Genomic DNA, 234,312 nt, shown 5'->3' on the forward strand with positions numbered 1-234,312 from the left:
CTCAGTTAAGAACATAATGTTTAACAAACTAAGATACACACACCTTCAGGAAAGTGGGAAAGAAGTCCAGCACCTAGACACAAGTTCTTCTATGATTTAGGGAATTATAAATATTTCACATTCTGGAGAAGAATAAAGTACTACAAAGTGTGGTGCTACTTTGGTGATAAAATTCATGATGTATTTCACCATAAGTACATTCTAAGAAATTCTAGCTCTTGAAAGAAGCAAAGACATGGCAGTACCCATCCTGTCACACACTGTAGACTTTGATGCTTTACTTATTTTGTACAGGCAGTCATAAGCTGTTATAAGACTTTTGTGGCTTGCAGAAAATTAAATACAAAGGGTACGTTTTGGGGAATCATCCATGACAGTTTCTCTTACAGAAGAATCTGTGGTTTCAAAGGATTGCACATAATTCAGATAGTTCCATGTCAACCTGCATACAGCCTTGTATCCTGAGAAGCAAACTGAGAGCTCGATGCAAAGGCCTTTACAAAACTGATGTTATACTTAATCCATCGTGTACAAATAATTTGTTAAATGTGAACCCAGATTTTTATTATTTACAGTCTGATTTACTACAGCCTTTGCTATGCAAATACATGCAATACAACCATTCTGTTCATTTATAATTGTGGAATGAAGCCATGCCTCATCATCTGTAGAAATTAAAAGAACAGATAAGAATAACATCTCTTGGAGATGGTAAGATTGAAGCTACCTTAATTGTCTACTTCTTCACTTGTGGTCATACTGCTGCTACATCATATCCAGCTACAAGACACTACTTTTTCCTGTGAAACAAGAAAAGTAAGATATCACACAAAGAGAAACTTTCTTCTAAAGTGTAACACATACTTTTGCGTTTCTTATTATCTTTAATATTAACAAACCCCTTATAATGAAATTTTGTAGAGAAAAATATTAAATGTTTTAGGCAATTCAGAACACCACCACTGTGTTGGAATAAAAACTTCTTCTATGATATTATTCCATTTTCACCTTTTGTCCTAGTGTTACTTCAGGAAAAGAAACCCACTAACTAGAAGCAACAGATTTAAACTGATTTTGCACGAAAAGGTGCTGAACAGCTAGCATTTATCGGTCTCCCTAATGACTTTGTAACCTCTGGCACAACCTAAGTTGTCTCTTCCTGGACCAAATAATTTTAGCCTGATCATCTACTTCTCACACTAGTCAATCCTGGGAATTGCACAGAATTACTGCAAGGGTTGCACCTCCTCTCACAGACTTTCTAATCAATTCTTCTACATGACTCACTGATATTATCTAAAAATTTACTATCTAAAAACTTAGTCTCTGCATTTTGTCTTGTAAAATTACAAGTGACTTCCACTTGAAATGTCTTGCACCTTCTTTTGGTTACAATGGAGTAATCTAAGTTGTATAAGAGGGTATTTGATTTGTAAATTAATTTTAACACATATCAATTGCAATGAGTTAAATGTCTCACCTTGTTAATGTAATGACTGCTAACCACACGTCTCTACAGAAAAAGCAAATGTAATTTCAAAAGAAAGACAACTTGGGTTCAACATCAGGAAGGAAGGAAGGAATATCTAAAATGTTGCAATGTTTGCAAAGTGAAAAATTTCCTGTGGTTAACTGAATGCGTCAAGTTAGATTTACCAGTTTTTATGTGAAAATGTAAAAGTAGTCATCAAATTGTAAACAAACAGCAAGCACTTGCTTCCAGATGTGAGAAAGCAAGATAAAAAATAAAATTACTACTATGTTCTAGTATTAATATACAATATAGACCAAAAAAACATCATATAATGATTTGACAAGCCTCAAAGAGGGTGACATTTCCTACTGTATTACAGTCGTAATACTACAGTGTCATCCTGGGGAAGAAATGCAGTACATGTCATTGTTCCAGCTAAAATTTATTACTTTAAAGAGCAAGATGAGTGAAGCTTCTTTTCTACTAGGTTTACACCTGGCAGTTGACTGAATTATTTTCAGTATTTTTATCACAATTTTGTATCATGGTTTTATTCCTTACTGATGACAGAAAAGGGACAGAAGAGAAACAGAGAATTAAATCTGGTGTTTTATAATGGATGAACTCCTACTGAGGTCTCCATGGAACAAACAGACTGGGGAGGAAGGGATATGGGGGGGGGGGGGGGATGTCTTCTGTGAACTCTGAAAGGTTGAGATCACATTGCTTTCTTTAATACAGCATCAGTCTTTCTAATTTTCCCTTTTCAGAACATGATTGCTATGTCCTACCTTTGAGATCTCTTCTTCTCTCCTGGCTTTTATAACACAAGACAGATAACAAGACACATGCAGCAACAACATGATCCTTAACAGAAGACTAGAAAAGAAAAAGATGTATAAATATATATCCTTCTAAACATTTGAACAAATGATATTATTCTATATTTTGTATTAAAGTATAGCGTTAAACTTTACAAGCACAGATAAAAAATTGCTATCTTTTTTTTTTGGCCTACAAGGAGTCCATAGCTTTCAAGGGAAAATTGTCAGGCTTCTACGTACCATATTTTAGGCATACAAATCCAGTCTTAAAAACCATTAGCAAACCTTTTCACTAGTGATCAGAAAAGATTCCTTTTATCTCTGTTTCCTGAAGATGAATTCTTATGTGCCTATTACTCCATTTGCTTTCAAATCAACCTTCTCCAGCTTTCCACTACCATCCCATTCCCCCTTTCTTTCACTTGTTTCTTCCCTTTCCTCCACATCTTCCTTTATCTTGTCCTTTCAGTTCCTACACACCAAAACTTGGTCTCAGTACAACCCTAAGAGATGGTGGTCATCATAACAAAAGCTTGCTTCACTTCCACATTTTATGGAGGTTATTATCAACTTGCTGACTTCAGCAGTAACAGGAACGTGCCATTTTCAACATACACACAAAAATCTGAAGATAGTTATGATTACAAATATTAGGAATACATTATTGGTCCATCCAGCTCAATACTTGACCTTCAAGAGCAACAATAGGAGAAGTTGTCCAGAGGAAAGCACACGTGTGGCTGCTTTCTGTTTACTTCCTATTATTCCCTAAACATTTACTATTGTCATGCTGTTGTTGTTAATGTGGGGATCTGTCATGAATTGTCTAATCCCTTTTTGAACCAGCTGATACAATCTGCCCTAACACTCTCCTCCTGGGGCAAGGAAAGTTATCGGTTGTGTAAAGTGCTTTCTTTTAAGTCGTTTACCTCCTAGTTTCAATTTATATCCACCTTGTTCTACTGTTTTGTGATTTCTTTACCATCCTTCAGATACTTCATACAGGAAGCATTAAAAACAAGCAATATTTTTTTAAAAATATGGAACTAGTCTAAGGCCACTATTAACAATTACTCAGTTTTACACAGCTACTTAGGACAGAAAAGTTTTAGCACTGTCTCATAGCCTAACTATATGCAAGGCAGGTCTACACTAGTGCTACCACAGCCACACAATAACATTTTGGACCTAATTCAGCTTTGACATGAACGCAGCTCTAGCAGAGCTAGTAGGAGCTGTGTCTGCACTTGTTAGGACTGAGTTTGCCCCTTCACATTGAGAGCTCTCCATCTTCTACCTTTATTCCTCCAAACTTCTCCTGATATTTGACATGGATCAGGAAAAATGTGTTAACTGGGAGAGAATTTGCACAGCATTTTTCTGCCTTATCATTGGGTCTGTCAGTCACTACCTGTAAACTCTTGAAGACTGTAGAAACAAACAGGAGTGCAGAGTCATGTTTTCCCAAAGAATATTAACTTCTGACATTTATTTTTTTCTTTTTATAATAAAGCTGTATTTACATTACATTTCCAACCCATCAGTCACTACTTCTTATTTTTCATCGTGTAATGTTATTGCTCCCATATTCAGGAAATACAAAACCAGACAAAAGTAACAGCTTTATTATGAAGTAGTGTTACATGAAAGGAAAACAGAGTTAGATTTCTCTGTGTGACTACTTTCAGTAAACCTGCTCAGCCAATACTATGCTCCTCTCAGAAGTGTCTCTAACCCAAAATCCTGTCATAAAACAGATTCTTTAGTTATAACAACATCTATTAGATTAACAAGCTTGTATTCATATCAGTTTACAATGGCCAACCTACTAGACGGTGATACTAGCCACAATTACAGAAGAAATCTCCACAAATCAATTTTGCAAATACAGATAGATCATCTCTAACCCTATCAATCTTTAAACTACCGCTCTCTCCACTTTGCTTTTGTAAAGTGGCCAAAACCAAGATAAGTAAAAGGTTTTACACATTAACATATGAGCTCTCCAAATCATACCGTAAATGCGTAACAGTTTCCGTTATCTGTGGAAGAACAGAATTTGGAACAAAAACTGCTGTAAACACTTCTCAAATGGTAGGTCCGTGCGCTACCCACTGCTGCGGGCAGACAAATAAGCTTTAGGCAGCTAATGGCAATACTTGCATGGCACAGATTTTGTTCACCTGTAAACACCTCACAAAGCAAATACTTGTCCCAGAGTTGCCTGCGTGTATCGTAGCTCAAGTTCAGGTCAGAAACAATCCTCTCTTAGGGAAGCTACACCTTGCAACACGAACACAAGGCTTCTACAGCCTCTCCTTTTAGAAAACTGCTTAGAAGCTGATTCTAGGAGGTGACCTGATTTTCATGGATTGTAGGAGTGTTTCCTAGCCTGTTGGGTGTTATTTTGAGGAGCCTGGGGTTCTAACTCGCGCTGCCTGAGAGGAGGGAAGGCGGCGGCAGCGCGGCACTAGGACCCGGCCGCCGGCTCCCCGCGGGCCGCCAGCTCTGGCCACAGGCCCGCTGACACCCTCAGGCCTTCAGCGCAGGCAGAAAGAGGGGAAAAGGGGAACAACAAGTATCACCTCTGGTAAAAGGCAACTTCAACCTTACATAGTTAAAATGACAGCAAGAAACAATGCAGTTCGCATAGGGAAGACAGGAGGAAAAAAAGAAAAAGAAAAAGAAAAAAAAAAAAAAAGCTGGCTTCTAATCAGAGCGGGGGGGGGGGGGGCTTGGCTTTCAGCTATTTTTGAATTCAAACTTAATAAAAGCCATAGCGTAAGCTTCCTATCCTAGCCTGGCTGCCTCGGAGATCCCACCCCCAGGCCAGCTCCCAGCACCCTCTCTCTAACAGCTTTTTTTAACCCTTTCTTTTACCTTTTTTTTTTTTTTTTTTTTCAACCCTTTCTTTTTATGGCCAGGGTGGAAACAACGAGCTGCAATGAGCCAGTGCCACTCCAGCTACCTCAGGCAGAGTTAGATTAAGTCATTCCAGCTTTGATTACTAATTTGGCTTGTGTACATCGTAAATTAATTGTCTGTGCTGTAAAAAGGTGGATAAGGGAGACAGATTCTGCCCAGCAGCCCTGATCTTACTAAAAGCACGCTCCCAAATGTCACTCAGCGAGCTACGCAGAGCTGGCACTCCCTGAGTCCCTTCAGCACAACGGGTGCTTGAGAAGCAGGGAGTCAGCATTCAGCCACTGCAGGCATGAACACACCGAACAAAGCTCAGTTACAGGAGTAGGGCACTGAGCCTAACACGGGGAGGAACTGCACCAGGGTCTAGAAACTGTTGCTCTTGCTGGTACACGTGTTACAGTGAGGATTCGTACCAATATCTACTGTTTTACTTACAAAATGTAAGAAGAGCTAAGTGCTATCCACCAGTTAACACCTCTGCCTTCACATGAATGACTGGATTTGTTAATGTTTGGTAGGTTTTTGAAAACACCCCCTCTCACTGCTGACCGGACCGACTGCCCTTTGGAAGGCCTTCCTTCATGGAGCTTGGCTGCTGCTGAAGCACATGACTCGCTGCTTCTCTTCCTGAAGCAACCTGCACATTTTCCACTTGCTCATCTTCACTTTTCCGCTTTGGACTTTTCAGCCATCAGCCTGTCCAAGGAGTGTTGGGTTTCTGTAGTTTTGTGTGTGTGTGACTCTGTGACAAAATGATAGCTCATGCAGTAGAGTTTTACCGTACAACAGACTCAACAGATGCGATCTCATTTTTCTTCTGTGATGTAATGGTGAAAAAGGGAAGGCAGGACACAGACCCAGGAGGAGTAGAGGAAGGAGGTTCAGCTGCTCAGACACAACAGAGAGTTTTACCTATTCAGTTATGCTTCACCTGAGCTGTTTAACTTCCCCAAAGCATTAGGAAGTCAATGTTCTCAGTTGCTCTTCTGCTTTAACTTTCTATCAACTGTTTATTTCTGAATCAGACTCCTAACATATCCTGGATTATTTCCACTTCCCCATTATTCAAAATCCACAGTTCCTGTCCTTGTAGTAGCCTGGATTACTTGCTTTGAAAAGCACTTCTGGATATCAGAAAAACTTGCCTAGAGAATGTATTAAAACTTAGGCCAGGCTAATGTTTGAAGAACAAGAAGTATTTTATTTCTGGTGAGAGAGTAAACAAACTAAAACCCATTTTCTGCTTGCTGCTCTGGATAGGCTTAAGGTTAATTTCCTGTTTTCTCCAGCTCTCTAAGCTTCCAACAGCCCTGAAGAGCTCTGCAGTACAATCCATAAACACTAGAAATACCCAGTGTTTCCATACAAATGAGAAGCGAAGTCTGTGCTCAGCATATGCTGGCTGTGAAGAGATCTTTCATGCCAGTAAAACTTGCCAATCCTGAAAGTACTGGCCTTAGTCAGGCTTGCGCTGCACAATGCATTCACGTGTTTTGATCATGAACATCACAGGGAGAAGCAACACTTGTCTAACTGCATGGTGTTTGCACAGGAACTGGTATTTTTGACATGCAGCAGAGCTTTTGTGCATCTGTCACAGTTGCTGTGTCTCTCATGTAAGCATTCAATGCTCCCAGACATATTGAATGCAAATGCTGCACGTGTTAAAACTATTGCTCGGGGATGTTCATGACAGCCAACTCCGTGCGGAAGCACCAGTCTCGCTGCTCATTCACTGCACAACTCTTTTGTACACCCTCCCTCCTACAAATTCTGTACAAGACTACAAAAGGACTGTGCTTAGAAAGCATCAACATAAAGATTTTGCCATTAACACTACAATCAGTTAGCTAATAAATTGCAACAAATTTGACATGCATGACCATGTACCACAGGTCAGAATCCCATGTTTTCAGGTATGCTGGTCTGGACAGTAAAGTCTGGGGTATCACCTCTAATGCAGACCATGTTTAAAGACCCATAATTGGACAACTCTCTCTTATCTATACCTTGCTTTCATACCTACTATCTATAGGAAAAATTGCAAAAATCTCATTTGGATGTCAATCTCTTTTCAGCACAGAAGCTATGTGTATGCCTGAATATGGCCCCAGGAACCCAGAACTGAATGGTGCATATTTTATAGACACATTTTTAAAAATGCATATAAATAAGAGGCTGACCTGACTGGTATTTATCCACAGCTGCTACTGTAATAGGAAACAAAGTTAATTAAAAACATCAGTAACTACAGCTAATAGGGGAAGTAGAGTAGATAACTATAAAATGCACATAACACTCATTGAAAACTTTCACTAATAAAGAGAGGCATTTGGCTTCCAGAATTGTGGATTAATTTAGCACTCACTGAAAATAAAGTGTATTCACTACATCATGCACTACTTAGCTGTGAGTTCAGTTTGATCATCAAATCAAACAAAATCCTGTTAACAGTTCCAGAAGGCACTGTACCTCACCAGTAGAGGAACAAAGGCTATTATTTCAATACTGTCAGAAACTGGAATTGTGTGAGACAATTTCTGTTACTAGCACTGCTACAGGTGATATTTGTGATCCTTAAACAGCTTCCTCAACCTCTCCAGGCCTCAGAAACTTCCTTTGAAAAGAGATAGGACTCATCTCTTTCCCAGGCTGGAAGCTCTGAATCATCATCTGCAAAATGCTTTGTTTCTACTGTTAGTTTTTCATGGAAGATATCCCACTGTACATATTAGCCATATACACTATTTTAATGCACCTGTGAAACAAGCTTGAGAAACGCACTCTGTATTGTACAGTATCGTAGAGAGAAATATAACACTGTTATTTGTAAAAGGGCTAAAAAAGATGTCAAATCAGAGGAAAATAATAATAATAGAAAAGAAATCATCTTATCTGTTACAGTGACCAGGCTGTGCATGACTCTCTATAGACTGAAGACTTGATTTACCCACCCTCAGCTTACTGCTGAGAACTATGTCTAAAGTACTTGCCCTCACTGACCAAATGACAGATGTGCAACCAGAGAGGCTTGTGTTGAACAGCCACTATAAAAGCAACATGATCTTAATTCTATTGTAGAAGAATGTCCCAGTCCTACACCCCAAAATATGTTGGTCAAGAAAGTGGATACTGGTAAGGCTGTGAACAGTGATAGGATTAGGTATCAAAGTATCACATATATTCTTTTCTAAGTTGTTTGTCTCTCACAGATTCTACTCCCTTCCCCCTCAAAAAAAAAAAAAAAAAAAAAAAAAATCTGAGTGCTTTCTTAGGTACGTGTATTGATGTCTTTTCACAATGCAGCTAAAAAAAGTTACCTAGCTATTCTACAGTTTTCATACAAAAGCAGGTTTATATCCCACTACAAAATTTTGTAATTGGAACAAGATATCAGAATGATTTTTCTTTTATTCCTCTGACAAACATTCCAATAGAAGGTCTAGGCAATATGCTCAGTAACCTCTCTGTTCTTCGAACCAGTAAGCTGCTGACTTCAAGCAAAAATGTTTGAAATAAGCTTTGTCTCATTTTTTATTTGGTTATCTGCTTGGTATAAAGGACAACCTGTTTCTCATACATAAAGCCACACATCTGTAACAAGTGCCAAACTGAAATGTTCTTTCATACCTACTTCACCCTAAGTGGCTCATTCAATCAAGAATGGCTTTTAAGCAGATAGTGGAGTTGCAGCCATGACTAGGTGACAGTGACGAGACTAGGCAGCTTAAAACCTTGATATTGTTTCTGCTTCTGACGCCCCACTGAGATCCTTCCACATTTACCTCCTTTATGGTACTGCAAAAGGCACAGCTCATCGCAAATAACATTAATGAAATTTCTATTGGGATTGCAATACGCTTTTTCTATTGGGACCATTTGGGCACTACTATTTTCCTAATTATTCCTCTCCTAATTAATTCTACTGGCAGTTGCAGATCTTCAGTTACATAAACTCTCCTGTGTTTGCTCAATTAAGTGGAAAGATTCCTGTAACCTAATATGTTAGCAGTGGGATAAAAACAGCTGCATAACCTCTACCCAGTACAGAAAATATCGGAGCTCTCTAAAGAAAAGGCATACAAAAGCCCCTCAGACTTCTTTTTCCCTAATCTAAGTAGTTGCTTGTAATTTTCAAAGGTATATTGCAAATTTCTTTCCCATCTTTCAGAGCTGGTACAAGGTATCAGATAATGTGTCTATAGAAAAGTCTACAGAAAAATGGATTTCTCCCAGCACTTACAGAAATTCCACCCTAAAAAGGTGAAACTCACTACAACTTACTTGAAGCATGCTGCATGGACAACTACTCTGACTAGTCAAGCTTCAGTACTGACAAGACCATTTATCGTCCCAAGCATTCCACCCCAGAATGCTCATGCCACGTAATGTATTAGGCTCAGCGCATGCTTCACGTTCACTTTTGGGAAACATACGAACAATATAAATGAATGTCTTAACTAGCTGCGTGTCAATAGTTCCCATGTTTTCCAAAAAGCATGCACAATAATCCTGTTAGGTTTGACCCATTCTACAGCTGGCAATGCCAGTTTGCAGAATGCTTAAAATATACCATAAGAGAAGACTATTTTTTGTTCCAAAGACTGCAGTAATTTACATTAAAATTTGCCTTTCAATTCTGTAGATATATGCCAGCAGGTACATACTTCAGTACTATACACAGAATTGCTTTTATGAAAGGACTATCTAAAATTTGTGGACGTATTTAGAACTGGTCACTCCATTAAACTACATCCTTAGTTACAGTCAGTCTTGAGATGTCTAGCTGTGACTATCTTTCAGTTACATCATGGATTTGAGAATTCAAAATATTCTTATTAAGAAGGAGCCGTCACTGTGAAGTAAAACCAGAGCAAATGTTTTCACAAGTCCTTTGCATCTCATGTAGTTCTCAAGAATGCTGTACTTTTAAAACAAACACCTTATGACATGCGTAGACTGCTCACAATCTCTCTATTGACTTTCCCTTATCACAAAGGTATTTAAATTTCCATTTGGAAGCCATCAGCTTTGAAAGAGCTGTTTGAATATTTTAATAAGGTGCTGGCTTAGAGCTCCAATTTTAATACTCAAAAGAAAAACAGTTCATAACTACCAGCCTCAACGGCTATATGACACGTATTACTTATGAAGAACACAAACATGGTTATTTAATGTTACAAAACTGAATTAGACTTTTCGTTCTGTGGGACCATAAAATTATTTCAATATGTATGAGCTCAATGTTTTCTGAACATTATCAGCATTAGTTTCATTCAATGCAAAAACTTCTAGCTGTGCCAGTTAAGACTGCAACAAATACCAAATTGCACCAATCAAACAAAAAGCCTCACAAGACAAAGGTTGTACTAAGTTATTTCTAAAGGACACAACCCAGTTAACACAAGACTCGCGTTTAATTGTCCAGCAATGAAACACGTTCTCTTACTTAGCATTCCTGCTTGTTTGGAATTGTACAAGCAGAGCTACTCCTCAGTAGATTAGGCATGGATTTTACTTTTTTCATCACAACCTAAATAGCACATCTTATATCCCAATTAAAGATGTGGAAGATTATATGCACATAATGTACGGAGACGTTTCTTTTCTGCAAATCTAATTTAATACTTGGTATTGAGGACACCAATAAAACTTATTTGCAGAGTTCTTTTCCACCCCATTAACTTGTACAACCACATTTTTTCTTTCAGTTCCCCATATGCTGTATTCTACACGCATATATTTGATTTAAGTCTACTTGATTTGATATTGAGTTCCAAAGAATGCAGAGAACAGGCCTATTGCACTGCTTACACACCATCTTTGGCCCCTCTCCCGGAATACCTATGCCCTCCTCAATCTCTGTACTTCACACAGACCAGCACATACTTCTCCATTTTGGCAGGAATAACAAAACCCAAACTCAGCAATAACCTTTAAAATAGATTAAACAGATTATTGAAACCTGTAAAGACTTTATTAATTCCTTAAAATTCCTGTACGCTATATTAAAAGATTTTTTTTTCCTTTTCCCTCTCTCTGAAACAGCTATTCCACAGCCTATATTTTTCTCTGACCACCTTAGAGGCAATCATCTTATCATGTGTTGTTGTTGTTTGTTTTTTTTTGTCCATCCTGAATCTTGAGATGGTCTGCCTGGTATACATCTAATTAAACTCTGCACTCACCTTGGGTTTGATTTCAATTCTTATTTGAATTTCAAGTCAACTGCTTTTATTTAAGATGAAGGGTTCAAGGGAATAGAGGTTCGTGGGTGGGAAAACACTAGTATAGTTTTCTAATTTTATCAGCTGATCAAGCAGAAAAAAGATACAACCTCTACCTAAAAAATGTTATGTAAATCATACAAGCAATCAGTGACTACATATGTACCTGAACGTGCTTAATTCCTTTCTGAGGCAGAAGGATCAAGGATTTCTCTTGTACTGTAGAACCTCAAATTACAAACTGCAGTTCAGGTACAGTTATCTCCCAGTTCTCCTTCCTTAAAGGGAAAATAGAAAACAGAAAAAAAAACGATGATGACCAGGACAGACACTAAAAACTTGTGGTAAGCTAACGTCAGATTAAACATCCAGACTTCAAAGATTCTCCTGAGTTGTACATCTTACTGTCCCAGTCATCAAGACAAAAACCTTTATCTTCCCAGAAATTTGATTATTCACAAAATCTGAAAGTAAGTCCTGCTGTATCCCATTACCTCCAATGAACAGAGACTGATCTGTTCAAACAGGAGACGGACTCTGTCAGGGACTGTAGTGATAAGACAAGGAGTAATGGCTTTAAACTAAAAAAGCATGGATTTAGATTATGTATTAGGAATAAATTATTTACTCAGAGGGTGGTGAGCCACTGGAACAGGCTACCCAGAAAAGCTGTGGATGCCCCATCCCTGTAAATGTTTAAGGCCAGGCTGGACGGGGTTTTGGTCAACCTGGTCTGGTGGAAGGTGTCCCTAGCTATGGCTGGGGTTGGAATTAGATGGGCTTTAAGGTCCCTTTTAACCCAAACTATTCTAAGTGATGGTTAGAACAAGCACTGGTAAGAACATACTCTGGGTTAGACATCTACAATACACAGAATCATAGAATGGCTTGGGTGGGAAGGAACCTCAAAGATCACCTAGTTTCAACCCCCGGCCACAGGCAGGGACACCACCCACTAGATCAGGTTGCTCAGGGCCTCAACTAACCTAGTCTTGAACACCTCCAGGGACAGGGTATCCACAACCTCTCTGGGCAGCCTGTTACAGTGCCTCACCACCCTCTGAGTGAAGAATTTTCTCCTAACCTCTAATCTCAATCTCCCCTCTCTTAGCTTTAAAACCACTCCCCCTTGTCCTGTCAATGTCTGATTGAGAAAAGAGTTGCTCTCCATCTTCTTTATACATCCCCTTCAAGTACTGAAAGGCTGCAATGAGGTCTCCCCGGAGCCTTCTCTTCTCCAGGCTGAACAGCCCCAGCTCTCTCAGCCTTTCTACCTAGGAGAGGTGCTCCAGCCTCTTGATCATCTTTGTGGCCCTCCTCTGGACCTGCTCTAACAGCCCCACATCCTTCTTGTGCTGGGGGCCTCAGACTTGGATGCAGGACTCCAAGTGGGGCCTCCTGAGGGCTGAGCAGAGGGGGGAAATCACCTCCCTCCACCTGCTGGCCACTCCTCTTTTGATGCAGCCCAGGATGCAGTTGCCCCTCTGGGCTGCAAGCACCAACTGCTGCCTCATGTTGAGTTTTTCATCCACCAGAACCCCCAAGTCCTTCCCTGCAGGGCTGCTCCCAATGAGTTCTTCTCCCAGCCTGTACTCATGTCCAGGACTGTCCCAGCCCAGGTGCAGCACCTTGCACTTAGACTTGTTGAACCTCATTAGGTTCACGTGGGCCACTTCTCCAGCCTGTGCAGGTCCCTTTGGATGGCATCCCTTCCTTCTGGTGTATTGACTGCACCACTCAGCTTGGTGTCATCTGCAAACATGCTGAGAGTGCACTTCCTCCCACTGTCTACATCACTGATAAAGATATTAAACAGTACCAGTTCAAGGACCCACCCCTGAGGTACACCACTCATCACTGGCCTCCACTTGGACACAGAGCCATTGACCACTACTCTCTGGGTGCCACCTTCAATCCAACTCCTCATCCACTGTATGGTCTACCCATCAAATCCATCTCTCTCCAATTCAGAAACCAGGATGTCATGTGGGATCATGTCAAAGGCCTTGCAGAAGTCCAGGTGGATGACAATAAATGCTTTAGATGCATAAAAAAAAGACTGGTATTAAAAATACTGTAAAACAAGATGCAATAGCCCTCATAATAAAAACTCTAAAGCAAGTGGATTTCTTTTTTTTTTTTTTTCTAAACAACCTTACAATGAGCTTGAAGATGACTAACCACCTGAACTTGCCATCTGCTCTTCTGCCAGGAAATTACCACCTCCACTGCAGAGTCAGCAGACTACTTCATGTGAGTATTACCTTATCACTCAGGCGAAAATTCAGACAAGGTAGCTTGGATCACCAACTTAAACTACTAAGCTTATCCAGCTCATTTTGCCTGGAGCACCTTCTGGGTACCTTGCAGAAGACAACAGCTACCAACAGTAAGAGGATGAGGAGAATCTGCAAGTCAGGAGGAAGCAAACATCTCCTGACAACTGCAAGTATCTAAGGAACATTTAATTTGAATAAAACCACTGTTGCTCGACCATTCAACCATCCCAATTTTGAGGATTAAAAATAACTGAATTAAAAAAGAAGCATAAAATATTAATTTAAGCCTGTAACAAAAAATACTTCAGCAGCCTGTTTAAAAAAATAATCTGATGGGCCATAAGTGACAATGAACTATGGTAGATTAAAATGCTGTAAGTTTTGTGCATTTCATTGTAAATACTTATTCTGTTTTGTAGGTAGGAGATAAAGATGGAATTCTTTAACTAAAGGTAACAACAGGAACATGAAAGCAACAGTGAATTGCCTCAGAGAAATCAATGAACTTTGCAAGCATCTACTCCTCCTCATTTTTCAGGGTTTATTGTTAAGCAGGAATTAATCCACTCCCATCAAAAAGTGCTCCCAACAGAAGCCTTTGGGTACACCTCAACTCCCTTGGGGAGCCTTTACGCAACCCCACACACAACAGGACTCTGCGCCTTCCCTCTTTCCAAACAACCCTAACCATAACACTAAGCCAAACCCTAATTAGGACCCTAAAAAACATGTATGGTGCCACTTTCTCCCATCACAAAATGCTCCCAATGGAAGCCTTTGAGTACACCTGAACACTTGTGGGTGGCTTGTGCTCAGGAACACTATATGCCACAGCTGAGAGATCCAAGCTGCTCCAGACAGGATCCAGCTCAAACGTCACTTCAGTGTCCTCTTGCACCTGAAGGCAGTCAGTACATACGCAACAAACTGCCACAGAACAGAATCAGCTCGAGAGCTGATTTAGCTTGACCTTAGGGCTGGTGCTGCTGCAGGTTATCCAGCACCTACAAACCCACCTGGGTGTGCCCATGCCGTGCAGCTCGGTGTTCCTCACTCCAGTAAGGTTTACTGGCTCGGAATTCATCTGGTGCAAACACACAGCAGCTGGTATGTTAGGCCCATTGCTAAGGATTGCATCACACAGTACACGTAGTGCCCAGATCCTTCCTCAGGCTGGAATTTCAGCCTCACAATTACCCCTAGTCATGGTCAACTAACACGATATAAATCATGAAGCAGCCTACGCTCTCTCCTAAGAGCAACACGCAGTTAGTAACATTGGAGGTAAAACTTCCAAAAACACAGTACTTCAATTGATTTCTATTTATATAAGCTCCCTTCTGAATAAAGAGCACTGACTTTGCACACCAGAGTACTTCCTAAATTTCGTGGGGTGGAGGTGGGTGTGTTTGTTTCTTGCCATTTGCTCCCCAGCTAATAAAAAAATACACTTTTTTTTTTTTTTAAGTTATTTGACAACTAAAAGCATTTTCTCTTACAAGCTTTAACATGTAAAACAAATTGCCATCATAACAGACTTCAGTAATCACCACAGAGACATACTATTTTATACACACACGCAACTTTTAGGCACTGCAATATCATAGAATTTACTGGCAACCCAAATATTACCAAAATTGTATTTCTTTGAATTACAAAGATGAGATGAGAGCAAAATAAACTGCAAAGATCTAAACCCATACAAGAACAATTAAATGAAGGCGGGTAATCAAAATTAACTTACTATCATACCTTGGAAAGCTTAACATTACTTGTAAGCTTCCTAATACAAATTATTCAACGTAGATTTCCAAATACTTGAAAGAAAAATTGAGATGTACCACAAAGATAGCATGACAAAGTGAATAAAAAATTCATGGAATATATCCCAGTGTAGACAGATGTGTGACGTATAAGACGAAATCAAAGCTGATATCCTGGTTCTTTTAGCAATAACACACTGTGCATCTCCACAAGAAGTTGCCTCTGACTAAGTACAACCGCTGCCTTCTTACCCTGCTTGGAACAACACAAAGCAAACTGCTCTCGTACACTGGCAGGGGGCCTTAAGGAAGGAAGCAGGGAAGATGCCAGAAGAACACTCAGATTTGCACAGCTATTTCTATTTGCACAGTATACACAGAGTAGAACACATAACAAAAAACAAAAAAAAAAAAAACAAACACTTGCAAATATCTGGAAGCTATCTATTAACTAAAACCACTTTTGCTGCTGGATTAGGAGATTGAGACTAGCTTGCTGATCATGGAGACGGATGAGCTCCATGCCTAGCACAAGCAGCATAAAAAGAGCACAGAACATACTCCTTTTTATCAACAGCAAGTCCCCAGCTTAGTTCATTTCTGTTGTTTATTTGCAACCAAAAGAAAAAGTACAAAGGCGCACAGTGCAGAGGAGGATACAACTGAAGATTTACCTCGTAACCCAGTTCAGCTGAAATGAGACATTTCTAGCATGTCATATATTTAATTTTCATTTTATATTTTATGAGCAAAAAAGCCAACATAACAACAAATACTGTATTTTACTGTCTGTATTTTACTGTCTAGGGCTTTAGATACCATTTCAGAGGGACAATGGTTGTTTGGTCTGTTCAGAGAGCCAGATCTAGAACAACTGTTATTCCAAAGAATCCTTAAAATCATCTGAAATAGGTGTCTAATGAACATTTCAGCTGAAGGCTTTACTGGACATTTTAAAGCTTTTGCATACTGCAGAAGAGAGCTGGGACTCTGAAAGGTATTATGACAGTATTTGTATAAATCTGTGTAGGAGTAATTATCCTCTTTAAATATTTTTGACCCTTTCTAAATGCCAATGCCTCTTAAATGCCATTTAAACTCTGATCAGGTCCAGCTGGGCAGAAATTAGTCCATTTATTTATGAAACAATAAAAAACCTTTCTTGTTTTAGATTACTACTTCAATGAGAAAGTATAACAGAAAAGCTTGCTCATAACAACAACAACAAAAAAATCTTATAATTTTCATTTCTCTCCCAATTTGTTTTCAGTCACTGAGGCTATTAGCAGTGGCTTGCCATCCTGACTTCGGATAGAGGACAGCCAGTAAGTTGCCTTTGAGTCTTGTCTCATATCAAGCCAAACTTAAGTGACAAGAAGAATGAAACAGTTTACTTGTACCTGCAATAACTGAATGAAATGGTGAACTTCACATTGTCTTTTAAGAGGTGAAGGCTGGTGCCTTCCCTGCTTCTAGAAGAAATGTTTCACTTTCTGCTCTGGTATTAAGAAAAGCTGCAGCATTAGACATATATCATGGACCTAAGACGGCAGAGTATGGACGAGATAACCCTAATAATTCTTGTCTAGAACTAAACCATATGAAATGATACTAATACAAAACATGCCATTTTTTGCTTAACAGCAAAGACTACAAACAAGAGGAAAAATGGAAGAGTAAAAAAAAAAAAATCAGGAAGTGCAGCTAAGTACAAAGTCCCCTAACAGCCTGCAGGACACCTACTTTCCATTTGTATCCTGAAAAATTACCCCTGCTGCCAAAGCTGCAACACTGATTTGTAGCCACTATTTACAGGCACTAGAAGCTAGAGAGCAATGCAGGGACATCACTGCAAGATGTAGCATGCAGGGTAAAGGCACTGCCTTATTATTGGCACTTCTATGCTTTAATCCTCAAAACAAAAAAAACAATAAAAAAAAAAAATTAATACCAAAAAACTGAATAAACACAAAGCACAACAGGCACGACCAGCTGAAGTCCCCAGAGGAGACAGGTGTGAACTAGCCTCACCCTCATATTTAGTGTAGACCTGAAGCACCTTTTAGTCCAACATGCACATCTGACAGTTCTTCCCTTGAAATTTTTAAAGCAGAAATAATAAAAAAATCAGAAGCATCAAACAAGTGCCTGGTGCAGTTACTGAACCTAAAAATAGCCCTATAACAGTTGTTTAATTTACTTCCCCCTGTCATGCACTAAGACTTTCATTTCAGCTCAGAACAAAAGAATTTCAGGCTCATGCCTGTTAGGTACAGAGTGCTTTTGAAATGACATAAGAACTGTAACTATTAATAACTAAGAATTGCATGTTGGAAAGCTATTTATGAAGAGTAAGAAGTTCAAGGGTGTTGGGAGGGGTAGGGAGGGAATCAAATTGCTTTATAAGTATACTTTATTTTTATTTTTATTTTTTGCCATTTTATTTCTCTCTCAAGACCAAAGGTGAAGATCTTGTTTTGCTAATATTATCACTACAGAATTATCTTTTATATCTGTAAGATAAATTAAAATGCTGTCGTTCTCCAAAGTGAACCACAAAATCTAGAAGAAAAGGAAAAAGAAAACCCACAAAGTATCTGTCACTTTAACTGCAAGATGTATCGAATGCTACCTGACAGTACCAATTCAGTTGTTCCTCAGATTGCAAAGGTTTATAAATAAGAATGGCATGCTTGAAAGTTTCCTTTAATGGATTCACCACGGTTGCAAAGATAGCAGGACAGGAGAAAATACAGAGATCATAATTTCAGGAATCAAAAAAAGTAACTGACTCCTTAAAAGCAGTTGCAGTTTCAGTTAACTATTTACTAGAACAAGAACATAAAATAGATCCTTAAAGCAGCCTATCAAAACAACACTGGAGTTTCCAGGAATCAATTATCCTGCCTACTATACGGACTGGAATTTAACGGAAGATCCCACCCACCCTTAGAGCCTATTAGCATTGCACTACAAACACCAAAATGACAATGTTGGTGCCACCCGGTCAGGAAGGTGAGCTGCTGTTTCCACCACTGCTGCACAGCAGATCATACATTGCATCTCTTCCAGACTGAGGTTGGGGAAGTTGGAAATAATCATATTTATAAAGCTTTTGTTGTTAAGTTACACTTGTGATTAATTTAGGAGCTTTAGATATTGTTTCATCACAATCTATCTTTATTACATCTCCTCTTCTACAAAATAAAAACTTTCATCTTTAAAATTAAGTTTAAAGCACTACTCCAATGTAGAAGAAACATTTTTAAGTAGTTTATCCCCCAGAGCTCAACAAATACGGTTATATAAGCAGGCATGTTTTTTAGCCTTACAGAAACTAGTAATCCTTCTCTCTTTTTTTTTTTTTTTTTTTTTTTTTAATATCCTGACACATTTAGTAGGTACTCACATGTTGAGTAACCTCACAGTTCAACTCTCTTTTCAATACATACCATTAATTCTGTGGTATCAACACGACCTTGGTCAAACATGAATAAGGCTATTCCATTAAACACTTCCACACTGCAACCAGCAGCTATAATCTGATAAAAACAATAAAAAAAAATAGATTAAGGTTAATTGCCAAACCCATAAATTTCATTTAAAATGAAAAAGTGTCTGCACCATATGATCTTGTTTCTTATGCACTATTTTCCCTTGTTTTGACAGTACAGAACACACCATGTGTACTTTGATCCTGGCGCACTCCCAGTTATATTAGGGAATATGGCAGCATCCAAGCATCCACCATCTTCTACATCGAGAATTAAATGGATCATAATTTATCAGTCGGTTTGCTTACGTAGGTATTACAAATCAAACATGAGAGGAGTGTGTGCAGAAGATGCGTAAACAAGAAAAGCTGCATGAATCTACAACAGAAAACAGATACACTGTTAACCTAGAGAAATCCAAACCCACAGCTGCCTTCAAGAAACTACGGCATGTCAAATTCAGCTTTGCTTATACTTAGAGGAAAATCTTTCTTGAAAGGGCTACAGCTTTTTTTTTTTTTCCTTCCAATTTAATTTTTTTCTACTTGTTCTAAAAGTGGGCTAGATGAGAACTAGGACTGCACACATACATCATTGACTAGTATTTCAGAGAGAAAACAACTTCATCTGAGAGCCTCATGAGGAAGATATTCAAATCAGTGGCTTCTCTGCCACCTCTGGTCTTTCTCCCACTATGACTGCAGCTTGTTACGTGCATTAATAGCAGGGATGAAAGCTAACGTAAAATAAGGAATTTCAAAAAGCTGTAGCATTTTATATCCCATTGCTGTCAGAGTTGCATGAAAAATCAAGCTATTATAAATAGCCCTCAGCTGCATGCAGGGGAAGATCTTGCATAATGGATGTCTAGTACGAGTGATCATATTTTTTAAGAACTACTGTAAAGCAGGCACTGCATCACCAGTGGCAAATACTCCTTCAAAGGGAGAATCCTGCAAGAAGAAAACACTGTAAACTCATATTGGATTTGGAGGTTTGTCCGCTATGTGGACACCTGAACCAAGAGAACAGCCCACACAGGAAAGCACAAGAAGTGCCGCCCACCTCCCTCAACCCCCAAAAAAAATCTTATAGGTGACAGAAACAAGGACAGAGATCATTTCGCTCCGGACACATGGGAACTTAAATTTTCTTGCTTTGATAAAATGCTTTTATCAGTCAGGTAACACCTAAAGCTGTATAGCTATTTCTGTTGTCTGTTTATGTTTCTAGAATGGAACAAAAACAGCAGGTCTCTAAATCTTTAAGTGCCACTAGGTACTGGTTGCTCAGGACTCCCTCAGCTATTTTGCGAAGCTTGTCATTGCAATTGTGAAGGGACTAAGTGGTGAACAGAACCTGACTCTGAATTAGTTTCTCTGCAGCTGTCTCCACTGTGCTGCCAGGAAAGAGCAAAACACAGTGACACCCTACACTTGACTGACTGTTAGCTAAACAGCTCTAACCGTGAAACCAGAAACCACAAGTTTAAGCATATGCAAAAGGCTTGCATAATAAAGAAAAGATGATTTTAAGCAATATTCCATTTCTCTTCTTAACAGGTAGGCTAGAGTGCCCAGAAACAAGTGCTTAGATGCACATACTTGAGGAAAATCTAAGTGTGCAAATATGTGGTTTGATTTGCTGAAGAACTGAGCACTCAGCAGTTTGCACTGGGGGTGAATGTCCTCAGTGTGTGCTCAGACGTCAAAGTAAAATTTGGCCTTTTAGATTTATTTATTTGAAGTGTACAGGCAAAGTCTTGTGGCAAGCACTTTACCAAAGTAACTGATTGTCTTATCACTATTAGGAACAACAACAAAAAATGTTATTGTCCATTCAAGACGTGGCATTCTCTCTAGAGACACAGGTTTTGAAATCTGGATTTCAGAGGAATCTCCAGCTTTCAGCTAAAATAAGAAAAGCAACATTTTCTATCTTCTGGTTTCAGAAAAACTGAACACCACCCTCAAAGTGAAAAAAAAAAAAAATGGTTTGAGCTTTATAGGTCTGCAAACCCACTGCATTAAAGTTTGATTAGTGGTTTCCTACTACTTAGGTTTGTCAGTATAGATGTGAAATAGAAGTTATCTTCATGAAAGGCAAGATATCTTTTGAAGAAAATAATTATAATGTGAATTAATGAACCTCCTATAATATAAAATCATGGAAATGTAGGACAACAAAATTATAATGCAAAACAGACTAGATTGAATGGTATCCTAATTTTTGTCTGACAAAAAAATGGCATTAAGCAATAATATGCACCCTTTCTAAGGCTTACACTGAAACACAGATAAGACGTTTTCAGATGGCTAACAAACCTCCACTTACCTAACTGCTGCAGCTTGTTGAAACTTGGCTCTGTGGTGGTAAATTCACATCATTTAATTGAGGTGAACTGAGCACTGAAAATTCATTACAGCGATTCAAACACAGATTAGAGGCAGGAATGAAATAAATAAAAAGCATCTGCTAAACTGTAAAGTATGGAAAAGAAAGAGAGGTTAATGGAAACAAATGCATCAAAAACATCATCTTCCAAAGCTTATGGGAAGCTTACTGTGTACACTGGTTTGATTTACCAGCTTCCACTTTCTTGCTATTATCCTATACAGTAAGAGCAATCAAGCTTAACACATTTCATGTCCTGTGGGCCATCTACAAAACAACACCTTCATCTTCAGAATTTTCTTTTGGTTATTTGCAAAATAGTTACTTGCTTTTAATCTCATTTTCCACTCCTGGCTGTTGTCCTCCCCATATTCTTAAGAAGAACAAGTGAATAAATAAATCAAGAGATTTAACACTGACCATTAAAACAGAAAATAAACATTCTACTTCTATTCTGATAGCACTAGAAACACCTTCACTGGAACTACTCTTTGGAAAGGGAACTTCTGGTTTCCAAGATGTTGTGTTGTGTGATCACAGATCAATGCCCTCAACTATCTCTGAGCTTGAAAGCTGAGCAGCAGGCTACTGCTTCTTTGTCTGTGGGTAAGACAACATTTTAAAAACAAATGCTAACAAGACTGTGAGATATGAAATATCATAAGGCTGAATTCAGGGACTTGTCAAAAACAGCAGGTCATGTTACTCAGCAGCACACAGGGTCTCTGTGTGTAACAACAGGAGGTGCCGTGTGTATCTTCCTTGAAGCCCAGCTGCTGTTATTACAGGTTGGACTTTGTTACCAAAGTAAAGACACTGCTTGCTACCAAGATTATCTGACTTCATCAAGCTATTCTGATGATTGGGCCAGAGACGGAAGGAGAGGCAAACAATTACGAGCTTGCCCAGCAGATGAAAACTCCATTTATTTAAGTAAAAGACCATTTTTCCTCTGTTCCAAAACAGAGCGGTAGACTGAGGAGGTTCAAAAATCCTCTTCTTCTCTATTATCCAGTGCATTCAGCTGTCTTAAACACCTGGAAGGCAGGAAGAGAGTTCAATTCCTCAGCATTAGATTTTTTAACTTGCATTAATTCTTAACCTCTCTCATTTCCTTACAGCACAAGGCTACTTGCCAGTATCATCAGCATTAGCTATCCAACCCCCTCCAGGTCATTAAAGGAAACTCACTAATACCAAAGTTAACCGTTTCTGAGTCAGCAGCCTGTGACACAGTACGAGTTACGTTCTGCTGTACGAAGCAGCTTCCAGTGCTCTCTTTACTGTAGTCTTGTTAATCGAAACAGATATTGGGACACTGCAACAGATGCTAATAAGATTTGTTCGCTGTCTCTTAAGTCCTCTTGAAAAACGTGTACACAAACTCAGACATTTTACTCAGCTAAACCGCACAGCTGGCACTGTGAAGTACTTTACAGAGAGGCAAACAAAACACAGAACCTTTTCACGGCAGGCATGGGTCAAAACAAAATGATTACAGAAAAAAGGCTTGGTATAACTTGCAATTGTTTCTAATAACCAAGTTATATCGTACAAAACAGAGTGAGAACTTCAGGTCGCCACCTTACGCCTGCAGTGGAGGAGGGGGATCAGGAAAGAACGTCTTAAAAATAAAAGCAGAGGAAGTGCTACGAATGCTTCCACTTTATCTACCATCTCTGGCGATTGGCTGCCAGAGCTGTTGCTACACAAACTCTGCCTGCTCCTACCATACATAATGAGCCCTACTCTGTTACAGCAAACCGCTGCAGACGTTACCTCTGCTAACACAGCAGTATGGCAAGCTTTACTGAATTAGAATACCCAATGACTGTCTCTCCTTGAGCTAACAGGAAAAGCAAGAAGTTTGCCCAAGAATGTACAACTCCCTGAAATGAAGCTCACTATATGGGCAGAAAACCACTGTCTATAGGTGTTTCATGTGACACTGTGAAAACTTCTGTTAATTGTTTCCAAAGCAACAGAGCAATGTGGTTCCAATCCCTGCTGCTGTATTTTCCAATAAAAGTCTTTAAGAACTGTGTGACTGCTGTAGGAAGCAAAGTAGGGAGACCAAAGTGAGGTTTTCTATTTCAAAAGGTACTGAACTGAGATCTGGAAGCAAATTAAGACTCCCTCCTAAATTAAAAACAAAACAAACAAAATAAAGCCACAATACCACATGGGTTTACAATTAAAATACCCTTATAGGTTTTTGTTGGTTTTTGTTTTAAAAAATGTTTTCACCTTTTATGTGACCTGTATATTAAAATAAGTGCTGACAAAAATGAGGGTCTAAAAATCTCACCTCTTCCAGCACCCCCCCTTTTTAATGGAAATCAAGGGTGTGCCTTAGCTCAGGGAAAAGTGATACAAAATACCTGCTGCTGAAGATAAGAAATGGAAAAGCTAACATACTACCTCCTTTGCTCCTATTCTAACGCAAATCAGTGTTGAATTTGGAACAAAACAAAACCAAACCAGAAACATTTATTAAAATTAACAACTTCAATGTTCTGAGAACTGATATGCTTGAGCCAGCCCTGAGCAGGCCATGGGATTCAGTATGCTTTGATTAAGAGTTACATTACAGTGAATAATCCTAAGTAATGGGACAAACTACTGAGAAAATCCTCCAGGCATAATTACAGTAAATTAATAAGGATGTTTGAGTAATTCACATTCATCAATAATATAATTGTTGAAACTTCAGGTGTCATCTTGAAGAAGAGCAGTAACGAGCAAGGCCTTGCACGCAGGTTTCAGCAGTAAGTGGGACTTAAGTCCCCAACACTAAAACCAGTTTCTTTTGTGGCAAATGGGAAAACAAACCCTCCTCCAACAACCAAAAGCAATTGACCGGAAACATTATAAGCCCTTTGTCACTAGAGTGAATTTCATATGAAATAAACATAAGATATATACTTTTTGGCTTTTGCAACAAACCACATTAGAGTCACAAGATAAATTATGGCATGTGCAAACACAATACTACTTGTAGGCTAAGTTTTGCTGTTCTGTGTAGTGCAAATCATCCACCAGAATTTCATCTCCTTGGGAGTTATGTTTGTACATGAAGCGTGATTCAAACTCCACCAAAGCTTAAAAAAAAAAAATAAATAAAAGAAATCAGGGGGTGGTGACATGCACAAACAGCAAATCAGCGAGGTGGTTGGATGTAACCGGTCTGTTTCCATACTGCAACCACAGGACAGGCAAGAGAAAGGAATGCTAGCACATGCCTCAGCTGCTTCGGTGCAGTCAGGTGGCCATTACTGCAGCAAGCTCCCGTCGGAAACCATGCACTTCTGAAGACAGAATGCAGTTACAAACATGGAACTGAAGAACGGAGGCCAACAATACGTTATTTCAACAATAATATAAAAAGTAATTTGTCTACTACCTAAAATTCATGCTCTGATGATTGCATTAGTGTTTTACTTAAACATGTTACTATTTCCTCCAATTATTTCTGTTTTGGACAAGAATTTTGTACAGAAGTTGTTGTTTCTGACAGATGTATGAACCAGTATTTTTCCCACTGTTTTGTACAAGTAGCACTACCTTCATTTCTTTGCACTATGGCTTGTAATAACTTAGCCCAGGATCTGCTTGTGGAAGCACTATGAATGAAGCTGCAATTCTTCTCATGTCAGTGTGATAAGTTAAACAGTGCAGCCACACCCTCTCATTTAGGTTGTGATAAAAGCCCTGTGGTTGGGGGCAGGACAAAATGTGAAAAGGAAGGGCCATTTCCTCCAAGGAATAGGAGTTCATTATAAAAATTAACCCCCAGTTGCCTTCAAACAGACAAACAAACAAAGCCAACAAGAAGCAGCAAACAAAAACCAATACCACCACACAAGAAAATCATCTCCAAGTCAACAAGAGCTTGTTTCCTTCTGAAAAAGTACTCACAGCCTATTGCCTGCTTCTTCCCAAAGAGGTGTATGTTGGTGCAGGATACATCCAGCCCTTTATATACCCTACCTGGAAGTTAGCACAACATTTAGCCTCATCAGAACTTTCTGCAGAATTATCTCCATGCAGCTCTTTCTGATTTCTAATGCAAAGATTGCCTTAGTCTGTAGTTCCTTATAAATAACACCGTGAAAGGCCTGGTTTACAATCTGCATTTATGTTGCTTGCAGTTTGTACTAACAATTAAACACTAGCTTTAAGGAAGTCTCGTGTGTTCTGAACTGCCCTATCAGCTGTGAAGTACTTCAGCTTAAAGTAATACCCTACCACCTGCAATACCATCTGCACTGAAAATGCAGATTTTTAACATAATTCGAAGTACTTACTGCAACTTCCACTCCAGCTTCACCTCTGAAAAGCTTATATATATTATAATAAATATAAATTATATATTTATATTTATTATATATAAATATAATATATTATATTATATATATTATATTATATTATATATTATTATAATATATTATATTTATTAAATATATTATTATTTATTATACATTATATATATATTTATATTTATATATATATAAGCTTATATATATATATAAAGCTTATATATATATATATAAGCTTTTCAGAGGTGAAATATATATATATATAAGCTTTATATATATATATATATATATACACACATACACACACACTTCTAAGGGGAAAAATATTTTTAATTTATATATAAGCAGAACTAAAAAAAAAAAAAGAGCATGAGAAACTTTTTTTTTTTTTTCCAAGTTACATGGTATTACTGTCAAGGTTAAAAAGCTAGATTTGATCAGACAAACTGAAGCTCCAGACATGTATTCAGAGTCCCCTTTCCATATTCTCAACCAATTCATGCATGTCATCTTAACATGTTTGGTTTTTTGAAACATAAGAACCCTTTCAAGCCTGTAACATCTTTCTTTGTTCTCTCTTCTTTAAAGAGAACCACCCAAAACATTGTTTTTTTAATTGATGATATGTTTCAAGAACTTTTTTTTTTTTTTTTTTTTTTTTTTTTTAAGAGACTGGTCCCTCTTTTTCCTTTTATAAACTAGATAAAAGACTAGATAAACTAGATAAAGATGAACTCTGTAGGATATCATTGCAGAAAGCAGCTGTTTCATTCAGTTAACAACATGGCATTTATACATAACATAGCAAAGCTTAAAATGAAAACAGAAAACAAGAGTCAGACTGGATTTTCTTCAATATTCTGGAATTTAAATACAATATGTTTGAGGCAGAAAGATAAAGATAGTAGGGGTATGTGCCTGTTTTATTAAAGAATATAATTTGACAAAACTCAAGTAACATCCAAATATGCACAACTGAAACGACCACTCAGGAGTGGGAAAGCATAAATACCCTAACCACACATGCTCTAATTAAGCTGATGGTGAAAAAAGTTACAATTCTCAGTACAGATGTTTCAAACACTGTAAATATTGCTTTTAAAAACTTGGGAAAATTAAGCTACAATGGGAAAGACAAAGGAATATTGAAAAACTTAAAATATGAATTCCTTATTTTACAGGGATGGAAGTTGTATGCGAAAGGTTTATTATCTCCTGCTGTAGCTGCATTGGATCATAACCGCTAACAGAAAATGCGAGCTGCAAATATATATAGAAGAGGAGAATGCACGTGGTATGTTTGGGAAGTTACAGAACTTTCCATGCCAGGGAACACAGACTCCTCTGAAGGTATGGTGGGTTGGTAGAAAATCCTTTGGCTTCTTTCCTCAGATGTAAATCATTTGGTGCCATCTACCCGCCAGCAAGTCGTGCTTTCAGTTGTGCCAGCCCGCTTAACCTTGGCACGACTGCACTCAAACCCGACATCCCCAGCTAAATCCCCCGGCCAATCTTGCTGTTCCTCCTTCCAGGCAGCAGGGTGAGGAGGGACGAGCTGCTTAAACCCTGGGGTGTCCCACAGAGGGGGCACGGCCCCACTGCTAGCCCCGGGGGCACAGCTGGGAGACGCCTGCACTGGCCCCGTGCCCAGCTCCCAGCAGGGCCCCTGGTCAAGGCAGCCAGGGCAAGAGGAAGGAAACTCCGGGAAACAAACACGAGCTCTAAGCAGCAGTCCACGCAGTCCCACTTTTGGCTGCTTGTTTCTTTCTTTTTTGGACACCACAAAATGATAAATCATTGTTTCTCTCGGAGCCCATTTTGTGCTTAGTGCCTTGGTGCTATTACAGGCAAATTGGATGAAGAACAAAGAAAAATCAGGGAGCTGGATCTTTCTCTCTCCACGACTAGTAGATAGCAAACAGGTTTTAAAACCTCTGAAAAACCAATCAAGGGCATACCTGCATCCTGTGAAGCATACCTGCACCTTGTGAAACTGCCACCCAGGACCTCAGAGAGCTGATCTCTCGCTCCAAAACTGCGCTAAGCTTGTAGCACACTACAAAGTGCACTGAGTTCCTGAAGTCTTGTCCAGTTTAGATTTTAGGTTGTGCTTTCATACTTTCTCCTCGATAATATTTTTAAGACAAACAAATACTGTAAAACAAATTAACTAACACATCAAAAGTTTCTGGACATAATCACCGAATTGTAGGGGTTGGAAGGGACCTTAAGAGATCATCGGGTCCAACCCCCCTGCCAAAGCAGGTTCCCCAGAGCAGGTAGGCATCCAGACGGGCCTTCTCCAGAAGGAGGCTCCACAACCTCCCTGGGCAGCCCGCCCCAGTGCTCCGTCACCCTCACCGTGAAGAAGTTCTTTCACATATTGGTGCGGAACGTCCTGTGCTCCATCTTGTGGCCATTACCCCTTGTCCTGTCCCCACAAACCACTGAAAAAGAGGTTGGCCAAATCCCTCTGTCTCCCACACTTAAGATATTTATAAACATTGATAAGATCCCCTCAGTCTTCTTTTCTCTAGGCTGAACAGACCCAGGTCTCTCAGCCTTTCCTCACAGGGAAGATGCTCCAGGCCCCGTCTCATCTTTGTGGCCCTCCGCCGGACTCCTTCCAGCAGATCCCTGTCTTTTTTTGTACCAGGGAGCCCAGAACTGGACACAGTACTCCAGGTGAGGCCTGACCAGGGCAGAGTAGAGAGGGAGGATCACCTCCCTTGACCTGCTGGCCATACTCCTTTTAATGCACACCAGGATCCCATTAGACCTCTTGGCCACCAGGGCATACTGCTGGTTCATGGTCAACCTGTCGTCCACCAGGACCCCCAGGTCCTTTTCCTCAGAGCTCCTCTCCAGCAGGTCACCCCCCAGCCTGTACTGATATGAACAGTTGTTCCTTCCCAGGTGCAGGACTCTACACTTTTTCTTATTAAACCGCATTTGAATGAGTAAACAGTTTTAATATATTAACCTTGCTGTAGCAATCCCCTAGTAGGGTACACCATTTCCACAATCAGGTGTTTTAATCAAGAACTTTCTACCTACAATTATCTACACTGAGACGTCAGACATCTTTGTATGCAGAACGCACTTGGTTTCTAGTAAAAGTAAAGTCAAAACCTCCTTGCAGGAATATTTTGGAATTTGTATCAGACTGCTACATTTGAGTCTAAGATTGTCTTCCTCCAGGGCAAATATATTAATGTACAAGCAAATCAAACAATAATTCTTCGTTTTGTTAAGCAATATCTCACAAGTAAGACATGAAGGCAATGCTTCTAAAACAATCGCTGCAACACCAACACCTATTCAGAGAGCAGGCTAAACTGCCCTCAAAAAAATGCCCGTTTTCTTTGTGTGCATGTATGCTTTTATTTATTTATTTATTTATTAAAGGCATTGGTCCGTTAAAGAATTTCAACGCTTACCTGACTTGGATAGAAACAAAAGAAAACAAGTTACACAGAATTACTGCTTCTCAGATGTCCCATGGAAATTGATGGTGCATCTTAAACTGAATTGCCTTAACCCGCTTTCATGGTTAAGGTTTACCCCATTATTTGCACTGGACACAGGATAACAACATGCAAATACTCATTACCTTATCTCTTTTGACAAATATCTGTTCCTTTAAATATGTCATCAGAACAGAAGCAGTTGGATAAGAGTTCTGTCTTTTCAAGGTTGGACACAGAACACCACCACTACAATTGAAGCCCAGCTACCTAACAGCTACTCTGTACTAACCAGCAGCATGCAAACCATTAGTCAGCAGCAAGCTCTAAGAACAATTTTTCATTTGAATCTTACACCAATGCATTTTACCTTTCTGTTACCAAGGAAATAAAGCTACTTGTTTCATTCAGCTATTGTGCTGACTACATGAACATACAAGAATTTAAATAGCTCAGTAGCATGACCAAGCCCTCAAGAATTTATGTCCTCATGGTTTGAATGGTAGTCTCACCATGTAGTCACACCGTAAAATTATACTGTGCTACATTGCAGTGAAGTGACTATGACAGCCAGGCTACTGCCAGATTTCAGTGCTTCAAGTTTTAGAAGCCTGTTGAGAACCCAGGACACTTGTTCAGCCAGCTAACCCACAGTGAACTCTGTGATACTATTTGAGTACTACTGTACCCAGTCCAGCTGGATTACAGCTAACTAGCCTTACAAACATAGCACCACCATGTTCTTAGACTCCTCAGACCTTTAGGAAAAATGTCACTCTTGAACTAACCAAGCTATTTTTGTATTATGCAAAACGGAAGATAATAAACCTGCACAAGTGAAACGACGGCTTAAAACATCGCCTGCCTCCAGCAAAGAGACGCTTAGTGATAGCTTCCACAGCTGTTCCTAAAATGCTGTACTGCTCAAATCATTTTTCAAACATGCTTCATACATAAGGCTGTCTAGGGATGAGGAGAGAGCATGCACATGGAAGAGTGACATTAGGTGGGGGAGGAGAAGAAAAACAGCCAATGATTACATAACAGCTGTTTTTTTGTCTTCAGGAAGCAATTGGTCTCTCATTTTTCCTCCTAGTTTTAATCGCAGTATTCTGTCCCCTCCCCCTACATCACAAGGACTGCAAGCAGACAGAACATGCTATCAGTTTAACAGCTGGAACAAGCAAAGAGCAGGGAAGGAGGCAGGGGCATCTTCTAGGCTATGATATATTTAGTATTGGACAGCCGATACATATTAACTCAAGTCCAGAAAAATAAAATTGTCAATCTAAACACGTTAGTTCCTCAGCTTGTACGTGTGCAGAGCTTGTTACGTACAGTTTGCTAAAGGACAGACATGCTGCTTTACCTACAAAATGGTGTGAGCAGACTGCAACTGTGTAGAATTGACTACCCCGAAATACATGCAGCAGAACCCACAGACGATGACATTTCCATGTTTCAGAGTAGCCAATGCAGGGCTAAGCAGATGCTAAAAGATCAATAAAGGTAGCTCTGGCAAAAAAGAAAAATGCACGACAAAGGAAGACCGAACGGGCTGATGCCTAACGTTGTGTCGTTTCCTTCATTTTCCCCACCCACCTCGTTCCCGGGACTGTGCACCAGTCTGCTCGCTACTGCTTTGCCATCTGGTTTCTGTCTGTAACACTACAGTTGCAATGCAAAAACTTGTACAACTGATGCCACCGTCTGGAAAAACACAGTATTCTATCTAGCACACAGCGTAAATGCGTTGGAAATTTACAGTATGCAGTATTGAGGTGTTGCTACTGTTGACAGGTTTTTCCATTGAAATGTTTCATATTTTCAGGATATCAAGCCAGTAGCATAACTAAGTGACAATATTCCAAACAGGTGACTTTTAAACACCACGGGTGAAACCCCAGAACTGCCAGGAAAGGGAAGACGTCAGAAGACAAAAGGGATGAAATGGAAGACTGAACAAAGCTACTGAACATCCACATCTGAAATACCCTCAAGTAAGACAGACAACTGAGACAAATTACTAAGAAAAAAATACTATATTTTAAGATGTTAAAATGTGTTACCTTTATCTTGTAAATATGTAAAAATTCTTTACAAAAAGCTTCATTAAATTGGCCAAAGAAATGCCTTAAAGATTGGTCCTGCAATCTTCGTTCTTAAACCACTCCAACAACCTGAGCAATGCGAGTAAGCAGATTCCAGGAAAGCAATGATTGCTAGAAAGGCAAGTCAGCCATTTTGTGTAAACATCAGCACTGATCCACACAGAAGCAGAAGTTAACTAGGAAAAGGATTTTCTACTAAGCTACCGCATAACGTATTCTCTCCTGGCAAACTAGTACAAACAGAAAGGAGTGCTCCTTGCTATGGCAAAGGTCAAAGGGAACTTGGTGCTCCTTCACCTTCTCCAGCGGTCCTACGTGACAACACAAGCAGGTTTAAACTTGTAGCTGTACAAATCGTACCAAGCCAGAAGGGCTGATGGCAGGTGCCCAGCACTTTTATTCCTTTGTTCACCTTGGGCTTCGATATACTTATTTCTTTATGCCTGTGAAAGCGGCCCCAAAAGATTAGTCTTAATTGAAACCGTACAAGGCTGTAAATAGGATGCCATTAGGTCTTCTCATACTAAGGTGCTCTCTGCCTAGCAGTTAACACCTGTGAAGCCCTGGATCACACTTAGGAAAGCAGTGCACTAGAATTGGAACGCTGAATCTCACTCAGGAGAAAACAGCGTTGTACAGACGTAGTAAGGCAGCGTTCTGCAAAATGTGGCATTTATTACAACTCAGAAGACCTCCAAGCCTCAGGAAAAAAAAGGATCATGTGCCACACAAAATAGTTCAACTGAATAACTTTGTTCACAAAGCAGCATAACAGACCGTGGTACTTTAAAAAAAAAAGTTTACAGAAAACAGGCTTCATCTTTGACAGCCATGAGATGAAACTCCATTTATGTTTGCAAAAGAATGTGAAAGTAAAGAAATTTCTTTAGAAGACTAAAAATAAACAGATGTATGCAATGTAAAAGTGAATTTTAAGGACAGACAGAAAGAAACCAAATCAGACAAGCTTCAGAAGGCATAGGGAGGTATATTACAAAACAAAACAAGAAAACAAACAAAAACACATGCTGAACACAAGACTTTGAAAAAATACATTTTTCCTCCATCTACTCAGTACTCTGGGATTTGCTTTTTGATCTTCTGTTCTCTAACTTGTCTTTCAAGATGAGACTGCTTTCAGCTTTCTTATCTTAGTAGTGTGTTTCCTAGTCACTGACTTGCTATTTAAACCCAGAGGTAGCCAGCTATTCTCATTTTCTAATGTGAGGCCTTGCAAACAGCAATCTTATTATTCCTCAGACCAGGAAGAGCCCAAGGATAAAAAGCCACCTTGTTTTAAGTGCTGAATTCTGACAGGTTGAAGGTTAAGTATTGTAACAGTCAGTTTTACAAGAAGTTGCACCAATCTTTCATTACAAGGAGGTCAAGTCCTTCAAACCCCACGCTGGAAATGACTTAGTCAAGTACAATATCCTATCGAACCACAATCATGAAAGCATTTCTATTATTACCTAAAACTTATTGCTAGTAGACTGTTTTCAACCAGGGATACAAGACAAGGTGATGTATGCAACAACTTGTACCCTATATGAACAAGTATTCTGGCATCATGCTCTGCAGCAGTGCACAACTATTTTATAAAAATCAAGCAAGAAAATGAGCTAGAGACAGTGGGAACCACTACAAAAGGTATGTACTGCAGTTATAGACTCCCTTTCACAGATCATTTGATCACAAATTGCTCAGTCTCTACTTGAGAAATGCGCTTAAAGCAACTTCCTTGTGATGATCAGGTCTCTGGCACTACCATTTATTGATACTGCTTCCCACCTTCTGAGGGATGGCTTCTAAGAGCACTAGCAAAGGAGCATGTTTATATCCATTAGATTTTACAGTAAATTGAACAGAAACAAAATGTTCACTGGAACTGTTTGCTACCAAAACAGTGTAAATGTCAACAAAATCAACTTTTTTTTTTTTTTTTTGCTAGTAAGTAGAAACAGTTTGGCTGTCTTTCAAGAAGACTTCGTACTTCTTTGTGCATACATATTTGTCATGAGAGCCAAAAGGACTACAGGAAAGCAAAATGGAATAGTTCATTATTTTACAAATAAATGCTAGTCATGGAACTTCGCTTGAGCCTTATCTGTAGACCACCATTCTCAGTTACTTCTTTCACATATCCTTGAAAACAAATCACAAAATATTTTATCCCATAACACTTTCAGTGCACAGTGTTTCCTCGGCTGGAAATTACTCTTTTTCTGTCTGTCACAGCTCTTAGATACTACTTTGTTCTGACTTACTTTTATAAGTAAGGATGTTTCTGCTCAGGCATCCTAAGGCACAACTGAGAATGCTTTCTGAGTACCTTAACTGGCTATAATTCCTTGCCACTAGTCTCCAACAAAGAATAAACTGATTGGGATCTTCATTTAACCCCGACACTGCTATTGTTCACCATTCTAAGGGGGATTGACCCTTCTTACATTCTACAGAGGACTGATCAATCTCCCATCATTGATCCTTACCGTCTGCCAGTCCATGAACAGCACTTTAAACCAAGTGACTTTCTCCAGGCAGATCACATACATGCTGCAACATGCTGTAGCCTCTAAGTTAATTAGCCAAGAGCCAATACTTCCATAACACTCTGTATTCTGATGTTGTCATGACCCTCTGCCGCAAATATGCTAAATGGATGGAAGAATACATCCTTATCTGTAAAATATTCAACAAGCATACAACACCAGCAACATTTGTCCTTAAGATTTATTTATGTATACACGTATATACTCAATTAAAAAGTATAAAAAACAGCTCTGTGAAGAAATACAAATCTACCCATTTCGTAAGTCTTCCCACTTATATACATATTTTAATAAGCTTCTGGTAAACTTTTACTCTGAAAATGGGGCATTCCAAGAATTTGTAAACGGAATCTCAAACAGGATCTCTGTTACATTCAGCTGAATACAGGTTGTATAGTCTTAAAGGTGTGGTACTACCTGTTCTTCATCAACAGCATACAGCAAGGGGGCATGAGAACACAAAAAATAATCCACTGTTTTCTTTGTTCAATGATCAAATTCCCAAAAAATATGCAAAGAAGCAAGTCTCCTTTAAACCGTATAGACAAAAACACACCCAACTTGTTACAATTATTGACATAATAAATATGTAGCTGTTTAGAAACAAAGTTTAACAGTCTTTTCCAGTATTGTTTCCTGTTACATCTTTGAAACATTAGAATTTTGAAGAAGTTGAAGAAAAATGTCTCTTTCAAAGAAGAAACATGAAACAAAAACTTATTGTTTTGTTTTCACTTTCCTTCTTGCATCCTTATGTTTCTTCCGGCATTCCTGAAAATATTTAAATTTTAACACAGTATTATGAGAAGTTTCTCAATTCACCTCTTAGTCTCAAACATGTTTTTTTCCATGCACTAATGTAGCTGGTGCTGTGCAATACAGACATTCATTGATTTACCAGACCAGACACCACAACATGAAGTTACACACACTGCTATGTTAAAAATCTGTAGTTCCCTTGTAAAGTTTCAAGCCCTTCTGAAATTCCCAAATTTATTTTTAATGCAAATTAAACAGATAAGCAGCCCCATTCCCTCCTTACACTGAGCTTTCAGCTAGTTATCAAGTAACAGATGTTAAAATACTCACCTCAAGCAATAATCTACGTCTGTCTTCCCAACTATCTTTTTCTTCGCTGAGGTCAACTGATCTACAGAATAACTTGGGGCCCTCTGCACAGAACAAAGAACAAATTAATGTAGCTAATGACATCTGAAGGACATCTTAATGTCATGTAGTTAATGACATATGAAGGACATCTGAATACGATGTCCTTCATAAATTTCACATGCAAAATAGTAATAAAGTCAGAAGGCCTGTTGTTTTCCACATACTCTACCCTTACCCCCACAACACAGTTGATCGAAACAAAATGTGTTATACATTACAGCCTGGCATACTAGAGAAAAATTAAAGGCAGCAGCAGTTTTCTTTATTATGCTGTAATTACAGTCAATCAGTATCTGTTTCATTAAAGGCTCATCGGCATGATTCCATGCCTATCAAAAAAAAATTTATGCCTGTTACAGATTCAGAGCTTGATTTTAACAAGCACTGTAAATCAGATTCTCAAGCTGGAAGATAACAGTACAATAACTATATTAGCTACATAACAACTTTTACATACACTTTTTTTTTTAAACAATCAATATATTAAGTTGTCTCAGGAAATGAACATAATTTAAAGTTGTCCTGACAATTGCATAAAATACCAGAAGCAACTATATTTTTTTGTACTATGAAATTCATTATATTCACACTCACACAAAAGAAACACCACAAAACACGTTATGTAGGATCAATAACCATATGGGTATAAACCCCATTATACCTTTTAAGCGTTCATCATCTTTGGAGAAGAAGAATAACCTAGCACTTACTGCCTGAGGTAAAGAGGAAAACCTAGAAAAATACAAAGAAATTTCAGTGTCATAAAAGTTAGTCTCAAATTCCATTAACACAAATTAAAGCTGCAATGCTTCACAGAAATAGCATGCACTGAAATGTAACATTACTCCACAACAACCAAATACAGCCTTCTGTAAAGAAATGTGCAAGAACACTTGGCATGTATTTGACTTTTGGCCAAAACCACTACCCAATTAAGTTCTCATGCACCAACCCAGAAACTCAATTTTTACATTCAACTTCAAAACTAACAGCAGAATTTTTGAATATTATGTTCTGTGCACTAAGGAATGGTTTCCCTAAAAAATTTTTAAAAAATATGCACAATGAAGATACTAGCTTTCCATGACTGGATGGATTGATGCTATTAAAATTCTCATAGCATCATCTACTACCAAGATAACAAATAAGAACAGAACTTGCATTTCTTTGTCCCTTTCACTTTCTGTTGCCTCTGGTTCATCATCATCCTCAGAGCTGCTGTCTTGGAAACGTGGATCTTCTTGCCAGCTGACTTTTACAGGTTTTATTGTTTCAATTACGTAGGGCTCTGCAGTAGTAGCACAACAGAAGTCAGTTAACTCACCTCCTTGCCAGTAAAAAATTCTACTTAAGAGTGAAATAGTTACATTGGAAACAACAGATTTGTGCAGGACAAAAACCTCCCTTCACAGATTCTTCTATGGTTCTTTGGACAGGTATGAACGTAGTTTGCTCTCTCTAATATTAGTAATTCATCCCCTAAACACACAAGTAGTATTAACACAGCATAGGGAAAAAGTGCACCAACTCCTTTTGAAGCTCACTGTTAGGGCCCATGGTTCTGATCAAGTCACTCTAACCAAACAATTCTTATTAACTGATTTGGGAGTAATTGTGACTGTTCATATTTTAACTTGTAGAAGATGGAATATAAGCTTCCTTTCACTTTCTTACAAAGTTCCTTTATTAAGAGGCTCACAATGCCTTAGCTTATTCTTTCTGTGTATTCAATCACACTGTTATATTCACATACATGTTCCTGCCTATTAACAGACAGGGAGTTGCCAGAAGTTCAGTTTAGACACGGTAACTTCCATATGCATCTGAGCTATTACAGCCTCCCTCGGCCAAAAGGACTGAGGTTAGGGGTACTCTCTTCTTTTAGTGTATAAGCACAGTATCTGTGCAGGACTCATCAGGCCAGAGTAGAAAGACAGCTCTTCCTTATACTGCCTCTCTCTGGCAATATAAAGCCAATTCCAAACCCAGAAGTCACTAGACAATGGTGGGGGGGAGGCGGAAGAGGGGGGACAAAAAGAAATACCACCATAAAAATCTTACTCCAGTGAAAGAACAGAAATTTCTAATCTGGAAAAAGGACGCATTTGCTGAGGAAGAAAGCAAGTTCAAATTATCCACATCACACAATTTGCACTACAAAAGCCAGACTATTGATTTTCTTCTTTCATGGCTTCCACACGACACGCATGATCTTTCTGAAGTCAGGTTAAACAAAAATCACAAAAATTATTGTAGCAACCAAGGTATGTGCAATAGGGTCACACCTATCTTTTTGCTTTGTGTCAACTCAGCAGCAAGCACAGTGGTCCTGCAACCCGTGAATAGGATTTTTATACAATATAAGCCAATAGTTATTCGTAACAAATAATGTAAGACACAGTGTTCGAGTATGGTTCTCAATGCTAAGAAGTTTGTGAAATACAGACTACATCTCCTCACAGGTATTTTCCACATTGTTCTAGTGAGCTCACACATTGCTATACTGACCTGTATCACTGAATTTACCATTTTTGAAGTCAGCATTACTGATTGTTCTGTTTTTTGTCAGTTAACTTCAGTCTCTTTTCCTACAGTATTTCTTATGAAGGTATTCAATATCATTTTTTTCTAATCTTCACCACACATTCAATTTCCTTACATTTGAGTTGCTTTTTTGTTTTTACCTCAATAATACCCCAATAATCACATCATTCAGTTTCAAGTTTCTATGGTTACAATACAGTTAAGTACATGGAACTGTTCATGGATCTTGGGGTCAACTCTAAGATCTTCTCTGCTCATAATGCTCCCTAAATTAAGGGATATTTTATTTATACTATCTTGTTTTATATGAATCCTGATTTGACTTGTGTACCATATTTTTTTCCTCCTATATTTGAGAAATTCAGTGGATGACAACTTTTTCCATCACTGTTCAAAAAATAATTAAATAGTATTTCCTTTTCAAAACATTATCTCTTGACACTATCCCTTAAAAAATGGGATGCAAGCATGAATAATTGGGATTAAACTACAAAGATCTTGGCAAGTATAAAAGACCACCGTAATGATTTTGCATTACTGACTTTACCCTTTGAAAATCCTCTAGTTTCCAAACCTATAACATGCTATGTAATTCCTGTGTCTGACATAATCAACTCGTTCAAAAATCTATTATTACGTATATTCTGCTATTACCTTCTTTTACATGTGACTGATCCACATCATCAAAGAAAGAAAACTTGAAACCACCACAATTCTGAGCTGTGTTACTCCCATCATCAGGTCCCAGGTTGTCGTGTGGGGTGGATTCCTCTGCTTTATCTTTGTCCCAGGGTATTTCTTCTCTTTTTTCTGGTTTGCTCTTTGAAGATCCAAACAACTCTTTTAAATCAACAGCAATATCATAATAGATTTCTTTAGACACTTCAGGCAGTTTCTCACTCTCCTCCCTCTTCTTCTTTCTCTTAGCTTTACTGAAATCAGATTGTTAAAAGATAATGAAACAACATGCGTGTTTTTAAAGGAAAGGTTCCCCAAGAATTTCAGAAATAATAGCAATTATAATAGCAATAGCAATTAATAGCGAGGCTGCTTATCCGAACACATCAATAAGTAGATCACTTAACTACATTTTTTTTTCCTTCTCTTTCTTAGCAGTTCCAAGTTCTGGCAACAGGATATTCCAAGGTTTATACGCCAGCATGACTGTCCTTTGTGTTCAGACTTTTAACCTCTTTCTTTCCACCTTATACAATTTGCCCACCTTTTGAGGGTGAGCAGCGGGGAGGTGCCTCAGGTTTGAATGCATGAAAAGGCAGCAACACTTCTACTTCATAATGAACTAAATTCTGACTCATCATTTAATACATAATAGTATCTGATCTCAATACTATGATATTTGGGACAGATTTCTTTTCTGGCAAATTAGACTTTTACAGACAATGCTTTCTCCTCACAGATTTGCAAGTCTCAAAGTCCATGACTTGAAGCAGAGGAAAGCCTGAAGGTGAGAAAGGAGAACAGAAAATAGCACATGGGGAGTAGGGGAAGTATTATGTTACTTGGTATTGGTATAGGCCACAATCCTTATTTCAGCAATAACAGGGAGAACTAAGGAAAAAACAGCAGTATGTGTAGGTTCAAAGTCTTTTTTTTTGCCGTTTTTGAAAGCCAGCCTTCCAGGGAAACAAACATTACAATGATAGGTACCAAGCTGTACTATTACCTCTCTTTTTCTGTAGTATCGGGTTTCCTTTCAAAAACCGCATGGTCCTGCCTTGTGGGATCATAGCGGAGGGCATTAATATCCCTATAATAATAGAATGGGGAAAAAAAAAACAGCAAGAAATCACCCATGAGACACTACAAATGGTCAATTGAAAGCTACCCTAAACCTTTACAGTTAGATTCAGATCTAGAACTACTTCTTTATCAAAAAAAGCTCCAAACCAATCCAAAATCTAACTGACCAGAAGATACTTTTTAAATGCCTGTGCCTGTCTGGTTCAGGAAAAGTTATAAACGGAATCAACTTTAATCTAATTGTATAATATTTAATATAAAACACACTTCAAGTTGAGCGTTATGCAGTAGAAGCTTATATCTCCTCAAAAGATATACAGGTGGAGGCATATCAATAGATAGCTATTCGTAGATAAATATACCAATGTTGCTGTGTATTCCAGTACCAAACATTCCACAAAGTCAAATAATTCAAGGAAACAGAGTAGCATGTTCACCTTCCAGTATGTAAACGTTTTGGGGAACTTCCAGATAGAGCAGTCTAATGTTTAGACTGACCCTTATGCAGCCTTACCACAATGCAGGAAGACAGCCATGTACTTCCCCTCCTCTCCCTCAATTAATGCTTACAACTTAGTTAACTGCTTTTAAATAGGTATGCACTATATCATTAACTGGGTATTAGAGAACACCAATGCAATAAATATTTCCTAAAATTATCTCTGCGGCTGTAGAGATCATTTCCCCCTCTGCTAGTCTTTAGAAAATGCAAGAAAATTTACAAAGCAGCCATAGATCTAAATATGATTGTGCAGTAGTCACAATATTTTGCAGCCAGAAGTCAATTCATGCCATTCCATTAACAACTGTCTGTAAAAGCTGACTGACTGCACATTACTCCATTACACTTAACTCTTAATTTCCACCATTTCAGTCCACAGCCAGACGTAACAAATTACCGATCTAATGAAGACATTTCTCAAAAGCAGAAATACAGATAAGCATAAAAAGAAAAAGTCTCCACTGCAAAAGAAGATTCATGTTGTCCCTTGAAAGAAGGATAACTCATTTTTCATGTGTAGGCCAGAGAGAACAATTACCTTCTTAACTCCTATGGAAGTTATGATCTAACCTACTGACCTACTGCCTAACTCACATGTTCTTTGTCTATCTTATTTAAGTTTGTCTTCACAAAGAACAGAACTATCTCACACAGGCAAGGACTTACTAAAATATTAATTCACAGACACAGTAAATTTTCTACAGTTGGATTGTTGGAAAAACCATAAGCAGTCATCCTATCACTTCTTTTTTACCACAATGATAATTACCAGTTACATAATCTACCAGGACACTCAAGTTGGAAACTGAATTAAAAGCTAACTTCAGATGCACACAAAATCTGAAGGCTGAAGGTCCTTCAGTAAACTAAGAAACTTTAGTTGGGTAATATTGACAAAAATTAAGCCTCCCCGAAATCCCTTCTTCTCTGATAAAAGATGGCCCATACTTGAATTTCTTCGCATTTGTAGCCATTTTAGTTGGTTTGGCGTGTTCCAAGTCGACATTCAAGAGGCTTCCCAGTATTTGCAGGTTTCTCTTTTTCTCTGCAGCAAGTTCATCCTCCTCATCTGCCTTCAATGTATTTGTTTCTGCTAATAAGTTAAATGAATAAATAAGTACATTTTCCCCACTGTGACTGAAGTAAATCTGTAAGTCTGTGAAATTCAGTGTAGAATGTTATTACAACAGTAGGAGAGCTCATGCAAATTGACAGGGCACTTCCCTTATCTTAAAGCTACTTAGAGGCTTTCTTCCTTGCTGTGCAACTAGTCTTTGAGTAGCAGTATTAAGGACACTTATTTCATGTGAAAATCAGACCAGTTATTTACCCTGTTCCCTTTTTTGTACAACCGTGCAACAACTCCGGCAGTGAGAGAGGCTGTACAGAAAATCATTTAAGCAAAGGCAGTAGCAGAACTTGGCAAAAGATTAAATTTCAGAAATAAATTCTGAGCCATGAGCAGCAGGTTAACAATTTGTTAGAGAAAAAAAATCTTTAGAAGGCTTTTTTTTTTTTTTTTTTTTAAATAGCAGAAAAGATGAAAAGAACCAAAAAAAATCTTTCTGACTGCTCAATGGAGAGCACAATGACTACAAAACCAACAGCTGAAATTGATGTAAAGGTCAAAAAGTTTATTTTAGTTATGTCACCTTAAGTTATTTTCCTTAAGAAAAATATGGGCAAAACATTCTGGCATCAGCCTGTATTAAAAAGATAATTTCAAATGTTGACTTTTTAACAAAATTAATATTTAATTTAGCTATTACAAATGCTTTTGCAGCATATATATTTGAGAAAACACAACTACCAGAATACCATACGTATAGCCACAGCAGTTTGGCTGTTTACTTTGAAGAATCACCAGAGAAACAAGAGGCTAAGGAGCTTCTACAAGCATCCAAAATTAAGGCTCCATTATACACCTCTAGTATTACTGTTAACCAGGAACAAAGTACAAAGTACTTAGGGATATGGTTTAGTGGGGACTATTAGTGTTAGGTCAGAAGTTGGACTCAATGATCTTGAGGTCTCTTCCAACCTAGAAATTCTGTGATGCTGTACAAGCTTACCTTCTTCTTCACTGTCACTTTCAAGGAATCGAGCATCCATACGAAATCTTTCATCTGTGCCAAACCGGGATTGCAAATTCAAGAGCTAAATAAAATGAAAACCTATTAAGTGTTGGAAAACAAACCATCAACATATAGTAACCTTTCCCCCCCAGTGCTATAAACACAACATAGTAACAACCTTTAAATGTTGATGCCTTTTCCAGAAATTCCTCCATAGTCAAAAACAACGACAAGATCAGAGAACTGTCCTCACTTCCCAACACCCATTTTCCCCATAGCTACTGTTCCCTCTTTTTAAGAGAATTCCATTTTAAGTTTGTCAAAATCCTATTCAGCAAGAATGCAAACCTATGTATTACATACTTCCAAAGTGGCGTTATGGAGTCTTACCAAAAAAAATAAATCGCATTAATAGATTCACTCACTTTTTCACCAGCTTTGCCTTCAAACTGGGGTTTAATTTTGAATCTCTCATCATCTGTATCATCTTGCTCATCTTCACTGCTTTCAAAGAGTCTTCCAGAAGTTTTAGGAGCAGACTCCTATGTTAAACAAAAAGAATACAGAAAAGGAGACGTTTTCACAACTATCGGAAAATAATTCAGTAATAACTTTGTTCTTGTGCTTTCCAATTTATCTGAAAAAATGCATTGCTAGAACAACCAGCTAACTTACTGGCCCACACATTTCAAATCTTACATTGTTTAGGCATTTCACCATTTTGTTTTAGTTTTCCATCAGAAGGGTCTCTTAAAGAAAGATACCGTACAGGGACTCCAAATACAAATGAAGATACATGTAACTTAAAAACAAACAAACAAACAAACAAAAAACACAACTTAAGTATGAGGAAAAATTAGAGAAGAAGATTTTATTTCAATAGTAAAGATGGCCCTAACCTTGCCTTTTTTTTTTTTCAGGGGGTGGGGAAAATACAGTCTGAGGAGTCTGCTAAATAAGGTGTTGATTAAATAAGCTTTAAAGATGAAGCCCCACACAATTTCTTTGGACTCAAATATCATTTTAAAAACAAAACACTTCATTAATCCAGATTTTTTGTCCAGTGTTGGAAAGAACAGTAAGTCTTTCTACAGTACTACCTCCCTTTGACCGAAAGCAGTGAAATTCAAAACTACTTATGCTCTATAACCTAAATATTCTTTTTCTTTTAATCAAAGTTAAAACATCTTGCATACAGATCTCCATCTCCTTATAAGGTTTCAAACATCTCCAACTTTGTCAGATGCACAGTCAATTCTTTGTAACCTGTTTCATGTTGGCTAAAAAAGAATTATTCCTATTAGTTCAAAACTTCTTCATTTACTTTTTTCTATCACCACACTATGAAAAATAGTCTTCAAAACAAATGGCACAGTCATATCCATATGAAACTTCTTCACACAATACTGAACTTTTTCTTAATAAAACTTACTTTTTCATGCACATTTCCCAAACTCTCATCTTCCTTCAAGATCTCATCCACTTCAGCTTCACTTTCCACATCCAAATCAAATGTGATGTGTTTACGCTTGCTTTCTGGCTGGCTATCCTACGTAAGAATAAAACTGTCAAGTTAAACGTTAAATACTCGCTACAGTCACACAGAAGTAACTCGGATATTTCTATGACATTACAGGAGGAATCTACGGTTCCTTTTGCACCTCTAGAGACAGCCCAGGAATTAGATAGGCAACATTCTGTACGAACTCTGAAAACCGGCAATATTTAAAAATTTAATAGGGGAATTCTTGATCATACTTTAAAATAATTTATTTTCCCTTTGATTTTACTGTATACTATTCAGATAAAAGTTGTGAGTGTAATTACCAGATTTGAAAGAGCTCCTTGAATGACTTTCTTCTGTAATTCTCTCTCTTTCTGTCTCTCTTCTAGAGCTGCCAGCCTCCTCTGGTTATCCTGCAATTGTTTCTTTTTCGTATTAGACTCCTTTGAAGCAGTACCATGAAGTTCCTTATTTTCCAGGAGACTCATCTTCTTACTTTCACATTTCTTAACTTCACATTCTGAACTTGTGTTGCTTACAACCTTCTTCATTTTGTTTGAAAGCAGTTTTGGGCTTTTCAGTTGTTGTTTCATGCGTTTCTGCAACACTGCAGTGTTACCATCCATGTCACTGCTCTCACCTTCACTGTCACTGGTGCTAGGAGCAGCATCTCCATACTCTAAGTTTTGGTCTTCCTGCAAATTTGTCCTTTTCCTCTTTCCTTGTAAACGTGGCTTGCAAACAAGCTGATCATTCTCATCTACTAAGGAGACAGCATCTGATAACTTGTGCTGTTGACAAGGCTCACTTTGTTCATTTTCCTTGCTGATATCAAGGGAATAAAAACGATGGTTCTTCGATTGCCCTTCAGAGGGCTTCTGCCCACAATAAGGAATTGAAGCTTCAACACCTAAACTTTCTACAGGCTTCTTTAAACCAGCGCTGTCCTTAGTTAACTCTTTTTCACAAAGGGACCGCATTCCTCTGAAGGGCTGGTATTTCAAACACGAACCGTTTTGTCTCTTGGAGCTTTCCTCATCAACATTCTTCTCCCCTTCTAAAATGGCAGCAACTATATCTTCAGGACTGATGCACTTCTTTTTAACTGCAGGGGGAGTCCTAGAAAGTTTTGTTTTACATGTGACGTTGCCCTTAGCATTTTCTTTCACGCTGCACTGACTAGAGCTCTGTGCGTTATCCAGTTCTTCGACTGATGTCCCAGAGTTCTCCGTAGCTAATGCTTTTAGGTCATCTAATGTGAGGTCTAGACGGTAACAGTTTTGCATCATGGATTCATAATCAGAACTGATTTCAGACTCCCCTTTCTCAGACTCTGAATAAGAGCTTTCACTATCGCTTGTCTTTGTTGTACTTGGCAAGGCAGAAATTTTAGGTTTTCTTACTTTCCCTTCTCTTACAGTTCTGTGGGTTTTCGGTGAGGAGTCATTTGCCAAATCACATTTTTTATTAGTTAGTATTTCTTTTGTTTCCACCACTGCCAGTTTAGAGTCTTCTAAAAATGCAGTTTTCATGCTACTTGGATCTGAACCTTTACTCTCAGCAATAATCTCATCTGTATCTGCTGAATCATAACCATTATCACATTCCACAGTCTCTTTCTCTTTATTATTTCCTTTGACAACTTTCTTTGTAGCATCTAGATTGCCTAAGGACCAGTGAGTATTGTACTTTAACTCAAAATTAACTCCAACAATTTCCAAGTGGTCACCCTCAGTCTCAATGTCTGCTTGCTGTCTTTCCATCCCTTTCTTTACCATCGTTCTAATTTCCTCCTCAGAATCAATGTCACCATCAGAAACATGCATTGTATTATTCTGAGAAGAAATCCTAGAATTATTGGTTTTAGCTGATAACGAGCCTCGCCCTGGTGTTCTCCTATAAAGACTGCTTGATGGAAGCAATTCAGACCCCTCACTGGATTTGGTTTTTGATCTTTGATCTAGCTGTGAAGAGCCTGTGCTTTTTGAATGCGGCCAGCACCCAGAAGGGGGCGCTGCTGATCCATTCACACCCTCACTGTCCAGTTGTCTCAGCTTTTTAGGTTGTTTCTTAGTTACAGGGAATTCTCCTTGCCTCTTCTTGCTTATGCTGTCATCTTTCTCTTCCAAATACCAAGTAAGCTTGGATACAGGAACTACATGCGTCAAGTCTTGCTCCAGCTTTCTAAGGTTGTGGCAGTATTTTGATGGGTCATATTTCACAACGTTAGTCTTAGTTAAGGAATAAGAACAATACAATTCTTCCAGCAGAGACTTCCAATCTCTCGGAACAAGCTAAATTCTAAGTGAAAGGACAATGAGTTCTTTTAACGGTATGACAGTATGCCTTTAAACAAAGGACTTGCAATCTAAAAAAAGTTATTCAAATCACACAGATTTATTGTAAGATTTACTTAAGGGACTCAGTAAATCAAAACTAGTAGTCAATGTGAAGACCCTCAAGCAGATAAGCAGAAACAGTTACCCATACAACAAAAGAAAGAAGAGCATGGTGTCTATGCCCAACCAGAACAAAAAGGATATTTTATTTTTTTGTTGATTCCTAAGGCGAAGGATGGGTAGGACTCTACCAAACTTACCCACAACCCAATTCTGAAAGGAAAGAGAAATAAATTCAGTATAAAACAAAACAAAAAAAGGAAATGAAATAAACCTGGAGTAAAACAACGTGTATATTCTTTGGTAAGAAAGAACCATCTGTGATCTATTTATTTTTTGTTTCCCTTAGTAAGATATTTTCAGTGTGCAACTTAACCAGATTCCTTCTTAAAAAAAAAAAAAATCACAACAAAAAACATACAATAAGACCAATAATTATCTACGACCTGCAAATAATGACAAAATACAACCAAATTTCTTTACAAGTAAGATTCTTAATATAAAGCTTCTGGCTTATGAATTAACAATGGTAACTATATGGACGGTATCACTACTCCTTCGCCTTTCTTCCCCTCCCAAGTAACAAATTCAAAATCCCCCACACTTTCCAAAAATCAAAGTGTAGAGTAAATAAATTTAAAATTTTGTGGTAAATGTTTTTGTTGCCTAAGTTTGCATGCTCAACAATTTTGTTCAGTCTTACTTTTAAATGTATTGAAGCACAGAGAACAGCCTGACAGCCCAGCCATCCAAAATGTATATGCTCTATAAAAATAAATACATATGCTCTTTCTATGCTCTTAAGACTGACATGAAGACATTCAGGCATTAAAGGGTCACGAAGCATTTATTAATTTAACTTGACAGAGGACTGCATGATCAAGATTATTTCTAGTCATGACAAAGAACGATAAAAATATCCTGCTTGTCTACATGTAAGGCATTTCTTTTGACTACTTCACAAAGCTGGATTGTCATACTTACACAAGTTTCTTTACAGACAACATAAAGATTTGACAGGAATTTAGATGTAATAAACTTGTGCCCAATTCTGTTTTTTAATTGTCTACAGATCTACCCCACCATACCTTATGGTCTGGCACCTCTGTACCTGGTACTGCTTTCATGTGAAAGTCTACAACTCCAGCCTTTTTCAGAGATTCCAGCAAAGACGTTTTGTCGTTTCTCTGTGTTTTTTCTTTCTGAAGCCTCGCTTCCTCTCTCTCCATAGCAAGCCTGTACCAAAAAGTACATCACACCTGTAAAAAGATCTGCCTGTGTTCTAAATTGTAACTGGCAGTGACCATCTCCCATAGAACAGTAAGCATTCACTACTTAAAGAAATAACATATTTCTGATTATAGTTGATCTTTAAGGGAAAATAAGTGCTAATATGCATCAACAGTCCACCAACATCAATAAAAATTAGAAAGAATAAAGAGTGTAGCAGATGCATAAAGCATTGCCGTAATATTGGTAGTTAAACATAAAAAGGGTAACTTCAGTAAAAACATATGTTTGTTTCTTGATTTTTACCTATGCAAAAAGCTTTCTTTGGCCAACTCGACTTGCAGCGTCCCTCCTTTCCATTTGGCTTTATTTAAAACTGATACACCTGTGAAACAAGGAGACTAGAAATTAGTATCTTCTACATTAAAAAATTCACTTTGAACTTAACTATGCCACCTTCTACAATAGCTTGAGGTTTCTTTAGTATCATCTTATACCACATTAGACATTTGATTTAAGTTTGCATATGAAAAGTGTAATATCCTATTCTTAAACAAGGACATCCACATCCAAAACTAAAGTTCTGAGATGAGAAGTGTTATTCAAGTCTGTACAGTTCAGTTCAAACACTGATGTGAAGATTCAAATACATGTACGACAAAGTTTCTATGCTAATGTCAGATAAACTCTTCTGTACTTAACTTCTTACTTATTTTTGTAAGATACAGTTAATGAGCACAAAAAACAGTTAGGAAAACTGTTCTACTTGGAACTTAAAGAACTGCTGGGTTAGCTTTTAGTTGATCTCTTCATAATGGCTGTATTCTCTAAATACAGGGGCACGTTACCGTTCCCTCTCTTTAGGTAAAGGTACCTTCATCTGGTGTTTTACTGCTACATATATGTATTACACAGGTAATTTTATAACTTCACAAATAATTTTGTAATCCACCTATTTTGGAATTTGTAAGACTGCTGTAACAGAAGCACGTTTATGGAAACTCATTCTGGACTACCTTTCATGTCGAGTTTCTTCTACTGTTTTATGGACTCCGCAAGTGTTTGAAACACATTTCCTATACTTTTTGATAAAAGGGCTAGAACAAACAAATAAAATCACCTCTTCAATCTGCTAGTATCTGCTCACTGAGAACTCTAGCAAAAACAGCCTCCATATACTGCAACTTAAAGCAAGTGAATCAAGTATGACAACAGAATGAAACAAGCTCTGCCTTGACCGTGTTCTGACTTGACATCAGATGAACCATCAGTTATGTCATTTGGTTCAGGAACATAATATAAATAAAATGAAAAGAATATACTTACATTTTTTAAGATCTGTTTCAGAAATGTTGGCAGTGATGTAAGCAAAAGTTTTCGTAGGATTTCCTGCTCAATGATAAACATTAATTCAATTTCTATGTAACTTTAACATTTATTTCCTGAAAATAAATATTTCTGAAACAAGAACAATATTTCACACTGTGAGTTGAAGCATAACCCACTTTTAAAGAATGATATAAAACTGTTACCCTGGTCATCTTTTCTGGTAATAATCTCTACATCCAAAACACGTCCAAACTTGCTAAATCTTTCTTGTAGTTCAGCCTTAGAAACTGTATGGCCAAGACCTCCAACATATAGACGTTTTGAAGCTTGTTCCTCCTCCATATTCAAGAAGTCAAGCTGTCACATCTATAACACGCACTCTGTTTTTCTGTAAAATGACAGCAATAGTTCCAATTATGAAACAAATCATTCCATCAAAATTCCTCCACAAAGAACCTTTGAGAAGAGTGCACCTTTGCTTTGGACTAGGTAACGTGCTCTGCTCCAGTCCTGTATCAGCAAACTATCAGCAAGCATTGCTGTATGCTAGGGCTTAGCTTATCTTTTACCTTAAAGTGCATAACTTGCTGCATGACAGTACGTGTGAACAGCTTGGCATTCCTTTCACTTCTCCCCCTGGTATCACAACTTAAAGCTTGCAAGTTATCAAGCTTTTTACCTGTAACTTTTAAGCTAGCAACGCTAGAACTAATGGTCAGGAATACAACCTGTGTGGAGTGGTGCAGATGAAGCTCAAGCCCTCCTACACTTCAGAATTTCTTTACAGAAATCAAGAAGCTGAGCAGTACAAACACTGAATTGAGAAACTGCTCTTTAGTATTTCTGCCACGATACCACACACTCCTGCGCACCTGACCACTTGGTGCAAGGGGCCAGTCCCTCCTCACTGCGCGTCTCGTTCCAGCACAAGCGACAACAAAAGCACAGCACAGACGGGGAAAGGCCGAGCTCATCCCACTTATTTTCCAGCGTACACACACCAACCTCTCCGGCCCCAAATTACAAAAGGAAAGAAACAACCCACGACCAAAGCAGCCCCTGGGTGAGGCGGCCCCGCTGGCCGCGGGGCGTTCTGTAGCAGTACGGAACGCTCGTACGCGCGTACACTTTGTACACATTGTCCACGAGGCCTGGATACGTGCAGGGTATTTGCGTACGTTTCTGCTATTTTCGGGAGGACGCGAACACGATTTAAGCCCTCCGCCCCCCTCAGTCCCGGCCGCCGCTCACCGCCTCCATGTGCGCTCCTCGCGGAGCCGCTGCCGGTGCCTTCCCCCTCGCGGCCCTTCCCGGCGCTGTCTCCCCGCAGGAGGGTTCCGCCTCCCGCTGCTCCGCCCGCGCTGCCGCCGGGCTCCTGTTCGCGGCCGGTCAGCTTTGGGGGGAACACACGGCTGGGGGCACGGGACGCAACCAACTCGGAAGAGAGGTAGAGGGGGTTTCCCTCAAGATAGAAGCGAGAAAATTAAAGGAAGTAGCCACATCAACAATCCCGTTACTACTCATCTCAGATAGAAACCTGAGCATCTGCCCTTTAAGACTCTTCGCTATTCCTCAAGGGCGCAACGAAAGCCCGATGCTGCGGCTGGCTCCCCCCTCTCCGACATCAGCAGTGGTAGCGCCCGATGCCGCGGCGGGGCGGGCTGGGCGCGCAGTTCGAAGGAGCGGCGCGCGCGCGGCGGTTGGGCGGGGGGCCCCTCGCGCGGCGGCCGTTGGAGCTGCGCGCGGGCAGGTGGGCGAAAGCCTGACGGGGGTCGACCCTGAGGCGCTGACACGCTCGGGACGAGGAGAAAAAACTGCTGTGCCGGCACAGGTACGTCTCGCTCGGGTAAGAGGAAGCGCTGCTGTCTGCCGGAGGCGATGCTCTTTGAACTCCTGAGGGTCCCCGGGCTCTGCGGCACCGCCCGAAGCTTTAACCCCGCTGCCAGCCCCGCGGCGGCTTCGTTGGTGGTGTTCCAACGGCCGCGCCCGTGTGGTGAAAAGGAGTTCGCTGGCACGGGAAGCTTCGGTTATAGCGACCTCCCGATTGTTCTCCCAAGGCGCTCTCTGTTAAAGCCATGGTGTTTGTCAACGCGTTCTATTTAAAACAAGCAAAGCCACAAAAACGGCAACGTCAACAACAACAAAACAAACAAATAACTCGAAGACGTGTTAAAATAGGGAGAACTTCTGTCTCTTGTCCCTCCTGATCTTGTTTGTTGTCATAGGTTTGTTTTAAAACTTCAGAGGAAGCCACGACTAGGCACTCCCTGGGACTCTAACTTCGTGTATTTTTGTTTTTTGGTTTTTTTTTGTTCCTTAAATAAGCTTTTAATAAAGTAATTAAATAAGCTTTTAATAAAATAAGCTTTTAATGCACATCTTGTTTTGAATGTTTTCATATATATGTTATTTCAGATGCTGTTTCTTGTGAAGTAAAGCAACAAAATCCCATTTTCCCCTCATGCCTTTTTATTGAGCCACATTAGTGTGGTTGCGTTAAAGTATATCAGTGGTTATGTGCAAATGCACAAAATAAAACTAGATTTTTTTTTTTCCCTATTGAAAGCTCTAATGCATCAGTTGCGTAACGTTCTCTGCAGTCCTTTAAATGTGTTGTGTCTAAACTAGTGTGCCAATCTCAAGGTGTTTTTTTCTCTTAATGGTATTTACTTGTTTTGACTTACTTGAGAAAGATGTTTGTTTCTTTGCATCCTTTTAGAGCTGTTCCCATGAGAGGCAGATTATGCTCTTGCCCTGCATAAGAGTAGCTGGGCTTTGTTTAACCAGCTGGCAAGCACAGCTGTGCTCACTGTGAGAAACTAAGGTGCGTTTCATCACAGGATCAGGTGGCTCATTAAGTGAATCAGTCACAACTGGTATCTGTTTCCACACCTGACTGGGACTGCTTTTTATCTGTAGAACAGGTTGATGTTCTGTAATGGCAAGTTGGAAATATCCAGGAAATCTACTGGATGAAATCATGATTAGTTAAAGATTCTAAAAGAAAACATTTGACTGCACTGGATTCCTTATTTAATTTCTGTACCTATAGGCTATGCAGAGATTTGTGTGTTGATATTGGTCTAAAAATTATCTTTGGACTTAATGAATTAAGCTTTTGAGGAATTAATACAACAAAATCACCGTGTATGCTTGTAGACTGCTATCTTTCTAATGGGGCTTCATTGGGGTTACACTGATGGCAAAGTACTGTAGTATCAAGAGCACGTATTGTTGCTTGCCTTCAAGCCTAATTCTGTTTTCAGGTTGATGATAGAAGGCTTATATGTCAGTTTAATCTTCTGTTGCAAACAGGATTGTTTAATTCTATAGGATTCTTTACTGTGGTGTACATTATTGTATTTGTCAAATCTATCCAGGATATTTTAAAAAACATATGCATCAATTCTTTAGTTTTCAGAAGACATAGGATGTAATTGAATTCTCATTTTGTGGTGGGAGAATTAATTGCCTAATGTTATATTTTCATGTGTAAATTAATTCTTTGGAAAAAAATAACTGATTTTGAATATTGATCAATTCTGTGGGGAGGCCTAAGAGATACACTTATTTTGTTTTACCTAGTCACTTTGATTCTGAGAAATGGAAAACAATGTTTATAAAGTTTATGAAGATGAAATTCAGCTGCTAGAAGAAGAGATTAAACTGTTGGCTGAGAAGTATGACGACCTAAAACAGGAATCCACCTTTTATTCTGATGAAGAGATACTAACATCAATGTACGTTGTTTTCACATGTTGGAATAATAACATTTTTTTGTCAAAAGTCTTGGGTAAAGCTTTTGCCTGTATGTTATGATACTAGGACTTCCCTTACGTTATTTTTACAGTGCTATTATAAAGTAGATCTCATTTAGGACATGGGTCACATTAAAAATAAAACATTAAAAATAATAAGTAAATATTTTATCATTTTTTTTATTTCCATCTGATTTTTATTTATTTTGTAAAAGGCAATCATTGTGGGTCAGAGCATAGTAATGAATATGCTGTGGTGTGGGCCCCACAAAGCTGTTGACCACAAAGGCCATGTGTTTCATTATAAAGAACAAAACAGCTCAGTTGCATGTTGATATTAAAAATAAATAAATAAAAAAAAATAACAGTGGCGTGTACAGATGGGACTAGCTATATGCCAAATAGCAGGGCATATTTGCTATAGAATATCAGTTAAATACTGTACATGTATACTCCATAGATAAACTATGCCATTTAGGTTACTAAAGGCATCACAACTCACTCTGATTTTATGTCCCTCCAAGTAGATGATATATCACAGTTTATAAGAAAGACTGTGTTTACTTGGCAGTGAATGTGAGGTCTGTAGGTTAGAATTGCTTATTGTTACTGTAATATGATCTAACTGAAATTTGACTCGCTGCTAGCTGATCTTGGTCTGAAAATCATCAGAACAAATTACAAATGTCTTTTATTTAACAGTATTGCTGTACTGATTTAATAAAACATGTTCTTAACTCTGGATCTTTTACTCTTTTATTTTTTTCTTTAATTCTAGAAAATTATTCCAAAAAGAATTTCAGGGAGAATCTAAGGGAGAATGTCCATCAGACCTGAAAGCTCAGCTTGAAAGCCTAGAGAGAGAGATGTCATTTTTAATGAAGTTTACTGGTATTCACTTCACAAGTCATTCCAAGAAAACACTGGAAAAAAGTAAGCATTTTTGTGCCTGTTACTAGTGCTATACTGAGCATGCTGTTTAAGATCATGCATCCACAGATATTTTAATTCCACTTTAAATGGTAGCAGAAGAAAATTAATGTATTTCAAAACAATCACCTTAATTGATATAAAAGTTTCTGAGCAAATACTGTATTTTGCATAGTGGGAAAGTGAAATACTACTATGAAATTAGTTTTGTTTTCTTAACATATTTAACTTGATTTCATAATCTGTATGATTGACAGTAACAGTTGGTACTTTAAGTATGACTAATGGAAGAAATGCAATAGTTGTATGGGATTATGGTATCTTGTTAACTTTCTTTTTTATAACAGATGAAAACAGAACAGTGCAGAAGCACAGATTGTCAGGGAATTGCCACTCTTTGCCTTTTCAATTGGAATTTCAGCTTCTTGAAACACAGGTAATGACCAATGTATGTTTAAAAAAAAAAAAAAAGCCAACAAACAAAACTTCAGATGGATAAATGTCTATAGCTACTTTTTCACCTGAAAGCTTCAACTGGTATTTTGTCATTATGATTGCCTGCGCCTCCTTAATTTAAGCCTCAGTGAATAGTTTTCACTCTATAACAGGTGGACCCAACTTTTGGATTCCATGTGCATGCAGGCAAAATAGTTTTGAAGGCCAGGTTCTGCATTCAGTCATGAAACTCTTATCAAACTCTGTGTAGTCTTTTATCTTGAACTGGAGCATGGAAAATTCAAACCCCCCCCCCTCTCTTAAGGGAACTGAGGAAAAGCTAAAACAATATAAATCTGAACAAATAATTTTTTACTCTGGTTATGTTCTTACTCTCTTTGCTAGTGTGAATAGTTATTACATCACAGGGATTGAATGGAAATTACACTAATGATTACTGATTTTCTGCAAGGAAGCTGTAGTCAGAACCTTTTAGCACAGAATTCAAAATGATAAATGATAGAAATCAGTTTCTACTCCAATTTGTAATAATCAGGAGATTTCCTTCTCAAGAAAACTTGATTTATGGCTCAACTTTAAAGGTACCTGTTAAATAGAATGCTTAGACCAGATAGTGTTAACAATTGCTTTGCTATGTAAATTGTCCTTCCTAAATTTAAGAAAAGCCCTTGTGAATTTAGGAAATGAGTATTTAGATACTCACATGTGGGTTGTGTAATTTGGAACTGCAAGAGGTCAGTTGAATGAAGTTATTCTGCTACCTCTTAAGTCCACACATCACATGGATCTTGCGTGCCCGTTGAAAAAATGTTACCATTTGTTTGTGTAAAACTGCATTTAGCTTTGAGCATGGAGAGAGTCTGCATCAATTGTGGGACTTCATTAGATTTCTGTTTGTTTCTCACCTGTATGCTACTTCTTTAATTTTTTCCAAAATTTATGGTAACTGAGTGCAGATGAACAGATACCTGGTCGATTTAGGAGTGCATTCACAGTGCTTAAATCTGTTGTACCACTAGATGGCAATACTTACCTATCTAACGCCTAAATCTTGTAACCCCAGCACTCAAGGAAGCAGTTTGTTTCTTTGAGAGCAGGTGATATGTAGAAAACTGTGTGTGTGCGTATTAAAAATCAAACCTTCCTTTGAAAAAAAAAATACATAATTGTGTTTTGTTTTTTTTTGCATGGCCTGATTTCTTTAATAAAAATACATAGCACCTGCAGCTTACAGTTTAAAATACAATACAATGTGTCTTCAGACAAGACTAATAAGGCCTGGAAACTTTTTTTTTTTTTTGGTGCCTCAGGTTTCTTGCATATTAAAACAGAAGTATGCATGTCTATTCTAATATACCGCATTTACAGTTGCATTTAAAGTAACCTGTACTGAGATCAGCATGGGCAAGATAATGTAAAGTTGCAGCTAGTTTTACCCATTCTGAGAAATAAAAGAAAACAGCTTTTTGGGAAATGCTCAGTAGACAACAAATATGTTGGTATGCAACAAAAAAACATTTTTATTCACCCTAATCAGCTTGATCTGTTTAATCTAGTAAAGTTGCCATAGTTAGCTCCATAGCATCTTAAATTAAGCCAATTGGTATACAGTAACAAATTAGAGGTAATTATCTCTAATTTTATTTATAGATAGCTTTTAGTATGAATGATACTTAACACTTTATTCCAGGCTACAGTTTTACAGAGGAACAGACAGATCTGAGTTGAGTTCACTGTGGCTAGCTTTCAGTGATTGAAGTTGATCATTAATGGAGTATTGGTCACTCACCGCCTGACATATTCTGCATCTTATCTGTTACTTTGGTTTTGGTGCAGCGTCAGACCAGCACATAGCTTATATCTCAAAGCTGGCTAGTGTTTTGCCAGCTTGAAGTGCAGGCTTATTTGTACAGTCTTATGCAGAAATAGATGCTTATGAAGGTCAGAATGTGGATGAAGAAAGCAGTTTAATGTAAAAGCATTTATTATTTCCACTCCAACTGCTGTTGGGTATTACAGGACGTACAATTAGCTTGAAAATCTGCTCAAACAAGTCTAAAACTATTGAGAAAGGAATCATTCAAGAGTTGCATTCTTCTCAAGAACTTTACAATTAAATCTTTTTATTTGACCCCTAGATGGCATCTTGGCATATGTTAATAACCCATTTCCTGGAAAACCAGTCCTCTTACAGGGTAACACATTAGCTTACAGCTGCTACCAGCTTCTCTACAGCTCCATGCATACGTTGAACCTTTTGCTCTAAATTTTTTTTTTTTTCCTGAAGTTACTTGCTCAAAACATTAAACTTTGTAGTGTCTTGGCTTGCTTTTTCCATCTTTACTGATGGCAGTGTTAGCAGTACTTCTGTCCAACCTGCACTAGGGATTGCTGTGGTATGTTTGCGTTTGCCTTCAGCTTGTCCATTTAGTTTCCTCTGTTGCCATTCCTTTGTAATGACTGGGAATAAGAAAAAATGCAGTCTCCAGGATTAAGTGAAATATTTGCTATGGTCTTCAAGCCATTATTTTAAGCCTTTCCATTCGCTGTTATCTAACATTTACCTCCGTGTTTAAGAATGTGGAGGAAAAAAATAATTATTTTGGCTTCATTACTATATGATCTTCTTTTCTGAATGTTTTTTATATGCTGTTAGGTATTTTAATTTGGAAACATTTTAATTTTATTATAATGTATTTATCCCTAAGTTTTGTTTGTTTGTTTTATTAATTTAGGATAGCATTAATATGTTTCCTAGATGAAACATTATACTTGAGTTTTCTGGTTTATGTGACAGCTAGGAAGGTGTTGTGCTGGAAAATATGAAGAACCTTAAAGAAATGGAAATGACATGGAAGGAAGTAGATAAACCTCTTATAAATAAGTCTTCTTTTATACATGTATGTTCTCTGTGTTGAGTAGTTGAGTTATTCTAAAAGCCTTGCTGTCTGCATGGTACTGATATTGTTGAAATAAAAAAATCACAGAAATGGGATGTATTTTAAAAAATGTTGTTTTGACTATTTTTGTGTTTAGAAGCATTTGCATATCTTTTTGTATATTTTATATATAAATACATTTTTTTTCTTGGTATAGAAAATTCTAAAATATCTCATTCTTTCTCCAATCCAGAACAAAGAGAATGTGTCTGCTGTTATTACTGATTTCAACATTAGAATGGAATCTGAAGAGTATTCAGACTTAAGCAAGTTTGTGTCCAGGTAAGGTGGACTTTTTTCTTTAAGGAGACTTACTGTATGGGATATCTGATACTAAAGGCAATACCAAATCTTCATGAAAATTGCTTGCAGTCAGTTTCTTTGCTTGGTAATGTACTGTTAGCCCAACCTGAACACTTCTAAGCCCTACTCTGTATCCTTCTGGAGAGAAGATGAAATGAACATCATTTTTAAGGTCTGAAAGGGCTGATAGGAATTCATGTTAAACGGAAGCAGGTTCTGGGTTGTAATATGTTTTAGCTGTTTGTAATTGTTTGGTTCAGATAAAGATGCAACAAGCTAATCTCAGAGCATTTTCATTAACGTAATCATGAAGTTATCTGTTACTCAGATGTGTATATGTGTTGCAGATGTGCAATGACAGCTAAACTTGGATGAGGAATGGCTAAAGTGTAATACAGAGCCCCTCTCCAGTACTTGCATGCTACTAATTCTCTGCTCAATATCCCATTTCTCGTCTTTATATCCGGATTTTTTCATTGATATTATGTAAGAAAATAAAAAGGTAGAAAATAGTTTAAAAATCTGGAGTAGCGTATTTGCACAATGGCTTAAAAAAACAAATGCTAAAACTCAAGCGCATTACTGCATGCTACTCTTGACTATTTTCTGGAGGATGTCAGCTTTTGGTATGCAGGATGAATAATGATCAAATGATTTGTCTCTAGTATTCCACTGTGAAATTTGCTGGCAAACTATGCTGGGAACAAATCTATTATTTCATAGAATCATTATAGAATGGTTTGAGTTGGAAGAGAACTTTAAAATCATCCAAATCCACCACCACCCCCCCACACCCCCCGCCATGGGCAGGGACACCTCCCCCCAGCCCAGGTCGCCCCCAGCCCCATCCAGCCTGGCCTTGGGCACTGCCAGGGATGGGGCAGCCACAGCTTCCTGGGGCAGCCTGGGCCAGGGCCTCACCACTCTCAGAGTGAAGAATTTCTTCCAAATATCTAATCTAAATCTACCCTCTTTTAGTTACCCCTTGTCCTATCACTGAGCTCCTTGACAGAGTCTCTCCCAAGCTTTCTTGTAGGCACCCCTTAGGAACTGGCAGGTGTAAGGTGTCTGTACAGCCTTCTCTTTTCCAGGCTGAACAACCCCAGGTCTCTAGCCTGTCTTCATAGGAGAGGTGTTCCAGCCCTCTGGTCATCCTCACAGTCCTTCTCTGGACTTGCTCCAACAGACCCCTGGCTGCCTTATGTTGGGGACCTCTGAGCTGAACACAGTACTGCAGGTGGGGTCTCACAAGGGCAGAGCAGAGGGGGAGAATCACCCCCTTCAACTTGCTGATCACACTTCCTTTGCAGTCCAGGGTATGGTTGGCTTTCTGGACTGCAAGCGCTCATTGCTAGGTCACATCAAACTTTTCATCTACCAGTATTCCTAAGTCCTTCTCTGTGTGGTTGCTATCCATCCATTTGTCAGCCAGTCTTTCCTGGTGTTTGGAATTGCCCTGACCCAGGTACAAAACTTTCACTTGACCTTGTTGAACTTTGTGAGGTTGGCAAAGACCCACCTCTCGAACCTGTGAGGGTCCCTGTGAATGGCAGCCCTTCCCTGTCTCTGAAGAGACAGCTGCACCACTCAGCTTGGTGTCAGCTGCAAACTTGATGTGTTCTTTAAGTGACTACTTCTGTTTTATGTTATTTTTCAGACTTGAGAAGGGAAAGGGAAGGCAAATGGATAGGGAAGAAAAAATGTTTGTTACCTTAGGCTTCATTAGTCTGTACTGACAGCTGAGTTTTTGTTAAGAAGCTCTGGAATTTACTTGCAGGTCTACTAAAGCTAGTGTTATGACTAAGAATATTAGCTGACTGCTCTCAAGTAGCAGGATTTAGAAGAGGAAATTACTCTGTTTTTTATGCATATTTTTTGACAGTAGAGTTGTCTTGGGACTTGACAGTTACACTGAAAATTAATGTGTTGAAACAGTGGCAGACTTTATTTCATCCTAGCTTGAGCACTCATGTTTTGTCCCTCTCTCTTCACTACCCTGGTCTTTTTCCATGTCATGCTGGTATTCATAATTAAACATATGTTTTCATGAATGCTATAGAATGAATTAAGACTTGACCATCAGTAAAGAAAGCAGTTCTGCTTTCTCTTTAGCTTTGATTTGTATGTACTGTTATTCTCATGCCAGTGTGTAAATTCATGAAGCCATAAGGCAAGTAAGACTGATGCAGTAGTCATTTGGTTGAAAAAAGTAATTCATAATAATGTATAAATGTAACGTACAGTAACTGTATTTATTACTGATCTAAGGCAGAAAATATGTGGCCAAAGTGTGGTTGATGTTGGCAATGTCTGTTTTGACAGCAGTGCACCATTAGACTGACTTATTCTGATTATGCGATCTCCCTTTATTGTTTTTTCAATCTCTTCTTTAGCTAGTTCTGATTTCTTACCCTAATTCCCAATCCCCTCTTTTTCATGTCCAGTTTCAGGCTTTTCCAAACTAGTCCTTTATTCTTCACTCTCCTAGTTGCTCTTAGAATCTGGATTCCCACACTTTCCCTCCCTCTTCTTCCATTTCTTGACCAGCTGAATCTGGTATTGTTCTTTTTCAGTCTCCCCACCACTTTGTTTCCTTCTTTTACTGTCTTTAAATCTTCAGTATTCTTTTTTTTTTTTTTTTGGTTACATTTTTCATAATGTATCATTGAAAAGGGTCTTTAGTAGCACTGGAGTTAAAAACTTGGCAGTCAATTGTAATTCCCAAGCTCATGCTGCTTTTTAAATGCTTTGGAAGAAAACAGGAATACTAAAGCACTTGAGAAACATGTTTTTAGAACAAGCAAAATACAACAGTTTAATTTCAAACAGCTACTGCTGGAATATGTAATACTTTTTTTTAAAAGGTGTGCCATTTCTTAAATATACTGTGACAGTAAAAGGTATATGCAGATGGAATCACAACACTGTTTTTGAATTTTGCTCCAGTTATCACCTATGTTAAGCTTTTATTAGTGCTGAGGACCACAACATCTATGAAAAATGCTGTTCCCAGTTTTTTTTCCTATTCTTTTTGACTGAACTAGCTCAACAAGTAATGGGAGATCAGCTAATGAATAGATTACTTAAATAGGAGGAGTTTATACAGACAATTTAAAAGCTACTGTTTTATTAATTAGAATTTATCAGTCAGAGTGAAGGATTTGTGAAATGTCTGCATTACATTAAACACTGCACGGGCTAGGTCTCTTGGAAGGGAGGTGAAGCATGAATTCTTCCCACAGCTGTAAGAGTCATTCCTTGGTTTCATATCCTAATGCAAGATGTCTTGTATGCTGCTCCGAGTTAAAATAGGTTTCCTGTCTTAAAATAACTTATGGAGCTTTGAATAGTGTCATAAGATTTAAGCTTCTTGTATACTTTTGTGTTTTGTTGATGTTATTTAGTAAAAGGGAAGTGGTGTTCAGATGAAGGGCATGTGATTTTAACCTGATTCATAGCTAAATCTCAGCCTGAAAATGCTATTTGCTGTTTTTGGATAACTTTTCTGTTACATGGATGTTGGCTTTGGACATCAGTGTTTTCTGCTTCTAGTGGATTATTATTTTTTAAATCTGGTGACATTTTGTATTGCTTAATTCTTTCCAAAAAGAGACTTTAACATGCACTCTCATAATACCTCGTTATATATTATTTTGAAAGTGTTCTTGGTATTATAGAATCTGTGGTAGTTGGCATTCAGTTGGTAGTTCAGCATTAGGAATTAAGGCTAATTTAGGAATTTACTTGTTCTAGACACAGGTTTGTTTATTTGTTTATGAGTAGTTTAAAAACTATCAGACAGCTAATTGAAACGGTGCCCATATGCAGACTCCTGGCTCCCTTAACAATGTAAAAAAAATCATTTATGTTACTTGTATCTGTTCATGCCAGCACAGATCCCCCCCCTCCTCCCCGCAAGTACCAACTCCAGATTTCTATTGTACAGATACAGGGCTGCTTAAATTTACCCAAGAGGAGTATATACTTAGGAATAACTGGTTCTATACATACATCATGTCCCACGTTTAAAAAATAAAAAAAAATAAAATAAACTGCCTATTTTGAAACAATGCATAACTAATTTACTACTTAGTTCTCCTTCATCTCAGATATATGGTCTGTTTGATCCAAGAATCTTTTGTGCATGATCATTTTCTCATACCATTCAACATTGTGATTGCACGACAAAGGTGGGCGTGTTATATTATGTTTTTCATTCTTAAATTGGAGATTAACAGTACTGGTAGAAAATTGTTTATCAGAAGATGATAAATGGAGAAGGCCTTTTGTTGCCTAATGACTTTCAAACTCAGGAGCTGAGAAGCAGAAGTCCTTGCTTCTTTCAAAACTGTAATTTCTTCTTGTTACCTTAACCATTTTGTTTGCCTCTTTAAATGTTTAATGCTTCTATGTACGTCCTATGTATATATGTAGTTGTGCTTTGTTCTGCATCAATTTGTTTGCTAGTGACAGCTTTAATATGTGCTGTAGTCCATCCCTCTCAGGAACATACCTATATGTTTTGTAGGCTGTTTTTCACATTTGAAACTGTCTGTTTGAACTTGTTAGCCCAAACCATCTTTCTTTGCTAGAAGACCTAGCCTTGAAAATGTTCATCTATATTGCTGAAAGATGAATCTGAGAGGAAAAATAAAAACAAAGAACATCATGTTAAAATAATATCACAAGGTTTGTGACCTCCTTTAAAGTACACAGAAGTGGATATTCCATCAGAATTGTCTTTTTAAAAACACATTGAGTATGTAGCTGGTTACAACCTTCTATTTCACCTCTTTCCATGTACACGGTCTTAAAAGGCATATTGCTTTATGTGTAGCATCATCTTCACTAGACAGCGAGATGTGGGCAGTCATTACTAAGTCTAGATTTTTACTATACTGTGTACAGATTTTTATATGTATAATTATGAGTTGTGGTTTTTTAAAAAAGACAGCCCTGTCCAGAACACATAGCTAGTCGGCTATTGTAAATCAGTATGTGTCTACTTCCTTCCAGGGACTCAATTTTGCCTGTACTGCCAGCATTTTTTTGTCTTGGCCTAGTTTTGCTGGCAGTTGTGACTACTTTAGTAACTTCCTTTTAATGATGTTGTTCTTTCCAGGCTAGGATAAAACTTGTTTGGCTTTTCTTTTACGTTTTCAATGTCTGAATGAACATCACATTTTTTCCAGTGTGTTTGTGTAGCACGTTGCTGTTCCTGTATATTAAGTAAAGCTGGATCTGAGGTGAAGCTCTCCCCTGAATTGCTGAAATGATTCAGTTTGCAACCATTTTGCTAAGGGCTTCAGGTTTCTGCTCTCAGCTATTCCAAAAATCAAAAAGAATAGCTTACCTCAAACAAGAAAGGTATTAGAAGACAGTCTTACACATAAGCTATCTGTTACCTGCATTTAGTTCTCTGTAACTTTCTGAAATACTCTCAAGTGTCTGTCAGGTATTTCTAAATTTTTCCCACGCAAGATTTGTAAAATCCTATACTGGTAACTGAAATAAACCTTTATTTTCAAGGCAGCACTTGACAAGTATGTCTTGACAATGACTAATATTCTATTTTGTCTACCATGGCTTCACATGAATGATGATGGGAAGCTTTTCATCCTTACAATTACAGAATCTTCTTGCTTCAGGTGTTCAGACACTCGGCTTTTGTTAGCTTTGGGGGAATATTGCATTCTTGCCAGGATTCTTTAGTCAAAACTGCACGTTCTTTGAGTGTTCCCTCCTCCTTCCCACCACCCTGACCATGCAGGATGGATGGTTGGTGATTCAGCAATTTCTGTCTTCCTATATTCCTTCCTTTTCCTACCTTTTCCTTACGTTACTAGAAATTTGAAGAGTAATGATTTTTATCCCGAGACAAACACCTCCACCTCACCTTCTCCCCAAACCAGCTCTCCACCTATTTTCGCTGGTTTGTCTTTAGTACAATTATTCCCTGTAAAGTGGATGCATTATTATATTTTCTGTTTTGATTAAAGCATGTGTACAGCTTTTCAACTCTAATGGTCACCTTCACTTTGTTAACAATAAAGAGGGTAAAAAGGTCTGTTCAGGTTCCCTATAAGCAGAAACTCTCTACTTGTGTGATGGCACCTACCATAAGTGTTCACAACTCCAGTCGGTTCTAATTCTGATTGTTCTGAGGCAAGTTTTTGCGCATTACTGATTTCTTTTCACCGTCTTTCTGGGCTGTTACAGAAGGAATGTGTAATGGTGTCCTACCAAAAACGTTTTGCTTATATGCAAAAAATGCAGTAAAGGTATAACAAAAGGAAATAACTTCAGTGCTAGTCATTGAAGTAGAAAAGCTGCTTCTGTTTGGTAGCTATGGTCAGCAGAAATGGAAAAAACTCTTACTAAGCATGGAATCATTGTACGTGAACATTTGCACTTGATGCTGTTGAAATTACTCTGAAAATGGCAACGCCAAAGCAATAAGGTCTTTTCTTTAATTCTCATATGCTTTGTATCCTGTATTGAAAATTCCTCAGACTTGCCAGAAAGTAAAATGACTATTGCTGATCTCCCTCTTTCCAGAGGCTTTATGGGTGAAAAACTAATTATTTGCAATGGCATGCTGCCATTGAAATATTACCTTGCCAAAGCAGCATTTGTTAGTCTTATAATATAGACTGTAAGCACTGCTGAACCCATTCTGGCTATTTGAACATCTAGCAAAGGTGTCTTTGCACTGTTCTTTGTAGATCATCAGGCTCCAAGAGAATTTAGTGCAAGCATGGGATCATTTGAGTGAATAAAGCCACATTGTATCCATGTATATCCATGCTCATTAGATGAACTGTTAAACCATGCAAGAGTCCAAAACTGCAGAAATGCCGAGGGGAGTTCTGCCAGAATCAGCTTGCTCCATCCAGATTAATTAGTCTCTGCTTAGAAAGTGCCTGGCACCAATATCTCTGCAGTCCATTTCTCAGTCATGGATTTATCTGCATCAATTTTCTTCATCCTGCCCTACTGCACTGATTATTGAAAATCACTATTTTCCTTAATGGGAGATGACTCAAGATTTAACTGTATATCAACACTTATTTCTAAATCAAATTTGCCATGCATCATCTAATGAGCAGACTTTCTTGCTTTCCATATTTCAAGGTTAATTTTGAAAAGCTGAATATCATGCAGGCAGAGGCCAATAATAAATATCATGTAAAGATGTAGTTGATTAGAACAAATATCACAAGATCATTCAGTACCTAATAATGTAATTTGGTTAATCTTACCATTTTTTCAGGTTACTGTTTATCTATACGATACCTTGGAATTTATTCAGAAAATAGAGTATTAGATGAACAAGCATAAAGTTAAACTAAGATTTTTATAGGAGGACTACTTTACTGAGTTATCACGTATTACATACATGACTAATTTTGTATCTTTTGAGGATTTTAAAGCATGTAGTTTTTTTGTTTTTTTGTTTTTTTTTTTTCTTTTTCAGTAAGTACGTATACTGCCCGTCTTTTTTTTTTTTTTTTTTGGTGAATTCTGAAAAAATCAAACAATACTAGTCACAAATTCTTAAAGGTAAAATTGCAAATTTTAGGCTATAGAATTGATACTTCTGACTAGTACTGTTTAGGATAAATAATATATTTTTCTTTTACAGCACTGAAAAACACGGAAATCTTCTGCTGTTTTTTAGAAGCCTTTCATCTTATGCTGAGTGGTATGAACATCGTAGATGCACATTCTTACATTTCAAGGTACTGTTTATTGAACTTTTCTATATAAATTCTCCATTTGGTTCTTAAGTTGTTCATCAAGATGGAGCAATGAAGAAGAAATTAGCTCTTCAGCAGAGTCTGTGAATCTTACTTTTGTGTGTTCAGCAGAGAATATTAGGTGAGGATGTTTGTGTTGTATTCAAGGGACAGTGCCCATGCTTGGTATTTTTGTTGTTTTTTTTACCATGCTAATGCTCCTGTCCTCATATGTAGAAGGAAATAAGAATATCAGTGTCTTCTTTCTGGAGGAGTAAAATGGTTGTTTATTGCCATTGCATTTCATTTTGGGTGTGGAAAAAAAAGGGGAGGGGGGTAAGAAACCAGAAGAAAATAACATTTGTGGTCTTTGGCATTTAAGCATTCTTAAAGACTGGATCTGTCTCTTTTGAAAGTGTGACGACATGTGTTTGGGTGACAGCACTTCCAGTTCTGCAATATTTCACTTGAAGAGCAAATAAACTGCTCCTCCCTTTTAAGTGGAAAATACTATCTCAATTTAGTTTTAAATTAATGTTACTTGGCTTGTTAGCTTTGTACTGGTTTTAAGGTAAGTAACTCTTTTTCAAAGTGAAAATACAGCAGTCTTGCAAACACAGAACATCTTCTGTGATTGAGTGGTTAGTGTTACAGGTCAATGTTTAACTACTTAATTGTTTTTATTTATTCTTTTAGCTCAGTTTTATTTAGCTCAAGCATTTACTGTCCTTCAACTCAGCACCCTCATTGCTTTTTAGCTGTATTATGAAGTGTGGCCTGCTTTGATTCCTATATTTTGAATCTTCTAGGTTCTTCAGAGTACTGTGCTGGATTAACATTTTTCATTCTCTTTAATCTGTTTGGTCAGTTCTGATGATGTTTTAAAAAAAATCCTATCCTCAGCTGAGTGTAAACTGATGTTGTCTAATCCTGCTGGTTGTTTTATAAAGACTAATCATTCAATAGTGAAATAGAGACTGACAAGGTAGAGAGAGCACAGAGGGCTTCATGGTTTTATGGTGTGCTTTTTTGTTTGTTTGTTTGTTTTCTTGTTTTTTTTCGCCAGCTTCACTAATTCTTAGATCAGCCTCGTGACAGTAGCCACTGTGGTTTCTGGGACAATGTAAATATTCCTCATTGTAAAATTCAGTACAAACATTTAAAAAATAGAAGATAGTATTTTAAATTGTCACATGTGTCTTAAGGAAGCAGTTCTAAAAATGGTTTGGTCAGTCTCTGAATGTAAAGGATAGTGGTATTTCATATAGAATGTATCTATGTCTTAAGTGAATGTATCTCCATACATATATTGTATACTACTGGTTTACATCAATGTTACAAATACTGTTCTTAAAGTTACTTTTTTAATTGACAAGGATAGTGATGAGAAAAGCAGACAAACTTGTGAGAATATGATTGAATATGGTCCTATGAAGGTATTCTTAGGCTGCCTTATTTATGTCAGCATTAGTAATAATTTCATTTAGAAGTAGAAGGCTTTCTGAGATGAGAGAATTAACAAAGGCATGGTGGATCAAATCTGACAGTTCCAAGTGTTCAAAGCTAGATGCTAAGGGTAATATATGCATTTGTAACAATATCCTGTGTTTAATTCAGTGAAAGTGGCTAGGAGTGGCTTTTAACATCTGCATAAAATAAATGAATAATCTTATCCTGTAAATATTTGCACTTCAATAACAATATTAAACTTTGGATTTTTTTCTTACTACCAGCTTGATAGACTTCAAGTATATATCCAGCTAACTGGAAACAGTACTGGAGAGAAGGCTGTTTTTTTGGGGGGTTTTATATGCATTATGAATTAGTTATTGAAAAGAAAATTACCCAGGCTATTAGGTAGAAATAGGCAGTGCTTCTAATAGTTTTGTCATAGCATAGCGTATTAAAAGCAGGAAAGGTGGATTTCTTCCCCCCTTTCTATTAGCTCTGGTACTTGAGAAGGAAGCAATAAAGTAGAAGTGAATGGATAATTCAGTAGTAATGGAGATGTGAGATGAATGACTATTGCAATTTGCAAATGAAGTTGATCATCAAAAATAGCAGTTTTGTAGTGTGTTTTTGCAGTTAAAGGGAATAATTGTGGTACAAATAACTTGGATTAAGCAAAAAAGCTGCTTGTCATATATATTTGACAATAAGTAGGCTATTCTAGAGAGCAGGGGCAGCTTTAAGTAAGTTTGGATAGAACGATGTTCAGTTGTAAACAAATTGTGCTCTACATTATATATTCCCTGCCTTTGAGCCTAAGCAGTTGTGAATTTTTACTGTAACAGGTTAGTCTGCAATATGCATGCTTCTCACACACCAAAAAAAAGAGTTCAGTATACCTTTACTACCTTCTGCTGCTACTCCTGTCTTCTACTGCAGGAAAAAAATCTACAAGGTAGTGCTTTAAATAAATTTTGAAGAGGTGATTGAAGTGTCCCAGTCCTAGCTTAGTGTGTTTTGTTCCCCCCCCCTCCCCCTCCCCCCGATAGTCATATAATATTACTTGTATGGCAGGTCTTGCTGCATTGCCGCAATAAATATGTTTAGAAAATGGATTTACAGCTACAAATAATTTTCTGATCTAGGCACACCCATAGTCTGCTATGAGACTGCATAACTCAAGTATGTAGGCATTGTTGGAAGAGCAGATTATTCAAGCTGATAAACAAGAAAAAAATTCAAGTTTTATTGGAAATACAGACTAGAAATAAGTAATGGGGAAAAAACAGTGTACATTCAGCTTGATATTAATACAGGTCACAAAAACAGAAGGCAAAAAATCTTGCATAGTATAGCCCTTCTAACTTAAAAATTTTGATGTTTTCTCATGCTGTGAATGGGGAAAAGTAAGTTAAAATGTATCAGATAATTTATTGTCTGTGTGGGGCTTTCAGAAAATACCAGTTGTCTACTTGTGGTTTGCTCACAAAATATTAAGAGCGTTAAATTAGAATTCTTGTTGATGTCTAGTACCTTTTCAAAAATCTATACAACAACCTAATGTAAAATTAATGGTGTGGTGGTAGTAAGATCTTAGCGTTTGTGTGTGCATGTACTACATAAATGTGCATACACCTGTTTATGCATGTGTATGCACATGCTTGTTTTCACAGGGAAATAATAGGAATAATTTTGATATGTATTGACTCCATTAATATTAGGAAGAGCTTTATTTAGTAGTAATGACTTGTAACGAGAATAAGATCAGAGGCACTACTTATAACTTGTGTTTACTTCATCTTATCAAATGGGGATGAGAGAATTGCTGGCTTTTATTTTTTTCCTGGTCTAAATTTGGATTGAAGTTGGAATGTATTTTGATATGCTTTGGGGCTGTTTATCTTTTTGCTGAACACCTGGAAATATCAAAATTTTATGATTTAGATGGGAAAAATGAAAATCAAATGTTTTTCTTGCTGTAGGACTTCTTGTTCTCAGATGCAGTAAGACAATGGAATTTCTTTTTAAAATAATCTAAACTGGAAAATTGGGGATTGCTATGCCTTTTTTGAGTAATGGGTTCAGGGCAAAAATATACTTGTCTTGCTTTTCATATTCGTATACTTTTTCCAGAATGATGAACCCACAGCTGATTCTTGACATAGTCACTTAACCTTAAAAAGTGACTTACAGTTTCATAGATCTCAACACTCTTAGTGACAGAGCATCAGTATGTTCAAAATTAAGTTTGAATTTATTAATATTTCCCCAGAGCACAAGCGCTAACAAATCAAGGCTTAGCTAAATAAGATAGACATAATTAATACAAAATACCTTAAAAATCAGTATTCTAGGTGGTATTAATACATCATGCATTTGGTGCTTAACTAGTTCTACGAATTAGATATCTACACTAGCTTCAAAGTTAGTATGAAGTTGATCCGGTAATAGTACTAGCACTTGTTTGGCATTTGTTTATTTGAAGAGTTTAAGCCTGTGGTAGGTATTTGAGGGGAGAAACCATGTTAGAAGAAATGTATTTTTGTGTAATTAGAAACCCTGTGTTCTGAAAGACATTATGTCCAGTTTTAGTGAATGGATTGAGGTCTGCACACATAGCTTTCTCTTTTCAATAGATTGTTTTAAAGTACTTGAGTGAAATCATGCTAGTTTCATTTGCTCAGGGTTAGCACTACTTTTAGATCAGTGATAGAATCAGCTTTTTTTTTAAAGATTTAATGTGATTTTTGTGTAATGAGTGAACGTGTTTCTGTACAAAGGTATTTCTGTTTCTTTGTACTGACAGCTAGTTGAAATCTTGCTCGTTTACAGGTAAAAGCATTAATTCAGCTTTGCTGTTAATTATATTGTCACATTTCCTGTCAAGAAAAAGCAGTGAACAAGGCTCAGTTTATATCATGCCTTAATAACAAAGGTACTCTGTCATACCATGCTGTATGCTGAGCATTGTATTTAAATGGGAAGATAAAGTTGACTCATATGAGCACAGCTGAACAAGGTGTGTGTATATATATTATATTTCCATCAAAAATGTGTAAAAATATTTATATGTAGTATATACAATTGAATGCGTATATATGTATACATTCAATTGTAATATATATCTATAACTGTATTTAGATTATTTTTGAAAGAAAAATACTAAAGGAACATTTGACACATTTGAATGTTCCGCTTGCTTTGTTGCTAGGTATACTAAGCCTAGATAAGAATTTTTCTCATTTTCCACTAATCAAGTTTTCAAGGAAGCTTTAATAAAGTTAAACATTGCTAAGTTCTGTGTCTAAACATAACTTTCTTTCATATGCAACTTCATTCCATGCACTTTCGAAGGTCAGCTGAAAAAGCTTCATTTCAGATCAAAGCGAGTATGATTGGAATTAAAATTTATTTTTCCTCTGTAGCTTGCTCAAAGAATGTTTGTGTTTATCTGAAAGCAAAATGTGGTGGTTGTCCTGGAAATTGATAAAGAATGTGAAAAAGCAGTTTCATGATTTTCCCTACATGTTAAGAATAAATAGTGAATTAGAAGTTGAAACCATATGCATGTGTACACACATTTTTATGCTTTCATCAACAAAATCTGAAAGCATGGGTGGCATTGTAACTCCTAAATTAAGTGGATGTTTTGAAATAGTTATTTTAGAGGAGAACTCAATTTCAACACAGGAAAAAGTTCAGGGTATGCAGGGAAAACTGCATTAGCAAAAGAGAGGATATAAACAGGAATAAGAATGATCTTCTGTTACCATGCTTGAATTTTGGCATGTATAATTATGTAAGTAGTGACTAGTAGTATGTCCCTACAGGCAATGTTCTCAAGCAGGAAAAAGCATTAACGTGCTTTGCCAGGAGGATTGGATTGCCTTCCATCCGTATCTCATCCATACGCGTGCGGATGTAACGTGTGTTGTTCGACTTGCAGAATGTGTCATCAGTGATTGTAGTAATGTTGTTGTACTGCAAAACAAAACAAATTTTCATTTTTAAGTAAATACACATGCACACACGCATACACAGACGTAAGTTAGAGAATTGCCAAACTGTAATATTATTATTATCCCCACTCATTTTATTGTCACTGGGATTGATTGTGTTAAAGATAGGTAGGAATCAAGTCTCTTCAAACCAATCAATGAACTGATAAACAATTTGAGGTTTGGAATGTATGGTTGACAAAAGATTATTGCTTTTTTTTTTTTTTTTTTTTTTTTTTTACCATTTCTTATTAGCTTTTGTACACCAAATATAAGAAATTTTTGCATGATAGTTAGCTAAGAGCTTCTGACAGTAAGGGTACTTAAATTTTGCTTTATCCTAGAGAATTATTTCAAGTCTTAACTACTTTTTCCTCCTGTGTATTAATGAGGATGTGCATGTTGAACACTGGTTGTGGCCAAACAAATGAGAGCTAAATTGTTTTATGTGGAGGAGCACTAGACATCTGTAGCACAACTGCAGTTTAAACTGTTTTAGAAGGAAATGGGGATTGGTTTGTGCAGCTAGGTCTTTTTATAATATAAAGTTAAGGAAATAGTTCAGAAATACCTGAAGGTGAAGAATACGCAGACTCTCTGGTAAGTTCAGGGGAACAGACTCCAGTGCATTATGTCCCAAGTAGAGGTAGGCCAAATTTGTCAGCTTCTATTGGAAAGAAAGAGAGAATCATTGCTGATATTGCTTACTCTTGTTTCTGTTGTAAGCCATGTATATTTTTCTGATTGCAGAGAAAGCCAATAAAGTGATCTAACAGGAAATATTTTGCTGTGAGTGTTGAATCCTATTGTACCAAGAAAGTCACAGGCCTTCTATGTGCTGGAAATTTCAGTGTTGGCATACTGGTCATAAAAACTATGACTATAAATATATATCCTTGTTTAATAGCATTTATGTCATCCACAGACTTGTATTTGAGCCATTAGTTTTGAATCCACTATTTCTTTGTGTGTGAGAGAGAAAGGAAGTAGGTAGGATTATATCTTAAAGACAAGAATTTTTAGATGAACTACTACATGAGTGCGCCACTGTCCGTAGGAGTATTATTCCAGAGTGCCTTAAAAACAAAAAACCTGAAAAGCTGCTTTCTCCTAGTTTGTTTCTTTGATCACAAAAACACAAGAAAATCCCAGTGATGGCATACTCCTTTTATTTACCTTGGTTGCCTAGATTGTCATCTTTTACTTACTTTGAAAGCATTTGCTTTGATTCCTCTGCTCTTGATTCTGTTTTGGTTTGCATTAAACGTTGTTAGTTTGGGAGGTAGAACAGGAAGTTTTACAAGCCGATTTTCAGCAAGAGAAAGTTCTTCCAATAACAGAAGCTTTGAAAAGGCTCCATCTTCAATTTCTTCTATCCTATTTCCACTAAAATCAATTCTTCTCAAAGTAGCTATACACAAAAGAAATAGAAATCTAAGTATCAAATTTATAGTTGCGTAGCATACTAAACATGCGTGGTTTTGTTAGATGTTACAATGACAATGGCTGCACTATCCTGTTAGTATTTACATTTGTAGATCACAAAATGTGAATGAAATCCACGCTAGGTTTTCCTCATTATTGAGACTATATATATATATATCCACATGTATGTGATCCTTCCTGTTTGCGTAGAGAAAACATGATTGTAGATCCTGGTAGAATTTGCAGTGTCATAGAGTGAAGTAGGTGGGAGAGATCTCTGGAGCACTGGAAAGAAACGTACACGGTCGTTTAAGACTGGCCAGGAGACAGTCAAATTTGACTTTTAGCACCCTGTTGCTTGATTAAAATGGATATGTGGGCCAAAGCGGGTTATCCATATTGTCTTCACAGTTCCTCTTCTAGCACAAGCACTGAATTAAGTAATACACATTGCATAACCTAGCAAAATATAAAGTATATCTTGTTTTGGCATAATATTAAAGGACAACAACAAATTCATTATTGTTACAAATTACTTACTAATGTCAGCAAAATCTGAGACTGCTATCCTTTTTATTTTATTAAATCGTGCGTATAGGTACGCTGTTTCCTTTGGCAGTGGGGGTACAGCTTCGATATCTATTTCCTCGCAGTACACTGATCCACTTAAACACACACAGAGCAGACAAGTAGGTAAATCTGAAAGCAAATTATTTTGAGTAGACAGTTAAAAGTTATTCAACTAATATTCAAACAATTTTTTTCTGGTATCTTTACTTCTGGTATCTTCTATAGAGATTTCCCCTCTATTAAATTTTTAGTTGTTCTACCAGCAGCAAGTTCCACACAGATTTAATACCCTGATTTTTTTGTCTGTTTTTGTATTCTTTCATGCGTAATTTCCCTGTGTTATATTCTCTGTTCTTAACTGAGCTTGTCTTGGAATGCTATTAATCCATATTATTTCATTTTTTAAGTGTAGAACATTGTGAATTTGATGACTGCAACGCTTTGGCCATGTTAAATGTAATCTTTAGAACCATTGCTTTCAAAAGAGAAAGTCATGCAGGAGAAATATCTGGAAGTGCCCACGTTTGATATTACAATTGCACTGGAGCATTTCTGGTGGGGTCATGTATACTCTGTGTTACTCCTAGCTACTATTTTGTCTAATCCTCTTTATAAAAACTCTAGTAGTGGTGATTATATAATTGCTTTAGGCAATCTGTTACTGAGTTTTTGTATAGCTATAATTTTGAATAATGACAGAAACTCTATCTCCTTTAATACAGTTTAAGTCTATTATGGCTTGTCCTATCTGTCATAAATGTTAATAAACTATTATTTATTTCTTATTTGTGCTAATTCTTTATGACAGGAATATTCGGATACATATAACAAATACGGCTTTGAATCCAGTTTTGTTACCATTGTTACCTATATACTGCAAAATTTTGGTTGGCTTCCAATTTGGTCTGTAGTAAAGAGTAGTTTTGTGCTGGTAGGTAGTCTGTTAAAACTGCATAGCACAGAAGGATCTTCCCCAATCTGAAGAGTTACTGAAATAGTAAATACTGAGCCAAACCAGTGTATGTACTAGAGCACTTTTTTTTCTCCTTCTCACAAAGGAACTGCAGAAAATGGGATTGACATTTGGAGCTTTAACTTGAGTTCCACCCAGTTTGCTTTTTTTTGATTTGGTTTGTCATCTTCTGTTTGGGGGGGAGATTGTGGGAAAAAAAATGGTATCACTATCTAAAATGCAGCAGTTTCTATGCTTGTCTGAAACTCTGTAGAAACTCTGGGGTTTTCCCAGATTTGTTCCTGTTTTGATGCAGGCTTGTTGACAGATGCTATTTGGCAATAGCTAATCCCTATGATTAAAACTTCAGTGCAGATTGACACTGCAGTGGTCTTGCTGAATCATCTGTGATATCACAGATAGGCCCAAAATGTTTCTCTCTTTTCTGTGCTGTGTTTGTCAGAAAACAGCTTTTTCTTTTTACATGTAAAAATCATCATGGCTCATTAGGAGACAATACACCTCAAAGCTAGTAGGAAGAATGTCCCTGACATATTTTAACTGTTTTTGTCCTAGGAATCATATTATGCCCAAATTCATTTACATTTCAATTCAATTTCAAAATTTTTTGGATGTTTTACATGTTAACAGAATCAAAAAATCAAGAGTGTATAAAATGTTGACTTCCACAGTCATCAGATGCGCATTGTGAGAACAGAAGTTTCAAGTTAAGCTATTTAACTTAAATATATTTCATTGCAAGCTGGGGAAACTGTGGACTATATTGAAGTATATATTTTCCTTTTCTTGCTTGTACTGCCTAGCTTATTTAATGTGGGTACATCTCTACAGCAAATACAAATGGGTAAGTCTAGAGAGATTCTTATAGGCTGTGTTGTGTATTCAGTGTTTACCTGAAGATACTTTGATTTATTAACCTGTTCTGTCAGAGGCAAAAGTTTAGAAGACTTTCCATAGGAGATATGAAAGATGTTCATAGATCAAAATGTTATTTGTATATCCCTTGTCGTCCTTTGTATATTCAATTTTTATATTCAGAGCCTTTTGTAGAGTTTGCATGTTACAGTATCCATATCCATTAACTTACTTGTATCCTTTGTTGGTTTTACACTGCGTTCGCTGTCATCCCCTTGCAGTCTTAGGGCAGTGTCAAGAGAAACGTTTGTTGCATCCTTTGTGTGAGAGCAAATGATATTTTAAAAAACAATAAGCACAGTATTACAAGGGTCTTAAATAGTACATCTTTTCAAATGAGCTTCCTACATCTTCTTGTGACATTTAATTTTTATATTCATCTTACACACTGGATGACTAAGATGATATATTATCCCTTTTGTATGTGAGCTCTGCGGTTTGAAAGGCAAAAAGGGAAGATGTTGCTGCTACTGTTCTTTGGATAAGACCACTAACCATAAGGGGGCATGGGAGGGTAGAAAATATCAACTGTTATGGGGAAGGAATACGTAAGCAATGAGTGTCTACAAAAACCTGCACTTTTGAAGACACAGTATTTTGCAGAAGGCATAATGCAAAATTTGAAAGGATTCTTATGACTATAATTTAAATTATTTATGTTCAAAAAAAAAAACCCAAAAAGAATCCCAATGTTTCCTTGCATTTGAAATTATCTGAAATACCCCATAGAGATATTTATTAAACTTTTCAGTTGCACGGAAACTTGTTTTATAAACATGTTCATTTCAGGTGTTGGCTGAAGTTTTGCAGTACGTATTCATTAAATGTACTTAAATCTCTGTTGAACCTGAACTCCTAACAGATAGTCTTTAGTGATGCAGGAAATTATAGGTTTTCATTGAATATGATTGGGATTATAATTACATGCTATTTCCCTTTACAGCAAGTCATACTATGGCTTGCACATATTAAACTTTGGAGGGCCTGTTAGGTTGACCGTAGCAGTTGTGTTTAGCTAGCATCATTTGTTGTCTTTTTTGATGGGTCATACTTGCAGGACAGAGTAAGACAATGTGCTTCTCACTCTACTTGGCTACCAGCAACACATGGGGAGAACTACATCAACAGGTGTGTAGAACATTTTTCTTTAAACATGCTTAATGATCAGGATCTTGGCCTGAGTACAGTAACTGAAGAGAGCTTCTCTGGTTGCTCACAAGAGAAACATTTTTTTTTATTTCCTCATTCAGGCATGTAGCATACTCTTCATCTACTTACAGCAATGTGAAAGTAACACTGTCGGTTTACTTCTGGTACCAACTTTGCTTTATTTATTAGTGGGAATATTTGTATTTAGCAATATAAAACCATTGAGCTTTAGAAACAAGTATCTTGGCCAGCCTCTGTCATTTTGACCCTTTTTTAGCCTGTGAATCATCCATCACTTGGCTTGCCTCTGCGTCTGTCTATCCAGGCTATGGCCTTTTTTTTTTTTTTTTTTTTTTTTACAGTTTTGTGGGGGTTTTTGTAATGTTTGGGAGAGGTTGGTTTGTTATAGCAGAACATTTCTCCACAGGTTAGAATGCTGATGACAGTTCAGCAGCTTCTGTGTAGGGTAAAAGATCTGCAGTATTTGGTATAGAGAAGTTGGAGTGTAAGCTGAAAAGTTAGAAGACTCAAACAGCAAATCTTTAAAAATGTTTAGTTTGCACAGTTCTGTCGATTAGGCATGTAAAAACATGATACTGACAGAAGTATTGATGCCCGTAGAAACTTCGGTATAGATGTAGAACAATTGCACTTTTATTGTAGTGTGCTTGGCTCACAAGGGATGCTTTTAATATGCTTTAATATGCTTATGTGAAAAGTGTTTGCTGACATAGCATATGTACCAGCTGTAGGTTTCTAATACAGTATCCTGCTTGAGGTGTGATCCGAGAACAAGTATGCATGCGAGTTCTTTACAGGATACAGCACACAACTAGTTTCTGAAAGCAGGAAATGTCAACAAAAGAATAAAACTGATTATTTACACAATACTGTTAAATACACAAACAATATATTCCCAGGCCCCCAAATAAAAGTAGAAATAACCAGTATATTGGCAGTATTTCCTGGTCAGCTATAGAAATTCCTAGCCATGGAATACTGGTGCAAAAGATTGGTTGGATTATAACTGCAGAAATTTTGTTACTTCCATATATAGGGTATACATTGAAGAAACATTGACCTGCTTACATACTTAAATTCCACCTGCCTCTTGCACTTGACTCTGCAAACATGAGTTCCTCATACAAAACCAGATTACAATTTGATATCTGAACACTTTAAATATCTTTAAAACTTTGGCAAAGTAAATGAATGATTCATCCTGATAACACACAAGGGTGTTCTATGAAGCTGAATGTTTATATTCAATGGAATAATTGAGTACAGACTCATGAAGGTGTCTAACTGAATAGTTCTTCCTGTTGTAGAAATCAAGATTTCATGATTTTAAATTTCTAGTATTTTAAATTTCTAGACAGGAGAGGCTGTTGTTTCAAACAGTAGATGTTATAATGGATATGGCTTGGATTACCTTCTGCTGAATATTACACTGGAGTTCACTTCATTTTTTTGATTACAAACACAAATGTAGATGGTACTTCTGTTTTTTGGAAAAATTCCGGTTCCTTTTTTTTTTTTTTTTGATTGAGAACACAGTAAGGAGTTAACTGTGTCATGCTTTTCTGACTGGGCATGTTTGAAGAAACTATTGGCACGTATTTCAGTTACAGTTAATGCTTGAAATATTCTGGAAGCTACGATTTCTATTGTAAGTGAATAGAAGACTTGCTTGCATATCCAGTGATTTTAAATTGGGAACCTTGGAACTTGTATAGATGTATTTGTTGCACATAAGGAACTAATTTATTATTTTGCAATGAAAACACGTCACTGGAGGACCGACCCGATGGAAATAATGACCGATTGCATTCCTGGAATTACCCTAAGCAGAACTGTTGGCCTTCAGTAGACCTCCAGTGTATATTGCTGCCAGCACAGACGTTGATTGGTTTGTGGCATATCTGCTGGCACTATTTCCTTATAGGTATACAGTATATTCCTTAGTCGTCTTTTTTGCTAAAATAGTAGTGTATTCCTATTAAAATGATTTTAGAAGCAAATGTCATTTGATGCTGTGCCTAGCTTGTTAAAATTGATGTGGAGCTTTTTAAAATTTGCTTATTGAGTAGATAGTCACCTATTTGTTGAGTTATTTAAAATGGTCTCTTTATCAGAGGTTTATGAAACATGTTACTGTGTCACTGTTGCTGATGTCAGATTCAGAAATGAATTAGGAATTTTTACTATAAATATTGAGCTGCCATTTTTAGTTTAATACTAGAAAGCTATAATTAAATGGAATTTGAAAAATAGTAAAAATATATGCAGAAATGATTTCTCTATAGATGTACTGGAATTTATTACTTATAACAATTACCTTCTGTTCTCCCCTTTTATTTGTTTATCATGTTATTGTAACAAGTACAGTTAATATTGATAAAAACTACCTTGAGGCTATTAATATCCAGATCTGGTAGTTACCACTTTGTTTAGAAATGTCATTTTCCTTGGCAGCTAGTTTTAGGACAATCATTGTTAGCTTTTTTCCTACCCGTCTGATGAAGTGTTGTATCTTGTTCTGTGCATTTCTTAGGTCCTGTCAGAGCCACTCTGAACAGAAGGATGAGGGTTTTCACTGTGCCTTTCTGCTGAGGCTGTTGCACTTCATTTAACTCATCTCTATTTTTGTGTCTTGTGTTTAAATTAACAAGCATGTATGTGGAGCACATAGCAAAACAGTTCAGAATTGACCGTTTGGGGGTGCTGATGAGTGCCCTAACACATTTTTATTGCAGCGTTTAAGAGTCTGAAAGTGTTAACACTATATGCAACTACAACAGGACTGGACATTCTGTAGTAGCTTAGGACTGCTAAACTGTCAAGTAGCAAAAATACCAGGGGAAAAAAAGGGCAAAAAAAAAAAAAAAACAAAAACAAACCAACCACCAGGTAATAGTTTGAATCAAAGGAAAACTGATTTATGATGACAGGTTACATACAATAAAAGCACTGTTTCAAGTTTTTTTTTTTTGTTTTTTTTTTTTTAATAAAAAATAACAACAACCACACAACTAAATAAAATCACCCTCCTTGCTTTTAATTTAAACTTATTTTGTTAATACATTACTCAAACTGTTTAGCTAGTGTGCTAGTACATACTCTTCATGAAACTTGAAAATAGTAGGTACATAACTACAGCAGAGTTTAAAATGCTACATTCTTACTTGCAAAAGCAAGTCTTATGAGGGTTTCTCAAATTGTAGCAAGGGTAGTATTTTTGTGGTTTTAATTGGAGTGCATTTCCCTTATATCTGAAACTATTGTTATGTTTTGCCATTATTGTGAGACTTCTCCACAAAACTTGCATACATGCATGTTACACCTTATTCATTCATATAATGCTTAGCAATTAAAATATTAAACTGATAAGATAAATACCTTTTTTATCTCCTTGGACTGTATTTCATAATCTTGGTGGATCAGGCTTCCCATGGTAACATCTGTATCATAGTCATAAAACTTGAATGGTTCTTGCTGTATAGGTGGTGCTGACTTCACCAAAGGTACAAACACAAACAGAAAAAAAGCAGGCTGCAAAGTCTTCATTTTCTCACAGAACAGTGTATCTGGCTTGCACAGAGCTGATGAAGATCTGCTAGTGTGTTGACTATGGAGAATACTTTCTTTGTGACTGGAAATGAAAATGCAATCCGTCAAAACAATATTTAAAGCCTAGAGAACTAGTTGGCAGGGGTTTCTAACGCATAAGGAACATGGAACAACTTTTAACTCTTGGTATTCTTTAATTAGGCTCCAGTATTATAAAAACTGTTCTTAACGTGAAGACAAACTAGGAAATAACAAACAGCCTTTTCCAACTGGTAAGGGAAAATATTATCTTAATTCCATTTGCTTGTTTTCCAGAGTAGTGCTTTTGGTAACGTCAGGAGGATTTTGTAAAGCAGTTTACAAAACACTTGGTATATACAAACCTGAATCAATTAAACCAAGAGAGGTTTTTCCCTGCTGTCAAGATATCGATATTTGTTATAAGGCATTTAGGTTTGAAAATCATTCTCTCATTGCTCTTGCCTTTACATTTGAAAGTAAATTGCACAACATAACTTTACACACACACCACAGAGTATTTTGCAGGTTGTACACAACTGGGGTTCGTTTGGAGGCTACAAACTTAATTTAAAAGCATTTTAAATACATACGCAATACTTCTTAAAAATAAATATTTGCACAGCATATTTTCCTGCTTGTTGTAATTGAGTGCTTTTCTTAAGCTTTAGGTTAGTATACTTTAAGTTAATATTCTTTTAGGAAAAAATGTCCACCTACCGTTTTAGTAGATTCCAAGTTCTGTGATTGTGTCCTAAAACCAGATATTCTTATGTATATGTTAACCCAAAGTAGACTGATAAAAAGAGTAAAGTTATGAAATACATATGCTGCAATGAATACTTCTTCCAGGATTGACAGTCTTAAAAGTGCTTTCCATGGGGTAAAAAATGCTTTGCCAGCATTCTGTCCCTAGGGTAAGAGGTAATATCCTGGAGCAGGGGGTTGTACTTTGAATAACATTTGTAAATGTTAAATCTGTCTAGTTCATCCCACTTGCTAAAGTGTTGGTTTTCTGCTATGGGGTGATTTACTCTTTATAATTGTTAAGGCTTTTTCTCCAAATCAAATATTAATTGTGCAAACTAGAGGTCTCTAACAAGGCATGTGTTACCCATTTTGTTTAATGGTTTAGCTAAGAGACAAAGCAGCTGCTTTCTGACTGAGACAGAGGTACAGCCAAAACATATGTATAATGTATTAGTCACATTTTTATGACTGATAAAATGTTTCAGTACAACTTGTATATGTTTAGAGAAGTTTCACCTAGGTAAGAAGTGGAAACTGTTCTGTGTGAAGGGTTCTGGAAACAAAAAATACTATTTAGAGTTTGGGGGCAGGGTGGGGGATGTGTTGAGATTTTCAGACGAGTCATCCATGTCTACATTCTTAACTGAAAGACTTACTACAGAATTTATTTAGAAATTGTTTCATAATAAATACTTGTTTCAAGTGAAGTTCTGTTTCAGTTCTATAGATAGCTTAGTAAATACCATCCAGGTGTAGAATTTTTCTATGAAGTAGAAGCAGTGGTATTCTAGATTTCTAATGCATTTCTTCCTCCCCCTATCCTTTTCCTTATTATGTATTTTTGGCAGTCTGTATAAATGGGAGCCAGATGACCAACTTGTAAGTTTACGAAGTAGCTTTTCTAAGTGTTTAAAAAATGTGTAGCAATAAAACCTATCAGGGAGATATTCAGATTAATATTTTAATGACTTCATTTAAATATATGTATATATATATATATATATAAGATAGCACTATCACCTAGATAATGTTGGAGATAAACAGTAGACCTATTTGGATAGATTTTCGTGGAAGTTCTGTCTTGTTTAAAACCAGATGTTGTTAGTAAATATGGAAATTGGAGATTGGCAATAGCCATTTGCTGTCTAAACTTTTTTCCAGTTTATAATCACTTGCAATTTTCTGAACTTATTAGGCTTTTATTAAAAAAAAAAAAGTTTTTGTTTTAGTTCATATGCAGTTTAAACAATGTTGTAGTTAGGACTTGCAGCTTGCTCTAGAATAATGATTTTGTTGTAAGCATATAACTAAAAATATAAAGGGAACAATGTCAGTAATAATGGAAATTGGACTCTGAATCATTCTGATTGCTGTTCAGGTAGAACAGTAAGAAAACCAAAAGTTTTGAAGTTTTGTGGCTAGGATAATAATATGTTTTCCACTGCATTATGTAGGAACTTAGTTTAAAGGACTGCTACCTACCAGAAAAAGTAGATTCGCTGGGGAAAAGGCAGAAAAGTTGCAACATATCAATTCCACCTTATCATCTCCCATGGTCTCATGCATGTTTCAGGAGTAATAATAGCACCTCTTCTTTGCAGCTGATCTCTTTCCAACCAGCTGTTTCCCCTCCCCACCCCACTGAATATCCAGCCAGCATCTGGCTCTGGAAATCCCTTTTTTTTTTTTTTCCCCCAGTGTTTGCATGTAATCAAAGGGTAAATATTCTAAGGTGAAAATACTGAGTATTGAAACTGACAGCATGACATAACATTGGAATTGTATTTGTTTTATAAGTACGGAAGTCCTGTGAAGCCTTCACAGTATGTATATGTGTACGTATGTAATGTATATGGAATAGCCTATTTTTCCCCACATACTGTTAAAAATAAGGGATGCTTACTAGATAACCAAAGCATTGAAAATGTGTTAATGAAAGAAAGCTCTTACTTGCTTGGATCTACAAGAGAAGAGGATGTATAATGTTTGAAGACTTTTGTAATAGCTTCTGCAGAAGAAATTTTCAAGTCTGTTAATCAGTATCAAAAGATTTCACAGGTACACTTACCACAAAAAGTTGTGTAGTGTGCATACTCACTGTTCTGAGTATGTCAGGTAATTAGTTCATCTTGATGTCATCAAGGCTTACCTTAGGGTAGATTTTTCTATCACTTTAAACTGGTAGTGGCAAATAAGGTAGTAGTCCTGTCCTGTAATTCATCTGCTTGTCATCCAACATGCCAGGAAAAATAAGGTATTAACACCTAATTTCAGATAAAAACAAGTGTTTGTTTTCTTTTTTGTTGCTATTATCTTTATTTATGTAACAAATACTCAGCATAAGGAAGTGGATGGCACAAGTGGCTGATAATAAGGAAGGATGGTAGTGCTGCTTTCAGCATCAGGGCTGCTTTGTTTTTGCTCAGAATGACTTGAAATGCTCCTAGAACTCAAATCATCTGAAATGAAAAATGTGGTCTGTGCATTAGCAATAGAGAAGCTACCAGGAAGTACTCACCCTCGCAAGCAGAGAATGCTTTTCAGATGTTTTCAGCATGTAGAAGTTTTACATATAGGTATCTATTTGGATCCTAGTTATAAGGATCTATACACTTAGAAGGTAATTTCTTCTCTGAAATGCTAAATGAGCTCTGTTATTGAATTGAGCTCCAGTTTTCCAAGATGTCCTTGAGAGATTATTTAAGGTATTGTTTCTGGTTAGTCAGGTGTGCCTTACTTATTTTTTTAACCTGTGCTATCTCATTTTCACAAACTGATTTACCCACAAAATACCTTCACTTCAAATGTCATGCACATAAAATGACTGCTTTTCTAATTGTAAAATGGAAACCTGGATGAAATTTGAATGGTAATAATGTCCCTACAGTTCTGTAAGGACATGAAATGTAGCTGGAAGTGTAAATGAAATATCACACATTTTTATTTATAGTGGAGGAGTGACAAGTCAGCCTAACAAGGAACACTCAATCTCTGGATTCTGCTTTTAGAAAAACTTAACTTTCTGGAAGAAGGGTTGCATACAGAGTAAGTGTAAAATTTGTTCCCCGGTGTTGCCCTGTATCAAAGAGAGAATGAAGATTAAAAGGCTTTTAGGACAGAAAAAGTGAGAAGCTGGGTAAGTATGGATGGCAGGAGGAAAGCAAACAAAGTGAAGGTAGATTTTCCAAACTGCAGGAGACATTGCTGATTGCATCTTCTCTGGCATCTTGGAAGGAATCTAGTATTTAGGAGTGTTTAATCTCAAACAAAGGTAAAGTAAAAAATAAAATAAAATAAAATAAAAAAATAAAGCTGAAAATATCCCAGAGGAACAGAAGAAAGATTTTTGTTTTGCAGGCAGACAAAAGCAGGTTTTGCATGTCATTTGAACTGGCTGATTTTCAGTTCAGTCTATTTATCTTGTACTTGGAGTGGCCTCATATCTTATGACCTGCTCAGAGCTTCAGGCTGACTACTTTTTCTGCTCTTGCTTTTCCCCAAGGCAGATAAAAAAGAAACCGAAGTTTCCGTTAAAATCTAATCATTCAAGGTCATATGGTAAAAGCTGTCACGAACAGTTCTTACCCAGTGTATGTTGCCAGAGAAAATGACACCAAAGGGAGGGCAGTTCTCTTCATTTTTGGTAGCTTTCAGCAAAACGCAGTTCTCATACATGTTGGCATGTTAAGTACCTTACTTTGCCATGATGATGTTTAGTAATTCTTTAATACTCAGTAGTTTAGTAAAAAAAAAAAAAAAAAAAAAAAAAAAAAAAAAGTGTTGGAAGAAAGCTTTTCTGTACTCTTTCCTGTTTAAAATGCAACCAGGGGCTGGTTGCTGCTAATTCTCTGTGAGACACTTGTCTTGCTCCTGGTAAACCTCCGCAAGGTGCTGGAGAACTGAGCGCGCTGAAGAGCTGCATTCCAAAGGGGGAAGTCTTTGCCTTCTGTATGGCTGCTGGTTGAAAATGGCTTCGCCAGGGTGCCTGTAGTAGGGACCAGAACTGTCTGTGTAATGACTCCAGACTGTGTGATAGGAGGCGGGATACCAGGAAGAAGGAAAAATTAATAAATGGAAAACAAAAAAAGGGCCTTATTGCTCAGGTACATGGGTTAAGAGAGAGGGCTCTGAGGCAGCAGCAGTAGGGAGAGTACCATTGGGTTGCTGTCAAGATACTCCTTATGAAATAAACCAAAGCTGAATTTACTTTTAAACACTCAGGTTTGTTCTATATTTAGGCAAAGATGTATTTTTACAGCTGCTTAAAGACCTTGGCTTTCATGATCTATCATAGTCTCTAAAGGACAATATTGGCAAGTTGTATAGTTTCCCATTTTTTATTGTTTTTAAGTGTTCTTGGAAGAACAAATTATGGATTATTGCTTAGATTCCTTATGACTAATGAACAATAGAAATCACATTGTTTAAAAAAAAAATCTGTCTCTTCTGTTGGATAGAAAGACACAGGAACAATCTAAGAAAGCTTCTAAAGACATCTCAGGGTTTATAGACCTAGATGCAATGCTAGATTTTCTTCTGGAAGTGATTTTTTTTTTTTTTTTAACGTCCTACATGGAGCAAAAGCACTGATATTTCTTTGTATGTCTTTCATATGAAATGTGATAAGCCATATGCTCTGGGTTGGAATAATTATAAGAGTCTCCAACAGAACAACTATGTGCCTTGACTGCTGTGTGTATGTGTGCTATGGAACTGCCCTGTGACTCCTGTGTCCCTCTCTGCTCTTTGTTGAGGTCCTGACACACGAGTGTAAAATTAGTTGTAAAGCAGTTTGTGCTCATGCTGGGGTTGCATTCATTCTGGGAACAAAGTGCTGGAGTATCCAGAAGGGAAGAAGCAGCCTCCTGGCTTCTTCTCAAGAAATGCACAGAAATTGGTTGAAGGTGTTACTATGGAAGAGATTGTGTAATATTTAGAAAGTATATTCCACTTCAGCATCCTGGGGGGATGGGGGAGGTTTTAGAGATGGTATTAAATCTGCAGTAAATGGTTATCATGTCTTAAAAAGAGAACTTGGAGTACTCTTAGAGATTCAGAATGACCAAAGCAGTATCAGAGATAAGAATTTATGCATAAACACATCGAGTGCTTTTATGAAAAGTTACAACGGTTTCCAAGGCTCAGTGAATTGGATTAGGTTAAGGTCACTGTCAGAGCAACCAGCTGCAACAGAGAAACAGTTGAAAAATGACCTAGTGATTGTATGAGCATCCTTCCATATGTTTCTTATTTATAATCAGAATTTTTTAAAGCTGAAGACACTACCTTTATTCCTTGCATTTCCATTTTTGGAAGAGAAACAGACTCCTTGTGTCAGTTACTGTGTCTTACATTAATAAAGCACATCTTAAAAATCGTGCACGATGGTAATCAGAAATCAAACTATTGTTAACAAATACAAATGATATCAAGAGTAACAGTACTGTCTGCTATTCACCCAGATCCATGGGTGAATATATTGAAGTTATTATGTCTTGAACTTTGCCTGTTTATCATCAGTTACATCCTGAATGAAAACCAATCTACTTTGATTTATTGAAATTGCTTAGAATTCCTTCCAGAATCGATGTGGCTTACTTATAACAATATCATTTAGTTAGAGCTATTGCTACATCTACAGGGACACTAGAGATGAGGCTCCAAGACTCAGTGCCCTGACACCTCTTTTTAGTTTTATGTTCCTGTCGTGTGTTCCTTACCTTATTCATAGTACCTACTTTACTCTTTGTATTTATGGTTAGTCTTCATGTTTATCTATTTTTGCTTTCTCATGTGCATTATAATAGGGGAAGGCTAGTTAATTTATTTTTTATTTGTTGATGCTGAATTTATGCAAAGAATTGGGATAGCACTGGAAAATTATTGAAATCCTGAAATTCTCTTTTGGTGAATAATTTTTTAAAATAAAAAATGTATGTTTGCTTTTTTTTTTTCAAGTAGGAAATGCCTATGTTTATTGCTTGCAATGATCAAGTTCAGAAACTAAGAAGGAAATTGATTCATATTGAAAGACTGGAATGTGAATATGTTCAAAGAAGTCAGAAAGCTTGAAATGCAAACCATCTGTTGGCTATAAAGGAGTTTTTGTCCATGTAATTTATCAGAATACTGAAGTAAATATCTGAAAAATTAAGGTTTACGAGCATGAAAATTCAAGAGCCAGAAAAAGATAAAACAAGTTCCTATTATTTTGAGACTAAAGGAAGAAATATAAATGGTTGGGTTAGACTATTGTTCTTTCTTTTTTATTTTGATTTTTCATAATAACTACATCTTGTGGCATATAGATGTAGTGAAGAAGTCTGTCAGTTGTATTGTAGTTTTGAGAACTTGAATTCTGTGAACTAAAGCTTAGTCATAACTGTTTTCCAGAAATCCATGAGTTTTTCCCTGTAGAGTTGTGTGGGTATCAAAACATTCTGCAAGGTTCTACTACTGCCTTGCTTATTCTTATGCACTATAGATACTGCTCATAATACTTAGCTTAAATTTCAAGAAGGTTCCATCTTTGTTTACAGAGATATGACTTGGAAGACACAGCTCTGAACAGTTTGTCCATGTTTATCAGTTATTGTTTTTCTGGCTATGTTTCTGCTGTTATTTTAATTAAATAACGCATTTTTTGAAGTGAATCTTCTGATAAACCCTACTTGCTGTAGGCTTGCTGTCATTTCCCAGAGGACTTTGAATTATGTGAACTTGATTCTTTCTAGACGTAACAAACCTGAACATGTGTATACTCAGGGATGCACCTGATGTGCTGCAGCTTTTAATGAATTTTAATCAGTGGCTAGTCTGAAGTAGACTGTGCTGTATGGTTCCAGTCCTTAGTTGCTAATGCAGAGACCGTGCTATAAGCCAGCTCAGGCTTTGTTTCCATATTTACTGACTCTGCTGTAAATAAACTAATCAGACTGTTTGACATTTATTAGGTTCAACTGTCACTGATAAAATAATGTTTTAATGCATGTTTAGTTCTTAGTTTAAGGATTTATTCCATACTGAAAAAAAGACCATATAATATTCTGAAAATAAACACCAGAGCAAGAAACAAGCAAATACATTTTGACACCAAAATGTGTATGTTTCTCTAGTGGGATAATTTGGCTTATACAGAGCTCCACACTCCTGTGGCTAGGCTCCTTTGTGTACCTGAATCAGGATCGGTAACTGCTACAGAGCACTGCAACATGCAGCATTGCAGACATGCTGTTCCCCAATTTAATGAACTTGTGTATGCCTTGGTATATAAACACAGTGCTTAAAGTGAATTAAAATTCAAATATCACAGAATTTCTAGGTTGGAAGAGACCTCAAGATCATCAAGTCCAACCTCTGACCTAACGCTAGCAGTCCCCACTAAACCATATCCCTAAGCTCTACATCTAAACGTCTTTTAAAGACCTCCAGGGATGGTGACTCCACCACTTCCCTGGGCAGCCTGTTCCAATGCCTTTCAGTAAAGACGTTCTTCCTAACATCTAACCTAAAACTCCCCTGGCTCAACTTAAACCCATTCCCCCTCGTCCTGTCACCAGGCACGTGGGAGAACAGGCCAACCCCCACCTCGCTACAGCCTCCCTTGAGGTACCTAAAAAGAGCGATAAGGTCACCCCTGAGCCTCCTCTTCTCCAGGCTGAACAAGCCCAGCTCCCTCAGCCGCTCCTCGTAGGACTTGTTCTCCAGGCCCCTCACCAGCTTCGTCGCCCTTCTCTGCACCCGCTCAAGCACCTCCATGTCCTTCTTGTAGCGAGGGGCCCAAAACTGAACACAGTACTCGAGGTGCGGCCTCACCAGAGCTGAGTACAGGGGGACGATCACCTCCCTAGCCCTGCTGGTCACACCGTTCCTGATACAAGCCAGGATGCCGTTGGCCTTCTTGGCCACCTGAGCACACTGCTGGCTCATATTCAGCTGACTATCCACCATCACTCCCAGGTCCTTCTCTGCCTGGCAGCTCTCCAACCACTCCTCTCCCAGCCTGTAGCTCTGCTTGGGGTTGTTGCGCCCCAGGTGCAGGACCCGGCACTTGGCCTTGTTGAACTTCGTGCAGTTGACCTCAGCCCATCGGTGCAGCCTATCCAGATCAAAGGAGGATCAAATCAAATATATTTTATATTGAGGATCAAAATCAAATATATTAAAAATGCAAATATATTAAGGCATTAAGCGTATAGCAGTAGTGAGGAGCAATGGAAGCATGCTAGCCATAGTCAAAGACAGTGAGAATGTAGTGGGTATGTAGTTTGGACATGGAGTTCCAAACAAATTAGTGTACAGTGTCCTGTCTCCAAAAATAGCTGGAAGCAGGTACCTTGGGAAGACTGAGAATAAAACAAGCATATATCATTCTTCTCTACTCCCATTTACAAATATTCTTCCATTTGCCAACTATTTTCTGCTCAGCACTTCCGCATCTACTGTGCTTTCTGCCCAACAACCTGCAGTGAATCTTTTCCAAGAAATACAGTTACTTATCCAGTCTTCCCTTAAAACCACATGTGAAAGGGTTGCTGTGTTCACTGTGTTCTTAGGCACGCAGTTTAACGAGCTGACTACACATTGCCTGCAAACTTCTTTTTCTCTGCTTGGCTTATACCTGACCCATGCCAGCTTTCTTTAATACCTCCTTGCTCCTGCACTGGAGCAGTTGATCCTGGGACCCATGGTGTGTGTGGAACTCATAATCTTGTAAACATCTCTTTTATTTCCCCTTAGCCATCTCTTTTCTTAGCTGGCGAGTCCCAGCCAACTTAATATTGTTTATATAGAAACCATTCCTTACCTTTGGTGCCCTTACAATCTCTCTCTAATCCTCTGCTGATTATGCCATATGTAAAGATTACGGGTAGCTCAAGGGGTCAGAAGTCTCCAGCATGTTAAATGTCTGGGTCAGTGGCATAATGATGTCTGGTGCTAGAGTCAGTGCTTTCGTGGTACCATCTATTGTTACTTCCAAGTTTTGCTCCCGAGTGATGGTACTCAAGTCATTATTTGTTAGGTTTTAGGTGAAGCTAATATTATCTTTTCACAAAACCATTACTTTACATTTAATGATGCTGAATTTCATTTACTATTTTAGCATCCTGGTAGCGTGTCATTCTTCTTCATCTCTTAGCAATCTTTGTTGTCATCTCTCAGATCACCCCAATTTGCTGGGCACCAGCCCTTTGCAAAACTCCTGCAAATGGACTTCCTCCACAACAAGACCTGACTGCTTAACTTTAATGCTTTTAATCTTTCCTATATTTCATTTGGTTTTGTCTGTGCTGTCACCTCTCAGTCTGTGGCAGCTTGATTTCCTCAAAAATTCTTCAGAAATTAATGGTAGGCAATTTGAACCAGGATCTCTCTTGTACACACCTCTCGTGATTCCCGCAACAAACTCGACGAGATTTGCAAGGTAGAACATGCTTTCACAGATGCCATGTCCACTCATACCAATGTCAACTGTAGTTATCTAGGTGTCAGTTGATTCTGAACTTCATGATAACTTCTCTCTCTAATATAGACATAGGGCTAGCAGGTCTTTAGTTCCCTGACCATCTTGAAATCTTTTCTAAAAAATAGCATTGTATTTGCCACACAGGATATAATATTAATAGAATGAAATATGAATTATGATGGTTCTGCTTATAATACAATTTTCATGTTCTATGTGAATGAATTTAATGTAATAATTACTGAAAACTTTAGAACTATATTATCAGTTTGATTTATGTTTAAACTACAAGAAACATATGTAACTGGTTACTAAAAGTCTGTCTTTAAAGCTACTTTAAAAATAAAGCTAAGCAGAAAGTTTGTGCTAAAAGATTTATAGTACTATTATATTTGAATAGTGTTTTTTAAGGTTGAGCAAGACTTTCAAAAAAGTCTGTTAATTTAGATTTGCATTTTGTGCACTGTTCTTTTACACTTACAATCTGAAAGAGATGAAAAGTTATAACAATTCCCTAAGGATAATATAGTATAAGTTTATATTAATAAAACCATACATACATATATATTTAAAATTGTGTATATAATGTACATACGTTTTTTGAGAGCATTTAAATACTATAATGAATACATTTATATATTATTCTTTAAGGAAGCCAGAGGTTCTTGAAGCTGATAAATGTTAATAAACTATTTTTTTAATAAAGGAAGATAAATTCTGTTGAGTTCTAGCTACACATTTACAGATTTGTGTAGCTACCATAAAAATACTTTGCCATAAATATATTTGTTCATAAAATGCAAGAGAAAAAGGGGTAGAGAGGAGAGAAGATTTCTTAAGTGAGACAACATAAGACTCCAAGTCGATAATGACATAATAAATTTTGTATGTATAAATTTTTATAAGCAGTTGTTCTTAAAGACTGGGGTATATTCATGGGCTTATGAGGAATTTTTCTCCATTTAAAGGTACAGATGCATGACTGATTTTTTTCATTTGTTAGTATATTAATTCTTGTATCAGAATCCAAAATATACCAAGAAGGGCTTCAAAACAAAACCGATCTTATAAGAAAGAAAACTGACCAACTTTTTAGAAATTCTAATACAAATTTGCTTGTAATTTTATATGGCGTTTTTAGTTTTCCTAGACTTAAAGTATAATATAACATTGGGAGTATGATATATAGTTTATCGCACTCATTAGTTTTTCTTGTGGAAATGATGATTCTTCCTCACTATTAACAAAGGTTTATCAGGAGATGAAATGCTGATTTTTTTTATTTTTTATTTTTTAAAGGGGGGGGTAATTAATAATAAAAAAAATAAAGCTGAAGTGCCCTCTAATAGTATCCTATACCGTAGTGATTTGCAACTCTTTCTAGGCATATAACATAACAATAAACTTTCCATAGTTCAAACAGTATATATTACTTTTCTGTGGGTTACTTTAAGCAATTTTTTTCTACTTTGAAGCAGAATATATCTTACTGGTATTATCTATGCAGAGGGATGGTCTTAATAAAGTCTGGAATGCCACTATTTGTGCCTGTTCTAGCTGATGAGCAATTCTAATCAAAAAGTGTTACATTTTCAATGCCTTCTAAAGTATAGGTAAAACTTAAATACTGATACTTAAATACTGATGGTTGAGAGTTATATTAATGCACATCCTAAGATCACTGAAGAGAGGTTGTTCATTGTCTATATAAACAACTAAAATCTGCTTTTTGAAAGACTTGTTACAGTCAAGGTACAAGCGGAGGAATAAGTATTATAATATATCTTGGCAAAACACTGGAAACAGATATTAAAAAGATTTGGAACTCCATGTTCGTGAGTTTCCTGTCCATCTAGATATTGAAAGAAGCAACATCTGTATTTCTGGAAGATGTGCAGGAACCTTCTGAAAGTGTTTTTGTAACATATGTAACACATGTTTTTCTCTAATATATCTTTTTTACTGCTGTCAGAATAGTAGAATAATAGTAGAATGTCCATCTAGCTGGATGGATTTTTGCCGTTATCCACATGTTCCCGTTGAGCATGATGTTGATCTGATATAAACGTTTTGCAAGATGAATCACTTTAGAACATACAAACCTTTTTCAGGTCACTTTTCTTCTGCTTAGACTGCCAGCTCTCAGATGAGTTCATCATTACCTCAGGTTATATATCAGACTGCTACTAAATGCTGACATGAGTGTACTTTGCTACCAGTATTATGGCTTTTACTACACCAGTAATGTCACATTTATGTACACTGAAATCCTATATCTCCACTTTATATAAACGTATCTTAAATACCCCAAACTATCCAGCTGTTCTGAAATGGACACAAGTACCCCACAAGTAAGCAAAAGTTTCCATGTATACTCATTAACAGAGATGTTATCACTGAAAGTAAGGATAAAAGTAGTTGTTTTCTTCTTCATGATCTTCTTCAGTTTCTTGATCATGTGTTTCATGATCATCTTCTGCTTCATCGTATTCTTCTGGTGTTAATAATCGGCGAAACACTGGTGTTCTTAGTTGAGTTGACTTGTTGACGTTACTGTTTTGTTCACCATAATAAATGGTTCTAATGTGAGGGAAGCAGAAGAAGGCATACGTGCTCATTGGAGTTGTTAGTTTATTTTGGTCCACCCGTATATACGTTAATTGTTTGGTGTTCATTGGATCAATAGATGGACACATCAAAGTAACATTTATCACTGTAAGAGAGAAAAATGTTCATTAAAATACAGAAAATAGTTATATTTAAGAACAATTACAAAATTGAAATTTTGGAGTTTAAAACGGAAAATATTTTGTTTTGCACATTATCAAAGTTGTCCTTTGTTTTTAATCAGTTTTTTAAATTACAGTGATAACACTTTTGGAATTTACAAAATATAAGGTTGTGGGGTAAACAAATATATGTATATGAATATATAAAATCTGTAATTACTAGTTTATATTAATGGAATATTTTTGTGGTTCCTTTTCCCTGTATGTGATTTTTATTAATTGTCTTATCAGAAGCAAGTTTCAAAGTGAACTTAGCTAATTATATGAAAAAAAAATAATACAGAATATTTGCAAAATATCTGCATTGAAATTATAGTTAAGATGGAAAAATGAAATTCCCTCTAGTTTACCGTTGGTAGGTCCCAGCTAACCAAGGATGTGTTTACATTCCAGCTTGAAGAAGATGGGTTGATATTCTTTCTACACTGTAAGCTAAAAGCTGCATGGAACCACTTACTCCTGAGAGATACATTGCATATGAATTTTGGGTCAAGGCCACGAGAACTCATTAGTTCAGAACACTAATGGCTCAAGCTCATCAGTCTGCAAAGAGGAGAATCACAGTACCTCTTGAGAAACATGTAAATTTAGCTGACTACTGTGCTTGGTTTATAAGTGACCTGAGAGCTGTAAAGTGGCAGGTCCTCAAAACCAAGGACACAACAAAAGTGATGGGTTTTATCTAGGCTAAAAGTGCTGAATTCTGGTTGTTAAAGTATGCTGATCCCACTCTTCACAACCAACCCCAAAATCCACTACGTTTTTTGTTTTTCAAGAATTACATCAACATACTTTCAATGTCATTGTCTTCAATATACAAATGCTGCAGACTTCTTGGAATGTAGAATAATTGTTTCAATTTGTTATGTCCAAGATTAAGTTCTAAAAGGTTAGGTAGATTAAAGGTGTTGTATGGAATGTTCTGCAGGTTGTTGTGGGACATTCTTAGAGCAATGATTTTTGGAAGTCTGCTGAAATAGTTTTCTGGAATATAAGAAATCGAATTGTTTTCAAGAGAGAGATACATAAGTGATGATGGTAGATCAGGAGGCATAGTCTCTAATTTGTTGTTGCATAAGTTGATTTGCATTAAATTTTTCATGACTGAAAAGCGTTTTCCTTTGAGTACGGAGTCATCAAGAAAGTTATTGCAAAGGTCAAGCATGGTTATGTTTGGTAATCCTTCCAATGCATTTCCGGATAACTGAGAAATTTTATTGAAACCAAGGAGCAGTCGCTCCAGAGAGCTTGGGAGTGGGAATGGAAATTCTTCTAACTCATTATGCTGTAGATGAAGCTGCACTAAATGTGACAGTTTGGCAAAAACTCCATGGTCAATCATATGAAATTTAATTTTGTTGTGGCTGAGATTAATTTCTCTTAAAATGGTAACATTAGTGAATGGTCCTGCAGGTACAGCTTCAATATCATTGTTTTGCAGATAGAGTTGTTGGACGTGAGCGGGGATATTTGGTATCATCTTAAGTTTACGGTGATCACAGTACATTGATAGTGGAAAAGCTGGTGGACAAAAGCATTCTCTGGCACACTCGACTGGAACAGGAAAGCGGGGAACTTCAGCTTGTGGACTTGGATTAAAATAATAGGAATGCTGATGATCTGGCTCATCATCATATTCATCCCCAAAATCATAGTCTTCGTATTGACAAAAGACCATAGCAGTCCAGAGGAGGTAAATGATTGATAGCTGGCTCAGAATCCCCATATTTAAAATTGTTTGTTGTACTCTGTTGATGAGAAGGAAAAAATAAGTTTACCAGATAGTCATAAGCTAAATGACATACAACCTTATCAGTTTTAAGAAGCAATAGTATTAAACTAATGTAAATAAGCATAATAATGTATTTTCTTGGGAGCACTGTCAGTGGCACTAGTAGCTGTACTGGGTCTGACTGGGATGGAGTTGCCTCTCCCTGCAGGCCCATATGGTGCTGTAGTCTGCACCTGCAGCTCAAACAGTTGACTCACCAAAGGGATATGTCATATCATACGAGGTCACACTCAGCAATGAAAGGTGGGAAAGGGGAAGAAGTGGGGGCAGGTCTCTCATTATGAAGACATCCATCTTCCCAAATGACCACTACAGGTATTGAGGCCCTGCTTCCTAGGATGTGGCCAAACATCACTTGTTGATGGGCAGTAGAGAGTAACATTTGTCTCTGTGCTTGTGCACAGCCTTTGCTTGCTTTTTTCTCTTTTCCATTTCCCTTTAATTAAATTATCCTTATCACAACCTGTGAGCTTTTTTCTTTTTCCTTTCCAGCATACTTTCTTCTCCCCCTCTTCTTCTAAGGAGAGGAAGTGAGAGTGGTTGTGGTGGAGTTCAGCTGCCCAGCAGGGTAAAACCACCACAGCAGCAAAAGCAATTTTTCATTCGGATCTTCCAAGAAACTGCCATAAACAACTATAATAGCCTTGAAGTAAATATAAGTTTTCTTTCAGTTTGGATAAGGAAGAACTTTCTACTTGTGCTGTGTCTTTTACTGAGGGATACCATAACATCTCTGAGAAGTAGCAGGAAAAATGATCCCAGTCTTCCTTCTTCTCTGCCATACATCAAAATGGGATAAGTTGCAAAAAAAAAAAACACACGTGAAATGGCACAGACCGGTGTTTGTATTAGACAGCTTAGATGCTGCATTCTTTCCAGTTTAATGGGTTAAACATCAGCCTTACAGATCAGCTTTAAAGGGGTGCAGATGAAATTCCCATGGAATGTTTATTTCTCAGACCTTTGAAAACACCTGTGTAACCTTATTAAACTATTTGAAGATGAAAACAACTGATACTTAAAATGCGAGTCCTCTCACTAGGAACTTGAACAGCACAAAAGTAGTGTGGCCAATATCATAGAAATGTTGTTTGGAAGGGGTGTTGGGAGATAGTGTAGTCCAGCATGCTGCTCAAAGTGTGTCCATCTCCAACAGTGGATTACATCAGCCTAGACTTTAGGTGAGCCTTGAAAAACTTGGAGTGGAATTCTAACATCTCTCTGAACAACCCAAGTTAGTGCTATCCTGCCCTCCTTGTGAGCAAGTTTGCTAGTCTGATCGAACCTCCAAGCCATGCTTGCGTCTGTCGCTCTTGCGATGAGCAGACAGCTATTACTGTTAAAGATAAACCACACATTCTCACCTAGGGTGAAGTAACTGCAGAAAAAAGTGTAGCATTGTTTCTATAAATACAATAATAAGATGTATTTTGAAATGTTGTATTTTATATTTAAAAAAATAAAATGAAAATGAGTATGGTATTGGTGGTTGTATGTTCCGTGGCATTTTACGTTGTTTTTCTACTTTCTGCAAAGCATGGGTGGTTTAGTAAAATGCATTAATTTATTTTCCCTGTTCCCATCATTGTATTTGATTTCAACGATTGTGTATCGCACATGATGTAAAATCTTCATTGATAAGCTGTTTTATTTGTAGAATTCCTATGCTTCTGTAATTGTATGTTCTTTATATGCATAAACTGCATTCACAATACTCTTCAGAGATGAAGTACTGATATTGTGAAAGACAATTATTGGCAAATAATTTTGCATGTCAAAGTTCAGATGCTCAAAGCCAGAGTAACATTTTAGAGCACTTTATGCAGTCAAAAGAATCCTATTATTTGGTCAATTTGGAGTTGTGAATCGGGTCAAGCTGTACAATTTAGACAGTGGGTGAGTCAGAATGTAACATTGCTGGTCAAAGAACACAAATCATTGAAAAGACATCACTCAGTATAGCGTGGGAACCCCAAGACAGAGAGAAGCAAATAATCTCAGTTTTCTTATAATGACATTCATATTTCTTAATCATGAGACTCTCTTTTTTTAAATATCCCTAGTATTCATTTCTTTTACCAAGCACGGTCAAACAGTAAGAAAAGAGACGAGATTCACAAATGCTCATTTTCTGTTTCATAGTGCTGACTGATTCCCAAAGCATGATGTGTTCAATGAATTGAAAGAGAGAGGGAGTCTTTCAAAAGTTGTAACAGAGCTCTGAAGTTGCATACAAGACAGTGCGCAACGATGGGTGGTTGTTATCAATTGTGGTATTATTGTCTAACTCAAATTTTGGACTTTGCATCAGTTGTATTGTAATGCTCCTTTAATGAAGTATCAATAATTCATTAAATTTAAAAACAGGGTTGGGTAAAGCTAGTTGTTGAGAACCACACTGTATGTAGGTCCTTGGCAAAGCCAGGGTCTCCATATCCCCATAGCATTGTCAGGTATATCTGAGCTAATAAAAGTAGCAGGAATGTCTACGCAAGACCCAGCCCACCCCAACATGCATGATATAAATGCACAGTGCTGACAAACCATGCAGACACTTGCTGGGTCAGGGAAGCAATACTGTGCTTCAAGAGGAATTAATAGCTTTTGAGATTTAAGGCAGTATATATTGGAAGAATACCTTTATGCCATCTTTCTAACTCCCTGTCAGAGCTGCTGGTATCTACCTATATAAATTCTATTGTGACCTGATTTTTTTCTTGAATGGATGCGATTTGTTCTTCTGGCCTCTTTCATGTTCTTGGTTGTGTTGTGATTCCTATTATTCCCTTACTCCTGGTTTTCCTGTCTGGAAACTTAGCTTCATCTTCTGGTTCTAGCCTCTCAGCACTTCTGCATGGTGTCACAGTTTGTGATTCTTGTGGCCCCAAGAATAGAAATTATTAGTCCTTAGAAACCAGGAGGAATAACTGTGCAAAGTCTTGCACTGTTTGCAGAAAAAGTATACTTAGGCATTCACCCAATTCACTTGTGTGATTATAGTTCTTCCCTTTATATCGTCTACCTGACATGTCCAATGAGAAGTAATAAGTATAAAAGTCTCTTGCAGGTGTTACAGAGGGAAAGGAGCTTGTATTTTGTAGGGTTTTTATACCTTTGCTGTAGCTGAGTGTGTATTTGGTAGAATGTTAATCCCTTTACAAGCTTGCAGTTCAAGTCTCATAGCACTGAGATAATAATCCTTCTTCATTACTTATTTCTAAGAACCTAAGAACCCACTATCTTGAAAACAAAGAATGATGTCAGCTGGGACTTGGTAATTGGGGAAGCAAGTCAGATGCACACAACATGACAAACTGCGTACTTACAAAGCTGAAAGAAAATAGAAAATCATAAAAGCATGATTGTCTGCTATCTGTAAAAAAAATCACAGAATTGAAATCAAAGCTTAGTAACTGTATTTACAAGCAGTTTACTAGCTGAAATCTAAAACTTATATAACATGCATGACTCACTCCTAACTGCAAAAATAACACAATTGGTTCTTTTGTTCCTGCTTACCAAGAAAACTTACTCTTTGGAAGTCTGGGAAGCTCAAGTTGTAGAGGGGAGCAACTTAGTGTGCTGATGAAATCATCTGAGCAATAACCTAACACAGCTGGAGGAACAAAAGATGTCTCTAAGCCATATTTTGTGGTGAGGAGCCTTGTGGGAAGGCAAAGCAAAATAATAGCCTTAGCCCCTCTTCTGATTTGCCAGTAAAAAAAAAAAATTGTGCCACATCATCAGCTATTGTTGATGCTGTGTCACAAGTCTGGGAAGAGATTTATCCTTTTGTTAGAATCCCTTCAAAAGTATTTACAAGACTTTTTCAGTGTTATCAGTTCACTTAAAAAAAGAAAAAAAAAGAGTAAGACTTCAAAAAATTTCAGAGGTTGTTAGTTCATTTTGTGGTTTCGGCTATGCTCATTTGTTATCCAAAGGATTTGTCCTCTGGAGGATAAAGTTAAGAAACATTAAAAAAAAAAAAAAAAAAGTAACAAGTAACCTTATTAAAATTGAGGGAAAGTATGTGCTCTAGAGAAGGTCCTGATAAGTATCTTCAATTTTACACTTTTTGTTTCCTCCATAATCTCTTTGCTATTTGCTTCCTGCAAAATACTTGTGCTACGCAGTGGCTTTAACATGCAGTGTTTTGAAATTACAGTTCATGATTCACAGTAAGTTTTCAACATGTTTTTAGTGAACAGAGAGTATAAATTTTTGTATGAGACAGATAAGTATTACATGAGATATAAGCTGTTGTTACTGAACGGATGACTATTTCTCAGAGCTTTTAAAGTGGATAAAAAAGGTATCATTATCTACTTTTGCTGCTATATGGTACTTGGAGAACAACTGTGATATATGCAAAAAAAAAAAAAAAACAAGGTGCAAGTTTTTTGTTGTCAAAGTTGAGATACTGTTCTGGATTAATTGAATGATTTATCAGAAAACTCTAAGGAAGCATTTAATTATGCTTTTGCATTGGTAAAACAATTACATTGTTTCTAAATCTATTCACAAAGAAATATCTGGTTCTTAAGCCTTAGTGCATTGGAATTATTATATTCAAGAAAATACTGCAACTGTAAATTTTATTTCTTTTCTGGCTTCGAGCTTCCCAAAGGCAATGATCTTTTTGACTTTTTCAAGTTTTTCTCCGTAGCATTGTGGACTAGAACATTGTTAAAGCAGAAAGTCATGCATGATTTTAACATTTGGAATATAAAGAAAAGCACCAGAGGTCATGAGCAAAATAATTTTGTAGTAGTTGGCAACAGCGGAACTAAAATGAAATCCATGTATTTATATAGAGAATATAGAACTGCAAAGGAAGGGTTGAAAAAATAAAATAAAAATTACATGGTCCTCTATATACTTTACAGTAAATAATTAAATATCTACATAGTACCATTAAACCTAAGTAATACTAAACAACAGAAGTAATTATTTGTTCAGTAATTGCAATATATTTGTAGTGATGAATCAGAAAAATACATTGAGTTTTAATGCCAGCTAGTTAAGTGTTATTTGATGGTACAAAGTTTGTTGTTGTTTTTTGTTGTTGTTTTGAAATGCAAGACAAAGAATGTAGTGCAGTTTTGGAAGCTCTGTTATATTAACAGTTCCAAATAAAGCACATGCAAAAATTAAAACAATTTTCTCTAAAGATAAAAGTTGGATCAAATTAAAATTTTCATTTCATACCTGATGTTTTTCTATAGTTTTCAACTACTGATTGGGTCCTGAATCCTCTTAAGCTATCAGAAGACTAAAAATCTTGTTACGCGTTTAGAAATCCATGGTGGCAAAGGAAAACAGTCTGTCCTTTTGAAAACTGTAGCAAAACTCTTGCTTTAAAGCATATATAGTTGGAGAAGATGAGGTCTAGCCATGGGATATATAAAGACTCAGTTACTTTTTTGTTGCATGAGCTGTCTTGGCTGTAAACAAGTCTCTACTTTGTGATCGTGGTCAAATCTGTGTGGTTTGGTCATCTCCTAGTTTTTGGTTTAAATTGTGGTAGGAATTTCCTAACAGGGAGGATAATGAGAGGATTAAATTTAACATCCCACACGTAAGACTTCTTGTTTCAAAGGCTGTGACAAATCTTTAAAGTAACTTTGCTGGGATGGATCGTTTTTGAAAAATTAAAATGTTTGAAGTTTTACCATTTTCAGTAATTGCATTCAGTTAACAAGAATAGTTAGCATTTTCAACTTTGGTTCTGAACTGAAGCTTAAGAAAGAAGACTGTTCTAATAGGCAGTAGTTTTAGGTTTGCTTAACTAATTGTATAAATGTGAATTTAAAAACTGTTCATTTTAAATTTCAAAATTCTAGGCAAAAATTTTCCAGAATAAATAGAGAAGATAATGACTGGCACTGAGGTGGCATAATTCACAAATGGGATTAGCCCTGACATAAGATGGAAAAAAATATTGCATAGCTTTTTCCCTATCAGTAGTTTGCTTTAGAAGGGTTTGGGGGGGCTTTTTTTCCCTCTCCTCCAAAAAGTGTGGTTCTCCATATGAAGTATAGAAAAAGTAAAAAATAATCTGCATGTTGTTCATTGAGGCTCAAAGGAAGTCAAATGATGCTAAGATGTGTACAACAGTGCTACTGAGAACTCCTTGGAAGCTAGAGCTAGAATAACTTGCTAGAACTAGAAAGGTCTTCAGCCAAGGGCTGGCCCTGGCATCAGACTTCTGTAGAAAAGCCTCATGCTCAAAATTCTAAAATCTTCACTTGGCAATTTGAAAGAAAGAAATCTATGTTTTAGGTAAGAATTGGTAATGGTTTGTTACCCTAGTTGTTTGCATGGTAGAAAAGAAAATGCACGATCAAATATGAGGAAATTTGAATGTAGTAATTTGCTTCTCTATAAAGCCTGTGGGTTTTTGAAGAAAGAAGCAACCTCAGGCATGTATCATCTATGCTGGGCTGCACTTCAAAGTCAGATTGTAGGCACAGAAAGAAAATACAGATATAAAACTCTGCATCCTAATTTCTAGTTCTTCTCTGGCAATCCACAGATGCTGTCAGCAGACCACTAGTAGTCTGTAAGACTCTCATATGTGATCTGCAAAGGCACATCTCTACTTGTTTTTGCTGTCAGTAATAGTAACCAACTATCATGATGGCAGTGGCTGAAGGGTTTATTTATCCTGTGCCATGGCGAGTCGGAAAATTCAGGTACTGAAGCACGGAGCTCTCAGCAAACCAATATGCTGAACTATTTGTTCTGGCAAGGCCTTCAGCACAGCCTGAGCCAAGAGTACCAGGTAACAACTGTCCCTGTGCAAATATGCATTTTTAAAGGTGGTGGAAAAGTGGGCATTAAATCCTATAAACAGTCCTGCAGAGCTGAGATGAGACCTCCGCCTCCAAAACAAAAAAGCTAAAGGAGGACAGAGCTGTACCATGTGTGGGGCCCTACGGTCGCCTCTGACCTGAGCCTTGCTGTGTGGTCTCGACTTTTTCCCATTTTGTAGGTGGCATTACGTGATGAAAACTCTGGCAGCCCTTGTCTTACACGTCTGTTTTACATGTGTTGGTTTGTTTACTAGGAGCTACTATGAAGAGCATGTTGAGCAACTGAGAACAGTTGAGTTAAAAAAAAAAAAAAAAAAAAAAGGAAAAAAAAAAAGCTGCTGAAAAACAACTCCTAAGATTTACTAGACTGTAGGTTTTGAATATATTGACTCTTCGAATCTGTCAAGGGAGGAGAGGTTATTTTTCTTTGATAGATGGATTTTCTTTTCTGTAGCGGGGTCATTTAAATTTCTGCTACAATAACAAGTAATCAAACAATCAATGCCGACAAACAAAAACAGTTAAAAACAGTTTTAAAACAATAAACACTGTAAATAAACTGAAGGAACATTCAGTGTTTTGTAATAGGGGAAAGTGAGGCACTTGATACATAGGTGAATGAAACATGCAGAGATCCATGTGCGGTGTCAATCCAAGTTGGTAAGTCCAAACAGAGTGGTACCTTTTGTATGTGTCCTTATTGCTTCTGGAAGAATATTCAATAGTAGTTATCTGAGATAGCATAGTATGCCACTTCTTTTATAATACTACTAACTATATATATATTAGTATATCTTTCAGATATTTAACAGCTTAGGCACAACCTTCATGTCTTTAAATAAAACACCAGCAAATCTGCAAACTATCACCTTAAAGTGTGAAGTTGACTAGAAACTTGCAGCTCACTGGGAGAGTGTTCTTGGTGGCCACTTTAACCAGCTAACTAACCAGCTAACTTTGTTCCTCGAGTCTATTCCAAAGCAGGTACTTCTACTATTTTTTTTTTTTTTTTTTTTTTTTTTTTTAAACAGGACTGCTAACTTTGATGTCCTAAGCTGATGGATACTTAAAAGAGACAATGCAACTTCTACCCTATCTTAATAATTTATATTATTTTTTTCATTAGCTTATTTTGTTCATTCATAGCTATAAATTTAGTGCATTTTTGTAATGTACTTGAAATGTACCTGCAACTTGAGATTGTTCGTATGGTTGTATTCAGTTTGCAAATCATGTTTATAGCCACCCCATTATTAGCTTTTTTCTTCAGGTACTTTCTGGCAAGGATAAAAAGTACTTTTCAAAGTTATTTGCCAAAGAATTCCTGAATGATCATGCATAAAAAACATTTTGCATTAACAGAAATTTCCTGCTTTTGTATGATGGAAATTGCTTCCCGTTTACTGTTATTTTGAGTTTGTGCAAGAATGAATGTCCTTATTTGTTTTTACAATAGCTGTTGAATGTGTTTGTTTTCATCATACATGGATTTGTTCAAACATTTCCAGAGCTGCCTGTCCTGCCTTTTGGGGCAAAGGATTTTGCCAGGCAGCCTTTCAGCTCTCTACAGTAGTCTGGAAACTGGAGACCATCCTTAAACTAGATCCTATCTTTTATTAACCCTCTTTTTTTTTTTTCTATAGAATAAATTCTCTTGTTTAGCACAAGGCCTTGTAATGCTACTATATGAGTATGCCATCACAGAACAGAATCCTGCACCAGGTAGTACTAAAGATGTGTACCTAGTCCTGCATCCAGTTTTTAATAGCAGCTGATAGAGCTGCAGGAAAGATTATAAGAACATGACAAGCGAAGAGTTATATTTCTGCAGTACTTTTTCTCTGCAGCCAGAGACTGTGACTTGGAAACTTCCATAGAAACACTGAGTATTACAACATGTCATTCATCTGTACATGTCCCTGGCATCATCTTATAAGGAAAAATATGATCTCTGTGCTCTTTCTTTCATCTAGTTACCCACCATTTCTCTCTCTCTCTCTCTTTTTTTTTTTTTTTTTTTTTGTGGATTTTCTTTAAGTAATATAAACTCTTTTTTAGGAAAGATACTCTTCCATACACCTATGTTCTGGCAGACATACCAAATAAGATTGTCCTTTGATCTATGGCAAGTAATCAAATTAAGTATTTCTTACTATTTGTATGAATAATTTGTGAATCACAGCTGCTTCTTGACAGAGCTAAGACAGTGTCTCACAGTTATTTTATCCAATCACTCTGGTAGGAAGTCTTATGTTGCTTCTATCATTAGCCATTTTGAGATTCTTGAAAGGGTTTATGGCTGCTTCTGGTGAGGACTTGAATGTAGTTCACATATTTTTAGGGTTGGCCATTTGAGAAGAAACAACTTGTTTCTTTGTCTGTCCTAAACCAACAGTCATGGTAGCAAGCATTTCAGGTGCTCTAGGCACTAGTTACGGGTCTCATGGTAATCCAGCAAGTGTCCTTGTTACTGAGTGTTACATTGACTGTTGCCTTGCTCTATCACTTCTCAAGAGTGGAGGTAATACATGCATGTATTTATAGCCCAAATATAAACAATCACAATGCTTTCAGTCTTTAAAAAAGAAATAAACACATATATATATTTGAGCTTTAACCTGGGTATGTCATGAAGTCAGTGTTTTGAGGGACTGAGTGAATAGACTGAACTTCATCAGAGCTGAGCCTATACCAGTAGCAGTCTTAAAAAATCTTAATATTCTATATGACTGCAAGACAGCTGTCCAAAACTGCCTTCACATCTTTGCCAAGCACTGGACTTACTGCTGAAACTTACTCATAAGTGTGGACGTTATGACAGCAGCCACAGAGACATGGCTGTCTAATTGTTTAGAACTGCCAGTGGGTGAACTAGATACAGGATTTACCCACAATGGAATGTGTAAGTGGAAAGGTACTCTTTGGAAAGACAGAAGAGTTGCTTTCTGAAGCAATTGCACTTCTAACAGATGTGTTTTCCATACTCACATATTCTCCTCTTCTCAGGTTCCTATGCACTCTGCCTTTGGGAGGGAACAGTTTAAGTGGGAAACATGCGTTACCCTGGCTGTTCTCAGCGCAAAGCACAAGAAGCAGCAGTGCACATCTGTAAAATACAGGTACAGCTAAGGCAAAACATTCCTGATAACAGGAGTAATGAAATATTGCTTTACATATGTATGCTCCGGTGGAACGTGCACATGGAAAACATCTCAAAGATTTTTAGTTAGTATGGTAAGAACCCTTTTTTTTTTTTTTTTTTTTGTAACGTGCAGTGTTTTAATTGCTTTATCATAAATACTGATATAAGGTTTTAATAAAGAACAACTATTTTTTTCTTCCATCTTTTAGATGGAAGCAGCAAGAAGAATGCTAAAGATAGTTTTTAGATCAGACTTAGTTTCTATCTTTCTAAAATGTTGTGGTTTTGACTTTCAGAAATTCAATCTGAACATGCTTGATTTAGCTTTGAACAGCTAGATTGATTGTTCCAGGAAGACCATATCAACAATATATATATATATTTTTTTTCAGTAGAACCAAAATACACAGGAATTATAGTACCAAGGCATTATTTTGTACAGATTTCATCTTGAAAGTGGTTTCAAGGAGAAGAGTTAATAGTGGCCTATTAACTACCTACTAGTTTAATCTGTTTTGTATTCTGAAAAGTGTATTGCTCTAAAGTATACGTAAATGCTAGTTGTTAACCCTGAGGGTTACAGGACAAATAACGAATCTCTTGCCATGTTGCTTAAGAAGTACTTTATGGGCTCTGGCTATAGTAGTGGTCAATAGAGATTTGAAGTATGTTTTTTTCTGCACAGCATCACAACAGACTTTATCTTCATTTCAAATAATGTGCTAATCTTACAGGCCCTTATATAGAAGCATAGTTTGTCAGCTGGCCCATAAAGCCATCAACTCTGCCATGCAATTTAGGTAGATGTCTGCATGGAACGTAGCTCCTATAAGTGTTCTCATTCTTTCATCCCAAAATTTATGCTATTACGAGGAGATTCTGTTGGTGGTTGTTCTAGGAGAGTATTATGCATTTAGTGAATATGGGGGCAAAGTTTTACACTGCCATACTGGCACTTACTTAATACTTATGTATTTCTGCAAGTTATTTAACTTTATTTTTCTGTCTTAGTCATGTTATAAATGGAAACAAGTTCTTTGCGAAATTCAATTTAGTATTTGAGGTAATAGAAATTATTAGCATAATTTACAGGAGCATAACATGTAAATGGCAATTTTATGTATTAATTTAAAATATCAGTGAAAACAGGTACTTGGAAAAGCAAAGTAAGCTTTTGTGAAATTACTGATTTCTGGCTATGAAACTAACTTTCTCCTGGGCAAGTGATAATGCTGCCTCACAGTATTGCTGCTGGACAAATGAGTAGACAATTGCATGTATTATTCTTGCAGAATAGTTGATTTTTCTACCCTTCTTGAATCTGAGCATCTATTGTTCAGAATAATATTGTGATTTCTCCCCTTTCTTCGTGCCCCGTGACTCATTTTGCCTGTTCCTTGTTTAATCTTGTAGAATAGAAAGAAGATAGGGCTTGAAAGAAAAATGCTGGTATGATGTCTGGATGTTCTTGTTGGCCCTAAGCAGGATATAAATTGAGGTAAAATATTGTCTTTTAGAACAAGAATGGTAGGCCACGTTTCTTTTCCACGAGGAAGAAAGAAAGGAGTTAAGGTATTCTGTGAAGAGTGTTTCTGGAAGGAAAAATGTTGTAATTCGTCTTTATATCTAAAAAGCACTTGGAACTTGGAAATAACACAGGCTGAGCAGTTAAGAGGCAAGTGCATGCTAATGCTGATGACTTGCTCCCTCTCTGTCTCTCAGGAAATTTTATATCCTTTGGCAACTAGTCGACTCGAGATTTTTTCCATGCTTCACTGTCTTCTGTAAATAAGGAGAGAAAGTAACTATTTAACGGTTACTCCAGAGGGATTGTGAAGACTGCATGTTAATTTCACTATTGCTCCAATTGGTTCTGATAGAGAACTTTGTAAAGGTGATGATGGGTAGTACATGTGTAATGAATCTGGCATGAGAGACATGTTGCACAAGGTCTGTATATATGCAGTTAGCCTCGTGCATCCAGACTTTTTAGATTTACTGCTCATGCCCAGGGACTTTGTAGCAAGACTTCGCTGTGTGAAAATGTATGGGATTCTCATCAAAACTGCATCCATAGTGCAGCTGTTCCAAAAATCTCATAGTCTTCAGTTTTTTCCTGGACATGAATTTGAGACAGAAAAAGGGTGTATGGATAGGAAAACCTGGCTGTATGGTTTTCCCACCTCAGTCGTAGAAGCAGAATGGTTAAATCCAGAACTGCATTGTTGAGTAGAACTCAACTTCATATTTTATGTGAAAAACTGCAAGGAGCCTGTCTGCTGGCAGCCTATTCTGTTGAGCTAGTTTTCTATTGGCTAACATGAGCTTTGAGAAACATCTGAACTCCTGGTTTCAAAATATTGATTACTTTTGGAAATCTCTTAAATAGCAAAGAAGACTTTCTGTTTATTTTGTGCTTCACACTGTCTTTCATCTCAGGTGCTTCACTGAGTATGCACGGTAAATCTTTTGTGTATCTCAGCAGATAAATTCAAACACTGGTATGTAATACGTGGCATTTGGAGTTCGAGTCAGATTTTCATTTACTCTAGGGCTTTTCCGTATGTTTCCAATTAGAAGCTTTGTTCTCAAACCTCTGGTCTCCCTAGAAGGGAGGAAAAAAACAAGAAACAATCTTCGATTCTCAGCATAGAAAAGGAGAAAAAAAAAATAGAGGCTTAAGATCATTATTTCATTACTTTGACCTTATCATTCTGCTTGTGTAAAATTCTGATTAAAATAAAATGGCAATATTAATGTTTTTTCTATCTGATGTGTTGGATGTTAGTTTTTTCTGGATCAGTAGTGCAATATTTTAACCAGGAATCTGCTCTTAAGACTATGAAGTAATAAGCAGTGATGATTGACAATATTCTTAATATTTTATGAATTTTCTTCTTTTCCTTGAACTTAATTGAAAATGAATGTCATTTTACTAATTTTCTGATTTTGCTAATCTGTCATTTAGGAAAACACTTTTTTTAATCAAGGCAGTAATCAGGAAAATATCCAGAAACTTTGAAGAATGGAGAGAACAACTGGCATAGGTCAAGCTTGTAAAGTTGAAACTTCTTGATTTTGTTCAGCTTTACTGGGCAGTCTTTTCTGAGACATTTGAAGTTGCATCAGTTGATTCCACTCAGCCAATACAACACTTGTAGCATTATTAGTAGTAAATATCAAAATATTAGCTGGAAACTTAGTCTCTAAAAAAATTAGCTAGCTAGATTTAGCTTAAACTTGAAAAGAAATGTCATAAATATTAGTAAATGGACAACTGTGGTCGAACAGGTATGGTAAATAGTTTGATGCTGGTAACTATTGTCTTTGAGAGGCAGCAGAAGTTGCTTCTTAGGACATAGATAAATTTAATTAATTATGGTGACAGTAGCTGAACTTTCTTGATTTTCTGTGGAAAGGACGATTTATCTCTGGTGTTTGTCAATTATTTCAGCCAATATATTTGGTGTCATAGCCAATTATAACCAAATTTGACATAGGATAGAGGAAAACAGACGTGTAGTTCTAAAACTTGTGGAAACAGTGGCTGGGTAGAAGAAAGTGCTCCAAGTAGGTATTTCAGCTGAGAAAAAGACAGTTCTTGTTCTTGGAGTAAGCAGCCAGATGGCAAGACGAACCAGACGTGTTGACTAAGCCCTTGGCATACTTTTAGCTCTGGCATACTTTTAGCTCTGTCACTTGGCAGCCAAACGGATGGCAGCTGTGGAATGGAGCTGCAGGAGAACACGCTGAGGTATTAGAGTGAGGTGGAAACAAGCTGGAAGAACCTGTGGGTTGTAAGACTCAAGCCCATAGGAATCCAGGCTTCCCTGGCTTCCTTGTTCAAGGAGGAACTTGGTGACAGCAACACTGGGGATAAAGAAGCTGTCCTTATTCTGCCAGTGCAAGCACACTGCTGGCATGTCATGTTTAACTTGGCATCCACCAGGACCCTTTTCTGCAAAGCTACTTTCCAGCCAGTCCAGCATTTACCAGTGCCTGGGGTTGTTCCTCCCCAGTGCAGGACTTTGCACTTCTGCTTGTTGAATTTCAGGAGGTTCCTGGCCCGTAACTCCATTCTCCAGCCTGTCTGCGTCCCACTGGATGGCAGCACAACCCTCTGGGGTTGTCACTCACTGGCTGGGGTTATCAGCCACTCCTGCCAGTTTGTGTCATCAGGAAACTTGCTGAGAGTACAGTGCCCCATCATCCAGACCATTAATGAAGATGTTGAACAGGATTGGACCCAGCACTGTCCCCTATCCATCGCTGGTTAATGGCCTCCAAGTAGAATTCATTCCAGTAGTAACTACTCTTTGTTTCCCACTGTTAAGTTGTTTTTAAATACACCTCCCTGTCTGCACATCCAGCTCATATTTGATGAAACTTTCATGCTTTTAAAGTTTTTTTCCTAAGGCCATGCAGGGGCTGTGCTCTTTCTCTGTCCATTTGTCTTTTTCTCTCCCCAGATACTTCAGAGAATAGTGGTCATTTTCAGCCAAGTGCCAGATACACTGAATTCCTACAGGCTTCATGTAAAGTGGCAGCTGGGCAGAGGAGGAAGACTATTGATACTGGTCTTGCTGAAAAAGAAAGAAAAATCAACACATCTCCATAGTAATTTAGCACTTAAATAGGCTATTTTGCTTAGTCAATATTTGTGAAGTTTACTCATTTGTTACCGTGCAGTAATAGTCTTTGTTAGTTATTCTTTAGAATTTTCCTTCAATTGGTAATAACAGGCTGCCATCATCTGGCGAAATTTGTAAACTGTCTTTTTGTAAGGGCACATTTTCAGAAGAGAGAAATGCATTAAAATTTGGAAAGCTTAGATGTGATATTGTTTTTATTAGAGGAATGTAGCAGGAATATGTATTAGAGGAAGAATCTTAGAAAGATTTATATCAAATCTGTATTTCTCCCTTTTTACCCTTTCCATAACATCTGCAGAAAATGTAGATGTAGAGGTGATTCCTTGGCAGTTTTCTCCTTGTCTGTTGATACTCGAGTGCATCCTTCTGTGGCCAGGCCTTTGAACACCAGTGTATGATCAGCAGTTGGCGATTACTCTGTTCAGGTGACTGCTGAAACTGTGTAAGGTGCATTTTATGCTGTAACATTTACTTGTCGTTATGACATCCAGCTGGTTTTATGTTAAAGTATGTCAAAGACAAATAGATAAGGTGCGTGATGTATTCATTATTACCCACAAATGCTAGCTGAAAAATGATCTCTGAAAAGAGGAAGGACACTGAACTTAACTATTTCTCATAAGCAATGGTCAGAAATCCTAAGAACTGATGTAACATGATATAAGAAGTTTTTGCCCTTTTTATTTTTTTTGAAAATAAATTATGGGAGACAAGTAAAGCAAACCATTTTATACTTATCACTTTAATGCAGAATTGTTAATGTAAATTAAGTTGCAGAGAAAATTATTTAACATATAATGCTAGTTGAATTTGCCCTTAAGACGGCGAAAAGATGAGCAACTGATAAAACCCTTTAGAAGCTATTTACTGTGTGTGAGCATGGGGGACAGTATCTAGAAATTGCGATGCAGTTTGTTCTGTGAATGTTATGTGTATCCATGCGTGCTGACTGTGCATGGCAAAGAGGAAAAAGCACTGTGCATGGGAAAGAGGAAAGAGAAGGAAGCAAGACAAATTTTAGGGCTTTGAAATTGGGAGTAAGTAGTCCTCTACCTCTTAGGACTTTGCTACGTTTTTACATTTCATATTATATTGACTTCAAGAGGAGATCTAAAATTTGGTGAAGCCCTTAGGGGTGTATGTATAAGGAATTGTTAGGTTTAGATAGCACAAGGCATGCTACTTCCTAGAGCCTTGGACTACTCTACAGAAACCATGCCCCAGGGAAGGTTTCAGATGAGGTCCAAGAAGGGGGGACACTTTCTGGAGGCTGCATTAGGATTGTTAACTAGCCTCAGCCACAACTTGTTGCCTCAGGAGACCTAAAAAGTCCTGTGGTTTTTTTTTTATTATTTTTCTTAAATGTGCCTAGTGGAGGCACACAGTTCATTTGGACAAAAGTTAGAGGGATTTTATTTTTGCACACGTATGTGATCTTTGGAAACATTATGCAAAATGCAATTACTAAGACTTATGGAGAATATAGGCAAATGCTTCCAAGGGCTCCTTGCTGCTACGTAGGCTTATTGGCACTGGGTTGAATTGGACTGCTTTGGGGTGGAGAAGTGTAGGCTAACAAAAAGAAACAGAAGTTGTACTACAGTGTTCAGACCTTAGTCAATCTTCTTAAATGTCTTAGTCTTGGCAGGTGCAGTGCTCCTGTTGTCCAGTGCATAAGCTTGAATTAGATAAGGAATTGGTCACTTTTTCTGTTATATTTCAAAGAATCATAGAATTTGGGTTGGAAGGGACCTTAAACGCCATCCAGTTCCAGCTCCCCTGCCACAGGCAGGGACACCTTCCACTAAACCAGGTTGCCCAAAGCCCCATCAAGCTTGGTCTTTTAATTGTTACCAATGAATCAGTGTAGAATAACATATTGCATTACACAATCTTCAGGATTGAACTCCTTTTTACTATTATGTTTCTACTTGAACTCTTTTCTCTACTGCAAGTCCCTCAAGTTGTCGTTTTGCCCAGTTATCCTCCAGTCATCTACAAATTTTCCTGCCTCATCCTTTATTTGCCTGTCCTTTTGGTAGTAAACATTATAAACAGTGAACCTGTTGTGGAAGGTTTCTAGCTTAACAGCTTTCTAGCTGTTAAGAGATAAGAACAGCCATTTATTTCAAATCTTCAGTTTCTTCTTGGACAGTCAGTTGTTGACAATGCCTTGTCCCTCTGGTATGGGATTATGATCTACTTATGGAAGTGTAAGGCAAGGTACCCTGTCAGAGACAGCTGCTATTTCCCTAAGGGTCTGAATGTGCACTTGGGCTGTAATCATGAAGTAGTAAGTACTCCTGCTGGAGAATTAATTTACAGATTCTGCTTGATAACAACTGACTGTAAGATAAATGACTGATCTGTTTGGTGTGTTATTCTTTATGCTGCTATGCTGTTTCTTTGTCACTTATTTCAGCCCTTGTTCTTTTTAGCATTCTTTTGTTCTCCACGTAAATCTCGTAAAGGTGGCTTAGAGGGTTAGCTCACTCTCCTATGGCTTGGTCTGGATGTTACTGCTGGATTTATTTACAGTGCAGTGTACCAAGGGGCTCAAACTGCCTTCACTGGGAATGCAGAGCTTTCCCAGTATGTATTCCCTGTATGAATGGTACATAATAGTTCTGTGTTTCTTCCAAGTGTAGTAACTAATTCTCTAGTGCAAACAAGTACTAAAGCAGTACCTTTTTTTTCTATATATCCATGAGGTTTGTCTTCTAATGTACGTCTGTGTTTAGAAATCATAGCTCCTCACATTCATGATAATACAGCTATAACTAAAGAAACCCATGTTATAAACTACACCGAATGATAGAGAATATAATATTCATTAACTAATATTTTCTGTACCAATCAGTGTTTTCCCCATGCTATTTGCTAGGAAGAGCGCCTCTTAGAAACCTCTTTAGAAACCAAGAACAGATGCGTGGTGATCTGCAGGCTCAGGATTTTGTTTTGTTTCTGTTTTTAGTGTTTTGGTTTGTTTTTATTCTGCCTGGAAGTGTTTTACAAAATTTGTGTTTGCAAAAAACTCACCCTTTGGGAAGAGCCTCCACTGGCTCACAAAAATGTGGTTTGGGGTCCTCACAGGTTTTTAAGCGTGCTGAGTGAAGAAGTTATAAAAGATTTCAATAATTAGGGTACTTGATCCTACAGGCTTTTATCATCATAGCTATGTTGTCATTGACATGAAGACATATGATTTGGAAACAGCATAGTGGTGCTAACAAAAGAATGAATGCAAAGACTTGAAGATTTAAGAAAAAAAATTTAGACAACATTTAGTGCTTAGTGTACTTATGTACTTAGTGAGGTGGGAAAGCCAGAGAGGTTCAGAATTGCTTGATTTCTATGCAGTTCTTCTACTACTAGTAGTCTGTGTCATTTCCTGTAGCAGTTTCAAGTAAATTGTTGAATTTTTAGTTTTGTTGAAGACTGGCATTATTAAATGATCTGCAAGGTATGTGTATTTGGGAAAAGGAAGAATAGAGAAAATGTCTAGAGGAGAGTCAAAAAGGTGTTTGGATGTAACCTCTGGATGTTTTGACATGATCTATCATAGAATGAAATATACAAATGCAAGTATTCTTTAAATTTATTTAATTTATTTTGAATCCCAATAGCAAATATACACTAAATAGATATATAAAATATCCATTTTATACAGTACTGTCAGTATTGAGAATTCTATGTGCTGACCTACATAATAAGTCAGGGCAGTTGAGTTCCAGCTATGTGCTTGCGTTCAGCAATTTTAGGATAGTTACTAACGTTAACGAGGGAGTCTTAACCCGTGTGAGGTCAAAATATAAAGGAAGAAAAAAAATAAATGAAAATCATGATTACAATTATTATAGATACAAGAAAATATTTGTGCTGGCCTAAAGAGAGTTTAATAAACATTCCTATTAAGCTTAAAGCATATGATAAGACTTGAATCCTACTTTTTAACGTTCAGAGTGCATCAAATTATACTGATAGCAAAACATTGGACATTTCCCTATTAAAGTTGTAGGAATAAATACCAAAAACTTTTAAGTGTCTTCATGTGGTAGTTCTGAATATGAAAACCACTTTTATCTCACAAATTAAAATATGTTCTAGTTTAGAAACAAAGGACCTCACAATACTGTACCTTCTTATTGCATATTTGCCTGTTTACTGATTATCAGAAATGGCAAAAGAAGTTGTCTTTGACAGATTTCTTGCAGCTTTTCTTTCAATACTTTCTAGCAGAGGAAAAGGTCCTTACTGGGGAAAAAGTTGTTTCCACTTGATTTTTAGAATTTATTTTAAAGAAAGAGTATGTCAACAGTATGTTACTAAAGTAAAGTATTTAACATCAGTTACAGGAAACACCAAATACAGTTTCCAGTTCCACTTCCAAGAGTCCTTCCATGAGATATAAAAATTTTTGCTTAAATTACTCAAATTAGCTTGAACATTGTCAAAGAAGACAATGGATCCTACTAAAATATTGTTTCTAATTAATTCTCTCTGAAATAGTAAATACTTTGTAAACCGATTAAATACTGTAAAATTGACATTTTTCAGCAAATTTCAAGTAATGTAGAACTGATTTTGACAGGTTACTTTTTGAAATGCCCAACTTTAGTATCACTTCAGAAAATTTCCAAGTTGCACACTGTTTCTGCCTAAAATGCAACGGAAAGTTGAAGGCTGAACCTCCCAGTACTTTACAGGATTGTTGAAAAGGCTTATGCCACTATATAATGCTTTCTTCTTTCTTCTTCCTGTTGGACAGAAATCATTCACTCCCAGTTTAGCAATGTGATTAGAATGAAGGAAGACAACCTGCAACGATAATAAACAGTAGAATACAATAGTTCAGTATGTAAATAAGGAAAATGTCTAATCATTCATTATTACATAGATAACTAAGGTTTGTTGTAAGAACAGTTGGATATAAACTCTTAATAATATCCAGAATTAAAATTTCATGTTAAGTCTTTAGAAAATGTTTCCCACCTGTCACAATCTCTCCTATTACACACCAAAAAAAAGTTTCATGGTATTTTATCAGGGTGTTGCCAGAATAATTCAACTCTGTTCATATGGAATATTATCCTAAAATGCAATTTTATGTTCTCTTGTAGTAATAATTACAATACGATAGTATTATATTCTCCTATAATGCAAATTTTCAGTGATTTCATACATTTCATAAAAATAGTTTCTAGAAAAACTGATATTAGGAAAGGCTTTTCGGAATGTTTTTTACAAATAGATTGGTCTAATGCTGATGTTGCTTAAATTAGTTAAAAAATAAAGAAAAAAATGGCAGTAGAATTTTGAATTTAAGTAAAGTACATTGGTGAAAATACTTTTGCTGTACATAATATAACTACATTTACATTACAAGTTGATGTTTTATGCATATGTTTATATATGTATATACATACATACATATATAAAAAGATTTTCCTTTAACTAGAGGTGAAATGAGACATGGAAAGAAGTAATATTCAGAGGTAAAAGGTTTTACCAAATAGATATGTTCTAAATAAAGATTTTAAAATCTTATATTGTCATTTCAGCCTTATAAAGAATTTTATTTGGATTTAAGATTTTTCAGTGTAGGAAAGGAAAAATTTCCATTCCAGCTTGCATTAGCATATTTCATATTAATGAAAACTATAACAAATCTATAACAAACTTTTTTGCAAATATATCTTCTCTGTGTAATGTGTTTTTTTTTTCTCCTGCTTCTTGATGTTTCAGCTGATTTCTTTAAGGACATATATGCTTTCATCTTTTCCTAATGTGAGGGGCTTGTCAAATATCTAAGTAACAGTTAATTATGATTTTTAATTATTTTCCCAATCAATATAGCTCTGTGAAAATCAAACAATTCGTAACTCCCAAAGCCTTCTATTAAGTTTAGTATATGACCTGCAGATACTTCAAGTCGGGTAATCCAGGAGGAACTTTCTTGAGCTTATTTCTTTCAAGGTGGATTTCACGGACACTTGGTATGTTGGCAAAACTTCCATTTTCCACATCTTTGATTTTATTATTCCCAAGGCCCAGCCTAGAAATAGTACAAAGAATGTTTAATTAAAGATTGAGATTTACAACAGCATTCAAGAGCATGCTTTTTTTTAAAGATTGAAATTCACAGGAGTACACATGGGAAAAAAGAACTGGCGAAGGATAATGAAATCTTACTTCTGATGGAAAGAAAACCACCATTGACATAATAAATATTTTTTTCATAGTTTAATCTCCCTTTAAAGGACAGCAGCTAGCCAGATGTGAGCAATCGTCCCATAGACAATTTTGTCTGCAGGCTTTTTTCTCTTAGTGCAAGAGTTAATGATAAACATCAACAAATCTGCTTGTAATATAAGCTATGCCCTTTTATCAGGTAGTGTAGGTAGAAAATAGACTCATTCAGTAAAAAAATGTGTTGTTCTAATAAATAGCCAAAGAAGAGCAAGTCTTGTAAAGAAACAGTAATATTTGTAGCTGTCCTGGTTTCAGTTAGAACAGAATTAATTTTCTTCCTAGTAGCTGGTGGAATGCTGGAACTTCAGTACGAACTTGAATCGAAGGCAGCCAAGTGGTACGCCACAATTGATATCGCTAATGCATTTTTCTCCATCCCTCTAGCAGCAGAGTGCAGGCCACAATTTGCCTTCACTTGGAGGGGAGTCCAATATACTTGGAATCGGCTGCCCCAGGGGTGGAAACACAGCCCTACCATTTGCCATGGGCTGATCCAGTCTGCACTAGAGCAGGGGGAAGCTCCTGAACACCTGCAGTACATCGATGACATTATTGTGTGGGGTGACACAGCAGAGGAAGTTTTTGAGAAAGGGAAGAAAATAGTCCAAATCCTTCTGAAAGCAATGGGCGCTGGGACATTCAAAAATTGGGATACGCATTTGGCAAAGGCCACCTGGTTAGTCAATACTAGGGGATCTGCCAACCGAGCTGGACCTGCCCAATCAAACCTGTTACGTACTGTAGATGGGGATAAAGTTCCTGTAGTGCATGTAAGAAATATGCTGGGTAAAACAGTCTGGGCTACTCCCGCCTCAGGAAAAGTCCTATTCGTGGAATTGTTTTCGCTCAGGGACCTGGATACACTTGGTGGGTGATGCAAAAGAACGGAGAGGTCCGGTGTGTACCTCAAGGAGATTTAATACTGGGTGAGAATAGCCCATGAACTGAATTGTACCATGTTAATTACTATATAATACTGTATGTTATCACTACTATGACTACTGTAGGTGACTAATTAGAATGTCTGGAAAAGAGTGTAACCTGAGCATGACATAAATGGTATGGAATAAGGGGTGGATAGATGTCCTGGTTTCAGTTAGAACAGAATTAATTTTCTTCCTAGTAGCTGGTGGAATGCTGTGTTTTGGCTTAGGATGAGAAGAGTGCTGATAACACCCCGATGTTTTAATTGTTGCAGAGCAGTGCTTATACCAAGCCAAGGACATCTCAGCCTTTCGCTCTGTCCTGCCAACAGGCAGGCTGGGGGTGCAGTAAGAGCTGGGAGGGGACAGACCCAGGACAGGTGACCCAAACTAGCCAAAGGGGTATTCCATACCATCTGACGTCATGCTAAACAATATATAGGGGTGGCTAGCCGGGGGGAGGGGGCCGGACTGCTCAGGGTTAGGCTGGGCATCGGTCAGCGGGTGGTAAGCAATTGCATTGTGCATCACTTGTTTGTACATATTATTATTAGTAGTACTATTATCACCATTGTATCATCATTATTATTATTGTTATTATTATTTTGTTATTATTATTTTCCTGTCTTATTAAACTGTCTTTATCTCAACTCACGGGCTTCATTTTCCATTTCTCTCCCCCATCCCAGAGAGGGAGGGGGGAGGGTAAGCGAACGGCTGCGTGGTGTTTAGCTGCCGTCCGGGTTAAACCACTACAGTAGCCTAGTCAAAACCATTATATTTTAAAAATAAGCAGGACTATCCTCTCTCCTACTTCCATGTTTTTCTTAATCAGGCTTTAATTAGATTTTTTGGTGTAAGCCTTCAGCCTGTGTTGCTAGGAAGGTGATTCAGAAGGTGGAGACTTAGGGCAGATGGAGCTGCTGTCACTACTCATCCTGCAGTCCCCTTTTCTCCTTTCTGTCTTAATTTCTTTAGAAACTGAAGGTGATATTCAAAAGCCATTTGGTAGTTCTTTGGTATTTCTTTCTATTACCAAATCAAAAATTCAGTGCTGCGCAGCCCTATTTTCAGAGTACTTAACTGAGCTTTAGAGATAGAACTTCCTTCTTTTGTCCTACATTCACGATTCATTCCTCAGAAACAATTATTTTCGTTCAACCCCATCACATGTGGAAACAGCTATCAAGTTGTTTCCTTTACCAACTCCTTTGTTTCTCTAAAGCTAATTTTCAGGAACTGAATTTATTTCTTATATAATTTGCAAGTTTTCCCAGGTATTTGTATACACAAGACTCAAATTTCACTTTTCATGCCATCCTTTTGTATTTTTCTTTGGGATATGTGAGGAGTGTCTCTTTCCAATTCCCTTAGGCCTTCTCTTGGGTTAAAAAGCTATTAGGGCTCTTAAATCCTATAAGGTTAGTGGCAAGAAAGGCATTCCGTTCCTAAAAGGGAAGTCAGTTGGTGTTGCTGTATGCCACTTTTTGTGGGGGGTTGTGAGATGAATGAAAAAGAAGTTAAAAGGCCTGGGCCTGGTAGGGAACAGGCTAGGGAAAACACTAAATACTGTTGATAAATATTGTGACCACAAAGGCTCATGTACACTGAGTATGCATGCAGTACATAGATGTGGCATATTACTACCAGCACATTATGAGATACTATACAAAGAACATGATATGTTGCTCCAGACACCACGAGGCAAGAATTTGCTGATGACGTTTTAGAATCAGATGCTGTTCCTAACATACACTTCTACTCAGAATTCCAAGTAAGGTGTAATAAAGTGGCCGATGTTTCTTTATGTATAGTTTGTATATGTGCATTTAAGGTTTGGTCTTATTTATGGCAGTTCATATTAAAACATACACATTTGAATTCTCTTTTCTCCTATTTACAAGAGAAGTACTGAATAAGATGTCCTGCCAGCTTGGACCTTTTATCAAATAAAAGCATTCTGCAGGAGGATTTTACCTTTGAAGGTCTTTATACCGGTTAAAGTCTTCAACTTCAACTGCTGTGATCTTATTGTCATCTAAATGCAGTTCTAGTAGGCTTGAAGGTAATCCTATTGGGGAAAAATGCTCAGCATGAGAAAAATCAAACAACTTATTTATCAGTTTGTTGTGGTTTTTGTTTTTTTGTTTTTTCTTTTGAATATTTATTACATGCACAACATTCCTTTCATTTGTGTGGAGTTGGGTGAAGATTCTTGGGAGGATTGTCTCAACCAAAGGTATTGGGTACAGGCATGCTACTTTAAAAAAAAAAAAAAAAGTCCATATCACTTTGTTTAAAATAGAAACTTTTGAAAAAGAAAAAAAAAGTGCCTATGCTAATATTAAGATTTTCAAACTTGTCAGTTGGCTGTTACGTGCAATTATTTAACAATTGGTAGTCAAATTCCTACTCCTGTGGAACCTGTGATTTCTCATTTTTTTGTAGGGACGTATTTTCTTCCAAGGGAGGTAGCAATTGCTCCATTATAGCTCTTAACAGCTGATCTGTGAGGAAAGCTTTTGGGCTTGTCTGAGCACAGTGAGGTATCTGCTATATTCTGTTCCATGCTGGTATGCAAACTGTTTTCTCACGTGGAGCCAAGCAGTCCCAGTTCAGAACTGCTGGTTGTGTGCTCTGTGAATGGGCCAGAAGACAGGAAGTCTTCTATGCAAAATCTTGTTAGTGAGGGCAAAGGAAGGCAGTGACGTTTCCATTTGCTGATCTTACCTGCAGTTTGACTAGCATTTGTCTTGATGGCTCCCTGGCACCAAGGAAGAAAAACTCTCTTTCTGATCCTAGTATGGCTGAGGAGAGCACTGCTCCCACTGCTGCTTGTTGCAGCCCTGGCTGAGACAGGAATACTGAAGAAAAGGGCTGTGTTTTACAGCCTGTCTTTATGCTGGTTGACATGCTTTCATGTTTCCCCCCCCCCCAGTTTACATTCCCATTTACAGTTCCACAGGGTTGCTACTTGTGCCTGAGGTAGTATCAAGAGGCCAGATTCCCCACGTGTACTTTCTTTTCCATTTGTGTAAAATGTCCTCGTCATGAATTCCTGCTGGTTTAAGATGCTACTGTTTGAGCCCACATGTTGGAACTCATACTGTATTTCTTTAGAGGATATTTCTCCTTAACAAAACGAAAATTTGTATTGTTCTATGTATATGTTTCCTTCCAATAAGTGACAAGAGATGCTATTATGACAATAATGGAGGAATTTATTTTTTCCTTTTTTTTTTGTTTTGTTTTGTTTGGGAGTGTTACCATAAGCAGCCAAGTAGTTTTTGATCCTAAAACTACCTCATCTTAAGAATTGGCGTGAGGTTTTTGTTTATTCATTTGTTTTAGCATTCTTCTATACTGATGTGTTTTAGATCTGATCTTTCTTGAAGAAGAGACTGAATTTAATAAGAAACAAGTTCTTTCTTTATCTGAATGATCCGGAAATAAATATCTTAGGGGCTAGCATTTACTTTCCCTGTAAGTAGAAGGATGATGTAATATAACGTATTATGCTTATTTTCCTCCCTTTTTCCGCTACCTAGCTGTTTTTAGCAGGGCAAAATCATGAGAATTTGGTTGCATGCTGCGTTGACCTACAGAAAAGGCATGTAAAGTGTTGTACTGACTTTCATGCAGCATTTTAGTTTTGTTAAAAAAAAGACACCTACTTTTCTTATGCAAAGGTAAATGGTTTCTAAAATTAGTGCTTTAATTTATTATTACTTCAAATCAAGAAATGAATTGTTCTACATGGAAGAGTGATTTAATTTTGTAGTATGTTACGCTGGATTTAATTAAAAAGTTAATAATAAATTTCACTTAGAAAAACACACCAAAAGACTTACAAAATGCTGTGGTCTTACTTCTGGTTTTTGCATGAAGTTGATGTTGGGCTGGCTATATTGCAGAGCTAAAAAGTCACTTCAAACATTCAAAAGTGAAGGTTTTGGTTTTGATTAAAGGCATAAAGGAAGTGAGACTTCGGTATCCTTTATTACCCAAGCCAAGTGTCAGGTTTTATCCTTTCTCTGTAAAGAGTTTTGAGAAGTTGGTGTGAAAGACCAGAAGTGGGTGCTGCCTATCATTTTTTTTCACATTTTTCTTGTGAGAAAAGCCTCTGGATGATGGACCAGGCTGCCTGCCAGAAGGAGGAGGCAAGAGAGGGGCCAGCAGAGCATCTCCATGTGTGTGTGCCACAGGGTGCAGAATTGAGTGCCATGTACAGAAAGCAAAAATGAGGACAAGAGGTGGTTTGGAGGGGATGCACAATAGAAAACAATGTATGAAATTTTTAACAATCCTATAGATGTGACAGCATTTTATGCAAGACTAAACTAGCATAGGTAAAATAGAAAAGATAAAACAAAGCATACCTTTAGGAATTGAAGTTAATTTAGCTTCTGCAATTCTTATGTGGTAGATATTTACTCCTTCAAAAGCCCCTGGCTCTATTCCGTCGTTGTTAAGAGGATTTGCACTCATTTCTGTCAAAGGGGGAGAAAAAATAACATACTTATGGCATAGGAATTTTGTGTATGTTAAACTAGGTCATAAATAACTGATTGCATTTTATTTACTAACACTAGTGTTTTAAAAATGTATTGATGTTTATTTAACTTTGATTACCTGTTCTGGAGGATGGTAGTGACAGCTTTCAGTGAATAAAGGCTGTCTAACCAGACTTGTAGGGTTCCCAGAAACTTTACCTACCTAACACCTTCAAGTGGAATTTAAATGGTGAATTATAGTTTCTATAGCATAGATATCTCTTAAAGAGGAAATTCCACATTGGGGAAATGATTGAATGAAAATTGTATATAACGTCTTAATTTCTTGATAAGGAAGTTTTCTTTTCTAATAAGGCTTACCCAAAACATGTAAAGACTTCATTCCTTTAAATGCGTCCTTGTGGATTTTCTTAACCTTATTAGCATGAATCCTGAGCTCTGCTAAAGTTGTTGGTAGATTTGTTGGGATCTCAGTTAGCTGGTTATGAGATAAATACAGTCGTCGCAACTTCTTTGTTGGTAGAAAGGCTTTTGGATGGATCTTGGATATTTTATTGTTGTTCAAAGCTAGTGCCTATGACATGTGGAAAGAGCAATACAAAAAAAAAATAATTCTCTATACAAGTATGTTATCATGATGCAAACTTGAATTTAATACGTAATTTATCAATTAAATATTTTTCTAAAATACCAAACTCTGGCACTGAAACTTGTTTACTAAATATACACCCCCCCGCCCACCTCCTTTTTGCTTGGTAAAACAAAACTGTTTATTTTTTGGCATTTCACATCATTGTGAAGAACAAAAAAAACCACTGAAGCTGGAACATCAGCTGGAAGGTAGAGATCAAATACTCAGACCTGACAAGGTATCCTGCCAGTGGTAATGGGAAGGATTAGTAAAACAAGATGTTTGTATCTTTTGTGATGTTGGACTAGGGTTATATTCTTTTGTTGTTGTATTTTAATGCAGACAAATTCTCAAAACTCAGAACTTGATTTTTATTTTCAACATAATATGCTGTCATAAAAGTTGTTTTTTATCTGATTTTCTTAAAAGTTAATGTCTGTATACAACTGATAGACATCCATTTGCCGTAATTTTTCAGCTCATGTGAATTTGAGCATCTCTCTTGACTATATAGTACACCGGTTCTTTTTTGGACTTTTTTATTCTTTGTTCCTACGTGCTTTTACATAAACTGCTAGTGAGTGATAATATCATTATCAGAGATCATGTAATGAGTAAACACATCCAAAAATCTTGACTTATATCAAATTATTTTGCATGTCAGATCACATCTCTGTATTTTCATAGAGACTAATAGACAGTATCAACTACTAATTTCCATTCCTTTTTTGCGTCTTTGAGCTGGTGGCAATCATCTATCTTCTCAATGGAGTTGGAAAAAAAATAGAGCAAAACAGAAGTAATCTTCTTCCCAGTAAAAATGAAGATAGCTTATGGAAATAAACTGGAAATGCATCCTTCCTTATCCATACTGCCATCTGTGGCTTTGCTAAGGATACTAGTGCTCAGACAAGGAGTACAAAGAGAACTTAGTTTTTGTAAAAAGTCTGTTGGGTCTTGCCATGTAATCACAAGGTAACTGAGGAGAAAAATCAAAGCAGCTCAGAGATTTCAGTTATCACATAATTAAGTGGTGACTCTAATATATAATGTGGTGATTCCTGATGTATTCCAGTGACTTGCTCAGTCCTTGGAGGTTTACTGTCTACTAGAGCTTTCATACTGAAAATAAACCCCGTTGAGTTGTTTACCCTCATGTACCCAAACGTGAGAAACCTAAGGGAAACTGGAAACATTTTGTTGCAAATGATGAATTTATATGATTCCTGCTTTTTATATCCTAGTTTAACCCATAATAATTAAAAAGCTAATGCATAAATGTTTAGATCCAGTAAATTTTCTGTTCTTGCTCAGAAACCAAATAGAGTTCAAAGTTTTACATTGGTTTAACATGTATTTCATGTTTTTCTAATGTGGAATAGAATTATTTAATTTTCTATAATTTGTGGTACAAATTTTTCATTTTTACAATGAAAATTTTGAAATTTGTCAGTATTTGTTGGTTCTGAAGCTAGAGTGACATCTTGTGGAAATTGTGTTCCAAAACAGATTTAACCTCCCTTTCTGGGCCTCTGAGTCTCTTTTTTTCTCTTTCTAAAAAGGAACGATTGTGTATTGCAACTCCAGATTTATCAGTCACCATTGCTACTTATTTTCAAGTCTATCTGCACATCTCTGCTTAAGCATGTTAAAAAACTGTAGTAAAGCACATGACATTTTCAGTAATTCATTGCTGTTACATTTTCTGTTCAGGTCAATTGGATTTTTAACCCTGGTTTCAGTGGTCTATCTATTCATTGTATACTGTGTGCTTTTGAAAATACCCTAAGAAAACACAGTTCTGTTTTTCCCCTGTTCCTTCTAGTATTTTACAGCTAAGCAGATTAAAAGAAGCACTTGCCTTATGGCCTATAAAATGTAAGGAGTGTTCTTGTGCATGCTTAGGATTGAATAAATCTGGAGGATCTTTTTGATAAGATACGCTTGGTACATTTTCTGGATTTTTAACATAATTCTTACAGATCAAAGTAATCTACTTCTTACTATGTGTGAGCAGCCAAATATGCAGACATCAGACTGTGTTTTATGGGTACTGTTGGGGAAGAAAAATACCATTTATATTTTAAAAGTATCAAGATATTTCAAATTGCTAAATAAGATTTCAAAATTGGAAAATAGCAAGCTTACGTAAAGTGATACAAGCCCTTGGAGATCATTTTCCTTGACCTCTTTAATTTTGTTGTTCTGAAGGTCGATCATACGCGTATCCGGTGGAATGTTGCGAGGTATCGATGTCAAACCTAGTTAAGTATGTGAGAGAAACAGAAACAGTTCAGGACTAGGTAGATGTTCAAAGAAATTAACTACTAAATGGAAAAACGCAGTAAGATTGTTGATAGCTAGGATGGGAAAGAAAATGCAGCCATAAAGCACAAGATGAAAGGGAATGCTTTGATACTGAGAGGAACTAATTATGCAGGAACAGATGACAACAATGCGTGGATAATTTCTTCTACTCCTAGCCATTAAAAGGTTCCATGGGGTGCTCATTACATGCTCCTTGCATCTGGGAAATAAGCAGCTTCAGAGCACAGCTTGTTCTGCACAGAAACTGGTGAAGTCCCTGGAGAAAGCAGTCCTCTGATAAGCTGTAGTTGCTGGCTCCTTGGAAACAGGGCTGTTGCTGTAGCTTTAAGCGATCTCTGCTCTGCCTTTGGATGCTCCCCTCTGCCTTCAGCATCTGTTGTACTGGCACAGTTGCTTAAATAGCCACACAGTTAACATCAGGGCTGAGAAATGTGTTCTTGGTAGAAGAGGCCAAACTATAGGCTTCCAGCTTCCAGTACTCAATTACCAGTTGTACAAATTCCCCAGTCACATTTACTGTTCAGTTACAAAACCACTCCATTCATGCCATCTGAGGTCCTGACTCAGCAGAGGAGACTACCAAGGGATAGTAACTTGATATTTTGATTCATTAATAATGGCATATTTTTAAAAAAAAAATTAAAAAATCATGTATTGACTTAATGTTTCTAAGATATGAGGGATCTAGAATTAATTTTAGGATGGTGGAAGAGCTGTAACAAGAATAAATGTCATTGCAACTGTGCTAGTGGCAGGAGCATGGTCCTTTGACTACCCTGAATCGTTGAAAAATTTCAGTGAAAACTAACTATAATTAGAGCAATAAATAATGAATTCATACTTAGGGATTTTGAACATTTAGGAATGAGTTAACAGTAGCAGGTTTGCCTTTGTTTAAAATGTTGTTACCAGTGATGTGCAGTTGTAATGGAAGTTAAGCTAAGCAAATAGTTTGTATCCCATTTGTGTATTTGCTTTATAACTTAATAGTGGTTTATTTATGGCCTATTTTTCCTTTGCTGTCCTGTCTTGTTTTTTACCTGTTGCTTTGTAATTGTGAGTAAAGTACTGTAGCAATAGTCTTTTCTGAGAGAGGGGACTAATTAAGAGCTTGTCTAATGCAAACAGAAGATGCAGGAAATTTTTGTACTCCTCTGGACGTAACATCATGGAAGCAAAAGAAGCAGCAGACAGTACAATAAAAATGTTAATATATTAGCATCTTCACATTCTGAGATTACTCTTTTAGTGGATAAAAAGCTAAATTTTCTAAATACCTTTCCATTTTATGTTGTTATCAATAGAAGTCATTGTTATTGGAAGGTGGCTGTAGCAGTTTATTAATTTCCTGAACTGATACACATTAAGTCTGGGAAACATTTATTCTGTAAAAAAAGTGCTTGGCACAGCTGATGTTGTTTGCATGCCTGATTGGAAAAATAGTGTAAGCTTTTTTTGGAAATGACTAGTGTAGGAACATGTGAAGGTGTGCCATAGAATTGGAGCTGTAGAACTCATCCTTCAAAAGGAAAAACTTCTCCAAAGGAGAACCCAGTGGACAGCAAGCACGCTAATTAATTCTTACCTAGATCAGAGCAGTGGACAACTCTCACGTAGCACTGGCATCCAAAGGGGCATGTTGGGAATAGATCAAAAGGAATCAGTGGTATAATTGGTTCAGTGGTTGGAAACAGAGAATTGTCATCATCGTCATCTTCTTCCTCTTCTTCCATGTCTTGAAGCATCATATTCTTTAGTGTAAAATATGAAGGACCAGTGAGAGATTTAGCAGAGCACAGTGCCAAGAAGAGAAGAAGTGTGTACTCTTTCATGTCTTCTTGATCAGGATAGTCAACCTTGATGGGAAAGTAAACAAACAAATGGAAACCCTAAATACAAGAATCAGTGCACGTGAAAAAGCAAACAGAAGTATTGTTTTCACAAGAATATCTTCACTTAGCTGAAAAATGGTCTGCTATGAATATTAGAGTTTAATTAGTATATGAAGGTTAAAGAATATTTATAAGACAGAAGTATAAAAATATTGAAATTATTATTGTAAAATTATATATTACAAGAAAATATCAAAATTAAGTGAAATCCATTAGAAATTAGTGTTATGTTGAGGCTCTTTTAGTTGAGTTTAAAAAATAATTTCATCATTTACTAGGCCTCTGAAGCAAAATACTGTTTAATCAAGGATTTTAAAAGAATGGAGTGTAGTTTTGTAGCAGATTTTACCAGAATTTTGAATTGGATTTCTTTTATTAATTCTTAATTAAAATATGTTTAATGGAATATGTTGGCAAATGTGCATTGCTTTTAACTAGCTTTTTTATCTATTCAGTTTGGAAGACACAAAGATGTTGGATCACTTAGGGCACGTTCAAAGCAGAAAAACCCATGTCAGGTAGCTACAGGTATCTTTTTCTGATATTCTTGAGAGGAATACGCAGTCTGCCAATGGTTTCAAAAGTAGATTTGTCTTTAAAAAATATGGCAAACTCTGTCCTATTCCAACTGTTAATTCAATTTCATTCAGATTCTTTGAAACGTACTTTTACCAGGTTACTTTTAGCCCCCTCTGACTGGGAAAACCAGGACACTAAATTGTCTCGTCCTTAACTACAGTACATGGCGTTACCTGAGTGATGATGATCCATAGTTCAAAGCCTTTGGATATTTTATACGTGTTCTGTTTTTATTCTAAAAGTTATTTTATTGACCAAATTTTCCTGTAAAACTAGACTGCAAGGAAAAAAGAGGCAATGCGAATCGCCACTGAATGCTTTGCAGCTCTCTAAGAGAAGGCTGTAATTATTGAATTCATATAGGTTCTAAAAGCAAGTACCTAAAATGTTATGGCCGGGATATCCAATGCTACAAGGAGATAAAGAACCAGGTATGAGCAATTAGCTTCTCTCCCCTTTTGAAGAAACATACCAACACTGAAGCTAATATAGAATAAATTCTGTCTTGGTACTGCAAATCCTAATGGCGTGGGTTGGAGTTTGAGGCTTCCACTCCCCTTTTCCACTGTTTTTAAACTCTGTGTATAAATGTTGCTGAGAAGGTGGTTGGCAGTATGGTCTCATGAACTAGACTGTGTGCCTCAGAGACATCTGTGCATTGTCATCTTGAAGTTACAAAAAGTAATTTTAAGTTTTATTATGTATACATATATCACATTTTGGTTAGAAATTGCTTTCAAGCATGTAAGAAACGCTGTGAGCAAGGTAGGTATCAGAAATGAGGGATCTCATCAAGTCACAGGAATTCTGCCAGATGGTACCGGTGAGGAATATCTCGTCAAAAAGGCCTCTCTCTTGTTGGAGATACTGGCTGCTGCTCTTTAATTGGTGATTTTAAAGTCGTGTTTATAAAGGAAGTAATTAGTGTCAACCTGAAATGGTTCATTAGCTGTGTTTGCCTGAATCACAGAATCACAGAACTGTAGGGGTTGGAAGGGACCTCGAAAGATCATTGGGTCCAACCCCCCTGCCAAAGCAGGATCCTCAGAGCAGGCTGCTCAGGTAGGCGTCCAGACAGGCCTTGAATATCTCCAGAGAAGGAGACTCCACAACCTCCCTGGGCAGCCTGTTCCAGTGCTCTGTCACCCTCACCGTGAAGTTCTTTTGCATGTCAGTGCGGAACTTCCTATGTTCTAACTTGCAGCCATTGCCCCTTGTCCTATCCCCACAAACCACTGAGAAGAGGTTGGCTACATCCTTCTGTCCCCCACCCCTCAGATATTTATCTACACTGAGGAGGTCCCCTCTCAGTCTTCTCTTCTCCAGGCTGAACAGCCCCAGGTCTCTCAGCCTTTCCTCATAAGGAAGATGTTCCAGGCCCCGTATCATCTTTGTGGCCTCCGCTGGACTCTTTCCAGGAGATCCTTGTCTTTCTTGTGCCGGAGAGCCCAGAACTGGACACAGTACTCCGGGTGAGGTCTGACCAGGGCAGAATAGAGGGGGAGGATCACCTCCCTTGACCTGCTGGCCATACTCCTTTTAATGCACACCAGGATCCCATTAGCCCTCTTGGTCACAAGGGCACAGTGCTGGCTCATGGCCAACCTGTCGTCCACCAGGACCCCCAGAGCTGTTTTCAGTCTCTTTCATATGGGGATTCACTTAAGATGAGAGTTAGTCAACTGTTAGCAAGTAGAAACTGATGAATTAATCACACCTCTAAGAGTTCTCTTGGAGTATTTTCAGAGATTATCATAAAGGGTGAGTAAAGTGCTTTTTTTCACAAGCCAACTATCATTAAAAGAAAAAAAAAAAAAAAAAAAGACGTGTAAATTCAGCTCTCAACTCTACATTTTTCTCTTCCAAAGCCCAATTCAGGAAGCAGTTCAGATATTACAGTAAGCTGTGCAAACCAAGAGAGGCTATTGTAAATTTTATTATACATATCCTGTTTATAAATCTGTTTAGACTATCATAAATCTCTTTAGGGAAATACTAAACGGATGTCAATTCTTGTTTGATCACCTAATTATACACTTGTTGATCTGTTTATAGCTGGAAAATATCTTTATGTAGACCTTTTGTCATTGGTTCTCAATCACAGGAAAAGGAGTACACTGGTTTGTACAAGCGTGGTGACTTGGCTTAATACAGAGTTTGGGGGATTTTATTGTGTTATTTTTTTCCAAGATGATTTTGATGTTTCTTATATCGGGTTCTAACTACATTAAAATGCTGTCTGTTGTATACATTCTACTAGTGTGATTGTGTACGTTTCAGGGTGTATAAAATGATAAAACCTAACAGTATTTAGCTTACATAAAATTTGCCATTTCAAAGAGAAGTAACCTCTTTACCTCAAATACATGTCTGAAAGCAGAAGCACAGTACACATTGTATCTTTCAGGTATGCGATGCATGACTCTGAATTTAATATCTATTGTAATCTTCCAGTTGAGTGCTCATTTGAGCACAGTTTCTTTTACTGATTTAGCAGCCTCTTAGATGAACATTCACATCTATTTTCCCATGTATTCTTCTATGTGTTCAAAGTACTGTTCTGTTCCAATGCTCCTAGAAAGAATTCTATAGTTGTACTTGCAATCCTATGCAATGTGTTTTCTTGGAAGTGTCAACAAAAATAAATGGTGTGGAGATCAAGATGTGGAACCTACATTTGTTTGTTTGGAGAGAACCGCAGCCTTGTTTGGCTGTACACCTTTTGACTCTCTGTTCCTATCAATCTTGTATTTCAGCCTCAGCAAAACCGTCAAAATTTCCAACACTTTTGTCATATAAAATGCTGAAGAGATAAGGAGTTTGAAGCCTTTCAGATTTCTGAGTTCTTCTTGTTCTTGGACAAGTGCTTTAGCAGCTGGGTTTTCCAGTATGTTAAGCTGGTCTTGCCCTGGCTGGTTAGCTCCGAATTGACTGACCTGTATTCAGTGTTGTACAGTTTGTGTATGTAAGATATCAAGCTTCAGAGTGTATATCTTGTCATGGAACATTTAGTTGCTAAGTCCCTGCTGACTTCTAATTGTGTAGTTTTATAGTACCTAAACAATAATCTTTCACATATATTCCTGGAATGCTTGTCCAGCAATGGTGCCTAGGAAGTTGCCTTGTGAAGCCATTGACATGGTTTCTGTCGCATCTGTTTCCATGCTTGCACCCGTAGCAAATGGATTGCATCTTTCCTTTCAGATGTTCAATAAACTTATCATGATTTCAAACTATGTAAAGGTTGAGGCTGCAACTGGAAAAGTGGCCAATACCAGCTTTTAAAAAATAGCTGTTGTTCATAAACACCTCTGCAAAAGTAGTGTTGCAATATGCCATTGATGAAATTTATTATCCATGTAAGTTAGATTTTGGAAAAACAATTCTCTTTGTAGAACAAAGCCTGAGTTATGATACATTTTTTTAGGAAAGAGAAAAATCCTTTGCTTCGTCTTCCCTTTTTGTCATTAGGAGATCCTTATTACTTATTGACTTCATAGCTAGCAGCAGCAACCAAGTTTGACTCCAGCATTGCATTGGCCAAAGAACTACATGTGGCTTTATGGAGGTTTTATGTTTTTTTTTTTCCTGGCTGAGTTTTTGAATTTCCCAGTAAATAGCTGTTGATAGGTCTCTGTAGAAATGCTCTGACTGTAGCTCATCTCAAAGCACTTGTACAAAAATTCTGCATGCTTAAACTTCAAGAATAAGTGAAGTTAAAAAATGAAAGTCTAAAATTCAAGTTTGTAAAGACTTTTCTTTAAATACTTTAATTATTTTACCATGATAAATTAATTAAATGTTTTACCAGTTGTTTCAGAAAACATAGCTCATGAATACAACAGTACTAATGGCTCACTACTGCCACTTCAGGCTGGTTCAGCTCCAAGACAAATATTTTACTCTCTCAGACCAGCTCTTCCATTCCGGCTGCTCACTGAGCTGATTGAACTCACTAAACCAGCAGAAAACTGATGTGAGCAAGGAAAAAAACACACATTCTTTCCAGGTGAACAAACTAAATCACTCTGGTATCAGAGCCAGTGCAAAGGAATGGGTGGGAACAGCCTAGCTTAGGGGGAAGGAATGCTAAATAGGAAGACAGAAGGATAAGAGATTGTCACAGTCATTTTTGACGTAGGCAAGCTGCTAGACAGACTCAGGTGTTTTACTGAATAATAATCTGAAAGGGTGACTCTTGTTTAGACAAATGCATTCAGGGAGAGCTCATGAGATTGCATTTTTGTAGCAATCCTCCTTTCCTTTGGTACAAAAAACTTCTGAATAACAAACACCTTTTCACTGGAACTCAAGGCACCTCAAAGTGAGGTAACTGAATCTGGAGAGTGCACTTTACACGTAGAGATGCTGTTGACTTTGAATCCTAAAAATGCTGTGATTATTGCTTGGGACGTATTTATCTTCACCAATGTGATTATCTTTACCAAAACACAGAATGCCAAATAGCATGTAGAAGATACAAACTTTCTGCTGTTAATTTAGGATAATATTTATCATTTCGAACTGACGAATGCAGGTGATTTCATAGTATGTGAATACGATTAAAACTATTTACAGACTGTGTGGGAAATTCCCACATAAATGGGCAACAGTTCGGTGACATGAAACTTCTAAACATGAATTATGGAAGGGCAAGCACTCTTTATGGGGACAGAAGTTATGTTGCTAGTATGGGATGTCTACATGAAAAAAAAGGCTGGATTCCTTGGCATTCCTGCAGCATGTTGCATTTGTTGTCTTACCAGTTGCAACACTGAAGGAGTTAATAGGTAAGAATCTAAGACTTAAAAAGTCTAAGAATTATATTTAGAAATTACTTCTGGTTGTGTAGGGAGGCAAATTTCTGTGGCATTGTTTCTGAAAAGGAAATGTTTAAGTGATACACTGGTGGTCTTTTCAGAGGCAGAGAAAAATCCCTGTGTTCATTAATAACACAAATCATTGCACTGTGCACAGATTTTGTCCAAAGAAAGGCAAGACCATAGCTGTTTTGAAAGCTATATTTAAAAATAGTTCTGGTTCTATTAGTCATTGTCCCATTCCAGAAATAAATGTGTTTCTGTTTAACTCTTTGTCTACTCTCTACTGATTTTTAAGTTGCTTAATTAAAACCAGGAGATAATATTTTGGTTAGTTAGATTACTGAATAATTATTGTTTCTTGAGAAATAGTCCAATATTGAAACTATGTTGTATAATAATGAATAGCTTGTTTATAAACTAAGATATTTTTAGAAAATATTTTCTTTTCATAGGAAATGTTGCTTGACTTGTGTTACTGAACATGACCTGAGAGCATTTTTAGGTTATTTTTATTTCAAGAAGCTTATCACTTTCATATGCCATTTTCAATTACTTTGCTGTTATCTAATTTAAAAAGCCCTCCTTGCATACCTAATTACAATAGTTAACACTATGTTGTAAATATAGCAACTATTATAAATATAACATAAATTTTCATAAATAGTAAGAATTGAGGAAAAATGTTTCTTGATAGTTGTTAAGAAGATATGACAAGTATTTCTTTAAGAGTTAATCAGTTCACTGTAGCCTTTTTTTTTTTTTTTTTTGCTTTGCAGCCAGATGTAGTAATCAGAATTATTCCAGCTGCAAAGCAGATTTTCAAATGTTTCATTAAAAAGTGGTAGCTCTAACTCTAGATTAACTGATGTTACTTATCTGCACAAAGTGACTGACAACCTCTTCCTTAATTCTTTATTGCTATTTAAATATAATAGGTATTCAATCTGGACATACCTTGTAAGTTTGATAGTTCTTCCAGAAGCACTGTGATAATCCACCTGAGATCTTTTTGTCCAGTTATTTCATTTTTTAAAAAGAGAGAGAAAGGAAGTTAGGCTGAATGCTGTGAAGTGGAAAGTAGGTATAAAGAAAAATTCCACTTCCAAACTTCTTGATCCTCCTGGCACCCTGGGTGACACCCGAGTAAACTGCTGCTTCAGATTAGCCCATCTTAGTACTGAAGAACGATATTAAGACGACTTGTTACCACTCATATGTTTTTCATCACTGCCTGTATGACAGCCAAAACTTCTGGCTTAACTCTAGACGTCTAGTGGAAGACTTTGTAAAACCTGTAGTTTAATAATAGTTGACATCAGGCCACTGGAAGTACAGTGAGGTCCATTTCAGGTCATTCCTTCTATGGAATCACACTTCTTATTTATGATTTCGTTAGTTGTTATTCTTCAAAAAGTATGCCACTAATAAAAGTATAAAACTATAGCCAGTGGCAGGGTAAACCAATAGCCTGTAGTGAGTGATCTGCCTGTAACCAAACCTTTCTAAAGTTACAAATTTAGTACTTTGTTGTGTAGTGCTGTATAAATGCTGCCCTTGCTTTCAGTAGACTATTGTCTGGCTAGGGGAGATGGTTCAAGCACATAAAATACAGATCAGGTTTTATTAGTCAATGCAGTTAACTTCTACTGTATATGAGAAATTAAGCATATCTTTGTTTTAAAACAGAGGCAGTATTTGCAATATTCTGTGATAAGGAGTTGTGGACTTAAAATAAACTCCCTGAGAATTTGCAATGACTTATTGTTTTATATGCCCAGCACAATGCATAGAAACTGGTTTATTTGGTGTTTACCTTGAGTAGGCTGCCTACTTCTGCCTGATTCAGAACTGTATGACTGAGTTTACCTAAAGCAGAAGTATCAGAGTTTGTGTCTTTAAATTTACAATACATTATATCTACCTGATTTTGTGCACATCTGACACATCTATTTCTTTAATTAGTTCCTGTCAGGGTTAAAACTCTGATCTTGCTGCAGGAAAATACAGATTGAAATTTTATTTTAACCTATGTGTAAAGTGGTGGTGTTTGCAAAATGACAGTTGAAGTCACGTGTTAGTTAATTCGTCTACCATTATTTTCTTAAGGAAGAAAAAGATACTGTGCCCAAAATTAAAACTTTGGTGCTGTCATACCAAACAAGATAAGGCTTGTGTTACCTCCTGCATTGTTTTTGCATGTGCTCCAGTTCCAGTAGATGAATGATGAGAACCATTCTCCCTATCACAGTTCCCAAAGAATGAAATTACAGTTTTAAGAGCAATCATATTCCCACATAAAAATCTGAGAGATAATCTTAAACTCTTTTGAAATCTCAAATTGCATATATCTGCACTCTCTTGCCTGTATTTAGAAACCAAAGCTTCCTAAGCAAACACCCCTGTGTTTTGAATAGGTTGGTTTGGATGCATTTACTTGAGCAAATTTGTATTAAATTGCTATCTAAAAAAAACTCCAACATTTTCTTGGCTCTTTAATAGAAGAGAGGAGAGTCTGAGGGTTCTGATATGAATGTATTGGTTTCTTCTTTTTCACTTATTTCAATATGAAGGTGTTGAATCAACGGTTTTGGTTGATCCTTGTTTGCAACAATGCTCCATGTTCCTGGTGTTTAGCAACATCCCAGTTTTGGCTAGATATTTTTAAAACTTTTCTCTTTTTGGTTGATTTTCATGATAGAAACACATTCTGTTGTCTATAAAGTCAGTCATAGCCATACTTATGAAGCTGACACAAACAGTAGTAGCATCTGGAAGAAATGTCACCATGCTATATTATAATGAATTATTCATTCATTTTGTACCATTTATCATATCAATATGATAGAAACAATTATTGCTTCCATTGACATACTGTTCTTGTAATAAACCTGTTTAGTACTTCAAAATACAGGTTTCATATTTTCATTATGAATATGATTGCATGCTAAAACAAAATACCCCAAAGTCACCTTTTTAGGTCACTTGACTACCAAATTCTGACCTTTAGACGCTGGCTGTTAATAGCAGTACTAAAAATTAAAATAGGCCAGTGGTTTTCAATCTAATTTATGAGCCAGTTCTTTTAAACATTTGCAGCATATTTCCAATTTACAAAAACTAACTACTCTTGCAGAATTCCTCTCCAGGATCCCTGTTTCCAATATACTTTAATTTTTGGACCCAATGGCACTACATGAGCCAACACAGCAGGAGAATTGTAGAGTTCTGAATGAAAGCTGGAGTGTGCAAATGAGTGACTTGATGCTAGGTACTTGGTTCAATTCTCCTCTCACTTTTTTTGGGTAAGACTACAGTGTACTTCTGTGGAATGTATAGTGGCTAGTCAAAGGATGTAGCTGCAGCTTTTTGAGGGAATAATGCTGTCTTGGATTTGTTACATAGCAATTGATTGGAGATGATACTGTTGGAGATGCTGTTATTGCTCCTGCTGTTGCATGAACAGTGAGATTTGGTTTTTAAATAGCCTGACAGAAAAATATGTCTGTCATAGTCATTTAATCCATGGTGTTGCGGCTTTATTTTGAGAGAGTCTTTTATTTTGAGAGAGGCAAGCAACTGTGTGTATACTCTCCTGTATATTGTATGTTTAAATAAGTAAAAGTTTATTGGGGGTTAATCTTTGGATCCTTTCAGTGGTTTTTATTTCCAGCAGTGAAAGAATTGGTAGAATATTAGTTCTATCTTGCCTTGAAATGCTTGACTTACATATACAAATAGTGGAGAATAATTTCTGAGTCAAAGGACAGAAATATATCCAAGAAACCATGGTTCCGAATACTGCCTTTCACCATGGTGAAATATGCAAATGAAAAAAGTTTGGATGGTGTTTTATATTTAACTTTGTCACAGCATTGAAATAAAATGCTATCTTCATTTTCCTCATCAAAAGTAACTATGTTTCTAGTACTTGATATGTTTGAGTAGTCAAGCATATGCTGCCATGTGTGGGTTATGCTTACATAGCAGTCTTTTTTTAAGCGGATCTTGTATATATTTGTTATTGTAAGGCAAAACAAATACTTTTTCATTGACTAGCACTGTTTATAAATGTGGTTTACATAAAGTGATGAATCTAACATCAACTGCAAAAATCTGTCTTGGAGACTGCCCATCACATTTTAATAAGATGACATATTCCTTTCATGCTCACAAGCAGCCCATGTGGAGCACAGTCCCACAGTTTGGGTTTAGCTGTGTTTTGGCTGCAGTTGAACTACACCATTCAAACTAGCTGAGTTCAGAAAAACTGTCCTCTGCTGCTTCTGTGCTTCATCCTGACTCCTCAGTATTTATATGTAAATATATTAAATAATCATATTTATTTATTAGCTTGTATGAATTAACTGTCACTTGTTAATTGGCGTGTACTTTTTCACATATTTTTGGCAGCTGATTTAGAAACTGCAACAAAGTGCTCTGTTTCATTTTACAGTCTGGCCTTTATTAGCAACATGTCAATCCTGAAAGTCAAGTCATAGCTTGCGGTGTTAGAGGAGCTATAAAGTCCGGTGTGCATGTACATGCTCCCACATGATTGTTAGACTTATCAGATGCTGCTGACATTGACTGATAATAAGATTTCTTCCTATATTTGTAGTGTTTTATGCATGCAGTACTGTGGCAGACATGACTGACCGGAGAGGCAGAGTAGTAACCTGAAGAGACAGGTTTTATTTTTCATCTTTGCAGTTGGTTTGCCTTGCCTTAGGAGAGTAAGTTAGCTTTGTTCTACCTTAGGCTATAGATGAATACAAATTTCTTGGTGTGGGTGGGAATGCTAGTTTAAGAAATCCCCAGCTTAAGAAATCCCCGGCCAGCTTCTCCCCATCTTGATGCTGATCTCCTTGATCCTGTACAAAGTTTGTGCATTTAACTGGATCAGCAGTCTGCTCAGCCTGAAAAATAACCTGCTTGATGGATGAAGGTCTTGAAATAGTTTTGGTTTCGGTACATGTCAATTGTTAGTCTTGCTGTTGGTGCTACTTACAAGTTTGGATAGTGTTAGATGACATTTTTATGGAATACGGATACTTATCTTTCTTACAGACTTTGGAAACACCAGACATTCTTTCATGGAAAATCAAACAGTAGTTAAAATGAAAAGTTCTGCAATCAGTGCCAAACTATTGAATCACTCAGATAATAAGGAGAATTTTTTGTTTCTGAACACAAACTTGACTGAGCACAACATTTCCTCATAGAATATCAAGTATTTACTGTTAAAATTTAATAACTTAATAAAACCTGGTCACCTGCAAAGAAAGGATATGCTGATTTTTTCCATTTTTCCTGTTGTTTTAACAGTATGAATAATATAGAAGTGTAAATGATAGTTTTCTTATATGCAACCTTTTGACAGATTCATATTGTTCAGAACCTAAAAACAGCATTTAAAGCAATATCTGTCATCAACTTCCATTTAATTGGTAATTGTGGTAGTTGTAAGAAAAAAAATATGTCCATCTAGTCTTTTGTATTACAGAAGGGGGAAAAAAAGGAAAAAAAAAAGTATTCAGAGTATGCCAGACTGCAAAGATAATTTAATTTGGTGTCATGCTTTCTTCTAGCATTGCTTATCAGCAAAAGTAATGTGTATTACTGTAGAAATTCAAGGATCCAATAGAAGATGACTTTCACTCAGTTTACGATAGAAACTATTAAAAATGAAAGCAGTAAATATGACATCTATAGCATAGTAACTGTCAACAGTTTGCACTTTTAGGTCTAATGAAGAACATGGGTCTGCAAATTGGTTGCATGCACTTTGAGCATATACTGTTTTGTAGCTGGAAAAAGTAACAGTATTTCTAGGAAGATTTCCAAACTCGGTTTGCAAGTTTTGAAACAAGCAGTTTGTTATTGTGGAATAGTTGAAGTGAAAGCTTTCAGAAACATTACTAATAGAAAAAAGGCTATTAGCTCACTAAAGGAGTGCATGCCCTACCATATTACTTAATCTAGCCTGTGTTCTCAGATGCATGTTTTGCTCCTGGGAATTCTGTAGGAGTGTCTCGTTTGTTTGCCATTGGCACAGTAGCAGTATCCGTCCTTCTAGGTTGGGTCTAACACTAAAGAGGCTGGGACACCTCTGAAAGAGTGTGCTTCATTTTTAGTTAACCACAGCTCTTATAGTTTTAATACTATTTTATCATGTAATTATGGAATCATGAAATCATGGGTACTAGGTAATATGTAGGGTTTTTTTCCAAGTTGGCATTTAAAAAAAAAAATAAATTAAAGTTACTTTAACTACTCATATATTGATGATTTTTAGCATGTGCTCTTTTCCTGTTTCACCTGTGGGGTAAACCACAAGTAAAGGTAAGAAGAAAAGGTACAAATACAGAAACTAAATGTGTAAATGAAGAAAACCTTGCAATATATGATGTACTGTAACAGATCTAATAACTAGATCTATATTTTCTATGAAAATGAGATAACATGATAATTAAATAACTAGATCTAATATTTTCTATGAAAATATTTTTAGGTTTTGCAGCTTTTCATACTAGTTGCACTTACATATTTAAAAAAAATAAAGCTTGCATGTATTAAGTAACAGGCACATTCTTGCCAATATTCCCCGTGTGGGTATGTGATACTCAAAAAGATGAATTCTTCTCTAGCCTTTCCTAAAAGTGGCTACTTTGACTTAAAAAAACATCAAAGGCCTTGCCAAAGTCTGCGGCTGTTGGAACCTGTGTTGGCTCAGTCTTGCTTGCCACTACACATGGAGAGCTGTGGTGTGGTAGGTGTTACAGCAGAGTTACCAAGAAAATCAAAGAAAACCTAAGAGTAAAAAAACTTGTCAGTTAAGCTAAAATACCACATAGAAACTAGCAGAGAAGTTGGAGAGTTGGAGTTGTTGGACAGATATCTTGATGTTCTATTTTTCAAGTTATTTGGTTGAAAATACAGGAATGCATTAGTTAAGATGTTTGGTTGCCTGGATGGTTTTACACTGCTTTTTATCGTAGATAGAAATTCACTAATGATAGAAGTTACTTTTACCACTCAGTGGAAATGCTTATGTAAATTGAAAGAAAAACATATATCATAATTCCATATTAACTTGTGGTATGGAAAATGAGATCTTTTCTTTGTAGAACAATTTGTAAAGCAGAGGCTATGATTTTTTTCTTGAACACTTGTATTACACAAAATGGTAATTTCCATTCGGTTTGCTGTCGGCAGTGCTAAATAGCTTTGACTTTGGAAAGTACATTCCTTACCAATGTGTAACATTTGTTTGTTTGTTGGTTTTCAAACAGGCAAACTACATCTTTGGTAATTTGTCTGCATATGATTCAGGCTGCAACTCTACTAGTGTTTTTTTCTTTTTATTACAATTTCTGTATAAGATGTTTTACAACTAAGGTAAAAGATGCATGTATCCTCACTTAAACCACGGGCTGTTCTTTGCTTAGAAGATTTACCTCAAAAATTTACCTCAGCTAAAACACAGTTAATTGATGTTTCTTTCACTTGTGGCATTACCAAATAGCCTTCAAAATAAGGACACCATGTATGTAACACAGGTCTGTTTGAATCCATGCATCACCAAAAAACGAAGAATAATTGTTTTGTGTTTTCCAATGCAAAAAAAAAAAAAAAGAAAAAAGAAAGAAAGAAAGAAAGAGGTAACAAATGAAACGAGTGGGTGACAGTCTCAAAATTAAAGGACATACGGAATGAAACATGTACAGTACAGCTGTGGAAATATGCAAGAAAGCGTCGTAGGTTTTAATGATTTATGTAGACTATAATTGGTCTAATTGAAAGAGGAAAAGTCTTGCTTCCTGAGTTTCTCTGTTATGAGAGCCAAACTTTCCTGATAAAAATGGAAGAAGAGTTCTCCCTGGTAATGAATCAACTTTTACTGAAGTTCAGAACCATCTTCCATTAGAAGAAAGCAAGACATATATATATGTATGTATGTATGTATGTATTTTTAAACAAATAATATTAATTTTAAAAAGGTTATGAACCATGAAATATTCAGAAGGGCCTTCTCTGAATATGAAGGAACGAAAAGCATGAGACTGGAGGATAAGATGTAATGGAATAGCCAACTTTCAGGAGTTTGGAGAAATCACTGTGGAAAAAAAAATGAAGTCAAATTTAATCCTTTTTCCTAATTTTAATCCTTTAAACATATAATTGCATAATTCACTTAGAAGATTCTTGTCTTGTTTGATAGTGTTGTTGAATATCTAGTATTTCCACAGCTGTGTTCAGTATTATTCCTTTGAGAAAAATATCTGTCTTGTGGAAAAAAATAGGTCAGCTTTTATATATTTTCCCTAGGAATGGCTATCATATGAAAAGTTCCCACAGAGAAAGATGGATTTATTTTACAAATACTGCATGCAAAGGATACGTTTTTTTCTGTGTAAATACTCATAATACTACACTCTTGAAATGAAAATTATTTTTTTTCTGAATTAACAGAACTGTTTCAGAGTACTTTGTAGAAGATGGTACATTAGCTGGTCTTGATAACTCTGCTTATCAACACTACATATATACAAATAACCTAAATCAGAAGGTACAAATAATAAAAATTGTTATAGTTAGTAACTGTGTGGATATCTGTATCTTGTACGAAGAATTAAACAAAATTGAAATTAAAATTCTGTGAAACCACAGTAATCATTTACTCAGTGGCACTAAGAAATTCCTTACATAACAGCCTATTAAAGAAGACATCGTGTAGTAAATGTTTTTGAAGATGAACATTTTAAAAGAAGCAAGCATTAATGCTTTTGTTTACTTTAATTCATAAATCCGTGGAAAAAAAAATCCATTTAATGAATGGAATGGCTCGGGAAGACTGGAAGAATTTGCTTCGGGGAATTCACTCAACTCTTCAGTGTTTGTTCACTTGTTGTGGAGAGTGTAGAGAAAGTGTAGCTGTTATAGGTGGCAGACTCATTGGACTGGATCTGAAGCACATGGCAAGAATGTCATTGCCTTTTAGTATTCATGGGAAACAAGAATAGCTAATCCTGTTTATGTCCCAGACACCAGGCAGATTTTTGAGCCTAGTACAATAGTCATTGGACCTTAAGAAAAACAAGCACTGTTCAGGCATTTCCACCCAAAGCCTTGCTCCTTATTATATCCAGCATAGTTTTGTGTACTTTTACCCTTCCATAGAAATGAAATTGAAATTTATAAGAGGAAGCTGCAATCTGGGGAGGAAAGAATATTTTTCATTTTTCTTGAGATTAATATGGTGCTCTGCTTGGTAGTGCTGCACATCAGCATTTCCCCAGACTGAAAAAAAAATTCAGTTTCTGAATATACAGCTTTGAAATTAATGCCCTAAATAAACCTCATTACCCATAAAACTAAAACTCCCAGCTGATAAAACTGATAGCTGATAGAACTCCCAGTGTGAAAATAAGTAAAAATGGCTTTTTTTCTAGTCACAAGGACAGAGCTTGAGGGCTATAGCCTTCTGTAGTGACACATATGGATATCAAAGACAGACCTGTATGGGATATAGGTCCAATTTCGCTTCTAGGTTTAGCGTGTGAATGTTGTAAAGTGATTCATATAATCTGTGTGAACTTGAATATGACCAGCACACAGCTCCTGGACAGTGATGGGAAGTGAAGTTGTCACCAGCTCTGTAGCCCACTTCCCTGTTCAAATGAGATTCCCCTTCATTTATATCATGCAGTATCCTGGGAAAGTTAATTCCGTGCTGGGAATTTTTAATACAGTCCTGTATTTTATTATAGTCCTGTAGTATTGCAAGAAACTTCACTGCAGTGCCCAGATTGTGTATTGGGAAATTTTATAATCTGTGTTCACAGCAACAATTAGACAGGGCTATGCATAAAGTACATAAGAGCATAAGAACAGCTGTACTGGATTAAATCAGAGCTCATCTAGTCCAGTCTCTTGTCTTTGACAATAACCAAATATAGTTCCATGGAGAAAGGGTTCTGGAGTTTATTACGTTCCTTTGCTTTTAGTTTCCCTGAAGCAAATGAAAGCTGCAATTTTTAAGACAGCTGTTCTGTTTAGTTTTGAGATTCACCCCGAGATAATTTGATTTTTTTTATGCTGTTCCCTTAAGACTGATTATTTTTTGTGTGAAAAATTTGACACCATAATGTCTGTTGGCTTAGTTTTGCTTTACTAGCTGAAGTATTTCAGTATCATAAAGCGGATCATAACTTACCCTGAATTGTTTTACAGTATGATCCAAAGTGTTTTATGCAGTACTTGACTATGTAAGTTCTTTCAGATAATGCAAAATGCTATATAATGTTTTCCCAAAGGTAATTTAGTCAAGTGGTATCTGTTACAACTTTTTCATCCTGCAACATCTGTAATGAAAGAAGTTTTTGAAATGTTATGTTCAATATTCTCTATTCACTTCTTTAAGTGAAAAGAAGAAGAAAAAGAAAAAAGAAAAAACAAAAAAAAAAAAACAGCACTAAATATTTATGGGTTTATCCCAACAGGGGGCAGGGTGTCAGTTAGCAAGGAACATGACATATGTAATGATACTTCGTAGTTTGTACATTGGTATCATCAGAAGAATGTATTTCCATTGAATGACCCTAGCAGTTGGAGCAAAATCATTGAAATTACTCTTGATAACATTTAGGTGTAGCGGCTTAATGCCTGAATCAGTATAAAACTTTTAAGTATTGTGTTAATTTATATTAGGAGTATATATTTTAGGGAAGAAAAAGCACGTTGGTGAGACGATCACTTCTTTGTCTGAAAGGGAGATCTGTTTAATACATCTTAGGAGTTTTGTAATTGACGTCTTCCCTACTTTTAGATGGAAAATGAGTTCCAACATTTTTCCACAATATTTTGGGCCTCGCAACTGTACAGAAGTTGTTGACATCATTAAACAAGAGCTCTTATTTCATGTCTGCTGTTTTTCCCCCCATTTAAAGTATTTTTCAGATGCCAAAAGAAATAAAATTAAAGCCTTTTCCCTTGAAATAGAGAATTTGGGATTCAATGGTGACTATCTATAATAGAAGGGTAATGTTACTAAATAAAGAATACCAGCAGGGCACTCTCTTTTGTTCATTAGAAAACAGAAATGTTTGTCTTTTGAATGAGTCAAGCATATTATTATGAACTAGTCTTTTTGGATTGCCATTTATACTTCTATCTCTTTTCAAGAAGACAGTAAGGCTATTGTGCAGGGTTTCCTCCAAATGAGGTTAGGGTGCACAGTTGACTGCCATTTCTGGTCCACTGAATCTTTATGTGTCTCCTGCATGGATAAAAAGCTTTAAAAGTAGGTGTCTAATTTAAACACATGCGTTCTTTCCAAAGAACTTCACCTCTGTGGTTAGGACATTCCACAAGATGGTCGTAGTGTTATTCTGACCCTCCTCTAAGCACTGATTTGGCCTGAATTCTGGTCTTCCATAATCTTGATAAATATTTTTAGCAATAAATAGTTGTATAAAAGTTATAATGTATATTGATACTGCATGCTCATTTTGCTTTTCTACACTTAAACAGAAAGAGTGACCCTTTGCATGTTGTTTCAGGCTGTAAATCCAAGGAGGCAATTCCTTGCAGTGACACTGTTAAGTGCCACCACCTCCAAACAAGTAGAGGTTTTCATGGGTTACTTTAAGGAGCCTCCAACTTCCAGAGCACCAGATATTGTCTAGCTCTGTAAATTTACAATCTACAGACTTGCTTGTTGAAAATTGCTTTGTATCGATGTCATCATGATAATTGTGTAAAATTATTTTGGTAGCATCTTCTCATATTTCTAATATTTTGCTGGCTGTAATCTTGTATTCTCTGAAAAGTACGTGTGTTAGAACATAGTATTTCACATAGTATTTCAAATTAGAAAATATTTTTCATGAGAGTTTCAACTAGTTAACATTTGTGTTACTGTAAAACAGAAATGACCAACTGTTTATTTTGTTGCCATGATATAGTTTTTTAAAAAAGGTTGCCCCTTGAGAAATATTAAAAGTTTCTTTTTGTAAAATAGCAACCAAGTTGTTGGTAGAGAAATGATGAAATCATATTTTTCAGCTCTGATCTTTTTTTTTTTCTTATTGAACACCAAGGTATTTTTGCAGTATGTGAAAGCATGATGTGTGTTTCAGAATCAAAATTCAGAAATGGTGTCAGCAACTCTCTATAGTGTTATGTAAAACAGAATTAATTGGGTGAAATTCACTTTGTTGTCTTGGGCCATTAGGAAGCTACTAGTCATGCCTGAAACTTCTTTTTGGGGCAAAGCTGAGTGATTTCTAGCTTTGACAGCAGGGGATCTCTTTATTCTTCATTAAACTGAAACAGAAAATGGAGAACAGTATGCACTTACTATGGGCTCTACATTTTGGGGACTGTAAAGGTTCTAACAGCCTCAACACATGGAAGAAATAATAGCAATTTCACTTAGATTCAACTGAAATTACTATTAATTTCTGTATTATTATTATTATTATTTCTTGCCTTTTTTCAAAAGGAAGTGCTTATACATTATCTTAGAGGAAACATTGACTCTAATTATTGCTTCAAACTCAGAAAGCTATCCAAGCTTTCATGGTAACAACCTTATTTGTTGGACACCTTTGCAGTTTTCATCTTACCAGATGTGTATGTCCCTGTGCACAAAACAACAACTCAGGCAGATTCTCAAAGTTCTCTTATGATTTAACCAGTGGAAAGATCCTACTCAATGTCAATGCCAACTTATTTTCTATTAATAAGGTGGTAATCACAAGATATGTTCTGTTATGGTGAAGCATTAGCATCATGTTTGAGCTTATAATGGGACTTGCCTGAAGGATTTAGCAGCCCTTGTCCAAGTAAGAACTTGTATGTATGTATGATGCACACGTGAACAGTACAAATAATGACTTAGAAATATAACAGAATATAAAGCCCCAAATTTCCTCTTGTGCCTAAAAGCATTGTGGTTTTGGAGTTACTAATGCTGTTGAATCCTAACCTTTGCAGTTCTTGGCCTCTTACCACCTTTATATTACCCTTTCATAGTTTCAACATACACATTACACCTATGTATTCAGATATATGTACCTTACATTTGTCTATGGCTGGATTACTAACAGTATTTTATTCAGATTTTTGCCCTACTCCAAGCAGTTTGCTCTCTTAAATGGTTTTAAAAAAATGGTTAATTTGTTAATGAGACATCTCTTTGCAGTCTTAGCAATCTGCAGCTTGTTCTTTCTTGATTCTCTCCAGGAATATGAACTGCAGCTACTTCTGCATGTGGAGAACAGGAGAAATGAGAGCACTTCTGTGCATCCACCCAAACCTGATTTTGGTTCAATATTGTTACTTGATAAAAGATCAGCTTAACAATTTGCTTCCTCAGCCACATTCTCAGCAAGTATTTGCATGTTTGCACGCACTGAACTCCTGTTGGCAGTCATTATGCCACCTGACTAGGAGTAATGGGAAGTCTCTCCAAGCAACTCAGCTGAGCTTCTTGTTGATCAGGTGGTGTCAACTTCTATAAGACTTAACAGATTTTCGAGAGATTGGTGCCACTGGGGCTCACACAAATTATTTCAATTCCAGGAGAATATTACAAGAAGGTTATTACAGGGTGTGTTTCATAGTATTTCTATAAGAGCCTTCTGAGACAAATAATACTTTAACAGAACTATATTCTATTCTTAAATGCCTATTCAAGTATATTAAATTACAATGCAAGCCTGCAAAGATTATTTACTCAAACATATTTTAGAGAATAAACAGTAGCTGTAGGGGTTTTTATTACTACTATTTTCTTGTTTGTTGAGCTGTCTTTGCATATTTTTACCCTTCTGGTGGCCAGAAGATTCTGACTTTGTTCCCATATTTTTCTTGACCAAGAATGGTCAGGTCACTTCTCTGTCTTACTGTCACAAGCTGTAAAATGGTTATAATCCTGTTTATAAAATTATTTGAGACTCACTCTTAAAATGTAGAGGGATTTATTTATTTTATTATAAACCCCTTTTCACTTCCAATTTAGCGGCTGATTTTGAAGAGTGAGCAGACTTAAACTGCTTACATTTGGCATATGGAAATGTTATCAAGTTTAATTGTCCGTGTATTTCTTAAGTGAGCAACCATCCATTTGTTACATAACATCCATCCCTTGACTTCTTTCTTCTTGGTCTTTTGCCTGTGCTACTGTTCTGTGCTGTCTCCAGAAGGTGTTTCCTTCAGTCTCTGTTTCACTGCTATGGCATTGTATTTGTACCGTAACTTTACTTTGTCATGTTATGTTATCAAGTGCTTCTTGTATGAACAACTCATCATAGCGTAGCTTCAAATAAGCGTGGTACTCATTGTATTAAGTGACCGGAGGAAAGATCTAAGACAAATGACTTGCTTAAAATTCACTTTTATGGTATCTTAAAAGTGAAAAAGCACATACTGGAGAAAGAAATCATTACCATATGACTAGTGACCAACAAAATATCCAAAGCAATCTTTTTACAAAATCCACATATCTTAGAATTTTTTCGTACAAGAGATACATTGTATTTTAACTGCACATGAAGTACCAATGTGCCTTGCAGGTAATAGTTTATATGAATAAGAGAGAACAAGGTAATTTTGCTTTCATCATGATTGTATAGCTTCAGAGAAAACAGAAGTCAGGTGTTTGTATAGACTGTCTATAGTACGTTAAAATGGGGGAGGGGAGGAACCTTCACCATTAAGTGGTCATGAGTGATGTATTTATGCTAATTATATAGCACATTTGCTGGCAGTAGATTGGGATGTTTGGGAAATGCATCATGCAACCCTCAATTCCAGAGTGAAGGGAAGAAAATTACAATTCAGCAGTTGATATGTATCCCTAGAAGGTTTTTATGGTGTGCAGTTGCTTACAGCTTTTATATGCCTTTTGAAATGTCAGTCCCTATATTAAGCTATTTCATCCTTTGTTCCCACCCATTCTGAAGATTAAGCAGCATGCCTATAGTACTGGAGAAAAGAGTAATTTTTTTTTCATTCCTTACAGAATAGCCCAAGAGCAAGTGGAAAGTAATTGTGTGAAAAATGATTTGTCAGTTATCTCTGATCATTTCCTATCACAAGCCTACTCTTTCAAAAAAGTACTGTAGAATTTAATAAATATGAAAGATGTTAGAGTTACTTTGAATTTTAATGGAATTTATTCTTTAAAAGAAAAATATTAGGTATTTTCTATTAAAAAAAAAAATAGAACACTTTAGAAAAAGAATGTAATATTAAAACCGGAGCAGAATATTAAAAAGGCTTCTTTCCTTTGAATTCTCCAAGAGATTGAACTCCTTTCTAGGGATACAGATCTATTCATAAATACTTACTTTGTGTACCTAAGCAAACATTAATATCAAATCACCTGAAACTGCTGTATCAATATTGTCTCTACAAGTGTGATCTTTTGACTATCTAGAAGTTTTCAAATAACTACTAACTGGATGTTTGAAAGTTTCAAGGAGGTCTAATTAGTCATATAAATAGGCAACATGATCCTGTTCCTGTACAATATAAAAATCTGATTAAACTAAGGATTGTGCAAGTGAATGGGACCTACCATCCTTGTTTAAAAATAATAATAATAAAAGATAATAATTTATAGACTGTTTAAAAAATCCAGACAGAAATTAGTTCCTCTAACTCATCAAATTCTGCACTTGAATACTGGGGTCATCTCTCTAAAACAAAGAGTTTAGTATTTTTTCCTTGAAATGTCAGGTGGAAGAGAAAAAAATCTGTGTAGGAAATTTCTCCAGTACCAGGTATGTTTTAAGAAATTTGATCCTTGCACTACTTGAATGTTCATAGTTTAGGGATTTTCATTTGTATCATTTTTAAAGCTAATGCCATCATTTAAAATGACTTAAATTCAATTAGTCAGTTTAAATTTGGAACAAGTTGAGTGTTTAGCTATATTATTATCTTTTGAAAGTGCTCTCAGGCATATGGTGAGGACCCAGGTGTGGACTCTGTGATCCTTGTGGGTCCCTTCCCACTCAGCATATCCTATGATTCTTCTGAAATTTGATGTGAGGGTGTCTGAGCTCACAATATCATCTGTTGAAGTAGAAGTTTCGTCAGTAGAAATGGAAATAGAAATTTATGACAGTCTTGAGCTTCTATTTTTACATTTAACCTTTCGTATAATGAAACAATATAAAGAAATGCACCAATACCTTACTACAGTAAATAATGTCTTCTGTATAATTTATCGCAGTAAAAGGGTTTAGATCAGAAATAGACAGACCTTTTGGTAGCAGAGAATAAATAAACCTGTTTGTCTAGAGAGAGGTTTTGCAATGCAAAAGTTAGGTATTTATTTACTCTTCTGTGGTTTAAGAACAACACTGCAATAGGATCTTATGCACGAAAATGCATGCGGTGATAGCTGTCTCGTGTTGATGTAGTTGTTTTCAAGATGAACGTGTTCTAGACGTGAATCTTCATTCTCGTCCTCTTCACTGTTGTCATTGACATCGTCGGGATGAGTCCTGCAGATGCGTTCTGGAGGGACCGTCCTGTGATATTGTGGGAGGGATTATATTTTAATTAGTACAGATACTTCATAACTTCATAATTTATTTCAGAGATATGATTTATTAAGATTTGAAAATGTTGTTCAGTAAATTAAATTTTCTAAGATATTTATTTAAGAGCTTTGGAGATCATTCTTTCTTAAATTCTCTCCTTGCATTTTCTCATTTATACCATGTTATTCCTTTTCCTGAGAAAAGTATTGCCAAGTTGTATGAAAGTATGAAACTTACTGTATAACATACATAAGATCCTTCATCTATCATTCCTCTGTTTTGGAAACAGTGGAAATGAAACAGAAAAAATGTCTGACTTCACAGCTGCAGCTGACTGAAAAGTACTGATAAGACACTTTCAGTGGTCATAAACAGCTGAAAACTCTTTCCATTTTTTTTTATAACCGGTTTGGTCTCTGACCCAAGAGCAGAAAAAGCTGGTGCTTTGCTGTGCCTTATCCAACTGGAGCTGCCCTAGTGGGTCCCAGCAGTATTACAGAGAGGTTTCCTGGAGAGAATTGGTGCTCGGCATCTCTGTGAGCGTTTTTTAGAGCTAGGAGGGAGGGTGAAACCACATTATTCTCCTATTACGTGCAGAAGTAATGCTGCAGTGGAAGACCTGGGATTTAGCTCCTCCTCCAAATTTTAAAAAAGAAAGGATTTACTAAAAGTCCTTAAAAGAAAACATGTCATATAACTTTTATTTTAATTCCAATAGTGTAACAAAAAGCTTCCTATTACCTTATTTTATTATTGTTCAGTCTTAGAAAACGTAATTTTCTCATTTCTTCAATTCCAAAAGGTACAGACTTCAATTCATTGTGATCCAAAAACAACTCTCTCAGAGAGTGATATGCTCCAAAAAATGATACTGGATCTACTCCATCATCAGTGAGTTTGTTGAAGGACAGGTAGAGATACTCCAGCCCTGGCTTCATATGACCAAAGACATATCCTGGAATCCTTTCAATCTGATTTCCTATAAGTACCAGGTGTAGTAAGGATTTTGGCAGATAGGAAGGAACATGATACAACTTATTATAGGAGAGATCAATTGATTCCAAGTTCCTGCATCAAAGGAGAAAGAAAATGGGATGGAAACATTATAGCGTACTGTGTTGTAAATGCTACAGTCTCTACAAAACAATGCTTTTAACATGGTAACAAAGAAATTCACAAAAAATCTCTTTTAAAAGAGAAATTTGTTTCTGTTAATGGAACAGAATGCATTTGATGGAACATTGTCTATGTAATTACTCTGGGAACAGAAGGAATTGAAGTCATTAATTATCAGTCAAGCATAATGATTTCTGTTGACAGGAAGAAATCTACAGTAATGAGTAGAGATGGGGTTGAACAGAGGAAACTTGGGCTTAGTTTGTGATTGATAAGCATTGCAGAATTGTAATAATAAGTGACCCTAGAATGTACATATTAATCTTGGGAATTTGCCATTCATACCATTGACATGGATTTTTAAATGTTATTCTAAAGCCCATCTGAAACTGAATTGTTTTGTGAATGGCTGCTTTAGAAGCATTCCAGATTGCTTCCCTCACAGAGCTGAAAGCAGCTGTTAGTAACAGTGTGTTCTTTTCAGATTAAGCGGTTTACAAATCTACAAATCAACTGCTAGGACTGCAGCTGATAAGTTATGGCAAGATACACTGTGTAGCTCAACACATCCTTTCCACAGAAACTACTTGAGTATTCCATGTGCTTTAAGTAGTGAGATTTTAAGTAGCATTAACTTTTGTGAAACAGAAGAGTGGTTTGGACAGTAGTCTTATTTTAGTCAGAACAGTCCCATTGTCTCTGCAACATGACCCACTTCTTAAATTTTGAAGATTTGGATGGTTGATGACACATGGATGCTCAGCTAATATCCTTATGCCTTCCAAAACCCATCTTGGTATATATTGTGATATGTGCTAAGTACTCAACAGAGCTGGTATCATTGGAGCTATTTTTAAAGCTTCAGAATGATAACTAGCAAATGAGGAGAGCAGACAATGCGTGTTTGCCAGGTCTGCTCTAGTTGAATATTTTAGTTTACGTGTGTGTTTGCCAGAAGAAACAAAAGTGGTGCAGTCTTTTGCTTCTTTCATTCTTACTGCCAGCTCTGCTTATATTCTGCTCTCACATTGTATTCTACTCTTATGTAATGGGGCTGCACAGTCCTCCCTTATTTACTTATTTACTTACTTATTTACTTCTGTGTTTTTTAATCTAATGGGAAATAATACTAGCACAATATTCAGTTATCTTAAAATTACCTCTGAGATAACGTATTAATACAAAATTATCATATAATTGTATGGAGTACTATTGATAATATTAATTATTTGTTTGGATGGTCAGAAAAAATATCTACACTTCTATGTTAATATGGTACAGGTTTGAGGTATAAGATCACTTTTGTTTTAAAGCTGACTGGTTATTTCCTAGATTATACAATTTAAGCAAAGGAAAATTAAGAAAAAATAGCTAAGAGAAACTGTCAAATCAAAAGATAAACAGAATTCCAAGTTAAAATAATAAAGTCTAAATATTTATTTAATTATCTGACTTATGGATAACAGAAAAAAATAAAACTAGTTTAAATGATTCTTACTTACTCTTGGTTTATCCAAGCCAAAGGTGCTATTCTGTGTTCTTCTAATTTATTATGCTTTAGCACAATGACATTTATGTTTCTTGTATGGTTAAAGCAAATTTCTGATACTTCTTCAATTTGATTGTTTTCAAGGTATAACTCCTATAAGAGCATTTGGAAAGGAAATTTGTGTAAGCAAAATACAATGTCAGTGTTTTACAAAACTTAATGCTGTGAGTCTGCAATGTATCAAAACTGTGGTTTACAAAAGCAAAGATTAACTTCCTGATAATGGCTTGTAGCATCGGATAAACGTGACATGAAGAAAAAAAAAAAAAAGGAGCAGTGACTAAAGTTTATGAAGGATCTGAAATAGAATTTAAGGGCTGCAGAGGAGGGCCTTGGGAAAAGAGAAAAGTGACTTCTTAGCCTGAAATTCATTGTCTGTATGCTTATTAAGTGTTGGTTTAAAATTAGATGTTGCCAAAGCATATGAGCAAGTAGAAAAACTTGTCAGGTGTTTGCTGTAGGGACCAAGTCAGTCAAAAAAAGAAACCTGTAACATGTGAGTGAATGGGAAGTGGAGAACATTAGGCCAAAGAAAAGTTGCAGGCAGTAGCTGCAGCAGAAGATACTGCTATAGAAAGATATTGCTGGTGTAGCTAGAGCTAGCTTTCTGTATTTTCCTTTCACATTTCAGGTTATGGATGATTCCAGGAATAAAAAGAAATAAATACAAGGACACTGAAATCAGGAAGAAGAAAGGGAAAGACAGAATTGAGAGAGATCATGAAAATAATAGGTAGCAAGAATGATCTTTGAAGAGACGACTGAGGTATGTTACAAATGAAACTATACTGAGAATGAAGAGGGGGAAAATATCTTTCACACTTGTCCTTAAATAAAACAGATAAATCAAAACAAACAAACAAAATCCAAAACAAATGTAAGTTCAAATTCTAGGCAGAGGAAGGAGATAGAGGAGAGTACCAAAAGAAGAAATTATTTGATTAAAAATCAAGAGAGGATGAAATTGCTCAGGGAAGAAACCTGTTCAGCCCCTCATCCCCAAATGAGGAAGAACTTAGCAAAGATTTGGAAAAACTGGAAAAATGAGACGTAAATCTTTCAAAAAAGGAAAAGGATGGTTAGCTATAGGCATGAAAGGAGCTTTTTTGGTTTTCTCTCCCTTCCAGACCTAGACAATCTTGGTTCCTTCAGTCTTTCATTATGAAACAGGTTTTCTGTTTCTCTGATTATTATTGTTGCTATCTTGTGAACAATGTTTTTGCACTAGAACATTATGCTGTGTGACTGAACAAACAGGACTGATAGTTTTCTTAAATTTTCTTGCAGGCTACGCTATTTTGTGAGAGTATACTAGAGAAATTCAGACTTGAGAGACACTGTTTGGGATAAAGTTGGTGTTAAGTAAATTTCTGTAAAGAAAAATTTAGCAATAAGAATTAGTATAACTAGAAACAAATATTTAAAATTAAAATTAATCTTCATCTGATGATAGTAAAGCAGTAAAAAGGATAAGTATGGCTGGAAAATAAAGCTTGCTTTTTTTTGGTTTGGTTTGGTTTTTACCTCAAGAGTAGTGGGAAGACCTTGTGGGATAATTCTAAATTTATTTCTTCCCAGTCGCAAATAAGAGAGACTTTTCAAAGGATAGAAGGCCAAAGGACTGACATTTGCTTCACTAAGTTTATTTCCCTCTAATTCCAAGGTGATCAGGTTCTTTAAATCTGGAGGGAAAAAAAAAAGTAGGAATTCCTGTTAGTGAATGCCATCTCATATCTAGTTAATTCATATTAAAGCATCTTAAACATTAATATAATCAGTTCACAGTAATGAAAAAATGTAGCCTTTTCCTAAAAGGTTCATTATCTCATAGTCATAGAATTAATTTTGATTAGTTTGTAGAATTTTAGAGATTTAATAGAGGCTTCTTATTTATAGTTTTCTCTCCTACTCAGAACGGAAAAGGCAGCTGCAAGAACTGGGGCTAGTTCTTACAGGTCCTTTATGCCTTACTGGCTCTACGCATGCTATGTGTCTGTGCTGGCGCTGACCTTTGTGCAGTTGCCCAATGATCCCCACGGGTCTCCCGTCACTTACGTGACAGTGGATGTTACCCTTTCTTAGTCATTCCTTCCCTTCCCTGTCTGACTCCTTTCAACCACTTACTGTACCGAGTGTTGAGAACCCTTCACAGATTACACTGTTCCACCTTCCAAAGGAAACGATCGCGTAGATCTCAGCCATCCAAATGTAGGTCTCAGAAGAAAGCAGTGTTGCTCATTACATGTAAGCAAGAAATACTACTTCATAATGCTTAGTTCCTCATTCACATATAAACCACATAACTGTGGGGGTTTTTTTGATTGCTTCTTTGTTTTTTACAGAAGCTTTATATTGTTCCTCCTAATAGTACAATCCAATCATTACAAAAACTGAAAGTTTCTTGTTACTCCTTTGGCCTACATTTCCTTTGTCTCAGCTCAAGCATTTTTATTGCTCCATAGAGAGCTGTATCACTAAACTAATCCTGTTTCCATGGGGACCCTTTTGGCAGCAGAGGAAAGGGAGCAAAAAGTAGTCAAATTATGACATGGATCATGTATCAGCCTACATTTAGTTTGACTTAAAATAATCATGGGTTGCTCTGATTGTGTTATTTGACACAGAGCAATCAGGTTATGGGTCAGGAGAGTACGTATCTTCAGCATACTTCAACTTTTACTTAGAAACTTTAAATATAACTTTATTGAGAAAGTGACAATTGTATAAGAAGGAAAAATGCAATTTTAAAAAACTCGGTCATGCAAATCTTTCAGCTTTTGATGCCTTTTGAAAACATGAAGCTTAAAGTTAGTAATTATTTCTCTGGTTATATCCAGTCAGATGCATTTGGTTGAATAGTCTGCTTTTCAGATGTATTGTAATCTTTTCATATGATCAATATTATTTTTCTGAATACCTTGTAAGGCATCTTCTTCAATGGCATGGAGCTGGTTGTCATTTATTTTTATTTCTTCCAAAGTTGATGGCAATCTAGAGGGAATATGTACCAGCATATTTCCATCCAAATACAAGCGTTTGAGCTTTTTCAGGATCTTAATTATAAGGATGAAGAAGAGAATGCAGATTATCAAGGTCTAAAATACATGGTTAAACATACAGCATGATCACAGTTACCATTTCATTAACCACAAGGATTTTGAAGATTTTTTCAGTAGCAGTGCAGTACCAGCCGGTGTTTCTTACTTATGATTATTTAACATTTAATGCTTGGTTAATGTCATTCAAAAATCTCTGGCTGTTCTTGATTGCAAGAGTAATTTCTTGAAATAACCACGTTTAATTGTATTGTAATTATACTGTGGTTATATGTATTAGGTGTAAACTGTTTTAGATCCAGGAACTTAAAACTGGAAAACTTTCCTTCAGGTAATAATATTCAGTCATTGGATAATAGAAAAGTTAGATTTCTTACTTTGAACGCATGTGAACCTATGCCAGAAGAGGTAATATTATTTTTACTCAAATCAATCCATTCCAAATTAGGTATCCCATTGAATGCTTCATCTGAGATAGTAGTAATAATGTTTCCTGGGACAGAATTCAAGAAAACAGTTTGAGTTACAGTATGTATTGAGTTGTGTAGTACTGTACATGTAAAAATATATAACAGAAATAGTTGTATTATATAAAATATTTATAGATAGATATGTTTATATTACTATTTAACCTCTAGTATATAAAAAAAACTTGAATTTTTAATTTATTGTGTTAGACTCAGCTGTAAAATTATTAATGCATTTCTATGATAAGAAATTGTTATATATTAATGCTACTGCTGAGTGGATTTGAGAATGGTTAATGTTAATTAGAGAGAAAAATAATAAGCAGACCCACTAATTACCTGTAAGGTCTAGACTTGTGAGATCTGGATCTGTGATGGGTGGTATTTGTGTAAGTTTGGCATTAATACAGCTTACTGTGGATTCTGAGGTGGAACATCCAGATGGCAAAGGAGGAGCTTCTATAGGTGGAATAGGAATGGGGAAACGAGATGGCATTCCAAAAGTACCATCATCTTCATCACTTTCATACTGTTCTTCCTCTGTATCTCTCTCTCTTGTTCTTATTTCTTCCCTTTTCTTTATTTCTTCTTTTTGAAGTTGTAGGTCTTCCTCTTCAAATGATAGCCTTCTTTCTTCATCCTTTCTTGTGACAGGCCTCTTTTCTTTCTGATACACTTTATACTTATGTCGATTCTTTTTGCCTTTCCTTCTTCCTTTCTTTTCATCCTTCCTATGAACATCTTTGTCTTTAAACTCTACCACTTCTGTTCTGAGCAGTTCATCTTTTTCAGTTTTAGTATGTGCTGATGGCAGAACATTGGGGTTGTCAAGGTCATTGGGAGCTGGAGAATCACCAGACAACTCAGTTATGTCATCCAGTGAAATAATATTTGAATCCAATGAAGAAGCTGACCAGGTAATGAGAATAATAATAAAACAGACAAACAAACAAAAAAGTCTGATGAGAAGGTATGAAACTAAAGGTTTAGTAAACAATGTTCCCTTCACATAAAGATAAAAATAAACAGTAACTGTAGAAGAGTAGTATTTCCCTTAGAATATGATTTGAAATAATGATAATATGGTGTTATATTGCTACTTGACAGAAGAGTCAGACTTTGATGAATGATTAAGCCAACCAAGAAAAACATTTTGTGGGTGGGTATGACCCTCTGCAACTCTAGGAAAAAAAAAAAAAAAAAAAGCGGAAAGAATTGAACATAACCTTTGTTGCCTTCTTTTTTGCATTAGCATAATTATTATTTTTTGGCTTTGATGCAGAGGTCTAGAGAAGTGAAAAAGTATGTCTGGGAGTAGGAGGAAGGTAATTTGAATAAAATTCACAAAGGCTATTGCATGTTCTCCTGTGTAAGGGACTGCCAAGTGTAGAGATGGCTCTAGGTGTAGAGGTAACCAGGGAAATGTTTTAACCCAATTGCCAAAGTGAAGCTTTTACTAGCATAACACAGCAAGTTTAATAAATGGAGTTGAAATGTTTCAAGCAACATGATTTCTAGTTCTACAGTTAATTTCTGTCCTGCCTCAGTACATTTCTCTGTGTGTGTGTTAGACATACACACACAAAAAAAAAGCTGAATAATAACTTGACAACAAGAGGAGGTTAGGTTTAGTACTTTGCAAATGGAGAGTATTGGGAACAAGTGGAAGGAAATCACATTCTATCTTTATCTCCTCAGTTTCTTTTATTTTTAAAAATAACACTTCTGTATAATTTGTTTGAAGCACAAGCATGATTGTCATCCTTTTGTTCCGCTTAACTTTCTCCTCTTGATTTATATCTAATAGCTGCATGTGTTTTTACACTTTTAACAAATACTTTCTAGACTTGATACTATATTAATAATAGTGGCTAGTATCCTGGCTAGAGTCTTTTGTGAATGGAAGTGGGATATAAAATGGAACCAGATGTTCTTTCTTGGTATATTTAGTAATTTTTTATAAATGTAGGAGAAAAGATGAAAAAAAAAATATATATATATATAATTATCTTTCTAAATATCAACTCATACTCATCTAGACCTGCTCTTTCCACATAATTCAGGGCTTGTTTTCTCTGTAACTGTATAATGGGTAGCTAGTAATACTTGATAATATTAAGTGTAACTTTTATGTAAGGTTTTGCTTGAGTTAGGTTAGAAACAGTAAAAATATTATGATGTACTTTACCAGTATCAGAACAAACTGGGCAGCATTCTCCTGCAGGTATAATAGTTTTTGGACACTTCAAAGGGTGGCACATAGCTGTATCACAGATTACTTCTCCTTTTGAACAGAGACAAGTCACACAGGGCTTGGGAGACCAGACAGCTTTATCAAACATAATCATCCCATTAGCTGTGCACTGCCCCTTTTTTCCTAAGAAAAAGAAATAGAAAGCTTAAACAGAAATAAAAACAAGAGTTTACATCAAAACTTTGAAAATAAGCACTACTATTTCGTTCTCATTTTGAAAACACAAAATATACTCCATTCTAAGTATCATATCCTTATTCCTTACTTTTCTTGATAGCATTGTCTTCAGTTAATGAGTATTCTCTAATCTCTGTTTGTCTGCTCCCACTGTTTCAGGCAGTTGTTGTAATAGTTATGCCAATTGATGAGGACCCCTACCAGCTTCATCTTTTAGAAAAACTCCCAAATTATTCAAATTCAGAGAGTTTCTTAACATGGGAAAACTAAATCTGGATGGTGAGTTTCTGGGGGACTTGTGCATGACATCTCCTCTTTCCTCTCCATCCTTAGAAATGAAGGTCAATGAAAGTCATGCATAGGTACGGTTGAAAAAGAAGAAGAAAATTTCTTCATTACTATGACATTAAAATGAATCACACAGAACTTGAGAATTATTTTTCCAGGTCCCCTTCTGCCTCTCTCATGTGAAGGGGACATCTTTACTAATGTCTTGCACACTAAATGAGAAATTTTTGTTAAGGCTCTGAGGAACTGGGCAGGTGTCAATATTCACTTCGTAGTGAGTGTTCATAGACAATGCAAGTAAAGTCTGCACTGTAATGCCTAGTAAGATGCTATTTGCAAGCATACCTCTGAACCTGGTGAACAACTTTACTCTATACATCTTCCTTTTTTTCTGCCTGACTGCTGTAAGAATGCATTGCTGAAGGATTCATTTCAAGCTGACAAACCACTTCTACATTATGTGCTGGAAAGGGCAAATTAAAGAAAAATTTTTCTCTTTTCCTAAGGATGGTTTGACTTTCTCCTTCAGCCAGTATAAAGATTGTCTAATACAGTGGAAAAATCTTATCTCAATGGAATTTACGTGCAAGAGGCTTTCATTTGAGACAGGCATTGTCACTAGAAGGATTGTGTGCAGAGGTAGTTTTAACACCACCTTCCCTGCTTCCTGCTTGGTTGCTCAGTTGTAAAGGGAGAATGGGTAGGAGAGTCTCTAAATATCCTAACAAGACTTGTACAGATTTGCTTCAAATAAAAGCTTGAACTACATGTATCTCTGATATTAATATTTAACTCAAAATCTAGCATTTTGCAAAAGTCCTTCAAGGCAGTTCTAGTCTTAATTTCATAACAAAAGTATTCCCATTGGACATGAACTTGTTTTCTAAAATAAATACTAATTATCAGCATCATCCTAAGATTGGATGATAGAAAGGGGAAAAAGGAAGCTTTTCAACAGTTATGTCCTGTGTTTTTCAAAGGTCCAGTAAGTCCAGGTTATATATATATAGTTTCTGCAGCATAAGGTTGTGCTCTGATCAACTAAAGCCGTATTAACTGAGGGAGGAGATGAGTTAGCCCACACCAAATGTTAGTTGGCTGTAAGTCTTTGCCACTCTACCCAGGTATCTATAATCCTACTGTTTGCTGGATCCAGACTTCTGGTTTTTATGTACTTGCCAGTAAGCCACTGTGTTTCTTTTAAATGATCTCCAAAGGAAACAAAAGGACGCTACACTTTCTCATGTTAAACAATAAAATGTCAGCTGTTTCTGGGGAACATATCTGGCTTGAGGTGGAAATTCTTCTGTACTTCCTTCAATTCTTTATTTTGTTTGGGCTACTAGACTGTATCTGAAATTGGTGCAAATCTTGTCTGAATTAGCATAAAGATATGGGATGGTAGGACTTGGCCTCTGCCTACTTCTCTAACAAATTATTCTGTTTTCTGTGTGCATGAGAGTTACTTAAAAGACAAAACAAGCATGTGTGCTCACAGGCAAAGAAGGTACCCCTTTATTGCTTTGCAGAACTGCTATCAGTCCTTCCTTTGGAATTCTTATACAAGACGGAGTAAAGACTGGGTTGAGATGCCCCTTAAACTTCTTATTCATTGAGTAGGGAGAAGTGACATTTAAAACATATTAGAAATAGTGCAACAACAGCATACTTCGAATTCTGCTCTGCTTAAAATGCAAACTTTATTTAGTCTGTAAAGGACAAACAACTGTAAATTTCCTTATGCTGTGGTGAACTCTTTGATTTAATTTAAGTGAGTTCACATGAACTTTATGTGGAGGAAAGAGATATCTTTGGTTGCCATTAAAATTCTCTTTAAGCTCTTAATTTGCATCCTGCAAATGGTATGTGTAGATTGTTTATTTAGGCTACTCACAGCAGAATAAGTAGCTAGAAGAATGATAATTCAGTTCTGGGTTTTGGATTGCATTTTTTTTCTGTTTTGAAGCATGATTAATAATAGTGTTCTATTATTTAATAGGTTCTGTTTTTTCCAAATCTGACATTAACTTGCAAAAATTTTGAACTTTAAAAGCTAGACTAAAAAATACCTTGTGGTTGAAGTGTTTGGCATATAAGCACAGGACTTTTAACCTTTGGAAATATGGTGTAAATCCAGCATGAGGTTCCAAATAAAATGAGTTCAGTGGTTTTAGCTCAGCTTTTGGATGCAAGTCCAGATAGAAAGAAAAAAATGGGGAGTGGCTGGGGGGGGACTATGCATTATTTCAGCATGACTGATAGTCTCTGTCAGAGAAACTGGAATATCTTACATAAAGTGTATGCAATTTATGTGGCATTTTCTTCTGTTTAATATATATATATATTTTAAATTAAAGTTTGACATTATGTATTAGAAGAGCAATACTGTAGTATACACTAGACATGATATAGTTAAGAGTTTTTCTAGTTTCCCTTACTTTAAACTATTCAGTTTGAAATGGTTCATCCTTTTTGAAAGTAAGGACTTGCAACACACAGTAATCGTTAGGAAAATATGACTAAAATATGTTTTGCCGTAAAGTTGAGACCTATTAATATAGCGGTTGTGCCTCCTGTGTGTGATACACTTAAAAAAGCCTAAATTTTGCTTATGAAATTAGATTATTATCATTTTATGTAGAGAAAAGGTAGTCAGGGCTTTCTTATTCATAAAATTGCATATGGTGTTTTTATTCAGTGTGTGATCCTTTAGTGCTGCAATGGAAGCCTTTGTATTCCTGAGCTATAGAGCAGACATGACCCTATATTGGTCTTTCACAACATCCCAGTGTCTGTTCTTCAACCTTTAAACTTCTTTCTATGAAAAGAAATGAAGCATTATAATACCTCAATGATTTTTCAGTTGGTTAGTAACTAGGTTTTCAACATTAAAAATATTTATAGTAGTATTCAGAATTTTTTATCTTTACAACAGATGTCTGGTTTTTAGACTCTTGCTGAGCCTTAATTTCCTGTTTTGTGAGTCCAAATTTGCCATCTGTAATGTTGAAAATGTCTGCAAACAAAAGTTGTAGAGCAAGAGTGTTCTGTCCCTTTTCTGTGCTAAGGACCATAAAGATACTTACATATATAAATTTTCAATTTCTTTCTTGTCTTGTATTCCTTGAGGAGACTGTAGAGAGTCATGTTAAAATTACTAAGGTAGGCTTTAGTAAAGACCAATGAAATTATGGTGGTTTTTTTTGTTTGTTTCTCAAAACATAAAATTTGTTTGTAATGTAACCTTCATATTGCAACTATTACTATGTTATTGATTTATTTACAAAATAAATAATTAATCCCAATCTACTGCATGTAGACATAGTTTGAATGTTGCTTTTTAAACATGAGAAAAATTCAAGACCTTAATTCATTTTAAATAACACTTGTGTTATTGGTGTTAGGGCCTCAATTGACTTTGGAGATATTGAGCAAGACATTCTCCAAAAGGGCCTTCAAACTTGCTATACATTTGAAGCTATGAAAATACTATCCCAGCAAAATTTGAATTAGATATAATGAAGGGAGAATGCAGACAATTTGCAGAGAATTTACTTTTACATGGCAAAGCAGGATTATCTGTAATGCTTAAGCATAGATAATTAAAAAGCATCATATGCTAGACATGGAGTTATTATAAAAGGCAACAGAGTTACTTTAGGAAAAGGTAATCGAATTTTGTTTCACTCTGTGTTGCAAATAGAGATAACATAAAGCTTTCAGGATTTTACATGTTTCATTTGAAATCAAGAGAAAAAATTAGTCTGCAAGGTATTTGTCTACTCTAAGTAGTAGAGGGGTTTAATTCTTACCTGGTAAGACACTATAACTAGATTCATGTCCACCCAAACCTATGAGAGAGTCAAATACTCCCATAACACCGTCATCGATATTAATGAGAGGTATGCTGGGTGCTACAGCAACCGGAGCTGGAAGCTTCATCCTTGGCTGTCTCAGAGACCTGCGCTGGGCAGTGGAGCCCTTCCCTGCTCCTCCATTGCGCATTCTTCTCCTTTGCTTCCTAGGAACTTCACTAGGTTCATTTTGAGAAAAATCAATACACAGAGAGACAAGCAGCAAACAGTAGACAAATGATGAAGCCTGCATGCTTTTGTGTGTCTCGGAAAATGTCCTAGAATGGGAAAGAAGAAAATTAGATATCTAGAGAGCTTTTAGTGTTGTGTCAGACAAATATTGCACTTTTTAAAGCAAGTGGACCAATGCATGGTAGGTCAACGTAAGCAAGTTTCCTCTTGGAAATCAATTGCCCTATGAGAGCTCATTTAAGCAACTTTACTTCTGTGGTTCTCTGACCATTCAAATGTACCACTGGATAGAAGGATATTTTATCAGCTGACTGCTGAATGAGTCAAACTGAGTATGAAACTGTATCTTTTTCAATCAATCCTGCAGCTAAAGAGGTACTACCTTTGCATTTAGGAGTTGAATCTGTACATTCGCAGTGCCAGGAGGCGTTTGTAGTTTAGCAATTGTTATTGCTTCCAGAAAGGGTGCTCCTGAGAGCTGTGAAGTGTTTCTGCATTTTTTTGATTCCTAATATTTCTTCCAGGTTGTTGTAACTTCTGAACTTGGGAATGGCAAAGTAACAGAAAAATGCATAGTTCTTTTTTGATATTCTGCTCCAAATGCTCCCTAGGTTTATCATTTTATGCAAGGTAGTTGTCACCGTAGATGAAAAGAGATGTACTTTTGCTTGTACTTCTAGCCATCCTCTTGTTTAATGGAATCTTAGTTCTGCGTAGGTCGTCTAAAAATGGCAGTCTGTAATGGGTTGTGTTCTGCATTTACTTTCCAAGAAACGGAGTATGTCTATATATTTTGAACCTTCCTACATACATTGTAGTGCTTACATTACACTTACTGTCACCAATAGGTGGCATTCCAGAACAGAGCAGTCAGGATCCAGCAGTATGCATGGAAACCATATCAAGCAATGGCTATCCCAGTGGGGTAACTACTGCATGCATACCCAAAGTTATTAATGCTTTTTCATAGCTCTCTTGGCATTACTATTTCCGAAAGGAAACTCTGTCCTGGGACCTATTTAACTGATACTAAAGATACTGTTGTTCTTGTGATGTTGAGAATTAGTGACTGCTGATATAACTTGAAACTTACAGCATTTATTCTTTGTGTCCAAGATAAAGCTTAGAGTATGTCCATTAGTTTTCTCTAAGGAAGTCAAAAGGGGATTCAAAATTGCTTTTTCTTGATGTTTGTCAGCCAGGCTTTATATTTAGCCTTTCTCTTTGGAGTTAGTCTTATAGTTACTTATGTTGTGTTAATACTTACCTTGTATTACTTTAAGAACCTGAACTTTCTGCCTGAAAGACTTTTTTTTTAGAAGTTTATACATCTTGGTATTTTCTGATTAAGGGAAACGGTCAAGTTTTTCATTACAAGTTGCCTAACTTTTCTTTAACATAAGGCATGTGATTGCATATTTTTTGAAGCTTTCTACAGCATAATTCTTGTATTCTGTTTTTAAATGGGAAGTTGGCAGTAAATAAGCTTAAAAACAATATGGTATGATGTTTTCCTAATATTTTGGTTTCTGTGTTCAACTATTTTAAATTTAAAATATTATAGCAAATATATATTTATTTACAGAATTTTGTTAAGGTAAGCTAATATTTGTATCCCCACTATTAAGGGAACTTGAAATCCAGGTGTGTCATACAAATTCCCATGTAATGAAAACAATCCAGACTTGAGTTTATTCACATCACCTTCTACCCATGAGAAAACAATTATTCCAAAAATGCTGTATGGACTGTACACTGACTTTTTACGTAAAGAAATTATTGTTAGTTAACATATGAAATAGATGGAGAAGCCTGTACTCTGCATTGGTGATGTCTGTTCTTTTTCAGGAAGTGCCTGCTTCTTGGTACTTCATGTTGCAGGACAGATGACCTAATATTTTTGGTTTCTAACTTTCTTGTATGGTAATGACTGACTATAAAATTACACAGTAAACTTCTGTTCCATGTGTTTGAATGAAAAGCATAAAGAGCCCTTAGGGAAAACTGAGCATACAAAGAAAAGTCTTGAACATCTGTATTCATTCTGTTGAGTTAGTGACATCTCAATTATGGTCACATTTTTATAGTACACTTTGTAATAACACCATAGCTACATAGTAGCAATATTGGTACATTACATTTAGTTCATTTTAACATTTAACCATTCCTTCCTGCGACGAGTCTTATAGTGACATTACTGAAATGCTTTTCAATTCTCAATATAGGTATTTTTAAGTCAGAAAAAATACAATGTGAATTACATTACATTTACTGTACAAACTGTCTCAATATTTTCCTGTTTTGCAGTATTTGCAATATAAATAATAAAACTATATTTAAGATCCAATTATTATAGAGTGAAAATTGCCTTCATAAAATATTATGACAACAAATTTTAAAACAAAAACAAAAAGCACCCTCCCCAAGGGAATGTCTTTTAGGCTAACCCTCCTGTTCATATCATATATTTTCACCCTAAGTCAGCTTTTCAGTAGTGAAAACTTAATACTACTACTTAAAACCAAATGGTGTTCCTTGTATGCAAAATACTGAGCTACATTTCTACATTTATTTCATTGGCTTATTTAATAAGTGGTGTCTCACATTTTAAGACCAAAATTGTGAATATCATACAAGAAAAGGGCCTTAAATGCATTGGGCCTTTTATAACCGTGTCCAGAATCCTCAGATTATTATCAGGAAGTTGTATTTAGTATAGTGCCAGCCAACTTTTAACTTGACAATTCAACCTGTTCAATTTATAAGACTTTTGTAAAAAAAAGATTAGGTTTCAAAATAAGATTATAGACAGCTAATAAATTCAAATTGCTATATTTTCATGTTGCCAGACACACTCAACATGACTGCATTGCTATACCTTTTTGATTTTACCCATAAAAGTTTAGATCATGCATGATATGCATAAGCATCTTTAAAACCTTTACTTTTATCACGTACATTCAGTAGTTTGCATCTTTTAAAATGTTTATCTTCAATAAGTTCAGTAACTGTTATTTTGTTGTTATGGTAATAGAAATAGTTAATTTTTAAACCAGTGATCCTTTAGAATACCAGAATATCAGAATTTATTAAATAATCTGTCTTTATCTAAAGACAGTCTTGAACTGAGACCCGGTCTAAATTCAAGCATCTTTCTAAAATGTCATAGTTATTTCTCAAGATACACAGGGGTTAAAGTGATTTACCAAGATTTTTCACATACCCTCCTTTAAACTGATTGCACAGAAATGAGTTACATTTAGCCATACCAGCAAAGCTAATTGCATTTTCAGTTAGTTTAAGCTTGAAGTGTGTGGCAAACATTCACACCAAACACAAAGCAAATCAACTGGTATTGCATACTTAAGCTAGAAAAGCATTTATGTTCAGTATTACTAAAAATAACTAATATTATTTCATACATATTTGCAAAGTTAACATGTAGTTTAAGCCATTCAACACCACGCTTTAAGCAGTAATTTAAAATGTAAAACATTTTACCTTGTAATCTAACCTAACAGGAGATTCTGCTTGGTGTCATTTAGTCTCCAGTTGCAAATGAAACAAAATCACACTGATATCTTTAAAACAAACAGAGAAACAGTAGGGGTTGTTGAAACATGTTAGATGATTCCTTAGTTAAGTCTGAAATAGCTTCTTTCCCTGGGGACAACGCGCTGTTCTGTTCTGTCTGCAGAGAATCAGCTAATACTGTTACTCGGAGAACTAAAAACCCCAGTTAAGCAAAATGAAAAGCAGCACAATACGTTCGGTCCGTAGGCTGACAAGGCACAGCTGGAAATTTCTCTTTCAGTACTTACAGTTGCATAAGGAACGAGAAAATGGAGTGTTTTTAAAAGACCTGAAAAATGTGCGTTCAGTTCTGGTTTATGTATTTAGAAGTGTTGTTTCCAGGTGGCATGAACTTAATGTAGATTTTTTATTGTACAAAGATATTTTGGATAGAGTACCCTTAGTATAAAAATATTTATTAAAATGAGAATGTTTCTTAAATTTGTATTTTCTTAATCCTCTTCTGTCAGCCTGTAATCTATATGAACCAAACCTTTTTATTGAAGGTTTTTTTCATGGAAACATTTTCTTTTGTCCTATTACAGCAATGATTTCACCATAAGTTCTATCTTATGCATGGAAAATAAAAAGACTGAAGCATTTTCCCTTCATTTTTTGTAAGGGTAATTACATCCTGAAACCTGATACTGAAGCACAGCAATCCAGAAGTTAGTAATCCAAATATGAGAACTGAGTTTGGGGGGAAGGGAGGAAAAATGGTACGTTACCACAAGTCCTTTGTGTGCCAGCAGAGCCTTTTCCTTCATCCTCAGACAGAGGTGCTGCAGTGTGTCAGAGTCTGAGGAGACGATGAGTCTGCTTAGCTTCAGAAATGACAAATTTACCTGGTAGATGGAGTTGTCTGAGTTGTTCGGACGTTACAAATTTGTTGTTTGCTTGAATTCACACTCTGAGGAACGTTGAGACAGTCAGGGAATGGTATAACCATTGAGTTAACCATAATTGTTAGCCTGCCTGTGGCAGAAAGACATTGGGAAAATTGATTGTCTCTTAAAATAGTTATTCGGTGTCTAGTGTGCTTTGCTTTGCAAAGTCAAAAGAGGAAATAAAAAACTTGTGTGTTTTATCTGGAACTGCTTAAAAAGAATGGAGGTGGTTATGCTGAAATGGAGCTAGCATCTGAAATGAGATAGCACACCCGGTTCCTGTGTTCAAAACGTTGCTCTGTATAGAAGGCAAGTCACACAGTAGGACAACAGTTGTTCTCGCACAAGTAAAGGATTAAAAAAAAAAAAAAAAAGTTGTGTGTGTCAGGTAAAAGTCTTTATGTATTTAAATACTGGTGTACTCACTCGAGTGAGCAGCATTCACTGCATTATGTATTTGAATGCTGCTTCTTATGCTTCTGGTCATTGTTTCATGGCTATCTGCTGATAGTGTACCAGGCCCCCATCTCCTGAAAGCCTGCCCAGCTGGACACAAGGTCGCCTGCTAGTGGCCAGTGTGGTGGATCTGGCCAGCCTTCGCTCATGCAAAGCTCTGGTTTAATGCATCTGCTTTGGATGTGGCATCTCTGATGGCTGAATTCTAGGAAGTCCTCAAAGCTGGCTGTTTAAGTTATGTCATCACTGTATTTTTGACTAGGATGGTCTTGTAAAAGATCTCAGATGTGTGCAGTTCAGGTAATGCTCTTTTATTAGAAACAAAAAATGAGCAAAACCTGTAGTATTTGTATATATAGTGAACCATTCTTTATGTGAATGGTTCACTCTGAGTACAGCAGGTTGCCAGGATCTGGTTCGTCTGTACGTATGGCCCTGCCTGTCCACCCCAAATGCACAGCTAATCGTGCCATGAGTGAGCTGTGCAGTATGTACATTGTTGTCCATTAAGATGCCTTAATGTGGAATTGTCTCCTTTGAGAAGTGAAGAGACAACGATTAAACAGCAGTGAATAAAATAATTTTTAACTCCATCTTATTGCAAACTGCTAGCACTGTTACTTAGTGATTTAAGCAAGAGCCATAAGAGGTGTGAAATGAACATAAAATCAGCCTATGGCATGAATTCTTTATAAAATCTCTGCTGACCTCTTCTTCTTAGAGCTTGTAATTTGTAGTGGGACAAGGCTTTCCCTCTCCTTTTTCTGAAACTACCCAGTGGAAATTATTCAAGGAAATCTTCAGTGAAAAAGGGGGGTTAGAATTTAGGTTGGCATCAGGCTTGTTTATAATGTTTCCAACAGATTTTTGTAATGTCCCTATTACCTATTAGGTGACAACAATATTGGATATAGGCTTTTAAGAAATTTTATGGTTGAAAAAAAATATTGATAATTACTGATGTCTTGAAAGGCATCAAGGGCACAGTTTATGCAACTTCTCTTGGCTACCAGTTGCAATGCTTGATTGTCTCCATTGCAAAACATTTCATCGTTGTCTCTCATCCTTCCAATGTACACCTCCCTAAAGAGCTGTGCTTTGTATTCTCTTAGATATTGCAAGGGTTTCCCTGAGCCTTCTTTTCTCCAGGCTGAACCAGCATCTTCTTTCTATTAATAGTCAGCAAACCCAAGGAATTTGGAAGCGGTTCAGAAGGGTATATAGCATGCTTGTTTATGAAATGCGATCGCAGATGACATTAAAATGAGCTTCTCAAAAAATAAATCAATGCTGCTTCAAATGGTTATACTTTCCTGATGTATATAATATTTGATTCTCTTATTCCTTGTATTCTAAACAAGATTAAAGAAAAGGCAGTGTGTTTTCATGCCGACTGTGTTGGCTGAGTGCTGTCGGCTTGGAGGTTGCTCGAAGTAGGTCTTCGTTAGGGTTGCTCACAGGGCTGAGTCCCAGCTAGCAATGAGTTGCCAAGCTACGATTATTCAGACAACGTATACAGCAGCCATGCACTGCAAGTTTTGGAGAGCATTTTTATGTTTCTAGGGTCAGAGCAAAAACAGAGAAAATGCTGACTAAAAAGATAGAAATTGTGTAAGTTGACAGCATTGGAACTTTATTACTTTTGAAGTGAATTGCTACAGGCTATTTCTGTAATTTGTACAAAAAAAGCCCCCAACAATAGGTCTGTGTTGTTAAGGGTTATGAGCATTTGAGCTTTTGTGGGACTTGCATATGGAGTACCTCCCCTCCCCCATAAAAATAAATAAATCTGGAAGTCTGCCCAAAAGAACTGTAAAAAGACTGTTATTTCCAACATGTCTATATTTATATTTTATTTTAAAGTTATTTCAGAATTCTATGAGAGTATTTTGTATGCATCTGTATTTATGTAATGATTTATCTTTTACTTACATGTAGGTAATGATGTATCTTATGCTACATATTGATGTTTTGTTGAACTGGAGTAAAGGATGACATGACATTCCTTGCAGAACATCAAGCTGGGGAATTTTCTGCTTTCTGCAATTATTTTGAGAAATACCACATACAAATTTTGTAAAGTCCATGTCTTCTGCATGACTGTTCTTTTCCAGTACCAAAGAGAAGGGTTTTTTTGTTTGTTTGGTTTGTTGTTGTTGTTGTTTTTACAACAGAGTGAGACCTATTCTTCCTTGCTTAGTATGTCATGTTATAGGGAGTGCATCTGTCACAATTTCAGTTATTCTTAATCTCCTTAATTTGTTAGGACACTTTGCTGCTTCATGTTTCTTTTCGCATACATGCTTTTTTCTTATTTTCTAGACTTCAGTTCCTTTACAGAAGGCATCCATTAGTCAGTCACCTATTATTCATACACTAAGCTGCTGAGCATTTTTCTTCAAGTCGTGATGAATGTGCCAGTGGTGTCCTTCCTCTCACTCTCTAAGCTTCACGTGAAGCACCTCCCCGGTTGTTATGACTGCCTTGGTATTATTGTTTTCCACCCTGTTCTTTAAACTGGGCTTGCAAATGAAAGCATCAGCTCAGTGCTCAATGGATTTCTCACATATTGTCACTAATACGTGCTTCATTATGCCTCCCAGTTTACTGTGTTAACAGAAGGGTTCTGTTGAAGTTGGATCCATTACCAAATTTATTCTCAAAACACTGATGAAAAATATTATTTCGGTGAGTCAAATAACACATCCACATTCAGGAATTTAGAGTTGTTTTTGTTTAGTTTAGGAATTTGAAAGAAAGGAGACAGTACCAAAAGCTATAGCAGCATTTTTAAAAACTTTCAATAAAAGAACGCAATGATTTTTTTTAAATTGCTTTGCTCTTGGTTTTCTTGATGAATCTTTGCAGTTGGGGGCTGGTTTTGATCAGAGACAAAGATGGAATACTAATCTTTGGACTTACTGATGTGTTGGTTTTTTTTTTTTAATAAAACACAAGTTTATAGCTGGAAAAAATAGCAATGGGAAAAAAATAAATTTGTAACTGCTAGAGTCAGCACAGAACATGAGAAGGGGAATTTGGGATTGGCAGTACACTGCATTTCTAAAACCTATAGCAGTTACTGCATTCTTTTTTGTAATCAGTGGTCACCAATATGCTTAAGGAAAAAAACATAGGAGAAGGAAAAAATGTTGTTGGGAAACCTTTAAGGGACATTAAAAACAGATTTTTCTCACATTTAAAAATGTTGACTCTACATTACAAAATGCATTGAGGACTTCATGGTAGGAATAAACCTAAATATGCAATATGAGATAAATGTAGCCAAGATATTTTTACATAAAAAAAAAAACAGGTTGCTTTTCAACTGCAACTGCACCGCAATTCCAATTCTCCACTAAAGTGAATGGAATGTGTATGATATTAATTCATTAGTACTGACCCCCTCAATCTGTTATCTTTACATTCAATACCACAGCACCATTTTTAGTTTGAGGTATGCTTTTTCACTTTATAAATGAGGTGCCAATGAACAGAGATATGGAAGTAACCTGTAAACCTTTCTTGTATCTGGCAAAGGCATTTTTACTGCTGTTAAGGAGAACACACAGTACCTCACCTTGTGCTTTGTGTTTTTTCCTAAATGCAGATCATATTGTAACTGGCTGGTTTTGTCCATTCCTATTTGCTGTTCCTTACAGAGTACATGTATATTGTAGATCTGGTCAGTTTTACTAATTGCACTCATCCAACTTGAGTTGCCTGCTTCCTAATGAGTATTTTTAGTAATGTAAGAAGATGCATTTAGGTACCAACAGCACATAAGAGAAGCAGCCAATTGGAATTTGAAGCCAGTGTGTTTTATCTACTGCCTGTAACTATGTGCATCAGTGAAGAAATTGTGATTACTTCATTGCCCAAAGCCTATTCTCTGTGGTGTCCCAATGGACATTGTCCACCTAGTTTTAATAATATGTCCTTAAAACGAATATGTCTTGTAGCAAATGTAAAAGATTTCAACTGTACTTCTCTCTTTTGTTTCAACTAGTATCCCATTATTTTTCAGGTTCAGATGTTGACATATCCTTTTGTACTGGAAAATTATATTTTAGCTATTTGAGGATTTGTAGATTTCCAAAACATTCAGCTTAGCATTGAGCATGTCTTCTGTGCATTTGAAATATGCACAGAAGCAAATAAGCACAAGGAGCTTGGATTTGGATTTGGGTTTTTTCAAGTGCCAGTATTGACTATTGTTACTCATCAATGTAATTGCAAGGTTTCTCATTTTTTAATAAGTTCATCTTTTCTGTTTGTGCTTCAAAATATGATTAAGTAAATTATTTTTTGTCCTTGCCATAGTTCACATATTATTATTTCTGATCTCTGTTGTATTCAAACTTTGTATGAACAGAAGAATATGTATACAAATGTTTTTGTATTCCTATAAATCCTTAGTCTTGAATCTTGGTTTTGGCAAGTGCCCATTTGGTTATGGGAATGTAAATCTAAATCAAAGACATTGCCCTAAAATTTTCAGACATTGTAAGCTTTTTTGTTCTGGGGGAAAGCCCATCATATTACCAGTATCGTTCTGATACGTTTGAAGTTCTCCTTTCAGTTCTTATTGCTCAGAAATACCTCCTATTTAAGAGATTCTTTTTCTGTTTATTTCTTTCGTTAAGATTGTTGGCCTCCTTTTCTGCTGGAAGTGCTGAATGAAGAATTCAGAATGGTTCAAAATAGAATCTCGAAGGTCATAGCAACAAAAACAGTTGCTAATTTTCTGGCAGGCAGACATAAGCCTATGGGGTTTTCATTCATATCCTGCCATTGCTTCTTATATACATTTCCTTTTGCTTCAGTAGCTATCCATATCATACCCAGAACAGAAGCGACATTTCTCCTAAGCTGTTGAAATAATCATTAAACTAAAACGAAAATATAGGAGTCTGTTTATCTCTGTGTAAATATTGAAAATAAATTGTTTAGAAATCATTCAAATATTATTATATAATTATTGTAATGTCCTTTCCCTATTTGTTTTTTCAAAGCCACCATTTTCTTTCCATTTACTTGGTCAACCTTGGTTACATCTTCCCCTTATAGGCAAAATGGCAGAGAAAGCATTGGTATAGAACACGGGATACTTCTCTAAAAAGTGAGCGTGTTTTTTTTTTAGTAAACTTATTTTGTATACTATTGCCATGCTAAATTGTATCAGAAGTGAGATTTAAAAGAAATATATGTTCTTACAAATAAAAATGGTTCAAGCTTTCACCTGGTAGGCAGATTGTTAGGTTCCTTCGTTTATGTTTTTAATGGTAACTAGAAAGTAGTAACAGGATGCCTCTCCACTGCGCCACTGGCTCAGGAAGGAGATGTAAACTGGTGAGACAAATATTTTGAAGCTTTTTAGTTAAAAAGAAGGATTTGTTGGCAGCTGGTACAAAAAGACGCTGAGGAAAATAAAGAAGTTTGCTTGCGGTTTCCTTTTAAATCTAAAAAGTATTTGTCATTGCCTGTTGATTCATGTTTTCCCCATTACAAATAGTAGAACCGAATGATTTGTTTGGGTTAACTAGCAGAAAATGGCAAAAATTACTTGTACAGCAATTCTGTGGTGAGCTACCATTGAGAGATTAAAGAGGGGAAAGTGGAAGGCATAGATGTATGTGCATATCTAACTTTTTTTTTTTTAATATAATTTTAATGCCCCATTGGTATTTGTAATGATTTCAGCATTTCTGGGGATCTGCAATTCCACACTGAACAAAATTCAGGATTGTCTGTAAGCTGAAAACACCTTGTGAAGTACTTATTTATGTTTGCTTTATGATCTGGCAAGCAGTCATGGCCCCACCGGTGCAAAACGGGAGCTGCCTACTTCCTGACACTCCAGCACGTTTTCCCTCATGTCCTCTTGAAGAAAAGTTTGATCAGGGAAGTGCTAGAAACAAAATCGACAGTTTCAACAGGATATGTTGTTCTGGATGGATGTGTTTGTGTTATGTAGAAATATGTCTTGTTGAAGCAGAACACTAGTGTTGGGTTTTCTCAAAGCTCAGAAAGACTCTGGGACTTTTTGAGATTCAGTAAGGCTCAGTTGACCTTTTTTACTGTAATTTCTATCCGTTCTTTGCAGTAAATTCTTTGCATTCCTTTTCCTTGGTTATCTGGAACACTCATCAAATGACTGAAGAAGTAGAGTTATTTCTGAGATACGTTCTGAATCTATTTCTGAAATTTCTTTTCATGACCTAAGGTAATAATTATAACTGCTGTGACAACACATCCTATCTGCTGAGGCTACAAACCTTGCTTAGGTCTTACAAGTGTCTTGTGCATGATTGCTTGCACAGTTAGGGGCTTTTTGTTTCAAAAAAAAAAAAAAGGCAAATTCTTTTCAATTCAACCAGTTCAGAATTGAAATGTCTAATTGCAGTAGAAGGAACATCAAAGGTTTTCTGTTAATGTCTTGTCCAAACACTTGCAATGTCTCCATGGCAATTTAGATGAGCCTACATTTCAGAGAGGCAGCAGGTGCTTTTGTTTTACTCAGAGCTCCTTCCATCATAAAGGTGTTCTGCCTTCTGGTACCCCTGGTTAGGGAGCCATTTGATACGGATACTGGGCAGAGCTTTGGCCTAATAGTATTTGCCGCTAGCCGGTTTCAATGCATCAGTGTTTTAAGAAGCACTCAAACTCCTCTTTCTTCCTGCTTGCTCACTTCCCAGCAGCTGTTTGCTTGAAATAGTTAGTGTCAGGAGATGAAATCTTCAGTGGCAACATTATTCATTCCTGCTTGAGTGCTCCGTTGCACTGTCTCCAGATTGTTTTGCTGCTACTAGTTTTGAGGCTGGGCCATTAGTCAGAATGAGAGAACAAATTATTTTTTTTCATTCATTTTGCTTTTGGGTTGATATGCAGCAGCCGCCCAAGCAGTTCTGCTGGCTGAGCTGGGGGCAGTAGCTAGCTGCTGGAGAGAAAATGGAGGAAGGCAGGGAGGACAGGCAAAGCTTAACCTATCCCTGGATACTTGTTCTGTGAAGCTATATTTTAAAACAGAAACAGAAAATCAGAAATAACCCGAGAGAGAACTATCTGGTCCACCAGAAACAAGCTGAAACAAGCTGCTTCTGTTGACCCTAAACAAGGAGTAAGACACCTTCTCCCAGGAAAACTGAATGAAGTGTGGTTTGAATCATCCTATATGCTCTTAAGTACCTTTTAATGACTTGGCAGTCTTATTTTATAGTCTTATTTTTAAGACCGGCATGCTATGCCCTCTGTACAGACCTACACCACTGGTTTGACTTCCTCTCAGACCTGGAAGCCCGGGTGACCTGCACCAGTGTGTGCTGGGGCAGCCCTTGAAGGTGCTGCATGACACGGGGCCACTTGGTCCTGAAGGTGCGTGCTGAGCTGTGACTTGCTCAGGAGCTTCTCAGGGTTTTCTTACACACAGTCAGCCCAGCCACTACTGTCTTATCAGTTCCAATCTATGTGGTTGTTATGTGATACGGTTTTTGCTTTTTCAAAAATTGGTGAATTTTGTAAATGTTGTGGAGGCTGGCTTACACAAAGTTTTGCTTCAAGTCAAATACCAATCAATATAATTTTTTTCATGTGTGAGCTGTTTCATGTAACTGATATTTTCCTCAGCTTCTGCTGAGACTTTTGAAAACCAAACTGAGACTTTTTTTTGAAACCAAAGGGACATTATCCCACCTTGTTATTTTATTACTTGTAGTTGCAATATGGCACAATTATCCATGTGTCATGAATATGGGAGCAAGAGAGTTTGTGCAAATTGTCTCCAAGAATAATGATTGCCCACATCTGGAACAAAGATCATAGAATCATAGAATATCCCAAGTTGGAAGGGACCCATAAGGATCATCAAGTCCAACTCCTGGCACCGCACAGGTCTACTCATAAGTTTAGACCATGTGACGAAGTGCACAGTCACTTAGTCACAAAGATACATTACTAACCTTGTTTACTGGTCTGGGAAAAAAAAGGATGAAGTAAGATTTTACTCCATTACCTAAAGGTTTAAATTATAAGTAATTCTGTTTATATTAATGTAATTATTGCAAAGTAAAATTAATGAGTGTGGAAGGACGCAGTTGATGGATATTCTGTATGTGAAGAACCCTTTATTTCAGCTCAAGTGTCAAAATAGCTACTATAACCACTTGGAGTAATGCTCGGAAATTTTATTTAACGTTTTCAGTGAAATTAATGATCTTTCTGGACCCTTTTCTTTATATGTGTTTTAATCTGGCAGATTTCGTTTCAGTTTGGGGAGTTTAGTTTGTTTTTAATAGACATAAATGTAGACTGCATATAGCATTCTTACCTTTCAGCAGCACTTCGGCATATTTGAATGAAAGAAAAAAAAAAAAAGTATAGTTTCTTATGAAAATATTTCTGTTGTGTTAATTTACTTAAATGAAACCAGATTGAGTTTATAGCACTGTGGCAAAACATAACTTGCAGAATGTGTTGATGTGCTCATGCTAGCTGTAACTGCCTGGCTCCAATAGCAACAGTGGCAGCACAGGCAGTTTCAGCACAGGTTAAAAGCACATAGGTTGCCAGGTAACTCGTGTTGTTTTAACTGCCTAGGTCTGAAATGCTTTGCCCTTTTTTCTTTGATGAGAGAATTTTTAAAAGATTGAGATCGCTAAAGATAACTCAAAGCTGTTCCATTAAATAAACCAGTAACTTGCAGTAGTGTTAATGTTATTTTTTAATTAGCAAGTATTAAACAGCTTTGTTTAAAGCAAACCATATTTTAACCCAGGATTAATCAGCCTAGCAGCTCTTTGAACAGTTCCATAATTTAAAATCGTATTTTTTGTTTGTTTGTTTTAACCATATGCTCAGAGAATTTGGGAGTTTTGAGGAGTGCAGGATGTTTGATTTGGATTTACTTTTTTTCCATGACACTGTGAAGTTCTCATTGAAAATTTCTTCAGCCATCAAGTCCTAAGAAGTCCCATTAGTGCCTTAGCATTGTATATTTTTTAATAATTCTAAACGAATTAAAATCTTGAGAAGTTTTCTTTATTTTTTACTCATATTTCAGTGAGGAGAAGACTGAGCAGAGCTACCTCTGTTTAGTGGTTAGAGAAGCAGCTCTCACTCAGCCAAGGCAAAACCTATATTTCTCATGAAATCAAAATAAGTAAAACGTTTTTTTCTGTCTCTTTACCTTCCAGTCTGTAAAGTGAAATGATTATAATTAACATTTATACTTTGATCTTACAGGATGAAAAACAGTTCATAAATGGAGTAAGTGTTCACCTGCATCAGACAACTCGTACTTTTAGTACTAAGTTCATTCTTCCACATACTGTAATGCCCCAGTAAGTCCTATATGATAATGCACTGTAATACTGTTCCCAGCAGGATAGCTCTACAAAGCTTCAGAACAAGGGTAATGTTTGTTTTGTTCTGCAAGCATGCATGAACTTAAATTTTCAATAAAATTGAAACAAATGGGAATAGCAACTAACATCCTCAAAGTATAGCTATCTAACAAATGAATATATAATTGTATCCAGTGCTGAATGTAATTAAAATCAGCGTGGCTAATAGTAGCAGTGAAAATGAATCAAAAGGTAGAGTATTCTAACAGCTGTGCAACTGACTCACTGGAAAAGGCGTTTTTCTCTACATATTACGTAGGTGTTAAAGCAGCTTAGAAGACAGTTAAAAGGACTGTCTGTTTGGGATTTTTATACTACATTTAGGAAAAAATGTTAATGTCTAATTCTTTATTCGCTAGCTTTTCTGTATTTCTCTACTTGTATTACACCATGTGTATTGTACAAGGTAGAATAAACTGATTTTGTCAGAAGTCTTTGCTGGTTATGATTGAGAGTTGCGAGATTGTACATGGTACATTCATAGTGAGTAGTTTGTTTACAGAGTGCCACAATATCTTTGTCTCAGACATTAACAGGAAAAATCCTGTGAATTAATAAGGTTAGAATTTTAGAGATACAGTAATTCAAAATTCATAAGGCAACAGGACATGAGGACAATGAGAAATAAAATTCTGGAGTTTTAAGAGCTGTACAGCTATCACCTGAATTATTTCTAAGAGGAATAAATACGTACATATACTAGAATGTGCTACTTCTGCTCTGGCAGGGACAGCTGCAAGTAAATGTTAATGCAATAGCTGATTCCAAAACAGAGAGGGGAAAAAAAAAAAAAAAAAGCAAAAGAAAGATGAAGAGTATGTTGGAGGCCTCAAATGTTAGTTCTCAGTGTGTTGTGGAAGAGTCATCCAAAGGTCTTTCTTACAGGGGAAAAATGAATAAAGAAGTAATCCAAAACTACTTTTAAAAATAACATTGTAGTGCTACCATTCTTCTCAATTTTTTCCTAACAATCAGATTAGCTGTGTATACCTTACAGTTCCTGGTGTGAGATTCTGTTTGGTTTTGGAAATAGCCTGTTATATCCTGATCTTTTTATACAAGCTGGGAATAACTCTGTGTTTAAATTCTGGGAATGCAAAATCTTCCTTTTGGTCATTGCTTTAATTTCCTTTATCTTGAACTTTTTTTACACACCTGTCAATCACTTCCTGACTTCTTAATATTTTCCTTTGCTCACTTGTAACTTACTCTTTTTTCCCCTCTTTTTTTTTTTTTTTTTAACCCTTTCTCCTTTTATTTTCTCTTGCTTATTGTTGCATCTCCTACTTTTTCTTCATCTCCATCTACATAAAATAATATGAAACACTGAATTTTGGTGCTTCTCGTATGACTTTATACTGTTTGTCCTGTTAATATTCCTCAAATAATCTTAGAGTCATTAATTGTTACTTAAATTAGAATAATGGTAATGTCTGCACTGTTGCTTATATTGAAATGGTATGACAAAATATTATTTTCTTAAATATTGCTCTCACTTTGTGTGGAAACTTCAAATTTTGAGTACCATTAGTATATGGTATTTATTAACATAACTAATAATCATTCATATTTATTTTTCTATGCTTATGCAATTACCAGTTTTGTGTATGCCATCAGGTCAAAGGCATGCCCCTTTCAATCATTTGTTAATTAATATCTACTAAAGCAAAAAGATAAATAAATATCCCTGACATGGAACCACAGATTCAGGAAGGTTAGAAAAGACCTTCACGATCATCTGGTCCAACTGGTCCGATGATCACCTTCTTCTACTACCACTGTCACCCACTAAACCATGTCCCCAAGCACCACGTCCAACCTCTCCTCAAACACCCCCACCACCTCCCTGGGCAACCTGGCCCAATGCCTGACCACTCTTCCTGAGAAGAAATGTCTCCTAACTTCCAACCTCAACCTCCCCTGGTGCATCTTGAGGCCATTCTTCAGCTGGAATCAGTTGCACCTTCCTAAACTGACTTCATTATTAACCCAAATGTTTATTGAATTGCCAAACATGAATTAACTGAATTAAAGCCATGCCTTGCTATATGCTGGGCATTAATAGCATAACTCTTCTGCAACGCCCGCTGAATGCCAGCAGTCCTGAGGTCACTGAAATCCAGGCTCAGGATCATTCTGGCTGAAGTCTCAGAGGGCCACTGGCCAGGCGGTGGCACTTTGCCACTGCTCCGTCTGCAAGGCAGCCGGTGGCGGCGGGGAAAGTTTGTGGAGGAATTTGGGATGAGTGCAGATGAGGAGTAGAGGGCGTGAAGGCTGCTTGTGCTTCCTCAGGTACCTCTGTGTAAAATCCCAGTCTGGCTGAGATTGGTGCTCCTGTACCCACACTGACAACATGCATTATTCCACAGCTTTATGGTGTTGAGTTAGGACAAATCCTGTTAGTAATCATGAGAACTGAATTATACATCTGAGAAAAAGAAGCTTTAAACATACACTAGGTTTATATGCATGAATGTTGGTGTTACTTTACTTCTGTAGAGATACAAAACCAGAACAAAACTAGAAAAAAGTGAAAGTTAAGCTGTAAGGCTAGCCAATTTTCTTTTAACTTGATTTCTACAAGAACAAAATTTATTGTTACCAGTGGTTGTTTGAGATGTTTCTGCAATGCCAGGCATTTCTGTTTGAACAAAAAATGCCTCAGAGTTGCACTGAATGTGAATGAATTACACTGGCAGCTAGTGTTAGCATTCCTATTACTTCTTCATATCGTAGCAGCACCTAGCAATAAAACAAATATTTACACACTCATCAAAGGGCACTCTTGGTGACTGCAGCTTTGGCATTTAAAAACCAAATAAGGTGGAGCATAATACATTTGCCTGGCAACTGCACGTGATTTCTCATAGTGGGTATACTAAGGAATTATCATCACTGCCCTAAACATGCTTTTGTACTTGACAATAGACAAATATTAGAGTCCGAACCATCCTTGTTCTGAGAGGTTTAGTCTAAGGTATACTATGAAGTTGCAGAGTAAATGGTGTTAGAGAGTTTCAGTGTAATCATAGTTCCTTCTTCTTATAATGATGTTATTCTGGTTTTTGCTGCTTTCTCTTTGAAGTGTTCAGCAGATCAAAGTTGGAGGATAGTTGACCATTTTTAACTAGTCTGTTATTTATCAGTGGATTTGCTGCATTATACCCTTATGCATACAACAATTACAAAAATACTAAATGTTTTTTTGAGTACCATAAATCTCTTCTTGTAGCCACTTGTGTCTTCTCAAGAATATTTCCCATTTCGCTCTTGTTTATGCTAAGAATATGTTGATAAACTGAAATGTGATGCTTTGGACAGCTGTATTTAAAAAACTATGTTTGGAATTTATGAGAAAGGAATTCAGAGTATATAAAGTTTTCGAGGTCTTTTCAAGTGAAGTGGCTCCTGCTATTGTTGATAGCAACAGACACATTAGCATTTCCTATTACTATTTAATTTCACATACACAGAACAGTTAAGGCAACCAAGAGTCATTAATAACAAGACAAATAAAAGCTACCAGGTGGCAAAATTTTGTTGAGACTTCCATAAACGTAATGCTTTATAGAGCAATTAAGGGAGAATGCTTTGTGGCAAAGATTTGAGCATAAGTTTTTATGGAAAGCTTCACTTTTCACCTAATGCAGATGTTAAACCCTTTTGTGATGTCCAGGAATAATAGTAATATAACACAATGGTATTGAGTTGTATTGAATGAAAATAAACACTGACTGATATGAGAACAGATTTTACCTACATATCTGCATGTGTTTAAGCGTTAATCTGGTCCTTATGCTGGCTAGATTAATGAGAGGTATTGTAATATATGCAGTTGGGAATTATGCTGTGGATGCTGATATAAGTCTGTGTAGAACTTATTTTTATTTAAGTGCAGCTTGTGCAAGAATTATTTGCTTCTGTAGAAACACAGATCACACCTTTATCACTGGTGTCCAGTAAAGATTACAGTTGTATCAGGTCTACGTAAAACCAATACAACAGTACAGCTACTACTTCGGATATCTTAAGACATGAAGGTGATAATACTAGCAGATTTGATGGCTCCTAATTGACCCAAGTCCTCTCTGCTGTTGGAAGGTTTGCTCAAAGTGACAAGAGATTGACCTCTTAAACAGTTTATAGCCTTCATTGAGAAATTAAAAATGGTTCCAAGTAGATCTGTTGGCATAAACATCTTTACTAGGTAAGACAAGTGTTTGCCCACAAAAGTAAATAACTCTTCAGACTCTTTCTGAAAGGCCCTTCTCTAAGCTTTGTTTGAACAAAACACCAGATAACTTTCCTATATTTGGTCTATACACTGGCAGTCAGTATTAAGAACTAATACTGACTCAAGTTTATTAGACTACTTTATTCTGTTCTGTTCTTTTAGCCATCCTTCTTTCTTTTAGTTGGTGCTGCACAGCAATTGGTCATACATATTTTGAGTATGTTATATTTATGATAATTACCAGGTAGTTACATGAACTGATTCAATGGCTGATGAAGTCAAGGAAACAATTCTCTCATCTCAGAAGCATGTACATTATCTTAACAGGGATAACGTATCTCAAAGAACTCCAGTTACTGTTCCAATGTGCAGCTCTTCTTCTAATAGTAAAAAATAATGGAGTTTTATTGATTAACAGTAGTTGAAAACTGCCTCTTTTCCTTAACCATGTACTTCCATCCTCTACCTGACCCACAGTCAAGCTGAAATAACTGCAATAGTAAATAATGAACATAAGCTGAATACCTTGTCTGAAAACTTTCTTTAGTCGTATTTTGAAGAAAATAAATGCCTAATGCTGAGCTTACTTGCTTACTTAGAGGAACTAGATGGTTTGGGTTGTGTCCTATGACTGTTTTTTAAAATGCACCGTGGTACTTGGAAAATAAAAAAAAATAAATAAAAAACTCACACAGTTTTAAAGCCAAGATGTTAACTAAATTCAGATGTTTTTATTTATATTACGCTTTAAATGTGCTGTCTGGACGAGTCTGATAATGTAAACTGCACAAAAGCGAGTTGGGTCACACTTTAGATAAGCAACATTTCTGTGGTATGTTGAATCTAAGTTGCTTTGTGCAATCCTTGACCCTTTTATTAAGCCATCAAAAAGGCTTAGAGAGGATCTTTCAGCATCTTCCATAAAGGAAAATATTTAAGGATCTGTAAAGTAACTTGCTTCTGTTGTAAGGGAAGAAAACATAAACTTAGCTTAATTTCTCTCCTAAAAATGCCTTTCTTTCTGACTCACGATTATTTCTTCCCAGTTACACTGTTTTGTAACACGGCATTATTTTTTCTTTGTCATAATCTTTTTGTTCTCCATACCGTCTTTGACTTCTTAGTATCTCTTACTAAATTAGATATATCTGCTGGTTTTCATACAGTGCTTTTTATATTACATTTACCATCAAGATGTGTTGAATAATACTTAATCACAGAGGTGTAGGGCAGGAGTTTCAAAATAGAAGATAGAAAAAACAGTACATCTGTAAATTTGTGGAGGAAGAACAGAACTGCTGAGCTCCATTGGCTGATGGTAGAATGCCACTGAAAAAAAATAAAATGTCCAGGTGCACGGTTAATGCTCTGCTGCAATAGACGCATCAATTCCTGTGTCCTGGATTCAGCTGTGCAGATGAGTACCCAGAAAATGGCTCTACAGACAGCTTAGTATTCAGATAGTGTATTTTTAAAGTTAAATAAAATAACAAATAAGCCCTAAAGCTTTTAATTCAGAGGGGAAAAAAAAAAAAAAAAAAAAAAAAAAGTATTATTTTTCTTCGGTTTAAGTGGACAGTCAGTAATGGCTGATACAAGAATAAACAACGGGGAACATTCTGTCCCCAAGAGGCAGATGGCAAGCCTGTTCTCTGTATATGCTTGCACCAATTGGCAGGTCTGGCAGACTGCTTTCCGGGAGTAGTACAGGCTTTTGTGAGATATGCAACATCTGGGCAGTTCCAGAGGACACATCTGGCTGGATTGCACTGCAGGTTACCCAGTAACAGCAGGAGCATTCATGGTTTCCAGACTTTTTGTATTCTCTTGCCTATGGCCCACTGCATTGAGTGTTCCCAGCAGGTGTCCAGGAGAGCAGCATCAAGAGGTGATGCTCAGTTGGAGCCTAGCGGTCGTGCTGGCTGGCTGCTGTGGGAATGCAAAGGCTCTGAAGGCAGAGCAAGCAAGCCTGCAAGTCTTGTCTGTTCTAGAGAAGTGTGCTCTCATTTCCAGTTTGCCCATTTACTATAGAAAAAAAAAGATAAGGAATAAGGGAATAAAGTGCCACTGCCTTGGTGCTGTTACTTTTGAAACGTTTTGTAAGTGTGCACTCATCATTGCTCAGGAGTATAATTTTTCATAAACTAGAGGAAATCCCTTGCCCCAATAATTGTAAAGGGAAATAATGCACATAAGGTTCATCGCTTCCCCACCAAGAAAAAAAAAGAAAAAAAAAAGAAAAAAACATTTGCAACTTCTGTGTTCACTGTTTATTGTGTACCTCTTCCTGTTCTTTTAGAGGTTTCATTTTCATTTGTTTTTCCTCACATTAAAAAAAATAAGTAAATAGACCTCTAGTATGTAATTTATTCCTAGTCTCCTGCAATTAGGTTGCAAATAACCATGTGGTTACCATATGACAAAGTGTTATTGAAAGGAAATGTTTTGTAAGATGCACAGCAGTATGTATGTGTGGGTGTAGGTAATGCAGGTTTAGTTCTTCTGTAGGCATGCAGCCTAGGTACAGTTATGAAAATGCAAACAGTATGTTAAAATTAATACAGTTATATCAAGAAATGTATGCATGCTATATTGAGGCACATGGGATGCTAAAAGAAAGGTCTTTCGCTGCCTCCATTTTCTCAAGAGGGGGTAGATGAGTAGCTGACAGGTGCTTCTTGGTATATACACCACAGCAGCTTGTTTTACCAAGCAGAAAGTACTGCATTACTTTCACCTTCAATCAGGTGGCACATTGTGGTTATTAGACTGTCAGTGCACCTTTGTAAGGTATGTATATACATACAAGTATTAGCAGTAAGTGTGTGCTATACGTGTACCAGCCGCTGTAGTCTCTATTCAGGCAATGAGAAGAAGAATTTGGCTGACTTCAGCCCCTCAGACTTCTCTACTGGCTAAAAACAGTACAGAAAAATGAGTAAAATTATGAAGGAACAGTACAGTTTTTGGAAGGGAATCTGCTTTTCATTTTGAGGGGAACAGTGACAAACTGAGCCATATACTGCAGAAATCATGGTTGAATAAAGTGTGAAAAATAACGTTATGGAAATGTGCAAAAGGAAAATAAAGGGCAATGGAAATAGAGTGCTGGTTGAAAAAGGTGAAGCTGTAATCAACTGAAGAATAAATAAATAATAATAAAGAAACTTCTTTGTCAGTTTGCTGCTGCTACAGAGGCTTTAGGCTGCTGATGAGAAAAGACTTCCTCCCAGGTGTACCAGGAATTGGGTACTATTTTAAGGCATTGACCTGACCTCAAGGTGTTGAGGAATGCTGTATGAGTCAACCTTAACTAAGTGATCTGCAACTAACTCCAGTCCGCTGGAAAAAACTGATCTGCAATTAGGTGGATACGGAGCAATTTCCATTCAGAGCAACCAGCTGTACATATCTATGCTACTGGAGGAAACCAGGCTTATCCTGAGCTTGTAAGGAAATCTTGGTAAACTTTTTCTGCAAAGATTTTCCCTGTCAAGTGTGGCATTCATAATGAATCACCTGTATCACTTGTGGTTTTAGCTTTACGTGAAGCAAACTGATTGCTGTGCAAGATGTTATATGATGGTTACATAGACAAAACTACTTTTTCCTTGTCTGTGTCTTTTTTGAAGAGTTGGTTGTTGGTTCTGAACACACTTAGGGTTTGTGTAATTTACAGATTGCCAGCAGGACTGTTCTAGTCAAGGAAAATGTTTACTTAGATAGGAGCTGTGTTTATTCTGAGACATAATTGTGAGTGGTGCAGTTTCATAAATTCCTTTTTCAAACAGTGTTTTTACGCTGTGTAATTTAGGTGAAGGGGAAGAGTGCATTGTCTTTTCTTGGTTTCAGTTCCCTTAATTGCACAAAATGAGACCCTGTCATGACTTTTGAGGTCCTTTATGCTTTAAACTTTCAACGTACCATTCATTAAATAGTCGAAGATATCATAATTCTAGCCCTTGCAAAGCAATTCAGGCAGTCTTCAGAGTAGAAATTACATCTTTATTATATATCTATATATATCTTTATATCCATATAGATACAGCATGCAAAAACACATGATACATGTTGGGTTATTTTTCTAAGAACTGGGTCTAGAAGCAGCTAGAAAGTAGTAAAAACTTTTCTAATAGCTGTTTAAAAATTTAATAACGCTTCTTCATAAACTGATTTTGCCTTTAATCAGAGTTTTAACGAAATACTATCTCCATGCCTACACTGCTATCCCTAACACTTTGATTGATCATGAGGCTTTTAACAAATGCAATTTGACCTTTGTTGAAGTGCATTGAACACACATTTTTATTTTGAGGACCCCAGGTTACACAGGTCAGTAGCTTGTGGTACAGATCTCGGTGCTTCCCAGCTTTAGGTCTCCTTACCTTGTTCAACTCAGTTACGTTGGTTGTGTTTGTAGGAGCCCAAGCTTCTTGAGGCTTTTTTGTACCTAAGGCTTTGACTCTGTCCTTTTCCTTTTATAATTCTATCATCCATATTTTATTGTTTAAAAAACAGCTTTGTCAGGTATTCTCATGCAGCAGTACAACTAATTTTCATAGCTATAATTTGTTACGTATCCCAGTTGCTACAAATTGATATTTATGCTTATCCAAAAATAAAAGCATGCTGCCATGTTCCTAAATATGCAATGATGATTTAATGAAAGTTGATGTGCTCTGATGTGCTAGTAGTGTTTGTAGATATATGCTTTAACTGAGATTTTCTTAAATACATTGTTTACTTCCTGAAAAGATTGCCATATTTCCTCTAATTTAAATAATTGATCTTAGTTTAGAACATTGTCATTTCAGGAACAAACCAAACTGTCTTTGTTTGTCTCCACCACATGAAGCGGTGATGCAGAAGCTAACAGTATGCCCCTCTCTAGCAGCCTGTTATTAGAACATCCTATTTTGACCACAATTTTTTCCAATCCTTTGGGTAGTGCTGAGGCCTCAGCAGTCCTGTTTTCCTTGTGTTTCTGTGACTGTTATTCAAGTCTGACAGTTCTGGAATCTCATTTTGACCAAGAGACCAATAGGAAAATATAATTTAAGCATGCACAGCCCTCCCTGTACCATCAATGTTATTAATCCAATAGATAAAGAAGGATGAAAATGAATAGAATTTATTGTGTTATTAGTTTTTAAAAGGTCTTTTAAAATTTTAAGCATGATCTTGGCATGAGAAGAGGCTGTAAATGGAGTCTTACCTCTCGTGGAATTACCGTATAATTAGACATGACTGCAGAAGGGGGAGCTGAACCATTGGGTTTGGGCAGTGTTAGAGGCCACTTGAGAAAAGCAGCATCTGACCTGCTGGTAACTGTATTCAGCAAGGTTGTACAGGGTAGCACATTCCTGCGTGTTCTGCATATGAACACACACAAAAATTACTGGAGAAACTTTGCTTTTTAGGCCATCTTTCAGTCCTCAAAAAGCTTCAAGGAAACTATATTTAGGTAGAGTTGATTTTCATTTCAAAAGAAGTCTCAAAAAAATGCAAGGATAAATCTTTGTTCTATATTCATGTTGGTGACAGCTGTCTCACAGAGTAACATCTTTCAGTTAATTGAAATGCATTAATAAATGTATTATCCAATATCTAAAAATGAAACTACTCCAAGTGACTAAAATTACATTTCTAGAAAGAAAATCTATTGAAATGGTGTATGCAATTTTCAGTTTATAACAATTACCATAGTTGGTGACTTGAGAATAAGAATTTATCTCAGGCAGCATGTCTGTGCTGGGCAGGTGCCGCAGCCCTGGCACGGGCTGCCCCAAGGTGCTGAGGGCTCCTCCTTGGAGGGGCCGCCTGGGCATGGGGCTGGGCTCCCTGTGCTGGAGCACAGGGTTGGAGAAGGCGACCTCCAGGGGTCCTGTCAGCCTCAGCCATTCTGGGATTTTGAGTTAGTAATTACTTTGCATTACTTGAGTTAGACTACTGTAATTCAGTAATGAGGCTGAGTTAAAACCAGAGAATGAGGCTATTGGAGAACCAGAGATACTTTTAGGTCAGACCATCTCCTCAGGAGCATGTGGAGTCAGTACACTGGGATGTCCTACCCCAGGATGTCCTATACTTGGTGGCTGCTTATTGGCGAGGGCTGTTAAGGGATTGACCTGAATTTTTGCGGTGGTTAGCAGACTGGTTACTGTGGGCTTGAATGTTTAATGCTTCTGAAATGTAATCATGTTGTTATTGGTATTCTACAGTAGTTAGAATTTTCATCATTTTTTTGCAAATAACTTGTGTTTGAATTCCTGAACTTATACTGATATTAGTACAGGCTTTGATGCTACCAGGATGACTTCAGCAGATGATGTGCAGTTGAACAAAACAAACATAAACTGCCCTGCATCAGAGCCAAAGTGTAGCACTTTCGATAAAGTTGGAAGTAGCTTACGATTACGGATGGATTCCTGGTAGCACGACTTACCTAGCAGTCTTTATGTACGGTACTTCTTACGGAACTCAAAATTAGTAGCAGCGTGAACTGGTGTTCCATCTAAGAGCAGAGCAGCGTGTGTTCTGGTGAATGGGCTAGAAGGAATTTGCCAGCTTTTAGATGGCAAGCTGAATATTTTCAAATATCTTTCTTAGAAAAACTCTAGTATGCAGAAAGTTGCAAAGCAGATTTAAATCGTTGAAGAATAATGTGTTTTGATTAAAAACACATCCTAGAAGTTTATTGACTCAGATTGCTCTGTGTGTGCGTGTCTGTGTAAAATCTGCCATGGGAGCAAGGGAAGATTGTGTATTCAATCATGATGAGTCTCTTCATGAGTCCCCTCGTGATTTGAGACTATTTCTGTTATTTTTGTCTTCTGACAAAAAGTTCCCATAGGATTCCCTCCTTGGACTCCTGAAGGATCTGGAAAAACTATTTCTGTCCAAAATAATAATAGCATGGGCTTTTGGGTTTGATCATGAACTGACATTTAAAAGTCATCTGAGGAAAGATACTTTGTGATTGAAGTCAGTTTTTGTTTAATGCAGTGGTAGCTGATCTTTCCCATCTGGTATCACAGTAGTTGACGTGACATCTTCAGTTGTCCTCTGTCCAGCTTGTGAGATTCCCTAGGAGGTACTTCCCAAGAGACCCATGAGTGGATCAGGTCGTTCTGTTGCTCCAGTTATTGCTTGGCTTTCTTTATCCCCAGAGGAAAACCTAGAAAACTGGCAGCTACACAAAAGAGAATGTGAGGGGAAAACCCAGTACCTACAGAGTGCACTTGGAAGTGTGGTCATGTAAGGACTGGGGCAGCTTTTGCCTACTCTCTGCCTGACTCTTCCATACTTGTGCCAGATGCACGTTTCACCTGAGCTATAGTCATTACATTTTACACACAGTGAAGGAAAGGTAGAGGGTGCTACTGTTTACTGGCTCTCAAATGGCCAGCATTTAACACTGCTCGCTTCCCCTCGGGTGCTGTAGCTTGACTTGCTGCTTCTGCCACACCCTCACGCTGAGGAGTCGGCCAAGGAGAGGAGCACAACCTTGTCTAGCTCTGGGTGAGGCACTGCCTCGTGCTGCTCCAAACCCTTCAGTTTTAGAACGTAATGTGTCTGAAAAGAGATGTGGGTATTTCTGTTTTGGCTTTTTTGGGTGTTTGATGGATTGCTAAGATAGGATCTTTCCTGCTAAGAAGCTGGATTTTATCCCAAACCCTGTGAATGACACACAGGATCAGATTCTCACAGCCTTCAGACTGATTGCCAAAACTCTTGCATTCAGTAAGGCACAGAACAACTGCTTCCTGTGTGCAAAACTCACCAAAGCAGTCGCTCCCATGTACAAGGGAGGGCAGTTGTGTATTTTGTGATGTCCTTGAGATACCTCTGTTTTCTGTACAAAAAATACCACCCACTAGTTGGAGGAAAAAGCACCGATCATGGCAGCTGCACGGGAGCTCACTTCCAAACAAGTAATGGGTGCATTTTGAAAATGGGAACTCTTACCTCGTTTCTCTATTTTCTGTTGTGATTCCCAAAGGTCTCAGTATGGGCGGATGAAGATAAAGCATGACTCAGTGCTCAGCTATGCTGCACTTGAGATCTCCTGTCAATGAGGAACTTAAGAGTTGAGTTCAGCAGATTCAAGTAGTCATAATTTTTAGGGTTTGCAACCTGGAACTAAAGAGACTCCTAGATTCTGAGATACCAGACAAACAAAGGCACATAGCCCATCTCTCTGATATTTGTTATTGAGAAGGAAAGCCTGGAAAACTTTTGGCATCAGAGGAGCATAATTCCACAGGGAATGAAGCTGAAAAAAATCATTGTGTTATTAGGCCAGTGTCGTTTTTGTGCTGTAACTACTATGCACTTTGTTGCCTTTTATACATCTTTGTTCTCTGGGTGCATTGTGGTCTTTATCCCCATAATAATATAATATATACTACTCTAGATACTCTAAAAACTTAAATTGGCAAATTCCATGTGTTTTATGTCATTTGGCATTCTGCACAACCCCCCCTCAGTTTGTCATAAATTCCTACAACAGAGCAAGTTCACATCTGGTAGCAATTTCAGTATGCCAGATGAGGTGTAATCCTATAAAACCTAACTCATTTTCTCCAGCGCCTTTCAAAGATGAGCTCTCCTGCTCCTTTTCCATCAGACATACCACTTGCCCTCTGAGCTCTGCAGAATGACTTAGGCTGACAGTCTTTTCACACTTCATATAAAGTGCGGTTTTTGGAACAGGGGTTAGCATCAAGTACATAAGGCAGTACAAGCAAGTAGAGTGTTAAAGTCCTCAACATAACAAGCTTTTTCTTTTTTTTTTTTTTAATAGCATGTCCCTGCAGGATACAGTAATTGTTTTTTTTTCTCAGTATTTTGATGCATATGGAGCTCCTCTTGTTCTTCGAGTAAATTGTCATCTTACATATTGCATAATATCTGAAAGATGCACACATAGCTACTATTTGGGTTGTTTTTTTTTTACATGCTTTCACATAGTTTTAGCAAAAGTTATGTGTTTGGGGTAATTCAAGATACCCATATTGAAGACTGTAAAGTATTAAATGCAGTAACAAAACAGTAATGGGATGACTGCTCAATGAGCCATCTTAGCACACTACAGTAATTGTAAATAGCTCAAATTCCCAGTAAAGTGGCTGTTTAACAGCAGTCAATCGTTTTATATGTTCTGTAGTTTTCTGCTGTCCCATTAGATTTTGAGAAGTGGTTATTTTGGTATCTCATTGCCTTTATTACTTTATGCTTTCAAAGCTTGCCGATCCTGTTTCTCGAAAGGAATAGAGAGTAAGGGTAACTAAATCACAGAGGTTTGGTTTGTGGATTTTTTGTGAAATGGTGATGTATTATAATGTGTTATTAAACCAAATTAACAGAACTTAATTTAAAATGTTATTTCACACTTTCCTATGTCTTGCACTAGGACTTCTCAGACCTGTTTGTTCCTGCACAATCCTGTTTTTTATTGTGATGTTATCAAATTAAATGTCTGTTGATACCATATGAATGATACTTTAAAAAAATACAAACATCAGAATTTTTTACAATTACTATTGTTACTTCTAACTATAATACACTGCCACTATTAACTTATGTATTTAAAAGTCCCTTGCAATGGGACATTACTAGCTAGAAGCCACCTTGTCTATTATGATTTCTGTGACCTAATTTATACTCTTTTGAATCTGTTTATTGACAGGCCAAATATCCTGATGTTGTAGCCCTTCCAGAAGGACAGCTGGGAGATTACATGATTCTAAGGAATCCTAAACTTCCAGGGTAAGGCAATACATGAATGGGATTTTGCTTGTATTGTTTTTAAGAAAAAGGGACAAATTTTACTTACAACTGTGGAGTGATTTTTGTAGATAAAGGATCATAAAATGCACAGTGATAATCTCTCATAGTTCTCCTTGAAAATTAAGTTATTCTTTGCTTTGTAGAACTTCTTAAACACAGAGATTAGGTGATGCCTGTTACATTTTAGGGTTATAATGACACATTGAAAACAATGAGAGAGGAAAAAAAAGAAGTAGTACATGTACAGGCTGTTTCCACATTGCCTTCTTAGAGAAGTCAAATTGTATTGCTACCTTGTGTGCCCACTGTTACATTTTAAGAAAAAAAACAGTAATAATAATAATTAATAATAATAATATATTGGATTTGGAAGCTCAAATTACAATGAAGAATTGGAATTCAAAGTTCAGGAAGGCAGGACGCATCCTTCCTCTCCTGCATCAGAAAACACATCAGGTTCAACTGCATTTGCTCCATCTTGGTTTTCTTTCTGAATTACGTTATCAGAGCAATGGGCAGAGGACAGAGGCTGAGCAGCCCTCTTAATATGGCCGGGTGGGCCGCTGGCAAATTGGTTCTGTCAGATAAAGCAGCAGTTTCTGCCCCTTGGCCTGAACAAAAGAGCTCATCCCTGCTAGCGCAAAGGCCCGCGCAGCCTGTCACACCCAGTGCTTACAGCTCTTACTTTTTTCTGTGGGAGGAGGTGCAATGATCACAAATCACTGAAGCTAAGCATAGTTCCTTGTTCTTCTTTCCCTTAAAGAAAGTAAAGAAAATCACTTACCATTTTGCTGAAAGCAGCTACAGTTATATTCTTCCATTGTTTTATAAGGAAATCAGTTAGATTGAGGCGACTGTTCAATGTCATTTATTAGTATTACTTTGCTAGGTTTATTTGGGCTCCCTGCTTGACATATTCTGTCAGGTTTGCATTTTTAAATAATTTTAAAGGAAAAAATCCTTGAAGCTTCACGTAGCAAATGCAGTAATGCAGATGGGTTGTTTTAAAGCAGCAAAGGTACCACTAATGTTTTAGACTGATCTCTGTGTACTCCACTAGGAAAACTCTTACCCTGCCAACTGTCTAACTGTTCACTTTTACTACAGTACAGTGATCTTGTCCCACCGCCAAAGCTGGAAGTAAGGCAGAACACCAGAAACACTCTTGGAATAATGGGAGGGTCTAGGGATACAGGGATCTAGGCCTTGGCTGTAGTTATCTCTGTGTATTATTCTAAAAGAGCCATAAACTTTGCAGGGGTGGGTCTTATTGCAAGCCCAGAATCTCACTCTGTTTATGCAGACATTTCTTCTGAAATGAGTTTGTTTTCATGCTCTATCTAGCAGAGTATCAGACCACAGGTTGCAGAGAAATCTTCTCTTTCTTGCATATCATATTGTTTTTACCACTGTGCTCTGTAAACTTAAAATTTGTAAGAGACAAAACCAAGAACTAGGGGAAAAAAATCCTCTTGAAGTTTAAAAAGTTGAATGTACCTGGAAATGAAGTAATAACCTTCCCTTGTCAACAAATTACCAATTTTCCTTGGTTCAAAAATCTAAGAATTTCTGATTCCTAAATACAAAGATCTCTGAGTTGCATTACCGGACATGAATTTTGTTTAAGAGCACAATGAGCATGAACCTCCTGAATCCCATAGTTTTTCTGATTTTAAGAAACTAAGACAGTTGCCTAGTTAACAACTAACTTTTCTCTGGATATGATACAGGTTTGAATTAATGATTGTCTGGAAGATACATATAGATGAAGAAGGGAGAACCACACCTGTTCTGGACCTTCTGACTAAAGTACCAGAGCAAGGTAACGTCATTCTCTGCAGAGACAGACCATTTCTGAGCTTTTAAGGAGAATGCCTATCCCTTTTATTTGCCCAGCATCCCTTTAGATAAAATATATCTTGCAGAGCCCAGCCAGGCCAACAAATCCAAATCTAGCAAGCAGATAAGCTTCACCTCCTGCGTATTTATTTTAAAGAGGCTTGCAAAAAAAGTGTCTTCTTTTAGACAGCAGATAACCTGCCTTACCCTAAAATGCAAGCCTAACAGCTACTTTCAGTCACAGCATACCTGTTTGAAAATCGTGTTCGCTTTTACATTATTCTTGTAGTCTTGGAGCGGAAAATGGCACCTTTTGAAAATGCACCTACCTGCTTCCGAAGCATGCTGCTGCTGTTTGGAATTGAGACAGCAATCGAGAATCTGATCAAAGTGGCTGGCTTGGAAAAATCAATTCCAGCATTACTTACAAGAGGTAGCAATTTCAAAAGTACTTTTAATTAAGATATTGTGTTATGCAGTCTATAATTTTATTGAATATAAACATTAAGTTATTTTCCATTTAGAAACCATACTCATAAAACATGCTATCTGTACAATTATGGCACGTTATATATAAATTGTCATGACATGAAAATAAATACAGCCATTTAAATACAAAAATGCCAAATAAAATAGTTACATGTACAGAGTGATTTCATTATAAATTTATCTTTCTGTATCATTAATGTACCAGAGTGGTTTATCTTTTTAACATTTTCTAGATAGCTGGAAAGTGTTAAAAGATCATGCACTGTCAAAATCAAGTCCATAAAAAGTGGAAATTTCATTCACAGCTCTGTAAAAGTACAGTGATTTTAAAATGACTAGAGAACAGTAAGAGACTCCTAGAACAAAGAGTTAAATAGCTTTCTTATTAAATTAGGCTGGAAGCAGGCAAATAATTTGAAGATTTTCAAGAAATATTATGCTAAAAAAATGTAATTGTCTGAAGTAACTTTTTTCCATAGCATAAGTTTTGGGTAGAAACAGCATTAAACTAAACAAGAATGGACCATTATACTGTCATAACAAGAAGTGGGTGAGTTCAGTACTGCTTGCTGTGAACGTTAGTTAATTTTTTGTTTGTTTTACTTATGGGAAAAATTCTAGTAGATAATACACTATGAAAGCACCACATTTCATACCTTTGTCCCTGAAGAAGCAAAACAGAACAGACATCTTGTAATCTTCCTTCACTTCCATCAGAGGTACCATTAGCTGATTTGTGAACTGGCAGCGTTTTTCAAGAGTTAATGCCCTGCTCTATCACAACCAAATGGCATTGTCCAAACCAAACCTATACAATCTGAAATCGCATACTTCCTACAGAGTGTAACAGTTATTCCTAGAATCAAGGATCAAAGAACTATGTGGAATCTTGAGTAATTTTAAAAGACTTCCTTTTCAAGTCCATAGCTGCAATAATCATGCAAAAGCAGTGCTACTGCCTGATCTATATGTTACTTATGACAAAGTATGCAGCAGTCATGAAATAGGTGTAGAAATCAAGAATTAAACCTACTAATTTCAAAGCCATAGTATGTTTATAACACCATAGTTTTAATAAGCCACTATGTGATCATTGAAATAGTCTCCTACTGTTCTGGAAGGTTAGGAAAAACTGACAGAACAGATAGGTTTGTGTTAGAATCTACAGTGGAACAATGCCAGAGATTAAGTTTTGATGAACAGCAGCTCTGTAAAATATATCATTAGATATAAGGCAGACTAATTTCAAGTTTGGAATGCAGCAGACAGGCAAAATTCATTGCTACTTTACCCACTGACATATTACTGGTTTAGCTAGCTTTGTGCAACCTTTACTTTATTTCATCTTTATCTCTTTCTTGCATGAAAATGAAACTGTTTATCAGCAAACACACTTCTGTTTGCATAAGAAATGCGTTTAAAGTTACAGCATAAAAAAAAAAAAAAAAAAACCTTTTCAGCTGCAGATAATCTTTCCCAAACTTCTCTAACAATTGGAGGGTTTCTGATATTAAAAAAATGGACCTCTTTTCCCCTGGTTTTCTTTGAAAAGGAGGGGTTATTACCATTGTTAACTACAAGCTTATTACACTGTTGTAGTATCACATTTAAGTAATGACCTTATTCCAGAAAGGCATACTATCACCTGGAAGTGGACTATAAGCCTGCTAATACAATTCACTTCCCACTACGAAGCCCTACTGCTATATGATTGGTGTTATTCTGCATTTCATATTTCTTCCTTGATTTGAGCCAATCTACAGCATTTTAGAGTTTTGCTTTTTAAATTTCAGGTAAAATGGAGTAACTCAAACATCACATTGAGATCCTAATATAAATACGTTTTTAAAAATGTTAACCTACATTATTTTGAAAAAATATTACCAGTAATACTGTATACAGCTAACAGTAACTGTATACAGATAACAACATAGCAGTTCACTGTAGCTTGAATAGCATCTCTCTGCACATTTTAGGGAGTGTAATTCCCAAGCATGTGGGAAAGGTGGCTATAGATTTTATCACACTACCCACAGTTTTGAGTGTATCCTCAGTTTCCAACTCAGGATCTTCTTTGCCAATGGCTTACTGCAACATCTCACAGGCTTTCAGCTGTACATATCGATGTTTACAAGGTAAAGTCATCGTTAAGTTGCTGAAGTAGTGATAAAAACTTAGTTCCAGTACTCATCATGAGAAAGTGACCCTCCAGCTTCTGATACTGTCACATTTTTTTCTGTCACTTAAAAAGAACAAGCCTGAAAGCGGATGGCCATGCTACGCAATAGGTGGGATGTCAGTGAAATAATGCCACACAAATGCAAAAAGCAATTGACACGGTCTGAAAGACCTAAAGTAATCTGGAAAATTCAGAATATATCATTCCTATCGCTCAATTTCTATTAGGTAAGAGCGAGCTGTGGTTTCACCTTAAATAGCAGCATGTAACATATAGAAAATAAAAGACCAATATGTCAGACAAGTTAAGCTCAGCTGTCACATAAAATTCAAAACTTACCTTTAACCCTTTTCACTTAGTTTCAGAAGCTTTAGGTAGATACAAAGTGATCACAAAACTTCTGGAGGCAGTCTGGTTGTTCTTAACCTCATGCATTAGTACTTAAGTGTTCTGCAATAACATGGTAGTTCCATAGATCAGTAACACTTGAATAGCCACTTCAGTTGTATTTTCAGTGGACTTAATGCTAAAGTTTAATATTAGGTTTTGTCAGAGCATTTCTTCTTCCTAGCAGGTATGAGCACAAACGCCAAGGCAATTCGCTTGTTAGTAATTAGGTTTTCTATGTTAGTGCAACACCTCAGGAAACCTGTAATTCTGTGCTCTTCCAATTCTAAGGAAGTGGACATTTAGTATTATTTTGATCTGTCCTCTAGCTTCAAGGTATGGCACATTATCTGTTCTGTCACATTAAATACATTCATTTAGGTTACATAGCAAATGCATGTTTTAGTGCTATTCCATGTCTTTGAAAAGGCCTACCAATTAGAAACCATTTCTTAAAGCAAAAAACATTCACAGCTGAAAAATGCACCGAACACAATAGAAAAAAAAAAATCACCATAATTGTATTCCATTAATCTCTCACTTTGCAGTGTGCTCAAATGAAAATAACCTTAAGGAAACAGTTACACTTTGTGGAGAACTAATGTGCAGTCTTCGTTCTCCTTGAAGAGACTGGACATAACTGGGTCATCTTTGGCCTGTACATTCTTCAAATAATAGTTTACTATCTTGCCATCGAGTTTGTACTGATGAGGAATGCTTTCATAGGGTTTAAGGTCAAGGTCCAGGACAGAAACAGAAAAAGTGAATCTTGATTTGGATGCTAGTACCACAGGTCTTTGCTCAGAGCTGGAAAACAAAACCGTATTACACATCTGAGTCACCGAGGTTAGGATTTTTCATTCACACGTCCCAGGTCCCCTTACAGAAGTGACTCTCGTATTTATTTTACAACTTTCACGAAAGCCTAAGAAAATAAATGTCAATGTAGCACTCAGGAAATTACAGCTCCAGCTTAAGTAGTCTTTAAGTAAATTTGCTGAATCTTCTTCCAGTCATTTTCCTTTCAGCTTCCACAGAGTTTAAGTCAAAATGCTACTCACAATTAGTCTGTCTCTGTATTTAGTGAATACACTAAATATCACTATTTCTAGGTGAGATTGAATACAAATCAAGAGCCTTATTAACTAGCAGAAGAAATTACTGCAACTCTCACTTGGTTCAAGGTAATACAATTTAGTATCAGAACTACTGTCCAAGCATATTGAAGGATGGAGAATTTAGTAACAGATCAACTTTTGCAAGAGCCATCTCCCACATGAACCTTTTACTCAAGAACCGCAGGGCAAACGCAGAAGACCATATGCTCTAAAGTAAAATCCCCCATATAAGAGCAAGACTTATTGCTGACACAAGTCAAAACAGGTAACACTTTGGCAAAGCCTCTTGCCTTACAGTAGATGTCACCTCCTGATATTGCCTTGTTTCTATTGATATGCTTAATACAGACTTCTGTTTTCTAATTGAAGTTAAAAGCAACTCATCTAGAAAAAAATCTCTCCGATGAGGACAGCAAGGCAGAAAAATTTTACCTAGCTAAATACCATGTATATCTACCATGAACAATCAACTCAAACTTCACGACGGGAGTAAATATAAAAGCTTGACCTTTTATCAACTTAAAACCCTTCAAAAAAAAAACAGATGTCTACCCTGTCTTAAATCAGAACCCTACCTCACCAATATGCCCACAGAGAAATATTTGGACACACACACACACAGGAAAACAAAAAAAAAAAAGCTTCAACAGTTATATGGATTTACTGAACTGTGTAAATGAATCTTCAGATTCCTAATGAATATTAGTCACTCAAAAGCAGATAACTCTTACCATTCGTCTTGTAGACAAGGTGAAAGGGAAATCATGATGGAGCAGTCTTTAGCAGTCATTGCTATTCTGTACTGTTGCACCTACCCAACATAGAAATGACAAGAATTTTCCATTATTATTTGTATTTACCTTTATATAAAGCATATACCATTCTTTATGTTCTTTCAAAAGGCACTGGTACACTTAGTATATTACTATGTTGGTAGTTAAAAGAGCTGGAAATTATCTCTATAGCAGATGTTTAGCAAGAACAAGTGCTTTTACAGCATCCTGTGTAAAAACTGTGTTTATTTCTACAGAAATGTCTTTTCCTGAAGGTCAGAGAAGCACCTGGTCATGTAAATGCCTCCTCAGCCTAGACAGGAAATAGCCAGCTTTTTTTTTTTCCATGAACAGGTGCTAAATAGTTTGGTTTTAAGTGTTTCTGCTACATACCATACAGCTTGGCACCCTGTCAAAACTAAGCACTTTTACCTGTACAAAATTCTAACGAGACAGTGGTGATGCTAACAGGCTATCCATCGATTTCAGTTAGATAAGTGTTTATTAAAAACTGTCAGACAAAAGTTTCAACAATATATACAGGAAAAGTACCTTTGTTAATGCAAATGCTATTGTCCCATCATCTTCAGTTGAAAGATCTAGCAGCTTCTCATAAAATGCTTCATTGTAAGGCCCATCTATCTGTAATGTACTTCTAAATAAATTTTAAAAGAAGATTTACAGACAGCCAAGATGATTTACTGATAGCCAGTGAGATCTTTCTTAAGCAGCCCGGATATTCAGATTAGAACATACCAACACCAACACCAGTAAAGATGGCAACAGGTTAATTAACACCCTGACCAATCCCTATTAGCCTCATTTTGCTTAAGATCTGCTACTGTTTAGGTTTGGGTGTTTGTTTTGGTTTTTTTGTTAGTTTGTTTTTAAGATTAATCACTCTTAATTCACCCTCACCTCTGTATCACAAAAACAGCATTTTTTTTAGTGAAAATCGGAAAGTTTCAAAGTTTGTAACTGTGGAAGTTCCCAGAAAGCTTGGCTTTCTGGGAAAATAGTGGGGCATGAACTTTCTTACAAGACCCTGCTCCCCTTCCCCCCACTTCATAATGCGTGCAGGTACTTGATGTGCTAGCAATGGAATGGCTTACTTGGTCTCCTTCCTTCCTATGTTAAATACCTGGACTCCTGAAAATATGAACCCATAAAAATGGAGTTTTAGAGCATACAGACACCACATAGATAAAAGAATACATTTTCAAGTGACTTGCTTCACGTACAAATATCCAGGTAAGCACCACTGCAAATGGTTTAAGCATTTGCATTAAGGCCACTGCATTGCCTGCCAGAATATAACCCTTCAAATTGCAACAAAGGAACCCAAAGCTGCACCACCTTGTAAGTGAAGCCACAGTGCCCTCTTGTGATCAGTGGCAGAATTACAGGCAAGTTACCCCTCAAGAATGCAAAAAAGTGTCAAAGTTACGGCTTTTTATAGTGATTATTTCAACTAATAAGCCGTATTTTAGAACAAATGTAGCAGCTTGCAATATTCAATATTTGTTCACCAGGCACGATATATAGCAAGATAAAGATTCATGTGCCTCAAGTATGATTTGATTGCTTGTGATCTGGCATTTTAAGCTACTCTTACTCTTAACAAGGTCAGGCTGAACAAGAGCAGATATTAATTAGTCCATTATCCCTTCAATTGTTCTGTTACATCCTGCAAGTTCAGTTTGGATTGTTGCTGAATATCAAAGTAAGGGTTTTAAAGGGCAGGTAGTAGGTAGACCAATACGACTTGAGAATGACTGTAAGAACACCATTATTACTGCATTTAATGCCATTATCATCTTCCACTTATCTGGCATTTCAAGTTAGAGATTCAGAACATGCAATACCATTAACGATGGTGACACACAGCATACCAAAAGATAACAAATAGTTGCATGTGTACAGACTCAGTCTTGCCTGCAAAGCTATTTAATCAGAACTGAAAAGACATCAAATCTTACCTCTCTTCAGGAAACTCCTCTAAGTACTGTTCAACTCTAGTGTACAATGGATAGAGTCCTTCAATATCCAGCATGTCAAGCATCTGAGCCTGAAGGGTTTTATAAAGCAGACAACCCTTTGGTAAGCCAGAGCTTTCCAATTTATGTTTACCTAGAAGAAAATATATTTTCAAAAAAAAAGGCAAATATTATATCTTTGTTTTGCTTCATTTTGCTATCACAGGTACTTGTTCACAAAGCAAATCCAAATGTGCTTCAGACCAGTCAAAGAAAAAAAGCCAAAACACTTCCATTTCCAAGCACTAATATAACAGGTGCCTCTACTTAATTGCACATTTAAATAACACGTATTTGGCTGTAAAATACCATACTTGGTATACAACTCTACAAATTATTCAGATGAAAATGAACACTTCCATTGCAATCTACTTGTTCACATCTACAAGAATTTTTTTGCAAGTTTGAAGCCACCACAAATTTGATTTCAACAGTACAAACTGCTGGTAGAGAGTAATTTGGCAAATCAGAGTCTCTCTCAGATAGTATAAATTGAATCGTATTTGATATTTGTGTAAGACAGACAGCTCTTTCTCCACAAAATACAGCAAAAAGCAACCAGCAGTAAAACAGATCTTCCTTAAAGCAGATCAAGAAGCACACTATTTGTATAATTGGAGTAATTAGCAGCTTCTTGAACAATTCAAACTTTACAGGGAATTAACATGATTTACAGCCTTCCAGCTCTCATTTCCCATTTTTCCCCCCAGTATTCATACCTTCTCTTTACCAGGAGTGGTGTAGAAGAAAATAAAGTGAGCTACACCCTAGCTGGCTAGTCTGACAGAAGGAGCAAGGAAAGGCAAGAAACAGGTGCTATGTATCAGACCAACAAAAGCAGCCAGATTTCATCACATAGAACATAAAAATTCCCCGGTCATTTAAAATAACCTATTACTGTTACCAGCTCAAATGGGTATTTTCTTTAATTTATCCTCTGCTACCTTCTGAATTCATTTTTACCCCAGTCAGCAGGTACAATGCTAGAAGTTCTCACTGCAAGGTCACCCTACAAACAATTATTTAGCAGCTATGCGGCTCAGAAGTTTTTTTTTTTTTTTTAAAAAAAAAAAAAGAAATCACTAAATTCCCACTGTTTCAGTTCTCACACCACTATTAAAGACCAACTGAGAGGCAAGCATCCAAATCATTATGTGACAGCATTTAGTTATTGATATTGTTCAAGTAATTATTTCTTACCATTTCTTACTAGCTCCTTATTAAAAGCACTTGCTTCACAGTAGCTTCTTCCTTGTGAAATGGGAACTGTCTTCATATCACCTGCCCTGCAGGCATCAGTACTACTTAGTAGCGTCATAGTTATAACATGGATTAGTTCTTTAACAATTGTCCTTGTACAGTGTGGTCCACTGACCAATCCATTTGAAGGGAAAAAGAAAGGTTTTAAGTGACGAGCAAGTTCGTTCCAGTCAGATACACATTCCTGATCATCTTTACAGCCATAAATTAGTTCCCCGTTCTACAAATGAAAAAGGGAGATTGAGACACTTCATGAAATACAGTTACTCATACTTAGTTAATCAAAGTATTACATTTAATGTTTTTAAATGACACATGAAAGCGTTAGTATAACAGTATACATACAAATACACCCATTCCCAATCTCTTACTCAGATACCCCAGGTAACAACCTTTGAATTAGGACCACAAATAAAACAAACCATTTAAGTCACATGCTACTTACTCAACTACTGTAAGTAATAAGAACAATAGAAGTGAAATGATACTTAGCTTGTTTTCCTATTTCTTCTTTTTGAATAATGTCAATAGTGAAAAAGTGCAATGTTAAACAACCTTTTTTTAAAAGCCAAATAGGAAAAGGAAAGCTATAATCGAAAGAGACAGAAAAATCATGATATTTACCTGCAGTCTAATAAATAAACAGGACAGTTCATACAATTTTAAGTAATTCAAGTAGTTGGCTTAATACTTGAATAAATTGAAAATAATTTTATTTCTTAGAATTAATCTAAGATCCGCATAATCCATCACTTACTGCTTTATATTTTCCCTACATTACTTCCACATAAAAGATGACTTTTTACTTCTTCAGTGAGGCATGCTGTGCGTTTGACTTGCACAAATGTTGTAATTGTAATTTCCAAAAATACTTGTAGCAACATGCGAAGTTCTCTACCTTCTTCGTCCTGAGGCATACCAAGTTTTAAAACGGTCACCTTTGAAAGTCTTTTTCTATTAGTTGTTCCTTTGTGATTCACTGCAACTAATTAGTTCTGGAAAACTCCTATTTACCTGTCCTAACTTGAAATCTAACAACAGATTTTTCCATTTTTCCATTCTCTTCTACTTCATGGTCCATTAGTGATGGTGCCAATTAAGCAGTATCTTGACTGTTCAGGTGCTGAAGTGAAGTTGTTTAACCAAGGAAATCAAAAAAAAAAGCAAGACAGAGACGGATTTGATTGCTTACCTTAAATATTTTCAAGTTGTTCTGTGCCTCCTGTAATAAGCTCTTCAAAGCAAAGTGCATTCTTTGTTTATTTCTAGGGGGAAAAAAAAGCATATAAACATCCAAAAAATCCAAGAATGTTTTATCACCACCATTAGGTATTTACACCTATGCCTGGAGGACTCTGTCGAGTCAAAACTGGGCACCTGAAGTGAACACACCCATTAAGCATTGTTACTCATGCTAAAGTCACTGCAAAGACTAACTACTGGAAATTAGAATATTAAATCTGGGCAAATTAAAACACTTCTGAGGTTTCATGTTATGTAGCAGAAGGTACTGTTGCATTAATTAAGGAACTCTGATTCCTGAAATAGGTGTTAAGAGGCATATAGCACCAGAAACATTCACTGTAAAAGTCAGACAAGCAGGCATTAATCATTTTTAATGCTTCTGGGAAACTCAAAGTAATCTGAGAAAGAAATCTACAATATATTTTTTTGCCGCAAAAACACAGGTCACACAACTCCTTACCCTGAGAAGAGATCCAATGGGCAATATTTACTTGGTCGCTTCCATTTTCCATTTGCTACCTGTTGAAAAGCAGAACTACTCTTGTTAATCACTTTCTGTAATAGCTGTTCTCGGTTATTTTAAGGCAGGTGTGTGGCACTAATATCCTCTCTTCAGAAGTCCCATGATACTTAAACTCCTTGGACTTCCAGCTCATGACTACTAAGTGTCTTCCATGTCATATTTGCCTCAAAACACTCAAACTGTATTCACAAATGGAAAGTAGGATGAAAGGGCACATTAAATTCCAGTAAGCCAGTTATATGATTTCAGATACAAAATGGACATTGCTCATATACATCCCACATGTTACTGTAGTGGGTTTACGTGGCATGGTTTTGGTAGCAGGGGGCTATAGGGGTGGCTTCTGTGAGAAGGATCTAGAAGCTGCCCCATGTTTGGTAAGGGCCCCACCACTGACCAGAGCCAAGCCAATAAGCCGTGTTGTTTCGTACCTCTTTGAGAGCATATTTAAGTCAGGGAAAAAAAAATAAAAAAATAAATAAAAAAACAAACAAACACTGCGCAGCAGCTGGGAGAGTGAAGGGAGTGAGGAACGGCCTTGCAGGTGCCAAGGTCAGTGCAGAAGGAGGGGGAGAGGTGCTCCAGGCGCCGGAGCAGAAGTCCCCTGCGGCCTGTGGTGAGGACCATGGTGAAGCAGGATGTCCCCCTGCAGCCCATGGAGTGCCACGGTGGAGCAGGGTTCCATGCTGCAGCCCGTGGAGGACCTACATGGGGCAGGTGGCCCTGCACCGACGGAGGCTGCCGCCTGTGGAAGACCCCTGCCAGAGCAGTTTCTGGGCCGGACCTGTAGCCCATGGAGAGGAGCCCACGCAGGAGCAGGTGACCTGGCAGGAGCTGCTGCCCGTAGGGGAGCCAGGTTGGAGCAGTTTTCTCCTGAGGGATGGACCCCATGGTATGGACCCATATCTGGAGCAGCTCTGGAAGAGCTGCTGCCTGTGGGAAGCCCACACCAGATCAGTTCATCAAGGACTGCATCCCGTGGGTGGGACCCCACAGCACAGGGAACAAGAGTGACCGAGAAGGAGCAGCAAAGAAGCACTGGAGACTGACCATAATCCCCATTCCCCCGTTCCCTTGCGCCACTCGGTGGGAGGAGGTGGAAGAGGGTGGATGGGGGAGAAGGTGCTTTTGGTTTCTTTCCTTTGTTTCTTGCTTCTCTAGGTTGTTAGTAATAGGCAATAGATGTTACTATCTCCCTATGCTGAGTCTGTTTTGCCCATCACAGTAATTACTGCATGATCTCCCTGTCCTTATCTCAACCCTTGAGCCCTTTTCATCATATTTTCTCCCCATTCCTCTTTGAGGAGGGGGAGTGAGAGAGCAGTTGTGGAGTTCAGCCGCCCACCGGATTAAAACCACCACAGTTACCTGCTGCTTTACAGTATGGGATGTCACCATGCATTCGCTGAGCTGTATTTAAGAGGAAATTTGATTTAAGAGTTTACCTTATCAACAGGTTCAATAGTCCCTAAGGACAAATATTGTATTTGTTTGCTTCCAACTTCCCACAGAAATTTTTCCACCTCTCACTAAATAGATTCACACCCAGCAACTCAGATCCATATCCACCTAGTCATATCAGAGGTTTAAGCAACAACACGCAAGTTTCAACATGAAATAAGCTTATAACTGTGAATAAAACACAGTACTGTCAAAAGAAAGCAGGACGAAGACCAAAAAAATTACCTTTAGATGCTGATGCATACAGTAACGACACACCTTGTGTTTTATCTCCTGTGAAACATGGCTGGAAAAAGGAATGAAGCCACACTTGGGCTAAAACAAACAAACAGAAATGATTACAAATAGAAATGCATTTCTTTCTACAAAGGGCCCACAATATGCAAATCTTTCAAGTATTTACACAGAAAAAAAAATATAAATCAACGCCTAATACTTAAAGGTTTTATATACGTCACTGTACATTATTCCCAATTATTTTAGAGTACTCAGTGAAGAAATAAGGACACACAAAATTGCTGTGGCCTACAGAAGAAACCTACTAATATCTGGGAATTTAACAAGTTTCAAAAGATCAGAAATTTGGTGAGGGAGCAGGGATGGTATTTTATCCTATGGGTCACAGCAAAAGCAGTGAGCTATGCCATATCCTACTGCTGAATTTCTTCAAATCTGCTCTGGTCAGTACACGCTTAAAAACTGTAAACGAACAAAACCACAAAAAAAAACAGAAGGATTTTCTCCTATTCAATACCTTAATCTCTATGCAGAGGATTGGCCGATGTTCCACAAAACGATAGGTCTGCAGCCTGGTAAGATTAGGAAGGCACATTGCATAACCACTAAGTGTGTCCATATCCTTATCACAGCGAGACTCTAGAGAGAAAAAAAAAACACCACCAAGAAAATTAAGTGTGTGGATTTTTCTTTTACACTGTAGTTGTGTTGTTCAGCAGTTGGGGGAAAAAAGAAATGAAACAAAACACACATACACACAAAAAAAACACAACACAAAGGCAGGACACAGTTTAGCAGGATTTAGCCAATTATGCACTTGCATAAATCTGGCCTTCCCATTAGCAACACCCATTTTCTCCTTCCTCAAAAGTGTCATAAAGAGTGCTTCAAGAGCTGCTTTTAATGGCCTGTTTCCAGCTCATCCTAGGAAACTTAGCAATGAGAGGCCTGAAACAGCAAAGGAGTGGCCAAGGTAGAGATTTATAACTGTATTCAAAGACACGATCTCATGTGTGCTTACTAAAATTGCTGCCATCCCTGGGCCTGTGGAAATGGACAGGCGTATCAATAGCGACAGGCAGAAGTTGAGGAGAAAGTGTAAATCTAAACAGAATCCACAAGTGGCTTAGCTCGATTCCTCAGTTTGCATGTAGTGCTTCTGCAAGGTTTCAAACATTTGTCCCAGGCTTGAAATCAAGATACAATGTACTGAAAAATATTGATAGGAAGCAACTAACTGAAGAACCACCTCTCCCTAACATTCCAGTATTTACAACAAAATAATAAATAGGACAAAAGCAACATAAAAGAAACAAAAGTTAGGCTCCTCCTCCTTAAAGGAGGATTCCTGATTCTATGATAGTTTATTGCAAGAATTTTTAAAACCACCCAAAAATAGTATTTCTGAATATAGTCCAGATAAACAGTCTTGAGGGAAAAAAAAAAAAAAAAAACACAAGCAAGCAAAAAGGTTTCGGACTAAGGTTACAAGGAATTGCATAGATTAAAGCCTTGAAATAACCTCCCTCCACGCACCTTCGGGGAAAGGTAACAGGACAGAGAAAGGTCTGTGAGATTTTAATTCAAATTTAATGAGAACATACAGTCCTAGTTTTTCAAATATCTCTGTTGCTAAAAAGACAGGGAATACATGTGTTCAGTTAACAGCATCTGTTCTTAAAAAAAAAAAAAAAAAAAAAAAGCCCATTCTTAAAAATATATCACAATAGAAAACAAAACAAATAAAAAAATCACAGAAAAGGAAGCCTCCTTAGGCACCACCCTGCAAACACATGCAGTACTTCACTAGGATGAGCAAGAGGAAACCTCTGTTTAAGATCATTTTGTTGAAAAAAAGTAACTAAATTCTATCATTAACTTCTACCAAAGCATCATTGGTTTTGTAACTTCTGTTTTTCACTTTAGCAACTTTTATTAGGCACAGTATTCACTTACCTTCCTGGTTTCTGGTACTGTGAAACTTTCTCAGGTGACAAGTCAATACAGAGTGCCTTTTCCATAGGTAAATTAAGTCACTTTTTCCAAGGGATCAAAGGCTTCAAGGAACTGGCTACACTTACCAAAGGATTTAATATCACATCTTTCTTCTATGAAATCTCCTAAAACAGATGTTTCTGAGCCTTCTAAAGAAGGCTTGAGAAAACAGTATTTTAATGTGTATCTTCCACCACCCTCCTTGATCTTTCTAAAGGACTTCAAGAGCAAGGTAAAAAGCTTGTTCAGGAATTATCAAACACAGGCTTAATGTGGATCCCTTTCTCCAATTTGATGAAACCACTAGCAGATGCAGTTTTAAAGCCTGGAACACACCCATTTTTCCACAACAAATTTTCAGCTTTTCATTGTTTTAGTACTGAAAGAAGTTCCCTCATGTTCTGGGTTATGATACTTTTTTTAACTTTATTTTAAAGCACAATGTTTTTATAGCTTGAGCAATGACCCCCTTTTAATGGGGCACTTACCTGGCCTCTCTGGCTGAATCTTTAAACAGAGCTGTCTTACGAAGTCTAAAGGCAGTTGAATAATTTCCTATTTAAAAAAAAAAAAAAAGTAAATATATGTATTTCAACACAAAGATTAACACCCAGAGTTTGGGAGTCTTAAAATGGAATACCAAAGCTCAACAGACATTAACAGCAGTATACTAAGCTATACGATCAGCAGCTTCTCCCTCAGGTTAACCACCTATATGAAGACCTGCACCTGAGTTCACATACAACACTTTGAAAACAAAATGGAATTTTAACAAATGCATGAAAAAATGTCATTTTTCAGGATGAGTTTAACGTTCATGAAGAAACTTGCATCATTTCCCAAATGAAACAGTCCCACTTCTGGCCGGTGTCTCACTCCCCACCCCTCCAAGGCAGAGTTGTGCCCATCAGGTTCCAACCCCAACTTCCCCACTCGGGTACCTGATGGTCAGTTAACGAGATCTCGCCACCTTGAAGTGCATGGCAAGGAAAGTTACCTCTGAGTGCACACAGATCTAGACAGTTTGTGTGAACCAGATTCCTCCCCTTGTTTTGCAAAGATAGTCTCAAAATCTATCTTTCTCACCTCTCACCTTATACAGGGCCAAGGAATGACCACTTTTTTCAGCAGTAGCTTGAAACAGTTCAAGCCACAGAGTACAATCCAATCACCTCAGCAGCACAAAGCAGGATCTTTGTTCTTAACCAAATGCTTCTTGTGTGTGTAGCTTGCTCAAGAATATCTCTAAACCCTATTAATTGCTTTCAGTGGCATTCAGTGTTCCCGAAAAGACTGTATAGTTTACCATGCATAAGCCATTTATTTTAAGAATAAAACATTTACCCCATGGTGAACATAATTCTCCCCAAAGAACTGCTTCATGACATGTTTTCCAAAGTCTACGATGTTTTGCAGATGGTGTAGTATTTCCTCTGAAGTCTGGAAGAAAGAAACATAGTAATTAAATTATGAAATAATGATAAACACTACTCAAGGATACATACGCGTACTACTCATAGACTTAGCACACCAATTAAGTCAGTACATATTGAAATTAAACGGACACACACAACTTAGGCTACATTTGTTTCCCTGCTGCTCTTTAAGAGGCTGGGATGGCCACAAAAACAGAGAAGATGATTATTCAACTTGAGTTTCAGAGGAAAAAAGGACAGAGAAAATTAAGAAAGTGGAAGTTGGAGAGATCACTCAAGATCTATTATTAGTACTCAACAGCTCAAAGATCTCTAAGTAAAAGCAGAGACGCAGCAAGCCTCCTCACCAAGAGGTTGAGTTCAGGAGAGCCTCTGAGTGCTACAAAATACTTCACCTGGAGGTTCAGAAGAGAATGGCCCAAAAGACTGAGCCAAATCCCAAACCTTTGCACAAACAAAATTTGTTACCTGTCCCAAATGCTGCCCTAGACAATGAAAACTCTTAGTATAGCACCATCATTAATTTTACACTGTGCGTCTATAAGGAAACACCGAAGTTCTTCCACAAGATAAAAACGCCAAGCTAGACAGGAACGAAGCTGTCTGAGTGCCAGCAGCAGGATGGCCACCTCGGCGTGGTCTCACTTGGGCACGCTTCTGCACCTCAGAGAGGCAGCAGAGGGCCCGTGCACGAGAAGCCTTTCAGTATGATCACATCCCCAGTACCTGAGCATACTCTGGTTCTCTGCACACTGTTCTATTGGTACTACAACCTCCAAGCTCCCTTCCTGGATCTTTTTCTGGAAACACTCCTTTGCCTACACTACAGAGCACTGAACCACACAGATGTGCTCCTGGGATTAAGTTACAGTAGAAGAAGAGGAAGTGTAACACTGATGTCCCAGTTAGAAAATCACAGAGGGAAAAAAAAAACATCAACAGGAGAAAAAAAAAAGTTCTGTACTCTGCACTACAGAGCAGAAGAAGAGAAAATAAAATGCTAGGAGGGCTTCACTCAGGTAATGACAAAGACTTGATGGAGAACCAGGGAAAGACAACATCCAGCAGGAATTAATGTGTAAGGAGGATAAAGCAGACCATCACTAACCAGGCAATTTTATTACCTTTATTCTATAATGCCATTACAATAGGTAGATTTTTTTCCACCAGGAGGGGTTACCTAACAAATTTACACCAATTGCATAACTCGGATTATTTTGTTACCATAATTCAGGCCTGCTGAGACTGCACACCAAGTTTAATACTCTTCCCTTAGCAGAATTAATTTTCCAGACTGAAACAGCAATTCACAGCACTGCAATACACCGAGAGGCTGCTACTGGATGTTGCTGCGGTACTCCAGCCTCTCACTTCAGTAGCACTCAGTACTACGCCCTGCTACTTTATTATGGAGCGTGCTACAAAAAAAAAAAAAAACAAATAAAAAATCCTTTGCAGCAAGTAGAAGTCCAATTTTCTCCGAGCACTTGCATTTCTATCATTCTGTAAAGGCCAGGACAGCACTAATTCTTTAACATGCCTGGCATACTGTATGTGGAGCTATTTCTCAGAACAGCTCTCCCTGAACCCTTTTAAGAGAGCCAAAATAAGCTTGGAGCCTCCTCAGAACAGGCAATCTTCCACTGCTTGAGTTTTACAACAAAACACACACCGATGGTGCCTGAGTAACTTTCTCAGCTGCCGTCATCTGGTCTAAAGAAGTGCCTCTAAAAGAAAATAAAGAATAGGCAACAAGATAAGTCAGCAGACCACCCACATGGGTACAAAAAAGCCTATTTTTAAAGCAGCATTGCTCAGCCTGCGTTCTGCAGGAAGGCCAGCACCCATCACGAGTGCTGAGCACACCTACATCCACGAGAGGTGGCTGCCAGCAGCCCAAGCTCCTTTGCTGCTCCCCACACAAGGCAGGGAGCAGCGCTGGGTACGTCCCTGTTCCTCTGCCCTCACCCTGCTTTGACACCTGCCCGCACGCCTTTAACAGCAAGTGTATTGGGAACACTGCAAACAAGAAATAAAAAACAACTAACAAACTACTGGAGCACCACCCTTTAACATTAAAAAAGGCAAAGATGAAAAACTTTGAAGGAGCCACCATTCCGGCCAGTTCGTCTAGCCAAAAATGCCAACTCTCAGAGGTTCCACATAACAGAAAGGCAAACATCCACTCGTGCAAAACACCCGTGTACACTAAAATTAGCAACATGCCATTGAAGTCATTCCACAAGTCCTGATACTTGGCATTCTACTCAATAAATGTAATCCCCAGTTATATTATTCACTATCAGTACTTTTTATTCAAACACTTAATTGTAACAATAAAATTATAATTTGTGATACTATCGCCTTGTTTAACTGCTGAGTTATGTAGTCCCAAATTCATTCCCAAGCAGTATAAATGCAAAACAGCATTTGGACTTTTTTTTTTTTTTTTTATAAAACCTTTTCCAAAGGAGCTAAACAGCAGAGACTGAGATGCACATCTGAATTTTCAGTATGCCTCTTACTAGAAAGTATTTTGCTTCAGCTGGTTCTTTCAGAATTGTTTACACTGGATGAGCTACAACATCACATGCAGAAATTTATCACCCTGGATCCTAACTGATCTTGCACCAGACAGGAATATAAGTTACACCTAAAAAACATTTCTTCTCTATTGCTGTCACATTGCTCTGTCTAAGTTTGTCCCAAAACTCTGCTTCTGCAGGGCCACACTCATTGCTAGATCAGATACAACCCGCAGGAACACCTACTGAGACATCTCTCTATGCTTGGTGGCATTCTGAGCAATTTTATTCACCTGATTATGCAGGAGAAAAAAAATTAAAAAATCAAGAATCTGAGCATTGCTTAAGAAGTAAAAGAACAGCATGCCCAGGCCATTTTCCCTTGTGTTTCACTATTCCAATCCAGAAACCTACGTGCATACCAAAGAAGTTCACAGAAGTATCATCAACTTCAACTCTGAGATACGTAAAGGTGAAGTTACTTCCTAGCTTCCACTGCCATTTCTTCCTGACCTGTCAGTTTTTAAAAACCAATTAGTATGCAAGACTATCTTCAGACTAAATAAATAAATAAATGCTGGTACCTCACGTGTTTTGTTCTTTATTTAAAGAGCCATAGACCACTTTGTATTTAAGCCATTCCCCGCACCTCTCAAGTAACGTGCCAAAAAGACTACTCACCAGGTTAGAGACATGGCAGAATTTGAACCTCCTGCCTCTTTTGCTCTTTTATTTTTTCCCTGGGAGCACTGTGCTGACACTTCATTTTTACCCATCACCTTTGATTCCTGATAGTTTTTTATGCCTTTTAAAGTAAATCTAAGGTAACCCCCTTCAGTTCCTTTCTCAAGCAGAAAAATCTTGTGCCACAGCCCATGAAAACAGAGGCGGTGTCCCACTCTGCTTTCTGCAGCAGCCAGGGCAGTGAAGTCGCTCAGTGACAATGGCCGTTCTTGCAGTATTTCCTGCAGCACCACCGCTCTCCCACAGGTCGATAAGCAACATTAACACTGCCCCCATTGCCACAGACATCCTTACAAAAAGCCATCCCTTCTACACAGTCACTGCCATCTTAAAATTTGATCCCCCCAGAGGTCATGGTCTCAGCAGTCACATAACCTTAGTTACGTAAGAAGATCTCACATTTCTGTTCTGTTGCCAAAACTCCTGAAACACAAGCACATTTCAAAACGTCCCCTTTTTCTTACTCCTGTCAGTTGCCGTTCTTTTGCAGGTTTCCTCTCTCTCCTCAGACAGGTTTTTTTTAACTTACCTGGGGGCTTTTATCACCAGGACGTGTTGAATCTTACCTTATTCTGGTTTGGGGGAGACTTCAAAAACCGCAGCACCACACAGCGCTAAAGAAAGATGGGAAAGAATATTGATTTCATTAGTATTTAAGCACATCAAAGTAAATTGCATCTGAACACCGCAAGGGTCTGATTCCCCAGTCTAGCTCATCTAAAACACTGGGGAAAAAAAAAAAAAAAAAAAAAAAAAAAGCTTTTTAAAGGCTTGATTCACTCAACTTGAAATCAAGTACATCAACTTCTGCTCCCAGATTTGCCACGACCTCCTCTATTGACCTTACCAAGGCAGCCACTCTGTCCTGTCACCAGCTGTAAAAGGGAGAACACTCCCGTAGCTTCTATCTCTGAAAGTCTGCTGTGTCAATTGTGACTGCCCCTAAAGCACAGCATCAAACAAAAATACAGAAAAGCACCCTATCGTTTTTGCCCAAAAAGTCTTTGGAAAAAACTGTGAGACCCAATAAAATATCTGGTTATAACATTTTGTGACACTGAGCTGATTTTAAGCAGATAGCTTTTAGTTAGCAGCAATAGCTACACAGCTCTGCTGATACCGGTACTGAGAATTATTACCAGTGGAAATATCAGGGGTGTATTTTTCATGCTAGTGCATTATTGATTCATTCAACTGATTCTTTACTTGCAAATCCTGGGTGCAGTTGTTGCCATGAGGTTTTTTGTCTGTTATCTTAAATACTTTAAGGATTGAACATCAAAGATACAACATGCCAAATGAAGGGCCAAATCCAGAAGAAAACAGATTTCTTAGGAAGCTGGTGCTACCCTTCACACTTGGAGGATCAGATCAACCAGATCCTAGTGTTCCCCAAACTTCATTCCCTATATGTACCCCTCAAGCCCTTAGACTGCTTACCAGTACTTTCATCAATGCACTATTTACCACCAAAGCGTTAATTGAATAGCAGTCCGTACAGACAAAAAGATGAAAACAACAGCAACAAAAAAACAAAACGAAAGAAACCAAACAAACAAAAAAACAGGCTACAAAATCAAGGAGAGAAAAAAAAAAGCAATACATTAAAGTAGGAAAAAGTAACACATGACACATCAAGAGGCTTCAGATCTTTTGAAGAATGAAGACAAGCTAGAAAAAAAATACTGAATTCAAAGGAAAAACTGCAATTTTTTCTTTTATTAAAAACCAATCCTGCAGTCCTTTCTCTGTAAGCATGTTCAGCATTCAGTTCACAACAAAAGGCATCAGAATATCAAATGGGACTGCCCTTATTATTCAAATAAAGAATTTAAGCAAAATTATTGCATGAAATTTGGTAAATGGTAACAAACATTCCCACCAGAGCCCATTACCACACTGGAGCTAGAGCAAAATCTGGCCAGCTGTTAGAGGCAGCTCAGTGTGAGTGGGAGCAGCAGGGATACAGAAAGCTGCTCACAGAGCACATCGGGCTTTTAACAATAGCTCCATGCTCTAGAAGGGCACTGCATCAAGGCCCAGCAACGTGAGACTCCAGCCTTACACTTACACACCTGCTTAAAGGCAAATACTTCCTTGGCACCCTACCATGAAACAATTGTTTGTTTGTCTTTTAAATCATAACTAAAAGTTGATGCTTGCCAATAAAGAGAGAAGCTGTAAGAGGGGCTGCAAAAATGTGCTGAAAGAAGTCACTGGAGAAGACAAACGCGTGCGTGCATGCACACACAACTTTTGTCTTAACGTATCTTGGGAAAAAATGAGTTGCTGGTCTTGGTCCCCGGGAAGTCAAATGATCATCTGCAGTAATTTTTATTCTCTAAAACAGTTACTCTAGCTATTATTTCAATTTTACTTAAAGAAATCCAAACACTGCTTGCAGTTAAGCCAAAATAACAAAACATGACTGGCATCAATCTAGGCACTTTGGATTCGGCATCATGAAGCCAGGATTAAAAAAATATATATATACATTTATTCTTTCACAGACTGATATTTGATATTGGACTAAAATTGTTTGGAAATATCTTTAAAACTTCTTTCTCTTAAGACCAAGCTACTCTGCAGGCCTCCTGAATGGGGGAGTTTTCACAAGTTAAACACAACTGGGACAACTCTATAATCCTGACACTTCATGCTTTGGGAAAAACTAAAACTAAAACTAAAACTAACCAGAAGTAGTTAGCATCACTGAGGGGTTTTTGACTTTCAGTCTCTTGCTACATTGTTAACAAAATCTGTTTAAGAGATGGTGCCCATGCAAGAAACGGGAAAATTTGCCTAGAACAACATCGACAACAACGCCATGTATTTACGTATTTTACTTCTACTCTACCACCTCAGCTCACACAGCTTTCGAGTAAGCTTCTGTACAAGAACATGAAGAATTGGCCTGTCCAAACATAAAGCCTGGGAAACGCCACCTCAGCTTCTGCCTTTCCAAGTCAGCAGGCTCACATCATTTGTTATTACATTGCTGTTGTTCTAACCAGAACAAGCAAAGTGCTTTTCTATAGAGGCAAAACATTTCTCTGATACCTGGTTCTGCAACTGCCTGGCGTAACAGGAAAAGATTCTGATCTAGTTGGTCACCAACTGGTGTTCACATCTGCAAGGTCTTCTGGTAGGAACCAAACCCCTTGGGGTAACAACTAAGTCCCAAGAGGAACCCCACCCTCCTGCCCCCTCCCTCCACAGCATCCCCTAAGCTGCAGTGCTCGGAACCTCACCGGTGTTTCCGTGAGCACCGTGTGCAATATTACAACACAAAGGTGTTAACCTCTCTGCTGTCAACATACCGCTGTGATGAAGGCATGTGCTGGACAAGCAGAACAATAAACCCCAGAAGAGCTTTAAAGCTGTCTGTATAAATGTCATGAGCTCCCAGTTGTGAATTACCGCGGAAAACACTCTCAAAGACTGGTAACAAATCTTTCCTACACTTAACGCCAAATAACTCCTTGCAATCAATTAGACACACCACCACCACCACCTGCTACTACTTAAGGAGATGAAGGGATGAAGCTGCTCCTCCTACTTTTAGGAAACAATACCTGAAAGCATTGCAGAATTTCTTTATACAATAAAAACTGACTGTTTAATTTAGAGCCTGTAGTGTCAGGCACAAACTGAAGCACAGGAGGTTCCAGCTGAATATGGGAGGTGACAGAGCACCAGGACAGGCTGCCCAGAGAGGCTGTGGAGTCTCCTTCTCTGGAGATCTTCAAACCCCGCCTGGCTGCCATCCTGCACAACGTGCTCTAGGTGATCCTGCCCAGCAGGGGGCTGGACTAGATGATCTTCGGAGGTCCCTTCCAAACCCCAGAAACTTCTTTTCTTCAACCCAAAAAGTTATCAAGAACTTACCCAAAATAGCTCTACAAATGTCAAACTTGCTTCTACCACTGTGGCTATGTAGTGCAACTTAGTCATAGCAGATTTACACCAGCGTTCAGCCGTTACACCTACAAGAAGTGCATTCTACCTAAAGTTCAGTCAAAGGGAGAGGTAGGGGTTAAGTGAAGTTAAACAGCACTGCTACACAAGCCCAACTTGAAGTTACTGATCTGCAAATACTAATAAATGACATTTTCACTGGTACCACAGATGAACTATGGACCTATTCTGCTGATATTTCTGCAGTAGAACAGTTGAACTGCATGCAGTTCATATGCTAGCTAAATTATCCTGACATTTTCTATTGCAAACTCATATTCCACAACCCCTTCGATTCTAACTTTAGGTTGAGGGATTTAAACAGAAAACAATGGTTTTCTGTGCAAAGAATCCACCACGGGAGGGAAGCAGATGGCCAAAGAGGTGTCACTGTCACATCTCAGAGCAGACAGCTGCACAGAGGAGCGCTCCTTCCTCTGAGAACTAATAAAACCCAGTAAAAATGTGTCCTCCGCACTGCCTAGGAATTCCAGTCAAAGCTTATCTTTATGATACTCAACAGATGACATCTTAAAGGTCTCCTCATCCAGGGATGTGGGACATGAGAGATGAACACAAACTAAAAACTGGAAAACTCCATAGCTTTTGAGGGCAGCACACACGGTAATATTGTATAGAAGCGCAGGTTTCCAACTCGGTTTTGTTCTGTATAAGAATGCGGATAAGATCACACAGAACAAAGTGAGGAAAGCTACGTTTCCTGCCACTATGGAGGAAGTTTAGCAATCGCTCACACAAAGCGCAAGGAAGCATTCAAAAATTGGAACAATGTTCTTCTATTTGGCGCAGGAGCCCCCTAAGAACAATTTCATCTCTTCGCATGAATAAAGATTTTCTGCCACAGCACTTGGCTTGACACCATTCAGCATTTTAAGCCATTACTTGGGAGCAAACACCACCCCAGGACTCGCTCCGTGCAGCAGAGCAAGCAGCACCGATCACCTCTTGGTGGCCACCCTCGGGCACGCTGCAGCTGGGTAACGCTGTACACGGCCTGACACCCTAACTGTTAGGAAAAAATAGTCCTTAACGTCTAACAGGGCATCAAATACCTCATGGCTCTGTCCAACAGGTGACTTCTACAAACAGGAACATGAAAACGTGTGCTGAGCTTCCTTCCTCCACACTGCTCCAAACCTGCAGTCAGCACCAGCGGGTACAGCCAGGCACCTGGCAGCTTCGGTGAGCAGGGGGAGCAAGGAGTTTCAGGGGAACATTTACAGGGAGGGGGAAGCAATTAAAAGTCAAAACAGTTAAAATAAAAGGGAAAAGGGACGTTGCTGCTACAACAGGTGTCTCATGCCACACACACAAGACGTTTTCACATCTGCATCTACAGAACCGTCTGAGGCACTAATGTTGTAAGACGAGTTCTGAAGGGTATTTCTGCTTTTCTGTTCTTTCTGCTCTCTTCATTCACTTCCCCTGCCTCGTGTCACCTTCCCCTTCACCTTAGGAAATACACTGCTAAACTGCACTGCACTCAGAGCATCTCCTTGGTGCAGAAACCTGGTAAGGACAAAGTAAATTTAGTAGTCTGGTACAATATGAAATCAAAATTCTGTAACAGACATTGACTCAAGCAGCTGGTTTGGGTCAAAAAAAAAAAAAAAAAAAAAAGCTTTGCAGCTAATCCACTGCTCATTTGTGAATTTAAAGTCTTTCCAACTTCTGATTCTTTTATAATAAAAAGCTCTGTAGACTGCACTCAGGCAGAGTTGGTCCAGCCAGTGATGGTATCAACAGCCACAGTTACACCCACTTAGCCAAAGGATCAGAAGCAAATACAAAACCGTCTTCCTTTTGTGCAGTGATTATAGACGCATATCTAAGTACTAGTTAAACAAGGTTAACACAAGGAACGTACAGTTTCACAGGTTCAAGTGCCACTCAACTCAAACTAGTAATTGCCTCCTATTCCTAAAAACTTAATTGTTGTTTACAGCATGGCACACATCTCTTCTTTTCTTCTCCACTGATGACACACCTCGATCACATACTTGGCTTTTCAGCTGGATTCTGTAGCTGCTTGCTTCGGTAAACTTGGGCAGAAGCTCCTTTGCTCACTCACAGTAAATAAATACATAAATAGTTTTTCAAGTAATTACAACTAGGAAAGAAGGAACAAAGGAATGCATTACATTTAGTCATTAATCTGTTTTCTTGTCCTTTTTCTTAATAGGCAAAAGGAATGCACTTGGGGGTGGGGGGGTTGCTAGACAGTCTATGCTTAGATACACGTACCCCCGAAAGAACACGATGCCAGAGAAACAAGGCCAAAGAAATGCCCTGTAACAGGGGACACGACACAACAGAAGAGGTTTTACTGGTCCTTAACTCCCATTAAAGTTTATGCTGGAATCTTGGTCCAACTTCATCACATGAAAGCTTTTCTTTCTTCAGAAAATTCTACAGAAACAGATGCAAAACTCCTCCCTATGTTACACTGTGTAGCTTTGGTGATTTTTTTTGACCCCTCCAGAGCATGAAATCAATCAGAAATAAGAACGACCATTGGTTTGGAATTTCAGAAGAATCTCCTCAAGGATGCAGAAGTTTTTAAGCTCAAGTCTTAACAAAACTGTGTCTCTCCGAATAGTCAAAATAAAATTCAATGAATGGAAGTTGAGTCTTGCTTCTGATAACTTCTTAGCATGAAAAGGCAAAGCCAGAGTAACTCGACCATTCTTTAATCAGTGAGAGAGGCAGAGAAGGCCACCACTGATAAGGCCAGCGAAAGGCAGGGGAGTATTTCTAATATTTATACCTGCAAGGAACAGCAAAAAGAACCAGAGCAGAAGAGCCAGCAGTCTGCTCTTCAGTGCCTTGAAGTGGAGACGCTCACAGGTATTAATTCACTATTCCACAGACATTAAGACAAAACCACAACAAAACAGAACACAACAAAACCCGCTCCTAGTCAGGGAACTGGAATTTCTCAGGAATGTCTTGGAATTGTGGGGGCAATACTTTACTTACACTACTTTCAAGACAACAAAACAGATTCAGCCAACTCCACGTAGAAAAGCAATGGGATGAAAGGGAAGAACAAAACAGGGCACTCGGGCTCTTGAACGTACACAAAATGCGACCATCTGAAGAAGTGCCTCAAGACGATCCTCTCAACAAGACAGCAACTGATGGTCGGCATCACTCCCTTTTTGCCAAATAAGACCAAGCTGCATCTAGCTCATAATGCTGCCCATAAACTTTTCCCTCTCTTAGCAAAAACTCCTGTGTCTAAACATAAAATCTCCTTAATGGCCCTCTCTCAAAGTAAGCTCATTACAACAAAATTTTCCATTACGATTCAGGTTTTAACTACTCTAACCCAAACAAGCAAAACAACCAGGCAGACTGTTTCATACTTCCAAAGCAGTACTAGGAACAATTACCTAGCCCGATGTGATGCAAAGCACCCCTGCAGACAGAGAATACATTTTATTTCATAGGAAGCAAAACCAGATCAGTGTCCCATACGCAGAAAGGGCCCTTCTGCACATCCTTCACAACCACCGTAAGGCAGCGGCAGTCGCAGTGAAATCAGAACTGAACATCCAGATGCGACAGCCCTCTACTCCCGGCAGCCCCCACAAACCCAGCACAGGGACTGGGAAGGGTATCTGTGAAGGAAGCACTGATGACACTGTGATATCCTTCACCCTTACCCATATAACTTGAAGATTTAAAAAATATTTCAGAGAAGAGCCAGGTATTATTAGCCTACTACAAGCACCAGCTGTAGGAACCTTACGCAAGTTGGATCAGCTGCCTTGACTCCCTCCCTCAGCCTCCTCAGCTCTGCTTCATTTACCTTCTCCATCTGTCATCTCCTTTTTCTATTTAGTAAGCTCCCATATGCTCTGGGGATGGTTTACATATTTACTAACAAACTAAGTCCCTTACCAAACCCCGAAGATATCTGTCAGAGCTGCTAGCACTCCGAGACGAGAAACAGATTATTACTAACAATAAAGGCACCTGCAGACACACACCGCAACCTTCTGCAAACACACATCAAGGTTCCTTTGGACTACCTTACTGAATGCAAAACTTACTGGGAAAAAGACCCCCCTTTTATTATTTTATTTTATCACCTCCAAGTAGTCATCCTGAAATGTAAGCTTAATGTTCAGACGTATTTTAAAAGGAAGCATTAGATTGCCATCATATCCCAGCATTAAAAAAAAAGTCAACTGCAGCGAAGCACAGGAGGAACATAGATACATGAAGCAAAAACTTCAAATATGTTTCAAGCAGCGTTTCAACATTCAAAGGAAATACAAGTCCTTATTTCTAGCGTCACTTACGCTACTTTATAAGAACAATAATTTCCTGAAGCCTTTATGAAAAGAAGCTTTAGTGTCTCTGTAAGAGGAAACAACTGATTAAAAGGCAGAACTACAAATGAGGATTTCCAGCTTACTTCTGAAAAACCAGCTACCTCTACCTCAGCAGAAGGCAGCAGCTTACTAGGAGGTAACTGTCCTACCGCAGTTCCTCAGAACCCTCCCTGCTGCTTGAGAGCAGAGCAAAGGAGGTAAAGAACGGTCAAGCTCCGTCTTTACATCGGAAGCCAAATTTGATGCAGAAGGAGCAACATTCCAATAAAATGCAGAGAATACAAAGCATCTTTTATAAACTGCCTAGCGGTCTGTGATTGCGTTCAGCTGCTTTTCTTTTTTTTTTTTTTTTTTTTTTTTTAATTTAAAACTGTATCTGTACCACAGCACTTCAGGCATCTCTGAGAACACAGCTACAACAAGTAACCAGAGGATTCACCGGATGGCGAATTGTGGCAAGGAAGTTATTGGTAAGGATGGTAAATTGTGGCAAGCAAAGGCTACTAGGATTGAATCAAATACTCAACATTGCCACGTACGGACAAGGACTACGCAATTATTGATTCAATGAACTTGCAGTTTTTGTGTACTTGGGAGAGATCAGTCTGAATGGATCAAGCACCGGCCTCAGGAAGCAAAGGGAAGTGCCAGTTGTATTTCTCACTGGCACCAATGGTACAGAAGGCCTACCCTTGTTCGTTTCCTGGTAGCAGCATTTTGGCAGGTTGCAAGACAGACAAAGGCTTTTTGACCATCATTCAGTTTCAGTTTGGGTTAAGTTAATCACAGCTGTATTAAAAGACACCAGGAAAAGCTTTGCCACCAGAGAAATTTGTCCCACGATACCGTATATCTGCCAAAATTTTAGATTCATCAGAACTACAAAAAGCCAGGAGAACAGAAGCTGGAATATACATTAAGCAAGCAAGCAGCTTCAGTGGTGACGGCGTAACTGGAAACTCTTTGCAGGCGTTCCATCATTAAATGCTGGAGAACTAATTAAAGTAACTCTGTGAAACCATCACTGTGAGAAGAGATGCGCTGACGAGGCCAGGCCCCACCCAAGATCCTTTTTTTTCCTCACGGGGTGAATAGGAACAGAGATGTACTTGCAGTGATTTCAGATTCTCTGCCCCTGTACCGACCGCTCGGGGGGCCGTGTCACTGCGGCATCCTCGATGTCAGCAGCTGGTACAGGGACCAGCCCCCCAGGCAGTGCTTCACAGCACATCACATCACACAGCACGGCGTGTTCCACGGGACACGGGTCTGTGTCAGACCAACCTCTGCCTACAGGCCACCACCCAAAGGCACCGGAAAAAACGTCTGCTTGTTGGCTGCATCCAGGGCTTATCAGCTCATCACTAGCGGAGCTGCTTGTTGGGCATGTGACTTTCCTGTGACCACGTTTTCAATTTTGGTGCTGCACTAACTTTGGATTAACGGGGCGTTACATTCACGTCTTAAATACGCAGGGAATGGGAGAAGCCAAAAAATAAACATAGCCTTAAAAAGACCCTGCGCCACGAACTGAGGCGTGCCTTGTTCTTCTTAGTCTTCACCCACAAGCCAGCTCTGCTCCACACAATCAGTAACAAGTGTGTGCCCAGCCTGCCTGCTCACCCCAGCCTGAACTCCAGGGACCTGATAACATGAGCTTGCACAGAACCAGTTATCAGTGCTTCAGAGAGTGGATCAGAGGGCAGGAGCTGAAGCTAAACTCCCTGGGTCTTAGTTCACAAAGGGCAGACCAGCTTCTGCTCTCCTCTCCAGAAGGACAGGGGACTTCTGTGGCTTTTGTTGCTGTTGGTGTTGTTTTATTTTTAAACCACTCAGATCCTCCTGAAGAAGCAAGGATGAGAGGTTCAGACCCATGCAGGTAGGGACCAGCTTCCTTCCCTCATTCCGAGGCACCACTACACACGAGAAGGGAGAACAAGGCGACACCAAGCACACGAACGCTTCCGCCCTGGCCTCTCGCAATCCCAGCACTTCTGTCTCAGCCCCCATTCACATCCCCTTTGCCACAACCAAATCACCATCCCTCCCCCTGACCTTTACACACAGTAAACACGAACCGAAGAGATACAGAATGAAGGCAGGACAGTTAAAATAAAATTCAGTATCTTAATGATGCTGCTGTTTCATTCACACAAACCTGAGAATGACTGACAACGGATCACAAGCAGGATGATTAATCATGCAAGCACGTCCTGTTTGCAAGGGGCACAGCGCAACAATCAGCATCTAAACACTATTTTAGATACTCCCGTTTTCCAAGAGTTCACCAGCTATCTATACAGGAAAAAAATACATCTGCTTTACTTTCACTGTATCCTAAAGTTTTTGCCTCTTGTTGAAAGGAGAATTGACACACTCAGCAAGCACTCCGAGTTTCTGGCAGACTTCCTCATCTTCCACGTCTTCAAAGATATCACAATTGCATCACTGCTGACCCATTACGCCTTCTGATTCCTATTGTTCAGTGACTGCATATTTTTTTTGAGCTGCCTTTTTCAGAGCTTAAATTTAGACAGGAAACAAAATCATGTGCTTTTTTCTTGTAGTCAGAGTATCTTTTAAAAGTACCTCATATAAAGAGAAAGGAGAGCCACAGAAACGTCCCTCCTGAGTTTGAGGAGGCCGTGATACTTCCAGCATTTTCCTCAGGCTGACGTTTGTTAACGTCTTTTACATTCAATGTGTGTTTAAAACCCAGAAAAGATATATCAAACAAATACAGTATTTTTGATCGTTCTTTCATACGTATAGAAAAATAAACGGTTTTCAGGATTCAGCTCATACAGCTTGTAGTTTTTTCTACATAAATACCACCCTTTAGCCTTGTAGCTCTAAAACCTTTAGATCCATGCAACACCAAGGGCATTTTGGGGCACAGCGGTGGCAGCACTCAGACCCAGTCACAGAACCCCGAAGCCCCGAAGCGGCCCCGAGCGCAGGTCAGGCACGGCCCCAGCTCCTCCGAGGGCCGCTCGGGGCCGAGCCCGGCGCTGTGAGGTGACAGCAGCGCCGTGGGCAGCCTCCGCTTCGCCTCACGATACTGCCGGCAAACGGGCCCGGCTCCGTTTGTTTCTTTACGGAGAAAAACGGAGAAGAAAAACAAAAAAAAAGGTGCGCGGAGGCACGGGGCCGGCGGGACCCGTTCCCCTTCCCCCCCCCCCCCCGAGGGCGCTAGACCCCGCGGACGCCCAGGGGAGCGCGGTCCCTGCCGGGGCTGCCTTCTGTCGCGCCCATATCGCGACACGACAGGCGGGTAACTGCCAGCGCGTCCCCCCAGCCGTCTCCAGGCTGCCACCGCTGCCCCGGTTAAGGAAAGGCCCTGCCCGGCCGCGCACCTGGGGAGGCCCCGGCCCGCCCCCCCCCTTCCCTCCCCTCACGCGGGGCCCGGCGGCGGGGGAGGGGCGCTCGGGCCCCGCCGCGCAAGGGCCGCACCTGGCAGTGCGAGACGACGAGGCTCTGGTTGCCCTCCCCGTGGTACTTCCATTCATTCTCGTCCATCTTCTCCACTTCCATGCCCGGCCCGGGCCGCCCCGCCGCGCCCCGCGGGGACGGTGCCTGCCGCCGGCCCGCCGCCCTCACGCCGCCACCATGGCGGCTGCGCGCCGCCCGCCGCGCGGGAAGGGCCGCCCGCCACCGCCCCGCCCCGCCGCCATCTTCGGGCCGGCCGCCTCAGCGCCCCCGAGCCCGCCCACAGCCTCCGTTGCTCCCTCAGTGTTGTCCCCCCCCCGGGTTTGACTACAAAGAACAAAACTTCAATTGCCATTTAAAATTTACCTCTAACAGCTTACAGTTTTTCCCTTTTCTTTCTTCCTGAGGAAGGTACTCCATAACAGTAACCTTGCAAGCAGGTGTTACCTTCTGATGCCCTCGTATAACAAACACGCTATTTGAGTAGCGCCCAACTACGATTTACACAGTCTTTAAGAAGTTAAAGCAAAGAAGATTATGCTTTTCTTTTTTATATTAAAAAAAAAAAAAAAAGGAAAAGATGAACAGAAGGCTGAAAATAAAACCTTCAAAAATCTGCCAAAAGTCCGTGATTCTTTGTGTTGTGCTGTCACTTAAATAATTTATAATTTATTTCAACTAGATTCTTGAAAAATAAATGGAGTCTAAAGAATACATGTTTCATTTTTGCCAAAAATGTGGATTGATATGCACTTGTCCTTTTATTTAACAATATGCTATAGACTTGTATGAAAAAGGAAATGTGAATACCTGATTCTTTTGGCCATTTAATAAAGACCAAAATAACGTCACAGGAGGAATGTTTAAAGTATGTTTGTCACCTTGCATGTTTGCTAAATTCCATTATGTTGTGTAATAACAAACAGATACATAAAAAAAAAGAGAAAAAAAAAGTGTTATCCCATCTTATCCAAACGTGGTAGAAGAATTTCATTCAAGGTTACATACAAAACTTTCAGTGGAAGCATTATTCCACAATTAATGTACATCAGAGACATAGGATATGAACACTTAATAGGTTTACATGAATAAAGACAAATATGTTGACTTGTAGTGGCAGAAGTAATTTGTCTTAATAGAATCAACTTGTAATACTAGAATTTCTTTAAAGTTTTCATACCTCTAAAAAGTACACGGCTACACAGAAAAATAAAGTAGAAGTTGAGTGCAAGGGTGAAAAAAAAAAAAAAAAACAGTAAAACAAAACAAAAAACAGAAAACACGTAAGCTTTAATGCAATCACTGTCTCCAGCAAGTGACTTCACCTCTTCCTCCCACATATCATGGCACACAATTACCACTTTGCTACATTGCAGGGGGGTTCTGAAAATTCATTGGTGAAACTTTGAAATTAGAGGGACAAAAATTTAATAACATATTTCTCTCTACGTTATCAGCTTTTAAGTGTTACTTATTTTAGATACTATCTACAACACACACAAACTTAAGTATCTTAGGCTTCTGTGCTGTTAATGATGTTAAAGTGTTACTTAACTGGAATTCCTCCAGCATAGTCTTGCGGTATAAGTACAGCTTGTGTAGACATACCTGGATTAGTCTTAATTAGCTACCTTGGGGACTAGCACAGAGCTCAGTGAGCTTCAAAATCCATCTGAGGATCTCAGTAGATAATCATGTGCTTGTGGTATTTTAGTATGTAAATAAGCTATGTTAAAACTGCATCAGGATTGTGTAGGGTAATCATACCTCCAGTTCTGCAGCTTCCCTTAATCCCCTCACCTTTTTCTTTTTGATGGTGTTTGAAAGCACCAGGAGAACACCACAGGCTTAAGAATACATTTCCATTTTCCGGATTCTACAACTGTACCAGGTGGCTCTCTTGAGCTGTGTGTCACAGTTCTTCTTTCCTAGGTCTCTACACTGTCAGGGATACAAAAAACACTAACCTTAAATACAGCCTTTAAATCAGTATACTGAGTATACTGAGGTCACTGTGCAAATAGTCAAACGTGCAAATAGTCTCAATGCAAGATAAATAAAAGACTTTCCTACAAAATAAAATACAAGAACACTGATCATACGACATTCTTATAAGCTAATAAAATACTATCATGTAAAGCTAGTCAAACATTTGCAGCTAGGAGAAGACAGCCTTCCTGCCTCTTTATGTAAAGGCAAACAATACGTTAGCTAATGTAAATTTTCTTCCCAGTTTATTGTCTATCATCCCATGCTTGTAGTAGTATGTTTTTGTTTAAGTTTGGTTTAAACTATGGAACTAACCACCAACTTCACATCTTTAGTTTATTGATCTCAGCTCTCCTGGATTATCCCCGGTACACAGATCTTTCTCAGCCCACCACAACATGACTTCTCTCCCACCAGCAGACTTCAGCTCTCAGCTTTTGTCACGTCCTTTCCCCAGTCATGCCACAGAATTACCAGCGTGGGACTCGCACACATGCAGTCTTTTATATACCTTGTCAATTTACCAAGGAATGAGAATTAAATAGTTAAAAATGGTCTTATTTAGTCTGAGGCTAAAACAAAAGCAGGCAAGTGTTTTGCATTAATATTCTGATGGCTAAGCAAAGTTCATTAAATCCAGGTATCAAGGAAAACAGCATTACTGAGACTCATAATAAAGTCAGATGCCAATAACATAAATGTCTTGTAAGCTTATGAGAAGGATTTTTGTTGTAAGTTGCATCTTGGTTCTGCAGGTCACCAAAAAGAAAGAATTCTGTAAAAAGATTATTCTGTTATTTTTGAAAAAGGATAAACATGACACAGAAGATCCTATCCTGCGACCAAGAAACATCTGCCTGAAGAAATTATTTAAAAATCAAAAATTCCAGAGAAAGTCCAAGGAAGTTGAATAAACGTAACACTAAAATTATTTTTCTTAAATTAAAATTAATTCAAAAGATGCAATTATGTTTAACGAAGGTTACCTGACAGTTTTATATTACACTCAAGCCATCCATAATGGCGCATACTGATGGAACTTACACCTCATTACAGTTCTAAAGCTTTACCTTTTTTATCTGGATTATGCTGCTGCATAATCTCCATGCCTTATTTATCTCTTGAATCCATGATTGATCTACGTAATTTCATGCATACACCAGAAATCCAGAAAACCTCATGCTTCAGTTGTCATTTCACCATCTCACAATCTGAGCGGCATTGACCCAAAGCAGGGGGGAATAAAGGTGACTAACGTGTAGTTTGATGGGTGGGAGGTGTTTGGTGTTGTGTTTTTATATTTATTTATTTAGAAATCATACCTGGTACTTCCAACCATAAGAAATATTTTATTTTACTCGCTAAGGAAGTTGATGGCTTTGGGAATAAGTATGTAGCAAGAAAAGGCGACAAGGTCAACAACATAGACATTGTTAACCACCAAGAGCTTGCACACACTTACCCAGCCAGCAGTATCTGCAGCTGTGAGTCAACAGGCATAACTACTGCGAGGTTACATTGCTAGGGGCTGGTGAAGGAGGAAATGAAGTTAAAGACCCAGAGCACAGATTCATTTCTTCTCTATATAGTATATAAAATGCAGATGAGTTGTCAGAACAGTTGAGATTTTTATCTACAGGCAAGATCCCTAACACTGTTTTCCATGGATAAGAGTCCTGTGTGTTCACTGAGAGGGAGAAAAAAATTAAAAGAAGACATCAACAAAACATTACAAATGAGCCAGGATAGGGGAATGGATATACATCATGGTGAATTTTTTGGATGAGTAAGAGAAAATAAACGGAGAAGGAGATTAACTAGAAACTGCAGGAGGCCTTTAAGCAGAACATTATGGTGAAACCCTAGTAGCTTTGATAAGGTATTAAATCAGAATGGAACATGACCAATCCCATCTAAGCACCTCCTTACAGTCTGCTCTTACAGCATTTAATCCTGAGGGCAAGGAAGGAAAGATGAAGGGATAAAGAGCTTTTAGGGCTCGCCTGGTATGAAGTGACATACCTGCAACTGGAAAACAAAACATTCCTTACAGGAAGAGGTAAAAGCCAACTACCAGAGCTGTGCGTAAGTATGAGTTTTTGATGCTTTTGCGACAGAGCAACACTTCTTAGGGCAGGTGCTGTGTGTCAAACTATCAGCACCCAGCAGACATCCTTGTGCAACATGCGACTGCCCCTGGGCAGCACCCCATGGGCTGACATCACCTGCACAACCTCTTGTGCTTAGCCCTTGGGCCTGGCAGTGGTTAAAGGAAAGGACATCTTAATTTTTTTTTTTTTTTTTTTTGTGCAAGTCCTGTATGACCATCTTTAAATAGGCAAGGGAATACACTGACTTACCTAGTTTTTAGCTCCAGCGCTACTGTGCAGCTATGCCCTTTTGTGAAAAACCTCAAAACCTCCCCAGGTTGAACTCCTGGTTCACGAAGTACAAGGTCTCCAGAAGATTAACTACACGTTGACATAAACTGGTCCCACCTTACATTTCAGCTTGTACCCCACAATGCCAAGCTGTGTGACAATACCAAGAGATGGCACAGAAGGACCGTGATGCAGTTTTTTTTTTATTGATGAATCCTGTGTTACCCTGACACAGCCAAATACTTCAAAAGACAATGCCTCAGCTTCACAGGTACCAGAGTGTTATTGACTGGTGGAGCGATCGCTGTATTCACACAGCAGCACCTAAGACAAATGCTTCGCCCCCCCCAATCTGGACATACATTGCTGTCCCCTCTTTGCATTGTTCTTAGTCCTTTTACACCCATATGGCAAGGCAGAGCAAATGATTCATCCAACAAATGGTCAGATTGTCTCAGATTGCTTTTTTCTTATTATGTTTTAGTTCATTCAGCAAACCGCTATGCCACTGCACAGCCACATAAACCCTCCAGCTCTCATTAAGCAGCAATGGGAACGCAACCAAAAGTGGTGGCGAGTGCAGGATTAGCCATTTGTTAGACCTCATTAAGCTGATGATGAAACTGGACTTTTGGCCACACTGCAGAGCCTCCCAGCGAGGTGATTTGGGGGGGGGGGGGGGGGCGCGAAATTTCAAGGAAAGAGCAGGGGGGAAAGCACAGAATGAGCAGATTTCTGGGTGTGCTCTGAAAACGAGCAGGGAGCACATCACCTGCCTTGGGAGCACAAGCCACATCACTCAGGCAGTCCACGAGCTGCCATTTGCAGTGCTCCGCCTCCCCAGGAAAAAAAAGGCTTCTGCCATCCCTTTATTGCCAGACCTACCTGTTCTGGACCTGTGTTATCACAGTATCAGCGATAGCACGTTCTACTTAAATGCTTTATTGATTTAAAATAGCAATTGCTAAGAGAACTGTGGATTGTTACCTTTAAGTGCAATGAAGTGGGTATTTATCAAGTGATTAGGAAATCTTTCTGATGAAATGCTTGGCAAAAGCAAGTGTAAAACAATAAAAATAAGAACTGCAATGGATATGAAAGTATTTCCCTTGGAACAAAAGTGAATAGTAAGGGTGCATCTCACATCTTTCCCACAAGTTTCTAGACAAAAAGTAAGCCTAAGAGCTCTTCCTAACCGTGACAAGAAAAGGAATACCCCAAAATATATGATCTTCTAAAAAGTTTACACTTAAACAGAAACAGGCCCAAAGAACAGTGAAGCCCTTTCTCATGCAAGGCTTGGTACCTTGGAAGGCACCAGTCAACGTAGTATGGATGTACAAATTCCAAAAATATTTCCACTTAGTGGTTGATTTTGAAGCTATTTAATTTTGAGACATTAAGAGTGCAGAGAAGAGACACGAAAGCATATTTAGAGTAGACTTAATTCTAATTTAACTAGGGAGATTGGTGAAAGTTATACTGACAGCTATCAGAAAGTTACTTGTAAAGTGTTAGAGTGATTCTGCTAGCCAGCCAAAAAGAAACAGAGCAGAAGCACTTCAGTGGTGAGAATTGTTCTCCAGCCAGAAATAATCATCTGGAAAGAGGAGATAATCTGACAAAAGCAAGCAAAGTAACAAAAACTAAGAAAAAAATCCTGTTACTTGATTCATGAGACCCCAGGAGCAGTAAGGAAATCCGTCAGTAGCAGCCAGGCCAGCCTCAGAAGCACTGCTCACAAGGTGGTACAGTAGCCGCTCGTGTTTATCAAACATATTTCCAATTTCTTACTCTGCACAGCAACAAGGAAGTAGGAGCCATTCACTTGACCTCCGGTACCTCTGGTTGTGGAGGAAGAAAAGCAGCACTGCCAATAAAAATGAAAGATTCCAATCGTTCTTCCGTAAGGACTCAATTATCAATATTTTGTTCAACTGCTTTTCTAGGGTTTTGCAGTGGTGCAAAAAGCAATGGGAAACAGCCTCATCTGCTGGTTCAGGGAGATACAGCCAGGTGCCTACACAAAGCCTAGCACTCCTCCCCCTTGTACCTCCCATGCCTCAAAGTCACCTTTTGTTGTTGTTGTTGCACTGTGTAACAGAGCAGCAGCAAAAAAAAAAAATCTGCCCACACTCCTCATATGGCTGGGGACATCTCAGATGATCAATTAAAAGGAGAAGCTCTGGGTCTGCTTTCTACCTCCTGTTTACTTGTAGACAAAGTCTGAAGGTGAGATTGCTCAACACCTCCCTTTACTTAGTTCTGCTGTGTGTCTTGGGATTTTGCTGGAATATCGTGATGGTCCTGATCAGATCTTCCATGGGACTACTTGCTTCAGACAAGTGCTTGATAGAGACCTTTGCTGCTGTTAAGTTAATTTCAAAAACTGAGAAAAAGAATATTCTGATTTATCTCATTGAAGGTTAGATGTAACAGCACTTTTTATTAAGAAGTCTGTACACTGAAAAAAATCATAGGACAGCAGCAACTAGCACAGGATAACTTCACCACCATGAAGCTAAGGATACATCTTTTGCTGCCTTTTTAGTCTCAATTATATTAAATTTTAAGCTTCTGCTAAGGTATGTACATAATTTTAATGTTGAAATGAGATAATTTCTGAATGACCGACTTCAGTCCCAGTTTTCTTACAAAATCCATTGAAAACCAGCCATATAGCTGCACGCACTCCTCAGACATCCCCTCCCCATCTCCCCTGCAAGCCCTTCCCAGCCCTCATGCTTCTCAGTGACCTTGGATATACAGATGAGGCTGATGAGGTGCAGCTGTGAGCAGCCACATTGGGGCCTTAAGACATAAGACACTGCTATGTCTTATGTACAGGCGTGCTCACCGCCGAGCCAGGGGATTGCCACACGTAAGGACTGAACCAATCCTCCTGGGGTCTCTTCATCAAGCCACGTTATGTCACTGGTCCCAACTGGTCTAAAGTTAATAGTATTTCCAAATGAATCATTTGATTTTGCTGAAGTTAAAGCTTTAATGTCTGCCATTAGTTCATTATCCTGATTGCAGGAAGGATTTTAAAGTACACGGGTCACTAAAGTTACTTACCTTACCTTAGCGTCCCAGCTCCATACCTCCTTTAAACAGGACTGATCTCATTTTCAAAGGACTGATCGGTTCCAGGTCCCATCCAAAGCAGAAGGCTTTGCATTCACTGAACACTTCAGAAAGTCAGGCCGTGCTATTTTAATGTCTGTGCTCAGATGGGAGAGCTCAGACAGAGATGCATAGGAAGAGGTTAAAAGTAGACAGAAACAAACTTCAATAGGAACGAGCAAGCAGATGGTACTTATGAAGATGCACTTAAACTGCAAGAAAAGGAAACAGAAGCAAATAAAAGAGAACAAGGAATGCACAGAATATCAAAGCCCATAAGCCTGAACTGTTATTTTCGCACGCAAATTGCATTTCAGAGATTAGTCCTAGAAGGCCATTAATTATGGTGTGAAAAGCCATACCATGGCTAACTCTTTATCAAGGGCACTGCAATAATTAGACAGAGTTGTATAAAGAGGCTTTACAGGAGATTTTTCAAGAGACTAGATCCATATTGATCCAGTGGGGAAAAAAAAATACGATTTCAGGAATAACCTGTATTACCTGCCAAAATACAGCCACCACAAGCGACTCAAGCAATTATTCAAGGGAAAAAAAATAGATAAAATAACAACACAGCATAACCAGCACTTACCTGTGCTCTGTGTAGCCATAGGAGCTGCATGTACGTTAACCTTCTTGGACATCGCAGCATCTCAGAGAGGTTTAACAATGTTTTAGTGGAATATCCTCATACAAGGACCCCTCAAGGACCAAAGGCAGAGGACAAAGGTATGATCTTGCCCTCTCAGCTTCTAGCTTTCCCTCAAATCACACACCCAGTATTCAGTTTGTGAACATTTCCCAAGGGCCCTGCTGAATTGAGAGAAGAGTCTGAACCTCCTGGTCAGTTTTACTCCCCTCTCTATACCCACTGCCCCTCTCTGAGCATCATTTTGCCACATTTAACTCTTTCTGTAGGGCATCCTTTTCCAGAGGGACAACCCCATGTTCCAACCAAATGCCAAATATTTCTGCTTACATGCCATCACTTTCCTAACAATGGATTTTAGAAGTGATGCTTCATCTCACAAAGATGGCTTACTTAATGACCAGTGAGATACGAACATTTTTACTTCTGCTGGAGTATTCTACTTGCAATACTGTATTTGCGAAAGCATGCTGTGGCTTTTAGTTATTTTTCTGAATATAGAATTCCTGGCACATTTAATAAATCAGAATACAAATACATTACAGTAAATGACGTGCATAGCAAAATAAAGGCTTGCTTTAATGGAAGAAAAAATTGTGAATCGTTTTCCATCCTTCCCTTTGTGACCGTTGTCCTTCATTATCTCCCAAAGCATGTTCTTCATAATTCAATATGGAATAGTCTAATACAATACAGAAATCTAAGCCAGAGATCAAATTGAAGGATATTCCCAGGATCATTGCTTGAACAGTAGCACCTAAGTTACTATTAGAAGAACAGGCGTTTCCAGAGCTTTCACGGAATGGCTTAATAAACCTGCTGTCAGTCTTCCCCATTTCAGTGTCTGTTCAATCCATAAAACAGGATTGTTTCATTCAATTCTGCTCATTCAATCTATCCCCATGACACAGCAAAGATGAACCAAAGAATTGCTCTTCAGGACAAGCAATTTAGGTGCTTCCCTGCTTCCAAGAAGAGGCTTTACATCTCTGTTAAGCCATGGCTCTTGGGACAGGGACCTGCTGCCACCTAGGAGCACACAACCTACCACTTTTACTGCCCCATGATGGTCTGAAGCATCAGCAGAATAGCAGCTCCTTCTAAGGTAGTAGAGAAGGCGGAGAGCAGAAAGTTAAGACCCCTTACTGAGATGCAATTCTCTTCTGCTCTTTACTGACATCGTTCTTTTCTCTTCCAATTACGCCAAAACAAACCTTTTATATCCATTTACTCCATCCTACCTCTTTTCAGATGCTTCGAGAGGCATTCTCTACCTATAAATGCAGCCATTCAAGTCCAGTATTCTTTACACCAAACCAGACAGGCAACAAAATAACAGCTTACTTTATGCGGAAGTTAAGTTTAAAACAAGTTTTGTCTGTAGTTTGTCTAGGTTATCACCTGCAAAACCAAACATTTACATCTGCAAGAGAAATCAGAGGAAAGGGGAAGGAGAATCCCTTTCTCTGACTCTAGCTGGGACCAGCTGACAGGTATTTGCCTCATCTGTTCCCCAAAAAAACTCATTGATGGATATTCTGGGAAATACCTTCCAGTGCACAGCTATGCTGAGTTGATGACTAATTTAAGTCTGCTTTGTTGCAGTAAATATCCATTAAATATCCATTCTTTCTCTAGCCAAGTGACCATGGATAAAGGGAACATTTCCATTCTAAATGTTTATTAAAAAATAAATAAAAGCTGCTTTTCCTGCCTATGGTTTGACTTTCCTACCCCCATGATAGACAAAAAACAGACTTCCAAAAACAGTCTTCCAAAGCAGGAAGTCCTCAGAAGTTATATGGAAAGTTATCAATAGAAAAAGTTGATCTACCATTCCTACAAACAAACAGGCACATCAACGTACGTATTAGGCATAAGGAGAAGTGACAGCAAACTTCCACAAACACCATACTGCTCCTTTAGACCACAGTGCATGATATAATGCTAATTGCCCTTCCTTGCTATCAGATTTTCAGGCATACTCCTGTATTACTGCCAGCATAAAATACAATCTTTATTTTGGTAGAAGTGACCCTTCTGCTGCTGCCAGTTTCCTAAAGCAATCATTTCCAACACCGTGCCTACAGTAAAAGCAGCGTTACTGATGAATCGGTTAGCTGAAAACATCCATAGGGCTCCCATCATATGAATGGGGAGAGTATGTAATTATGTGAAAGAACATCAATATACTGCTTTATTCTTCCTTTTATATGGAGATGTCCACAAAGGCACCAAGTGGATTACATACAACATCATGGAATAACCCTCTTTGGACCCTCTTCCAAGAAGTCGACACAAAGGTGCACACAATAGCTCTGTAACAAAGCATCAAGGCTGAACAAAGATTGTTTAAGACAATCATTAAAAGCAAGTGCTGCTTTCTCTTCCTTTAAAGGGGGCAAACACCTTTAGATTTTGTATGCAGGTTTTTCTATGTATATATATATATATATATATATAATTTTTTTTTTTTTTTTTTTTTACAGCATAGCAAAACATTTATCAGAACAAACGATGCCAGCCCACAAAGAACTCCTTACACATTCTATATAATAATCTCTGTAGATGATAGACCTACCATTCCCCAGGGAAAACATTCAATAGTTACTGAAAAGTGTTGTTAGGACATGATAAAAGCCATCATGGACGTGACACAGCAAGACGGGAAAGAAAAATACTAGCAAGCCCACAGCCTTGTGAATACAGACATGAAAACAACACTTGAGATTGGGGGGGGGAAGGTACACACAAAAGCATCAAATGGCAACCAAAGATTTAAACATACCTGGGGTAAAGAGTTCAAAAGTTGGAAATTAAGCATAAGGCTCAGAGGAGTCAATTCTATTCCAAACTTTTTTCACACTAAAAAAAAAAATAATAATAAAAATCAAAGAACCTATTTTAGGGCTTCCAACTTCCCTGGGGGTTTTAGGTAAGCCTAAGAATAGCTGCAGATGTAGGCTTTGGTGCTGTTGCTGAAAAGGGAATCCCAGCTTTAATATGTTTAGTTAGGTGTTTGAAGCAGTGGAAGTAACATAATTCATCACAGCCATGTTAAATAAGTAGTTTACAGGCAGTGAACCCCACCAGGACATGTATTACAAAACAGCAACCATTCAGTATTGCTCCCCACTGAAAACCTTGAGATAAACACATCTCCAATATTTCTGAAGACTGGATTTTCTGAAGTAATCCCAGGAGAAAATGACTATTGTAAAGAAACCTACAGCAATTCTATAAAACATTAGCAGGAGGTAGAGTAAAAAGTGTGTATAGCTTATTAGACAGGATTCTAGAAGGCTAAAGTTACGGGGCAGCTTTTTTCAAAGCCATCATTGTTTCTCCTCACTTAGTTAACAAAGCTGATACCAGATCTCAATATTCTCAATGATGGATCCTTGTGAAGTAATAAAGGACCAGATCTCACTCCTTAAAAGAGTAACTTCCAGGTCATTTAAAGGCATTACAGCAGTTAGGAACAGCATACAAAAGAAACCTTGAGGTGTGCTATTACACTCCCCAGTTTGGTATGAAAATGAAAGAGCTGCCATAGTCTAGAAAAAAAACACAAACAAAACCAACGCCTCCACCTCTGGATTAACTTTCCCTTTTTAATGCAGCACTCTTGCTATTCTAGTTCTTAGGGTAGTTGCCCAGACACAGCACCTGCCAATGAACCAGCATTAATCTCTTTTCATTTCCTGCTGTTACAGAGGGTTAGCAACTTTCACTTAAAAAAAAAAAAAAAAATATATATATATATATACACATACACACACACACTATATATATATATATATATATATGTATGTATGTATGTATGTATTTAACAGAGGACAGAGACACCAGAAGAAGGAAGAAAAAAATAAGTCTTGTATGTGCTTTACTTAGGATTTCTAGTTAGGTATATTGAAAGATATACACAGGATCCCTGGATCACAGATCAATAGACTGCGTTTAACTTAAAACTTTTGATTCCAGACTTCCAGTTTTCATTCCATGATGAGTTCAGTCATCGGTATTTTAGATTACATTTAGAGAGAATGAATGTTGAAGGCCTACGGGAAAACAGCTAAATACCTATTTTAGAAAATACAGGCAGCTTTTCCTGAATATACAACTGAGATTGTAAAAACATACGATTGTGACAAAGCTTAAACAGATTATCTTCCTTGCTCAAGTGACTTGCAGACAGTCACCTGCAAGTGACTTGCAGGCTTCAGCTTCAATTACATCTTCGATGGATGCTTTAGAAATTAAAGACAGCTCCCTGAAGCTCATACACAGGCCTCAGTTAAACACCGCAAATGCGTGAAACATTCATTTAGGCCACAGCCAAAATACTTTGTGTTAAATATGGGAGCGATCATATTGATTTCTATGAAAGAAGAAGCTTTCTCTCGATGTGCAGCAACAAGTCATCAACAAAATATGAAGACTGGCAGATACTAGCCAAAATTTTGTGAAAATACTGGTTATTCAAAAATACTCCATAAATGTGGTTTAAGAACGTGTTTAAAAAAATTCCATCAAAATTCTTTATTCCACATTAAATGTCCAGCACTACTAAGTCCAAGTACATATTTAATTACCATTGAATGTGCTTAATTACTGTTGACTGAGGTCTATTCAATGCCTTTGGTTATAGGGTCAGCCAATTTCATTCTGGGGCAAAAAGGATATGATGTCCCTCTCCATTTGTACCTCTTCCCCCCCGCCAGAATACTAGAAAAAAAAAACTTTGACCAAACCCTTGCAACCACCTTCAACATGCAGTGAAGTGAGAAATGCATGTGATAACCTCTGGTACCCCCAAAGAAAAGCACCATATCCCCAGAAGAAAGAAGCCAGATCAGTAACACATTATTTTGAGCACTAAATGAGATTTTATTGCATTGTACATGTTCGAACAGTTCCATTCTCATTTATACTTCTGCAGCTTTGAAATACGCTGTCTGCCTCCAAACCCCAGGATAACCCTAACTCACAGAGTAAAAAAAGTTGAAGGTTGCTGCTGCAATCTGTTTGAAGAATATCAAAAAGTGTAAGCCAATACAAATTTTATATTTCTTCACTCTTACAGATGCCTTTTTTTGCAAATCTAACCCTCGGGGCACACATTTGCAACAGAAGCATTCACACAACCTTGCTTTGATGCTAGTGATGCTGTACAAGTAACATGCAGAGGAGTGGTGTGAAGCATAGCTTGCATGTTCATTTCATATTGATCTAAAGCTTACTAAAATGCGTACAAAAATGATGTACAGTGAGAGTACTCAGTATTTTACTTACCCATATTTAGCATACAAAGTAAAGCTGAAGTCTTGCAATAACAAATAATTCCTAAGTATTCATGAATATTTGTAAGAATTTATAAATAATTGGCAAGTCCCTTTCCTCCTTACTGGCAGGAGGGAAGAGTGCTCAGTGCTGGCACACCACAGAGACTGAGGTTTAGTTGTTTGAGGATATAACGAACCTGCTTCTGTGCAGCATTGCCCGACTACCTGGAACTAACAGAACAACCCAGGCTGTCTTCCGACAAGTTAAATATTTTCTGGTAAAACTCAACTTAGTTTCCTTGCTTGTTCATTCTTCCACTGTGTAGTAGACAATCATCCCAAAAGTCAGACTGGAGTCAGGAAAGCTCCCTACCAAGCTACACAAAGTTAATGGTTTATGCTTTTGAAAGCTAATATTCAAAGCTGCTTCACCATAGCATCTACAATGACTGTTTATGTTTATACATTTTTTTTCCCCCCTCAAAAAACATGTTTCAAAGACAAACTTGCATTCTGGGCAGATCTCCAGGATTACAACCTTTTTTTCCCCCCTAAGCTTAGTATGTATTTAGCCTGAGAGGTCTGTCTGAAACATTAAAGAAACTCTGTGATGTAATTTCTCTTCTAACTGAATTATGTATGGCAAAGTTATGTTATCAGGTTATATATTTGCAATTCTGTCTTTCAGTGACTCTGGACTGGTTTGCTCTTAACATAAATGACTAAACATTTATCTTTCACAGTACTTAGATTTTGAAGAACCCCTAGGGAAAACAACTGATACCACGTAACTTCTGCTAATGAGGCTATACAAATATTACCATCAATAATCTTGGGTCCAATAGTTTAAATTAGTGATAAAAACCAAGCTTGTCACGAATCACAATGTAATTTGAATTCTTATTGCTACCTGATGCGCTCGAGATCTATGTATAGTCTGATTGCAAAGGGCAGCCAAACCTCAGTGCACGGCAATCCTCCCAAGCAGATGAACATCTATGGAAGCGTTTTATAAATACATTTAATAATAAAGAAAATGTGACTAAAATATATTGCTCCCTCAAGAAGTTACCAAATTTACAAATTCCCCTTGTCAGTTTACTTCTCAGTAGAAAATTTGAGATGACTTCATACTAGAAAGCAAATA

The 234,312-nt window shown here is 37.4% G+C and overlaps 7 protein-coding genes across 9 annotated transcripts; 1 reads left to right on the forward strand and 6 right to left on the reverse strand.

Annotated features, from left to right (window-relative positions):
• Window positions 1–34,089: 34,089 nt before the first annotated feature.
• On the reverse strand, window positions 34,090–49,654 carry NOL8 (nucleolar protein 8). 2 transcript variants are annotated; one of them, XM_032194294.1, is made up of 17 exons: window positions 49,595–49,654; window positions 48,547–48,731; window positions 48,341–48,403; window positions 47,321–47,399; window positions 46,873–47,020; window positions 45,929–45,997; window positions 43,709–45,610; window positions 43,314–43,430; window positions 42,307–42,423; window positions 41,879–41,963; window positions 40,755–40,899; window positions 39,228–39,311; window positions 38,198–38,475; window positions 36,161–36,287; window positions 35,661–35,731; window positions 34,919–35,001; window positions 34,090–34,600 (listed from the first exon to the last, which is right to left on the reverse strand). In XM_032194294.1, exons 2-17 carry the CDS (start codon window positions 48,683–48,685, stop codon window positions 34,547–34,549), a joined length of 3,561 nt encoding a protein of 1,186 aa, XP_032050185.1. In that variant the 5' UTR covers window positions 48,686–48,731; window positions 49,595–49,654; the 3' UTR covers window positions 34,090–34,546. The 2 variants fall into 2 exon arrangements, with proteins under 2 accessions (XP_032050185.1, XP_032050186.1); XM_032194295.1 differs by lacking the exon at window positions 49,595–49,654 and adding an exon at window positions 49,522–49,585.
• A 404-nt stretch (window positions 49,655–50,058) lies between these two features.
• CENPP (centromere protein P) lies at window positions 50,059–191,523 on the forward strand. Its single transcript, XM_032193861.1, has 9 exons — window positions 50,059–50,174; window positions 51,929–52,083; window positions 52,880–53,034; window positions 53,379–53,467; window positions 56,620–56,708; window positions 64,375–64,471; window positions 187,635–187,714; window positions 189,466–189,557; window positions 189,864–191,523. The coding sequence occupies exons 2-9, from the start codon at window positions 51,947–51,949 to the stop codon at window positions 190,034–190,036; spliced, it is 912 nt and encodes a 303-aa protein (XP_032049752.1). The 5' UTR covers window positions 50,059–50,174; window positions 51,929–51,946; the 3' UTR covers window positions 190,037–191,523.
• On the reverse strand, window positions 69,268–79,438 carry OGN (osteoglycin). Its single transcript, XM_032193862.1, has 7 exons — window positions 79,256–79,438; window positions 78,347–78,599; window positions 73,971–74,055; window positions 71,881–72,039; window positions 71,124–71,326; window positions 70,487–70,582; window positions 69,268–69,898 (listed from the first exon to the last, which is right to left on the reverse strand). The coding sequence occupies exons 2-7, from the start codon at window positions 78,512–78,514 to the stop codon at window positions 69,728–69,730; spliced, it is 882 nt and encodes a 293-aa protein (XP_032049753.1). The 5' UTR covers window positions 78,515–78,599; window positions 79,256–79,438; the 3' UTR covers window positions 69,268–69,727.
• On the reverse strand, window positions 89,405–96,988 carry OMD (osteomodulin). Of its 2 annotated transcripts, none has more exons than XM_032193857.1 (3): window positions 96,862–96,988; window positions 92,330–93,285; window positions 89,405–91,461 (listed from the first exon to the last, which is right to left on the reverse strand). In XM_032193857.1, exons 2-3 carry the CDS (start codon window positions 93,261–93,263, stop codon window positions 91,142–91,144), a joined length of 1,254 nt encoding a protein of 417 aa, XP_032049748.1. In that variant the 5' UTR covers window positions 93,264–93,285; window positions 96,862–96,988; the 3' UTR covers window positions 89,405–91,141. The 2 variants fall into 2 exon arrangements, with proteins under 2 accessions (XP_032049748.1, XP_032049749.1); XM_032193858.1 differs by having other exon boundaries at window positions 96,849–96,988.
• ASPN (asporin) lies at window positions 111,619–131,110 on the reverse strand. The gene is made up of 8 exons (XM_032193860.1): window positions 130,835–131,110; window positions 124,172–124,442; window positions 122,407–122,519; window positions 119,988–120,201; window positions 119,493–119,603; window positions 117,091–117,184; window positions 113,855–113,993; window positions 111,619–112,756 (listed from the first exon to the last, which is right to left on the reverse strand). The coding sequence occupies exons 2-8, from the start codon at window positions 124,416–124,418 to the stop codon at window positions 112,559–112,561; spliced, it is 1,116 nt and encodes a 371-aa protein (XP_032049751.1). The 5' UTR covers window positions 124,419–124,442; window positions 130,835–131,110; the 3' UTR covers window positions 111,619–112,558.
• Window positions 143,869–163,129, reverse strand: ECM2 (extracellular matrix protein 2). The gene is made up of 10 exons (XM_032193855.1): window positions 162,894–163,129; window positions 159,159–159,478; window positions 154,816–155,004; window positions 152,967–153,536; window positions 152,538–152,653; window positions 152,022–152,157; window positions 150,629–150,786; window positions 149,058–149,197; window positions 147,181–147,507; window positions 143,869–146,427 (listed from the first exon to the last, which is right to left on the reverse strand). The coding sequence occupies exons 2-10, from the start codon at window positions 159,451–159,453 to the stop codon at window positions 146,226–146,228; spliced, it is 2,133 nt and encodes a 710-aa protein (XP_032049746.1). The 5' UTR covers window positions 159,454–159,478; window positions 162,894–163,129; the 3' UTR covers window positions 143,869–146,225.
• IPPK (inositol-pentakisphosphate 2-kinase) lies at window positions 191,496–219,888 on the reverse strand. Its single transcript, XM_032193856.1, has 13 exons — window positions 219,757–219,888; window positions 208,549–208,596; window positions 204,622–204,717; window positions 203,766–203,832; window positions 201,800–201,921; window positions 201,271–201,360; window positions 199,522–199,580; window positions 199,009–199,081; window positions 197,757–198,036; window positions 196,500–196,650; window positions 195,073–195,175; window positions 194,479–194,558; window positions 191,496–193,436 (listed from the first exon to the last, which is right to left on the reverse strand). The coding sequence occupies exons 1-13, from the start codon at window positions 219,835–219,837 to the stop codon at window positions 193,211–193,213; spliced, it is 1,476 nt and encodes a 491-aa protein (XP_032049747.1). The 5' UTR covers window positions 219,838–219,888; the 3' UTR covers window positions 191,496–193,210.
• Window positions 219,889–234,312: the final 14,424 nt, after the last annotated feature.

This window comes from Aythya fuligula, chromosome 10 (assembly GCF_009819795.1).
Source record: "Aythya fuligula isolate bAytFul2 chromosome 10, bAytFul2.pri, whole genome shotgun sequence".
NCBI lineage: Eukaryota > Metazoa > Chordata > Aves > Anseriformes > Anatidae > Aythya > Aythya fuligula.

Excerpts from the sequence above, each read along its gene's own strand:
- NOL8 (XM_032194294.1), bottom strand. The coding sequence starts at position 48,685 with ATGGAGGAGGAACAAGCTTCAAAACGTCTATATGTTGGAGGTCTTGGC. Across the intron at positions 39,312-40,754 it reads ACAAATGCGAAGAAATTCAA|GGATATTAATGCCCTCCGCT; the intron begins GTATGGGCCATC and ends CTATTATTATAG. Across the intron at positions 34,601-34,918 it reads GACGTAGATTATTGCTTGAG|GAATGCCGGAAGAAACATAA; the intron begins GTGAGTATTTTA and ends AAATATTTTCAG.
- CENPP (XM_032193861.1), top strand. The coding sequence starts at position 51,947 with ATGGAAAACAATGTTTATAAAGTTTATGAAGATGAAATTCAGCTGCTA. Across the intron at positions 64,472-187,634 it reads GCACATTCTTACATTTCAAG|GCCAAATATCCTGATGTTGT; the intron begins GTACTGTTTATT and ends GTTTATTGACAG. Across the intron at positions 189,558-189,863 it reads GACTAAAGTACCAGAGCAAG|TCTTGGAGCGGAAAATGGCA; the intron begins GTAACGTCATTC and ends TTATTCTTGTAG.
- OGN (XM_032193862.1), bottom strand. The coding sequence starts at position 78,514 with ATGAAGACTTTGCAGCCTGCTTTTTTTCTGTTTGTGTTTGTACCTTTG. Across the intron at positions 71,327-71,880 it reads CTCAGATTTTGCTGACATTA|CTACTTTGAGAAGAATTGAT; the intron begins GTAAGTAATTTG and ends TTTTGTGTATAG. Across the intron at positions 70,583-71,123 it reads TCAAAGCAAATGCTTTCAAA|AAGCTGACAAATTTGGCCTA; the intron begins GTAAGTAAAAGA and ends TCTTTCCAATAG.
- OMD (XM_032193857.1), bottom strand. The coding sequence starts at position 93,263 with ATGGGGATTCTGAGCCAGCTATCAATCATTTACCTCCTCTGGACTGCT. Across the intron at positions 91,462-92,329 it reads TGAAGACAATGACATTGAAA|TGATAAATGTTACTTTGATG; the intron begins GTATGTTGATGT and ends TCTCTCTTACAG.
- ASPN (XM_032193860.1), bottom strand. The coding sequence starts at position 124,418 with ATGAAAGAGTACACACTTCTTCTCTTCTTGGCACTGTGCTCTGCTAAA. Across the intron at positions 119,604-119,987 it reads GAAGTCTTTACATGTTTTGG|AAATGAGTGCAAATCCTCTT; the intron begins GTAAGCCTTATT and ends CCCCTTTGACAG. Across the intron at positions 117,185-119,492 it reads ATTAACTTCAATTCCTAAAG|GATTACCTTCAAGCCTACTA; the intron begins GTATGCTTTGTT and ends TTTCCCCAATAG.
- ECM2 (XM_032193855.1), bottom strand. The coding sequence starts at position 159,453 with ATGCAGGCTTCATCATTTGTCTACTGTTTGCTGCTTGTCTCTCTGTGT. Across the intron at positions 149,198-150,628 it reads GTCTTCCCACTACTCTTGAG|GAGTTATACCTTGAAAACAA; the intron begins GTAAAAACCAAA and ends ATGCTCTTATAG. Across the intron at positions 147,508-149,057 it reads TTGGCTTGGATAAACCAAGA|GAACTTGGAATCAATTGATC; the intron begins GTAAGTAAGAAT and ends CCTTTGATGCAG.
- IPPK (XM_032193856.1), bottom strand. The coding sequence starts at position 219,837 with ATGGAAGTGGAGAAGATGGACGAGAATGAATGGAAGTACCACGGGGAG. Across the intron at positions 201,361-201,799 it reads TCCTCTGCATAGAGATTAAG|CCCAAGTGTGGCTTCATTCC; the intron begins GTATTGAATAGG and ends TGTTTGTTTTAG. Across the intron at positions 199,581-201,270 it reads GTATGCATCAGCATCTAAAG|GTAGCAAATGGAAAATGGAA; the intron begins GTAATTTTTTTG and ends GCTTTTCAACAG.